We start from the raw sequence: 288,358 nt of genomic DNA on the forward strand, positions 1-288,358 counted from the left end.
GCTGTTGTTTCTGTGATTGTGATTATGGCAGGCTGTTCTTTATGTGATTCTGCCTATGACAGGGTTGTAGTTTCTGTGATTTAGGGAATGTTAGGACTGTTGTTTCTGTGATTGTGACTATGTCAGGGATGTTGTTTCTGTTAATGTGATTATGTCAAGCTGTTGTTTCTGCGATTGTGACTATGTCAGGCTGTTGTTTCTGTGATTGTGACTATGTTACGGTTATTGTTTCAGTGAATGTGATTATTCCCGGCTGTTGTTTCTGTGATTGAGATTATGAAAGGCTGTTGTTTCTGTGATTGTGCCTCTGACAGGGCTGTTGTTTCTGTGATTGTGACAGTGTTACGACTGTTGTTTCTGTCATTGTGACATGTCAGGGTTGTTGTTTCTGTGATTGTGACTATGTCTGGGTTGTTGTTTCTGTGATTGTAACTATGTCAGGCTGTTGTTCGTGTGATTGTGACTATGTCAGGCTGTTGTTTCTGTGATTGTAATTGTGACAGGCTAGTTGTTTCTGTGATTGTGACTATGTTAGGCTGTTGTTTCTGTGATTGTGATTGTGACAGACTAGTTGTTTCTGTAATTGTGACTATATCAGACTCTTGTGTCTGTGATTGTGACTATGCCAGGCTGTTGTTTCTTGATTGTGATTATGTCAGGCTTTTGTTTCTGTGATTGAGATTATGACAGGCTGTTATTTCTGTGATTGTGCATATGACAGGGTTGTAGTTTCTGTGATTGTGGCAATGTTAGGACTGTTGTTTCTGTGATTGTGACTATGTCAGGGATGTTGTTTCTGTTAATGTGATTATGTCAAGCTGTTGTTTCTGTGACAGTGACTATGAAATGCTGTTGTTTCTGTGATTGTGATTATGACAGGCTGTTGTTTCTGTGATTGTGATTATGACAGGCTGTTCATTCTGTGATTGTGCCTATGACAGGGCTGTAGTTTCTGTGATTGTGACAATGTTAGGACTGTTGTTTCTGTGATTGTGACTGTGTAAGGCTGTTGTTTCTTTGTTTGTGGCTATGTCAGGCTTTTGTTTCTGTGATTGTGACTATGTCAGGAATGTTGTTTCTGTGAATGTGATTATGTTAAGCTGTTGTTTCTGTGATTGTGACTATGAAATGCTGTTGTTTCTTGATTGTGATTATGTCAGGCTTTTGTTTCTGTGATTGTGACTATGTCAGGAATATTGTTTCTGTGAATGTGATTATGTTAAGCTTTTGTTTCTGTGACTGTGACTATTAAATGCTGTTGTTTCTGTGATTGTGATTATGACAGGCTGTTGTTTCTATGATTGTGATTATGACAGGCTGTTCTTTCTGTGATTGTGCCTATGACAGGGTTGTAGTTTCTGTGATTGTGACAATGTTAGGACTATTGTTTCTGCGATTGTGACTATGTCAGGGAGGTTGTTTCGGTTAATGTGATTATGTCAAGCTGTTGTTTCTGTGATTGTGACTATGTCAGGAATGTTGTTTCTGTGAATGTGATTATGTTAAGCTTTTGTTTCTGTGACTGTGACTATTAAATGCTGTTGTTTCTGTGATTGTGATTATGACAGGCTGTTGTTTCTATGATTGTGATTATGACAGGCTGTTCTTTCTGTGATTGTGCCTATGACAGGGTTGTAGTTTATGTGATTGTGACAATGTTAGGACTATTGTTTCTGTGATTGTGACTATGTCAGGGATGTTGTTTCTGTTCATGTTATTATGTCAAACTGTTGTTTCTGTGATTGTGACTATGTCAGGAATGTTGTTTCTGTGAATGTGATTATGTTAAGCTTTTGTTTCTGTGACTGTGACTATGAAATGCTGTTGTTTCTGTGATTGTGATTATGGCAGGCTGTTCTTTCTGTGATTGTGCCTCTGACAGGGTTGTAGTTTCTGTGATTGTGACAATGTTAGGACTGTTGTTTCTGTGATTGTGACTATGTCAGGGATGTTGTTTCTGTTAATGTGATTATGTCAAGGTGTTATTTCTGTGATTGTGACTATGTCAGGCTGTTGTTTCTGTGATTGTAATTGTGACAGGCTAGTTGTTTCTGTGATTGTGACTATGTTAGGCTGTTGTTTCTGTGATTGTGATTGTGACAGACTAGTTGTTTCTGTGATTGTGACTATATCAGACTCTTGTGTCTGTGATTGTGACTATGCCAGGCTGTTGTTTCTTGATTGTGATTATGTCAGGCTTTTGTTTCTGTGATTGAGATTATGACAGGCTGTTGTTTCTGTGATTTTGCCTATGACAGGGTTGTTGTTTCTGTGATTGTGACAATGTCAGGACTGTTGTTTCTGTGATTGTGATTATGTCAGGCTTATGTTTCTGTGATTGTGACTATGTCAGGAATGTTGTTTCTGTGAATGTGATTATGTTAAGCTGTTGTTTCTGTGATTGTGACTATGAAATGCTGTTGTTTCTGTGATTGTGATTCTGACAGGCTGTTGTTTCTGTGATTGTGATTATGACAGGGTTGTAGTTTCTGTGATTGTGACAATGTTAGGACTGTTGTTTCTGTGATTGTGACTATGTCAGGGATGTTGTTTCTGTTAATGTGATTATGTCAAGCTGTTGTTTCTGTGGTTGTGACTATGTCAGGAATGTTGTTTCTGTGAATGTGATTATGTTCAGCTTTTGTTTCTGTGACAGTGACTATGAAATGCTGTTGTTTCTGTGATTGTGATTATGACAGGCTGTTGTTTCTGTGATTGTGATTATGACAGGCTGTTCATTCTGTGATTGTGCCTATGACAGGGTTGTAGTTTCTGTGATTGTGACAATGTTAGGACTGTTGTTTCTGTGACTGTGACTGTGTAAGGCTGTTGTTTCTTTGTTTGTGGCTATGTCAGGCTTTTGTTTCTGTGATTGTGACTATGTCAGGAATGTTGTTTCTGTGAATGTGATTATGTTAAGCTGTTGTTTCTGTGATTGTGACTATGAAATGCTGTTGTTTCTTGATTGTGATTATGTCAGGCTTTTGTTTCTGTGATTGTGACTATGTCAGGCTGTTCTTTCTGTGATTGTGCATATGACAGGGTTGTAGTTTCTGTGATTGTGACAATGTTAGGACTGTTGTTTCTGTGATTGTGACTGTGTCAGGGATGTTGTTTCAGTTAATGTGATTATGTCAAGCTGTTGTTTCTGTGATTGTGACTATGTCAGGAATGTTGTTTCTGTGAATGTGATTATGTTAAGCTTTTGTTTCTGTGACAGTGACTAGGAAATGCTGTTGTTTCTGTGATTGTGATTCTGACAGGCTGTTGTTTCTGTGATTGTGATTATGACAGGGTTGTAGTTTCTGTGATTGTGACAATGTTAGGACTGTTGTTTCTGTGATTGTGACTATGTCAGGGATGTTGTTTCTGTTAATGTGATTATGTCAAGCTGTTGTTTCTGTGGTTGTGACTATGTCAGGAATGTTGTTTCTGTGAATGTGATTATGTTAAGCTTTTGTTTCTGTGACAGTGACTATGAAATGCTGTTGTTTCTGTGATTGTGATTATGACAGTCTGTTGTTTCTGTGATTGTGATTATGACAGGCTGTTCATTCTGTGATTGTGCCTATGACAGGGTTGTAGTTTCTGTGATTGTGACAATGTTAGGACTGTTGTTTCTGTGACTGTGACTGTGTAAGGCTGTTGTTTCTTTGTTTGTGGCTATGTCAGGCTTTTGTTTCTGTGATTGTGACTATGTCAGGAATGTTGTTTCTGTGAATGTGATTATGTTAAGCTGTTGTTTCTGTGATTGTGACTATGAAATGCTGTTGTTTCTTGATTGTGATTATGTCAGGCTTTTGTTTCTGTGATTGTGACTATGTCAGGCTGTTCTTTCTGTGATTGTGCATATGACAGGGTTGTAGTTTCTGTGATTGTGACAATGTTAGGACTGTTGTTTCTGTGATTGTGACTGTGTCAGGGATGTTGTTTCAGTTAATGTGATTATGTCAAGCTGTTGTTTCTGTGATTGTGACTATGTCAGGAATGTTGTTTCTGTGAATGTGATTATGTTAAGCTTTTGTTTCTGTGACAGTGACTAGGAAATGCTGTTGTTTCTGTGATTGTGATTCTGACAGGCTGTTGTTTCTGTGATTGTGATTATGACAGGGTTGTAGTTTCTGTGATTGTGACAATGTTAGGACTGTTGTTTCTGTGATTGTGACTATGTCAGGGATGTTGTTTCTGTTAATGTGATTATGTCAAGCTGTTGTTTCTGTGGTTGTGACTATGTCAGGAATGTTGTTTCTGTGAATGTGATTATGTTAAGCTTTTGTTTCTGTGACAGTGACTATGAAATGCTGTTGTTTCTGTGATTGTGATTATGACAGTCTGTTGTTTCTGTGATTGTGATTATGACAGGCTGTTCATTCTGTGATTGTGCCTATGACAGGGTTGTAGTTTCTGTGATTGTGACAATGTTAGGACTGTTGTTTCTGTGATTGTGACTGTGTAAGGCTGTTGTTTCTTTGTTTGTGGCTTTGTCAGGCTTTTGTTTCTGTGATTGTGACTATGTCAGGAATGTTGTTTCTGTGAAGGTGATTATGTTAAGCTGTTGTTTCTGTGATTGTGACTATGAAATGCTGTTGTTTCTTGATTGTGATTATGTGAGGCTTTTGTTTCTGTGATTGTGACTATGTCAGGAATGTTGTTTCTGTGAATGTGATTATGTTAAGCTTTTGTTTCTGTGACTGTGACTATGAAATGCTGTTGTTTCTGTGATTGTGATTATGACAGGCTGTTGTTTCTATGATTGTGATTATGACAGGCTGTTCTTTCTGTGATTGTGCCTATGACAGGGTTGTAGTTTATGTGATTGTGACAATGTTAGGACTATTGTTTCTGTGATTGTGACTATGTCAGGGATGTTGTTTCTGTTCATGTTATTATGTCAAACTGTTGTTTCTGTGATTGTGACTATGTCAGGAATGTTGTTTCTGTGAATGTGATTATGTTAAGCTTTTGTTTCTGTGACTGTGACTATGAAATGCTGTTGTTTCTGTGATTGTGATTATGGCAGGCTGTTCTTTCTGTGATTGTGCCTCTGACAGGGTTGTAGTTTCTGTGATTTAGACAATGTTAGGACTGTTGTTTCTGTGATTGTGACTATGTCAGGGATGTTGTTTCTGTTAATGTGATTATGTCAAGCTGTTATTTCTGTGATTGTGACTATGTCAGGCTGTTGTTTCTGTGATTGTAATTGTGACAGGCTAGTTGTTTCTGTGATTGTGACTATGTTAGGCTGTTGTTTCTGTGATTGTGATTGTGACAGACTAGTTGTTTCTGTGATTGTGACTATATCAGACTCTTGTGTCTGTGATTGTGACTATGCCAGGCTGTTGTTTCTTGATTGTGATTATGTCAGGCTTTTGTTTCTGTGATTGAGATTATGACAGGCTGTTGTTTCTGTGATTTTGCCTATGACAGGGTTGTTGTTTCTGTGATTGTGACAATGTCAGGACTGTTGTTTCTGTGATTGTGATTATGACAGGCTTATGTTTCTGTGATTGTGACTATGTCAGGAATGTTGTTTCTGTGAATGTGATTATGTTAAGCTGTTGTTTCTGTGATTGTGACTATGAAATGCTGTTGTTTCTGTGATTGTGATTCTGACAGGCTGTTGTTTCTGTGATTGTGATTATGACAGGGTTGTAGTTTCTGTGATTGTGACAATGTTAGGACTGTTGTTTCTGTGATTGTGACTATGTCAGGGATGTTGTTTCTGTTAATGTGATTATGTCAAGCTGTTGTTTCTGTGGTTGTGACTATGTCAGGAATGTTGTTTCTGTGAATGTGATTATGTTCAGCTTTTGTTTCTGTGACAGTGACTATGAAATGCTGTTGTTTCTGTGATTGTGATTATGACAGGCTGTTGTTTCTGTGATTGTGATTATGACAGGCTGTTCATTCTGTGATTGTGCCTATGACAGGGTTGTAGTTTCTGTGATTGTGACAATGTTAGGACTGTTGTTTCTGTGACTGTGACTGTGTAAGGCTGTTGTTTCTTTGTTTGTGGCTATGTCAGGCTTTTGTTTCTGTGATTGTGACTATGTCAGGAATGTTGTTTCTGTGAATGTGATTATGTTAAGCTGTTGTTTCTGTGATTGTGACTATGAAATGCTGTTGTTTCTTGATTGTGATTATGTCAGGCTTTTGTTTCTGTGATTGTGACTATGTCAGGCTGTTCTTTCTGTGATTGTGCATATGACAGGGTTGTAGTTTCTGTGATTGTGACAATGTTAGGACTGTTGTTTCTGTGATTGTGACTGTGTCAGGGATGTTGTTTCAGTTAATGTGATTATGTCAAGCTGTTGTTTCTGTGATTGTGACTATGTCAGGAATGTTGTTTCTGTGAATGTGATTATGTTAAGCTTTTGTTTCTGTGACAGTGACTAGGAAATGCTGTTGTTTCTGTGATTGTGATTCTGACAGGCTGTTGTTTCTGTGATTGTGATTATGACAGGGTTGTAGTTTCTGTGATTGTGACAATGTTAGGACTGTTGTTTCTGTGATTGTGACTATGTCAGGGATGTTGTTTCTGTTAATGTGATTATGTCAAGCTGTTGTTTCTGTGGTTGTGACTATGTCAGGAATGTTGTTTCTGTGAATGTGATTATCTTAAGCTTTTGCTTCTGTGACAGTGACTATGAAATGCTGTTGTTTCTGTGATTGTGATTATGACAGTCTGTTGTTTCTGTGATTGTGATTATGACAGGCTGTTCATTCTGTGATTGTGCCTATGACAGGGTTGTAGTTTCTGTGATTGTGACAATGTTAGGACTGTTGTTTCTGTGATTGTGACTGTGTAAGGCTGTTGTTTCTTTGTTTGTGGCTTTGTCAGGCTTTTGTTTCTGTGATTGTGACTATGTCAGGAATGTTGTTTCTTGATTGTGATTCTGTCAGGCTTTTGTTTCTGTGATTCTGACTATGTCAGGAATGTTGTTTTTGTGAATGTGATTATGTTAGGCTTTTGTTTCTGTGTCTGTGAATATTAAATGCTGTTATTTCTGTGATTGTGAATATGACAGGCTGTTGTTTCTATGATTGTGATTATGACAGGCTGTTCTTTCTGAGATTGTTACTATGTCAGGAATGTTGTTTCTGTGAATGTGATTATGTTAAGCTTCTGTGACTGTGACTATTAAATGCTGTTGTTTCTGTGATTGTGATTATGACAGGCTGTTGTTTCTATGATTGTGATTATGACAGGCTGTTCTTTCTGTGATTGTGCCTATGACATGGTTTTAGCTTCTGTGATTGTGACAATGTTAGGACTATTGTTTCTGTGATTGTGACTATGTCAGGGATGTTGTTTCTGTGAATGTGATTATGTTAAGCTTTTGTTTCTTTGACTGTGACTATGAAATGCTGTTGTTTCTGTGATTGTGATTATGACAGGCTGTTCTGTCTGTGATTGTGCCTATGACAGGGATGTACTTTCTGTGATTTAGACAATGTTAGGACTGTTGTTTCTGTGATTGTGACTATGTCAGGGATGTTGTTTCTGTTAATGTGATTATGTCAAGCTGTTGTTTGTGTGATTGTGACTATGTCAGGCTGTTGTTTCTGTGATTGTGACTATGTTACGGTTGTTGTTTCAGTGAATGTGATTATTCCCGGCTGTTGTTTCTGTGATTGAGATTATGAAAGGCTGTTGTTTCTGTGATTTTGCCTATGACAGGGTTGTTGTTTCTGTGATTGTGACAGTGTTACGACTGTTGTTTCTATCATTGTGACATGTCAAGGTTGTTGTTTCTGTGATTGTGACTATGTCAGCAATGTTGTTTCTGTGATTGTGACTATGTCAGCAATGTTGTTTCTGTGAATGTGATTATGTTAAGCTTTTGTTTCTGTGACTGTGACTATGAAATGCTGTTGTTTCTGTGATTGAGATTATGGCCGGCTGTTCTTTCTGTGATTGTGCCTATGACAGGGTTGTAGTTTGTGTGATTTAGACACTGTTAGGACTGTTGTTTCTGTGATTGTGACTATGTCAGGAATGTTGTTTCTGTGAATGTGATTATGTTAGACTTTTGTTTCTGTGACTGTGACTATGAAATGCTGTTGTTTCTGTGATTGTGATTATGGCAGGCTGTTCTTTCTGTGATTGTGCCTATGACAGGATTGTAGTTTCTGTGATTTAGACAATGTTAGGACTGTTGTTTCTGTGATTGTGACTATGTCAGGAATGTTGTTTCTGTGAATGTGATTATGTCAAGCTGTTGTTTCTGTGATTGTGCCTATGACAGGGTTGTTGTGTCTGTGATTGTAACTATGTCAGGCTGTTGTTCCTGTGATTGTGACTATGTCGGGCTGTTGTTTCTGTGATTGTAATTGTGACAGGCTAGTTGTTTCTGTGATTGTGACTATGTTAGGCTGTTGTTTATGTGATTCTGATTGTGACAGACTAGTTGTTTCTGTGATTGTGACTATATCAGACTCTTGTGTCTGTGACTATGCCAGGCTGTTTTTTCTTGATTGTGATTATGTCAGGCTTTTGTTTCTGTGATTGAGATTATGACAGGCTGTTATTTCTGTGATTTTGCCTCTGACAGGGTTGTTGTTTCTGTGATTGTGACAATGTCAGGACTGTTGTTTCTGTGATTATGACTGTGTCACGCTGTTGTTTCTCTGATTGTGATTATGTCAGGCTTATGTTTCTGTGATTGTGACTGAGTCAGGAATGTTGTTTCTGTGAATGTGATTATGTTAAGCTGTTGTTTCTGTGATTGTGACTATGAAATGCTGTTGTTTCTTGATTGTGATTATGACAGGCTGTTGTTTCTGTGATTGTGATTGTGACAGGCTGTTCTTTCTGTGATTGTGCATATGACAGGGTTGTAGTTTCTGTGATTGTGACAATGTTAGGACTGTTCTTTCTGTGATTGTGACTATTTCAGGGATGTTGTTTCTGTTAATGTGATTATGTCAAGCTGTTGTTTCTGTGATTGTGACTATGTCAGGAATGTCGTTTCTGTGAATGTGATTATGTTAAGCTTTTGTTTCTGTGACTGTGACTATGAAATGCTGTTGTTTCTGTGATTGTGATTATGACAGGCTGTTGTTTCTGTGATTGTGATTATGACAGATTGTTCAATCTGTGATCGTGCCTATGACAGGGTTGTAGTCTCTGTGATTGTGACAATGTTAGGACTATTGTTTCTGTGATTGTGACTGTGTAAGGCTGTTGTTTCTTTGTTTGTGGCTATGTCAGGCTTTTGTTTCTGTGATTGTGACTATGTCAGGAATGTGGTTTCTGTGAATGTGATTATGTTAAGCTGTTGTTTCTGTGATTGTGACTATGAAATGCTGTTGTTTCTTGATTGTGATTATGGCAGGGTTTTGTTTCTGTGATTGTGACTATGTCAGGAATGTTGTTTCTGTGAATGTGATTATGTTAGGCTTTTGTTTCTGTGACTGTGATTATTAAATGCTGTTGTTTCTGTGATTGTGATTATGACAGGCTGTTGTTTCTATGATTGTGATTATGACAGGCTGTTCTTTCTGTGATTGTCACTATGTCAGGAATGTTGTTTCTGTGAATGTGATTATGTGAAGCTTTTGTTTCTGTGACTGTGACTATTAAATGCTGTTGTTTCTGTGATTGTGATTATGACAGGCTGTTGTTTCTATGATTGTGATTATGACAGGCTGTTCTTTCTGTGATTGTGCCTGTGACAGGGTTGTAGTTTCTGTGATTGTGACAATGTGAGGACTATTGTTTCTGCGATTGTGACTATGTTAGGGATGTTGTTTCTGTTAATGTGATCATGTCAAGCTGTTGTTTCTGTGATTGTGACTATGTCAGGAATGTTGTTTCTGTGAATGTGATTATGTTAAGCTTTTGTTTCTGTGACTGTGACTATGAAATGCTGTTGTTTCTGTGATTGTGATTATGACAGGCTGTTCTTTCTGTGATTGTGCCTATGACAGGGTTGTAGTTTCTGTGATTTAGACAATGTTAGGACTGTTGTTTCTGTGATTGTGACTATGTCAGGGATGTTGTTTCTGTTAATGTGATTATGTCAAGCTGTTGTTTGTGTGATTGTGACTATATCAGGCTGTTGTTTCTGTGATTGTGACTATGTTACGGTTGTTGTTTCAGTGAATGTGATTATTCCCGGCTGTTGTTTCTGTGATTGAGATTATGAAAGGCTGTTGTTTCTGTGATTTTGCCTATGACAGGGTTGTTGTTTCTGTGATTGTGACAGTGTTACGACTGTTGTTTCAGTCATTGTGACATGTCAGGGTTGTTTTTTCTGTGATTGTGTCTATGTCAGGGTTGTTGTTTCTGTGATTGTAACTATGTCAGTCTGTTGTTCCTGTGATTGTGACTATGTCAGGAATGTTGTTTCTGTGAATGTGATTATGTCAAGCTGTTGTTTCTGTGATTGTGCCTATGACAGGGTTGTTGTTTCTGTGATTGTAACTATGTCAGGCTGTTGTTCCTGTGATTGTGACTATGTCGGGCTGTTGTTTCTGTGATTGTAATTGTGACAGGCTAGTTGTTTCTGTGATTGTGACTATGTTAGGCTGTTGTTTATGTGATTCTGATTGTGACAGACTAGTTGTTTCTGTGATTGTGACTATATCAGACTCTTGTGTCTGTGACTATGCCAGGCTGTTTTTTCTTGATTGTGATTATGTCAGGCTTTTGTTTCTGTGATTGAGATTATGACAGGCTGTTATTTCTGTGATTTTGCCTCTGACAGGGTTGTTGTTTCTGTGATTGTGACAATGTCAGGACTGTTGTTTCTGTGATTATGACTGTGTCACGCTGTTGTTTCTCTGATTGTGATTATGTCAGGCTTATGTTTCTGTGATTGTGACTGAGTCAGGAATGTTGTTTCTGTGAATGTGATTATGTTAAGCTGTTGTTTCTGTGATTGTGACTATGAAATGCTGTTGTTTCTTGATTGTGATTATGACAGGCTGTTGTTTCTGTGATTGTGATTGTGACAGGCTGTTCTTTCTGTGATTGTGCATATGACAGGGTTGTAGTTTCTGTGATTGTGACAATGTTAGGACTGTTCTTTCTGTGATTGTGACTATTTCAGGGATGTTGTTTCTGTTAATGTGATTATGTCAAGCTGTTGTTTCTGTGATTGTGACTATGTCAGGAATGTCGTTTCTGTGAATGTGATTATGTTAAGCTTTTGTTTCTGTGACTGTGACTATGAAATGCTGTTGTTTCTGTGATTGTGATTATGACAGGCTGTTGTTTCTGTGATTGTGATTATGACAGATTGTTCAATCTGTGATCGTGCCTATGACAGGGTTGTAGTCTCTGTGATTGTGACAATGTTAGGACTATTGTTTCTGTGATTGTGACTGTGTAAGGCTGTTGTTTCTTTGTTTGTGGCTATGTCAGGCTTTTGTTTCTGTGATTGTGACTATGTCAGGAATGTGGTTTCTGTGAATGTGATTATGTTAAGCTGTTGTTTCTGTGATTGTGACTATGAAATGCTGTTGTTTCTTGATTGTGATTATGGCAGGGTTTTGTTTCTGTGATTGTGACTATGTCAGGAATGTTGTTTCTGTGAATGTGATTATGTTAGGCTTTTGTTTCTGTGACTGTGATTATTAAATGCTGTTGTTTCTGTGATTGTGATTATGACAGGCTGTTGTTTCTATGATTGTGATTATGACAGGCTGTTCTTTCTGTGATTGTCACTATGTCAGGAATGTTGTTTCTGTGAATGTGATTATGTGAAGCTTTTGTTTCTGTGACTGTGACTATGAAATGCTGTTGTTTCTGTGATTGTGATTATGACAGGCTGTTGTTTCTGTGATTGTGATTATGACAGGTTGTTCAATCTGTGATCGTGCCTATGACAGGGTTGTAGTTTCTGTGATTGTGACAATGTTAGGACTATTGTTTCTGTGATTGTGACTGTGTAAGGCTGTTGTTTCTTTGTTTGTGGCTATGTCAGGCTTTTGTTTCTGTGATTGTGACTATGTCAGGAATGTGGTTTCTGTGAATGTGATTATGTTAAGCTGTTGTTTCTGTGATTGTGACTATGAAATGCTGTTGTTTCTCGATTGTGATTATGGCAGGGTTTTGTTTCTGTGATTGTGACTATGTCAGGAATGTTGTTTCTGTGAATGTGATTATGTTAGGCTTTTGTTTCTGTGACTGTGATTATTAAATGCTGTTGTTTCTGTGATTGTGATTATGACAGGCTGTTGTTTCTATGATTGTGATTATGACAGGCTGTTCTTTCTGTGATTGTCACTATGTCAGGAATGTTGTTTCTGTGAATGTGATTATGTGAAGCTTTAGTTTCTGTGACTGTGACTATTAAATGCTGTTGTTTCTGTGATTGTGATTATGACAGGCTGTTGTTTCTATGATTGTGATTATGACAGGCTGTTCTTTCTGTGATTGTGCCTGTGACAGGGTTGTAGTTTCTGTGATTGTGACAATGTGAGGACTATTGTTTCTGCGATTGTGACTATGTTAGGGATGTTGTTTCTGTTAATGTGATCATGTCAAGCTGTTGTTTCTGTGATTGTGACTATGTCAGGAATGTTGTTTCTGTGAATGTGATTAAGTTAAGCTTTTGTTTCTGTGACTGTGACTATGAAATGCTGTTGTTTCTGTGATTGTGATTATGACAGGCTGTTCTTTCTGTGATTGTGCCTATGACAGGGTTGTAGTTTCTGTGATTTAGACAATGTTAGGACTGTTGTTTCTGTGATTGTGACTATGTCAGGGATGTTGTTTCTGTTAATGTGATTATGTCAAGCTGTTGTTTCTGTGATTGTGACTATGTCAGGAATGTTGTTTCTGTGAATGTGATTATGTTAAGCTTTTGTTTCTGTGATTGTGACTATTAAATGCTGTTGTTTCTGTGATTGTGATTATGACAGGCTGTTGTTTCTGTGATTGTGATTATGACAGATTGTTCAATCTGTGATCGTGCCTATGACAGGGTTGTAGTCTCTGTGATTGTGACAATGTTAGGACTATTATTTCTGTGATTGTGACTGTGTAAGGCTGTTGTTTCTTTGTTTGTGGCTATGTCAGGCTTTTGTTTCTGTGATTGTGACTATGTCAGGAATGTGGTTTCTGTGAATGTGATTATGTTAAGCTGTTGTTTCTGTGATTGTGACTATGAAATGCTGTTGTTTCTTGATTGTGATTATGGCAGGGTTTTGTTTCTGTGATTGTGACTATGTCAGGAATGTTGTTTCTGTGAATGTGATTATGTTAGGCTTTTGTTTCTGTGACTGTGATTATTAAATGCTGTTGTTTCTGTGATTGTGATTATGACAGGCTGTTGTTTCTATGATTGTGATTATGACAGGCTGTTCTTTCTGTGATTGTCACTATGTCAGGAATGTTGTTTCTGTGAATGTGATTATGTGAAGCTTTTGTTTCTGTGACTGTGACTATTAAATGCTGTTGTTTCTGTGATTGTGATTATGACAGGCTGTTGTTTCTATGATTGTGATTATGACAGGCTGTTCTTTCTGTGATTGTGCCTGTGACAGGGTTGTAGTTTCTGTGATTGTGACAATGTGAGGACTATTGTTTCTGCGATTGTGACTATGTTAGGGATGTTGTTTCTGTTAATGTGATCATGTCAAGCTGTTGTTTCTGTGATTGTGACTATGTCAGGAATGTTGTTTCTGTGAATGTGATTATGTTAAGCTTTTGTTTCTGTGACTGTGACTATGAAATGCTGTTGTTTCTGTGATTGTGATTATGACAGGCTGTTCTTTCTGTGATTGTGCCTATGACAGGGTTGTAGTTTCTGTGATTTAGACAATGTTAGGACTGTTGTTTCTGTGATTGTGACTATGTCAGGGATGTTGTTTCTGTTAATGTGATTATGTCAAGCTGTTGTTTGTGTGATTGTGACTATATCAGGCTGTTGTTTCTGTGATTGTGACTATGTTACGGTTGTTGTTTCAGTGAATGTGATTATTCCCGGCTGTTGTTTCTGTGATTGAGATTATGAAAGGCTGTTGTTTCTGTGATTTTGCCTATGACAGGGTTGTTGTTTCTGTGATTGTGACAGTGTTACGACTGTTGTTTCAGTCATTGTGACATGTCAGGGTTGTTTTTTCTGTGATTGTGACTATGTCAGGGTTGTTGTTTCTGTGATTGTAACTATGTCAGGCTGTTGTTCCTGTGATTGTGACTATGTCAGGAATGTTGTTTCTGTGAATGTGATTATGTCAAGCTGTTGTTTCTGTGATTGTGCCTATGACAGGGTTGTTGTTTCTGTGATTGTAACTATGTCAGGCTGTTGTTCCTGTGATTGTGACTATGTCGGGCTGTTGTTTCTGTGATTGTAATTGTGACAGGCTAGTTGTTTCTGTGATTGTGACTATGTTAGGCTGTTGTTTATGTGATTCTGATTGTGACAGACTAGTTGTTTCTGTGATTGTGACTATATCAGACTCTTGTGTCTGTGACTATGCCAGGCTGTTTTTTCTTGATTGTGATTATGTCAGGCTTTTGTTTCTGTGATTGAGATTATGACAGGCTGTTATTTCTGTGATTTTGCCTCTGACAGGGTTGTTGTTTCTGTGATTGTGACAATGTCAGGACTGTTGTTTCTGTGATTATGACTGTGTCACGCTGTTGTTTCTCTGATTGTGATTATGTCAGGCTTATGTTTCTGTGATTGTGACTGAGTCAGGAATGTTGTTTCTGTGAATGTGATTATGTTAAGCTGTTGTTTCTGTGATTGTGACTATGAAATGCTGTTGTTTCTTGATTGTGATTATGACAGGCTGTTGTTTCTGTGATTGTGATTGTGACAGGCTGTTCTTTCTGTGATTGTGCATATGACAGGGTTGTAGTTTCTGTGATTGTGACAATGTTAGGACTGTTCTTTCTGTGATTGTGACTATTTCAGGGATGTTGTTTCTGTTAATGTGATTATGTCAAGCTGTTGTTTCTGTGATTGTGACTATGTCAGGAATGTCGTTTCTGTGAATGTGATTATGTTAAGCTTTTGTTTCTGTGACTGTGACTATGAAATGCTGTTGTTTCTGTGATTGTGATTATGACAGGCTGTTGTTTCTGTGATTGTGATTATGACAGATTGTTCAATCTGTGATCGTGCCTATGACAGGGTTGTAGTCTCTGTGATTGTGACAATGTTAGGACTATTGTTTCTGTGATTGTGACTGTGTAAGGCTGTTGTTTCTTTGTTTGTGGCTATGTCAGGCTTTTGTTTCTGTGATTGTGACTATGTCAGGAATGTGGTTTCTGTGAATGTGATTATGTTAAGCTGTTGTTTCTGTGATTGTGACTATGAAATGCTGTTGTTTCTTGATTGTGATTATGGCAGGGTTTTGTTTCTGTGATTGTGACTATGTCAGGAATGTTGTTTCTGTGAATGTGATTATGTTAGGCTTTTGTTTCTGTGACTGTGATTATTAAATGCTGTTGTTTCTGTGATTGTGATTATGACAGGCTGTTGTTTCTATGATTGTGATTATGACAGGCTGTTCTTTCTGTGATTGTCACTATGTCAGGAATGTTGTTTCTGTGAATGTGATTATGTGAAGCTTTTGTTTCTGTGACTGTGACTATGAAATGCTGTTGTTTCTGTGATTGTGATTATGACAGGCTGTTGTTTCTGTGATTGTGATTATGACAGGTTGTTCAATCTGTGATCGTGCCTATGACAGGGTTGTAGTTTCTGTGATTGTGACAATGTTAGGACTATTGTTTCTGTGATTGTGACTGTGTAAGGCTGTTGTTTCTTTGTTTGTGGCTATGTCAGGCTTTTGTTTCTGTGATTGTGACTATGTCAGGAATGTGGTTTCTGTGAATGTGATTATGTTAAGCTGTTGTTTCTGTGATTGTGACTATGAAATGCTGTTGTTTCTCGATTGTGATTATGGCAGGGTTTTGTTTCTGTGATTGTGACTATGTCAGGAATGTTGTTTCTGTGAATGTGATTATGTTAGGCTTTTGTTTCTGTGACTGTGATTATTAAATGCTGTTGTTTCTGTGATTGTGATTATGACAGGCTGTTGTTTCTATGATTGTGATTATGACAGGCTGTTCTTTCTGTGATTGCCACTATGTCAGGAATGTTGTTTCTGTGAATGTGATTATGTGAAGCTTTAGTTTCTGTGACTGTGACTATTAAATGCTGTTGTTTCTGTGATTGTGATTATGACAGGCTGTTGTTTCTATGATTGTGATTATGACAGGCTGTTCTTTCTGTGATTGTGCCTGTGACAGGGTTGTAGTTTCTGTGATTGTGACAATGTGAGGACTATTGTTTCTGCGATTGTGACTATGTTAGGGATGTTGTTTCTGTTAATGTGATCATGTCAAGCTGTTGTTTCTGTGATTGTGACTATGTCAGGAATGTTGTTTCTGTGAATGTGATTATGTTAAGCTTTTGTTTCTGTGACTGTGACTATGAAATGCTGTTGTTTCTGTGATTGTGATTATGACAGGCTGTTCTTTCTGTGATTGTGCCTATGACAGGGTTGTAGTTTCTGTGATTTAGACAATGTTAGGACTGTTGTTTCTGTGATTGTGACTATGTCAGGGATGTTGTTTCTGTTAATGTGATTATGTCAAGCTGTTGTTTGTGTGATTGTGACTATATCAGGCTGTTGTTTCTGTGATTGTGACTATGTTACAGTTGTTGTTTCAGTGAATGTGATTATTCCCGGCTGTTGTTTCTGTGATTGAGATTATGAAAGGCTGTTGTTTCTGTGATTTTGCCTATGACAGGGTTGTTGTTTCTGTGATTGTGACAGTGTTACGACTGTTGTTTCAGTCATTGTGACATGTCAGGGTTGTTGTTTCTGTGATTGTGACTATGTCAGGGTTGTTGTTTCTGTGATTGTAACTATGTCAGGCTGTTGTTCCTGTGATTGTGACTATGTCAGGAATGTTGTTTCTGTGAATGTGATTATGTCAAGCTGTTGTTTCTGTGATTGTGCCTATGACAGGGTTGTTGTTTCTGTGATTGTAACTATGTCAGGCTGTTGTTCCTGTGATTGTGACTATGTCGGGCTGTTGTTTCTGTGATTGTAATTGTGACAGGCTAGTTGTTTCTGTGATTGTGACTATGTTAGGCTGTTGTTTATGTGATTCTGATTGTGACAGACTAGTTGTTTCTGTGATTGTGACTATATCAGACTCTTGTGTCTGTGACTATGCCAGGCTGTTTTTTCTTGATTGTGATTATGACAGGCTGTTGTTTCTGTGATTGTGATTGTGACAGGCTGTTCTTTCTGTGATTGTGCACATGACAGGGTTGTAGTTTCTGTGATTGTGACAATGTTAGGACTGTTCTTTCTGTGATTGTGACTATTTCAGGGATGTTGTTTCTGTTAATGTGATTATGTCAAGCTGTTGTTTCTGTGATTGTGACTATGTCAGGAATGTCGTTTCTGTGAATGTGATTATGTTAAGCTTTTGTTTCTGTGACTGTGACTATGAAATGCTGTTGTTTCTGTGATTGTGATTATGACAGGCTGTTGTTTCTGTGATTGTGATTATGACAGGTTGTTCAATCTGTGATCGTGCCTATGACAGGGTTGTAGTCTCTGTGATTGTGACAATGTTAGGACTATTGTTTCTGTGATTGTGACTGTGTAAGGCTGTTGTTTCTTTGTTTGTGGCTATGTCAGGCTTTTGTTTCTGTGATTGTGACTATGTCAGGAATGTGGTTTCTGTGAATGTGATTATGTTAAGCTGTTGTTTCTGTGATTGTGACTATGAAATGCTGTTGTTTCTTGATTGTGATTATGGCAGGGTTTTGTTTCTGTGATTGTGACTATGTCAGGAATGTTGTTTCTGTGAATGTGATTATGTTAGGCTTTTGTTTCTGTGACTGTGATTATTAAATGCTGTTGTTTCTGTGATTGTGATTATGACAGGCTGTTGTTTCTATGATTGTGATTATGACAGGCTGTTCTTTCTGTGATTGTCACTATGTCAGGAATGTTGTTTCTGTGAATGTGATTATGTGAAGCTTTTGTTTCTGTGACTGTGACTATTAAATGCTGTTGTTTCTGTGATTGTGATTATGACAGGCTGTTGTTTCTATGATTGTGATTATGACAGGCAGTTCTTTCTGTGATTGTGCCTGTGACAGGGTTGTAGTTTCTGTGATTGTGACAATGTGAGGACTATTGTTTCTGCGATTGTGACTATGTTAGGGATGTTGTTTCTGTCAATGTGATCATGTCAAGCTGTTGTTTCTGTGATTGTGACTATGTCAGGAATGTTGTTTCTGTGAATGTGATTATGTTAAGCTTTTGTTTCTGTGACTGTGACTATGAAATGCTGTTGTTTCTGTGATTGTGATTATGACAGGCTGTTCTTTCTGTGATTGTGCCTATGACAGGGTTGTAGTTTCTGTGATTTAGACAATGTTAGGACTGTTGTTTCTGTGATTGTGACTATGTCAGGGATGTTGTTTCTGTGAATGTGATTATGTCAAGCTGTTGTTTGTGTGATTGTGACTATATCAGGCTGTTGTTTCTGTGATTGTGACTATGTTACGGTTGTTGTTTCAGTGAATGTGATTATTCCCGGCTGTTGTTTCTGTGATTGAGATTATGAAAGGCTGTTGTTTCTGTGATTTTGCCTATGACAGGGTTGTTGTTTCTGTGATTGTGACAGTGTTACGACTGTTGTTTCAGTCATTGTGACATGTCAGGGTTGTTGTTTCTGTGATTGTGACTATGTCAGGGTTGTTGTTTCTGTGATTGTAACTATGTCAGGCTGTTGTTCCTGTGATTGTGACTATGTCAGGAATGTTGTTTCTGTGAATGTGATTATGTTAAGTTTTTGTTTCTGTGACTGTGACTATGAAATGCTGTTGTTTCTGTGATTGAGATTATGACAGGCTGTTCTTTCTGTGATTGTGCCTATGACAGGGTTGTAGTTTCTGTGATTTAGACACTGTTAGGATTGTTGTTTCCGTGATTGTGACTATGTCAGGAATGTAGTTTCTGTGAATGTGATTATGTTAGACTTTTTTTTCTGTGACTGTGACTATGAAATGCTGTTGTTTCTGTGATTGTGATTATGGCAGGCTGTTCTTTCTGCGATTGTGCCTATGACAGGGTTGTAGTATCTGTGATTTAGACAATGTAAGGACTGTTGTTTCTGTGATTGTGACTATGTCAGGGATGTTGTTTCTGTTAATGTGATTATGTCAAGCTGTTGTTTCTGTGATTGTGCCTATGACAGGGTTGTTGTTTCTGTGATTGTGACAGTGTTACGACTGTTGTTTCTGTCATTGTGTCATGTCAGGGTTGTTGTTTCTGTGATTGTGACTATGTCAGGCTGTTGTTTCTGTGATTGTAATTGTGACAGGCTAGTTGTTTCTGTGATTGTGACTATGTCAGGCTGTTGTTTCTGTTAATGTGATTATGTCAAGCTGTTGTTTCTGTGATTGTGACTATGTCAGGAATGTCCTTTCTGTGAATGTGATTATGTTAGGCTTTTGTTTCTGTGACTGTGATTTTTAAATGCTGTTCTTTCTGTGATTGTGATTATGGCAGGCTGTTGTTTCTATGATTGTGATTATGACAGGCTGTTCTTTCTGTGATTGTCACGATGTCAGGAATGTTGTTTCTGTGAATGTGATTATGTGAAGCTTTTGTTTCTGTGACTGTGACGATTAAATGCTGTTGTTGCTGTGATTGTGATTATGACAGGCTGTTGTTTCTATGATTGTGATTATGACAGGCTGTTCTTTCTGTGATTGTGCCTGTGACAGGGTTGTAGTTTCTGTGATTGTGACAATGTGAGGACAATTGTTTCTGCGATTGTGACTATGTTAGGAATGTTGTTTCTGTGAATGTGATTATGTTAAGCTTTTGTTTCTGTGACTGTGACTATGAAATGCTGTTGTTTCTGTGATTGTGATTATGACAGGCTGTTCTTTCTGTGATTGTGCCTATGACAGGGTTGTAGTTTCTGTGATTTAGACAATGTTAGGACTGTTGTTTCTGTGATTGTGACTATGTCAGGGATGTTGTTTCTGTTAATGTGATTATGTCAAGCTGTTGTTTCTGTGATTGTGCCTATGACAGGGTTGTTGTTTCTGTGATTGTGACAGTGTTACGACTGTTGTTTCTGTTTTTGTGACATGTCAGGGTTGTTGTTTCTGTGATTGTGACTATGTCAGGGTTGTTGTTTCTGTGATTGTAACTATGTCAGGCTGTTGTTCCTGTGATTGTGACTCTGTCAGGAATGTTGTTACTGTGAATGTGATTATGTTAAGCTTTTGTTTCTGTGACTGTGACTATCAAATGCTGTTGTTTCTGTGATTGTGATTATGGCAGGCTGCTCTTTCTGTGATTGTTCCTATGACAGGGTTGTAGTATCTGTGATTTAGACAATGTTCGGACTGTTGTTTCTGTGATTGTGACTATGTCAGGGATGTTGTTTCTGTTAATGTGATTATGTCAAGCTGTTGTTTCTGTGATTGTGCCTATGACAGGGTTGTTGTTTCTGTGATTGTGACAGTGTTAGGACTGTTGTTTCTGTCATTGTGACATGTCAGGGTTGTTGTTTCTGTGATTGTGACTATGTCAGGGTTGTTGTTTCTGTGAATGTGATTATGTTAAGCGTTTGATTCTGTGACTGTGACTATGAAATGCTGTTGTTTCTGTGATTGTGCCTATGACAGGGTTGTTGTTTCTGTGATTTAAACAATGTTAGGACTGTTGTTTCTGTGATTGTGACGATGTCAGGAATGTTGTTTCTGTGAATGTGATTATGTTAAGCTTTTGTTTCTGTGACTGTGACTATGAAATGCTGTTGTTTCTGTGATTGTGATTATGGCAGGCTGATTTTTCTGTGATTGTGCCTATGACAGGGTTGTAGTTTCTGTGATTTAGACAATGTTAGGACTGTTGTTTCTGTGATTGTGACTATGTCAGGGATGTTGTTTCTGTTAATGTGATTATGTCAAGCTGTTGTTTCTGTGATTGTGACTATGTCAGGCTGTTGTTTCTGTGATTGTGACTATGTTACGGTTGTTGTTTCAGTGAATGTGATTATTCCCGGCTGTTGTTTCTGTGATTGACATTATGAAAGGCTGTTGTTTCTGTGATTGTGCCTATGACAGGGTTGTTGTTTCTGTGATTGTGACAATTTCAGGACTGTTGTTTCTGTGATTGTGACTGTGTCAGGCTGTTGTTTCTCTGATTGTGATTATGTCAGGCTTATGTTTCTGTGATTGTGACTATGTCAGGAATGTTGTTTCTGTGAATGTGATTTTCTCAGGAATGTTGTTTCTGTGATTGTGACTATGAAATGCTGTTTTTTCTGTGATTGTGATTATGACAGGCTGTTGTTTCTATGATTGTGATTATGACAGGCTGTTCTTTCTGTGATTGTGCCTATGACAGGGTTGTAGTTTCTGTGATTGTGACAATGTTAGGACTATTGTTTCTGTGATTGTGACTATGTCAGGGATGTTGTTTCTGTTAATGTGATTATGTCAAGCTGTTGTTTCTGTGATTGTGACTATGTCAGGAATGTTGTTTCTGTGAATGTGATTATGTTAAGCTTTTGTTTCTGTGACAGTGACTATGAAATGCTGTTGTTTCTGTGATTGTGATTATGACAGGCTGTTGTTTCTGTGATTGTGATTATGACAGGTTGTTCAATCAATGATCGTGCCTATGACAGGTTTGTAGTTTCTGTGTTTGTGACAATGTTAGGAGTGTTGTTTCTGTGATTGTGACTGTGTAAGTCTGTTGTTTCTTTGTTTGTGGCTATGTCAGGCTTTTGTTTCTGTGATTGTGACTACGTCAGGAATGTTGTTTCTGTGAATGTGATTATGTTAAGCTGTTGTTTCTGTGATTGTGACTATGAAATGCTGTTGTTTCTTGATTGTGATTATGTCAGGGTTTTGTTTCTGTGATTGTGACTATGTCAGGAATGTTGTTTCTGTGAATGTGATTATGTTAGGCTTTTGTTTCTGTGACTGTGACTATTAAATGCTGTTGTTTCTGTGATTGTGATTATGACAGGCTGTTGTTTCTGTGATTGTGATTATGACAGGTTGTTCAATCAATGATCGTGCCTATGACAGGTTTGTAGTTTCTGTGATTGTGACAATGTTAGGACTGTTGTTTCTGTGATTGTGACTGTGTAAGGCTGTTGTTTCCTTGTTTGTGGCTTTGTCAGGCTTTTGTTTCTGTGATTGTGACTACGTCAGGAATGTTGTTTCTGTGAATGTGATTATGTTAAGCTGTTGTTTCTGTGATTGTGACTATGAAATGCTGTTGTTTCTTGATTGAGATTATGTCAGGGTTTTGTTTCTGTGATTGTGACTATGTCAGGAATGTTGTTTCTGTGAATGTGATTATGTTAGGCTTTTGTTTCTGTGACTGTGACTATTAAATGCTGTTGTTTCTGTGATTGTGATTATGACAGGCTGTTGTTTCTATGATTGTGATTATGACAGGCTGTTCTTTCTGTGATTGTGACTATGTCAGGCTATTGTTTCTGTGAATGTGATGATGTGCAACTTTTGTTTCTGTGACAGTGACTATTAAATGCTGTTGTTTCTGTGATTGTGATTATGACAGGCTGTTGTTTCTATGATTGTGATTATGACAGGCTGTTCTTTCTGTGATTGTGCCTATGACAGGGTTGTAGTTTCTGTGATTGTGACAATGTTAGGACTATTGTTTCTGTGATTGTGACTATGTCAGGGATGTTGTTTCTGTTAATGTGATTATGTCAAGCTGTTGTTTCTGTGATTGTGACTATGTCAGGAATGTTGTTTCTGTGAATGTGATTATGTTAAGCTTTTGTTTCTGTGACTGTGACTATGAAATGCTGTTGTTTCTGTGATTGTGATTATGACAGGCTGTTCTTCCTGTGATTGTGCCTATGACAGGGTTGTAGTTTCTGTGATTTAGACACTGTTCGGACTGTTGTTTCTGTGATTGTGACTATGTCAGGGATGTTGTTTCTGTTAATGTGATTATGTCAAGCTGTTGTTTCTGTGATTGTGCCTATGACAGGGTTGTTGTTTCTGTGATTGTGACAGTGTTACGACTGTTGTTTCTGTTTTTGTGACATGTCAGGGTTGTTGTTTCTGTGATTGTGACTATGTCAGGGATGTTGTTTCTGTTAATGTGATTATGTCAAGCTGTTGTTTCTGTGATTGTGAATATGTCAGGCTGTTGTTTCTGTGATTGTGACTATGTTACGGTTGTTGTTTCAGTGAATGTGATTATTCCCGGCTGTTGTTTCTGTGATTGAGATTATGAAAGGCTGTTGTTTCTGTGATTTTGCCTATGACAGGGTTGTTGTTTCTGTGATTGTGACAGTGTTACGACAGTTGTTTCAGTCATTGTGACATGTCAGGGTTGTTGTTTCTGTGATTGTAACTATGTCAGGCTGTTGTTCCTGTGATTGTGACTATGTCAGGCTTTTGTTTCTGTGATTGGAATTGTGACAGGCTAGTTGTTTCTGTGATTGTAATTGTGACAGGCGAGTTGTTTCTGTGATTGTGATTGTGACAGACTAGTTGTTTCTGTGATTGTGACTATATCAGACTCTTGTGTCTGTGACTATGCCAGGCTGTTTTTTTCTTGATTGTGATTATGTCAGGCTTTTGTTTCTGTAATTGAGATTATGACAGGCTGTTATTTCTGTGATTTTGCCTATGACAGAGTTGTTGTTTCTGTGATTGTGACAATGTCAGGAGTGTTGTTGCTGTGATTGTGACTGTGTCAGGCTGTTGTTTCTCTGATTGTGATTATGTCAGGCTTATGTTTCTGTGATTGTGACTGTGTCAGGAATGTTGTTTCTGTGAATGTGATTATGTTAAGCTGTTGTTTCTGTGATTGTGACTATGAAATGCTGTTGTTTCTGTGATTGTGATTATGACAGGCTGTTGTTTCTGTGAATGTGATTATGACAGGCTGTTCTTTCTGTGATTGTGCATATGACAGCGTTGTAGATTCTGTGATTGTGACAATGTTAGGACTGTTGTTTCTGTGATTGTGACTATGTCAGGGATGTTGTTTCTGTTAATGTGATTATGTCAAGCTGTTGTTTCTGTGATTGTGACTATGTCAGGAATGTTGTTTCTGTGAATGTGATTATGTTAAGCTTTTGTTTCTGAGACTGTGACTATGAAATGCTGTTGTTTCTGTGATTGTGATTATGACAGGCTGTTCTTTCTGTGATTGTGCCTATGACAGGGTTGTAGTTTCTGTGATTTAGACAATGTAAAGCTGTTGTCTGTGATTGTGACTATGTCAGGGATGTTGTTTCTGTTAATGTGATTAAGTCAAGCTGTTGTTTCTGTGATTGTGCCTATGACAGGGTTGTTGTTTCTGTGATTGTGACAGTGTTACGACTGTTGTTTCTGTCATTGTGACATGTCAGGGATGTTGTTTCTGTTATTGTGACTATGTCAGGGTTGTTGTTTCTGTGATTGTGATTATTCCCGGCTGTTGTTTCTGTGATTGAGATTATGAAAGGCTGTTGTTTCTGTGATTTTGCCTATGACAGGGTTGTTGTTTCTGTGATTGTGACAGTGTTACGACTGTTGTTTCAGTCATTGTGACATGTCAGGGTTGTTGTTTCTGTGATTGTAACTATGTCAGGCTGTTGTTCCTGTGATTGTGATTATGTCAGGCTTTTGTTTCTGTGATTGGAATTGTGACAGGCTAGTTGTTTCTGTGATTGTGACTATGTTTGGCTGTTGTTTCTGTGATTGTGATTGTGACAGACTAGTTGTTTCTGTGATTGTGACTATATCAGACTCTTGTGTCTGTGACTATGCCAGGCTGTTTTTTCTTGATTGTGATTATGTCAGGCTTTTGTTTCTGTGATTGAGATTATTACAGGCTGTTATTTCTGTGATTTTGCCTCTGACAGGGTTGTTGTTTCTGTGATTGTGACAATGTCAGGACTGTTGTTTCTGTGATTGTGACTGTGTCAGGCTGTTGTTTCTCTGATTGTGATTATGTCAGGCTTATGTTTCTGTGATTGTGACTGTGTCAGGAATGTTGTTTCTGTGAATGTGATTATGTTAAGCTGTTGTTTCTGTGATTGTGATTATGACAGGCTGTTGTTTCTGTGAATGTGATTATGACAGGCTGTTCTTTCTGTGATTGTGCATATGACAGCGTTGTAGTTTCTGTGATTGTGACAATGTTAGGACTGTTGTTTCTGTGATTGTGACTATGTCAGGGATGTTGTTTCTGTTAATGTGATTATGTCAAGCTGTTGTTTCTGTGATTGTGACTATGTCAGGAATGTTGTTTCTGTGAATGTGATTATGTTAAGCTTTTGTTTCTGAGACTGTGACTATGAAATGCTGTTGTTTCTGTGATTGTGATTATGACAGGCTGTTCTTTCTGTGATTGTGCCTATGACAGGGTTGTAGTTTCTGTGATTTAGACAATGTAAAGCTGTTGTCTGTGATTGTGACTATGTCAGGGATGTTGTTTCTGTTAATGTGATTAAGTCAAGCTGTTGTTTCTGTGATTGTGCCTATGACAGGGTTGTTGTTTCTGTGATTGTGACAGTGTTACGACTGTTGTTTCTGTCATTGTGACATGTCAGGGATGTTGTTTCTGTTATTGTGACTATGTCAGGGTTGTTGTTTCTGTGATTGTGATTATTCCCGGCTGTTGTTTCTGTGATTGAGATTATGAAAGGCTGTTGTTTCTGTGATTTTGCCTATGACAGGGTTGTTGTTTCTGTGATTGTGACAGTGTTACGACTGTTGTTTCAGTCATTGTGACATGTCAGGGTTGTTGTTTCTGTGATTGTAACTATGTCAGGCTGTTGTTCCTGTGATTGTGATTATGTCAGGCTTTTGTTTCTGTGATTGGAATTGTGACAGGCTAGTTGTTTCTGTGATTGTGACTATGTTTGGCTGTTGTTTCTGTGATTGTGATTGTGACAGACTAGTTGTTTCTGTGATTGTGACTATATCAGACTCTTGTGTCTGTGACTATGCCAGGCTGTTTTTTCTTGATTGTGATTATGTCAGGCTTTTGTTTCTGTGATTGAGATTATTACAGGCTGTTATTTCTGTGATTTTGCCTCTGACAGGGTTGTTGTTTCTGTGATTGTGACAATGTCAGGACTGTTGTTTCTGTGATTGTGACTGTGTCAGGCTGTTGTTTCTCTGATTGTGATTATGTCAGGCTTATGTTTCTGTGATTGTGACTGTGTCAGGAATGTTGTTTCTGTGAATGTGATTATGTTAAGCTGTTGTTTCTGTGATTGTGACTATGAAATGCTGTTGTTTCTGTGATTGTGATTATGACAGGCTGTTGTTTCTGTGAATGTGATTATGACAGGCTGTTGTTTCTGTGATTGTGCCTATGACAGGGTTGTAGTTTCTGTGATTGTGACAATGTTAGGACTGTTGTTTCTGTGATTGTGACTATGTCAGGGATGTTGTTTCTGTTAATGTGATTATGTCAAGCTGTTGTTTCTGTGATTGTGACTATGTCAGGAATGTTGTTTCTGTGAATGTGATTATGTTAAGCTTTTGTTTCTGTGACTGTGACTATGAAATGCTGTTGTTTCTGTGATTGTAATTATGGCAGGCTGTTCTTTCTGTGATTGTGCCTATGACAGGGTTGTAGTTTCTGTGATTTAGACAATGTTAGGACTGTTGTTTCTGTGATTGTGACTATGTCAGGGATGTTGTTTCTGTCAATGTGATTATGTCAAGCTGTTGTTTCTGTGATTGTGCCTATGACAGGGTTGTTGTTTCTGTGATTGTGACAGTGTTACGACTGTTGTTTCTGTCATTGTGACATGTCAGGGTTGTTGTTTCTGTGATTGTGACTATGTCAGGGTTGTTGTTTCTGTGATTGTAACTATGTCAGGCTGTTGTTCCTGTGATTGTGACTATGTCAGGCTGTTGTTTCTGGGATTGGAATTGTGACAGGCTAGTTGTTTCTGTGATTGTGACTATGTTAGGCTGTTGTTTCTGTGATTGTGATTGTGACATACTAGTTGTTCATTCTGTGATCGTGCCTATGACAGTGTTGTAGTTTCTGTGATTGTGACAATGTTAGGACTGTTGTTTTTGTGATTGTAAATGTGTAAGGCTGTTGTTTCTTTGTTTGTGGCTATGTCAGGCTTTTGTTTCTGTGATTGTGACTATGTCAGGAATGTTGTTTCTGTGAATGTGATTATGTTAAGCTGTTGTTTCTGTGATTGTGACTATGAAATGCTGTTGTTTCTTCATTGTGATTATGTCAGGCTTTTGTTTCTGTGATTGTGACTATGTCAGGAATGTTGTTTCTGTGAATGTGATTATGTTAGGCTTTTGTAGTTTCTGTGATTGTGACAATGTTAGGACTGTTGTTTCTGTGATTGTAAATGTGTAAGGCTCTTGTTTCTTTGTTTGTGGCTATGTCAGGCTTTTGTTTCTGTGATTGTGACTATGTCAGGCATGTTGTTTCTGTGAATGTGATTATGTTAAGCTGTTGTTTCTGTGATTGTGACTATGAAATGCTGTTGTTTCTTGATTGTGATTATGTCAGGCTTTTGTTTCTGTGATTGTGACTATGTCAGGAATGTTGTTTCTGTGAATGTGATTATTTTAGGCTTTTGTTTCTGTGACTGTGACTATTAAATGCTGTTGTTTCTGTGATTGTGATTATGACAGGCTGTTGTTTCTATGATTGTGATTATGACAGGCTGTTCTTTCTGTGATTGTCACTATGTCAGGAATGTTGTTTCTGTGAATGTGATGATGTGCAACTTTTGTTTCTGTGACTGTGACTATTAAATGCTGTTGTTTCTGTGATTGTGATTATGACAGGCTGTTGTTTCTATGATTGTGATTATGACAGGCTGTTCTTTCTGTGATTGTGCCTATGACAGGATTGTAGTTTCTGTGATTGTGACAATGTTAGGACTATTGTTTCTGTGATTGTGACTATGTCAGGGATGTTGTTTCTGTGAATGTGATTATGTTAAGCTGTTGTTTCTGTGACTGTGACTATGAAATGCTGTTGTTTCTGTGATTGTGCCTATGACAGGGTTGTTGTTTCTGTGATTGTGACAATTTCAGGACTGTTGTTTCTGTGATTGTGACTGTGTCAGGCTGTTGTTTCTCTGATTGTGATTATGTCAGGCTTATGTTTCTGTGATTGTGACTATGTCAGGAATGTTTATTCTGTGAATGTGATTATCTCAGGAATGTTGTTTCTGTGATTGTGACTATGAAATGCTGTTCTTTCTGTGATTGTGATTATGACAGGCTGTTGTTTCTATGATTGTGATTATGACAGGCTGTTCTTTCTGTGATTGTGCCTATGACAGGGTTGTAGTTTCTGTGATTGTGACAATGTTAGGACTATTGTTTCTGTGATTGTGACTATGTCAGGGATGTTGTTTCTGTTAATGTGATTATGTCAAGCTGTTGTTTCTGTGATTGTGACTATGTCAGGAATGTTGTTTCTGTGAATGTGATTATGTTAGGCTTTTGTTTCTGTGACAGTGACTATGAAATGCTGTTGTTTCTGTGATTGTGATTATGACAGGCTGTTGTTTGTGTGATTGTGATTATGACAGGTTGTTCAATCAATGATCGTGCCTATGACAGGTTTGTAGTTTCTGTGATTGTGACAATGTTAGGACTGTTGTTTCTGTGATTGTGACTGTGTAAGTCTGTTGTTTCTTTGTTTGTGGCTATGTCAGGCTTTTGTTTCTGTGATTGTGACTACGTCAGGAATGTTGTTTCTGTGAATGTGATTATGTTAAGCTGTTTTTTCTGTGATTGTGACTATGAAATGCTGTTGTGTCTTGATTGAGATTATGTCAGGGTTTTGTTTCTGTGATTGTGACTATGTCAGGAATGTTGTTTCTGTGAATGTGATTATGTTAGGCTTTTGTTTCTGTGACTGTGACTATTAAATGCTGTTGTTTCTGTGATTGTGATTATGACAGGCTGTTGTTTCTATGATTGTGATTATGACAGGCTGTTCTTTCTGTGATTGTGACTATGTCAGGCTATTGTTTCTGTGAATGTGATTATGTGAAGCTTTTGTTTCTGTGACTGTGACTATTAAATGCTGTTGTTTCTGTGATTGTGATTATGACAGGCTGTTGTTTCTATGATTGTGATTATGACAGGCTGTTCTTTCTGTGATTGTGCCTATGACAGGGTTGTAGTTTCTGTGATTGTGACAATGTTAGGACTATTGTTTCTGTGATTGTGACTATGTCAGGGATGTTGTTTCTGTTAATGTGATTATGTCAAGCTGTTGTTTCTGTGATTGTGACTATGTCAGGAATGTTGTTTCTGTGAATGTGATTATGTTAAGCTTTTGTTTCTGTGACTGTGACTATGAAATGCTGTTGTTTCTGTGATTGTGATTATGACAGGCTGTTCTTTCTGTGATTGTCCCTATGACAGGGTTGTAGTTTCTGTGATTTAGACAATGTAAAGCTGTTGTTTCTGTGATTGTGACTATGTCAGGGATGTTGTTTCTGTTAATGTGATTAAGTCAAGCTGTTGTTTCTGTGATTGTGCCTATGACAGGGTTGTTGTTTCTGTGATTGTGACAGTGTTACGACTGTTGTTTCTGTCATTGTGACATGTCAGGGATGTTGTTTCTGTTATTGTGACTATGTCAGGGTTGTTGTTTCTGTGATTGTGATTATTCCCGGCTGTTGTTTCTGTGATTGAGATTATGAAAGGCTGTTGTTTCTGTGATTTTGCCTATGACAGGGTTGTTGTTTCTGTGATTGTGACAGTGTTACGACTGTTGTTTCAGTCATTGTGACATGTCAGGGTTGTTGTTTCTGTGATTGTAACTATGTCAGGCTGTTGTTCCTGTGATTGTGATTATGTCAGGCTTTTGTTTCTGTGATTGGAATTGTGACAGGCTAGTTGTTTCTGTGATTGTGACTATGTTTGGCTGTTGTTTCTATGATTGTGATTGTGACAGACTAGTTGTTTCTGTGATTGTGACTATATCAGACTCTTGTGTCTGTGACTATGCCAGGCTGTTTTTTCTTGATTGTGATTATGTCAGGCTTTTGTTTCTGTGATTGAGATTATTACAGGCTATTATTTCTGTGATTTTGCCTCTGACAGGGTTGTTGTTTCTGTGATTGTGACAATGTCAGGACTGTTGTTTCTGTGATTGTGACTGTGTCAGGCTGTTGTTTCTCTGATTGTGATTATGTCAGGCTTATGTTTCTGTGATTGTGACTGTGTCAGGAATGTTGTTTCTGTGAATGTGATTATGTTAAGCTGTTGTTTCTGTGATTGTGACTATGAAATGCTGTTGTTTCTGTGATTGTGATTATGACAGGCTGTTGTTTCTGTGAATGTGATTATGACAGGCTGTTCTTTCTGTGATTGTGCATATGACAGCGTTGTAGTTTCTGTGATTGTGACAATGTTAGGACTGTTGTTTCTGTGATTGTGACTATGTCAGGGATGTTGTTTCTGTTAATGTGATTATGTCAAGCTGTTGTTTCTGTGATTGTGACTATGTCAGGAATGTTGTTTCTGTGAATGTGATTATGTTAAGCTTTTGTTTCTGTGACTGTGACTATGAAATGCTGTTGTTTCTGTGATTGTAATTATGGCAGGCGGTTCTTTCTGTGATTGTGCCTATGACAGGGTTGTAGTTTCTGTGATTTAGACAATGTTAGGACTGTTGTTTCTGTGATTGTGACTATGTCAGGGATGTTGTTTCTGTCAATGTGATTATGTCAAGCTGTTGTTTCTGTGATTTTGCCTATGACAGGGTTGTTGTTTCTGTGATTGTGACAGTGTTACGACTGATGTTTCTGTCATTGTGACATGTCAGGGTTGTTGTTTCTGTGATTGTGACTATGTCAGGGTTGTTGTTTCTGTGATTGTAACTATGTCAGGCTGTTGTTCCTGTGATTGTGACTATGTCAGGCTGTTGTTTCTGGGATTGGAATTGTGACAGGCTAGTTGTTTCTGTGATTGTGACTATGTTAGGCTGTTGTTTCTGTGATTGTGATTGTGACATACTAGTTGTTCATTCTGTGATCGTGCCTATGACCGTGTTGTAGTTTCTGTGATTGTGACAATGTTAAGACTGTTGTTTTTGTGATTGTAAATGTGTAAGGCTGTTGTTTCTTTGTTTGTGGCTATGTCAGGCTTTTGTTTCTGTGATTGTGACTATGTCAGGAATGTTGTTTCTGTGAATGTGATTATGTTAAGCTGTTGTTTCTGTGATTGTGACTATGAAATGCTGTTGTTTCTTGATTGTGATTATGTCAGGCTTATGTTTCTGTGATTGTGACTATGTCAGGAATGTTGTTTCTGTGAATGTGATTATGTTAGACTTTTGTAGTTTCTGTGATTGTGACAATGTTAGGACTGTTGTTTCTGTGATTGTAAATGTGTAAGGCTCTTGTTTCTTTGTTTGTGGCTATGTCAGGCTTTTGTTTCTGTGATTGTGACTATGTCAGGCATGTTGTTTCTGTGAATGTGATTATGTTAAGCTGTTGTTTCTGCGATTGTGACTATGAAATGCTGTTGTTTCTTGATTGTGATTATGTCAGGCTTTTGTTTCTGTGATTGTGACGATGTCAGGAATGTTGTTTCTGTGAATGTGATTATGTTAGGCTTTTGTTTCTGTGACTGTGACTATTAAATGCTGTTGTTTCTGTGATTGTGATTATGACAGGCTGTTGTTTCTATGATTGTGATTATGACAGGCTGTTCTTTCTGTGATTGTGACTATGTCAGGAATGTTGTTTCTGTGAATGTGATGATGTGCAACTTTTGTTTCTGTGACTGTGACTATTAAATGCTGTTGTTTCTGTGATTGTGATTATGACAGGCTGTTGTTTCTATGATTGTGATTATGACAGGCTGTTCTTTCTGTGATTGTGCCGATGACAGGATTGTAGTTTCTGTGATTGTGACAATGTTAGGACTATTGTTTCTGTGATTGTGACTATGTCAGGGATGTTGTTTCTGTGAATGTGATTATGTTAAGCTGTTGTTTCTGTGACTGTGACTATGAAATGCTGTTGTTTCTGTGATTGTGCCTATGACAGGGTTGTTGTTTCTGTGATTGTGACAATTTCAGGACTGTTGTTTCTGTGATTGTGACTGTGTCAGGCTGTTGTTTCTCTGATTGTGATGATGTCAGGCTTATGTTTCTGTGATTGTGACTATGTCAGGAATGTTTATTCTGTGAATGTGATTATCTCAGGAATGTTGTTTCTGTGATTGTGACTATGAAATGCTGTTCTTTCTGTGATTGTGATTATGACAGGCTGTTGTTTCTATGATTGTGATTATGACAGGCTGTTCTTTCTGTGATTGTGCCTATGACAGGGTTGTAGTTTCTGTGATTGTGACAATGTTAGGACTATTGTTTCTGTGATTGTGACTATGTCAGGGATGTTGTTTCTGTTAATGTGATTATGTCAAGCTGCTGTTTCTGTGATTGTGACTATGTCAGGAATGTTGTTTCTGTGAATGTGATTATGTTAAGCTTTTGTTTCTGTGACAGTGACTATGAAATGCTGTTGTTTCTGTGATTGTGATTATGACAGGCTGTTGTTTGTGTGATTGTGATTATGACAGGTTGTTCAATCAATGATCGTGCCTATGACAGGTTTGTAGTTTCTGTGATTGTGACAATGTTAGGACTGTTGTTTCTGTGATTGTGACTGTGTAAGTCTGTTGTTTCTTTGTTTGTGGCTATGTCAGGCTTTTGTTTCTGTGATTGTGACTACGTCAGGAATGTTGTTTCTGTGAATGTGATTATGTTAAGCTGTTGTTTCTGTGATTGTGACTATGAAATGCTGTTGTTTCTTGATTGAGATTATGTCAGGCTTTTGTTTCTGTGATTGTGACTATGTCAGGAATGTTGTTTCTGTGAATGTGATTATGTTAGGCTTTTGTTTCTGTGACTGTGACTATTAAATGCTGTTGTTTCTGTGATTGTGATTATGACAGGCTGTTGTTTCTATGATTGTGATTATGACAGGCTGTTCTTTCTGTGATTGTGACTATGTCAGGCTATTGTTTCTGTGAATGTGATTATGTGAAGCTTTTGTTTCTGTGACTGTGACTATTAAATGCAGTTGTTTCTGTGATTGTGATTATGACAGGCTGTTGTTTCTATGATTGTGATTATGACAGGCTGTTCTTTCTGTGATTGTGCCTATGACAGGGTTGTAGTTTCTGTGATTGTGACAATGTTAGGACTATTGTTTCTGTGATTGTGACTATGTCAGGGATGTTGTTTCTGTTAATGTGATTATGTCAAGCTGTTGTTTCTGTGATTGTGACTATGTCAGGGATGTTGTTTCTGTGAATGTGATTATGTTAAGCTTTTGTTTCTGTGACTGTGACTATGAAATGCTGTTGTTTCTGTGATTGTGATTATGACAGGCTGTTCTTCCTGTGATTGTGCCTATGACAGGGTTGTAGTTTCTGTGATTTAGACAATGTTAGGACTGTTGTTTCTGTGATTGTGACTATGTCAGGGATGTTGTTTCTGTTAATGTGATTATGTCAAGCTGTTGTTTCTGTGATTGTGCCTATGACAGGGTTGTTGTTTCTGTGATTGTGACAGTGTTACGACTGTTGTTTCTGTTTTTGTGACATGTCAGGGTTGTTGTTTCTGTGATTGTGACTATGTCAGGGATGTTGTTTCTGTTAATGTGATTATGTCAAGCTGTTGTTTCTGTGATTGTGAATATGTCAGGCTGTTGTTTCTGTGATTGTGACTATGTTACGGTTGTTGTTTCAGTGAATGTGATTATTCCCGGCTGTTGTTTCTGTGATTGAGATTATGAAAGGCTGTTGTTTCTGTGATTTTGCCTATGACAGGGTTGTTGTTTCTGTGATTGTGACAGTGTTACGACTGTTGTTTCAGTCATTGTGACATGTCAGGGTTGTTGTTTCTGTGATTGTAACTATGTCAGGCTGTTGTTCCTGTGATTGTGACTATGTCAGGCTTTTGTTTCTGTGATTGGAATTGTGACAGGCTAGTTGTTTCTGTGATTGTAATTGTGACAGGCGAGTTGTTTCTGTGATTGTGATTGTGACAGACTAGTTGTTTCTGTGATTGTGACTATATCAGACTCTTGTGTCTGTGACTATGCCAGGCTGTTTTTTCTTGATTGTGATTATGTCAGGCTTTTGTTTCTGTAATTGAGATTATGACAGGCTGTTATTTCTGTGATTTTGCCTATGACAGAGTTGTTGTTTCTGTGATTGTGACAATGTCAGGACTGTTGTTGCTTTGATTGTGACTGTGTCAGGCTGTTGTTTCTCTGATTGTGATTATGTCAGGCTTATGTTTCTGTGATTGTGACTGTGTCAGGAATGTTGTTTCTGTGAATGTGATTATGTTAAGCTGTTGTTTCTGTGATTGTGACTATGAAATGCTGTTGTTTCTGTGATTGTGATTATGACAGGCTGTTGTTTCTGTGATTGTGATTATGACAGGCTGTTCTTTCTGTGATAGTGCATATGACAGGGTTGTAGTTTCTGTGATTGTGACAATGTTAGGACTGTTCTTTCTGTGATTGTGACTATGTCAGGGATGTTGTTTCTGTTAATGTGCTTATGTCAAGCTGTTGTTTCTGTGATTGTGACTATGTCAGGAATGTTGTTTCTGTGAATGTGATTATGTTAAGCTTTTGTTTCTGAGACTGTGACTATGAAATGCTGTTGTTTCTGTGATTGTGATTATGACAGGCTGTTCTTTCTGTGATTGTCCCTATGACAGGGTTGTAGTTTCTGTGATTTAGACAATGTTAGGACTGTTGTTTCTGTGATTGTGACTATGTCAGGGATGTTGTTTCTGTTAATGTGATTAAGTCAAGCTGTTGTTTCTGTGATTGTGCTTATGACAGGGTTGTTGTTTCTGTGATTGTGACAGTGTTACGACTGTTGTTTCTGTCAATGTGACATGTCAGGGATGTTGTTTCTGTTATTGTGACTATGTCAGGGTTGTTGTTTCTGTGATTGTGATTATTCCCGGCTGTTGTTTCTGTGATTGAGATTATGAAAGGCTGTTGTTTCTGTGATTTTGTCTATGACAGGGTTGTTGTTTCTGTGATTGTGACAGTGTTACGACAGTTGTTTCAGTCATTGTGACATGTCAGGGTTGTTGTTTCTGTGATTGTAACTATGTCAGGCTGTTGTTCCTGTGATTGTGACTATGTCAGGCTTTTGTTTCTGTGATTGGAATTGTGACAGGCTAGTTGTTTCTGTGATTGTGACTATGTTTGGCTTTTGTTTCTGTGATTGTGATTGTGACAGACTAGTTGTTTCTGTGATTGTGACTATATCAGACTCTTGTGTCTGTGACTATGCCAGGCTGTTTTTTCTTGATTGTGATTATGTCAGGCTTTTGTTTCTGTGATTGAGATTATGACAGGCTGTTATATCTGTGATTTTGCCTATGACAGGGTTGTTGTTTCTGTGATTGTGACAATGTCAGGACTGTTGTTTCTGTGATTGTGACTGTGTCAGGCTGTTGTTTCTCTGATTGTGATTATGTCAGGCTTATGTTTCTGTGATTGCGACTGTGTCAGGAATGTTGTTTCTGTGAATGTGATTATGTTAAGCTGTTGTTTCTGTGATTGTGACTATGAAATGCTGTTGTTTCTGTGATTGTGATTATGACAGGCTGTTGTTTCTGTGAATGTGATTATGACAGGCTGTTCTTTCTGTGATTGTGCATATGACAGGGTTGTAGTTTCTGTGATTGTGACAATGTTAGGACTGTTGTTTCTGTGATTGTGACTATGTCAGGGATGTTGTTTCTGTTAATGTGATTATGTCAAGCTGTTGTTTCTGTGATTGTGACTATGTCAGGAATGTTGTTTCTGTGAATGTGATTATGTTAAGCTTTTGTTTCTGTGACTGTGACTATGAAATGCTGTTGTTTCTGTGATTGTGATTATGACAGGCTGTTCTTTCTGTGATTGTGCCTATGACAGGGTTGTAGTTTCTGTGATTTAGACAATGTTAGGACTGTTGTTTCTGTGATTGTGAATATGTCAGGGATGTTGTTTCTGTCAATGTGATTATGTCAAGCTGTTGTTTCTGTGATTGTGCCTCTGACAGGGTTGTTATTTCTGTGATTGTGACAGTGTTACGACTGTTGTTTCTGTCATTGTGACATGTCAGGGTTGTTGTTTCTGTGATTGTGACTATGTCAGGGTTGTTGTTTCTGTGATTGTAACTATGTCAGGCTGTTGTTCCTGTGATTGTGACTATGTCAGGCTGTTGTTTCTGGGATTGGAATTGTGACAGGCTAGTTGTTTCTGTGATTGTGACTATGTTAGGCTGTTGTTTACGTGATTGTGATTGTGACATACTAGTTGTTTCTGTGATTGTGACTATATCAGACTCTTGTGTCTGTGACTATGCCAGGCTGTTGTTTCTTCATTGTGATTATGTCAGGCTTTTGTTTCTGTGATTGAGATTATGACAGGCTGTTATTTCTGTGATTTTGCCTATGACAGGGTTGTTGTTTCTGTGATTGTGACAATGTCAGGACTGTTGTTTCTGTGATTGTGACTGTGTCAGGCTGTTGTTTCTCTGATTGTGATTATGTCAGGCTTATGTTTCTGTGATTGTGACTGTGTCAGGAATGTTGTTTCTGTGAATGTGATTATGTTAAGCTGTTGTTTCTGTGATTGTGACTATGAAATGCTGTTGTTTCTGTGATTGTGATTATGACAGGCTGTTGTTTCTGTGATTGTGATTATGACAGGCTGTTCTTTCTGTGATTGTGCATATGACAGGGTTGTAGTTTCTGTGATTGTGACAATGTTCGGACTGTTGTTTCTGTGATTGTGACTATGTCAGGGATGTTGTTTCTGTTAATGTGATTATGTCAAGCTGTTGTTTCTGTGATTGTGACTATGTCAGGAATGTTGTTTCTGTGAATGTGATTATGTTAAGCTTTTGTTTCTGTGACTGTGACTGTTAAATGCTGTTGTTTCTGTGATTGTGATTATGACAGGCTGTTGTTTCTGTGATTGTGATTATGACAGGCTGTTCTTTCTGTGATTGTGCATATGACAGGGTTGTAGTTTCTGTGATTGTGACAATGTTAGGACTGTTCTTTCTGTGATTGTGACTATGTCAGGGATGTTGTTTCTGTTAATGTGCTTATGTCAAGCTGTTGTTTCTGTGATTGTGACTATGTCAGGAATGTTGTTTCTGTGAATGTGATTATGTTAAGCTTTTGTTTCTGAGACTGTGAATATGAAATGCTGTTGTTTCTGTGATTGTGATTATGACAGGCTGTTCTTTCTGTGATTGTCCCTATGACAGGGTTGTAGTTTCTGTGATTTAGACAATGTTAGGACTGTTGTTTCTGTGATTGTGACTATGTCAGGGATGTTGTTTCTGTTAATGTGATTAAGTCAAGCTGTTGTTTCTGTGATTGTGCTTATGACAGGGTTGTTGTTTCTGTGATTGTGACAGTGTTACGACTGTTGTTTCTGTCAATGTGACATGTCAGGGATGTTGTTTCTGTTATTGTGACTATGTCAGGGTTGTTGTTTCTGTGATTGTGATTATTCCCGGCTGTTGTTTCTGTGATTGAGATTATGAAAGGCTGTTGTTTCTGTGATTTTGCCTATGACAGGGTTGTTGTTTCTGTGATTGTGACAGTGTTACGACTGTTGTTTCAGTCATTGTGACATGTCAGGGTTGTTGTTTCTGTGATTGTAACTATGTCAGGCTGTTGTTCCTGTGATTGTGACTATGTCAGGCTTTTGTTTCTGTGATTGGAATTGTGACAGGCTAGTTGTTTCTGTGATTGTGACTATGTTTGGCTGTTGTTTCTGTGATTGTGATTGTGACAGACTAGTTGTTTCTGTGATTGTGACTATATCAGACTCTTGTGTCTGTGACTATGCCAGGCTGTTTTTTCTTGATTGTGATTATGTCAGGCTTTTGTTTCTGTGATTGAGATTATGACAGGCTGTTATTTCTGTGATTTTGCCTCTGACAGGGTTGTTGTTTCTGTGATTGTGACAATGTCAGGACTGTTGTTTCTGTGATTGTGACTGTGTCAGGCTGTTGTTTCTCTGATTGTGATTATGTCAGGCTTATGTTTCTGTGATTGTGACTGTGTCAGGAATGTTGTTTCTGTGAATGTGATTATGTTAAGCTGTTGTTTCTGTGTTTGTGACTATGAAATGCTGTTGTTTCTGTGATTGTGATTATGACAGGCTGTTGTTTCTGTGAATGTGATTATGACAGGCTGTTCTTTCTGTGATTGTGCATATGACAGGGTTGTAGTTTCTGTGATTGTGACAATGTTAGGACTGTTGTTTCTGTGATTGTGACTATGTCAGGGATGTTGTTTCTGTTAATGTGATTATGTCAAGCTGTTGTTTCTGTGATTGTGACTATGTCAGGAATGTTGTTTCTGTGAATGTGATTATGTTAAGCTTTTGTTTCTGTGACTGTGACTATGAAATGCTGTTGTTTCTGTGATTGTGATTATGACAGGCTGTTCTTTCTGTGATTGTGCCTATGACAGGGTTGTAGTTTCTGTGATTTAGACAATGTTAGGACTGTTGTTTCTGTGATTGTGAATATGTCAGGGATGTTGTTTCTGTCAATGTGATTATGTCAAGCTGTTGTTTCTGTGATTGTGCCTATGACAGGGTTGTTGTTTCTGTGATTGTGACAGTGTTACGACTGTTGTTTCTGTCATTGTGACATGTCAGGGTTGTTGTTTCTGTGATTGTGACTATGTCAGGGTTGTTGTTTCTGGGATTGGAATTGTGACAGGCTAGTTGTTTCTGTGATTGTGACTATGTTAGGCTGTTGTTTACGTGATTGTGATTGTGACATACTAGTTGTTTCTGTGATTGTGACTATATCAGACTCTTGTGTCTGTGACTATGCCAGGCTGTTGTTTCTTGATTGTGATTATGTCAGGCTTTTGTTTCTGTGATTGAGATTATGACAGGCTGTTATTTCTGTGATTTTGCCTATGACAGGGTTGTTGTTTCTGTGATTGTGACAATGTCAGGACTGTTGTTTCTGTGATTGTGACTGTGTCAGGCTGTTGTTTCTCTGATTGTGATTATGTCAGGCTTATGTTTCTGTGATTGTGACTGTGTCAGGAATGTTGTTTCTGTGAATGTGATTATGTTAAGCTGTTGTTTCTGTGATTGTGACTATGAAATGCTGTTGTTTCTGTGATTGTGATTATGACAGGCTGTTGTTTCTGTGATTGTGATTATGACAGGCTGTTCTTTCTGTGATTGTGCATATGACAGGGTTGTAGTTTCTGTGATTGTGACAATGTTCGGACTGTTGTTTCTGTGATTGTGACTATGTCAGGGATGTTGCTTCTGTTAATGTGATTATGTCAAGCTGTTGTTTCTGTGATTGTGACTATGTCAGGAATGTTGTTTCTGTGAATGTGATTCTGTTTAGCTTTTGTTTCTGTGACTGTGACTGTTAAATGCTGTTGTTTCTGTGATTGTGATTATGACAGGCTGTTGTTTCTATGATTGTGATTATGACAGGCTGTTCTTTCTGTGATTGTGCCTATGACAGGTTTGTAGTTTCTGTGATTGTGACAATGTTAGGACTATTGTTTCTGTGATTGTGACGATGTCGGGGATGTTGTTTCTGTTAATGTGATTATGTCAAGCTGTTGTTTCTGTGATTGTGACTATGTCAGGAATGTTGTTTCTGTGAATGTGATTATGTCAAGCTTTTGTTTCTGTGACTGTGACTATGAAATGCTGTTGTTTCTGTGATTGTGATTATGGCAGGCTGTTCTTTCTGTGATTGCGCCTATTCCAGGGTTGTAGTTTCTGTGATTTAGACAATGTTAGGACTGGTGTTTCTGTGATTGTGACTATGTCAGGGATGTTGGTTCTGTTAATGTGATTATGTCAAGCTGTTGTTTCTGTGATTGTGACTATGTCAGGCTGTTGTTTCTGTGATTGTGGCTATGTTACGGTTGTTGTTTCAGTGTATGTGATTATTCCCGGCTGTTGTTTCTGTGATTGAGATTATGAAAGGCTGTTGTTTCTGTGATTGTGCCTATGACAGGGTTGTTGTTTCTGTGATTGTGACAGTGTTACGACTGTTGTTTTTGTCATTGTGACATGTCAGGGTTGTTGTTTCTGTGATTGTGACTATGTCAGGGTTGTTGTTTCTGTGATTGTAACTATGTCAGGCTGTTGTTCCTGTAATTGTGACTATGTCAGGCTGTTGTTTCTGTGATTGTAATTGTGACAGGCTAGTTGTTTCTGTGATTGTGACTATGTTAGGCTGTTGTTTCTGTGATTGTGATTGTGACAGACTAGTTGTTTCTGTGATTGTGACTATATCAGACTCTTGTGTCTGTAATGGTGACTATGCCAGGCTGTTGTTTCTTGATTGTGATTAAGTCAGGCCTTTGTTTCTGTGATTGAGATTATGACGGGCTGTTGTTTCTGTGATTTTACATATGACAGGGTTGTTGTTTCTGTGATTGTGACAATGTCAGGACTGTTGTTTCTGTGATTGTGATTATGTCAGGCTGTTGTTTCTCTGATTGTGATTATGTCAGGCTTATGTTTCTGTGATTGTGACTATGTCAGGAATGTTGTTTCTGTGAATGTGATTATGTTAAGCTGTTGTTTCTGTGATTGTGACTATGAAATGCTGTTGTTTCTGTGATTGTGACTATGTTACCGTTGTTGTTTCAGTGAATGTGACTATTCCCGGCTGTTGTTTCTGTGATTGAAATTATGAAAGGCTGTTGTTTCTATGATTGTGATTATGACAGGCTGTTCTTTCTGTGATTGTGCCTATGACAGGGTTGTAGTTTCTGTGATTGTGACTATGTCAGGGATGTTGTTTCTGTTAATGTGATTATGTTAAGCTTTTGTTTCTGTGACTGTGACTATGAAATGCTGTTGTTTCTGTGATTGTGATTATGACAGGGTTGTAATTTCTGTGATTTAGACATTGTTAGGACTGTTGTTTCTGTGATTGTGACTATGTCAGGGATGTTGCTTCTGTTAATGTGATTATGTCAAGCTGTTGTTTCTGTGATTGTGACTATGTCAGGCTGTTGTTTCTGTGATTGTGACTATGTTACGGTTGTTGTTTCAGTGAATGTAATTATTCCCGGCTGTTTTTTCTGTTATTGATATTATGAAAGGCTGTTGTTTCTGTGATTGTGCCTATGACAGGGTTGTTGTTTCTGTGATTGTAACTATGTCAGGCTGTTGTTCCTGTGATTGTGACTATGTCAGGCTGTTGTTTCTGTGATTGTAATTGTGACAGGCGAGTTGTTTCTGTGATTGTGACTATGTTAGGCTGTTGTTTCTGTGATTGTGATTGTGACAGACTAGTTGTTTCTGTGATTGTGACTATATCAGACTCTTGTGTCTGTGATTGTGACTATGCCAGGCTGTTGTTTCTTGATTGTGATTATGTCAGGCTTTTGTTTCTGTGATTGAGATTATGACAGGCTGTTGTTTCTGTGATTTTGCCTATGACAGGGTTGTAGTTTCTGTGATTGTGACAATGTCAGGACTGTTGTTTCTGTGATTGTGACTGTGTCAGGCTGTTGTTTCTCTGATTGTGATTATGTCAGGCTTATGTTTCTGTGATTGTAATTGTGACAGGCGAGTTGTTTCTGTGATTGTGACTATGTTAGGCTGTTGTTTCTGTGATTGTGATTGTGACAGACTAGTTGTTTCTGTGATTGTGACTATATCAGACTCTTGTGTCTGTGATTGTGACTATGCCAGGCTGTTGTTTCTTGATTGTGATTATGTCAGGCTTTTGTTTCTGTGATTGAGATTATGACAGGCTGTTGTTTCTGTGATTTTGCCTATGACAGGGTTGTTGTTTCTGTGATTGTGACAATGTTAGGACTGTTGTTTCTGTGATTGTGACTATGTCAGGGATGTTGTTTCTGTGATTGTGACAGTGTTACGACTGTTGTTTCTGTCATTGTGACATGTCAGGGTTGTTGTTTCTGTGATTGTGACTATGTCAGGGTTGATGTTTCTGTGATTGTAACTATGTTAGGCTGTTGTTCCTGTGATTGTGACTATATCTGACTATTTTGTCTGTGACTATGCCAGGCTGTTGTTTCTTGATTGTGATTATGTCCGGCTTTTGTTTCTGTGATTGAGATTATGACAGGCTGTTCTTTCTGTGATTGTGCCTATGACAGGGTAATAGTTTCTGTGATTGTGACAATGTTAGGGCTGTTGTTTCTGTGATTGTGACTATGTCAGGGATGTTGTTTCTGTAAATGTGATTATGTCAAGCTGTTGTTTCTGTGATTGTGACTATGTCAGGAATGTTGTTTCTGTGAATGTGATTATGTTAAGCTTTTGTTTGTGTGACAGTGACTATGAAATGCTATTGTTTCTATGATTGTGATTATGACAGGCTGTTGTTCCTGTGATTGTGATTATGACAAGCTGTCCATTCTGTGATTGTGCCTTTGACAGGGTTGTAGTTTCTGTGATTGTGACAATATTAGGATTGTTGTTTCTGTGATTGTGACTGTGTAAGGCTGTTGTTTCTTTGTTTGTGGCTATGTCAGGCTTTTGTTTCTGTGATTGTGACTATGTCAGGAATGTTGTTTCAGTGAATGTGATTCTGTTAAGCTGTTGTTTCTGTGATTGTGACTATGAAATGCTGTTGTTTCTTGATTGTGATTATGTCAGGCTTTTGTTTCTGTGATTGTGACTATGTCAGGAATGTTGTTTCTGTGAATGAGATTACGTTAGGCTTTTGTTTCTGTGACTGTGACTATTAAATGCTGTTGTTTCTGTGATAGTGATTATGACAGGCTGTTGTTTCTGTGATTATGATTATGACAGGCTGTTGTTTCTGTGATTGTGTCTATGACAGGGTTGTTGTTTCTGTGATTGTGACAGTGTTACGACTGTTGTTTCTGTCATTGTGACATGTCAGGGTTGTTGTTTCTGTGATTGTAACTATGTCAGGCTGTTGTTCCTGTGATTGTGACAATGTCAGGCTTTTGTTTCTGTGATTGTTCTTGTGACAGGCTAGTTGTTTCTGTGATTGTGACTATGTTAGGCTGTTGTTTCTGTGATTGTGATTGTGACAGACTAGTTGTTTCTTTGATTGTGACTATATCACTATATCAGACTGTTGTTTCTGTGATCGTGACTATGTCAGGAATGTTGTTTGTGTGAATATGATTATGTTAAGCTGTTGTTTCTGTGATTGTGACTATGAAATGCTGTTGTTTCTGTGATTGTGAATATGACAGGCTGTTGTTTCTGAAATTGTGATTATGACAGACTGTTCTTTCTGTGATTGTGCCTATGACAGGGTTGTAGTTTCTGTGATTGTGACAATGTTATGACTGTTGTTTCTGTGATTGTGACTATGTCAGAGATGTTGTTTCTGTTAATGTGATTATGTCAAGCTGTTGTTTCTGAGATTGTGACTATGTCAGGAATGTTGTTTCTCTTAATGTGATTATGTTAAGCTTTTGTTTCTGTGACAGTGACTATGAAAAGCTGTTGTTTCTGTGATTGTGATTATGACAGGCTGTTGTTTCTGTGATTGTGACTAAGTTAGGCTGTTGTTTCTGTGATTGTGATTGTGACAGACTAGTTGTTTCTGTGATTGTGACTATATCAGACTCTTGTGTCTGTGATTTTGCCTATGACAGGGTTGTTGTTTCTGTGATTGTGACAATGTCAGGACTGTTGTTTCTGTGATTGTGACTAAGTCAGGCTGTTGTTTCTCTGATTGTGATTATGTCAGGCTTATGTTTCTGTGATTGTGACTATGTCAGGAATGTTGTTTCTGTGAATGTGATTATGTTAAGCTGTTGTTTCTGTGATTGTGATTATGACTGGCTGTTGTTTCTGTGATTATGCCTATGACAGGGTTGTAGTTTCTGTGATTTAGACAATGTTAGGACTGTTGTTTCTGTGATTGTGACTATGTCAGGGATGTTGTTTCTGTTAATGTGATTATGTCAAGCTATTGTTTCTGTGATTGTTACTATGTCAGGCTGTTGTTTCTGTGATTGTGACTATGCTACGGTTGTTGTTTCTGTGAATGTGATTATTCCCGGCTGTTGTTTCTGTGATTGAGATTATGAAAGGCTGTTGTTTCTGTGATTTTGCCTATGACAGGGTTGTTGTTTCTGTGATTGTGACAATGTCAGGACTGTTGTTTCTGTGATTGTGACTGTGTCAGGCTTTTGTTTCTCTGATTGTGATTATGTCAGGCTTATGTTTCTGTGATTGTGACTATGTCAGGAATGTTGTTTCTGTGAATGTGATTATGTTAAGCTGTTGTTTCTGTGATTGTGACTATGAAATGCTGTTGTTTCTGTGATTGTGATTATGACAGGCTGTTGTTTCTGTCATTGTGATTATGACAGGCTGTTCTTTCTGTGATTGTGCCTATGACAGGGTTGTAGTTTCTGTGATTGTGAAAATGTTAGGACTGTTGTTTCTGTGATTGTGACTATGTCAGGGATGTTGTTTCTGTTCATGTGATTATGTCAAGCTGTTGTTTCTGTGATTGTGACTATGTCAGGAATGTTGTTTCTGTGAATGTGATTATGTTAAGCTTTTGTTTCTGTGACAGTGACTATGAAATGGTGTTGTTTCTGTGATTGTAATTATGACAGGCTGTTGTTTCTGTGATTGTAATTGTGACAGGCTAGTTGTTTCTGTGATTGTGACTATGTTAGGCGGTTGTTTCTGTGATTGTGGTTGTGACAGACTAGTTGTTTCTGTGATTGTGACTATATCAGACTCTTGTGTCTGGGATTGTGACTATGCCAGGAATGTTGTTTCTTGATTGTGATTATGTCAGGCTTTTGTTTCTGTGATTCAGATTATGACAGGCTGTTGTTTCTGTGATTTTGCCTATGACAGGGTTGTTTTTTCTGTGATTGTGACAATGTCAGGACTGTTGTTTCTGTGATTGTGACTGTATCAGGTTGTTGTTTCTCTGATTGTGATTATGTCAGGCTTATGTTTCTGTGATTGTGACTATGTCAGGAATGTTGTTTCTGTGAATGTGATTGTGACAGGCTAGTTGTTTCTGTGATTGTGACTATGTTAGGCTGTTGTTTCTGTGATTGTGATTGTGACAGACTAGTTGTTTCTGTGATTGTGACTATATCACTATATCAGACTGTTGTTTCTGTGATCGTGACTATGTCAGGAATGTTGTTTGTGTGAATGTGATTATGTTAAGCTGTTGTTTCTGTGATTGTGACTATGAAATGCTGTTGTTTCTGTGATTGTGACTATGTTACCGTTGTTGTTTCAGTGAATGTGACTATTCCCGGCTGTTGTTTCTGTGATTGAAATTATGAAAGGCTGTTGTTTCTATGATTGTGATTATGACAGGCTGTTCTTTCTGTGATTGTGCCTATGACAGGGTTGTAGTTTCTGTGATTGTGACAATGTTAGGACTATTGTTTCTGTGATTGTGACTATGTCAGGGATGTTGTTTCTGTTAATGTGATTATGTTAAGCTTTTGTTTCTGTGACTGTGACTATGAAATGCTGTTGTTTCTGTGATTGTGATTATGACAGGGTTGTAATTTCTGTGATTTAGACATTGTTAGGACTGTTGTTTCTGTGATTGTGACTATGTCAGGGATGTTGCTTCTGTTAATGTGATTATGTCAAGCTGTTGTTTCTGTGATTGTGACTATGTCAGGCTGTTGTTTCTGTGATTGTGACGATGTTACGGTTGTTGTTTCAGTGAATGTAATTATTCCCGGCTGTTTTTTCTGTGATTGATATTATGAAAGGCTGTTGTTTCTGTGATTGTGCCTATGACAGGGTTGTTGTTTCTGTGATTGTAACTATGTCAGGCTGTTGTTCCTGTGATTGTGACTATGTCAGGCTGTTGTTTCTGTGATTGTAATTGTGACAGGCGAGTTGTTTCTGTGATTGTGACTATGTTAGGCTGTTGTTTCTGTGATTGCGATTGTGACAGACTAGTTGTTTCTGTGATTGTGACTATATCAGACTCTTGTGTCTGTGATTGTGACTATGCCAGGCTGTTGTTTCTTGATTGTGATTATGTCAGGCTTTTGTTTCTGTGATTGAGATTATGACAGGCTGTTGTTTCTGTGATTTTGCCTATGACAGGGTTGTTGTTTCTGTGATTGTGACAATGTTAGGACTGTTGTTTCTGTGATTGTAACTATGTCAGGCTGTTGTTCCTGTGATTGTGACTATGTCAGGCTGTTGTTTCTGTGATTGTAATTGTGACAGGCGAGTTGTTTCTGTGATTGTGACTATGTTAGGCTGTTGTTTCTGTGATTGTGATTGTGACAGACTAGTTGTTTCTGTGATTGTAACTATATCAGACTCTTGTGTCTGTGATTGTGACTATGCCAGGCTGTTGTTTCTTGATTGTGATTATGTCAGGCTTTTGTTTCTGTGATTGAGATTATGACAGGCTGTTGTTTCTGTGATTTTGCCTATGACAGGGTTGTTGTTTCTGTGATTGTGACAATGTTAGGACTGTTGTTTCTGTGATTGTGACTATGTCAGGGATGTTGTTTCTGTGATTGTGACAGTGTTACGACTGTTGTTTCTGTCATTGTGACATGTCAGGGTTGTTGTTTCTGTGATTGTGACTATGTCAGGGTTGATGTTTCTGTGATTGTAACTATGTTAGGCTGTTGTTCCTGTGATTGTGACTATATCTGACTATTTTGTCTGTGACTATGCCAGGCTGTTGTTTCTTGATTGTGATTATGTCCGGCTTTTGTTTCTGTGATTGAGATTATGACAGGCTGTTCTTTCTGTGATTGTGCCTCTGACAGGGTTGTAGTTTCTGTGATTGTGACAATGTTAGGACTGTTGTTTCTGTGATTGTGACTATGTCAGGGATGTTGTTTCTGTTAATGTGATTATGTCAAGCTGTTGTTTCTGTGATTGTGACTATGTCAGGAATGTTGTTTCTGTGAATGTGATTATGTTTCGCTTTTGTTTCTGTGACAGTGACTATGAAATGCTGTTGTTTCTATGATTGTGATTATGACAGGCTGTTGTTCCTGTGATTGTGATTTTGACAAGCTGTTCATTCTGTGATTGTGCCTTTGACAGGGTTGTAGTTTCTGTGATTGTGACAATATGAGGACTGTTGTTTCTGTGATTGTGACTGTGTAAGGCTGTTGTTTCTTTGTTTGTGGCTATGTCAGGCTTTTGTTTCTGTGATTGTGACTATGTCAGGAATGTTGTTTCTGTGAATGTGATTCTGTTAAGCTGTTGTTTCTGTGATTGTGACTATGAAATGCTGTTGTTTCTGTGATTGTGATTATGACAGGCTGTTGTTTCTGTGATTGTGCCTATGACAGGGTTGTAGTTTCTGTGATTGTGACAATATGAGGACTGTTGTTTCTGTGATTGTGACTGTGTAAGGCTGTTGTTTCTTTGTTTGTGGCTATGTCAGGCTTTTGTTTCTGTGATTGTGACTATGTCAGGAATGTTGTTTCAGTGAATGTGATTCTGTTAAGCTGTTGTTTCTGTGATTGTGACTATGAAATGCTGTTGTTTCTTGATTGTGATTATGTCAGGCTTTTGTTTCTGTGATTGTGACTATGTCAGGAATGTTGTTTCTGTGAATGAGATTACGTTAGGCTTTTGTTTCTGTGACTGTGACTATTAAATGCTGTTGTTTCTGTGATAGTGATTATGACAGGCTGTTGTTTCTGTGATTATGATTATGACAGGCTGTTGTTTCTGTGATTGTGTCTATGACAGGGTTGTTGTTTCTGTGATTGTGACAGTGTTACGACTGTTGTTTCTGTCATTGTGACATGTCAGGGTTGTTGTTTCTGTGATTGTAACTATGTCAGGCTGTTGTTCCTGTGATTGTGACAATGTCAGGCTTTTGTTTCTGTGATTGTAATTGTGACAGGCTAGTTGTTTCTGTGATTGTGACTATGTTAGGCTGTTGTTTCTGTGATTGTGATTGTGACAGACTAGTTGTTTCTTTGATTGTGACTATATCACTATATCAGACTGTTGTTTCTGTGATCGTGACTATGTCAGGAATGTTGTTTGTGTGAATATGATTATGTTAAGCTGTTGTTTCTGTGATTGTGACTATGAAATGCTGTTGTTTCTGTGATTGTGAATATGACAGGCTGTTGTTTCTGAAATTGTGATTATGACAGACTGTTCTTTCTGTGATTGTGCCTATGACAGGGTTGTAGTTTCTGTGATTGTGACAATGTTATGACTGTTGTTTCTGTGATTGTGACTATGTCAGAGATGTTGTTTCTGTTAATGTGATTATGTCAAGCTGTTGTTTCTGAGATTGTGACTATGTCAGGAATGTTGTTTCTCTTAATGTGATTATGTTAAGCTTTTGTTTCTGTGACAGTGACTATGAAAAGCTGTTGTTTCTGTGATTGTGATTATGACAGGCTGTTGTTTCTGTGATTGTGACTAAGTTAGGCTGTTGTTTCTGTGATTGTGATTGTGACAGACTAGTTGTTTCTGTGATTGTGACTATATCAGACTCTTGTGTCTGTGATTTTGCCTATGACAGGGTTGTTGTTTCTGTGATTGTGACAATGTCAGGACTGTTGTTTCTGTGATTGTGACTAAGTCAGGCTGTTGTTTCTCTGATTGTGATTATGTCAGGCTTATGTTTCTGTGATTGTGACTATGTCAGGAATGTTGTTTCTGTGAATGTGATTATGTTAAGCTGTTGTTTCTGTGATTGTGATTATGACTGGCTGTTGTTTCTGTGATTATGCCTATGACAGGGTTGTAGTTTCTGTGATTTAGACAATGTTAGGACTGTTGTTTCTGTGATTGTGACTATGTCAGGGATGTTGTTTCTGTTAATGTGATTATGTCAAGCTATTGTTTCTGTGATTGTTACTATGTCAGGCTGTTGTTTCTGTGATTGTGACTATGCTACGGTTGTTGTTTCTGTGAATGTGATTATTCCCGGCTGTTGTTTCTGTGATTGAGATTATGAAAGGCTGTTGTTTCTGTGATTTTGCCTATGACAGGGTTGTTGTTTCTGTGATTGTGACAATGTCAGGACTGTTGTTTCTGTGATTGTGACTGTGTCAGGCTTTTGTTTCTCTGATTGTGATTATGTCAGGCTTATGTTTCTGTGATTGTGACTATGTCAGGAATGTTGTTTCTGTGAATGTGATTATGTTAAGCTGTTGTTTCTGTGATTGTGACTATGAAATGCTGTTGTTTCTGTGATTGTGATTATGACAGGCTGTTGTTTCTGTCATTGTGATTATGACAGGCTGTTCTTTCTGTGATTGTGCCTATGACAGGGTTGTAGTTTCTGTGATTGTGAAAATGTTAGGACTGTTGTTTCTGTGATTGTGACTATGTCAGGGATGTTGTTTCTGTTCATGTGATTATGTCAAGCTGTTGTTTCTGTGATTGTGACTATGTCAGGAATGTTGTTTCTGTGAATGTGATTATGTTAAGCTTTTGTTTCTGTGACAGTGACTATGAAATGGTGTTGTTTCTGTGATTGTAATTATGACAGGCTGTTGTTTCTGTGATTGTAATTGTGACAGGCTAGTTGTTTCTGTGATTGTGACTATGTTAGGCGGTTGTTTCTGTGATTGTGGTTGTGACAGACTAGTTGTTTCTGTGATTGTGACTATATCAGACTCTTGTGTCTGGGATTGTGACTATGCCAGGAATGTTGTTTCTTGATTGTGATTATGTCAGGCTTTTGTTTCTGTGATTGAGATTATGACAGGCTCTTGTTTCTGTGATTTTGCCTATGACAGGGTTGTTTTTTCTGTGATTGTGACAATGTCAGGACTGTTGTTTCTGTGATTGTGACTGTATCAGGTTGTTGTTTCTCTGATTGTGATTATGTCAGGCTTATGTTTCTGTGATTGTGACTATGTCAGGAATGTTGTTTCTGTGAATGTGATTGTGACAGGCTAGTTGTTTCTGTGATTGTGACTATGTTAGGCTGTTGTTTCTGTGATTGTGATTGTGACAGACTAGTTGTTTCTGTGATTGTGACTATATCACTATATCAGACTGTTGTTTCTGTGATCGTGACTATGTCAGGAATGTTGTTTGTGTGAATGTGATTATGTTAAGCTGTTGTTTCTGTGATTGTGACTATGAAATGCTGTTGTTTCTGTGATTGTGACTATGTTACCGTTGTTGTTTCAGTGAATGTGACTATTCCCGGCTGTTGTTTCTGTGATTGAAATTATGAAAGGCTGTTGTTTCTATGATTGTGATTATGACAGGCTGTTCTTTCTGTGATTGTGCCTATGACAGGGTTGTAGTTTCTGTGATTGTGACAATGTTAGGACTATTGTTTCTGTGATTGTGACTATGTCAGGGATGTTGTTTCTGTTAATGTGATTATGTTAAGCTTTTGTTTCTGTGACTGTGACTATGAAATGCTGTTGTTTCTGTGATTGTGATTATGACAGGGTTGTAATTTCTGTGATTTAGACATTGTTAGGACTGTTGTTTCTGTGATTGTGACTATGTCAGGGATGTTGCTTCTGTTAATGTGATTATGTCAAGCTGTTGTTTCTGTGATTGTGACTATGTCAGGCTGTTGTTTCTGTGATTGTGACTATGTTCCGGTTGTTGTTTCAGTGAATGTAATTATTCCCGGCTGTTTTTTCTGTGATTGATATTATGAAAGGCTGTTGTTTCTGTGATTGTGCCTATGACAGGGTTGTTGTTTCTGTGATTGTAACTATGTCAGGCTGTTGTTCCTGTGATTGTGACTATGTCAGGCTGTTGTTTCTGTGATTGTAATTGTGACAGGCGAGTTGTTTCTGTGATTGTGACTATGTTAGGCTGTTGTTTCTGTGATTGCGATTGTGACAGACTAGTTGTTTCTGTGATTGTGACTATATCAGACTCTTGTGTCTGTGATTGTGACTATGCCAGGCTGTTGTTTCTTGATTGTGATTATGTCAGGCTTTTGTTTCTGTGATTGAGATTATGACAGGCTGTTGTTTCTGTGATTTTGCCTATGACAGGGTTGTTGTTTCTGTGATTGTGACAATGTTAGGACTGTTGTTTCTGTGATTGTAACTATGTCAGGCTGTTGTTCCTGTGATTGTGACTATGTCAGGCTGTTGTTTCTGTGATTGTAATTGTGACAGGCGAGTTGTTTCTGTGATTGTGACTATGTTAGGCTGTTGTTTCTGTGATTGTGATTGTGACAGACTAGTTGTTTCTGTGATTGTAACTATATCAGACTCTTGTGTCTGTGATTGTGACTATGCCAGGCTGTTGTTTCTTGATTGTGATTATGTCAGGCTTTTGTTTCTGTGATTGAGATTATGACAGGCTGTTGTTTCTGTGATTTTGCCTATGACAGGGTTGTTGTTTCTGTGATTGTGACAATGTTAGGACTGTTGTTTCTGTGATTGTGACTATGTCAGGGATGTTGTTTCTGTGATTGTGACAGTGTTACGACTGTTGTTTCTGTCATTGTGACATGTCAGGGTTGTTGTTTCTGTGATTGTGACTATGTCAGGGTTGATGTTTCTGTGATTGTAACTATGTTAGGCTGTTGTTCCTGTGATTGTGACTATATCTGACTATTTTGTCTGTGACTATGCCAGGCTGTTGTTTCTTGATTGTGATTATGTCCGGCTTTTGTTTCTGTGATTGAGATTATGACAGGCTGTTCTTTCTGTGATTGTGCCTCTGACAGGGTTGTAGTTTCTGTGATTGTGACAATGTTAGGACTGTTGTTTCTGTGATTGTGACTATGTCAGGGATGTTGTTTCTGTTAATGTGATTATGTCAAGCTGTTGTTTCTGTGATTGTGACTATGTCAGGAATGTTGTTTCTGTGAATGTGATTATGTTAAGCTTTTGTTTCTGTGACAGTGACTATGAAATGCTGTTGTTTCTATGATTGTGATTATGACAGGCTGTTGTTCCTGTGATTGTGATTTTGACAAGCTGTTCATTCTGTGATTGTGCCTTTGACAGGGTTGTAGTTTCTGTGATTGTGACAATATGAGGACTGTTGTTTCTGTGATTGTGACTGTGTAAGGCTGTTGTTTCTTTGTTTGTGGCTATGTCAGGCTTTTGTTTCTGTGATTGTGACTATGTCAGGAATGTTGTTTCTGTGAATGTGATTCTGTTAAGCTGTTGTTTCTGTGATTGTGACTATGAAATGCTGTTGTTTCTGTGATTGTGATTATGACAGGCTGTTGTTTCTGTGATTGTGCCTATGACAGGGTTGTAGTTTCTGTGATTGTGACAATATGAGGACTGTTGTTTCTGTGATTGTGACTGTGTAAGGCTGTTGTTTCTTTGTTTGTGGCTATGTCAGGCTTTTGTTTCTGTGATTGTGACTATGTCAGGAATGTTGTTTCTGTGAATGTGATTATGTTAAGCTGTTGTTTCTGTGATTGTTACAATGAAATGCTGTTGTTTCTTGATTGTGATTATGTCAGGCTTTTGTTTCTGTGATTGTGACTATGTCAGGAATGTTGTTTCTGTGAATGTGATTATGTTAGGCTTTTGTTTCTGTGACTGTGACTATTAAATGCTGTTGTTTCTGTGATTGTGATTATGACAGGCTGTTGTTTCTGTGATTGTGATTATGACAGGCTGTTGTTTCTGTGATTGTGTCTATGACAGGGTTGTTGTTCTGTGATTGTGACAGTGTTACGACTGTTGTTTCTGTCATTGTGACATGTCAGGGTTGTTGTTTCTGTGATTGTAACTATGTCAGGCTGTTGTTCCTGTGATTGTGACAATGTCAGGCTGTTGTTTCTGTGATTGTAATTGTGACAGGCTAGTTGTTTCTGTGATTGTGACTATGTTAGGCTGTTGTTTCTGTGATTGTGATTGTGACAGACTAGTTGTTTCTGTGATTGTGACTATATCACTATATCAGACTGTTGTTTCTGTGATCGTGACTATGTCAGGAATGTTGTTTGTGTGAATGTGATTGTGTTAAGCTGTTGTTTCTGTGATTGTGACTATGAAATGCTGTTGTTTCTGTGATTGTGAATATGACAGGCTGTTGTTTCTGAAATTGTGATTATGACAGACTGTTCTTTCTGTGATTGTGCCTATGACAGGGTTGTAGTTTCTGTGATTGTGACAATGTTATGACTGTTGTTTCTGTGATTGTGACTATGTCAGAGATGTTGTTTCTGTTAATGTGATTATGTCAAGCTGTTGTTTCTGAGATTGTGACTATGTCAGGAATGTTGTTTCTGTGAATGTGATTATGTTAAGCTTTTGTTTCTGTGACAGTGACTATGAAATGCTGTTGTTTCTGTGATTGTGATTATGACAGGCTGTTGTTTCTGTGATTGTGACTAAGTTAGGCTGTTGTTTCTGTGATTGTGACTAAGTTAGGCTGTTGTTTCTGTGATTGTGATTGTGACAGACTAGTTGTTTCTGTGATTGTGACTATATCAGACTCTTGTGTCTGTGATTTTGCCTATGACAGGGTTGTTGTTTCTGTGATTGTGACAATGTCAGGACTGTTGTTTCTGTGATTGTGACTATGTCAGGCTGTTGTTTCTCTGATTGTGATTATGTCAGGCTTATGTTTCTGTGATTGTGACTATGTCAGGAATGTTGCTTCTGTGAATGTGATTATGTTAAGCTGTTGTTTCTGTGATTGTGATTATGACAGGCTGTTGTTTCTGTGATTGTGATTATGACAGGCTGTTCTTTCTGTGATTGTGCCAATGACAGGGTTGTAGTTTCTGTGATTGAGACAATGTTAGGACTGTTGTTTCTGTGATTGTGACTATGTCAGGGATGTTGTTTCTGTTAATGTGATTATGTCAAGCTGTTGTTTCTGTGATTGTTACTATGTCAGGCTGTTGTTTCTGTGATTGTGACTATGCTACGGTTGTTGTTTCTGTGAATGTGATTATTCCCGGCTGTTGTTTCTGTGATTGAGATTTTGAAAGGCTGTTGTTTCTGTGATTTTGCCTATGACAGGGTTGTTGTTTCTGTGATTGTGACAATGTCAGGACTGTTGTTTCTGTGATTGTGACAGTGTCAGGCTTTTGTTTCTCTGATTGTGATTATGTCAGGCTTATGTTTCTGTGATTGTGACTATGTCAGGAATGTTGTTTCTGTGAATGTGATTATGTTAAGCTGTTGTTTCTGTGATTGTGACTATGAAATGCTGTTGTTTCTGTGATTGTGATTATGACAGGCTGTTGTTTCTGTGATTGTGATTATGACAGGCTGTTCTTTCTGTGATTGTGCCTATGACAGGGTTGTAGTTTCTGTGATTGTGACAATGTTAGGACTGTTGTTTCTGTGATTGTGACTATGTCAGGGATGTTGTTTCTGTTAATGTGATTATGTCAAGCTGTTGTTTCTGTGATTGTGACTATGTCAGGAATGTTGTTTTTGTGAATGTGATTATGTTAAGCTTTTGTTTCTGTGACAGTGACTATGAAATGGTGTTGTTTCTGTGATTGTGATTATGACAGGCTGTTGTTTCTGTGATTTAGACTATGTTAGGCTGTTGTTTCTGTGATTGTGATTGTGACAGACTAGTTGTTTCAGTGATTGTGACTATATCAGACTCTTGTGTCTGGGATTGTGACTAGGCCAGGAAAGTTGTTTCTTGATTGTGATTATGTCAGGCTTTTGTTTCTGTGATTGAGATTATGACAGGCTGTTGTTTCTGTGATTTTGCCTATGACAGGGTTGTTTTTTCTGTGATTGTGACAATGTCAGGACTGTTGTTTCTGTGATTGTGACTGTATCAGGTTGTTGTTTCTCTGATTGTGATTTATGTCAGGCTTATGTTTCTGTGATTGTGACTATGTCAGGAATGTTGTTTCTGTGAATGTGATTATGTTAAGCTGTTGTTTCTGTGATTGTGATTATGACAGGCTGTTGTTTCTGTGATTGTGATTATGACAGGCTGTTCTTTCTGTGATTGTGCCTATGACAGGTTTGTAGTTTCTGTGATTGTGACAATGTTAGGAATGTTGTTTCTGCGATTATGACTATGTCAGGAATGTTGTTTCTGTGAATGTGATTATGTTAAGCTTTTGTTTCTGTGACAGTGACTATGAAATGCTGTTGTTTCTGTGATTGTGATTATGACAGGCTGTTGTTTCTGTGATTGTGATTATGACAGGCTATTCATTCTGTGATTGTGCCAATGACAGGGTTGTAGTTTCTGTGATTGTGACAATGTTACAATCACAGAAACAACAGTCTTGTGATTCTGTTAATGTGATTATGTTAAGCTGTTGTTTCTGTGATTGTGACTGTGTAAGGCTGTTGTTTCTTTGTTTGTGGCTATATCAGGCTTTTGTTTCTGTGATTGTGACTATGTCAGGAATGTTGTTTCTGTTAATGTGATTATGTCAAGCTGTTGTTTCTGTGATTGTGACTATGTCAGGAATGTTGTTTCTGTGAATGTGATTATGTTAAGCTGTTGTTTCTGTGATTGTGATTATGACAGGCTGTTGTTTCTGTGATTGTGATTATGACAGGCTGTTCTTTCTGTGATTGTGCCTATGACAGGTTTGTAGTTTCTGTGATTGTGACAATGTTAGGAATGTTGTTTCTGTGAATGTGATTATGTTAAGCTTTTGTTTCTGTGACAGTGACTATGAAATGCTGTTGTTTCTGTGATTGTGATTATGACAGGCTGTTGTTTCTGTGATTGTGATTATGACAGGCTATTCATTCTGTGATTGTGCCAATGACAGGGTTGTAGTTTCTGTGATTGTGACAATGTTACAATCACAGAAACAACAGTCTTGTGATTCTGTTAATGTGATTATGTTAAGCTGTTGTTTCTGTGATTGTGACTGTGTAAGGCTGTTGTTTCTTTGTTTGTGGCTATATCAGGCTTTTGTTTCTGTGATTGTGACTATGTCAGGAATGTTGTTTCTGTTAATGTGATTATGTCAAGCTGTTGTTTCTGTGATTGTGACTATGTCAGGAATGTTGTTTCTGTGAATGTGATTATGTTAAGCTGTTGTTTCTGTGATTGTGATTATGACAGACTGTTGTTTCTGTGATTGTGATTATGACAGGCTGTTCTTTCTGTGATTGTGCCTATGACAGGTTTGTAGTTTCTGTGATTGTGACAATGTTAGGAATGTTGTTTCTGTGAATGTGATTATGTTAAGCTTTTGTTTCTGTGACAGTGACTATGAAATGCTGTTGTTTCTGTGATTGTGATTATGACAGGCTGTTGTTTCTGTGATTGTGATTATGACAGGCTATTCATTCTGTGATTGTGCCAATGACAGGGTTGTAGTTTCTGTGATTGTGACAATGTTACAATCACAGAAACAACAGTCTTGTGATTCTGTTAATGTGATTATGTTAAGCTGTTGTTTCTGTGATTGTGACTGTGTAAGGCTGTTGTTTCTTTGTTTGTGGCTATATCAGGCTTTTGTTTCTGTGATTGTGACTATGTCAGGAATGTTGTTTCTGTTAATGTGATTATGTCAAGCTGTTGTTTCTGTGATTGTGACTATGTCAGGAATGTTGTTTCTGTGAATGTGATTATGTTAAGCTGTTGTTTCTGTGATTGTGATTATGACAGGCTGTTGTTTCTGTGATTGTGATTATGACAGGCTGTTCTTTCTGTGATTGTGCCTATGACAGGTTTGTAGTTTCTGTGATTGTGACAATGTTAGGAATGTTGTTTCTGTGAATGTGATTATGTTAAGCTTTTGTTTCTGTGACAGTGACTATGAAATGCTGTTGTTTCTGTGATTGTGATTATGACAGGCTGTTGTTTCTTTGATTGTGATTATGACAGGCTATTCATTCTGTGATTGTGCCAATGACAGGGTTGTAGTTTCTGTGATTGTGACAATGTTACAATCACAGAAATAACAGTCTTGTGATTCTGTTAATGTGATTATGTTAAGCTGTTGTTTCTGTGATTGTGACTGTGTAAGGCTGTTGTTTCTTTGTTTGTGGCTATATCAGGCTTTTGTTTCTGTGATTGTGACTATGTCAGGAATGTTGTTTGTGTTAATGTGATTATGTCAAGCTGTTGTTTCTGTGATTGTGACTATGTCAGGAATGTTGTTTCTGTGAATGTGATTATGTTAAGCTTTTGTTTCTGTGACAGTGACTATGAAATGCTGTTGTTTCTGTGATTGTGATTATGACAGACTGTTCTTTCTGTGATTGTGCCTATGACAGGGTTGTAGTTTCTGTGATTGTGACAATGTTAGGACCATTGTTTCTGTGATTGTGACTATGTCAGGGATGTTGTTTCTGTTAATGTGATTATGTCAAGCTGTTGTTTCTGTGATTGTGACTATGTCAGGAATGTTGTTTCTGTGAATGTGATTATGTTAAGCTTTTGTTTCTGTGACAGTGACTATGAAATGCTGTTGTTTCTGTGATTGTGATTATGACAGGCTGTTGTTTCTGTGATTGTGACTATGTTAGGCTGTTGTTTCTGTGATTGTGATTGTGACAGACTAGTTGTTTCTGTGATTGTGACTATATCAGACTCTTGTGTCTGTGATTTTGCCTATGACAGGGTTGTTGTTTCTGTGATTGTGACAATGTCAGGACTATTGTTTCTGTGATTGTGACTGTGTCAGGCTGTTGTTTCTGTGATTGTGATTATGACAGGCTGTTCTTTCTGTGATTGTGCCTATGACAGGGTTGTAGTTTCTGTGAATGTGATTATTCCCGGCTGTTGTTTCTGTGATTGAGATTATGAAAGGCTGTTATTTCTGTGATTGTGCCTATGACAGGGTTGTTGTTTCTGTGATTGTGACAGTGTTACGACTGTTGTTTCTGTCATTGTGACATGTCAGGGTTGTTGTTTCTGTGATTGTGACTATATCAGACTCTTGTGTCTGGGATTGTGACTATGCCAGGAATGTTGTTTCTTGATTGTGATTATGTCAGGCTTTTGTTTCTGTGATTGAGATTATGACAGGCTGTTGTTTCTGTGATTTTGCCTATGACAGGGTTGTTTTTTCTGTGATTGTGACAATGTCAGGACTGTTGTTTCTGTGATTGTGACTGTATCAGGTTGTTGTTTCTCTGATTGTGATTATGTCAGGCTTATGTTTCTGTGATTGTGACTATGTCAGGAATGTTGTTTCTGTGAATGTGATTATGACAGGCTGTTGTTTCTGTGATTGTGATTATGACAGGCTGTTCTTTCTGTGATTGTGCCGATGAGAGGGTTGTAGTTTCTGTGATTGTGACAATGTTTGGAATGTTGTTTCTGTGATTCTGACTATGTCAGGAATGTTGTTTCTGTGAATGTGATTATGTTAAGCTTTTGTTTCTGTGACAGTGACTATGAAATGCTGTTGTTTCTGTGATTGTGATTATGACAGGCTGTTGTTTCTGTGATTGTGATTATGACAGGCTATTTATTCTGTGATTGTGCCAATGACGGGGTTGTAGTTTCTGTGATTGTGACAATGTTACTATCACAGAAACAACAGTCTTGTGATTCTGTTAATGTGATTATGTTAAGCTGTTGTTTCTGTGATTGTGACTGTGTATGGCTGTTGTTTCTTTGTTTGTGGCTATGTCAGGCTTTTGTTTCTGTGATTGTGACTATGTCAGGAATGTTGTTTCTGTTAATGTGATTATGTCAAGCTGTTGTTTCTGTGATAGTGACTATGTCAGGAATGTTGTTTCTGTGAATGTGATTATGTTAAGCTTTTGTTTCTGTGACAGTGACGATGAAATGCTGTTGTTTCTGTGATTGTGATTATGACAGACTGTTCTTTCTGTGATTGTGCCTATGACAGGGTTGTAGTTTCTGTGATTGTGACAATGTTAGGACTATTGTTTCTGTGATTGTGACTATGTCAGGGATGTTGTTTCTGTTAATGTGATTATGTCAAGCTGTTGTTTCTGTGATTGTGACTATGTCAGGAATGTTGTTTCTGTGAATGTGATTATTCCCGGCTGTTGTTTCTGTGATTGAGATTATGAAATGCTGTTGTTTCTGTGATTGTGATTATGATAGGCTGTTGTTTCTGTGATTGTGACTATGTTAGGCTGTTGTTTCTGTGATTGTGATTGTGACAGACTAGTTGTTTCTGTGATTGTGACTATATCAGACTCTTGTGTCTGTGATTTTGCCTATGACAGGGTTGTTGTTTCTGTGATTGTGACAATGTCAGGACTATTGTTTCTGTGATTGTGACTGTGTCAGGCTGTTGTTTCTGTGATTGTGATTATGACAGGCTGTTCTTTCTGTGATTGTGCCTATGACAGGGTTGTAGTTTCTGTGATTTAGACAATGTTAGGACTGTTGTTTCTGTGATTGTGACTATGTCAGGGATGTTGTTTCTGTTAATGTGATTATGTCAAGCTGTTGTTTCTGTGATTGTTACTATGTCAGGCTGTTGTTTCAGTGATTGTGACTATGTTACGGTTGTTGTTTCAGTGAATGTGATTATTCCCGGCTGTTGTTTCTGTGATTGAGATTATGAAAGGCTGTTATTTCTGTGATTGTGCCTATGACAGGGTTGTTGTTTCTGTGATTGTGACAGTGTTACGACTGTTGTTTCTGTCATTGTGACATGTCAGGGTTGTTGTTTCTGTGATTGTGACTATATCAGACTCTTGTGTCTGGGATTGTGACTATGCCAGGAATGTTGTTTCTTGATTGTGATTATGTCAGGCTTTTGTTTCTGTGATTGAGATTATGACAGGCTGTTGTTTCTGTGATTTTGCCTATGACAGGGTTGTTTTTTCTGTGATTGTGACAATGTCAGGACTGTTGTTTCTGTGATTGTGACTGTATCAGGTTGTTGTTTCTCTGATTGTGATTATGTCAGGCTTATGTTTCTGTGATTGTGACTGTGTCAGGAATGTTGTTTCTGTGAATGTGATTATGACAGGCTGTTGTTTCTGTGATTGTGATTATGACAGGCTGTTCTTTCTGTGATTGTGCCGATGAGAGGGTTGTAGTTTCTGTGATTGTGACAATGTTTGGAATGTTGTTTCTGTGATTCTGACTATGTCAGGAATGTTGTTTCTGTGAATGTGATTATGTTAAGCTTTTGTTTCTGTGACAGTGACTATGAAATGCTGTTGTTTCTGTGATTGTGATTATGACAGGCTGTTGTTTCTGTGATTGTGATTATGACAGGCTATTTATTCTGTGATTGTGCCAATGACGGGGTTGTAGTTTCTGTGATTGTGACAATGTTACGATCACAGAAACAACAGTCTTGTGATTCTGTTAATGTGATTATGTTAAGCTGTTGTTTCTGTGATTGTGACTGTGTATGGCTGTTGTTTCTTTGTTTGTGGCTATGTCAGGCTTTTGTTTCTGTGATTGTGACTATGTCAGGAATGTTGTTTCTGTTAATGTGATTATGTCAAGCTGTTGTTTCTGTGATAGTGACTATGTCAGGAATGTTGTTTCTGTGAATGTGATTATGTTAAGCTTTTGTTTCTGTGACAGTGACGATGAAATGCTGTTGTTTCTGTGATTGTGATTATGACAGACTGTTCTTTCTGTGATTGTGCCTATGACAGGGTTGTAGTTTCTGTGATTGTGACAATGTTAGGACTATTGTTTCTGTGATTGTGACTATGTCAGGGATGTTGTTTCTGTTAATGTGATTATGTCAAGCTGTTGTTTCTGTGATTGTGACTATGTCAGGAATGTTGTTTCTGTGAATGTGATTATTCCCGGCTGTTGTTTCTGTGATTGAGATTATGAAATGCTGTTGTTTCTGTGATTGTGATTATGATAGGCTGTTGTTTCTGTGATTGTGACTATGTTAGGCTGTTGTTTCTGTGATTGTGATTGTGACAGACTAGTTGTTTCTGTGATTGTGACTATATCAGACTCTTGTGTCTGTGATTTTGCCTATGACAGGGTTGTTGTTTCTGTGATTGTGACAATGTCAGGACTATTGTTTCTGTGATTGTGACTGTGTCAGGCTGTTGTTTCTGTGATTGTGATTATGACAGGCTGTTCTTTCTGTGATTGTGCCTATGACAGGGTTGTAGTTTCTGTGATTTAGACAATGTTAGGACTGTTGTTTCTGTGATTGTGACTATGTCAGGGATGTTGTTTCTGTTAATGTGATTATGTCAAGCTGTTGTTTCTGTGATTGTTACTATGTCAGGCTGTTGTTTCAGTGATTGTGACTATGTTACGGTTGTTGTTTCAGTGAATGTGATTATTCCCGGCTGTTGTTTCTGTGATTGAGATTATAAAAGGCTGTTATTTCTGTGATTGTGCCTATGACAGGGTTGTTGTTTCTGTGATTGTGACAGTGTTACGACTGTTGTTTCTGTCATTGTGACATGTCAGGGTTGTTGTTTCTGTGATTGTGACTATGTCAGGGTTGTTGTTTCTGTGATTGTAACTATGTCAGGCTGTTGTTCCTGTGATTGTGACTATGTCAGGCTGTTGTTTCTGTGATTGTAATTGTGACAGGCGAGTTGTTTCTGTGATTGTGACTATGTTAGGCTGTTTTTTCTGTGATTGTGATTGTGACAGACTAGTTGTTTCTGTGATTGTGACTATATCAGACTCTTGTGTCTGTGATTGTGACTATGCCAGGTTGTTGTTTCTTGATTGTGATTATGTCAGGCTTTTGTTTCTGTGATTGAGACAGTGTTACGACTGTTGTTTCTGTCATTGTGACATGTCAGGGCTGTTGTTTCTGTGATTTTGCCTATGACAGGGTTGTTGTTTCTGTGATTGTGACAATGTCAGGACTGTTGTTTCTGTGATTGTGACTGTGTCAGGCTGTTGTTTCTCTGATTGTGATTATGTCAGGCTTATGTTTCTGTGATTGTGACTATGTTAGGAATGTTGTTTCTGTGAATGTGATTATGTTAAGCTGTTGTTTCTGTGATTGTGACTATGAAATGCTGTTTTTTCTGTGATTGTGATTATGACAGGCTGTTGTTTCTGTAATTATGATTATGACAGGCTGTTCTTTCTGTGATTGTGCCTATGACAGGGTTGTAGTTTCTGTGATTGTAACAATGTTAGGACTGTTGTTTCTGTGATTGTGACTGTGTCAGGCTTTTTTTTCTCTGATTGTGATTATGTCAGGCTTATGTTTCTGTGATTGTGACTATGTCAGGAATGTTGTTTCAGTGAATGTGATTATGTTAAGCTGTTGTTTCTGTGATTGTGACTATGAAATGCTGTTGTTTCTGTGATTGTGATTATGACAGGCTGTTGTTTCTGTGATTGAGATTATGACAGGCTGTTCTTTCTGTGATTGTGCCTATGACAGGGTTGTAGTTTCTGTGATTGTGACAATGTTAGGACTGTTGTTTCTGTGATTGTGACTATGAAATGCTGTTGTTTCTGTTAATGTGATTTTGTCAAGCTGTTGTTTCTGTGATTGTGACTATGTCAGGAATGTTGTTTCTGTGAATGTGATTATGTTAAGCTTTTGTTTCTGTGACAGTGACTATGAAATGCTGTTGTTTCTGTGATTGTAACTATGTCAGGCTGTTGTTTCTGTGATTGTGACTATGGTAGGCTGTTGTTTCTGTGATTGTGATTGTGACAGACTCGTTGTTTCTGTGATTGTGACGATATCAGACTCTTGTGTCTGTGATTGTGACTATGCCAGGAATGTTGTTTCTTGATTGTGATTATGTCAGGCTTTTGTTTCTGTGATTCAGATTATGACAGGCTGTTGTTTTTGTGTGATTTTGCCTATGACAGGGTTGTTTTTTCTGTGATTGTGACAATGTCAGGACTGTTGTTTCTGTGATTGTGACTGTGTCAGGCTGTTGTTTCTCTGATTGTGATTATGTCAGGCTTATGTTTCTGTGATTGTGACTATGTCAGGAATGTTGTTTCTGTGAATGTGATTATGTTAAGCTGTTGTTTCTGTGATAGTGACCATGAAATGCTGTTGTTTCTGTGATTGTGATTATGACAGGCTGTTGTTTCTGTGATTGTGATTATGACAGGCTTTTCTTTCGGTGATTGTGCCTATGACAGGGTTGTAGTTTCTGTGATTGTGACAATGTTAGGACTGTTGTTTCTGTGATTGTGACTATGTCAGGGATGTTGTTTCTGTTAATGTGAATATGTCAAGCTGTTGTTTCTGTGATTGTGACTCTGTCAGGAATGTTGTTTCTGTGAATGTGATTATGTTAAGCTTTTGTTTCTGTGACTGTGACTATGAAATGCTGTTGTTTCTGTGATTGTGATTTTGTCAAGCTGTTGTTTCTGTGATTGTGACTATGTCAGGCTGTTGTTTCTGTGATTGTGACTATGTTACGGTTGTTGTTTCTGTCATTGTGACATGTCAGGGTTGTTGTTTCTGTGATTGTGCCAATGTCAGGGTTGTTGTTTCTGTGATTGTAATTGTGACAGGCTAGCTGTTTCTGTGATTGTGACTATGTTAGGCTGTTGTTTCTGTGATTGTGATTGTGACAGACTAGTTGTTTCAGTGATTGTGACTATATCAGACTCTTGTGTCTGTGATTGTGACTATGCCAGGCTGTTGTTTCTTGATTGTGATTATGTCAGGCTTTTGTTTCTGTGATTGAGATTATGACAGGCTGTTGTTTCTGTGATTTTGCCTATGACAGGGTTGTTGTTTCTGCGATTGTGACAATGTCAGGACTGTTGTTTCTGTGATTGTGACTGTGTCAGGCTGTTGTTTCTCTGATTGTGATTATGTCAGGCTTATGTTTCTGTGATTGTGACTATGTCAGGAATGTTGTTTATGTGAATGTGATTATGTTAAGCTGTTGTTTCTGTGATTGTGACCATGAAATGCTGTTGTTTCTGTGATTGTGATTATGACAGGCTGTTGTTTCTGTGATTGTGATTATGACAGGCTTTTCTTTCGGTGATTGTGCCTATGACAGGGTTGTAGTTTCTGTGATTGTGACAATGTTAGGACTGTTGTTTCTGTGATTGTGACTATGTCAGGGATGTTGTTTCTGTTAATGTGAATATGTCAAGCTGTTGTTTCTGTGATTGTGACTCTGTCAGGAATGTTGTTTCTGTGAATGTGATTATGTTAAACTTTTGTTTCAGTGACTGTGACTATGAAATGCTGTTGTTTCTGTGATTGTGATTATGACAGGCTGTTGTTTCTGTGATTGCGATTATGACAGGCTGTTCATTCTGTGATTGTGCCTATGACAGGGATGTAGTTTCTGTGATTGTGACAATGTTAGGACTGTTGTTTCTGTGATTGTGACTATGAAATGCATGTTGTTTCTGTTAATGTGATTATGTCAAGCTGTTGTTTCTGTGCTTGTGACTATGTCAGGAATGTTGTTTCTGTGAATGTGATTATGTTAAGCTTTTGTTTCTGTGACTGTGACTATTAAATGCTGTTTTTTCTGTGATTGTGAGTATGCCAGGCTGTTCTTTCTGTGATTGTGCCTATGACAGGGTTGTAGTTTCTGTGATTTAGACAATGTTAGGACTGTTGTTTCTGTGATTGTGACTATGTCAGGGATGTTGTTTCTGTTAATGTGATTATGTCAAGCTGTTGTTTCTGTGATTGTGACTATGTCAGGCTGTTGTTTCTGTGATTTTGCCTATGACAGGGTTGTTGTTTCTGTGATTGTGACAATGTCAGGACTGTTGTTTCTGTGATTGTGACTGTGTCAGGCTGTTGTTTCTCTGATTGTGATTATGTCAGGCTTATGTTTCTGTGATTGTGACTATGTCAGGAATGTTGTTTCTGTGAAGGTGATTATGTTAAGCTGTTGTTTCTGTGATTGTGACCATGAAATGCTGTTGTTTATGTGATTGTGATTATGACAGGCTGTTGTTTCTGTGATTGTGATTATGACAGGCTGTTCTTTCTGTGATTGTGCCTATGACAGGTTTGTAGTTTCTGTGATTGTGACAATGTTAGGACTGTTGTTTCTGTGATTGTGACTATGTCAGGGATGTTGTTTCTGTTAATGTGAATATGTCAAGCTGTTGTTTCTGTGATTGTGACTATGTCAGGAATGTTGTTTTTGTGAATGTGATTATGTTAAGCTTTTGTTTCTGTGACTGTGACTATGAAATGCTGTTGTTTCTGTGATTGTGATTATGACAGGCTGTTGTTTCTGTGATTGCGATTATGACAGGCTGTTCATTCTGTGATTGTGCCTATGACAGGGTTGTAGTTTCTGTGATTGTGACAATGTTAGGACTGTTGTTTCTGTGATTGTGACTATGAAATGCTGATGTTTCTTGATTGTGATTATGTCAGGCATTTGTTTCTGTGATTGTGGCGATGTCAGGAATGTTGTTTCTGTGAATGTGATTATGTTAAGCTTTTGTTTCTGTGACTGTGACTATTAAATGCTGTTGTTTCTGTGATTGTGATTTTGACAGGCTGTTGTTTCTATGATTGTGATTATGACGGGCTGTTCTTTCTGTGATTGTGCCTATGACAGGGTTGTAGTTTCTGTGATTGTGACAATGGTAGGACTATTATTTCTGTGATTGTGACTATGTCAGGGATGTTGTTTCTGTTAATGTGATTATGTCAAGCTGTTGTTTCTGTGATTGTGACTATGTCAGGAATGTTGTTTCTGTGAATGTGATTATGTTAAGCTTTTGTTTCTGTGACTGTGACTATGAAATGCTGTTTTTTCTGTGATTGTGATTATGGCAGGTTGTTCTTCCTGTGATTGTGCCTATGACAGGGTTGTAGTTTCTGTGATTTAGACAATGTTAGTACTGTTGTTTCTGTGATTGTGACTATGTCAGGGATGTTGTTTCTGTTAATGTGATTATGTCAAGCTGTTGTTTCTGTGATTGTGACTATGTCAGGAATGTTGTTTCTGTGAATGTGATTATGTTAAGCTTTTGTTTCTGTGACTGTGACTATGAAATGCTGTTTTTTCTGTGATTGTGATTATGGCAGGTTGTTCTTTCTGTGATTGTGCCTATGACAGGGTTGTAGTTTCTGTGATTGTGACAATGTTAGGACTGTTGTTTCTGTGATTGTGACTATGAAATGCTGTTGTTTCTGTTAATGTGATTTTGTCAAGCTGTTGTTTCTGTGATTGTGACTATGTCAGGAATGTTGTTTCTGTGAATGTGATTATGTTAAGCTTTTGTTTCTGTGACAGTGACTATGAAATGCTGTTGTTTCTGTGATTGTAACTATGTCAGGCTGTTGTTTCTGTGATTGTGACTATGGTAGGCTGTTGTTTCTGTGATTGTGATTGTGACAGACTCGTTGTTTCTGTGATTGTGACGATATCAGACTCTTGTGTCTGTGATTGTGACTATGCCAGGAATGTTGTTTCTTGATTGTGATTATGTCAGGCTTTTGTTTCTGTGATTCAGATTATGACAGGCTGTTGTTTCTGTGATTTTGCCTATGACAGGGTTGTTTTTTCTGTGATTGTGACAATGTCAGGACTGTTGTTTCTGTGATTGTGACTGTGTCAGGCTGTTGTTTCTCTGATTGTGATTATGTCAGGCTTATGTTTCTGTGATTGTGACTATGTCAGGAATGTTGTTTCTGTGAATGTGATTATGTTAAGCTGTTATTTCTGTGATTGTGACCATGAAATGCTGTTGTTTCTGTGATTGTGATTATGACAGGCTGTTGTTTCTGTGATTGTGATTATGACAGGCTTTTCTTTCGGTGATTGTGCCTATGACAGGGTTGTAGTTTCTGTGATTGTGACAATGTTAGGACTGTTGTTTCTGTGATTGTGACTATGTCAGGGATGTTGTTTCTGTTAATGTGAATATGTCAAGCTGTTGTTTCTGTGATTGTGACTCTGTCAGGAATGTTGTTTCTGTGAATGTGATTATGTTAAGCTTTTGTTTCTGTGACTGTGACTATGAAATGTTGTTGTTTCTGTGATTGTGATTATGTCAAGCTGTTGTTTCTGTGATTGTGACTATGTCAGGCTGTTGTTTCTGTGATTGTGACTATGTTACGGTTGTTGTTTCTGTCATTGTGACATGTCAGGGTTGTTGTTTCTGTGATTGTGCCAATGTCAGGGTTGTTGTTTCTGTGATTGTGACTGTGTCAGGCTGTTGTTTCTGTGATTGTAATTGTGACAGGCTAGCTGTTTCTGTGATTGTGACTATGTTAGGCTGTTGTTTCTGTGATTGTGATTGTGACAGACTAGTTGTTTCAGTGATTGTGACTATATCAGACTCTTGTGTCTGTGATTGTGACTATGCCAGGCTGTTGTTTCTTGATTGTGATTATGTCAGGCTTTTGTTTCTGTGATTGAGATTATGACAGGCTGTTGTTTCTGTGATTTTGCCTATGACAGGGTTGTTGTTTCTGTGATTGTGACAATGTCAGGACTGTTGTTTCTGTGATTGTGACTGTGTCAGGCTGTTGTTTCTCTGATTGTGATTATGTCGGGCTTATGTTTCTGTGATTGTGACTATGTCAGGAATGTTGTTTATGTGAATGTGATTATGTTAAGCTGTTGTTTCTGTGATTGTGACCATGAAATGCTGTTGTTTCTGTGATTGTGATTATGACAGGCTGTTGTTTCTGTGATTGTGATTATGACAGGCTTTTCTTTCGGTGATTGTGCCTATGACAGGGTTGTAGTTTCTGTGATTGTGACAATGTTAGGACTGTTGTTTCTGTGATTGTGACTATGTCAGGGATGTTGTTTCTGTTAATGTGAATATGTCAAGCTGTTGTTTCTGTGATTGTGACTCTGTCAGGAATGTTGTTTCTGTGAATGTGATTATGTTAAGCTTTTGTTTCTGTGACTGTGACTATGAAATGCTGTTGTTTCTGTGATTGTGATTATGACAGGCTGTTGTTTCTGTGATTGCGATTATGACAGGCTGTTCATTCTGTGATTGTGCCTATGACAGGGTTGTAGTTTCTGTGATTGTGACAATGTTAGGACTGTTGTTTCTGTGATTGTGACTATGAAATCCATGTTGTTTCTGTTAATGTGATTATGTCAAGCTGTTGTTTCTGTGCTTGTGACTATGTCAGGAATGTTGTTTCTGTGAATGTGATTATGTTAAGCTTTTGTTTCTGTGACTGTGACTATTAAATGCTGTTTTTTCTGTGATTGTGAGTATGCCAGGCTGTTCTTTCTGTGATTGTGCCTATGACAGGGTTGTAGTTTCTGTGATTTAGACAATGTTAGGACTGTTGTTTCTGTGATTGTGACTATGTCAGGGATGTTGTTTCTGTTAATGTGATTATGTTAAGCTGTTGTTTCTGTGATTGTGACCATGAAATGCTGTTGTTTATGTGATTGTGATTATGACAGGCTGTTGTTTCTGTGATTGTGATTATGACAGGCTGTTCTTTCTGTGATTGTGCCTATGACAGGTTTGTAGTTTCTGTGATTGTGACAATGTTAGGACTGTTGTTTCTGTGATTGTGACTATGTCAGGGATGTTGTTTCTGTTAATGTGAATATGTCAAGCTGTTGTTTCTGTGATTGTGACTATGTCAGGAATGTTGTTTTTGTGAATGTGATTATGTTAAGCTTTTGTTTCTGTGACTGTGACTATGAAATGCTGTTGTTTCTGTGATTGTGATTATGACAGGCTGTTGTTTCTGTGATTGCGATTATGACAGGCTGTTCATTCTGTGATTGTGCCTATGACAGGGTTGTAGTTTCTGTGATTGTGACAATGTTAGGACTGTTGTTTCTGTGATTGTGACTATGAAATGCTGATGTTTCTTGATTGTGATTATGTCAGGCATTTGTTTCTGTGATTGTGGCGATGTCAGGAATGTTGTTTCTGTGAATGTGATTATGTTAAGCTTTTGTTTCTGTGACTGTGACTATTAAATGCTGTTGTTTCTGTGATTGTGATTTTGACAGGCTGTTGTTTCTATGATTGTGATTATGACGGGCTGTTCTTTCTGTGATTGTGCCTATGACAGGGTTGTAGTTTCTGTGATTGTGACAATGGTAGGACTATTATTTCTGTGATTGTGCCTATGACAGGGTTGTAGTTTCTGTGATTTAGACAATGTTAGGACTGTTGTTTCTGTGATTGTGACTATGTCAGGGATGTTGTTTCTGTTAATGTGATTATGTCAAGCTGTTGTTTCTGTGATTGTGACTATGTCAGGCTGTTGTTTCTGTGATTTTGCCTATGACAGGGTTGTTGTTTCTGTGATTGTGACAATGTCAGGACTGTTGTTTCTGTGATTGTGACTGTGTCAGGCTGTTGTTTCTCTGATTGTGATTATGTCAGGCTTATGTTTCTGTGATTGTGACTATGTCAGGAATGTTGTTTCTGTGAAGGTGATTATGTTAAGCTGTTGTTTCTGTGATTGTGACCATGAAATGCTGTTGTTTATGTGATTGTGATTATGACAGGCTGTTGTTTCTGTGATTGTGATTATGACAGGCTGTTCTTTCTGTGATTGTGCCTATGACAGGTTTGTAGTTTCTGTGATTGTGACAATGTTAGGACTGTTGTTTCTGTGATTGTGACTATGTCAGGGATGTTGTTTCTGTTAATGTGAATATGTCAAGCTGTTGTTTCTGTGATTGTGACTATGTCAGGAATCTTGTTTTTGTGAATGTGATTATGTTAAGCTTTTGTTTCTGTGACTGTGACTATGAAATGCTGTTGTTTCTGTGATTGTGATTATGACAGGCTGTTGTTTCTGTGATTGTGATTATGACAGGCTGTTCATTCTGTGATTGTGCCTATGACAGGGTTGTAGTTTCTGTGATTGTGACAATGTTAGGACTGTTGTTTCTGTGATTGTGACTATGAAATGCTGTTGTTTCTTGATTGTGATTATGTCAGGCATTTGTTTCTGTGATTGTGGCGATGTCAGGAATGTTGTTTCTGTGAATGTGATTATGTTAAGCTTTTGTTTCTGTGACTGTGACTATTAAATGCTGTTGTTTCTGTGATTGTGATTTTGACAGGCTGTTGTTTCTATGATTGTGATTATGACGGGCTGTTCTTTCTGTGATTGTGCCTATGACAGGGTTGTAGTTTCTGTGATTGTGACAATGGTAGGACTATTATTTCTGTGATTGTGACTATGTCAGGGATGTTGTTTCTGTTAATGTGATTATGTCAAGCTGTTGTTTCTGTGATTGTGACTATGTCAGGAATGTTGTTTCTGTGAATGTGATTATGTTAAGCTTTTGTTTCTGTGACTGTGACTATGAAATGCTGTTTTTTCTGTGATTGTGATTATGGCAGGTTGTTCTTCCTGTGATTGTGCCTATGACAGGGTTGTAGTTTCTGTGATTTAGACAATGTTAGGACTGTTGTTTCTGTGATTGTGACTATGTCAGGGATGTTGTTTCTGTTAATGTGATTATGTCAAGCTGTTGTTTCTGTGATTGTGACTATGTCAGGCTGTTGTTTCTGTGATTGTGACTATGTTACTGTTGTTGTTTCAGTGAATGTGATTATTCCCGGCTGTTGTTTCTGTGATTGAGATTATGAAAGGCTGTTGTTTCTGTGATTGTGCCTATGACAGGGTTGTTGTTTGTGTGATTGTGACAGTGTTACGACTGTTGTTTCTGTGATTGTGCCATGTCAGGGTTGTTGTTTCTGTGAATGTGACTATGTCAGGGTTGTTGTTTCTGTGATTGTAACGATGTCAGGCCTATGTTCCTGTGATTGTGACTATGTCAGGACGTTGTTTCTGTGATTGTAATTGTGACAGGCTAGTTGTTTCTGTGATTGTGACTATGTTAGGCTGTTGTTTCTGTGATAGTGATTGTGACAGACTAGTTTTTTCTGTGATTGTGACTATATCAGACTCTTGTGTCTGTGATTGTGACTATGCCAGGCTGTTGTTTCTTGATTGTGATTATGTCAGGCTTTTGTTTCTGTGATTGAGATTATGACAGGCTGTTGTTTCTGTGATTTTGCCTATGACAGGGTTGTTGTTTCTGTGATTGTGACAATGTCAGGACTGTTGTTTCTGTGATTGTGACTGTGTCAGGCTGTTGTTTCTCTGATTGTGATTATGTCAGGCTTATGTTTCTGTGATTGTGACTATGTCAGGAATGTTGTTTCTGTGAATGTGATTATGTTAAGCTGTTGTTTCTGTGATTGTGACCATGAAATGCTGTTGTTTCTGTGATTGTGATTATGACAGGCTGTTGTTTCTGTGATTGTGATTATGACAGGCTGTTCATTCTGTGATTGTGCCTATGACAGGGTTGTAGTTTCTGTGATTGTGACAATGTTAGGACTGTTGTTTCTGTGATTGTGACTATGTCAGGGATGTTGTTTCTGTTAATGTGAATATGTCAAGCTGTTGTTTCCGTGATTGTGACTATGTCTGGAATGTTGTTTTTGTGAATGTGATTATGTTAAGCTTTTGTTTCTGTGACTGTGACTATGAAATGCTGTTGTTTCTGTGATTGTGATTATGACAGGCTGTTGTTTCTGTGATTGCGATTATGACAGGCTGTTCATTCTGTGATTGTGCCTATGACAGGGTTGTAGTTTCTGTGATTGTGACAATGTTAGGACTGTTGTTTCTGTGATTGTGACTATGAAATGCTGTTGTTTCTTGATTGTGACTATGTTACGGTTGTTGTTTCAGTGAATGTGATTATTCCCGGCTGTTGTTTCTGTGATTGAGATTATGAAAGGCTGTTGTTTCTGTGATTGTGCCTATGACAGGGTTGTTGTTTGTGTGATTGTGACAGTGTTACGACTGTTGTTTCTGTGATTGTGCCATGTCAGGGTTGTTGTTTCTGTGATTGTGACTATGTCAGGGTTGTTGTTTCTGTGATTGTAACGATGTCAGGCCGTTGTTCCTGTGATTGTGACTATGTCAGGACGTTGTTTCTGTGATTGTAATTGTGACAGGCTAGTTGTTTCTGTGATTGTGACTATGTTAGGCTGTTGTTTCTGTGATTGTGATTCTGACAGACTAGGTGTTTCTGTGATTGTGACTATATCAGACTCTTGTGTCTGTGATTGTGACTATGCCAGGCTGTTGTTTCTGTGATTGTGATTATGTCAGGCTTTTGTTTCTGTGATTGAGATTATGACAGGGTCATTGTTTCTGTGATTGTGACAATTTCAGGACTGTTGTTTCTGTGATTGTGACTGTGTCAGGCTGTTGTTTCTCTGATTGTGATTATGTCAGGCTTATGTTTCTGTGCTTGTGACTATCTTAGGACTGTTGTTTCTGTGATTGTGACTATGTCAGGGATGTTAATAGAACATGGAACATAGAAGAATACAGCGCAGTACAGGCCCTTGGGCCCTCGATGTTGCGCCGATCCAAGCCCACCTAAACTACACTAACCCACTATCCTCCATATACCTATCCAATGCCCTCTTAAATGCCCATAAAGAGGGAGAGTCCACCACTGTTACTGGCAGGGCATTCCATGAACTAACGACTCGCTGAGTGAAGAACCTACCCCTAACATCAGTCCTATATCTACCCCCCCTTAATTTAAAGCTATGCCCCCTTGTAATACCCGACTCAATACGCGGGAAAAGGTTCATACTGTCGACCCTATCTAACCCCCTAATCATCTTGTACACCTCAATCAAGTCACCCCTAAACCTTCTTTTCTCTAGTGAAAACAGCCCCAAGTGCCTCAGTCTTTCCTCATACGATTTTCCTTCCATACCAGGCAACATCCTGGTAAACCTCCTCTGCACCCGTTCCAATGCCTCCACATCCTTCCTATAGTATGGCGACCAAAACTGCACACAATATTCCAGATGCGGCCGTACCAGAGTCTTATACAACTGCATCATGACCTCAGGACTCCGGAACTCAATTCCTCTACCAATGTTGTTTCTGTTAATGTGATTATGTCAAGCTGTTGTTTCTGTGATTGTGACTATGAAATGCTGTTGTTTCTGTGATTGTGATTATGACAGGCTGTTGTTTCTGTGATTGTGCCTATGACAGGGTTGTAGTTTCTGTGATTTAGACAATGTTAGGACTGTTGTTTCTGTGATTGTGACTATGTCAGGGATGTTGTTTCTGTTAATGTGATTATGTCAAGCTGTTGTTTCTGTGATTGTGACTATGTCAGGCTGTTGTTTCTGTGATTGTGACTATGACAGGGTTGTTGTTTCTGTGATTGTGACAATGTCAGGACTGTTGTTTCTGTGATTGTGACTGTGTCAGGCTGTTGTTTCTCTGATTGTGATTATGTCAGGCTTATGTTTCTGTGATTGTGACGATGTCAGGGATGTTGTTTCTGTTAATGTGAATATGTCAAGCTGTTGTTTCCGTGATTGTGACTATGTCTGGAATGTTGTTTTTGTGAATGTGATTATGTTAAGCTTTTGTTTCTGTGACTGTGACTATGAAATGCTGTTGTTTCTGTGATTGTGATTATGACAGGCTGTTGTTTCTGTGATTGCGATTATGACAGGCTGTTCATTCTGTGATTGTGCCTATGACAGGGTTGTAGTTTCTGTGATTGTGACAATGTTAGGACTGTTGTTTCTGTGATTGTGACTATGAAATGCTGTTGTTTCTTGATTGTGATTATGTCAGGCATTTGTTTCTGTGATTGTGGCTATGTCAGGAATGCTGTTTCTGTGAATGTGATTATGTTAAGCTTTTGTTTCTGTGACTGTGACCATTAAATGCTGTTGTTTCTGTGATTGTGATTATGACAGGCTGTTGTTTCTATGATTGTGATTATGACGGGCTGTTCTTTCTGTGATTGTGCCTATGACAGGGTTGTAGTTTCTGTGATTCTGACAATGTTAGGACTATTGTTTCTGTGATTGTGACTATGTCAGGAATGCTGTTTCTGTGAATGTGATAATGTTAAGCTTTTGTTTCTGTGACTGTGACTATTAAATGCTGTTGTTTCTGTGATTGTGATTATGACAGGCTGTTGATTCTATGATTGTGATTATGACAGGCTGTTCTTTCTGTGATTGTGACTATGTCAGGAATGTTGTTTCCGTGAATGTGATTATGTGAAGCTTTTGATTCTGTGACAGTGACTATGAAATGCTGTTGTTTCTGTGATTGTGATTATGAAGAAACAACAGCCTTACACAGTCACAATCACAGAATCAACAGTCCTAACATTGTCACAATCACAGAAACTACAACCCTGTCATAGGCACAATCACAGAATTAACAGCCTGTCATAATCACAATCACAGAAACAACAGCCTGTCATAATCACATTCACAGAAACAACAGCATTTCATAGTCACTGTCACAGAAACAACAGCATTTCATAGTCACTGTCACAGAAACAACATCCCTGACATAGTCACAATCACAGAAACAACGGTCCTAAGATAGTCACAAGCACAGAAACATAAGCCTGACATAATCACAATCAGAGAAACAACAGCCTGACACAGTCACAATCACAGAAACAACAGTCCTGAAATTGTCACAATCACAGAAACAACGACCCTGTCATAATCTCAATCACATAAATAAAAGCCTGACATAATCACAATCAAGAAACAACAGCCTGGCATAGTCACAATCACAGACACAAGAGTCTGATATAGTCACAATCACAGAAACAACTAGTCTGTCACAATCACAATCACAGAAACAACAGCCTAACATAGTCACAATCCAAGAAACAACTAGCCTGTCACAATTACAATCACAGAAACAACGTCCTGACATAGTCACAATCACAGGAACAACGGCCTGACATAGTTACAATCACAGAAACAACAACCCTGACATAGTCACAATCACAGAAACAACAACCCTGACATGGCACAATCACAGAAACAACAGTCGTAACACTGTCACAATCACACAAACAACAACCCTGTCATAGGCACAATCACAGAAACAACAGCCTTTCATAATCTCAATCACAGAAACAACAGCCGGGCATAATCACATTCACTGAAACAACAACCGTAACATAGTCACAATCACAGAAACAACAGCCTGACATAGTCACAATCACAGAAACAACAGCTTGACATAATCACATTAACAGAAACAACATCCCTGACATAGTCACAATCACAGAAACAACAGTCCTAACATTGCCTAAATCACAGAAACTACAACCCTGTCATAGGCACAATCACAGAAAGAACAGCCTGCCATAATCACAATCACAGAAAAAACAGCATTTCATAGTCACAGTCACAGAAACAAAAGCTTAACATAATCACATTCACAGAAACAACATTCCTGACACAGTCACAATCACAGAAACAACAGCTTGACATAATCACATTAACAGAAACAACATCCCTGACATAGTCACAATCACAGAAACAATAGTCCTAACATTGTCAGAATCACAGAAACTACAACCCTATCATAGGCACAATCACAGAAAGAACAGCCCGTCATAATCACAATCATAGAAACAACAGCCTGTCATAATCACAATCACAGAAACAACAGCATTTAATGGTCACAGTCACAGAAACAAAAGCTTAACATAATCACATTCACAGAAACAGCATTCCTGACATAGCCACAATCACAGAAACAAACGCCTGACATAATCACAATCAAGAAACAACAGCATTTCATAGTCACAATCACAGAAACAACAGTCCTAACATTGTCACAATCACAGAAACTACAACCCTGTCATAGGCACAATCACAGAATGAACAGCCTGTCATAATCGCAATCACAGAAACAACAGCCTGTCATAATCACAATCACAGAAACAACAGCATTTCATAGTCACAGTCACAGAAACAAAAGCTTAACATAATCACATTCACAGAAACAACATTCCTGACATAGTCACAATCACAGAAACAACAGCTTGACATAATCACATTAACAGAAACAACATCCCTGACATAGTCACAATCACAGAAACAACGGTCCTAAGATAGTCACAAGCACAGAAACATAAGCCTGACATAATCACAATCAGAGAAACAACAGCCTGACACAGTCACAATCACAGAAACAACAGTCCTGAAATTGTCACAATCACAGAAACAACGACCCTGTCATAATCTCAATCACAGAAATAAAAGCCTGACATAATCACAATCAAGAAACAACAGCCTGGCATAGTCACAATCACAGACACAAGAGTCTGATATAGTCACAATCACAGAAACAACTAGTCTGTCACAATCACAATCACAGAAACAACAGCCTAACATAGTCACAATCCAAGAAACAACTAGCCTGTCACAATTACAATCACAGAAACAACGTCCTGACATAGTCACAATCACAGGAACAACGGCCTGACATAGTTACAATCACAGAAACAACAACCCTGACATAGTCACAATCACAGAAACAACAACCCTGACATGGCACAATCACAGAAACAACAGTCGTAACACTGTCACAATCACACAAACAACAACCCTGTCATAGGCACAATCACAGAAACAACAGCCTTTCATAATCTCAATCACAGAAACAACAGCCGGGAATAATCACATTCACTGAAACAACAACCGTAACATAGTCACAATCACAGAAACAACAGCCTGACATAGTCACAATCACAGAAACAACAGCTTGACATAATCACATTAACAGAAACAACATCCCTGACATAGTCACAATCACAGAAACAACAGTCCTAACATTGCCTAAATCACAGAAACTACAACCCTGTCATAGGCACAATCACAGAAAGAACAGCCTGCCATAATCACAATCACAGAAAAAACAGCATTTCATAGTCACAGTCACAGAAACAAAAGCTTAACATAATCACATTCACAGAAACAACATTCCTGACACAGTCACAATCACAGAAACAACAGCTTGACATAATCACATTAACAGAAACAACATCCCTGACATAGTCACAATCACAGAAACAATAGTCCTAACATTGTCAGAATCACAGAAACTACAACCCTATCATAGGCACAATCACAGAAAGAACAGCCCGTCATAATCACAATCATAGAAACAACAGCCTGTCATAATCACAATCACAGAAACAACAGCATTTAATGGTCACAGTCACAGAAACAAAAGCTTAACATAATCACATTCACAGAAACAGCATTCCTGACATAGCCACAATCACAGAAACAAACGCCTGACATAATCACAATCAAGAAACAACAGCATTTCATAGTCACAATCACAGAAACAACAGTCCTAACATTGTCACAATCACAGAAACTACAACCCTGTCATAGGCACAATCACAGAATGAACAGCCTGTCATAATCGCAATCACAGAAACAACAGCCTGTCATAATCACAATCACAGAAACAACAGCATTTCATAGTCACAGTCACAGAAACAAAAGCTTAACATAATCACATTCACAAAAACAACATTCCTGACATAGTCACAATCACAGAAACAACAGCTTGACATATTCACATTAACAGAAACAACATCTCTGACATCGTCACAATCACAGAAACAACAGTCCTAACATTGTCACAATCACAGAAACTACAACCCTGTCATAGGCACAATCACAGAAAGAACAGCCTGTCATAATCACAATCACAGAAACAACAGCCTGTCATAATCACAATCACAGAAACAACAGCATATCATGGTCACAATCACAGAAACAACAGCTTAACATAATCACCTTCACAGAAACAACATTCCTGACATAGTCACAATCACAGAAACATAAGCCTGACATAATCACAATCAGAGAAACAACAGCCTGACACAGTCACAATCACAGAAACAACAGTCCTGACATTGTCACAATCACAGAAACAACACCCCTGTCATAGGCAAAATCACAGAAACAACAGCCTGACATAGTCACAATCACAGAAACAACAGCTTGACATAATCACATTAACAGAAACAACATCTCTGACATAGTCACAATCACAGAAACAACAGTCCTAACATTGTCTAAATCACAGAAACTACAACCCTGTCATAGGCACAATCACAGAAACAACAGCCTGTCATAATCACAATCACAGAAACAACAGCATTTCATAGTCACAGTCACAGAAACAAAAGCTTAACATAATCACATTCACAGAAACAACATTCCTGACATAGTCACAATCACAGAAACAAAAGCCTGACATAATCACAATCAAGAAACAACACCATTTCATAGTCACAATCACAGAAACAACAGCTTAACATAATCACATTCACAGAAACAACATTCCTGACATAGTCACAATCACAAAAATAAAAGCCTGACATAACCACAAACAAAGAAACAACAGCCTTACACAGTCACAATCACAGAAACAACAGTCCTAACATTGTCACAATCACAGAAACTACAACCCTGTCATAGGCACAATCACAGAATGAACAGCCTGTCATAATCACAATCACAGAAACAACAGCCTGTCATAATCACAATCACAGAAACAACAGCATTTCATAGTCACTGTCACAGAAACAAAAGCTTAACATAATCACATTCACTGAAACAACATCTCTGACATAGTCACAATCACAGAAACAACAGCTTGACATAATCACATTAACAGAAACAACATCCCTGACATAGTCACAATCACAGAAACAACAGTCCTAAGATAGTCACAAGCACAGAAACATAAGCCTGACATAATCACAATCAGAGAAACAACAGCCTGACACAGTCACAATCACAGAAACAACAGTCCTGAAATTGTCACAATCACAGAAACAATGACCCTGTCATAATCTCAATCACAGAAACAAAAGCCTGACATAATCACAATCAAGAAACTACAGCCTGGCATAGTCACAATTACAGACACAAGAGTCTGATATAGTCACAATCACAGAAACAACTAGTCTGTCACAATCACAATCACAGAAACAACAGCCTAACATAGTCACAATCACAGAAACAACTAGCCTGTCACAATTACAATCACAGAAACAACGTCCTGACATAGTCACAATCACAGGAACAACGGCCTGACATAGTTACAATCACAGAAACAACTAGCCTGTCACAATTACAATCACAGAAACAACGTCCTGACATAGTCACAATCACAGGAACAACAGCCTGACATAGTTACAATCACAGAAACAACAACCCTGACATAGTCACAATCACACAAACAACAACCCTGTCATAGGCACAATCACAGAAACAACAGCCTTTCATAATCTCAATCACAGAAACAACAGCCGGGAATAATCACATTCACTGAAACAACAACCGTAACATAGTCACAATCACAGAAACAACAGCCTGACACAGTCACAATCACAGAAACAACAGCTTGACATAATCACATTAACAGAAACAACATCTCTGACATAGTCACAATCACAGAAACAACAGTCCTAACATTGTCTAAATCACAGAAACTACAACCCTGTCATAGGCACAATCACAGAAACAACAGCCTGTCATAATCACAATCACAGAAACAACAGCATTTCATAGTCACAGTCACAGAAACAAAAGCTTAACATAATCACATTCACAGAAACAACATTCCTGACATAGTCACAATCACAGAAACAAAAGCCTGACATAATCACAATCAAGAAACAACACCATTTCATAGTCACAATCACAGAAACAACAGCTTAACATAATCACATTCACAGAAACAACATTCCTGACATAGTCACAATCACAGAAACAAAAGCCTGACATAACCACAAACAAAGAAACAACAGCCTTACACAGTCACAATCACAGAAACAACAGTCCTAACATTGTCACAATCACAGAAACTACAACCCTGTCATAGGCACAATCACAGAATGAACAGCCTGTCATAATCACAATCACAGCAACAACAGCCTGTCATAATCACAATCACAGAAACAACAGCATTTCGTAGTCACTGTCACAGAAACAAAAGCTTAACATAATCACATTCACAGAAACAACATTCCTGACATAGTCACAATCACAGAAACAACAGCTTGACATAATCACATTAACAGAAACAACATCCCTGACATAGTCACAATCACAGAAACAACAGTCCTAAGATAGTCACAAGCACAGAAACATAAGCCTGACATAATCACAATCAGAGAAACAACAGCCTGACACAGTCACAATCACAGAAACAACAGTCCTGAAATTGTCACAATCACAGAAACAACGACCCTGTCATAATCTCAATCACAGAAACAAAAGCCTGACATAATCACAATCAAGAAACAACAGCCTGGCATAGTCACAATCACAGACACAAGAGTCTGATATAGTCACAATCACAGAAACAACTAGTCTGTCACAATCACAATCACAGAAACAACAGCCGAACATAGTCACAATCACAGAAACAACGTCCTGACATAGTCACAATCACAGGAACAACGGCCTGACATAGTTACAATCACAGAAACAACAACCCTGACATAGTCACAATCACAGAAACAACAACCCTGACATGGCACAATCACAGAAACAACAGTCGTAACACTGTCACAATCACAGAAACAACAACCCTGTCATAGGCACAATCACAGAAACAACAGCCTTTCATAATCTCAATCACAGAAACAACAGCCGGGAATAATCACATTCACTGAAACAACAACCGTAACATAGTCACAATCACAGAAACAACAGCCTGACATAGTCACAATCACAGAAACAACAGCTTGACATAATCACATTAACAGAAACAACATCCCTGATATAGTCACAATCACAGAAACAACAGTCCCAACATTGTCTAAATCACAGAAACTACAACCCTGTCATAGGCACAATCACAGAAAGAACAGCCTGCCATAATCACAATCACAGAAAAAACAGCATTTCATAGTCACAGTCACAGAAACAAAAGCTTAACATAATCACATTCACAGAAACAACATTCCTGACACAGTCACAATCACAGAAACAACAGCTTGACATAATCACATTAACAGAAACAACATCCCTGACATAGTCACAATCACAGAAACAACAGTCCTAACATTGTCAGAATCACAGAAACTACAACCCTGTCATAGGCACAATCACAGAAAGAACAGCCCGTCATAATCACAATCATAGAAACAACAGCCTGTCATAATCACAATCACAGAAACAACAGCATTTAATAGTCACAGTCACAGAAACAAAAGCTTAACATAATCACATTCACAGAAACAGCATTCCTGACATAGCCACAATCACAGAAACAAATGCCTGACATAATCACAATCAAGAAACAACAGCATTTCATAGTCACAATCACAGAAACAACAGTCCTAACATTGTCACAATCACAGAAACTACAACCCTGTCATAGGCACAATCACAGAATGAACAGCCTGTCATAATCGCAATCACAGAAACAACAGCCTGTCATAATCACAATCACAGAAACAACAGCATTTCATAGTCACAGTCACAGAAACAAAAGCTTAACATAATCACATTCACAAAAACAACATTCCTGACATAGTCACAATCACAGAAACAACAGCTTGACATATTCACATTAACAGAAACAACATCCCTGACATCGTCACAATCACAGAAACAACAGTCCTAACATTGTCACAATCACAGAAACTACAACCCTGTCATAGGCACAATCACAGAAAGAACAGCCTGTCATAATCACAATCACAGAAACAACAGCATTTCATGGTCACAATCACAGAAACAACAGCTTAACATAATCACCTTCACAGAAACAACATTCCTGACATAGTCACAATCACAGAAACATAAGCCTGACATAATCACAATCAGAGAAACAACAGCCTGACACAGTCACAATCACAGAAACAACAGTCCTGACAATGTCACAATCACAGAAACAACAACCCTGTCATTGGCAAAATCACAGAAACAACAGCCTGACATAGTCACAATCACAGAAACAACAGCTTGACATAATCACATTAACAGAAACAACATCTCTGACATAGTCACAATCACAGAAACAACAGTCCTAACATTGTCTAAATCACAGAAACTACAACCCTGTCATAGGCACAATCACAGAAACAACAGCCTGTCATAATCACAATCACAGAAACAACAGCATTTCATAGTCACAGTCACAGAAACAAAAGTTTAACATAATCACATTCACAGAAACAACATTCCTGACATAGTCACAATCACAGAAACAAAAGCCTGACATAATCACAATCAAGAAACAACACCATTTCATAGTCACAATCACAGAAACAACAGCTTAACATAATCACATTCACAGAAACAACATTCCTGACATCGTCACAATCACAGAAACAAAAGCCTGACATAACCACAAACAAAGAAACAACAGCCTTACACAGTCACAATCACAGAAACAACAGTCCTAACATTGTCACAATCACAGAAACTACGACCCTGTCATAGGCACAATCACAGAATGAACAGCCTGTCATAATCACAATCACAGAAACAACAGCCTGTCATAATCACAATCACAGAAACAACAGCATTTCATAGTCACTGTCACAGAAACAAAAGCTTAACATAATCACATTCACAGAAACAACATTCCTGACATAGTCACAATCACAGAAACAACAGCTTGACATAATCACATTAACAGAAACAACATCCCTGACATAGTCACAATCACAGAAACAACAGTCCTAAGATAGTCACAAGCACAGAAACATAAGCCTGACATAATAACAATCAGAGAAACAACAGCCTGACACAGTCACAATCACAGACACAAGAGTCTTATATAGTCACAATCACAGAAACAACTAGTCTGTCACAATCACAATCACAGAAACAACAGCCTAACATAGTCACAATCACAGAAACAACTAGCATGTCACAATTACAATCACAGAAACAACGTCCTGACATAGTCACAATCACAGGAACAACGGCCTGACATATTTCCAATCACAGATACAACAACCCTGACATAGTCACAATCACAGAAACAACAACCCTGACATGGCACAATCACAGAAACAACAGTCGTAACACTGTCACAATCACACAAACAACAACCCTGTCATCGGCACAATCACAGAAACAACAGCCTTTCATAATCTCAATCACAGAAACAACAGCTTGACATAATCACATTAACAGAACAACATCCCTGACATAGTCACAATCACAGAAACAACAGTCCTAACATTGTCTAAATCACAGAAACTACAACCCTGTCATAGGCACAATCACAGAAAGAACAGCCTGCCATAATCACAATCACAGAAAAAACAGCATTTCATAGTCACAGTCACAGAAACAAAAGCTTAACATAATCACACTCACAGAAACAACATTCCTGATATATTCACAATCACAGAAACAACAGCTTGACATAATCACATTAACAGAAACAACATCCCTGACATAGTCACAATCACAGAAACAATAGTCCTAACATTGTCACAATCACAGAAACTACAACCCTGTCATAGGCACAATCACAGAAAGAACAGCCCGTCATAATCACAATCATAGAAACAACAGCCTGTCATAATCACAATCACAGAAACAACAGCATTTAATAGTCACAGTCACAGAAACAAAAGCTTAACATAATCACATTCACAGAAACAGCATTCCTGACATAGCCACAATCACAGAAACAAATGCATGACATAATCACAATCAAGAAACAACAGCATTTCATAGTCACAATCACAGAAACAACGACCCTGTCATAGGCACAATCACAGAATGAACAGCCATTCATAATCGCAATGACAGAAACAACAGCCTGTCATAATCACAATCACAGAAACAACAGCATTTCATAGTCACAGTCACAGAAACAAAAGCTAAACATAATCACATTCACAAAAACAACATTCCTGACATAGTCACAATCACAGAAACAACAGCTTGACATATTCACATTAACAGAAACAACATCCCTGACATAGTCACAATCACAGAAACAACAGTCCTAACATTGTCACAATCACAGAAACTACAACCCTGTCATAGGCACAATCACAGAAAGAACAGCCTGTCATAATCACAATCACAGAAACAACAGCCTGTCATAATCACAATCACAGAAACAACAGCATTTCATGGTCACAATCACAGAAACAACAGCTTAACATAATCACATTCACAGAAACAACATTCCTGACAAAGTCACAATCACAGAAACAACAGCTTGACATAATCACATTAACAGAAACAACATTCCTGACATAGTCACAATCACAGAAAATTAAGCTCGACATAATCACAATCAGAGAAACAACAGCCTGACACAGTCACAATCACAGAAACAACAGTCCTGACATTGTCACAATCACAGAAACAACAACCCTGTCAGAGGCAAAATCACAGAAACAACAGCCTGACATAGTCACAATCACAGAAACAACAGCTTGACATAATCACATTAACAGAAACAACATCCCTGACATAGTCACAATCACAGAAACAACAGTCCTAACATTGTCTAAATCACAGAAACTACAACCCTGTCATAGGCACAATCACAGAAAGAACAGCCTGCCATAATCACAATCACAGAAAAAACAGCATTTAATAGTCACAATCACAGAAACAAAAGCTTAACATAATCACATTCACAGAAACAACATTCCTGACATAGTCACAAGCACAGAAACAACAGCTTGACATAATCACATTAACAGAAACAACATCCCTGACATAGTCACAATCACAGAAACAACAGTCCTAAGATAGTCACAAGCACAGAAACATAAGCCTGACATAATCACAATCAGAGAAACAACAGCCTGACACAGTCACCATCACAGAAACAACAGTCCTGAAATTGTCACAATCACAGAAACAACAACCCTGTCATAATCTCAATCACGGAAACAAAAGCCTGACATAATCACAATCAAGAAACAACAGCCTGGCATAGTCACAATCACAGACACAAGAGCCTGATATAGTCACAATCACAGAAACAACTAGTCTGTCACAATCACAATCACAGAAACAACAGCCTGACATAGTCACAATCACAGAAACAACTAGCCTGTCACAATTACAATCACAGAAACAACGTCCTGACATAGTTACAATCACAGAAACAACAACCCTGACATAGTCACAATCACAGAAACAACAGTCGTAACACTGTCACAATCACACAAACAACAACCCTGTCATAGGCACAATCACAGAAACAACAGCCTTTCATAATCTCAATCACAGAAACAATAGCCGGGAATAATCACATTCACTGAAACAACAACCGTAACATAGTCACAATCACAGAAACAACAGCTTGACATAATCACATTAACAGAAACAACATCTCTGACATAGTCACAATCACAGAAACAACAGTCCTAACATTGTCACAATCACAGAAACTACAACCCTGTCATAGGCACAATCACAGAAACAACAGCCTGTCATAATCACAATCACAGAAACAACAGCATTTCATAGTCACAGTCACAGAAACAAAAGCTTAACATAATCACATTCACAGAAATAACATTCCTGACATAGTCACAATCACAGAAACAACAGCTTGACATATTCACATTAACAGAAACAACATCCCTGACATAGTCACAATCACAGAAACAACAGTCCTAACATTGTCACAATCACAGAAACTACAACCCTGTCATAGGCACAATCACAGAATGAACAGCCTGTCATAATCACAATCACAGAAACAACAGCCTGTCATAATCACAATCACAGAAACAACAGCATTTCATGGTCACAATCACAGAAACAACAGCTTAACATAATCACATTCACAGAAACAACATTCCTGACATAGTCACAATCACAGAAACATAAGCCTGACATAATCACAATCAGAGAAACAACAGCCTGACACAGTCACAATCACAGAAACAACAGTCCTGACATTGTCACAATCACAGAAACAACAACACTGTCATAGGCAAAATCACAGAAACAACAGCCTGACATAGTCACAATCACAGAAACAACAGCTTGACATAATCACATTAACAGAAACAACATCCCTGACATAGTCACAATCACAGAAACAACAGTCCTAACATTGTCACAATCACAGAAACTACAACCCTGTCATAGGCACAATCACAGAAAGAACAGCCTGTCATAATCACAATCACAGAAACAACAGCCTGTCATAATCACAATCACAGAAACAACAGCATTTCATGGTCACAATCACAGAAACAACAGCTTAACATAATCACATTCACAGAAACAACATTCCTGACAAAGTCACAATCACAGAAACAACAGCTTGACATAATCACATTAACAGAAACAACATTCCTGACATAGTCACAATCACAGAAAATTAAGCCTGACATAATCACAATCAGAGAAACAACAGCCTGACACAGTCACAATCACAGAAACAACAGTCCTGACATTGTCACAATCACAGAAACAACAGCCCTGTCAGAGGCAAAATCACAGAAACAACAGCCTGACATAGTCACAATCACAGAAACAACAGCTTGACATAATCACATTAACAGAAACAACATCCCTGACATAGTCACAATCACAGAAACAACAGTCCTAACATTGTCTAAATCACAGAAACTACAACCCTGTCATAAGCACAATCACAGAAAGAACAGCCTGCCATAATCACAATCACAGAAAAAACAGCATTTAACAGTCACAATCACAGAAACAAAAGCTTAACATAATCACATTCACAGAAACAACATTCCTGACATAGTCACAAGCACAGAAACAACAGCTTGACATAATCACATTAACAGAAACAACATCCCTGACATAGTCACAATCACAGAAACAACAGTCCTAAGATAGTCACAAGCACAGAAACATAAGCCTGACATAATCACAATCAGAGAAACAACAGCCTTACACAGTCACCATCACAGAAACAACAGTCCTGAAATTGTCACAATCACAGAAACAACAACCCTGTCATAATCTCAATCACAGAAACAAAAGCCTGACATAATCACAATCAAGAAACAACAGCCTGGCATAGTCACGATCACAGACACAAGAGCCTGATATCGTCACAATCACAGAAACAACTAGTCTGTCACAATCACAATCACAGAAACAACAGCCTGACATAGTCACAATCACAGAAACAACTAGCCTGTCACAATTACAATCACAGAAACAACGTCCTGACATAGTTACAATCACAGAAACAACAACCCTGACATAGTCACAATCACAGAAACAACAGTCGTAACACTGTCACAATCACACAAACAACAACCCTGTCATAGGCACAATCACAGAAACAACAGCCTTTCATAATCTCAATCACAGAAACAATAGCCGGGAATAATCACATTCACTGAAACAACAACCGTAACATAGACACAATCACAGAAACAACAGCTTGACATAATCACATTAACAGAAACAACATCTCTGACATAGTCACAATCACAGAAACAACAGTCCTAACATTGTCTAAATCACAGAAACTACAACCCTGTCAGAGGCACAATCACAGAAACAACAGCCTGTCATAATCACAATCACAGAAACAACAGCATTTCATAGTCACAGTCACAGAAACAAAAGCTTAACATAATCACATTCACAGAAACAACATTCCTGACATAGTCACAATCACAGAAACAACAGCTTGACATATTCACATTAACAGAAACAACATCCCTGACATAGTCACAATCACAGAAACAACGGTCCTAACATTGTCACAATCACAGAAACTACAACCCTGTCATAGGCACAATCACAGAATGAACAGCCTGTCATAATCACAATCACAGAAACAACAGCCTGTCATAATCACAATCACAGAAACAACAGCATTTCATGGTCACAATCACAGAAACAACAGCTTAACATAATCACATTCACAGAAACAACATTCCTGACATAGTCACAATCACAGAAACATAAGCCTGACATAATCACAATCAGAGAAACAACAGCCTGACACAGTCACAATCACAGAAACAACAGTCCTGACATTGTCACAATCACAGAAACAACAACCCTGTCATAGGTAAAATCACAGAAACAACAGCCTGACATAGTCACAATCACAGAAACAACAGCTTGACATAATCACATTAACAGAAACAACATCCCTGACATAGTCACAATCTCAGAAACAACAGTCCTAACATTGTCTAAATCACAGAAACTACAACCCTGTCATAGGCACAATCACAGAAAGAACAGCCTGGCAAAATCACAATCACAGAAAAAACAGCATTTAATAGTCACAGTCACAGAAACAAAAGCTTAGCATAATCACATTCACAGAAACAACATTCCTGATATAGTCACAAGCACAGAAACAACAGCTTGACATAATCACATTAACAGAAACAACATCCATGACATAGTCACAATCACAGAAACAATAGTCCTAACATTGTCACAATCACAGAAACTACAACCCTGTCATAGGCACAATCACAGAAAGAACAGCCCGTCATAATCACAATCATAGAAACAACAGCCTGTCATAATCACAATCACAGAAACAACAGCATTTAATAGTCACAGTCACAGAAACAAAAGCTTAACATAATCACATTCACAGAAACAGCATTCCTGACATAGTCACAATCACAGAAACAAAAGCCTGACATAATCACAATCAAGAAACAACAGCATTTCATAGTCACAATCACAGAAACTAAAACCCTGTCATAGGCACAATCACAGAATGAACAGCCTGTCATAATCACAATCACAGAAACAACAGCCTGTCATAATCACAATCACAGAAACAACAGCATTTCATAGTCACTGTCACAGAAACTGTTAGGACTGTTGTTTCTGTGATTGTGACTGTGTAAGGCTTTTGTTTCTTTGTTTGTGGTTATGTCAGGCTTTTGTTTCTGTGATTGTGACTATGTCAGGAATGTTGTTTCTGTGAATGTGATTATGTTAAGCTGTTGTTTCTGTGATTGTGCCTATGACAGGGTTGTTGTTTCTGTGATTGTGACTATGTCAGGGTTGTTGTTTCTGTGATTGTAACTATGTCAGGCTGTTGTTCCTGTGATTGTGACTATGTCAGGCTGTTGTTTCTGTGATTGTAATTGTGACAGGCGAGTTGTTTCTGTGATTGTGACTATGTTAGGCTGTTTTTTCTGTGATTGTGATTGTGACAGACTAGTTGTTTCTGTGATTGTGACTAAATCAGACTCTTGTGTCTGTGATTGTGACTATGCCAGGCTGTTGTTTCTGTGATTGAGATTATGACAGGCTGTTCATTCTGTGATTGTGCCTATGACAGGGTTGTATTTTCTGTGATTGTGACAATGTTAGGACTGTTGTTTCTGTGATTGTGACTGTGTCAGGCTGTTGTTTCTCTGACTGTGATTATGTCAGGCTTTTGTTTCTGTGATTGTGACTATGTCAGGAATGTTGTTTCTGTGATTGTGACTATGTTACGGTTGTTGTTTCAGTGAATGTGATTATTCCCGGCTGTTGTTTCTGTGATTGAGATTATGAAAGGCTGTTATTTCTGTGATTGTGCCTATGACAGGGTTGTTGTTTCTGTGATTGTGACAGTGTTACGACTGTTGTTTCTGTCATTGTGACATGTCAGGGTTGTTGTTTCTGTGATTGTGACTATGTCAGGGTTGTTGTTTCTGTGATTGTAACTATGTCAGGCTGTTGTTCCTGTGATTGTGACTATGTCAGGCTGTTGTTTCTGTGATTGTAATTGTGACAGGCGAGTTGTTTCTGTGATTGTGACTATGTTAGGCTGTTGTTTCTGTGATTGTGATTGTGACAGACTAGTTGTTTCTGTGATTGTGACTATATCAGACTCTTGTGTCTGTGATTGTGACTATGCCAGGCTGTTGTTTCTGGATTGTGATTATGTCAGGCTTTTGTTTCTGTGATTGAGATTATGACAGGCTGTTGTTTCTGTGATTTTGCCTATGACAGGGTTGTTGTTTCTGTGATCGTGACAATGTCAGGACTGTTGTTTCTGTGATTGTGACTGTGTCAGGCTGTTGTTTCTCTGATTGTGATTATGTCGGGCTTATGTTTCTGTGATTGTGACTATGTCAGGAATGTTGTTTCAGTGAATGTGATTATGTTAAGCTGCTGTTTCTGTGATTGTGACTATGAAATGCTGTTGTTTCTGTGATTGTGATTATGACAGGCTGTTGTTTCTGTGATTGTGATTATGACAGGCTTTTCTTTCTGTGATTGTGCCTATGACAGGTTTGTAGTTTCTGTGATTGTGACAATGTTAGGACTGTTGTTTCTGTGATTGTGACTATGTCAGGAATGTTGTTTCTGTGAATGTGATTATGTTAAGCTTTTGTTTCTGTGACAGTGACTATGAAATGCTGTTGTTTCTGTGATTGTGATTATGACAGGCTGTTGTTTCTGTGATTGTGATTATGACAGGCTGTTCATTCTGTGATTGTGCCTATGACATGGTTGTAGTTTCTGTGATTGTGACAATGTTAGGACTGTTGTTTCTGTGATTGTGACTGTGTAAGGCTGTTGTTTCTTTGTTTGTGGTTATGTCAGGCTTTTGTTTCTGTGATTGTGACTATGTCAGGAATGTTGTTTCTGTGAATGTGATTATGTTAAGCTGTTGTTTCTGTGATTGTGACTATGAAATGCTGTTGTTTCTTGATTGTGATTATGTCAGGCTTTTGTTTCTGTGATTGTGACTATGTCAGGAATGTTGTTTCTGTGAATGTGATTATGTTAAGCTTTTGTTTCTGTGACTGTGACTATGAAATGCTGTTGTTTCTGTGATTGTGATTATGACAGGCTGTTGTTTCTATGATTGTGATTATGACGGGCTGTTCTTTCTGTGATTGTGCCTATGACAGGGTTGTAGTTTCTGTGATTGTGACAATGTTAGGACTATTGTTTCTGTGATTGTGACTATGTCAGGGATGTTGTTTCTGTTAATGTGATTATGTCAAGCTGTTGTTTCTGTGATTGTGAATATGTCAGGAATGTTGTTTCTGTGAATGTGATTATGTTAAGCTTTTGTTTCTGTGACTGTGACTATGAAATGCTGTTTTTGCTGTGATTGTGATTATGGCAGGCTGTTCTTTCTGTGATTGTGCCTATGACAGGGTTGTAGTTTCTGTGATTTAGACAATGTTGGGACTGTTGTTTCTGTTATTGTGACTATGTCAGGGATGTTGTTTCGGTTAATGTGATTATGTCAAGCTGTTGTTTCTGTGATTGTGACTATGTTACGGTTGTTGTTTCAGTGAATGTGATTATTCCCGGCTGTTGTTTCTGTGATTGAGATTATGAAAGGCTGTTGTTTCTGTGATTGTGCCTATGACAGGGTTGTTGTTTGTGTGATTGTGACAGTGTTACGACTGTTGTTTCTGTCATTGTGACATGTCAGGGTTGTTGTTTCTGTGATTGTGACTATGTCAGGGTTGTTGTTTCTGTGATTGTAACTATGTCAGGCTGTTGTTCCTGTGATTGTGACTTTGTCAGGCTGTTGTTTCTGTGATTGTGATTGTGACAGGCTAGTTGTTTCTGTGATTGTGACTATGTTAGGCTGTTGTTTCTGTGATTGTGATTGTGACAGACTAGTTGTTTCTGTGATTGTGACTATATCAGACTCTTGTGTCTGTGATTGTGACTATGCCAGGCTGTTTTTTCTTGATTGTGATTATGTCAGTCTTTTGTTTCTGTGATTGAGATTATGACAGGCAGTTGTTTCTGTGATTGTGATTATGACAGGCTTTTCTTTCTGTGATTGTACCTATGACAGGTTTGTAGTTTCTGTGATTGTGACAATGTTAGGACTGTTGTTTCTGTGATTGTGACTATGTCAGGAATGTTGTTTCTGTGAATGTGATTATGTTAAGCTTTTGTTTCTGTGACAGTGACTATGAAATGCTGTTGTTTCTGTGATTGTGATTATGACAGGCTGTTGTTTCTGTGATTGTGATTATGACAGGCTGTTCATTCTGTGATTGAGATTATGACAGGCTATTGTTTCTGTGATTTTGCCTATGACAGGGTTGTTGTTTCTGTGATTGTGACAATGTCAGGACTGTTGTTTCTGTGATTGTGACTGTGTCAGGCTGTTGTTTCTCTGATTGTGATTATGTCAGGCTTATGTTTCTGTGATTGTGACTATCTTAGGACTGTTGTTTCTGTGATTGTGACTATGTCAGGGATGTTGTTTCTGTTAACGTGATTATGTCAAGCTGTTGTTTCTGTGATTGTGACTATGTCAGGAATGTTGTTTCTGTGAATGTGATTATGTTAAGCTTTTGTTTCTGTGACAGTGACTATGAAATGCGGTTGTTTATGTGATTATGATTATGACAGGCTGTTGTTTCTGTGATTGTGATTATGACAGGCTTTTCATTCTGTGATTGTGCCTATGACAGGGTTGTAGTTTCTGTGATTGTGACAATGTTAGGACTATTGTTTCTGTGATTGTGACTATGTAAGGCTGTTGTTTCTTTGTTTGTGGCTATGTCAGGCTTTTGTTTCTGTGATTGTGACTATGTCAGGAATGTTGTTTCTGTGAATGTGATTATGTTAAGCTGTTGTTTCTGTGATTGTGACTATGAAATGCTGTTGTTTCCTGATTGTGATTATTTCAGGCTTTTGTTTCTGTGATTGTGACTATGTCAGGAATGTTGTTTCTGTGAATGTGATTATGTTAAGCTTTTGTTTCTGTGACTGTGACTATTAAATGCTGTTGTTTCTGTGATTGTGATTATGACAGGCTGTTGTTTCTATGATTGTGATTATGACAGGCTGTTCTTTCTGTGATTGTGCCTATGACAGGGTTGTAGTTTCTGTGATTCTGACAATGTTAGGACTATTATTTCTGGGATTGTGACTATGTCAGGGATGATGTTTCTGTTAATGTGATTATGTTAAGCTGTTGTTTCTGTGATTGTGACTATGTCAGGAATGTTGTTTCTGTGAATGTGATTCTGTTCCGCTTTTGTTTCTGTGACTGTGATTATGACAGTCTGTTGTTTCTGTGATTGTGATTATGACAGGCTGTTCTTTCTGTGACTGTGCCTATGACAGGGTTGGAGGTTCTGTGAATTAGACAATTTTAGGACTGTTGTTTCTGTGATTGTGACTATGTCAGGGATGTTGTTTCTGTTAATGTGATTATGTTACGGTTGTTGTTTCAGTGAATGTGATTATTCCCGGCTGTTGTTTCTGTGATTGAGATTATGAAAGGCTGTTATTTCTGTGATTGTGCCTATGACAGGGTTGTTGTTTCTGTGATTGTGACAGTGTTACGACTGTTGTTTCTGTCATTGTGACATGTCAGGGTTGTTGTTTCTGTGATTGTGACTATGTCAGGGTTGTTGTTTCTGTGATTGTAACTATGTCAGGCTGTTGTTCCTGTGATTGTGACTATGTCAGGCTGTTGTTTCTGTGATTGTAATTGTGACAGGCGAGTTGTTTCTGTGATTGTGACTATGTTAGGCTGTTGTTTCTGTGATTGTGATTGTGACAGACTAGTTGTTTCTGTGATTGTGACTATATCAGACTCTTGTGTCTGTGATTGTGAGTATGCCAGGCTGTTGTTTCTGGATTGTGATTATGTCAGGCTTTTGTTTCTGTGATTGAGATTATGACAGGCTGTTGTTTCTGTGATTTTGCCTATGACAGGGTTGTTGTTTCTGTGATCGTGACAATGTCAGGACTGTTGTTTCTGTGATTGTGACTGTGTCAGGCTGTTGTTTCTCTGATTGTGATTATGTCAGGCTTATGTTTCTGTGATTGTGACTATGTCAGGAATGTTGTTTCTGTGAATGTGATTATGTTAAGCTGCTGTTTCTGTGATTGTGACTATGAAATGCTGTTGTTTCTGTGATTGTGATTATGACAGGCTGTTGTTTCTGTGATTGTGATTATGACAGGCTTTTCTTTCTGTGATTGTGCCTATGACAGGTTTGTAGTTTCTGTGATTGTGACAATGTTAGGACTGTTGTTTCTGTGATTGTGACTATGTCAGGAATGTTGTTTCTGTGAATGTGATTATGTTAAGCTTTTGTTTCTGTGACAGTGACTATGAAATGCTGTTGTTTCTGTGATTGTGATTATGACAGGCTGTTGTTTCTGTGATTGTGATTATGACAGGCTGTTCATTCTGTGATTGTGCCTATGACAGGGTTGTAGTTTCTGTGATTGTGACAATGTTAGGACTGTTGTTTCTGTGATTGTGACTGTGTAAGGCTGTTCTTTCTTTGTTTGTGGTTCTGTCAGGCTTTTGTTTCTGTGATTGTGACTATGTCAGGAATGTTGTTTCTGTGAATGTGATTGTGTTAAGCTGTTGTTTCTGTGATTGTGACTCTGAAATGCTGTTGTTTCTTGATTGTGATTATGTCAGGCTTTTGTTTCTGTGATTGTGACTATGTCAGGAATGTTGTTTCTGTGAATGTGATTATGTTAAGCTTTTGTTTCTGTGACTGTGACTATGAAATGCTGTTGTTTCTGTGATTGTGATTATGACAGGCTGTTGTTTCTGTGATTGTGCCTATGACAGGGTTGTAGTTTCTGTGATTGTGACAATGTTAGGACTGTTGTTTCTGTGATGGTGACTATGTCAGGGATGTTGTTTCTGTTAATGTGATTATGTCAGGCTTTTGTTTCTGTGATTGTGACTATGTTACGGTTGTTGTTTCAGTGATTGTGATTATGACTGGCTGTTGTTTCTGTGATTGAGATTATGAAAGGCTGTTTTTTCTGTGATTGTGCCTATGACAGGGTTGTTGTTTCTGTGATTGTGACATGTTAGGGTTGTTGTTTCTGTGATTGTGACTATGTCAGGGTTGTTGTTTCTGTGATTGTAACTATGTCAGGCTGTTGTTCCTGTGATTGTGACTATGTCAGGCTGTTGTTTCTGTGATTGTAATTGTGACAGGCGAGTTGTTTCTGTGATTGTGACTATGTTAGGCTGTTGTTTCTGTGATTGTGATTGTGACAGGCGAATTGTTTCTGTGATTGTGACTATGTTAGGCTGTTGTTTCTGTGATTGTGATTGTGACAGACTAGTTGTTTCTGTGATTGTGACTATATCAGACTCTTGTGTCTGTGATTGTGACTATGCCAGGCTGTTGTTTCTTGATTGTGATTATGTCAGGCTTTTGTTTCTGTGATTGAGATTATGACAGGCTGTTGTTTCTGTGATTTTGCCTATGACAGGGTTGTTGTTTCTGTGATTGTGACAATGTCAGGACTGTTGTTTCTGTGATTGTGACTGTGTCAGGCTGTTGTTTCTCTGATTGTGATTATGTCGGGCTTATGTTTCTGTGATTGTGACTATGTCAGGAATGTTGTTTCTGTGAATGTGATTATGTTAAGCTGCTGTTTCTGTGAATGTGACTATGAAATGCTGTTGTTTCTGTGATTGTGATTATGACAGGCTGTTGTTTCTGTGATTGTGATTATGACAGGCTTTTCTTTCTGTGATTGTGCCTATGACAGGTTTGTAGTTTCTGTGATTGTGACAATGTTAGGACTGTTGTTTCTGTGATTGTGACTATGTCAGGAATGTTGTTTCTGTGAATGTGATTATGTTAAGCTTTTGTTTCTGTGACAGTGACTATGAAATGCGGTTGTTTCTGTGATTGTGATTATGACAGGCTGTTGTTTCTGTGATTGTGATTATGACAGGCTGTTCATTCTGTGATTGTGCCTATGACAGGGTTGTAGTTTCTGTGATTGTGACAATGTTAGGACTGTTGTTTCTGTGATTGTGACTGTGTAAGGCTGTTGTTTCTTTGTTTGTGGTTATGTCAGGCTTTTGTTTCTGTGATTGTGACTATGTCAGGAATGTTGTTTCTGTGAATGTGATTATGTTAAGCTTTTGTTTCTGTGACTGTGACTATGAAATGCAGTTGTTTCTTGATTGTGATTATGTCAGGCTTTTGTTTCTGTGATTGTGACTATGTCAGGAATGTTGTTTCTGTGAATGTAATTATGTTAAGCTTTTGTTTCTGTGACTGTGACTATGAAATGCTGTTGTTTCTGTGATTGTGATTATGACAGGCTGTTGTTTCTGTGATTGTGCCTATGACAGGGTTGTAGTTTCTGTGATTGTGACAATGTTAGGACTGTTGTTTCTGTGATTGTGACTATGTCAGGAATGTTGTTTCTGTGAATGTGATTATGTTAAGCTTTTGTTTCTGTGACAGTTACTATGAAATGCTATTGTTTCTGTGATTGTGATTATGACAGGCTGTTGTTTCTGTGATTGTGATTATGACAGGCTGTTCATTCTGTGATTGTGCCTATGACAGGGTTGTAGTTTCTGTGATTGTGACAATGTTAGGACTGTTGTTTCTGTGATTGTGACTGTGTAAGGCTGTTGTTTCTTTGTTTGTGGCTATGTCAGGCTTTTGTTTCTGTGATTGTGACTATGTCAGGAATGTTGTTTCTGTGAATGTGATTATGTTAAGCTGTTGTTTCTGTGATTGCGACTATGAAATGCTGTTGTTTCTTGATTGTGATTATGTCAGGCTTTTGTTTCTGTGATTGTGACTATGTCAGGAATGCTGTTTCTGTGAATGTGATTTTGTTAAGCTTTTGTTTCTGTGACTGTGACTATTAAATGCTGTTGTTTCTGTGATTGTGATTATGACAGGCTGTTGTTTCTATGATTGTGATTATGACGGGCTGTTCTTTCTGTGATTGTGCCTATGACAGGGTTGTAGTTTCTGTGATTGTGACAATGTTAGGACTATTGTTTCTGTGATTGTGACTATGTCAGGGATGTTGTTTCTGTTAATGTGATTATGTCAAGCTGTTGTTTCTGTGATTGTGAATATGTCAGGAATGTTGTTTCTGTGAATGTGATTATGTTAAGCTTTTGTTTCTGTGACTGTGACTATGAAATGCTGTTTTTTTCTGTGATTGTGATTATGGCAGGCTGTTCTTTCTGTGATTGTGCCTATGACAGGGTTGTAGTTTCTGTGATTTAGACAATGTTGGGACTGTTGTTTCTGTTATTGTGACTATGTCAGGGATGTTGTTTCGGTTAATGTGATTATGTCAAGCTGTTGTTTCTGTGATTGTGACTATGTTACGGTTGTTGTTTCAGTGAATGTGATTATTCCCGGCTGTTGTTTCTGTGATTGAGATTATGAAAGGCTGTTGTTTCTGTGATTGTGCCTATGACAGGGTTGTTGTTTGTGTGATTGTGACAGTGTTACGACTGTTGTTTCTGTCATTGTGACATGTCAGGGTTGTTGTTTCTGTGATTGTGACTATGTCAGGGTTGTTGTTTCTGTGATTGTAACTATGTCAGGCTGTTGTTCCTGTGATTGTGACTATGTCAGGCTGTTGTTTCTGTGATTGTGATTGTGACAGGCTAGTTGTTTCTGTGATTGTGACTATGTTAGGCTGTTGTTTCTGTGATTGTGATTGTGACAGACTAGTTGTTTCTGTGATTGTGACTATATCAGACTCTTGTGTCTGTGATTGTGACTATGCCAGGCTGTTTTTTCTTGATTGTGATTATGTCAGGCTTTTGTTTCTGTGATTGAGATTATGACAGGCTATTGTTTCTGTTATTTTGCCTTTGACAGGGTTGTTGTTTCTTTGATTGTGACAATGTCAGGACTGTTGTTTCTGTGATTGTGACTGTGTCAGGCTGTTGTTTCTCTGATTGTGATTATGTCAGGCTTATGTTTCTGTGATTGTGACTATCTTAGGACTGTTGTTTCTGTGATTGTGACTATGTCACGGTTGTTGTTTCTGTTAACGTGATTATGTCAAGCTGTTGTTTCTGTGATTGTGACTATGTCAGGAATGTTGTTTCTGTGAATGTGATTATGTTAAGCTTTTGTTTCTGTGACAGTGACTATGAAATGCTGTTGTTTATGTGATTATGATTATGACAGGCTGTTGTTTCTGTGATTGTGATTATGACAGGCTGTTCATTCTGTGATTGTGCCTATGACAGGGTTGTAGTTTCTGTGATTGTGACAATGTTAGGACTATTGTTTCTGTGATTGTGACTATGTAAGGCTGTTGTTTCTTTGTTTGTGGCTATGTCAGGCTTTTGTTTCTGTGATTGTGACTATGTCAGGAATGTTGTTTCTGTGAATGTGATTATGTTAAGCTGTTGTTTCTGTGATTGTGACTATGAAATGCTGTTGTTTCTTGATTTTGATTATTTCAGGCTTTTGTTTCTGTGATTGTGACTATGTCAGGAATGTTGTTTCTGTGAATGTGATTATGTTAAGCTATTGTTTCTGTGATTGTGATTGTGACAGGCGAATTGTTTCTGTGATTGTGACTATGTTAGGCTGTTGTTTCTGTGATTGTGATTGTGACAGACTAGTTGTTTCTGTGATTGTGACTATATCAGACTCTTGTGTCTGTGATTGTGACTATGCCAGGCTGTTGTTTCTTGATTGTGATTATGTCAGGCTTTTGTTTCTGTGATTGAGATTATGACAGGCTGTTGTTTCTGTGATTTTGCCTATGACAGGGTTGTTGTTTCTGTGATTGTGACAATGTCAGGACTGTTGTTTCTGTGATTGTGACTGTGTCAGGCTGTTGTTTCTCTGATTGTGATTATGTCGGGCTTATGTTTCTGTGATTGTGACTATGTCAGGAATGTTGTTTCTGTGAATGTGATTATGTTAAGCTGCTGTTTCTGTGAATGTGACTATGAAATGCTGTTGTTTCTGTGATTGTGATTATGACAGGCTGTTGTTTCTATGATTGTGATTATGACAGGCTGTTCTTTCTGTGATTGTGCCTATGACAGGGTTGTAGTTTCTGTGATTCTGACAATGTTAGGACTATTATTTCTGGGATTGTGACTATGTCAGGGATGATGTTTCTGTTAATGTGATTATGTTAAGCTGTTGTTTCTGTGATTGTGACTATGTCAGGAATGTTGTTTCTGTGAATGTGATTATGTTAAGCTTTTGTTTCTGTGACTGTGACTATGAAATGCTGTTGTTTCTGTGATTGTGATTATGACAGGCTGTTGTTTCTGTGATTGTGCCTATGACAGGGTTGTAGTTTCTGTGATTGTGACAATGTTAGGACTGTTGTTTCTGTGATTGTGACTATGTCAGGAATGTTGTTTCTGTGAATGTGATTATGTTAAGCTTTTGTTTCTGTGACAGTTACTATGAAATGCTATTGTTTCTGTGATTGTGATTATGACAGGCTGTTGTTTCTGTGATTGTGATTATGACAGGCTGTTCATTCTGTGATTGTGCCTATGACAGGGTTGTAGTTTCTGTGATTGTGACAATGTTAGGACTGTTGTTTCTGTGATTGTGACTGTGTAAGGCTGTTGTTTCTTTGTTTGTGGCTATGTCAGGCTTTTGTTTCTGTGATTGTGACTATGTCAGGAATGTTGTTTCTGTGAATGTGATTATGTTAAGCTGTTGTTTCTGTGATTGCGACTATGAAACGCTGTTGTTTCTTGATTGTGATTATGTCAGGCTTTTGTTTCTGTGATTGTGACTATGTCAGGAATGCTGTTTCTGTGAATGTGATTTTGTTAAGCTTTTGTTTCTGTGACTGTGACTATTAAATGCTGTTGTTTCTGTGATTGTGATTATGACAGGCTGTTGTTTCTATGATTGTGATTATGACGGGCTGTTCTTTCTGTGATTGTGCCTATGACAGGGTTGTAGTTTCTGTGATTGTGACAATGTTAGGACTATTGTTTCTGTGATTGTGACTATGTCAGGGATGTTGTTTCTGTTAATGTGATTATGTCAAGCTGTTGTTTCTGTGATTGTGAATATGTCAGGAATGTTGTTTCTGTGAATGTGATTATGTTAAGCTTTTGTTTCTGTGACTGTGACTATGAAATGCTGTTTTTTTCTGTGATTGTGATTATGGCAGGCTGTTCTTTCTGTGATTGTGCCTATGACAGGGTTGTAGTTTCTGTGATTTAGACAATGTTGGGACTGTTGTTTCTGTTATTGTGACTATGTCAGGGATGTTGTTTCGGGTAATGTGATTATGTCAAGCTGTTGTTTCTGTGATTGTGACTATGTTACGGTTGTTGTTTCAGTGAATGTGATTATTCCCGGCTGTTGTTTCTGTGATTGAGATTATGAAAGGCTGTTGTTTCTGTGATTGTGCCTATGACAGGGTTGTTGTTTGTGTGATTGTGACAGTGTTACGACTGTTGTTTCTGTCATTGTGACATGTCAGGGTTGTTGTTTCTGTGATTGTGACTATGTCAGGGTTGTTGTTTCTGTGATTGTAACTATGTCAGGCTGTTGTTCCTGTGATTGTGACTATGTCAGGCTGTTGTTTCTGTGATTGTGATTGTGACAGGCTAGTTGTTTCTGTGATTGTGACTATGTTAGGCTGTTGTTTCTGTGATTGTGATTGTGACAGACTAGTTGTTTCTGTGATTGTGACTATATCAGACTCTTGTGTCTGTGATTGTGACTATGCCAGGCTGTTGTTTCTGGATTGTGATTATGTCAGGCTTTTGTTTCTGTGATTGAGATTATGACAGGCTGTTGTTTCTGTGATTTTGCCTATGACAGGGTTGTTGTTTCTGTGATCGTGACAATGTCAGGACTGTTGTTTCTGTGATTGTGACTGTGTCAGGCTGTTGTTTCTCTGATTGTGATTATGTCGGGCTTATGTTTCTGTGATTGTGACTATGTCAGGAATGTTGTTTCTGTGAATGTGATTATGTTTCGCTGCTGTTTCTGTGATTGTGACTATGAAATGCTGTTGTTTCTGTGATTGTGATTATGACAGGCTGTTGTTTCTGTGATTGTGATTATGACAGGCTTTTCTTTCTGTGATTGTGCCTATGACAGGTTTGTAGTTTCTGTGATTGTGACAATGTTAGGACTGTTGTTTCTGTGATTGTGACTATGTCAGGAATGTTGTTTCTGTGAATGTGATTATGTTAAGCTTTTGTTTCTGTGACAGTGACTATGAAATGCTGTTGTTTCTGTGATTGTGATTATGACAGGCTGTTGTTTCTGTGATTGTGATTATGACAGGCTGTTCATTCTGTGATTGAGATTATGACAGGCTATTGTTTCTGTGATTTTGCCTATGACAGGTTTGTTGTTTCTGTGATTGTGACAATGTCAGGACTGTTGTTTCTGTGATTGTGACTGTGTCAGGCTGTTGTTTCTCTGATTGTGATTATGTCAGGCTTATGTTTCTGTGATTGTGACTATCTTAGGACTGTTGTTTCTGTGATTGTGACTATGTCAGGGATGTTGTTTCTGTTAACGTGATTATGTCAAGCTGTTGTTTCTGTGATTGTGACTATGTCAGGAATGTTGTTTCTGTGAATGTGATTATGTTAAGCTTTTGTTTCTGTGACAGTGACTATGAAATGCGGTTGTTTATGTGATTATGATTATGACAGGCTGTTGTTTCTGTGATTGTGATTATGACAGGCTGTTCATTCTGTGATTGTGCCTATGACAGGGTTGTAGTTTCTGTGATTGTGACAATGTTAGGACTATTGTTTCTGTGATTGTGACTATGTAAGGCTGTTGTTTCTTTGTTTGTGGCTATGTCAGGCTTTTGTTTCTGTGATTGTGACTATGTCAGGAATGTTGTTTCTGTGAATGTGATTATGTTAAGCTGTTGTTTCTGTGATTGTGACTATGAAATGCTGTTGTTTCCTGATTGTGATTATTTCAGGCTTTTGTTTCTGTGATTGTGACTATGTCAGGAATGTTGTTTCTGTGAATGTGATTATGTTAAGCTTTTGTTTCTGTGACTGTGACTATTAAATGCTGTTGTTTCTGTGATTGTGATTATGACAGGCTGTTGTTTCTATGATTGTGATTATGACAGGCTGTTCTTTCTGTGATTGTGCCTATGACAGGGTTGTAGTTTCTGTGATTCTGACAATGTTAGGACTATTATTTCTGGGATTGTGACTATGTCAGGGATGATGTTTCTGTTAATGTGATTATGTTAAGCTGTTGTTTCTGTGATTGTGACTATGTCAGGAATGTTGTTTCTGTGAATGTGATTCTGTTCCGCTTTTGTTTCTGTGACTGTGATTATGACAGTCTGTTGTTTCTGTGATTGTGATTATGACAGGCTGTTCTTTCTGTGACTGTGCCTATGACAGGGTTGGAGGTTCTGTGAATTAGACAATTTTAGGACTGTTGTTTCTGTGATTGTGACTATGTCAGGGATGTTGTTTCTGTTAATGTGATTATGTTACGGTTGTTGTTTCAGTGAATGTGATTATTCCCGGCTGTTGTTTCTGTGATTGAGATTATGAAAGGCTGTTATTTCTGTGATTGTGCCTATGACAGGGTTGTTGTTTCTGTGATTGTGACAGTGTTACGACTGTTGTTTCTGTCATTGTGACATGTCAGGGTTGTTGTTTCTGTGATTGTGACTATGTCAGGGTTGTTGTTTCTGTGATTGTAACTATGTCAGGCTGTTGTTCCTGTGATTGTGACTATGTCAGGCTGTTGTTTCTGTGATTGTAATTGTGACAGGCGAGTTGTTTCTGTGATTGTGACTATGTTAGGCTGTTGTTTCTGTGATTGTGATTGTGACAGACTAGTTGTTTCTGTGATTGTGACTATATCAGACTCTTGTGTCTGTGATTGTGACTATGCCAGGCTGTTGTTTCTGGATTGTGATTATGTCAGGCTTTTGTTTCTGTGATTGAGATTATGACAGGCTGTTGTTTCTGTGATTTTGCCTATGACAGGGTTGTTGTTTCTGTGATCGTGACAATGTCAGGACTGTTGTTTCTGTGATTGTGACTGTGTCAGGCTGTTGTTTCTCTGATTGTGATTATGTCGGGCTTATGTTTCTGTGATTGTGACTATGTCAGGAATGTTGTTTCTGTGAATGTGATTATGTTAAGCTGCTGTTTCTGTGATTGTGACTATGAAATGCTGTTGTTTCTGTGATTGTGATTATGACAGGCTGTTGTTTCTGTGATTGTGATTATGACAGGCTTTTCTTTCTGTGATTGTGCCTATGACAGGTTTGTAGTTTCTGTGATTGTGACAATGTTAGGACTGTTGTTTCTGTGATTGTGACTATGTCAGGAATGTTGTTTCTGTGAATGTGATTATGTTAAGCTTTTGTTTCTGTGACAGTGACTATGAAATGCTGTTGTTTCTGTGATTGTGATTATGACAGGCTGTTGTTTCTGTGATTGTGATTATGACAGGCTGTTCATTCTGTGATTGTGCCTATGACAGGGTTGTAGTTTCTGTGATTGTGACAATGTTAGGACTGTTGTTTCTGTGATTGTGACTGTGTAAGGCTGTTCTTTCTTTGTTTGTGGTTCTGTCAGGCTTTTGTTTCTGTGATTGTGACTATGTCAGGAATGTTGTTTCTGTGAATGTGATTGTGTTAAGCTGTTGTTTCTGTGATTGTGACTCTGAAATGCTGTTGTTTCTTGATTGTGATTATGTCAGGCTTTTGTTTCTGTGATTGTGACTATGTCAGGAATGTTGTTTCTGTGAATGTGATTATGTTAAGCTTTTGTTTCTGTGACTGTGACTATGAAATGCTGTTGTTTCTGTGATTGTGATTATGACAGGCTGTTGTTTCTGTGATTGTGCCTATGACAGGGTTGTAGTTTCTGTGATTGTGACAATGTTAGGACTGTTGTTTCTGTGATGGTGACTATGTCAGGGATGTTGTTTCTGTTAATGTGATTATGTCAGGCTTTTGTTTCTGTGATTGTGACTATGTTACGGTTGTTGTTTCAGTGATTGTGATTATGACTGGCTGTTGTTTCTGTGATTGAGATTATGAAAGGCTGTTTTTTCTGTGATTGTGCCTATGACAGGGTTGTTGTTTCTGTGATTGTGACATGTTAGGGTTGTTGTTTCTGTGATTGTGACTATGTCAGGGTTGTTGTTTCTGTGATTGTAACTATGTCAGGCTGTTGTTCCTGTGATTGTGACTATGTCAGGCTGTTGTTTCTGTGATTGTAATTGTGACAGGCGAGTTGTTTCTGTGATTGTGACTATGTTAGGCTGTTGTTTCTGTGATTGTGATTGTGACAGGCGAATTGTTTCTGTGATTGTGACTATGTTAGGCTGTTGTTTCTGTGATTGTGATTGTGACAGACTAGTTGTTTCTGTGATTGTGACTATATCAGACTCTTGTGTCTGTGATTGTGACTATGCCAGGCTGTTGTTTCTTGATTGTGATTATGTCAGGCTTTTGTTTCTGTGATTGAGATTATGACAGGCTGTTGTTTCTGTGATTTTGCCTATGACAGGGTTGTTGTTTCTGTGATTGTGACAATGTCAGGACTGTTGTTTCTGTGATTGTGACTGTGTCAGGCTGTTGTTTCTCTGATTGTGATTATGTCGGGCTTATGTTTCTGTGATTGTGACTATGTCAGGAATGTTGTTTCTGTGAATGTGATTATGTTAAGCTGCTGTTTCTGTGAATGTGACTATGAAATGCTGTTGTTTCTGTGATTGTGATTATGACAGGCTGTTGTTTCTGTGATTGTGATTATGACAGGCTTTTCTTTCTGTGATTGTGCCTATGACAGGTTTGTAGTTTCTGTGATTGTGACAATGTTAGGACTGTTGTTTCTGTGATTGTGACTATGTCAGGAATGTTGTTTCTGTGAATGTGATTATGTTAAGCTTTTGTTTCTGTGACAGTGACTATGAAATGCTGTTGTTTCTGTGATTGTGATTATGACAGGCTGTTGTTTCTGTGATTGTGATTATGACAGGCTGTTCATTCTGTGATTGTGCCTATGACAGGGTTGTAGTTTCTGTGATTGTGACAATGTTAGGACTGTTGTTTCTGTGATTGTGACTGTGTAAGGCTGTTGTTTCTTTGTTTGTGGTTATGTCAGGCTTTTGTTTCTGTGATTGTGACTATGTCAGGAATGTTGTTTCTGTGAATGTGATTATGTTAAGCTTTTGTTTCTGTGACTGTGACTATGAAATGCAGTTGTTTCTTGATTGTGATTATGTCAGGCTTTTGTTTCTGTGATTGTGACTATGTCAGGAATGTTGTTTCTGTGAATGTAATTATGTTAAGCTTTTGTTTCTGTGACTGTGACTATGAAATGCTGTTGTTTCTGTGATTGTGATTATGACAGGCTGTTGTTTCTGTGATTGTGCCTATGACAGGGTTGTAGTTTCTGTGATTGTGACAATGTTAGGACTGTTGTTTCTGTGATTGTGACTATGTCAGGAATGTTGTTTCTGTGAATGTGATTATGTTAAGCTTTTGTTTCTGTGACAGTTACTATGAAATGCTATTGTTTCTGTGATTATGATTATGACAGGCTGTTGTTTCTGTGATTGTGATTATGACAGGCTGTTCATTCTGTGATTGTGCCTATGACAGGGTTGTAGTTTCTGTGATTGTGACAATGTTAGGACTGTTGTTTCTGTGATTGTGACTGTGTAAGGCTGTTGTTTCTTTGTTTGTGGCTATGTCAGGCTTTTGTTTCTGTGATTGTGACTATGTCAGGAATGTTGTTTCTGTGAATGTGATTATGTTAAGCTGTTGTTTCTGTGATTGCGACTATGAAATGCTGTTGTTTCTTGATTGTGATTATGTCAGGCTTTTGTTTCTGTGATTGTGACTATGTCAGGAATGCTGTTTCTGTGAATGTGATTTTGTTAAGCTTTTGTTTCTGTGACTGTGACTATTAAATGCTGTTGTTTCTGTGATTGTGATTATGACAGGCTGTTGTTTCTATGATTGTGATTATGACGGGCTGTTCTTTCTGTGATTGTGCCTATGACAGGGTTGTAGTTTCTGTGATTGTGACAATGTTAGGACCATTGTTTCTGTGATTGTGACTATGTCAGGGATGTTGTTTCTGTTAATGTGATTATGTCAAGCTGTTGTTTCTGTGATTGTGAATATGTCAGGAATGTTGTTTCTGTGAATGTGATTATGTTAAGCTTTTGTTTCTGTGACTGTGACTATGAAATGCTGTTTTTTTCTGTGATTGTGATTATGGCAGGCTGTTCTTTCTGTGATTGTGCCTATGACAGGGTTGTAGTTTCTGTGATTTAGACAATGTTGGGACTGTTGTTTCTGTTATTGTGACTATGTCAGGGATGTTGTTTCGGTTAATGTGATTATGTCAAGCTGTTGTTTCTGTGATTGTGACTATGTTACGGTTGTTGTTTCAGTGAATGTGATTATTCCCGGCTGTTGTTTCTGTGATTGAGATTATGAAAGGCTGTTGTTTCTGTGATTGTGCCTATGACAGGGTTGTTGTTTGTGTGATTGTGACAGTGTTACGACTGTTGTTTCTGTCATTGTGACATGTCAGGGTTGTTGTTTCTGTGATTGTGACTATGTCAGGGTTGTTGTTTCTGTGATTGTAACTATGTCAGGCTGTTGTTCCTGTGATTGTGACTATGTCAGGCTGTTGTTTCTGTGATTGTGATTGTGACAGGCTAGTTGTTTCTGTGATTGTGACTATGTTAGGCTGTTGTTTCTGTGATTGTGATTGTGACAGACTAGTTGTTTCTGTGATTGTGACTATATCAGACTCTTGTGTCTGTGATTGTGACTATGCCAGGCTGTTTTTTCTTGATTGTGATTATGTCAGGCTTTTGTTTCTGTGATTGAGATTATGACAGGCTATTGTTTCTGTTATTTTGCCTTTGACAGGGTTGTTGTTTCTTTGATTGTGACAATGTCAGGACTGTTGTTTCTGTGATTGTGACTGTGTCAGGCTGTTGTTTCTCTGATTGTGATTATGTCAGGCTTATGTTTCTGTGATTGTGACTATCTTAGGACTGTTGTTTCTGTGATTGTGACTATGTCACGGTTGTTGTTTCTGTTAACGTGATTATGTCAAGCTGTTGTTTCTGTGATTGTGACTATGTCAGGAATGTTGTTTCTGTGAATGTGATTATGTTAAGCTTTTGTTTCTGTGACAGTGACTATGAAATGCTGTTGTTTATGTGATTATGATTATGACAGGCTGTTGTTTCTGTGATTGTGATTATGACAGGCTGTTCATTCTGTGATTGTGCCTATGACAGGGTTGTAGTTTCTGTGATTGTGACAATGTTAGGACTATTGTTTCTGTGATTGTGACTATGTAAGGCTGTTGTTTCTTTGTTTGTGGCTATGTCAGGCTTTTGTTTCTGTGATTGTGACTATGTCAGGAATGTTGTTTCTGTGAATGTGATTATGTTAAGCTGTTGTTTCTGTGATTGTGACGGTGAAATGCTGTTGTTTCTTGATTTTGATTATTTCAGGCTTTTGTTTCTGTGATTGTGACTATGTCAGGAATGTTGTTTCTGTGAATGTGATTATGTTAAGCTATTGTTTCTGTGATTGTGATTGTGACAGGCGAATTGTTTCTGTGATTGTGACTATGTTAGGCTGTTGTTTCTGTGATTGTGATTGTGACAGACTAGTTGTTTCTGTGATTGTGACTATATCAGACTCTTGTGTCTGTGATTGTGACTATGCCAGGCTGTTGTTTCTTGATTGTGATTATGTCAGGCTTTTGTTTCTGTGATTGAGATTATGACAGGCTGTTGTTTCTGTGATTTTGCCTATGACAGGGTTGTTGTTTCTGTGATTGTGACAATGTCAGGACTGTTGTTTCTGTGATTGTGACTGTGTCAGGCTGTTGTTTCTCTGATTGTGATTATGTCGGGCTTATGTTTCTGTGATTGTGACTATGTCAGGAATGTTGTTTCTGTGAATGTGATTATGTTAAGCTGCTGTTTCTGTGAATGTGACTATGAAATGCTGTTGTTTCTGTGATTGTGATTATGACAGGCTGTTGTTTCTATGATTGTGATTATGACAGGCTGTTCTTTCTGTGATTGTGCCTATGACAGGGTTGTAGTTTCTGTGATTCTGACAATGTTAGGACTATTATTTCTGGGATTGTGACTATGTCAGGGCTGATGTTTCTGTTAATGTGATTATGTTAAGCTGTTGTTTCTGTGATTGTGACTATGTCAGGAATGTTGTTTCTGTGAATGTGATTATGTTAAGCTTTTGTTTCTGTGACTGTGACTATGAAATGCTGTTGTTTCTGTGATTGTGATTATGACAGGCTGTTGTTTCTGTGATTGTGCCTATGACAGGGTTGTAGTTTCTGTGATTGTGACAATGTTAGGACTGTTGTTTCTGTGATTGTGACTATGTCAGGAATGTTGTTTCTGTGAATGTGATTATGTTAAGCTTTTGTTTCTGTGACAGTTACTATGAAATGCTATTGTTTCTGTGATTGTGATTATGACAGGCTGTTGTTTCTGTGATTGTGATTATGACAGGCTGTTCATTCTGTGATTGTGCCTATGACAGGGTTGTAGTTTCTGTGATTGTGACAATGTTAGGACTGTTGTTTCTGTGATTGTGACTGTGTAAGGCTGTTGTTTCTTTGTTTGTGGCTATGTCAGGCTTTTGTTTCTGTGATTGTGACTATGTCAGGAATGTTGTTTCTGTGAATGTGATTATGTTAAGCTGTTGTTTCTGTGATTGCGACTATGAAATGCTGTTGTTTCTTGATTGTGATTATGTCAGGCTTTTGTTTCTGTGATTGTGACTATGTCAGGAATGCTGTTTCTGTGAATGTGATTTTGTTAAGCTTTTGTTTCTGTGACTGTGACTATTAAATGCTGTTGTTTCTGTGATTGTGATTATGACAGGCTGTTGTTTCTATGATTGTGATTATGACGGGCTGTTCTTTCTGTGATTGTGCCTATGACAGGGTTGTAGTTTCTGTGATTGTGACAATGTTAGGACTATTGTTTCTGTGATTGTGACTATGTCAGGGATGTTGTTTCTGTTAATGTGATTATGTCAAGCTGTTGTTTCTGTGATTGTGAATATGTCAGGAATGTTGTTTCTGTGAATGTGATTATGTTAAGCTTTTGTTTCTGTGACTGTGACTATGAAATGCTGTTTTTTTCTGTGATTGTGATTATGGCAGGCTGTTCTTTCTGTGATTGTGCCTATGACAGGGTTGTAGTTTCTGTGATTTAGACAATGTTGGGACTGTTGTTTCTGTTATTGTGACTATGTCAGGGATGTTGTTTCGGGTAATGTGATTATGTCAAGCTGTTGTTTCTGTGATTGTGACTATGTTACGGTTGTTGTTTCAGTGAATGTGATTATTCCCGGCTGTTGTTTCTGTGATTGAGATTATGAAAGGCTGTTGTTTCTGTGATTGTGCCTATGACAGGGTTGTTGTTTGTGTGATTGTGACAGTGTTACGACTGTTGTTTCTGTCATTGTGACATGTCAGGGTTGTTGTTTCTGTGATTGTGACTATGTCAGGGTTGTTGTTTCTGTGATTGTAACTATGTCAGGCTGTTGTTCCTGTGATTGTGACTATGTCAGGCTGTTGTTTCTGTGATTGTGATTGTGACAGGCTAGTTGTTTCTGTGATTGTGACTATGTTAGGCTGTTGTTTCTGTGATTGTGATTGTGACAGACTAGTTGTTTCTGTGATTGTGACTATATCAGACTCTTGTGTCTGTGATTGTGACTATGCCAGGCTGTTTTTTCTTGATTGTGATTATGTCAGGCTTTTGTTTCTGTGATTGAGATTATGACAGGCTATTGTTTCTGTTATTTTGCCTTTGACAGGGTTGTTGTTTCTTTGATTGTGACAATGTCAGGACTGTTGTTTCTGTGATTGTGACTGTGTCAGGCTGTTGTTTCTCTGATTGTGATTATGTCAGGCTTATGTTTCTGTGATTGTGACTATCTTAGGACTGTTGTTTCTGTGATTGTGACTATGTCACGGTTGTTGTTTCTGTTAACGTGATTATGTCAAGCTGTTGTTTCTGTGATTGTGACTATGTCAGGAATGTTGTTTCTGTGAATGTGATTATGTTCAGCTTTTGTTTCTGTGACAGTGACTATGAAATGCTGTTGTTTATGTGATTATGATTATGACAGGCTGTTGTTTCTGTGATTGTGATTATGACAGGCTGTTCATTCTGTGATTGTGCCTATGACAGGGTTGTAGTTTCTGTGATTGTGACAATGTTAGGACTATTGTTTCTGTGATTGTGACTATGTAAGGCTGTTGTTTCTTTGTTTGTGGCTATGTCAGGCTTTTGTTTCTGTGATTGTGACTATGTCAGGAATGTTGTTTCTGTGAATGTGATTATGTTAAGCTGTTGTTTCTGTGATTGTGACGGTGAAATGCTGTTGTTTCTTGATTTTGATTATTTCAGGCTTTTGTTTCTGTGATTGTGACTATGTCAGGAATGTTGTTTCTGTGAATGTGATTATGTTAAGCTATTGTTTCTGTGATTGTGATTGTGACAGGCGAATTGTTTCTGTGATTGTGACTATGTTAGGCTGTTGTTTCTGTGATTGTGATTGTGACAGACTAGTTGTTTCTGTGATTGTGACTATATCAGACTCTTGTGTCTGTGATTGTGACTATGCCAGGCTGTTGTTTCTTGATTGTGATTATGTCAGGCTTTTGTTTCTGTGATTGAGATTATGACAGGCTGTTGTTTCTGTGATTTTGCCTATGACAGGGTTGTTGTTTCTGTGATTGTGACAATGTCAGGACTGTTGTTTCTGTGATTGTGACTGTGTCAGGCTGTTGTTTCTCTGATTGTGATTATGTCGGGCTTATGTTTCTGTGATTGTGACTATGTCAGGAATGTTGTTTCTGTGAATGTGATTATGTTAAGCTGCTGTTTCTGTGAATGTGACTATGAAATGCTGTTGTTTCTGTGATTGTGATTATGACAGGCTGTTCATTCTGTGATTGTGCCTATGACAGGGTTGTAGTTTCTGTGATTGTGACAATGTTAGGACGGTTGTTTCTGTGATTGTGACTGTGTCAGGCTGTTGTTTCTCTGATTGTGAGAATGTCAGGCTTTTGTTTCTGTGTTTGTGACTATGTCAGGAATGTTGTTTCTGTGAATGTGATTATGTTAAGCTGTTGTTTCTGTGATTGTGACAATGAAATGCTGTTGTTTCTTGATTGTGATTATGTCAGGCTTTTGTTTCTGTGATTGTGACTATGTCAGGAATGTTCTTTCTGTGAATGTGATTATGTTAAGCTTTTGTTTCTGTGACTGTGACTATGAAATGCTGTTGTTTCTGTGATTGTGTTTATGACAGGCTGTTGTTTCTGTGATTGTGATTATGACAGGCTGTTCTTTCTGTGATTGTGCCTATGACAGGGTTGTAGTTTCTGTGATTGCGACAATGTTAGGACTATTGTTTCTGTGATTGTGACTCTGTCAGGGATGTTGTTTCTGTTAATGTGATTATGTCAAGCTGTTGTTTCTGTGATTGTGATTATGACAGGCTGTTGTTTCTGTGATTGTGCCTATGACAGGGTTGTAGTTTCTGTGATTGTGACAATGTTAGGACTGTTGTTTCTGTGATTGTGACTGTGTAAGGCTGTCGTGTCTTTGTTTGTGGCTATGTCAGGCTTTTGTTTCTGTGATTGTGAATATGAAATGCTGTTGTTTGTTGATTGTGATTATGTCAGGCTTTTGTTTCTGTGATTGTGACTATGTCAGGAATGTTGTTTCTGTGAATGTGATTATGTTAAGCTTTTGTTTCTGTGACTGTGACTATTAAATGCTGTTGTTTCTGTGATTGTGATTATGACAGGCTGTTGTTTCGATGATTCTGATTATGACAGGCTGTTCTTTCTGTGGTTGTGCCTATGACAGGGTTGTAGTTTCTGTGATTCTGACAATGTTAGGACTATTATTTCCGGGATTGTGACTATGTCAGGGATGATGTTTCTGTTAATGTGATTATGTCAAGCTGTTGTTTCTGCGATTGTGGCTATGTCAGGAATGTTGTTTCTGTGAATGTGATTATGTTAAGCTTTTGTTTCTGTGACTGTGACTATGAAATGCTGTTGTTTCTGTGATTGTGATTATGACAGGCTGTTCTTTCTGTGACTGTGCCTATGACAGGGTTGTAGTTTCTGTGATTTAGACAATGTTAGGACTGTTGTTTCTGTGATTGTGACTATGTCAGGGATGTTGTTTCTGTTAATGTGATTATGTCAAGCTGTTGTTTCTATGATTGTGACTATGTCAGGCTGTTGTTTCTGTGATTGTGACTATGTTACGGTTGTTGTTTCAGTGAATGTGATTATTCCCGGCTGTTGTTTCTGTGATTTAGATTATGAAAGGCTGTTGTTTCTGTGATTGTGCCTATGACAGGGTTGTTGTTTGTGTGATTGTGACAGTGTTACGACTGTTGTTTCTGTGATTGTGACATGTCAGGGTTGTTGTTTCTGTGATTGTGACTATGTCAGGGTTGTTGTTTCTGTGATTTTAACTATGTCAGGCTGTTGTTCCTGTGATTGTGACTATGTCAGGCTGTTGTTTCTGTGATTGTAATTGTGACAGGCGAGTTGTTTCTGTGATTGTGACTATGTTAGGCTGTTGTTTCAGTGATTGTGATTGTGACAGACTAGTTGTTTCTGTGATTGTGACTATATCAGACTCTAGTGTCTGTGATTGTGACTATGCCAGGCTGTTGTTTCTTGATTGTGATTATGACAGGCTGTTGTTTCTGTGATTGAGATTATGACAGGCTGTTCATTCTGTGATTGTGCCTATGACATGGTTGTAGTTTCTGTGATTGTGACAATGTTAGGACTGTTGTTTCTGTGATTGTGACTGTGTCAGGCTGTTGTTTCTCTGATTGTGATTATGTCAGGCTTTTGTTTCTGTGATTGTGACTATGTCAGGAATGTTGTTTCTGTGAATGTGATTATGTTAAGCTGTTGTTTCTGTGATTGTGATTATGACAGGCTGTTGTTTCTGTGATTTTGATTATGACAGGCTGTTCATTCTGTGATTGTGCCTATGACAGGGTTGTAGTTTCTGTGATTGTGACAATGTTAGGACTGTTGTTTCTGTGATTGTGACTGTGTAAGGCTGTTGTTTCTTTGTTTGTGGCTATGTCAGGCTTTTGTTTCTGTGATTGTGACTATGTCAGGAATGTTGTTTCTGTGAATGTGATTATGTTAAGCTGTTGTTTCAGTGATTGTGACTGTGCAATACTGTTGTTTCTGTGATTGTGATTATGACAGGCTGTTCATTCTCTGATTGTGCCTATGACAGGTTTGTAGTCTCTGTGATTGTGACAATGTTAGGACTGTTGTTTCTGTGATTGTGACTGTGTAAGGCTGTTGTTTCCGTGATTGTGACTATGTCAGGAATGTTGTTTCTGTGAATGTGATTATGTTAAGCTGTTGTTTCTGTGATTGTGACTATGAAATGCTGTTGTTTCTTGATTGTGATTATGTCAGGCTTTTGTTTCTGTGATTGTGACTATGTCAGGAATGTTGTTTCTGTGAATGTGATTATGTTAAGCTTTTGTTTCTGTGACTGTGACTATGAAATGCTGTTGTTTCTGTGATTGTGATTATGACAGGCTGTTGTTTCTGTGATTGTGCCTATGACAGGGTTGTAGTTTCTGTGATTCTGACAATGTTAGGACTGTTGTTTCTGTGATTGTGACTATGAAATGCTGTTGTTTCTGTGATTGTGATTATGACAGGCTGTTCTTTCTGTGATTGTGCCTATGACAGGGTTGTAGTTTCTGTGATTGTGACAATGTTAGGACTGTTGTTTCTGTGATTGTGACTATGAAATGCTGTTGTTTCTTGATTGTGATTATGTCAGGCTTTTGTTTCTGTGATTGTGACTATGTCAGGAATGTTGTTTCTGTGAATGTGATTATGTTAAGCTTTTGTTTCTGTGACTGTGACTATTAAATGCTGTTGTTTCTGTGATTGTGACAATGTTAGAACTGTTGTTTCTGTGATTGTGACTATGTCAGGAATGTTGTTTCTGTGACTGTGATTATGTTAAGCATTTGTTTCTGTGACAGTTACTATGAAATGCTGTTGTTTCTGTGATTGTGATTATGACAGGCTGTTGTTTCTGTGATTGTGATTATGACAGGCTGTTCATTCTGTGATTGTGCCTATGACAGGGTTGTAGTTTCTGTGATTGTGACAATGTTAGGACTGTTGTTTCTGTGATTGTGACTGTGTAAGGCTGTTGTTTCTTTGTTTGTGGCTATGTCAGGCTTTTGTTTCTGTGATTGTGACTATGTCAGGCTGTTGTTTCTGTGAATGTGATTATGTTAAGCTGTTGTTTCTGTGATTGTGACTATGAAATGCTGTTGTTTCTTGATTGTGATTATGTCAGGCTTTTGTTTCTGTGATTGTGACTATGTCAGGAATGTTGTTTCTGTGAATGTGATTATGTTAAGCTTTTGTTTCTGTGACTGTGACTTTTAAATGCTGTTGTTTCTGTGATTGTGATTATGACAGGCTGTTGTTTCGATGATTCTGATTATGACAGGCTGTTCTTTCTGTGGTTGTGCCTATGACAGGGTTGTAGTTTATGTGATTCTGACAATGTTAGAACTATTATTTCTGGGATGGTGACTATGTCAGGGATGATGTTTCTGTTAATGTGATTATGTCAAGCTGTTGTTTCTGTGATTGTGACTATGTCAGGAATGTTGTTTCTGTGAATGTGATTATGTTAAGCTTTTGTTTCTGTGACTGTGACTATGAAATGCTGTTGTTTCTGTGATTGTGATTATGACAGGCTGTTCTTTCTGTGACTGTGCCTATGACAGGGTTGTAGTTTCTGTGAATTAGACAATGTTAGGACTGTTGTTTCTGTGATTGTGACTATGTCAGGGATGTTGTTTCTGTTAATGTGATTATGTCAAGCTGTTGTTTCTGTGATTGTGACTATGTCAGGCTGTTGTTTCTGTGATTGTGACTATGTTACGGTTGTTGTTTCATTGAATGTGATTATTCCCGGCTGTTGTTTCTGTGATTGAGATTATGAAAGGCTGTTGTTTCTGTGATTGTGCCTATGACAGGGTTGTTGTTTCTGTGATTGTGACTATGTCAGGCTGTTGTTTCTGTGATTGTAATTGTGACAGGCTATTTGTTTCTGTGATTGTGACTATGTTAGGCTGTTGTTTCTGTGATTGTGATTGTGACAGACTAGTTGTTTCTGTGATTGTGACTATATCAGACTCTTGTGTCTGTGATTGTGACTATGCCAGGCTGTTGTTTCTGTGATTGTGACTATATCACTATATCAGGCTGTTGTTTCTGTGATTGTGACTGTGTAAAGCTGTTGTTTCTTTGTTTGTGGCTATGTCAGGCTGTTGTTTCTGTGATTATGACGATGTCAGGAATGTTGTTTCTGTGAATGTGATTATGTTAAGCTGTTGTTTCTGTGATTGTGACTATGAAATGCTGTTGTTTCTTGATTGTGATTAAGTCAGGCTTTTCTTTCTGTGATTGTGACTATGTCAGGAATGTTGTTTCTGTGAATGTGATTATGTTAAGCTGTTGTTTCTGTGATTGTGACGATGAAATGCTGTTGTTTCTTGATTGTGATTATGTCAAGCTGTTGTTTCTGTGATTGTGATTATGACAGGAACGTTGTTTCTGTGAATGTGATTATGTTAAGCTTTTGTTTCTGTGACTGTGACGATGAAATGCTGTTGTTTCTGTGATTGTGATTATGACAGGCTGTTCTTTCTGTGATTGTGCCTATGACAAGGTTGTAGTTTCTGTGATTTAGACAATGTTAGGACTGTTGTTTCTGTGATTGTGACTATGTCAGGCTGTTGTTTCTGTGATTGTGACTAGGTCAGGCTGTTGTTTCTGTGATTGTGACTATGTTACGGTTGTTGTTTCAGTGAATGTGATTATTCCCGGTTGTTGTTTCTGTGATTGAGATTATGAAAGGCTGTTGTTTCTGTGATTGTGCCTTTGACAGGGTTGTTGTTTCTGTGATTGTGACAGTGTTACGACTGTTGTTTCTGTCATTGTGACATGTCAGGGTTGTTGTTTCTGTGATTGTGACTATGTCAGGGTTGATGTTTCTGTGATTGTAACTATGTCAGGCTGTTGTTCCTGTGATTGTGACTATGTCAGGCTGTTGTTTCTGTGATTGTAATTGTGACAGGCGAGTTGTTACTGTGATTGTGACTATGTTAGGCTGTTGTTTCTGTGATTGTGATTGTGACAGACTAGTTGTTTCTGTGATTGAGACGATATCAGACTCTTGTGTCTGTGATTGTGACTATGAAATGCTGTTGTTTCTGTGATTGTGCTTATGACAGGCTGTTGTTTCTGTGATTGAGATTATGACAGGCTGTTCATTCTGTGATTGTGCCTATGACAGGGTTGTAGTTTCTGTGATTGTGACAATGTTAGGACTGTTGTTTCTGTGATTGTGACTGTGTCAGGATGTTGTTTCTCTGATTGTGATTATGTCAGGCTTTTGTTTCTGTGATTGTGACTATGTCAGGAATGTTGTTTCTGTGAATGTGATTATGTAAAGCTGTTGGTTCGGTGATTGTGATTATGACAGGCTGTTGTTTCTGTGATTGTGATTATGACCAGCTGTTCATTCTGTGATTGTGCCTATGACAGGGTTGTAGTTTCTGTGATTTTGACAATGTTAGGACTGTTGTTTATGTGATTGTGACTGTGTAAGGCTGTTGTTTCTTTGTTTGTGGCTATGTCAGGCTTTTGTTTCTGTGATTGTGACTATGTCAGGAATGTTGTTTCTGTCAATGTGATTATGTTAAGCTGTTGTTTCTGTGATTGTGACTATGAAATGCTGTTGTTTCTTGATTGTGATTATGTCAGGCTTTTGTTTCTGTGATTGTGACTATGTCAGGAATGTTGTTTCTGTGAATGTGATTATGTTAAGCTTTTGTTTCTGTGACTGTGACTATTAAATGCTGTTGTTTCTGTGATTGTGATGATGACAGGCTGTTCTTTCTGTGATTGTGCCTATGACAGGGTTGCAGTTTCTGTGATTCTGACAATGTTAGGACTATTATTTCTGGGATTGTGACTATGTCAGGGATGTTGTTTCTGTTAATGTGATTATGTCAAGCTGTTGTTTCTGTGATTGTGACTATGTCAGGAATGTTGTTTCTGTGAATGTGATTATGTTAAGCTTTTGTTTCTGTGACTGTGACTATGAAATGCTGTTGTTTCTGTGATTGTGATTATGACAGGCTGTTGTTTCTGTGAGTGTGATTATGACAGGCTGTTCATTCTGTGATTGTGCCTATGACAGGGTTGTAGTTTCTGTGATTGTGACAATGTTAGGACTGTTGTTTCTGTGATTGTGACTGTGTAAGGCTGTTGTTTCTTTGTTTGTGGCTATGTCAGGCTTTTGTTTCTGTGATTGTGACTATGTCAGGAATGTTGTTTCTGTGAATGTGATTGTGTTAAGCTGTTGTTTCTGTGATTGCGACTATGAAATGCTGTTGTTTCTTGATTGTGATTATGTCAGGCTTTTGTTTCTGTGATTGTGACTATGTTACGGTTGTTGTTTCAGTGAATGTGATTATTCCCGGCTGTTGTTTCTGTGATTGAGATTATGAAAGGCTGTTGTTTCTGTGATTGTGACAATGTAAGGACTGTTGTTTCTGTCATTGTGACTGTGTCAGGCTGTTGTTTCTGTGATTGTGATTATGTCAGGCTTTTGTTTCTGTGATTGTGACTATGTCAGGAATGTTGTTTCTGTGAATGTGATTATGTCATGCTGTTGTTTCTGTGATTGTGATTATGACAGGCTGTTGTTTCTGTGATTGTGATTATGACAGGCTGTTCATTCTGTGATTGTGCCTATGACAGGGTTGTAGTTTCTGTGATTGTGACAATGTTAGGACTGTTGTTTCTGTGATTGTGACTGTGTAAGGCTGTTGTTTCTTTGTTTGTGGCTATGTCAGGCTTTTGTTTCTGTGATTGTGACTATGAAATGCTGTTGTTTCTTGATTGTGATTATGTCAGGCTTTTGTTTCTGTGATTGTGACTATGTCAGGAATGTTGTTTCTGTGATTGTGACTATGTCAGGGATGTTGTTTCTGTTAATGTGATTTTGTCAAGCTGTTGTTTCTGTGATTGTGACTATGCCAGGCTGTTGTTTCGTGATTGTGATTATGTCAGGCTTTTGATTCTGTGATTGAGATTATGACAGGCTGTTGTTTCTGTGATTTTGCCTATGACAGGGTTGTTGTTTCTGTGATTGTGACAATGTCAGGACTGTTGTTTCTGTGATTGTGACTGTGTCAGGCTGTTGTTTCTCTGATTGTGATTATATCGGGCTTATGTTTCTGTGATTGTGACTATGTCAGGAATGTTGTTTCTGTGAATGTGATTATGTTAAGCTGCTGTTTCTGTGATTGTGACTATGAAATGCTGTTGTTTCTGTGATTGTGATTATGACAGGCTGTTGTTTCTGTGATTGTGATTATGACAGGCTGTTGTTTCTGTGATTGTGCCTATGACAGGGTTGTAGTTTCTGTGATTGTGACAATGTTAGGACTGTTGTTTCTGTGATTCTGACAATGTTAGGACTATTATTTCTGGGATTGTGACTATGTCAGGGATGTTGTTTCTGTTAATGTGATTATGTCAAGCTGTTGTTTCTGTGATTGTGACTGTGTCAGGAATGTTGTTTCTGCGAATGTGATTATGTTAAGCTTTTGTTTCTGTGACTGTGACTATGAAATGCTGTTGTTTCTGTGATTGTGATTATGACAGGCTGTTGTTTCTGTGAGTGTGATTATGACAGGCTGTTCATTCTGTGATTGTGCCTATGACAGGGTTGTAGTTTCTGTGATTGTGACAATGTTAGGACTGTTCTTTCTGTGATTGTGACTGTGTAAGGCTGTTGTTTCTTTGTTTGTGGCTATGTCAGGCTTTTGTTTCTGTGATTGTGACTATGTCAGGAATGTTGTTTCTGTGAATGTGATTATGTTAAGCTGTTGTTTCTGTGATTGTGACTATGAAATGCTGCTGTTTCTTGATTGTGATTATGTCAGGCTTTTGTTTCTGTGATTGTGACTATGTCAGGAATGTTGTTTCTCTGAATGTGATTATGTTAAGCTTTTGTTTCTGTGACTGTGACTATTAAATGCTGTTGTTTCTGTGATTGTGATTATGACAGACTGTTCTTTCTGTGATTGTGCCTATGACAGGGTTGTAGTTTCTGTGATTCTGACAATGTTAGGACTATTATTTCTAGGATTGTGACTATGTCAGGGATGATGTTTCTGTTAATGTGATTATGTCAACCTGTTGTTTCTGTGATTGTGACTATGTCAGGAATGTTGTTTCTGTGAATGTGATTATGTTAAGCTTTTGTTTCTGTGACTGTGACTATGAAATGCTGTTGTTTCTGTGATTGTGATTATGACAGGCTGTTCTTTCTGTGATTGTGCCTATGACAGGGTTGTAGTTTCTGTGATTTAGACAATGTTAGGACTGTTGTTTCTGTGATTGTGACTATGTCAGGCTGTTGTTTCTGTGATTATGACTATGTCAGGCTGTTGTTTCTGTGATTGTGACTATGTTACGGTTGTTGTTTCAGTGAATGTGATTATTCCCGGCTGTTGTTTCTGTGATTGAGATTATGAAAGGCTGTTGTTTCTGTGATTGTGCCTTTGACAGGGTTGTTGTTTCTGTGATTGTGACAGTGTTACGACTGTTGTTTCTGTCATTGTGACATGTCAGGGTTGTTGTTTCTGTGATTGTGACTATGTCAGGGTTGATGTTTCTGTGATTGTAACTATGTCAGGCTGTTGTTCCTGTGATTGTGACTATGTCAGGCTGTTGTTTCTGTGATTGTAATTGTGACAGGCGAGTTGTTACTGTGATTGTGACTATGTTAGGCTGTTGTTTCTGTGATTGTGATTGTGACAGACTAATTGTTTCTGTGATTGAGATTATATCAGACTCTTGTGTCTGTGATTGTGACTATGAAATGCTGTTGTTTCTGTGATTGTGATTATGACAGGCTGTTGTTTCTGTGATTGTGATTATGTCAGGCTTTTGTTTCTGTGATTGTGACTATATCAGGAATGTTGTTTCTGTGAATGTGATTATGTTAAGCTTTTGTTTCTGTGACTGTGACTATTAAATGCTGTTGTTTCTGTGATTGTGATTATGACAGGCTGTTGTTTCTATGATTGTGATTATGACAGGCTGTTCTTTCTGTGATTGTGCCTATGACAGGGTTGAAGTTTCTGTGATTCTGACAATGTTAGGACTATTATTTCTGGGATTGTGACTATGTAAGGGATGTTGTTTCTGTTAATGTGATTATGTCAAGCTGTTGTTTCTGTGATTGTGACTATGTCAGGAATGTTGTTTCTGTGAATGTGATTATGTGAAGCTTTTGTTTCTGTGTCTGTGACTATGAAATGCTGTTGTTTCTGTGATTGTGATTATGACAGGCTGTTGTTTCTGTGAGTGTGATTATGACAGGCTGTTCATTCTGTGATTGTGCCTATGACAGGGTTGTAGTTTCTGTGATTGTGACAATGTTAGGACTGTTGTTTCTGTGATTGTGACTGTGTAAGGCTGTTGTTTCTTTGTTTGTGGCTATGTCAGGCTTTTGTTTCTGTGATTGTGACTATGTCAGGAATGTTGTTTCTGTGAATGTGATTATGTTAAGCTGTTGTTTCTGTGATTGTGACTATGAAATGCTGTTGTTTCTTGATTGTGATTATGTCAGGCTTTTGTTTCTGTGATTGTGACTATGTCAGGAATGTTGTTTCTCTGAATGTGATTATGTTAAGCTTTTGTTTCTGTGACTGTGACTATTAAATGCTGTTGTTTCTGTGATTGTGATTATGACAGACTGTTCTTTCTGTGATTGTGCCTATGACATGGTTGTAGTTTCTGTGATTCTGACAATGTTAGGACTATTATTTCTAGGATTGTGACTATGTCAGGGATGATGTTTCTGTTAATGTGATTATGTCAGGCTGTTGTTTCTGTGATTGTGACTATGAAATGCTGTTGTTTCTTGATTGTGATTATGTCAGGCTTTTGTTTCTGTGATTGTGACTATGTCAGGAATGTTGTTTCTGTGAATGTGACTATGTTAAGCTGTTGTTTCTGTGATTGTGACTATGAAATGCTGTTGTTTCTTGATTGTGATTATGTCAGGCTTTTGTTTCAGTGATTGTGACTATGTCAGGAATGTTGTTTCTGTGAATGTAATTATGTTAAGCTTTTGTTTCTGTGACTGTGACTATTAAATGCTGTTGTTTCTGTGATTGTGATTATGACAGGCTGTTCTTTCTGTGATTGTGCCTATGACAGGGTTGTAGTTTCTGTGATTGTGACAATGTTCGGACTGTTGTTTCTGTGATTGTGACTGTGTAAGGCTGTTGTTTCTTTGTTTGTGGCTATGTCAGGCTTTTGTTTCTGTGATTGTGACTATGTCAGGAATGTTGTTTCTGTGAATGTGATTATGTTAAGCTGTTGTTTCTGTGATTGTGACTATGAAATGCTGTTGTTTCTTGATTGTGATTATGTCAGGCTTTTGTTTCTGTGATTGTGACTATGTCAGGAATGTTGTTTCTGTGAATGTGGTTATGTTAGGCTTTTGTTTCTGTGACTGTGACTATTAAATGCTGTTGTTTCTGTGATTGTGATTATGACAGGCTGTTGTTTCTATGATTGTGATTATGACAGGCTGTTCTTTCTGTGATTGTGCCTATGACAGGGTTGTAGTTTCTGTGATTGTGACAATGTTAGTACTGTTGTTTCTGTGATTGTGACTATGTCAGGGATGTTGTTTCTGTTAATGTGATTATGTCAAGCTGTTGTTTCTTTGATTGTGCCTATGTCAGGCTGTTGTTTCTGTGATTGTGACTATGTTACGGTTGTTGTTTCAGTGAATGTGATTATTCCCGGCTGTTGTTTCTGTGATTGTGATTATGACAGGCTGTTGTTTCTGTGATTGTGACTATGCCAGGCTGTTGTTTCTTGATTGTGATTATGTCAGGCTTTTGTTTCTGTGATTGAGATTATGACAGGCTGTTGTTTCTGTGATTTTGCCTATGACAGGGTTGTTGTTTCTGTGATTGTGACAATGTCAGGACTGTTGTTTCTGTGATTGTGACTATGTCAGGAATGTTGTTTCTGTGAATGTGATTATGTTAAGCTTTTATATCTGTGACAGTGACTATGAAATGCTGTTGTTTCTGTGATTGTGATTATGACAGGCTGTTGTTTCTGTGATTGTGATTATGACAGGCTGTTCTTTCTGTGATTGTGCCTATGACAGGGTTGTAGTTTTTGTGATTGTGACAATGTTAGGACTGTTGTTTCTGTGATTGTGACTATGTCAGGGATGTTGTTTCTGCTTCTGTGATTATGTCAACCTGTTGTTTCTGTGATTGTAACTATGTCAGGCTGTTGTTTCTGTGATTGGGACTAATGTCAGGCTGTTGTTTCTGCGATTGTGATTGTGACAGGCTAGTTGTTTCTGTGATTGTGACAATGTCAGGCTGTTGTTTCTGTGATTGTGATTATCACAGGCTGTTCTTTCTGTGATTGTGCCTCTGACAGGGTTGTTGTTTCTGTGAATGTAACTATGTCAGGCTGTTGTTTGTGTGAATGTGACTATGAAATGCTGTTGTTTCTTGATTGTGATTATGTCAGGGTTTTGTTTCTGTGATTGTGACTATGTCAGGAATGTTGTTTCTGTGAATGTGATTATGTTAAGCTGTTGTTTCTGTGATTGTGACTATGAAATGCTGTTGTTTCTTGATTGTGATTATGACAGGCTGTTGTTTCTCTGATTGTGATTATGACAGGCTGTTCTTTCTGTGATTGTGCCTATGGCAGGGTTGTTGTTTCTGTGATTGTAACTTTGTCAGGCTGTTGGTTCTGTGATTGTGACTATGTCAGGCTGTTGTTTTTGTGATTGTGACTATGTCAGGCTGTTGTTTCTGTGATTGTGATTGTGACAGGCTAGTTGTTCCTGTGATTGTAACTATGTTAGGCAGTTTTTTCTGTGATTGTGACTATATCACTATATCAGGCTGTTGTTTCTGTGATTGTGACTGTGTAAGGCTGTTGTTTCTTTGTTTGTGGCTATGTCAGGCTGTTGTCTCTGTGATTGTGACTTTGTCAGGAATGTTGTTTCTGTGAATGTGATTATGTTAAGCTGTTGTTTCTGTGATTGTGACTTTGAAATGCTGTTGTTTCTTGATTGTGATTATGTCAGGCTGTTGTTTCTGTGATTGTGATTGTGACAGGCTGTTCGTTCTGTGATTGTGCCTATGACAGGGTTGTTGTTTCTGTGATAGTTTCTATGTCAGGCTGTTGTTTCTGTGATTGTGACCATGTCAGGCCGTTGTTTCTGTGATTGTGATTGTGACAGGCTAGTTGTTTCTGTGATTGTGACTATGTTAGGCTGTTGTTTCTGTGATTGTGACTATATCACTATATCAGGCTGTTGTTTCTGTGACTGTGACTATGTCAGGAATGTTGTTTCTGTGAATGTGATTATGTTAAGCTGTTGTTTCTGTGATTGTGATTATGACAGGCTGTTGTTTCTGTGATTGTGATTATGACAGGCTGTTCTTTCTGTGATTGTGCCTTTGACAGGGTTGTAGTTTTTGTGATTGTGACAATGTTAGGACTGTTGTTGCTGTGATTGTGACTATGTCAGGGATGTTGTTTCTGTTAATGTGATTATGTCAACCTGTTGTTTCTGTGATTGCGACTATATCAGGGATGTTGTTTCTGTGAATGTGATTCAGTCAACCTGTTGTTTCTGTGATTGTGACTATGTCAGGCTGTTGTTTCTGTGATTGTGACTGATGTCAGGCTGTTGTTTCTGTGATTGTGATAGTGACAGGCTAGTTGTTTCTGTGATTGTGACTAATGTCAGGCTGTTGTTTCTGTGATTGTGATTGTGACAGGCTAGTTGTTTCTGTGATTGTGACACTGTCAGGCTGTTGTTTCTGTGATTGTGACTATGTTATGGTTGTTGTTTCAGAGAATGTGATTATTCCCGGCTGTTGTTTCTGTGAATGTGCCTATGACAGGGTTGTTGTTTCTGTGATTGTGACAATGTTACGACTGTTGTTTCTGTGATTGTGACATGTCAGGCTGTTGTTTCTGTGATTGTGACTATGTCAGGGTTGTTGTTTCTGTGATTGTGACTTTTTCAGGGTTGTTGTTTCTGTGATTGTAACTATGTCAGGCTGTTGTTTCTGTGATTGTGATTGTGACAGGCTACTTGTTTCTGTGATTGTGACTATGTTAGGCTGTTGTTTCTGTGATTGTGATTGCGACAGACTAGTTGTTTCTGTGATTGTGATTATATCAGACTCTTGTGTCTGTGATTGTGACTATGCCAGGCTGTTATTTCTTTGTTTGTGGCTATGTCAGGCTGTTGTTTCTGTGATTGTGACTATGTCAGGAATGTTGTTTCTGTGAATGTGATTATGTTAAGCTGTTGTTTCTGAGATTGTGATTATGAAATGCTGTTGTTTCTTGATTGTGATTATGTCAGGCTTTTGTTTCTGTGATTGTGACTATGTCAGGAATGTTGTTTCTGTGAATGTGATTATGTTAAGCTTTTGTTTCTGTGACTGTGACTATGAAATGCTGTTGTTTCTGTGATTGTGATTATGACAGGCTGTTGTTTCTGTGATTGTGATTATGACAGGCTGTTCTTTCTGTGATTGTGCCTATGACAGGGTTGTAGTTTCTGTGATAGTAACTATGTCAGGCTGTTGTTTCTGTGATTGTGACAATGAAATGCTGTTGTTTCTTGATTGTGACAATGTCAGGCTTTTGTTTCTGTGATTGTGACTATGTCAGGAATGTTGTTTCTGTGAATGTGATTATGTTAAGCTGTTGTTTCTGTGATTGTGACTATGGAATGCTGTTGTTTCTTGATTGTGATTATGACAGCTGTTGTTTCTGTGATTCTGATTACGACAGGCTGTTCTTTCTGTGATTGTGCCTATGACAGGGTAGTTGTTTCTGTGATTGTAACTATGTCAGGCTGTTGTTTCTGTGATTGTGACTATGTCAGGCTGTTGTTTTTGTGATTGTGACTATGTCAGGCTGTTGTTTCTGTGATTGTAATTGTGACAGGTTAGTTGTTCCAGTGATTGTGACAATGTCAGGCTGTTGTTTCTGTGATTGCGACTATATCACTATATCAGGCTGTTGTTTCTGTGATTGTGACTATATCACTATATCAGGCTGTTGTTTCTGTGATTGTGACTGTGTAAGGCTGTTGTTTCTTTGTTTGTGGCTATGTCACGCTGTTGTCTCTGTGATTGTAACTATGTCAGGAATGTAGTTTCTGTGAATGTGATTATGTTAAGCTGTTGTTTCTGTGATTGTGACTATGTCAGGAATGTTGTTTCTGAGAATGTGGTTATGTTAAGCTGTTGTTTCTGTGATTGTGATTATGACAGGCTGTTGTTTCTGTGATTGTGATTATGACAGGCTGTTCTTTCTGTGATTGTGCCTTTGACAGGGTTGTAGTTTTTGTGATTGTGACAATGTTAGGACTGTTGTTGCTGTGATTGTGACTATGTCAGGGATGTTGTTTCTGTTAATGTGATTATGTCAACCTGTTGTTTCTGTGATTGCGACTATATCAGGGATGTTGTTTCTGTGAATGTGATTCAGTCAACCTGTTGTTTCTGTGATTGTGACTATGTCAGGCTGTTGTTTCTGTGATTGTGACTGATGTCAGGCTGTTGTTTCTGTGATTGTGATAGTGACAGGCTAGTTGTTTCTGTGATTGTGACAATGTCAGGCTGTTGTTTCTGTGATTGTGACTATGTCACGGATGTTGTTTCTGTTAATGTGATTATGTCAAGCTGTTGTTTCTGTGATTGTGACGATGTCAGGCTGTTGTTTCTGTGATTGTGACTGTGTCAGGCTGTTGTTTCTGTGATTATGATTATGTCAGGCTTATGTTTCTGTGATTGTGACTATGTCAGGAATGTTGTTTGTGTGAATGTGATTATGATAAGCTGTTGTTTCTGTGATTGTGATTATGACAGGCTGTTCTTTCTGTGATTGTGCCTATGACAGGGTTGTTGTTTCTGTGATTGTAACTATGTCAGGCTGTTGTTTCTGTGATTGTGACAATGTCAGGCTGTTGTTTTTGTGATTGTGACTATGTCAGGGATGTTGTTTCTGTGAATGTGATTATGTCAAGCTGTTGTTTCTGTGATTGTGACTATGTCAGGGTTGTTGTTTCTGTGAGTGTGACTATGTTATTGTTGTTGTTTCAGTGAATGTGATTATTCCCGGCTGTTGTTTCTGTGATTGAGATTATGAAAGGCTGTTGTTTCTGTGATTGTGCCTATGACAGGGTTGTTGTTTCTGTGATTATGACAATGTTACGACTGTTGTTTCTGTGATTGTGACATGTCAGGCTGTTGTTTCTGTAATTGTGACTATGTCAGGCTGTTGTTTCTGTGATTGTGATTGTGACAGGCTAGTTGTTTCTGTGATTGTGACAATGTTAGGACTGTTATTTCTGTGATTGTGACTCTGTCAGGGATTTTGTTTCTGTTAATGTGATTATGTCAAGCTGTTGTTTCTGTGATTGTGATTATGTCAGGAATGTTGTTTCTGTGAATGTGATTATGTTAAGCTTTTGTTTCTGTGACAGTGACTATGAAATGCTGTTGTTTCTGTGATTGTGATTATGACAGGCTGTTGTTTCTGTGATTGTGATTATGACAGGCTGTTCTTTCTGTGATTGTGCCTATGACAGGGTTGTAGTTTTTGTGATTGTGACAATGTTAGGACTGTTGTTTCTGTGATTGTGACTATGTCAGGGATGTTGTTTCTGCTAATGTGATTATGTCAACCTGTTGTTTCTGTGATTGTAACTATGTCAGGCTGTTGTTTCTGTGATTGGGACTAATGTCAGGCTGTTGTTTCTGCGATTGTGATTGTGACAGGCTGTTGTTTCTGTGATTGTGATTATGACAGGCTGTTCTTTCTGTGATTGTGCCTTTGACAGGGTTGTAGTTTTTGTGATTGTGACAATGTTAGGACTGTTGTTGCTCTAATTGTGACTATGTCAGGGATGTTGTTTCTGTTAATGTGATTATGTCAACCTGTTGTTTCTGTGATTGCGACTATATCAGGGATGTTGTTTCTGTGAATGTGATTCAGTCAACCTGTTGTTTCTGTGATTGTGACTACGTCAGGCTGTTGTTTCTGTGATTGTGACTGATGTCAGGCTGTTGTTTCTGTGATTGTGATAGTGACAGGCTAGTTGTTTCTGTGATTGTGACAATGTCAGGCTGTTGTTTCTGTGATTGTGACTATGTCAGGGATGTTGTTTCTGTTAATGTGATTATGTCAAGCTGCTGTTTCTGTGATTGTGACGATGTCAGGCTGTTGTTTCTGTGATTGTGACTGTGTCAGGCTGTTGTTTCTGTGATTATGATTATGTCAGGCTTATGTTTCTGTGATTGTGACTTTTTCAGGGTTGTTGTTTCTGTGATTGTAACTATGTCAGGCTGTTGTTTCTGTGATTGTGATTGTGACAGGCTACTTGTTTCTGTGATTGTGACTATGTTAGGCTGTTGTTTCTGTGATTGTGATTGCGACAGACTAGTTGTTTCTGTGATTGTGATTATATCAGACTCTTGTGTCTGTGATTGTGACTATGCCAGGCTGTTATTTCTTTGTTTGTGGCTATGTCAGGCTGTTGTTTCTGTGATTGTGACTATGTCAGGAATGTTGTTTCTGTGAATGTGATTATGTTAAGCTGTTGTTTCTGAGATTGTGATTATGAAATGCTGTTGTTTCTTGATTGTGATTATGTCAGGCTTTTGTTTCTGTGATTGTGACTATGTCAGGAATGTTGTTTCTGTGAATGTGATTATGTTAAGCTTTTGTTTCTGTGACTGTGACTATGAAATGCTGTTGTTTCTGTGATTGTGATTATGACAGGCTGTTGTTTCTGTGATTGTGATTATGACAGGCTGTTCTTTCTGTGATTGTGCCTATGACAGGGTTGTAGTTTCTGTGATAGTAACTATGTCAGGCTGTTGTTTCTGTGATTGTGACAATGAAATGCTGTTGTTTCTTGATTGTGACAATGTCAGGCTTTTGTTTCTGTGATTGTGACTATGTCAGGAATGTTGTTTCTGTGAATGTGATTATGTTAAGCTGTTGTTTCTGTGATTGTGACTATGGAATGCTGTTGTTTCTTGATTGTGATTATGACAGCTGTTGTTTCTGTGATTCTGATTACGACAGGCTGTTCTTTCTGTGATTGTGCCTATGACAGGGTAGTTGTTTCTGTGATTGTAACTATGTCAGGCTGTTGTTTCTGTGATTGTGACTATGTCAGGCTGTTGTTTTTGTGATTGTGACTATGTCAGGCTGTTGTTTCTGTGATTGTAATTGTGACAGGTTAGTTGTTCCAGTGATTGTGACAATGTCAGGCTGTTGTTTCTGTGATTGCGACTATATCACTATATCAGGCTGTTGTTTCTGTGATTGTGACTATATCACTATATCAGGCTGTTGTTTCTGTGATTGTGACTGTGTAAGGCTGTTGTTTCTTTGTTTGTGGCTATGTCACGCTGTTGTCTCTGTGATTGTAACTATGTCAGGAATGTAGTTTCTGTGAATGTGATTATGTTAAGCTGTTGTTTCTGTGATTGTGACTATGTCAGGAATGTTGTTTCTGAGAATGTGATTATGTTAAGCTGTTGTTTCTGTGATTGTGATTATGACAGGCTGTTGTTTCTGTGATTGTGATTATGACAGGCTGTTCTTTCTGTGATTGTGCCTTTGACAGGGTTGTAGTTTTTGTGATTGTGACAATGTTAGGACTGTTGTTGCTGTGATTGTGACTATGTCAGGGATGTTGTTTCTGTTAATGTGATTATGTCAACCTGTTGTTTCTGTGATTGCGACTATATCAGGGATGTTGTTTCTGTGAATGTGATTCAGTCAACCTGTTGTTTCTGTGATTGTGACTATGTCAGGCTGTTGTTTCTGTGATTGTGACTGATGTCAGGCTGTTGTTTCTGTGATTGTGATAGTGACAGGCTAGTTGTTTCTGTGATTGTGACAATGTCAGGCTGTTGTTTCTGTGATTGTGACTATGTCACGGATGTTGTTTCTGTTAATGTGATTATGTCAAGCTGTTGTTTCTGTGATTGTGACGATGTCAGGCTGTTGTTTCTGTGATTGTGACTGTGTCAGGCTGTTGTTTCTGTGATTATGATTATGTCAGGCTTATGTTTCTGTGATTGTGACTATGTCAGGAATGTTGTTTGTGTGAATGTGATTATGATAAGCTGTTGTTTCTGTGATTGTGATTATGACAGGCTGTTCTTTCTGTGATTGTGCCTATGACAGGGTTGTTGTTTCTGTGATTGTAACTATGTCAGGCTGTTGTTTCTGTGATTGTGACAATGTCAGGCTGTTGTTTTTGTGATTGTGACTATGTCAGGGATGTTGTTTCTGTGAATGTGATTATGTCAAGCTGTTGTTTCTGTGATTGTGACTATGTCAGGGTTGTTGTTTCTGTGAGTGTGACTATGTTATTGTTGTTGTTTCAGTGAATGTGATTATTCCCGGCTGTTGTTTCTGTGATTGAGATTATGAAAGGCTGTTGTTTCTGTGATTGTGCCTATGACAGGGTTGTTGTTTCTGTGATTATGACAATGTTACGACTGTTGTTTCTGTGATTGTGACATGTCAGGCTGTTGTTTCTGTAATTGTGACTATGTCAGGCTGTTGTTTCTGTGATTGTGATTGTGACAGGCTAGTTGTTTCTGTGATTGTGACAATGTTAGGACTGTTATTTCTGTGATTGTGACTCTGTCAGGGATTTTGTTTCTGTTAATGTGATTATGTCAAGCTGTTGTTTCTGTGATTGTGATTATGTCAGGAATGTTGTTTCTGTGAATGTGATTATGTTAAGCTTTTGTTTCTGTGACAGTGACTATGAAATGCTGTTGTTTCTGTGATTGTGATTATGACAGGCTGTTGTTTCTGTGATTGTGATTATGACAGGCTGTTCTTTCTGTGATTGTGCCTCTGACAGGGTTGTAGTTTTTGTGATTGTGACAATGTTAGGACTGTTGTTTCTGTGATTGTGACTATGTCAGGGATGTTGTTTCTGCTAATGTGATTATGTCAACCTGTTGTTTCTGTGATTGTAACTATGTCAGGCTGTTGTTTCTGTGATTGGGACTAATGTCAGGCTGTTGTTTCTGCGATTGTGATTGTGACAGGCTGTTGTTTCTGTGATTGTGATTATGACAGGCTGTTCTTTCTGTGATTGTGCCTTTGACAGGGTTGTAGTTTTTGTGATTGTGACAATGTTAGGACTGTTGTTGCTCTAATTGTGACTATGTCAGGGATGTTGTTTCTGTTAATGTGATTATGTCAACCTGTTGTTTCTGTGATTGCGACTATATCAGGGATGTTGTTTCTGTGAATGTGATTCAGTCAACCTGTTGTTTCTGTGATTGTGACTACGTCAGGCTGTTGTTTCTGTGATTGTGACTGATGTCAGGCTGTTGTTTCTGTGATTGTGATAGTGACAGGCTAGTTGTTTCTGTGATTGTGACAATGTCAGGCTGTTGTTTCTGTGATTGTGACTATGTCAGGGATGTTGTTTCTGTTAATGTGATTATGTCAAGCTGCTGTTTCTGTGATTGTGACGATGTCAGGCTGTTGTTTCTGTGATTGTGACTGTGTCAGGCTGTTGTTTCTGTGATTATGATTATGTCAGGCTTATGTTTCTGTGATTGTGACTATGTCAGGAATGTTGTTTGTGTGAATGTGATTATGATAAGCTGTTGTTTCTGTGATTGTGATTATGACAGGCTGTTCTTTCTGTGATTGTGCCTATGACAGGGTTGTTGTTTCTGTGATTGTAACTATGTCAGGCTGTTGTTTCTGTGATTGTGACAATGTCAGGCTGTTGTTTCTGTGATTGTGACTATGTCAGGGATGTTGTTTCTGTGAATGTGATTATGTCAAGCTGTTGTTTCTGTGATTGTGACTATGTCAGGGTTGTTGTTTCTGTGAGTGTGACTATGTTATTGTTGTTGTTTCAGTGAATGTGATTATTCCCGGCTGTTGTTTCTGTGATTGAGATTATGAAAGGCTGTTGTTTCTGTGATTGTGCCTATGACAGGGTTGTTGTTTCTGTGATTGTGACAATGTTACGACTGTTGTTTCTGTGATTGTGACATGTCAGGCTGTTGTTTCTGTAATTGTGACTATGTCAGGCTGTTGTTTCTGTGATTGTGATTGTGACAGGCTAGTTGTTTCTGTGATTGTGACAATGTTAGGACTGTTATTTCTGTGATTGTGACTATGTCAGGGATTTTGTTTCTGTTAATGTGATTATGTCAAGCTGTTGTTTCTGTGATTGTGATTATGTCAGGAATGTTGTTTCTGTGAATGTGATTATGTTAAGCTTTTGTTTCTGTGACAGTGACTATGAAATGCTGTTGTTTCTGTGATTGTGATTATGACAGGCTGTTGTTTCTGTGATTGTGATAATGACAGGCTGTTCTTTCTGTGATTGTGCCTATGACAGGGTTGTAGTTTTTGTGATTGTGACAATGTTAGGACTGTTGTTTCTGTGATTGTGACTATGTCAGGGATGTTGTTTCTGCTAATGTGATTATGTCAACCTGTTGTTTCTGTGATTGTAACTATGTCAGGCTGTTGTTTCTGTGATTGGGACTAATGTCAGGCTGTTGTTTCTGCGATTGTGATTGTGACAGGCTAGTTGTTTCTGTGATTGTGACAATGTCAGGCTGTTGTTTCTGTGATTGTGACTATGTCAGGGATGTTGTTTCTGTGAATGTGATTATGTCAAGCTGTTGTTTCTGTGATTGTGACTATGTCAGGGTTGTTGTTTCTGTGAGTGTGACTATGTTATTGTTGTTGTTTCAGTGAATGTGATTATTCCCGGCTGTTGTTTCTGTGATTGAGATTATGAAAGGCTGTTGTTTCTGTGATTGTGCCTATGACAGGGTTGTTGTTTCTGTGATTGTGACAATGTTACTACTGTTGTTTCTGTGATTGTGACATGTCAGGCTGTTGTTTCTGTAATTGTGACTATGTCAGGCTGTTGTTTCTGTGATTGTGATTGTGACAGGCTAGTTGTTTCTGTGATTGTGACAATGTTAGGACTGTTATTTCTGTGATTGTGACTATGTCAGGGATTTTGTTTCTGTTAATGTGATTATGTCAAGCTGTTGTTTCTGTGATTGTGATTATGTCAGGAATGTTGTTTCTGTGAATGTGATTATGTTAAGCTTTTGTTTCTGTGACAGTGACTATGAAATGCTGTTGTTTCTGTGATTGTGATTATGACAGGCTGTTGTTTCTGTGATTGTGATTATGGCAGGCTGTTCATTCTGTGATTGTGCCTATGACAGGGTTGTAGTTTCTGTGATTGTGACAATGTTAGGACTGTTGTTTCTGTGATTGTGACTGTGTAAGGCTATTGTTTCTTTGTTTGTGGCTATGTCAGGCTTTTGTTTCTGTGATTGTGACTATGTCAGGAATGTTGTTTCTGTGAATGTGATAATGTTAAGCTGTTGTTTCTGTGATTGTGACTATGAAATGCTGTTGTTTCTTGATTGTGATTTTGTCAGGCTTTTGTTTCTGTGATTGTGACTATGTCAGGGATGTTGTTTCTGCTAATGTGATTATGTCAACCTGTTGTTTCTGTGATTGTAACTATGTCAGGCTGTTGTTTCTGTGATTGGGACTAATGTCAGGCTGTTGTTTCTGCGATTGTGATTGTGACAGGCTAGTTGTTTCTGTGATTGTGACAATGTCAGGCTGTTGTTTCTGTGATTGTGACTATGTCAGGGATGTTGTTTCTGTGAATATGATTATGTCAAGCTGTTGTTTCTGTGATTGTGGTTATGACAGTCTGTTAATTCTGTGATTGTGCCTATGACAGGGTTGTTGTTTCTGTGATTGTAACTATGTCAGGCTGTTGTTTCTGTGTTTGTGACTATGTCAGGCTGTTATTTTTGTGATTGTGACTATGTCAGGCTGTTGTTTCTGTGATTGTGATTGTGACAGGCTAGTTGTTCCTGTGATTGTGACTATGTCAAGCTGTTGTTTCTGTGATTGTGACTATGTCAGGGTTGTTGTTTTGTGATTGTGACTATGTTATGGTTGTTGTTTCAGTGAATGTGATTATTCCCGGCTGTTGTTTCTGTGATTGAGATTATGAAAGGCTGTTGTTTATGTGATTGTGCCTATGACAGGGTTGTTGTTTCTGTGATTGTGACAATGTTACGACTGTTGTTTCTGTGATTGTGACATGTCAGGCTGTTGTTTCTGTGATTGTGACTATGTCAGGGTTGTTGTTTCTGTGATTGTGACTTTTTCAGGGTTGTTGTTTCTGTGATTGTAACTATGTCAGGCTGTTGTTTCTGTGATTGTGATTGTGACAGGCTAGTTGTTTCTGTGATTGTGACAATGTTAGGACTGTTGTTTCTGTGATTGTGACTATGTCAGGGATGTTGTTTCTGTTAATGTGATTATGTCAAGCTGTTGTTTCTGTGATTGTGATTATGTCAGGAATGTTGTTTCTGTGAATGTGATTATGTTAAGCTTTTGTTTCTGTGACAGTGACTATGAAATGCTGTTGTTTCTGTGATTGTGATTATGACAGGCTGTTGTTTCTGTGATTGTGATTATGACAGGCTGTTCTTTCTGTGATTGTGCCTATGACAGGGTTGTAGTTTTTGTGATTGTGACAATGTTAGGACTGTTGTTTCTGTGATTGTGACTATGACAGGGATGTTGTTTCTGTTAATGTGATTATGTCAACCTGTTGTTTATGTGATTGCGACTATGTCAGGGATGTTGTTTCTGTTAATGTGATTCAGTCAACCTGTTGTTTCTGTGATTGTAACTATGTCAGGCTGTTGTTTCTGTGATTGTGACTGATGTCAGGCTGTTGTTTCTGTGATTGTGATAGTGACAGGCTAGTTGTTTCTGTGATTGTGACAATGTCAGGGTGTTGTTTCTGTGATTGTGACTATGTCAGGGATGTTGTTTCTGTTAATGTGATTATGTCAAGCTGTTGCTTCTGTGATTGTGACGATGTCAGGCTGTTGTTTCTGTGATTGTGACTGTGTCAGGCTGTTGTTTCTGTGATTGTGATTATGTCAGGCTTATGTTTCTGTGATTGTGACTATGTCAGGAATGTTGTTTGTGTGAATGTGATTATGATAAGCTGTTGTTTCTGTGATTGTGATTATGACAGGCTGTTCTTTCTGTGATTGTGCCTATGACAGGGTTGTTGTTTCTGTGATTGTAACTATGTCAGGCTGTTGTTTCTGTGATTGTGACAATGTCAAGCTGTTGTTTCTGTGATTGTGACTATGTCAGGGTTGTTGTTTCTGGGATTGTGACTATGTTATGGTTGTTGTTTCAGTGAATGTGATTATTCCCGGCTGTTGTTTCTGTGATTGAGATTATGAAAGGCTGTTGTTTCTGTGATTGTGCCTATGACAGGGTTGTTGTTTCTGTGATTGTGACAATGTTAGGACTGTTGTTTCTGTGATTGTGACATGTCAGGCTGTTGTTTCTGTGATTGGGACTATGTCAGGGTTGTTGTTTCTGTGATTGTGACTTTTTCAGGGTTGTTGTTTCTGTGATTGTAACTATGTCAGGCTGTTGTTTCTGTGATTGTGATTGTGACAGGCTAGTTGTTTCTGTGATTGTGACAATGTTAGGACTGCTGTTTCTGTGATTGTGACTATGTCAGGGATGTTGTTTCTGTTTATGTGATTATGTCAACCTGTTGTTTCTGTGTTTGTAACTATGTCAGGCTGTTGTTTCTGTGATTGTGACTAATGTCAGGCTGTTGTTTCTGTGATTGTGATTGTGACAGGCTAGTTGTTTCTGTGATTGTGGCAATGTCAGGCTGTTGTTTCTGTGATTGTGACTATGTCAGGGATGTTGTTTCTGTGAATGTGATTATGTCAAGCTGTTGTTTCTGTGATTGTGATTATGACAGTCTGTTAATTCTGTGATTATGCCTATGACAGGGTTGTTGTTTCTGTGATTGTAACTATGTCAGGCTGTTGTTTCTGTGATTGTGACTATGTCAGGCTGTTATTTTTGTGATTGTGACTATGTCAGGCTGTTGTTTCTGTGATCGTGATTGTGACAGGCTCGTTGTTCCTGTGATTGTGACTATGTTAGGCTGTTGTTACTGTGATTGTGACTATATCACTATATCAGGCTGTTGTTTCTGTGATTGTGACTGTGTAAGGCTGTTGTTTCTTTGTTTGTGGCTATGTCAGGCTGTTGTTTCTGTGATTGTGACTATGTCAGGAATGTCGTTTCTGTGAATGTGATTATGTTAAGCTGTTGTTTCTGTGATTGTGACTATGAAATGCTGTTGTTTCTTGATTGTGATTGTGTCAGGCTTTTGTTTCTGTGATTGTGACTATGTCAGGAATGTAGTTTCTGTGAATGTGATTATGTTAAGCTTTTGTTTCTGTGACTGTGACTATGAAATGCTGTTGTTTCTGTGAATGTGATTATGAAATGCTGTTGTTTCTGTGATTGTGACTATGAAATGCTGTTGTTTCTGTGATTGTGATTATGACAGGCTGTTGTTTCTGTGATTGTGATTATGACAGGCTGTTGTTTCTGTGATTGTGATTATGACAGGCTGTTCTTTCTGTGATTGTGCCTATGACAGGGTTGTAGTTTATGTGATTGTGACAATGTTCGGACTGTTGTTTCTGTGATTGTGACTACGTCAGGGATGTTGTCGCTGTTCATGTGATTGTGTCAAGCTGTTGTTTCTGTGATTGTGACTATGTCAGGCTGTTGTTTCTGTGATTGTGATTATGTTACGGTTGTTGTTTTAGTGAATGTGATTATTCCCGGCTGTTGTTTCTGTGATTGAGATTATGAAAGGCTGTTGTTTCTGTGATTGTGATTATGTCAGGCTTATGTTTCTGTGATTGTGACTATGTCAGGAATGTTGTTTGTGTGAATGTGATTATGATAAGCTGTTGTTTCTGTGATTGTGATTATGACAGGCTGTTCTTTCTGTGATTGTGCCTATGACAGGGTTGTTGTTTCTGTGATTGTAACTATGTCAGGCTGTTGTTTCTGTGATTGTGACAATGTCAAGCTGTTGTTTCTGTGATTGTGACTATGTCAGGGTTGTTGTTTCTGGGATTGTGACTATGTTATGGTTGTTGTTTCAGTGAATGTGATTATTCCCGGCTGTTGTTTCTGTGATTGAGATTATGAAAGGCTGTTGTTTCTGTGATTGTGCCTATGACAGGGTTGTTGTTTCTGTGATTGTGACAATGTTAGGACTGTTGTTTCTGTGATTGTGACATGTCAGGCTGTTGTTTCTGTGATTGGGACTATGTCAGGGTTGTTGTTTCTGTGATTGTGACTTTTTCAGGGTTGTTGTTTCTGTGATTGTAACTATGTCAGGCTGTTGTTTCTGTGATTGTGATTGTGACAGGCTAGTTGTTTCTGTGATTGTGACAATGTTAGGACTGCTGTTTCTGTGATTGTGACTATGTCAGGGATGTTGTTTCTGTTTATGTGATTATGTCAACCTGTTGTTTCTGTGTTTGTAACTATGTCAGGCTGTTGTTTCTGTGATTGTGACTAATGTCAGGCTGTTGTTTCTGTGATTGTGATTGTGACAGGCTAGTTGTTTCTGTGATTGTGGCAATGTCAGGCTGTTGTTTCTGTGATTGTGACTATGTCAGGGATGTTGTTTCTGTGAATGTGATTATGTCAAGCTGTTGTTTCTGTGATTGTGATTATGACAGTCTGTTAATTCTGTGATTATGCCTATGACAGGGTTGTTGTTTCTGTGATTGTAACTATGTCAGGCTGTTGTTTCTGTGATTGTGACTATGTCAGGCTGTTATTTTTGTGATTGTGACTATGTCAGGCTGTTGTTTCTGTGATCGTGATTGTGACAGGCTCGTTGTTCCTGTGATTGTGACTATGTTAGGCTGTTGTTACTGTGATTGTGACTATATCACTATATCAGGCTGTTGTTTCTGTGATTGTGACTGTGTAAGGCTGTTGTTTCTTTGTTTGTGGCTATGTCAGGCTGTTGTTTCTGTGATTGTGACTATGTCAGGAATGTCGTTTCTGTGAATGTGATTATGTTAAGCTGTTGTTTCTGTGATTGTGACTATGAAATGCTGTTGTTTCTTGATTGTGATTGTGTCAGGCTTTTGTTTCTGTGATTGTGACTATGTCAGGAATGTAGTTTCTGTGAATGTGATTATGTTAAGCTTTTGTTTCTGTGACTGTGACTATGAAATGCTGTTGTTTCTGTGAATGTGATTATGAAATGCTGTTGTTTCTGTGATTGTGACTATGAAATGCTGTTGTTTCTGTGATTGTGATTATGACAGGCTGTTGTTTCTGTGATTGTGATTATGACAGGCTGTTGTTTCTGTGATTGTGACTATGTTACAGCTGTTGTTTCAGTGAATGTGATTATTCTCGGCTGTTGTTTCTGTGATTCAGATTCTGAAAGGCTGTTGTTTCTGTGATTGTGCCTATGACAGGGTTGTTGTTTCTGTGATTGTTACAATGTTACGACTGTTTTTTCTGTGATTGTGACATGTCAGGCTGTTGTTTCTGTGATTGTGACTGTGTCCGGCTGTTGTTTCTATGAGTGTGATTATGTCAGGCTTATGTTTCTGTGATTGTGACTATGTCTGGAATGTTCTTTCTGTGAATGTGATTATGTTAAGCTGTTGTTTCTGTGATTGTGACTATGAAATGCTGTTGTTTCTTGATTGTGATTATGTCAGGCTTTTGTTTCTGTGATTGTGACTATGTCAGGAATGTTGTTTCTGTGAATGTGATTATGTTAAGCTGTTGTTTCTGTGATTGTGACTATGACAGGCTGTTCTTTCTGTGATTGTGCCTATGACAGGGTTGTTGTTTCTGTGATTGTAACTATGTCAGGCTGTTGTTTCTGTGATTGTGACTATGTCAGGCTGTTGTTTCTGTGATTGTGATTGTGACAGGCTAGTTGTTCCTGTGATTGTGACTATGTTAGGCTGTTGTTTCTGTGATTGTGACTATATCACTATATCAGGCTGTTGTTTCTGCGATTGTGACTGTGTAAGGCTGTTGTTTCTTTGTTTGTGGCTATGTCAGGCTGTTGTTTCTGTGATTGTGACTAAGTCAGGAATGTTGTTTCTGTGAATGTGATTATGTCAAGCTGTTGTTTCTGTGATTGTGATTATGTCAGGAATGTTGTTTCTGTGAATGTGATTATGTTAAGCTTTTGTTTCTGTGACAGTGACTATGAAATGCTGTTGTTTCTGTGATTGTGATTATGACAGGCTGTTCTTTCTGTGATTGTGACTATGTCAGGGATGTTGTTTCTGTGAATGTGATTATGTTAAGCTGTTGTTTCTGTGATTGTGACTATGACAGGCTGTTCTTTCTGTGATTGTGCCGATGACAGGGTTGTAGTTTTTGTGATTGTGACAATATTAGGACTGTTGTTTCTGTGATTGTGACTATGTCAGGGATGTTGTTTCTGTTAATGTGATTATGTCAAGCTGTTGTTTCTGTGATTGTGATTATGTCAGGAATGTTGTTTCTGTGAATGTGATTATGTTAAGCTTTTGTTTCTGTGACAGTGACTATGAAATGCTGTTGTTTCTGTGATTGTGATTATGACAGGCTGTTGTTTCTGTAATTGTGATTATGACAGGCTGTTCTTTCTGTGATTGTGCCGATGACAGGGTTGTAGTTTTTGTGATTGTGACAATGTTAGGACTGTTGTTTCTGTGATTGTGACTATGTCAGGGATGTTGTTTCTGTTAATGTGATTATGTCAACCTGTTGTTTCTGTGATTGTAACTATGTCAGGCTAGTTGCTTCTGTGATTGTGACAATGTCAGGCTGTTGTTTCTGTGATTGTGACTATGTCAGGGATGTTGTTTCTGTGAATGTGATTGTGTCAAGCTGTTGTTTCTGTGATTGTGACTATGTCAGGCTGTTGTTTCTGTGATTGTGACTATGTTATAGTTGTTGTTTCAGTGAATGTGATTATTCCCGGCTGTTGTTTCTGTGATTCAGATTATGAAAGGCTGTTGTTTCTGTGATTGTGCCTATGACAGGGTTGTTGTTTCTGTGATTGTGACAATGTTACGACTGTTTTTTCTGTGATTGTGACATGTCAGGCTGTTGTTTCTGTGATTGTGACTGTGTCAGGCTGTTGTTTCTCTGAGTGTGATTATGTCAGGCTTATGTTTCTGTGATTGTGACTATGTCTGGAATGTTCTTTCTGTGAATGTGATTATGTTAAGCTGTTGTTTCTGTGATTGTGACTATGAAATGCTGTTGTTTCTTGATTGTGACTATGTCAGGCTTTTGTTTCTGTGATTGTGACTATGTCAGGAATGTTGTTTCTGTGAATGTGATTATGTTAAGCTGTTGTTTCTGTGATTGTGACTATGAAATGCTGTTGTTTCTTGATTGTGACTATGTCAGGCTGTTCTTTTTGTGATTGTGACTATGTCAGGCTGTTGTTTCTGTGATTGTGATTGTGACAGGTTAGTTGTTCCAGTGATTGTGACTATGTTAGGCTGTTGTTTCTGCGATTGTGACTATATCACTATATCAGGCTGTTGTTTCTGTGATTGTGACTGTGTAAGGCTGTTGTTTCTTTGTTTGTGGCTATGTCAGGCTGTTGTCTCTGTGATTGTGACTATGTCAGGAATGTTGTTTCTGTGATAGTTTCTATGTCAGGCTGTTGTTTCTGTGATTGTGACCATGTCAGGCCGTTGTTTCTGTGATTGTGATTGTGACACGCTAGTTGTTTCTGTGATTGTGACTGTGTTAGGCTGTTGTTTCTGTGATTGTGACTATGTCACTATATCAGGCCGTTGTTTCTGTGATTGTGACTGTGTAAGGCTGTTGTTTCTTTGTTTGTGGCTATGTCAGGCAGTTGTTTCTGTGATTGTGACTATGTCAGGAAAGTTGTTTCTGTTAATGTGATTATGTTACGCTGTTGTTTCTGTGATTGTCTTTATGACAGTCTGTTCTTTCTGTGATTGTGCCTATGACAGGGTTGTTGTTTCTGTGATTGTAACTATGTCAGGTTGTTGTTTCTGTGATTGTGACTAATGTCAGGCTGTTGTTTCTGTGATTGTGATTATGACAGGCTAGTTGTTTCTGTGATTGTGACAATGTCAGGCTGTTGTTTCTGTGATTGTGACTATGTCAGGGATGTTGTTTCTGTGAATGTGATTATGTCAAGCTGTTGTTTCTCTGATTGTGACGATGTCAGGGTTGTTGTTTCTGTGATTGTGACTATGTTATGGTTGTTGTTTCAGTGAATGTGATTATTCCCGGCTGTTCTTTCTGTGATTGAGGTTATGAAAGGCTGTTGTTTCTGTGATTGTGCCTATGACAGGGTTGTTGTTACTGTGATTGTGACAATGTTACGACTGTTGTTTCTGTGATTGTGACATGTCAGGCTGTTGTTTCTGTGATTGTGACTATGTCAGGGTTGTTGTTTCTGTGATTGTGACATTTTCAGGGTTGTTGTTTCTGTGATTGTAACTATGTCAGGCTGTTGTTTCTGTGATTGTGATTGTGACAGCCTAGTTGTTTCTGTGATTGTGACTCTGTTAGGCTGTTGTTTCTGTGTTTGTGATTGCGACAGACTAGTTGTTTCTGTGATTGTGACTATATCAGACTCTTGTGTCTGTGATTGTGACTATGCCAGGCTGTTGTTTCTTGATTGTGATTATGTCAGGCTTTTGTTTCTATGATTGTGACTATGTCAGGCTGTTGTTTCTGTGATTGTGACTATGTCAGGAATGTTGTTTATGTGAATGCGATTATGTTAAGCTGTTGTTTCTGTGATTGTGACTATGAAATGCTGTTGTTTCTTGATTGTGATTATGTCAGGCTTTTGTTTCTGTGATTGTGACTATGTCAGGAATGTTGTTTCTGTGAATGTGATTATGTTAAACTGTTTTTTCTGTGATTGTGACTATGAAATGCTGTTGTTTCTGTGATTGTGATTATGACAGGCTGTTGTTTCTGTGATTGAGATTATGAAAGGCTGTTGTTTCTGTGATTGTGCCTATGACAGGGTTGTTGTTTCTGTGATTGTGACAATGTTACGACTGTTGTTTCTGTGATTGTGACATGTCAGGCTGTTGTTTCTGTAATTGTGACTATGTCAGGCTGTTGTTTCTGTGATTGTGATTGTGACAGGCTAGTTGTTTCTGTGATTGTGACAATGTTAGGACTGTTATTTCTGTGATTGTGACTCTGTCAGGGATTTTGTTTCTGTTAATGTGATTATGTCAAGCTGTTGTTTCTGTGATTGTGATTATGTCAGGAATGTTGTTTCTGTGAATGTGATTATGTTAAGCTTTTGTTTCTGTGACAGTGACTATGAAATGCTGTTGTTTCTGTGATTGTGATTATGACAGGCTGTTGTTTCTGTGATTGTGATAATGACAGGCTGTTCTTTCTGTGATTGTGCCTATGACAGGGTTGTAGTTTTTGTGATTGTGACAATGTTAGGACTGTTGTTTCTGTGATTGTGACTATGTCAGGGATGTTGTTTCTGCTAATGTGATTATGTCAACCTGTTGTTTCTGTGATTGTAACTATGTCAGGCTGTTGTTTCTGTGATTGGGACTAATGTCAGGCTGTTGTTTCTGCGATTGTGATTGTGACAGGCTGTTGTTTCTGTGATTGTGATTATGACAGGCTGTTCTTTCTGTGATTGTGCCTTTGACAGGGTTGTAGTTTTTGTGATTGTGACAATGTTAGGACTGTTGTTGCTCTAATTGTGACTATGTCAGGGATGTTGTTTCTGTTAATGTGATTATGTCAACCTGTTGTTTCTGTGATTGCGACTATATCAGGGATGTTGTTTCTGTGAATGTGATTCAGTCAACCTGTTGTTTCTGTGATTGTGACTACGTCAGGCTGTTGTTTCTGTGATTGTGACTGATGTCAGGCTGTTGTTTCTGTGATTGTGATAGTGACAGGCTAGTTGTTTCTGTGATTGTGACAATGTCAGGCTGTTGTTTCTGTGATTGTGACTATGTCAGGGATGTTGTTTCTGTTAATGTGATTATGTCAAGCTGCTGTTTCTGTGATTGTGACGATGTCAGGCTGTTGTTTCTGTGATTGTGACTGTGTCAGGCTGTTGTTTCTGTGATTATGATTATGTCAGGCTTATGTTTCTGTGATTGTGACTATGTCAGGAATGTTGTTTGTGTGAATGTGATTATGATAAGCTGTTGTTTCTGTGATTGTGATTATGACAGGCTGTTCTTTCTGTGATTGTGCCTATGACAGGGTTGTTGTTTCTGTGATTGTAACTATGTCAGGCTGTTGTTTCTGTGATTGTGACAATGTCAGGCTGTTGTTTCTGTGATTGTGACTATGTCAGGGATGTTGTTTCTGTGAATGTGATTATGTCAAGCTGTTGTTTCTGTGATTGTGACTATGTCAGGGTTGTTGTTTCTGTGAGTGTGACTATGTTATTGTTGTTGTTTCAGTGAATGTGATTATTCCCGGCTGTTGTTTCTGTGATTGAGATTATGAAAGGCTGTTGTTTCTGTGATTGTGCCTATGACAGGGTTGTTGTTTCTGTGATTGTGACAATGTTACGACTGTTGTTTCTGTGATTGTGACATGTCAGGCTGTTGTTTCTGTAATTGTGACTATGTCAGGCTGTTGTTTCTGTGATTGTGATTGTGACAGGCTAGTTGTTTCTGTGATTGTGACAATGTTAGGACTGTTATTTCTGTGATTGTGACTATGTCAGGGATTTTGTTTCTGTTAATGTGATTATGTCAAGCTGTTGTTTCTGTGATTGTGATTATGTCAGGAATGTTGTTTCTGTGAATGTGATTATGTTAAGCTTTTGTTTCTGTGACAGTGACTATGAAATGCTGTTGTTTCTGTGATTGTGATTATGACAGGCTGTTGTTTCTGTCATTGTGATTATGACAGGCTGTTCTTTCTGTGATTGTGCCTATGACAGGGTTGTAGTTTTTGTGATTGTGACAATGTTAGGACTGTTGTTTCTGTGATTGTGACTATGTCAGGGATGTTGTTTCTGCTAATGTGATTATGTCAACCTGTTGTTTCTGTGATTGTAACTATGTCAGGCTGTTGTTTCTGTGATTGGGACTAATGTCAGGCTGTTGTTTCTGCGATTGTGATTGTGACAGGCTAGTTGTTTCTGTGATTGTGACAATGTCAGGCTGTTGTTTCTGTGATTGTGACTATGTCAGGGATGTTGTTTCTGTGAATGTGATTATGTCAAGCTGTTGTTTCTGTGATTGTGACTATGTCAGGGTTGTTGTTTCTGTGAGTGTGACTATGTTATTGTTGTTGTTTCAGTGAATGTGATTATTCCCGGCTGTTGTTTCTGTGATTGAGATTATGAAAGGCTGTTGTTTCTGTGATTGTGCCTATGACAGGGTTGTTGTTTCTGTGATTGTGACAATGTTACGACTGTTGTTTCTGTGATTGTGACATGTCAGGCTGTTGTTTCTGTAATTGTGACTATGTCAGGCTGTTGTTTCTGTGATTGTGATTGTGACAGGCTAGTTGTTTCTGTGATTGTGACAATGTTAGGACTGTTATTTCTGTGATTGTGACTCTGTCAGGGATTTTGTTTCTGTTAATGTGATTATGTCAAGCTGTTGTTTCTGTGATTGTGATTATGTCAGGAATGTTGTTTCTGTGAATGTGATTATGTTAAGCTTTTGTTTCTGTGACAGTGACTATGAAATGCTGTTGTTTCTGTGATTGTGATTATTCCCGGCTGTTGTTTCTGTGATTGAGATTATGAAAGGCTGTTGTTTCTGTGATTGTGCCTATGACAGGGTTGTTGTTTCTGTGATTGTGACATGTCAGGCTGTTGTTTCTGTGATTGTGACTATGTCAGGGTTGTTGTTTCTGTGATTGTGACATTTTCAGGGTTGTTGTTTCTGTGATTGTAACTATGTCAGGCTGTTGTTTCTGTGATTGTGATTGTGACAGCCTAGTTGTTTCTGTGATTGTGACTCTGTTAGGCTGTTGTTTCTGTGTTTGTGATTGCGACAGACTAGTTGTTTCTGTGATTGTGACTATATCAGACTCTTGTGTCTGTGATTGTGACTATGCCAGGCTGTTGTTTCTTGATTGTGATTATGTCAGGCTTTTGTTTCTATGATTGTGACTATGTCAGGCTGTTGTTTCTGTGATTGTGACTATGTCAGGAATGTTGTTTATGTGAATGCGATTATGTTAAGCTGTTGTTTCTGTGATTGTGACTATGAAATGCTGTTGTTTCTTGATTGTGATTATGTCAGGCTTTTGTTTCTGTGATTGTGACTATGTCAGGAATGTTGTTTCTGTGAATGTGATTATGTTAAACTGTTGTTTCTGTGATTGTGACTATGAAATGCTGTTGTTTCTGTGATTGTGATTATGACAGGCTGTTGTTTCTGTGATTGAGATTATGAAAGGCTGTTGTTTCTGTGATTGTGCCTATGACAGGGTTGTTGTTTCTGTGATTGTGACAATGTTACGACTGTTGTTTCTGTGATTGTGACATGTCAGGCTGTTGTTTCTGTAATTGTGACTATGTCAGGCTGTTGTTTCTGTGATTGTGATTGTGACAGGCTAGTTGTTTCTGTGATTGTGACAATGTTAGGACTGTTATTTCTGTGATTGTGACTCTGTCAGGGATTTTGTTTCTGTTAATGTGATTATGTCAAGCTGTTGTTTCTGTGATTGTGATTATGTCAGGAATGTTGTTTCTGTGAATGTGATTATGTTAAGCTTTTGTTTCTGTGACAGTGACTATGAAATGCTGTTGTTTCTGTGATTGTGATTATGACAGGCTGTTGTTTCTGTGATTGTGATTATGACAGGCTGTTCTTTCTGTGATTGTGCCTATGACAGGGTTGTAGTTTTTGTGATTGTGACAATGTTAGGACTGTTGTTTCTGTGATTGTGACTATGTCAGGGATGTTGTTTCTGCTAATGTGATTATGTCAACCTGTTGTTTCTGTGATTGCGACTATATCAGGGATGTTGTTTCTGTGAATGTGATTCAGTCAACCTGTTGTTTCTGTGATTGTGACTACGTCAGGCTGTTGTTTCTGTGATTGTGACTGATGTCAGGCTGTTGTTTCTGTGATTGTGATAGTGACAGGCTAGTTGTTTCTGTGATTGTGACAATGTCAGGCTGTTGTTTCTGTGATTGTGACTATGTCAGGGATGTTGTTTCTGTTAATGTGATTATGTCAAGCTGCTGTTTCTGTGATTGTGACGATGTCAGGCTGTTGTTTCTGTGATTGTGACTGTGTCAGGCTGTTGTTTCTGTGATTATGATTATGTCAGGCTTATGTTTCTGTGATTGTGACTATGTCAGGAATGTTGTTTGTGTGAATGTGATTATGATAAGCTGTTGTTTCTGTGATTGTGATTATGACAGGCTGTTCTTTCTGTGATTGTGCCTATGACAGGGTTGTTGTTTCTGTGATTGTAACTATGTCAGGCTGTTGTTTCTGTGATTGTGACAATGTCAGGCTGTTGTTTCTGTGATTGTGACTATGTCAGGGATGTTGTTTCTGTGAATGTGATTATGTCAAGCTGTTGTTTCTGTGATTGTGACTATGTCAGGGTTGTTGTTTCTGTGAGTGTGACTATGTTATTGTTGTTGTTTCAGTGAATGTGATTATTCCCGGCTGTTGTTTCTGTGATTGAGATTATGAAAGGCTGTTGTTTCTGTGATTGTGCCTATGACAGGGTTGTTGTTTCTGTGATTGTGACATGTCAGGCTGTTGTTTCTGTGATTGTGACTATGTCAGGGTTGTTGTTTCTGTGATTGTGACATTTTCAGGGTTGTTGTTTCTGTGATTGTAACTATGTCAGGCTGTTGTTTCTGTGATTGTGATTGTGACAGCCTAGTTGTTTCTGTGATTGTGACTCTGTTAGGCTGTTGTTTCTGTGTTTGTGATTGCGACAGACTAGTTGTTTCTGTGATTGTGACTATATCAGACTCTTGTGTCTGTGATTGTGACTATGCCAGGCTGTTGTTTCTTGATTGTGATTATGTCAGGCTTTTGTTTCTATGATTGTGACTATGTCAGGCTGTTGTTTCTGTGATTGTGACTATGTCAGGAATGTTGTTTATGTGAATGCGATTATGTTAAGCTGTTGTTTCTGTGATTGTGACTATGAAATGCTGTTGTTTCTTGATTGTGATTATGTCAGGCTTTTGTTTCTGTGATTGTGACTATGTCAGGAATGTTGTTTCTGTGAATGTGATTATGTTAAACTGTTGTTTCTGTGATTGTGACTATGAAATGCTGTTGTTTCTGTGATTGTGATTATGACAGGCTGTTGTTTCTGTGATTGAGATTATGAAAGGCTGTTGTTTCTGTGATTGTGCCTATGACAGGGTTGTTGTTTCTGTGATTGTGACAATGTTACGACTGTTGTTTCTGTGATTGTGACATGTCAGGCTGTTGTTTCTGTAATTGTGACTATGTCAGGCTGTTGTTTCTGTGGTTGTGATTGTGACAGGCTAGTTGTTTCTGTGATTGTGACAATGTTAGGACTGTTATTTCTGTGATTGTGACTCTGTCAGGGATTTTGTTTCTGTTAATGTGATTATGTCAAGCTGTTGTTTCTGTGATTGTGATTATGTCAGGAATGTTGTTTCTGTGAATGTGATTATGTTAAGCTTTTGTTTCTGTGACAGTGACTATGAAATGCTGTTGTTTCTGTGATTGTGATTATGACAGGCTGTTGTTTCTGTGATTGTGATAATGACAGGCTGTTCTTTCTGTGATTGTGCCTATGACAGGGTTGTAGTTTTTGTGATTGTGACAATGTTAGGACTGTTGTTTCTGTGATTGTGACTATGTCAGGGATGTTGTTTCTGCTAATGTGATTATGTCAACCTGTTGTTTCTGTGATTGTAACTATGTCAGGCTGTTGTTTCTGTGATTGGGACTAATGTCAGGCTGTTGTTTCTGCGATTGTGATTGTGACAGGCTGTTGTTTCTGTGATTGTGATTATGACAGGCTGTTCTTTCTGTGATTGTGCCTTTGACAGGGTTGTAGTTTTTGTGATTGTGACAATGTTAGGACTGTTGTTGCTCTAATTGTGACTATGTCAGGGATGTTGTTTCTGTTAATGTGATTATGTCAACCTGTTGTTTCTGTGATTGCGACTATATCAGGGATGTTGTTTCTGTGAATGTGATTCAGTCAACCTGTTGTTTCTGTGATTGTGACTACGTCAGGCTGTTGTTTCTGTGATTGTGACTGATGTCAGGCTGTTGTTTCTGTGATTGTGATAGTGACAGGCTAGTTGTTTCTGTGATTGTGACAATGTCAGGCTGTTGTTTCTGTGATTGTGACTATGTCAGGGATGTTGTTTCTGTTAATGTGATTATGTCAAGCTGCTGTTTCTGTGATTGTGACGATGTCAGGCTGTTGTTTCTGTGATTGTGACTGTGTCAGGCTGTTGTTTCTGTGATTATGATTATGTCAGGCTTATGTTTCTGTGATTGTGACTATGTCAGGAATGTTGTTTGTGTGAATGTGATTATGATAAGCTGTTGTTTCTGTGATTGTGATTATGACAGGCTGTTCTTTCTGTGATTGTGCCTATGACAGGGTTGTTGTTTCTGTGATTGTAACTATGTCAGGCTGTTGTTTCTGTGATTGTGACAATGTCAGGCTGTTGTTTCTGTGATTGTGACTATGTCAGGGATGTTGTTTCTGTGAATGTGATTATGTCAAGCTGTTGTTTCTGTGATTGTGACTATGTCAGGGTTGTTGTTTCTGTGAGTGTGACTATGTTATTGTTGTTGTTTCAGTGAATGTGATTATTCCCGGCTGTTGTTTCTGTGATTGAGATTATGAAAGGCTGTTGTTTCTGTGATTGTGCCTATGACAGGGTTGTTGTTTCTGTGATTGTGACAATGTTACGACTGTTGTTTCTGTGATTGTGACATGTCAGGCTGTTGTTTCTGTAATTGTGACTATGTCAGGCTGTTGTTTCTGTGATTGTGATTGTGACAGGCTAGTTGTTTCTGTGATTGTGACAATGTTAGGACTGTTATTTCTGTGATTGTGACTATGTCAGGGATTTTGTTTCTGTTAATGTGATTATGTCAAGCTGTTGTTTCTGTGATTGTGATTATGTCAGGAATGTTGTTTCTGTGAATGTGATTATGTTAAGCTTTTGTTTCTGTGACAGTGACTATGAAATGCTGTTGTTTCTGTGATTGTGATTATGACAGGCTGTTGTTTCTGTGATTGTGATTATGACAGGCTGTTCTTTCTGTGATTGTGCCTATGACAGGGTTGTAGTTTTTGTGATTGTGACAATGTTAGGACTGTTGTTTCTGTGATTGTGACTATGTCAGGGATGTTGTTTCTGCTAATGTGATTATGTCAACCTGTTGTTTCTGTGATTGTAACTATGTCAGGCTGTTGTTTCTGTGATTGGGACTAATGTCAGGCTGTTGTTTCTGCGATTGTGATTGTGACAGGCTAGTTGTTTCTGTGATTGTGACAATGTCAGGCTGTTGTTTCTGTGATTGTGACTATGTCAGGGATGTTGTTTCTGTGAATATGATTATGTCAAGCTGTTGTTTCTGTGATTGTGATTATGACAGTCTGTTAATTCTGTGATTGTGCCTATGACAGGGTTGTTGTTTCTGTGATTGTAACTATGTCAGGCTGTTGTTTCTGTGTTTGTGACTATGTCAGGCTGTTATTTTTGTGATTGTGACTATGTCAGGCTGTTGTTTCTGTGATTGTGATTGTGACAGGCTAGTTGTTCCTGTGATTGTGACTATGTCAAGCTGTTGTTTCTGTGATTGTGACTATGTCAGGGTTGTTGTTTTGTGATTGTGACTATGTTATGGTTGTTGTTTCAGTGAATGTGATTATTCCCGGCTGTTGTTTCTGTGATTGAGATTATGAAAGGCTGTTGTTTATGTGATTGTGCCTATGACAGGGTTGTTGTTTCTGTAATTGTGACAATGTTACGACTGTTGTTTCTGTGATTGTGACATGTCAGGCTGTTGTTTCTGTGATTGTGACTATGTCAGGGTTGTTGTTTCTGTGATTGTGACTTTTTCAGGGTTGTTGTTTCTGTGATTGTAACTATGTCAGGCTGTTGTTTCTGTGATTGTGATTGTGACAGGCTAGTTGTTTCTGTGATTGTGACAATGTTAGGACTGTTGTTTCTGTGATTGTGACTATGTCAGGGATGTTGTTTCTGTTAATGTGATTATGTCAAGCTGTTGTTTCTGTGATTGTGATTATGTCAGGAATGTTGTTTCTGTGAATGTGATTATGTTAAGCTTTTGTTTCTGTGACAGTGACTATGAAATGCTGTTGTTTCTGTGATTGTGATTATGACAGGCTGTTGTTTCTGTGATTGTGATTATGACAGGCTGTTCTTTCTGTGATTGTGCCTATGACAGGGTTGTAGTTTTTGTGATTGTGACAATGTTAGGACTGTTGTTTCTGTGATTGTGACTATGACAGGGATGTTGTTTCTGTTAATGTGATTATGTCAACCTGTTGTTTATGTGATTGCGACTATGTCAGGGATGTTGTTTCTGTTAATGTGATTCAGTCAACCTGTTGTTTCTGTGATTGTAACTATGTCAGGCTGTTGTTTCTGTGATTGTGACTGATGTCAGGCTGTTGTTTCTGTGATTGTGATAGTGACAGGCTAGTTGTTTCTGTGATTGTGACAATGTCAGGGTGTTGTTTCTGTGATTGTGACTATGTCAGGGATGTTGTTTCTGTTAATGTGATTATGTCAAGCTGTTGCTTCTGTGATTGTGACGATGTCAGGCTGTTGTTTCTGTGATTGTGACTGTGTCAGGCTGTTGTTTCTGTGATTGTGATTATGTCAGGCTTATGTTTCTGTGATTGTGACTATGTCAGGAATGTTGTTTGTGTGAATGTGATTATGATAAGCTGTTGTTTCTGTGATTGTGATTATGACAGGCTGTTCTTTCTGTGATTGTGCCTATGACAGGGTTGTTGTTTCTGTGATTGTAACTATGTCAGGCTGTTGTTTCTGTGATTGTGACAATGTCAGGCTGTTGTTTCTGTGATTGTGACTATGTCAGGGTTGTTGTTTCTGGGATTGTGACTATGTTATGGTTGTTGTTTCAGTGAATGTGATTATTCCCGGCTGTTGTTTCTGTGATTGAGATTATGAAAGGCTGTTGTTTCTGTGATTGTGCCTATGACAGGGTTGTTGTTTCTGTGATTGTGACAATGTTAGGACTGTTGTTTCTGTGATTGTGACATGTCAGGCTGTTGTTTCTGTGATTGGGACTATGTCAGGGTTGTTGTTTCTGTGATTGTGACTTTTTCAGGGTTGTTGTTTCTGTGATTGTAACTATGTCAGGCTGTTGTTTCTGTGATTGTGATTGTGACAGGCTAGTTGTTTCTGTGATTGTGACAATGTTAGGACTGCTGTTTCTGTGATTGTGACTATGTCAGGGATGTTGTTTCTGTTAATGTGATTATGTCAACCTGTTGTTTCTGTGTTTGTAACTATGTCAGGCTGTTGTTTCTGTGATTGTGACTAATGTCAGGCTGTTGTTTCTGTGATTGTGATTGTGACAGGCTAGTTGTTTCTGTGATTGTGGCAATGTCAGGCTGTTGTTTCTGTGATTGTGACTATGTCAGGGATGTTGTTTCTGTGAATGTGATTATGTCAAGCTGTTGTTTCTGTGATTGTGATTATGACAGTCTGTTAATTCTGTGATTATGCCTATGACAGGGTTGTTGTTTCTGTGATTGTAACTATGTCAGGCTGTTGTTTCTGTGATTGTGACTATGTCAGGCTGTTATTTTTGTGATTGTGACTATGTCAGGCTGTTGTTTCTGTGATCGTGATTGTGACAGGCTCGTTGTTCCTGTGATTGTGACTATGTTAGGCTGTTGTTACTGTGATTGTGACTATATCACTATATCAGGCTGTTGTTTCTGTGATTGTGACTGTGTAAGGCTGTTGTTTCTTTGTTTGTGGCTATGTCAGGCTGTTGTTTCTGTGATTGTGACTATGTCAGGAATGTCGTTTCTGTGAATGTGATTATGTTAAGCTGTTGTTTCTGTGATTGTGACTATGAAATGCTGTTGTTTCTTGATTGTGATTGTGTCAGGCTTTTGTTTCTGTGATTGTGACTATGTCAGGAATGTAGTTTCTGTGAATGTGATTATGTTAAGCTTTTGTTTCTGTGACTGTGACTATGAAATGCTGTTGTTTCTGTGAATGTGATTATGAAATGCTGTTGTTTCTGTGATTGTGACTATGAAATGCTGTTGTTTCTGTGATTGTGATTATGACAGGCTGTTGTTTCTGTGATTGTGATTATGACAGGCTGTTGTTTCTGTGATTGTGACTATGTTACAGCTGTTGTTTCAGTGAATGTGATTATTCTCGGCTGTTGTTTCTGTGATTCAGATTCTGAAAGGCTGTTGTTTCTGTGATTGTGCCTATGACAGGGTTGTTGTTTCTGTGATTGTTACAATGTTACGACTGTTTTTTCTGTGATTGTGACATGTCAGGCTGTTGTTTCTGTGATTGTGACTGTGTCCGGCTGTTGTTTCTATGAGTGTGATTATGTCAGGCTTATGTTTCTGTGATTGTGACTATGTCTGGAATGTTCTTTCTGTGAATGTGATTATGTTAAGCTGTTGTTTCTGTGATTGTGACTATGAAATGCTGTTGTTTCTTGATTGTGATTATGTCAGGCTTTTGTTTCTGTGATTGTGACTATGTCAGGAATGTTGTTTCTGTGAATGTGATTATGTTAAGCTGTTGTTTCTGTGATTGTGACTATGACAGGCTGTTCTTTCTGTGATTGTGCCTATGACAGGGTTGTTGTTTCTGTGATTGTAACTATGTCAGGCTGTTGTTTCTGTGATTGTGACTATGTCAGGCTGTTGTTTCTGTGATTGTGATTGTGACAGGCTAGTTGTTCCTGTGATTGTGACTATGTTAGGCTGTTGTTTCTGTGATTGTGACTATATCACTATATCAGGCTGTTGTTTCTGCGATTGTGACTGTGTAAGGCTGTTGTTTCTTTGTTTGTGGCTATGTCAGGCTGTTGTTTCTGTGATTGTGACTAAGTCAGGAATGTTGTTTCTGTGAATGTGATTATGTCAAGCTGTTGTTTCTGTGATTGTGATTATGTCAGGAATGTTGTTTCTGTGAATGTGATTATGTTAAGCTTTTGTTTCTGTGACAGTGACTATGAAATGCTGTTGTTTCTGTGATTGTGATTATGACAGGCTGTTCTTTCTGTGATTGTGACTATGTCAGGGATGTTGTTTCTGTGAATGTGATTATGTTAAGCTGTTGTTTCTGTGATTGTGACTATGACAGGCTGTTCTTTCTGTGATTGTGCCGATGACAGGGTTGTAGTTTTTGTGATTGTGACAATGTTAGGACTGTTGTTTCTGTGATTGTGACTATGTCAGGGATGTTGTTTCTGTTAATGTGATTATGTCAAGCTGTTGTTTCTGTGATTGTGATTATGTCAGGAATGTTGTTTCTGTGAATGTGATTATGTTAAGCTTTTGTTTCTGTGACAGTGACTATGAAATGCTGTTGTTTCTGTGATTGTGATTATGACAGGCTGTTGTTTCTGTAATTGTGATTATGACAGGCTGTTCTTTCTGTGATTGTGCCGATGACAGGGTTGTAGTTTTTGTGATTGTGACAATGTTAGGACTGTTGTTTCTGTGATTGTGACTATGTCAGGGATGTTGTTTCTGTTAATGTGATTATGTCAACCTGTTGTTTCTGTGATTGTAACTATGTCAGGCTAGTTGCTTCTGTGATTGTGACAATGTCAGGCTGTTGTTTCTGTGATTGTGACTATGTCAGGGATGTTGTTTCTGTGAATGTGATTGTGTCAAGCTGTTGTTTCTGTGATTGTGACTATGTCAGGCTGTTGTTTCTGTGATTGTGACTATGTTATAGTTGTTGTTTCAGTGAATGTGATTATTCCCGGCTGTTGTTTCTGTGATTCAGATTATGAAAGGCTGTTGTTTCTGTGATTGTGCCTATGACAGGGTTGTTGTTTCTGTGATTGTGACAATGTTACGACTGTTTTTTCTGTGATTGTGACATGTCAGGCTGTTGTTTCTGTGATTGTGACTGTGTCAGGCTGTTGTTTCTCTGAGTGTGATTATGTCAGGCTTATGTTTCTGTGATTGTGACTATGTCTGGAATGTTCTTTCTGTGAATGTGATTATGTTAAGCTGTTGTTTCTGTGATTGTGACTATGAAATGCTGTTGTTTCTTGATTGTGACTATGTCAGGCTTTTGTTTCTGTGATTGTGACTATGTCAGGAATGTTGTTTCTGTGAATGTGATTATGTTAAGCTGTTGTTTCTGTGATTGTGACTATGAAATGCTGTTGTTTCTTGATTGTGACTATGTCAGGCTGTTGTTTCTGTGATTGTGATTGTGACAGGTTAGTTGTTCCAGTGATTGTGACTATGTTAGGCTGTTGTTTCTGCGATTGTGACTATATCACTATATCAGGCTGTTGATTCTGTGATTGTGACTGTGTAAGGCTGTTGTTTCTTTGTTTGTGGCTATGTCAGGCTGTTGTCTCTGTGATTGTGACTATGTCAGGAATGTTGTTTCTGTGATAGTTTCTATGTCAGGCTGTTGTTTCTGTGATTGTGACCATGTCAGGCCGTTGTTTCTGTGATTGTGATTGTGACACGCTAGTTGTTTCTGTGATTGTGACTGTGTTAGGCTGTTGTTTCTGTGATTGTGACTATGTCACTATATCAGGCCGTTGTTTCTGTGATTGTGACTGTGTAAGGCTGTTGTTTCTTTGTTTGTGGCTATGTCAGGCAGTTGTTTCTGTGACTGTGACTATGTCAGGAATGTTGTTTCTGTGAATGTGATTATGTTAAGCTGTTGTTTCTGTGATTGTGACTATGTCAGGAAAGTTGTTTCTGTTAATGTGATTATGTTAAGCTGTTGTTTCTGTGATTGTCTTTATGACAGTCTGTTCTTTCTGTGATTGTGCCTATGACAGGGTTGTTGTTTCTGTGATTGTAACTATGTCAGGTTGTTGTTTCTGTGATTGTGACTAATGTCAGGCTGTTGTTTCTGTGATTGTGATTATGACAGGCTAGTTGTTTCTGTGATTGTGACAATGTCAGGCTGTTGTTTCTGTGATTGTGACTATGTCAGGGATGTTGTTTCTGTGAATGTGATTATGTCAAGCTGTTGTTTCTCTGATTGTGACGATGTCAGGGTTGTTGTTTCTGTGATTGTGACTATGTTATGGTTGTTGTTTCAGTGAATGTGATTATTCCCGGCTGTTCTTTCTGTGATTGAGGTTATGAAAGGCTGTTGTTTCTGTGATTGTGCCTATGACAGGGTTGTTGTTACTGTGATTGTGACAATGTTACGACTGTTGTTTCTGTGATTGTGACATGTCAGGCTGTTGTTTCTGTGATTGTGACAATGTCAGGGTTGTTGTTTCTGTGATTGTGACATTTTCAGGGTTGTTGTTTCTGTGATTGTAACTATGTCAGGCTGTTGTTTCTGTGATTGTGATTGTGACAGCCTAGTTGTTTCTGTGATTGTGACTCTGTTAGGCTGTTGTTTCTGTGTTTGTGATTGCGACAGACTAGTTGTTTCTGTGATTGTGACTATATCAGACTCTTGTGTCTGTGATTGTGACTATGCCAGGCTGTTGTTTCTTGATTGTGATTATGTCAGGCTTTTGTTTCTATGATTGTGACTATGTCAGGCTGTTGTTTCTGTGATTGTGACTATGTCAGGAATGTTGTTTATGTGAATGCGATTATGTTAAGCTGTTGTTTCTGTGATTGTGACTATGAAATGCTGTTGTTTCTTGATTGTGATTATGTCAGGCTTTTGTTTCTGTGATTGTGACTATGTCAGGAATGTTGTTTATGTGAATGTGATTATGTTAAACTGTTGTTTCTGTGATTGTGACTATGAAATGCTGTTGTTTCTGTGATTGTGATTATGACAGGCTGTTGTTTCTGTGATTGAGATTATGAAAGGCTGTTGTTTCTGTGATTGTGCCTATGACAGGGTTGTTGTTTCTGTGATTGTGACAATGTTACGACTGTTGTTTCTGTGATTGTGACATGTCAGGCTGTTGTTTCTGTAATTGTGACTATGTCAGGCTGTTGTTTCTGTGATTGTGATTGTGACAGGCTAGTTGTTTCTGTGATTGTGACAATGTTAGGACTGTTATTTCTGTGATTGTGACTCTGTCAGGGATTTTGTTTCTGTTAATGTGATTATGTCAAGCTGTTGTTTCTGTGATTGTGATTATGTCAGGAATGTTGTTTCTGTGAATGTGATTATGTTAAGCTTTTGTTTCTGTGACAGTGACTATGAAATGCTGTTGTTTCTGTGATTGTGATTATGACAGGCTGTTGTTTCTGTGATTGTGATAATGACAGGCTGTTCTTTCTGTGATTGTGCCTATGACAGGGTTGTAGTTTTTGTGATTGTGACAATGTTAGGACTGTTGTTTCTGTGATTGTGACTATGTCAGGGATGTTGTTTCTGCTAATGTGATTATGTCAACCTGTTGTTTCTGTGATTGTAACTATGTCAGGCTGTTGTTTCTGTGATTGGGACTAATGTCAGGCTGTTGTTTCTGCGATTGTGATTGTGACAGGCTGTTGTTTCTGTGATTGTGATTATGACAGGCTGTTCTTTCTGTGATTGTGCCGTTGACAGGGTTGTAGTTTTTGTGATTGTGACAATGTTAGGACTGTTGTTGCTCTAATTGTGACTATGTCAGGGATGTTGTTTCTGTTAATGTGATTATGTCAACCTGTTGTTTCTGTGATTGCGACTATATCAGGGATGTTGTTTCTGTGAATGTGATTCAGTCAACCTGTTGTTTCTGTGATTGTGACTACGTCAGGCTGTTGTTTCTGTGATTGTGACTGATGTCAGGCTGTTGTTTCTGTGATTGTGATAGTGACAGGCTAGTTGTTTCTGTGATTGTGACAATGTCAGGCTGTTGTTTCTGTGATTGTGACTATGTCAGGGATGTTGTTTCTGTTAATGTGATTATGTCAAGCTGCTGTTTCTGTGATTGTGACGATGTCAGGCTGTTGTTTCTGTGATTGTGACTGTGTCAGGCTGTTGTTTCTGTGATTATGATTATGTCAGGCTTATGTTTCTGTGATTGTGACTATGTCAGGAATGTTGTTTGTGTGAATGTGATTATGATAAGCTGTTGTTTCTGTGATTGTGATTATGACAGGCTGTTCTTTCTGTGATTGTGCCTATGACAGGGTTGTTGTTTCTGTGATTGTAACTATGTCAGGCTGTTGTTTCTGTGATTGTGACAATGTCAGGCTGTTGTTTCTGTGATTGTGACTATGTCAGGGATGTTGTTTCTGTGAATGTGATTATGTCAAGCTGTTGTTTCTGTGATTGTGACTATGTCAGGGCTGTTGTTTCTGTGAGTGTGACTATGTTATTGTTGTTGTTTCAGTGAATGTGATTATTCCCGGCTGTTGTTTCTGTGATTGAGATTATGAAAGGCTGTTGTTTCTGTGATTGTGCCTATGACAGGGTTGTTGTTTCTGTGATTGTGACAATGTTACGACTGTTGTTTCTGTGATTGTGACTATGTCAGGGATGTTGTTTCTGTGAATGTGATTATGTCAAGCTGTTGTTTCTGTGATTGTGACTATGTCAGGGTTGTTGTTTCTGTGAGTGTGACTATGTTATTGTTGTTGTTTCAGTGAATGTGATTATTCCCGGCTGTTGTTTCTGTGATTGAGATTATGAAAGGCTGTTGTTTCTGTGATTGTGCCTATGACAGGGTTGTTGTTTCTGTGATTGTGACAATGTTACGACTGTTGTTTCTGTAATTGTGACTATGTCAGGCTGTTGTTTCTGTGATTGTGATTGTGACAGGCTAGTTGTTTCTGTGATTGTGACAATGTTAGGACTGTTATTTCTGTGATTGTGACTATGTCAGGGATTTTGTTTCTGTTAATGTGATTATGTCAAGCTGTTGTTTCTGTGATTGTGATTATGTCAGGAATGTTGTTTCTGTGAATGTGATTATGTTAAGCTTTTGTTTCTGTGACAGTGACTATGAAATGCTGTTGTTTCTGTGATTGTGATTATGACAGGCTGTTGTTTCTGTGATTGTGATTATGACAGGCTGTTCTTTCTGTGATTGTGCCTATGACAGGGTTGTAGTTTTTGTGATTGTGACAATGTTAGGACTGTTGTTTCTGTGATTGTGACTATGTCAGGGATGTTGTTTCTGCTAATGTGATTATGTCAACATGTTGTTTCTGTGATTGTAACTATGTCAGGCTGTTGTTTCTGTGATTGGGACTAATGTCAGGCTGTTGTTTCTGCGATTGTGATTGTGACAGGCTAGTTGTTTCTGTGATTGTGACAATGTCAGGCTGTTGTTTCTGTGATTGTGACTATGTCAGGGATGTTGTTTCTGTGAATATGATTATGTCAAGCTGTTGTTTCTGTGATTGTGATTATGACAGTCTGTTAATTCTGTGATTGTGCCTATGACAGGGTTGTTGTTTCTGTGATTGTAACTATGTCAGGCTGTTGTTTCTGTGTTTGTGACTATGTCAGGCTGTTATTTTTGTGATTGTGACTATGTCAGGCTGTTGTTTCTGTGATTGTGATTGTGACAGGCTAGTTGTTCCTGTGATTGTGACTATGTCAAGCTGTTGTTTCTGTGATTGTGACTATGTCAGGGTTGTTGTTTTGTGATTGTGACTATGTTATGGTTGTTGTTTCAGTGAATGTGATTATTCCCGGCTGTTGTTTCTGTGATTGAGATTATGAAAGGCTGTTGTTTATGTGATTGTGCCTATGACAGGGTTGTTGTTTCTGTGATTGTGACAATGTTACGACTGTTGTTTCTGTGATTGTGACATGTCAGGCTGTTGTTTCTGTGATTGTGACTATGTCAGGGTTGTTGTTTCTGTGATTGTGACTTTTTCAGGGTTGTTGTTTCTGTGATTGTAACTATGTCAGGCTGTTGTTTCTGTGATTGTGATTATGTCAGGAATGTTGTTTCTGTGAATGTGATTATGTTAAGCTTTTGTTTCTGTGACAGTGACTATGAAATGCTGTTGTTTCTGTGATTGTGATTATGACAGGCTGTTGTTTCTGTAATTGTGATTATGACAGGCTGTTCTTTCTGTGATTGTGCCGATGACAGGGTTGTAGTTTTTGTGATTGTGACAATGTTAGGACTGTTGTTTCTGTGATTGTGACTATGTCAGGGATGTTGTTTCTGTTAATGTGATTATGTCAACCTGTTGTTTCTGTGATTGTAACTATGTCAGGCTAGTTGCTTCTGTGATTGTGACAATGTCAGGCTGTTGTTTCTGTGATTGTGACTATGTCAGGGATGTTGTTTCTGTGAATGTGATTGTGTCAAGCTGTTGTTTCTGTGATTGTGACTATGTCAGGCTGTTGTTTCTGTGATTGTGACTATGTTATAGTTGTTGTTTCAGTGAATGTGATTATTCCCGGCTGTTGTTTCTGTGATTCAGATTATGAAAGGCTGTTGTTTCTGTGATTGTGCCTATGACAGGGTTGTTGTTTCTGTGATTGTGACAATGTTACGACTGTTTTTTCTGTGATTGTGACATGTCAGGCTGTTGTTTCTGTGATTGTGACTGTGTCAGGCTGTTGTTTCTCTGAGTGTGATTATGTCAGGCTTATGTTTCTGTGATTGTGACTATGTCTGGAATGTTCTTTCTGTGAATGTGATTATGTTAAGCTGTTGTTTCTGTGATTGTGACTATGAAATGCTGTTGTTTCTTGATTGTGACTATGTCAGGCTTTTGTTTCTGTGATTGTGACTATGTCAGGAATGTTGTTTCTGTGAATGTGATTATGTTAAGCTGTTGTTTCTGTGATTGTGACTATGAAATGCTGTTGTTTCTTGATTGTGACTATGTCAGGCTGTTGTTTCTGTGATTGTGATTGTGACAGGTTAGTTGTTCCAGTGATTGTGACTATGTTAGGCTGTTGTTTCTGCGATTGTGACTATATCACTATATCAGGCTGTTGATTCTGTGATTGTGACTGTGTAAGGCTGTTGTTTCTTTGTTTGTGGCTATGTCAGGCTGTTGTCTCTGTGATTGTGACTATGTCAGGAATGTTGTTTCTGTGATAGTTTCTATGTCAGGCTGTTGTTTCTGTGATTGTGACCATGTCAGGCCGTTGTTTCTGTGATTGTGATTGTGACACGCTAGTTGTTTCTGTGATTGTGACTGTGTTAGGCTGTTGTTTCTGTGATTGTGACTATGTCACTATATCAGGCCGTTGTTTCTGTGATTGTGACTGTGTAAGGCTGTTGTTTCTTTGTTTGTGGCTATGTCAGGCAGTTGTTTCTGTGACTGTGACTATGTCAGGAATGTTGTTTCTGTGAATGTGATTATGTTAAGCTGTTGTTTCTGTGATTGTGACTATGTCAGGAAAGTTGTTTCTGTTAATGTGATTATGTTAAGCTGTTGTTTCTGTGATTGTCTTTATGACAGTCTGTTCTTTCTGTGATTGTGCCTATGACAGGGTTGTTGTTTCTGTGATTGTAACTATGTCAGGTTGTTGTTTCTGTGATTGTGACTAATGTCAGGCTGTTGTTTCTGTGATTGTGATTATGACAGGCTAGTTGTTTCTGTGATTGTGACAATGTCAGGCTGTTGTTTCTGTGATTGTGACTATGTCAGGGATGTTGTTTCTGTGAATGTGATTATGTCAAGCTGTTGTTTCTCTGATTGTGACGATGTCAGGGTTGTTGTTTCTGTGATTGTGACTATGTTATGGTTGTTGTTTCAGTGAATGTGATTATTCCCGGCTGTTCTTTCTGTGATTGAGGTTATGAAAGGCTGTTGTTTCTGTGATTGTGCCTATGACAGGGTTGTTGTTACTGTGATTGTGACAATGTTACGACTGTTGTTTCTGTGATTGTGACATGTCAGGCTGTTGTTTCTGTGATTGTGACAATGTCAGGGTTGTTGTTTCTGTGATTGTGACATTTTCAGGGTTGTTGTTTCTGTGATTGTAACTATGTCAGGCTGTTGTTTCTGTGATTGTGATTGTGACAGCCTAGTTGTTTCTGTGATTGTGACTCTGTTAGGCTGTTGTTTCTGTGTTTGTGATTGCGACAGACTAGTTGTTTCTGTGATTGTGACTATATCAGACTCTTGTGTCTGTGATTGTGACTATGCCAGGCTGTTGTTTCTTGATTGTGATTATGTCAGGCTTTTGTTTCTATGATTGTGACTATGTCAGGCTGTTGTTTCTGTGATTGTGACTATGTCAGGAATGTTGTTTATGTGAATGCGATTATGTTAAGCTGTTGTTTCTGTGATTGTGACTATGAAATGCTGTTGTTTCTTGATTGTGATTATGTCAGGCTTTTGTTTCTGTGATTGTGACTATGTCAGGAATGTTGTTTATGTGAATGTGATTATGTTAAACTGTTGTTTCTGTGATTGTGACTATGAAATGCTGTTGTTTCTGTGATTGTGATTATGACAGGCTGTTGTTTCTGTGATTGAGATTATGAAAGGCTGTTGTTTCTGTGATTGTGCCTATGACAGGGTTGTTGTTTCTGTGATTGTGACAATGTTACGACTGTTGTTTCTGTGATTGTGACATGTCAGGCTGTTGTTTCTGTAATTGTGACTATGTCAGGCTGTTGTTTCTGTGATTGTGATTGTGACAGGCTAGTTGTTTCTGTGATTGTGACAATGTTAGGACTGTTATTTCTGTGATTGTGACTCTGTCAGGGATTTTGTTTCTGTTAATGTGATTATGTCAAGCTGTTGTTTCTGTGATTGTGATTATGTCAGGAATGTTGTTTCTGTGAATGTGATTATGTTAAGCTTTTGTTTCTGTGACAGTGACTATGAAATGCTGTTGTTTCTGTGATTGTGATTATGACAGGCTGTTGTTTCTGTGATTGTGATAATGACAGGCTGTTCTTTCTGTGATTGTGCCTATGACAGGGTTGTAGTTTTTGTGATTGTGACAATGTTAGGACTGTTGTTTCTGTGATTGTGACTATGTCAGGGATGTTGTTTCTGCTAATGTGATTATGTCAACCTGTTGTTTCTGTGATTGTAACTATGTCAGGCTGTTGTTTCTGTGATTGGGACTAATGTCAGGCTGTTGTTTCTGCGATTGTGATTGTGACAGGCTGTTGTTTCTGTGATTGTGATTATGACAGGCTGTTCTTTCTGTGATTGTGCCGTTGACAGGGTTGTAGTTTTTGTGATTGTGACAATGTTAGGACTGTTGTTGCTCTAATTGTGACTATGTCAGGGATGTTGTTTCTGTTAATGTGATTATGTCAACCTGTTGTTTCTGTGATTGCGACTATATCAGGGATGTTGTTTCTGTGAATGTGATTCAGTCAACCTGTTGTTTCTGTGATTGTGACTACGTCAGGCTGTTGTTTCTGTGATTGTGACTGATGTCAGGCTGTTGTTTCTGTGATTGTGATAGTGACAGGCTAGTTGTTTCTGTGATTGTGACAATGTCAGGCTGTTGTTTCTGTGATTGTGACTATGTCAGGGATGTTGTTTCTGTTAATGTGATTATGTCAAGCTGCTGTTTCTGTGATTGTGACGATGTCAGGCTGTTGTTTCTGTGATTGTGACTGTGTCAGGCTGTTGTTTCTGTGATTATGATTATGTCAGGCTTATGTTTCTGTGATTGTGACTATGTCAGGAATGTTGTTTGTGTGAATGTGATTATGATAAGCTGTTGTTTCTGTGATTGTGATTATGACAGGCTGTTCTTTCTGTGATTGTGCCTATGACAGGGTTGTTGTTTCTGTGATTGTAACTATGTCAGGCTGTTGTTTCTGTGATTGTGACAATGTCAGGCTGTTGTTTCTGTGATTGTGACTATGTCAGGGATGTTGTTTCTGTGAATGTGATTATGTCAAGCTGTTGTTTCTGTGATTGTGACTATGTCAGGGCTGTTGTTTCTGTGAGTGTGACTATGTTATTGTTGTTGTTTCAGTGAATGTGATTATTCCCGGCTGTTGTTTCTGTGATTGAGATTATGAAAGGCTGTTGTTTCTGTGATTGTGCCTATGACAGGGTTGTTGTTTCTGTGATTGTGACAATGTTACGACTGTTGTTTCTGTGATTGTGACTATGTCAGGGATGTTGTTTCTGTGAATGTGATTATGTCAAGCTGTTGTTTCTGTGATTGTGACTATGTCAGGGTTGTTGTTTCTGTGAGTGTGACTATGTTATTGTTGTTGTTTCAGTGAATGTGATTATTCCCGGCTGTTGTTTCTGTGATTGAGATTATGAAAGGCTGTTGTTTCTGTGATTGTGCCTATGACAGGGTTGTTGTTTCTGTGATTGTGACAATGTTACGACTGTTGTTTCTGTAATTGTGACTATGTCAGGCTGTTGTTTCTGTGATTGTGATTGTGACAGGCTAGTTGTTTCTGTGATTGTGACAATGTTAGGACTGTTATTTCTGTGATTGTGACTATGTCAGGGATTTTGTTTCTGTTAATGTGATTATGTCAAGCTGTTGTTTCTGTGATTGTGATTATGTCAGGAATGTTGTTTCTGTGAATGTGATTATGTTAAGCTTTTGTTTCTGTGACAGTGACTATGAAATGCTGTTGTTTCTGTGATTGTGATTATGACAGGCTGTTGTTTCTGTGATTGTGATTATGACAGGCTGTTCTTTCTGTGATTGTGCCTATGACAGGGTTGTAGTTTTTGTGATTGTGACAATGTTAGGACTGTTGTTTCTGTGATTGTGACTATGTCAGGGATGTTGTTTCTGCTAATGTGATTATGTCAACATGTTGTTTCTGTGATTGTAACTATGTCAGGCTGTTGTTTCTGTGATTGGGACTAATGTCAGGCTGTTGTTTCTGCGATTGTGATTGTGACAGGCTAGTTGTTTCTGTGATTGTGACAATGTCAGGCTGTTGTTTCTGTGATTGTGACTATGTCAGGGATGTTGTTTCTGTGAATATGATTATGTCAAGCTGTTGTTTCTGTGATTGTGATTATGACAGTCTGTTAATTCTGTGATTGTGCCTATGACAGGGTTGTTGTTTCTGTGATTGTAACTATGTCAGGCTGTTGTTTCTGTGTTTGTGACTATGTCAGGCTGTTATTTTTGTGATTGTGACTATGTCAGGCTGTTGTTTCTGTGATTGTGATTGTGACAGGCTAGTTGTTCCTGTGATTGTGACTATGTCAAGCTGTTGTTTCTGTGATTGTGACTATGTCAGGGTTGTTGTTTTGTGATTGTGACTATGTTATGGTTGTTGTTTCAGTGAATGTGATTATTCCCGGCTGTTGTTTCTGTGATTGAGATTATGAAAGGCTGTTGTTTATGTGATTGTGCCTATGACAGGGTTGTTGTTTCTGTGATTGTGACAATGTTACGACTGTTGTTTCTGTGATTGTGACATGTCAGGCTGTTGTTTCTGTGATTGTGACTATGTCAGGGTTGTTGTTTCTGTGATTGTGACTTTTTCAGGGTTGTTGTTTCTGTGATTGTAACTATGTCAGGCTGTTGTTTCTGTGATTGTGATTATGTCAGGAATGTTGTTTCTGTGAATGTGATTATGTTAAGCTTTTGTTTCTGTGACAGTGACTATGAAATGCTGTTGTTTCTGTGATTGTGATTATGACAGGCTGTTGTTTCTGTAATTGTGATTATGACAGGCTGTTCTTTCTGTGATTGTGCCGATGACAGGGTTGTAGTTTTTGTGATTGTGACAATGTTAGGACTGTTGTTTCTGTGATTGTGACTATGTCAGGGATGTTGTTTCTGTTAATGTGATTATGTCAACCTGTTGTTTCTGTGATTGTAACTATGTCAGGCTAGTTGCTTCTGTGATTGTGACAATGTCAGGCTGTTGTTTCTGTGATTGTGACTATGTCAGGGATGTTGTTTCTGTGAATGTGATTGTGTCAAGCTGTTGTTTCTGTGATTGTGACTATGTCAGGCTGTTGTTTCTGTGATTGTGACTATGTTATAGTTGTTGTTTCAGTGAATGTGATTATTCCCGGCTGTTGTTTCTGTGATTCAGATTATGAAAGGCTGTTGTTTCTGTGATTGTGCCTATGACAGGGTTGTTGTTTCTGTGATTGTGACAATGTTACGACTGTTTTTTCTGTGATTGTGACATGTCAGGCTGTTGTTTCTGTGATTGTGACTGTGTCAGGCTGTTGTTTCTCTGAGTGTGATTATGTCAGGCTTATGTTTCTGTGATTGTGACTATGTCTGGAATGTTCTTTCTGTGAATGTGATTATGTTAAGCTGTTGTTTCTGTGATTGTGACTATGAAATGCTGTTGTTTCTTGATTGTGACTATGTCAGGCTTTTGTTTCTGTGATTGTGACTATGTCAGGAATGTTGTTTCTGTGAATGTGATTATGTTAAGCTGTTGTTTCTGTGATTGTGACTATGAAATGCTGTTGTTTCTTGATTGTGACTATGTCAGGCTGTTCTTTTTGTGATTGTGACTATGTCAGGCTGTTGTTTCTGTGATTGTGATTGTGACAGGTTAGTTGTTCCAGTGATTGTGACTATGTTAGGCTGTTGTTTCTGCGATTGTGACTATATCACTATATCAGGCTGTTGTTTCTGTGATTGTGACTGTGTAAGGCTGTTGTTTCTTTGTTTGTGGCTATGTCAGGCTGTTGTCTCTGTGATTGTGACTATGTCAGGAATGTTGTTTCTGTGATAGTTTCTATGTCAGGCTGTTGTTTCTGTGATTGTGACCATGTCAGGCCGTTGTTTCTGTGATTGTGATTGTGACACGCTAGTTGTTTCTGTGATTGTGACTGTGTTAGGCTGTTGTTTCTGTGATTGTGACTATGTCACTATATCAGGCCGTTGTTTCTGTGATTGTGACTGTGTAAGGCTGTTGTTTCTTTGTTTGTGGCTATGTCAGGCAGTTGTTTCTGCGACTGTGACTATGTCAGGAATGTTGTTTCTGTGAATGTGATTATGTTAAGCTGTTGTTTCTGTGATTGTGACTATGTCAGGAAAGTTGTTTCTGTTAATGTGATTATGTTAAGCTGTTGTTTCTGTGATTGTCTTTATGACAGTCTGTTCTTTCTGTGATTGTGCCTATGACAGGGTTGTTGTTTCTGTGATTGTAACTATGTCAGGTTGTTGTTTCTGTGATTGTGACTAATGTCAGGCTGTTGTTTCTGTGATTGTGATTATGACAGGCTAGTTGTTTCTGTGATTGTGACAATGTCAGGCTGTTGTTTCTGTGATTGTGACTATGTCAGGGATGTTGTTTCTGTGAATGTGATTATGTCAAGCTGTTGTTTCTCTGATTGTGACGATGTCAGGGTTGTTGTTTCTGTGATTGTGACTATGTTATGGTTGTTGTTTCAGTGAATGTGATTATTCCCGGCTGTTCTTTCTGTGATTGAGGTTATGAAAGGCTGTTGTTTCTGTGATTGTGCCTATGACAGGGTTGTTGTTACTGTGATTGTGACAATGTTACGACTGTTGTTTCTGTGATTGTGACATGTCAGGCTGTTGTTTCTGTGATTGTGACTATGTCAGGGTTGTTGTTTCTGTGATTGTGACATTTTCAGGGTTGTTGTTTCTGTGATTGTAACTATGTCAGGCTGTTGTTTCTGTGATTGTGATTGTGACAGCCTAGTTGTTTCTGTGATTGTGACTCTGTTAGGCTGTTGTTTCTGTGTTTGTGATTGCGACAGACTAGTTGTTTCTGTGATTGTGACTATATCAGACTCTTGTGTCTGTGATTGTGACTATGCCAGGCTGTTGTTTCTTGATTGTGATTATGTCAGGCTTTTGTTTCTATGATTGTGACTATGTCAGGCTGTTGTTTCTGTGATTGTGACTATGTCAGGAATGTTGTTTATGTGAATGCGATTATGTTAAGCTGTTGTTTCTGTGATTGTGACTATGAAATGCTGTTGTTTCTTGATTGTGATTATGTCAGGCTTTTGTTTCTGTGATTGTGACTATGTCAGGAATGTTGTTTCTGTGAATGTGATTATGTTAAACTGTTGTTTCTGTGATTGTGACTATGAAATGCTGTTGTTTCTGTGATTGTGATTATGACAGGCTGTTGTTTCTGTGATTGAGATTATGAAAGGCTGTTGTTTCTGTGATTGTGCCTATGACAGGGTTGTTGTTTCTGTGATTGTGACAATGTTACGACTGTTGTTTCTGTGATTGTGACATGTCAGGCTGTTGTTTCTGTAATTGTGACTATGTCAGGCTGTTGTTTCTGTGATTGTGATTGTGACAGGCTAGTTGTTTCTGTGATTGTGACAATGTTAGGACTGTTATTTCTGTGATTGTGACTCTGTCAGGGATTTTGTTTCTGTTAATGTGATTATGTCAAGCTGTTGTTTCTGTGATTGTGATTATGTCAGGAATGTTGTTTCTGTGAATGTGATTATGTTAAGCTTTTGTTTCTGTGACAGTGACTATGAAATGCTGTTGTTTCTGTGATTGTGATTATGACAGGCTGTTGTTTCTGTGATTGTGATAATGACAGGCTGTTCTTTCTGTGATTGTGCCTATGACAGGGTTGTAGTTTTTGTGATTGTGACAATGTTAGGACTGTTGTTTCTGTGATTGTGACTATGTCAGGGATGTTGTTTCTGCTAATGTGATTATGTCAACCTGTTGTTTCTGTGATTGTAACTATGTCAGGCTGTTGTTTCTGTGATTGGGACTAATGTCAGGCTGTTGTTTCTGCGATTGTGATTGTGACAGGCTGTTGTTTCTGTGATTGTGATTATGACAGGCTGTTCTTTCTGTGATTGTGCCTTTGACAGGGTTGTAGTTTTTGTGATTGTGACAATGTTAGGACTGTTGTTGCTCTAATTGTGACTATGTCAGGGATGTTGTTTCTGTTAATGTGATTATGTCAACCTGTTGTTTCTGTGATTGCGACTATATCAGGGATGTTGTTTCTGTGAATGTGATTCAGTCAACCTGTTGTTTCTGTGATTGTGACTACGTCAGGCTGTTGTTTCTGTGATTGTGACTGATGTCAGGCTGTTGTTTCTGTGATTGTGATAGTGACAGGCTAGTTGTTTCTGTGATTGTGACAATGTCAGGCTGTTGTTTCTGTGATTGTGACTATGTCAGGGATGTTGTTTCTGTTAATGTGATTATGTCAAGCTGCTGTTTCTGTGATTGTGACGATGTCAGGCTGTTGTTTCTGTGATTGTGACTGTGTCAGGCTGTTGTTTCTGTGATTATGATTATGTCAGGCTTATGTTTCTGTGATTGTGACTATGTCAGGAATGTTGTTTGTGTGAATGTGATTATGATAAGCTGTTGTTTCTGTGATTGTGATTATGACAGGCTGTTCTTTCTGTGATTGTGCCTATGACAGGGTTGTTGTTTCTGTGATTGTAACTATGTCAGGCTGTTGTTTCTGTGATTGTGACAATGTCAGGCTGTTGTTTCTGTGATTGTGACTATGTCAGGGATGTTGTTTCTGTGAATGTGATTATGTCAAGCTGTTGTTTCTGTGATTGTGACTATGTCAGGGTTGTTGTTTCTGTGAGTGTGACTATGTTATTGTTGTTGTTTCAGTGAATGTGATTATTCCCGGCTGTTGTTTCTGTGATTGAGATTATGAAAGGCTGTTGTTTCTGTGATTGTGCCTATGACAGGGTTGTTGTTTCTGTGATTGTGACAATGTTACGACTGTTGTTTCTGTGATTGTGACATGTCAGGCTGTTGTTTCTGTAATTGTGACTATGTCAGGCTGTTGTTTCTGTGATTGTGATTGTGACAGGCTAGTTGTTTCTGTGATTGTGACAATGTTAGGACTGTTATTTCTGTGATTGTGACTATGTCAGGGATTTTGTTTCTGTTAATGTGATTATGTCAAGCTGTTGTTTCTGTGATTGTGATTATGTCAGGAATGTTGTTTCTGTGAATGTGATTATGTTAAGCTTTTGTTTCTGTGACAGTGACTATGAAATGCTGTTGTTTCTGTGATTGTGATTATGACAGGCTGTTGTTTCTGTGATTGTGATTATGACAGGCTGTTCTTTCTGTGATTGTGCCTATGACAGGGTTGTAGTTTTTGTGATTGTGACAATGTTAGGACTGTTGTTTCTGTGATTGTGACTATGTCAGGGATGTTGTTTCTGCTAATGTGATTATGTCAACCTGTTGTTTCTGTGATTGTAACTATGTCAGGCTGTTGTTTCTGTGATTGGGACTAATGTCAGGCTGTTGTTTCTGCGATTGTGATTGTGACAGGCTAGTTGTTTCTGTGATTGTGACAATGTCAGGCTGTTGTTTCTGTGATTGTGACTATGTCAGGGATGTTGTTTCTGTGAATATGATTATGTCAAGCTGTTGTTTCTGTGATTGTGATTATGACAGTCTGTTAATTCTGTGATTGTGCCTATGACAGGGTTGTTGTTTCTGTGATTGTAACTATGTCAGGCTGTTGTTTCTGTGTTTGTGACTATGTCAGGCTGTTATTTTTGTGATTGTGACTATGTCAGGCTGTTGTTTCTGTGATTGTGATTGTGACAGGCTAGTTGTTCCTGTGATTGTGACTATGTCAAGCTGTTGTTTCTGTGATTGTGACTATGTCAGGGTTGTTGTTTTGTGATTGTGACTATGTTATGGTTGTTGTTTCAGTGAATGTGATTATTCCCGGCTGTTGTTTCTGTGATTGAGATTATGAAAGGCTGTTGTTTATGTGATTGTGCCTATGACAGGGTTGTTGTTTCTGTAATTGTGACAATGTTACGACTGTTGTTTCTGTGATTGTGACATGTCAGGCTGTTGTTTCTGTGATTGTGACTATGTCAGGGTTGTTGTTTCTGTGATTGTGACTTTTTCAGGGTTGTTGTTTCTGTGATTGTAACTATGTCAGGCTGTTGTTTCTGTGATTGTGATTGTGACAGGCTAGTTGTTTCTGTGATTGTGACAATGTTAGGACTGTTGTTTCTGTGATTGTGACTATGTCAGGGATGTTGTTTCTGTTAATGTGATTATGTCAAGCTGTTGTTTCTGTGATTGTGATTATGTCAGGAATGTTGTTTCTGTGAATGTGATTATGTTAAGCTTTTGTTTCTGTGACAGTGACTATGAAATGCTGTTGTTTCTGTGATTGTGATTATGACAGGCTGTTGTTTCTGTGATTGTGATTATGACAGGCTGTTCTTTCTGTGATTGTGCCTATGACAGGGTTGTAGTTTTTGTGATTGTGACAATGTTAGGACTGTTGTTTCTGTGATTGTGACTATGACAGGGATGTTGTTTCTGTTAATGTGATTATGTCAACCTGTTGTTTATGTGATTGCGACTATGTCAGGGATGTTGTTTCTGTTAATGTGATTCAGTCAACCTGTTGTTTCTGTGATTGTAACTATGTCAGGCTGTTGTTTCTGTGATTGTGACTGATGTCAGGCTGTTGTTTCTGTGATTGTGATAGTGACAGGCTAGTTGTTTCTGTGATTGTGACAATGTCAGGGTGTTGTTTCTGTGATTGTGACTATGTCAGGGATGTTGTTTCTGTTAATGTGATTATGTCAAGCTGTTGCTTCTGTGATTGTGACGATGTCAGGCTGTTGTTTCTGTGATTGTGACTGTGTCAGGCTGTTGTTTCTGTGATTGTGATTATGTCAGGCTTATGTTTCTGTGATTGTGACTATGTCAGGAATGTTGTTTGTGTGAATGTGATTATGATAAGCTGTTGTTTCTGTGATTGTGATTATGACAGGCTGTTCTTTCTGTGATTGTGCCTATGACAGGGTTGTTGTTTCTGTGATTGTAACTATGTCAGGCTGTTGTTTCTGTGATTGTGACAATGTCAGGCTGTTGTTTCTGTGATTGTGACTATGTCAGGGTTGTTGTTTCTGGGATTGTGACTATGTTATGGTTGTTGTTTCAGTGAATGTGATTATTCCCGGCTGTTGTTTCTGTGATTGAGATTATGAAAGGCTGTTGTTTCTGTGATTGTGCCTATGACAGGGTTGTTGTTTCTGTGATTGTGACAATGTTAGGACTGTTGTTTCTGTGATTGTGACATGTCAGGCTGTTGTTTCTGTGATTGGGACTATGTCAGGGTTGTTGTTTCTGTGATTGTGACTTTTTCAGGGTTGTTGTTTCTGTGATTGTAACTATGTCAGGCTGTTGTTTCTGTGATTGTGATTGTGACAGGCTAGTTGTTTCTGTGATTGTGACAATGTTAGGACTGCTGTTTCTGTGATTGTGACTATGTCAGGGATGTTGTTTCTGTTAATGTGATTATGTCAACCTGTTGTTTCTGTGTTTGTAACTATGTCAGGCTGTTGTTTCTGTGATTGTGACTAATGTCAGGCTGTTGTTTCTGTGATTGTGATTGTGACAGGCTAGTTGTTTCTGTGATTGTGGCAATGTCAGGCTGTTGTTTCTGTGATTGTGACTATGTCAGGGATGTTGTTTCTGTGAATGTGATTATGTCAAGCTGTTGTTTCTGTGATTGTGATTATGACAGTCTGTTAATTCTGTGATTATGCCTATGACAGGGTTGTTGTTTCTGTGATTGTAACTATGTCAGGCTGTTGTTTCTGTGATTGTGACTATGTCAGGCTGTTATTTTTGTGATTGTGACTATGTCAGGCTGTTGTTTCTGTGATCGTGATTGTGACAGGCTCGTTGTTCCTGTGATTGTGACTATGTTAGGCTGTTGTTACTGTGATTGTGACTATATCACTATATCAGGCTGTTGTTTCTGTGATTGTGACTGTGTAAGGCTGTTGTTTCTTTGTTTGTGGCTATGTCAGGCTGTTGTTTCTGTGATTGTGACTATGTCAGGAATGTCGTTTCTGTGAATGTGATTATGTTAAGCTGTTGTTTCTGTGATTGTGACTATGAAATGCTGTTGTTTCTTGATTGTGATTGTGTCAGGCTTTTGTTTCTGTGATTGTGACTATGTCAGGAATGTAGTTTCTGTGAATGTGATTATGTTAAGCTTTTGTTTCTGTGACTGTGACTATGAAATGCTGTTGTTTCTGTGAATGTGATTATGAAATGCTGTTGTTTCTGTGATTGTGACTATGAAATGCTGTTGTTTCTGTGATTGTGATTATGACAGGCTGTTGTTTCTGTGATTGTGATTATGACAGGCTGTTGTTTCTGTGATTGTGACTATGTTATAGCTGTTGTTTCAGTGAATGTGATTATTCTCGGCTGTTGTTTCTGTGATTCAGATTCTGAAAGGCTGTTGTTTCTGTGATTGTGCCTATGACAGGGTTGTTGTTTCTGTGATTGTTACAATGTTACGACTGTTTTTTCTGTGATTGTGACATGTCAGGCTGTTGTTTCTGTGATTGTGACTGTGTCCGGCTGTTGTTTCTATGAGTGTGATTATGTCAGGCTTATGTTTCTGTGATTGTGACTATGTCTGGAATGTTCTTTCTGTGAATGTGATTATGTTAAGCTGTTGTTTCTGTGATTGTGACTATGAAATGCTGTTGTTTCTTGATTGTGATTATGTCAGGCTTTTGTTTCTGTGATTGTGACTATGTCAGGAATGTTGTTTCTGTGAATGTGATTATGTTAAGCTGTTGTTTCTGTGATTGTGACTATGAAATGCTGTTGTTTCTTGATTGTGATTATGACAGGCTGTTGTTTCTGTGATTGTGATTATGACAGGCTGTTCTTTCTGTGATTGTGCCGATGACAGGGTTGTTGTTTCTGTGATTGTAACTATGTCAGGCTGTTGTTTCTGTGATTGTGACTATGTCAGGCTGTTGTTTCTGTGATTGTGATTGTGACAGGCTAGTTGTTCCTGTGATTGTGACTATGTTAGGCTGTTGTTTCTGTGATTGTGACTATATCACTATATCAGGCTGTTGTTTCTGCGATTGTGACTGTGTAAGGCTGTTGTTTCTTTGTTTGTGGCTATGTCAGGCTGTTGTTTCTGTGATTGTGACTTTGTCAGGAATGTTGTTTCTGTGAATGTGATTATGTCAAGCTGTTGTTTCTGTGATTGTGACTATGTCAGGAAAGTTGTTTCTGTGAATGTGATTATGTTAAGCTTTTGTTTCTGTGACAGTGACTATGAAATGCTGTTGTTTCTGTGATTGTGATTATGACAGGCTGTTCTTTCTGTGATTGTGACTATGTCAGGGATGTTGTTTCTGTGAATGTGATTATGTTAAGCTGTTGTTTCTGTGATTGTGACTATGACAGGCTGTTCTTTCTGTGATTGTGCCGATGACAGGGTTGTAGTTTTTGTGATTGTGACAATGTTAGGACTGTTGTTTCTGTGATTGTGACTATGTCAGGGATGTTGTTTCTGTTAATGTGATTATGTCAAGCTGTTGTTTCTGTGATTGTGATTATGTCAGGAATGTTGTTTCTGTGAATGTGATTATGTTAAGCTTTTGTTTCTGTGACAGTGACTATGAAATGCTGTTGTTTCTGTGATTGTGATTATGACAGGCTGTTGTTTCTGTAATTGTGATTATGACAGGCTGTTCTTTCTGTGATTGTGCCGATGACAGGGTTGTAGTTTTTGTGATTGTGACAATGTTAGGACTGTTGTTTCTGTGATTGTGACTATGTCAGGGATGTTGTTTCTGTTAATGTGATTATGTCAACCTGTTGTTTCTGTGATTGTAACTATGTCAGGCTAGTTGCTTCTGTGATTGTGACAATGTCAGGCTGTTGTTTCTGTGATTGTGACTATGTCAGGGATGTTGTTTCTGTGAATGTGATTGTGTCAAGCTGTTGTTTCTGTGATTGTGACTATGTCAGGCTGTTGTTTCTGTGATTGTGACTATGTTATAGTTGTTGTTTCAGTGAATGTGATTATTCCCGGCTGTTGTTTCTGTGATTCAGATTATGAAAGGCTGTTGTTTCTGTGATTGTGCCTATGACAGGGTTGTTGTTTCTGTGATTGTGACAATGTTACGACTGTTTTTTCTGTGATTGTGACATGTCAGGCTGTTGTTTCTGTGATTGTGACTGTGTCAGGCTGTTGTTTCTCTGAGTGTGATTATGTCAGGCTTATGTTTCTGTGATTGTGACTATGTCTGGAATGTTCTTTCTGTGAATGTGATTATGTTAAGCTGTTGTTTCTGTGATTGTGACTATGAAATGCTGTTGTTTCTTGATTGTGACTATGTCAGGCTTTTGTTTCTGTGATTGTGACTATGTCAGGAATGTTGTTTCTGTGAATGTGATTATGTTAAGCTGTTGTTTCTGTGATTGTGACTATGAAATGCTGTTGTTTCTTGATTGTGACTATGTCAGGCTGTTCTTTTTGTGATTGTGACTATGTCAGGCTGTTGTTTCTGTGATTGTGATTGTGACAGGTTAGTTGTTCCAGTGATTGTGACTATGTTAGGCTGTTGTTTCTGCGATTGTGACTATATCACTATATCAGGCTGTTGTTTCTGTGATTGTGACTGTGTAAGGCTGTTGTTTCTTTGTTTGTGGCTATGTCAGGCTGTTGTCTCTGTGATTGTGACTATGTCAGGAATGTTGTTTCTGTGATAGTTTCTATGTCAGGCTGTTGTTTCTGTGATTGTGACCATGTCAGGCCGTTGTTTCTGTGATTGTGATTGTGACACGCTAGTTGTTTCTGTGATTGTGACTGTGTTAGGCTGTTGTTTCTGTGATTGTGACTATGTCACTATATCAGGCCGTTGTTTCTGTGATTGTGACTGTGTAAGGCTGTTGTTTCTTTGTTTGTGGCTATGTCAGGCAGTTGTTTCTGTGACTGTGACTATGTCAGGAATGTTGTTTCTGTGAATGTGATTATGTTAAGCTGTTGTTTCTGTGATTGTGACTATGTCAGGAAAGTTGTTTCTGTTAATGTGATTATGTTAAGCTGTTCTTTCTGTGATTGACTTTATGACAGTCTGTTCTTTCTGTGATTGTGCCTATGACAGGGTTGTTGTTTCTGTGATTGTAACTATGTCAGGCTGTTGTTTCTGTGATTGTGACTAATGTCAGGCTGTTGTTTCTGTGATTGTGATTATGACAGGCTAGTTGTTTCTGTGATTGTGACAATGTCAGGCTGTTGTTTCTGTGATTGTGACTATGTCAGGGATGTTGTTTCTGTGAATGTGATTATGTCAAGCTGTTGTTTCTCTGATTGTGACGATGTCAGGGTTGTTGTTTCTGTGATTGTGACTATGTTATGGTTGTTGTTTCAGTGAATGTGATTATTCCCGGCTGTTCTTTCTGTGATTGAGGTTATGAAAGGCTGTTGTTTCTGTGATTGTGCCTATGACAGGGTTGTTGTTACTGTGATTGTGACAATGTTACGACTGTTGTTTCTGTGATTGTGACATGTCAGGCTGTTGTTTCTGTGATTGTGACTATGTCAGGGTTGTTGTTTCTGTGATTGTGACATTTTCAGGGTTGTTGTTTCTGTGATTGTAACTATGTCAGGCTGTTGTTTCTGTGATTGTGATTGTGACAGCCTAGTTGTTTCTGTGATTGTGACTCTGTTAGGCTGTTGTTTCTGTGTTTGTGATTGCGACAGACTAGTTGTTTCTGTGATTGTGACTATATCAGACTCTTGTGTCTGTGATTGTGACTATGCCAGGCTGTTGTTTCTTGATTGTGATTATGTCAGGCTTTTGTTTCTATGATTGTGACTATGTCAGGCTGTTGTTTCTGTGATTGTGACTATGTCAGGAATGTTGTTTATGTGAATGCGATTATGTTAAGCTGTTGTTTCTGTGATTGTGACTATGAAATGCTGTTGTTTCTTGATTGTGATTATGTCAGGCTTTTGTTTCTGTGATTGTGACTATGTCAGGAATGTTGTTTCTGTGAATGTGATTATGTTAAACTGTTGTTTCTGTGATTGTGACTATGAAATGCTGTTGTTTCTTGATTGTGATTATGACAGGCTGTTGTTTCTGTGATTGTGATTATGACAGGCTGTTGTTTCTGTGATTGTGACTATGTCAGGCTGTTCTTTTTGTGATTGTGACTATGTCAGGCTGTTGTTTCTGTGATTGTGATTGTGACAGATTAGTTGTTCCAGTGATTGTGACTATGTTAGGCTGTTGTTTCTGTGATTGTGACTATATCACTATATCAGGCTGTTGTTTCTGTGATTGTGACTGTGTAAGGCTGTTGTTTCTTTGTTTGTGGCTATGTCAGGCTGTTGTCTCTGTGATTGTGACTATGTCAGGCTGTTGTTTCTGTAATTGTGATTGTGACACGCTAGTTGTTTCTGTGATTGTGACTGTGTTAGGCTGTTGTTTCTGTGATTGTGACTATGTCACTATATCAGGCTGTTGTTTCTGTGATTGTGACTGTGTAAGGCTGTGGTTTCTTTGTTTGTGGCTATGTCAGGCAGTTGTTTCTGTGACTGTGACTATGTCAGGAATGTTGTTTCTGTGAATATGATTATGTTAAGCTGTTGTTTCTGTGATTGTGACTATGTCAGGAAAGTTGTTTCTGTGAATGTGATTATGTTAAGCTGTTGTTTCTGTGATTGTGATTATGACAGGCTGTTCTTTCTGTGATTGTGCCTATGACTGGGTTGTTGTTTCTGTGATTGTAACTATGTCAGGCTGTTGTTTCTGTGATTGTGACTAATGTCAGGCTGTTGTTTCTGTGATTGTGATTATGACAGGCTAGTTGTTTCTGTGATTGTGACAATGTCAGGCTGTTGTTTCTGTGATTGTGACTATGTCAGGGATGTTGTTTCTGTGAATGTGATGATGTCAAGCTGTTGTTGCTGTGATTGTGACTATGTCAGGGTTGTTGTTTCTGTGATTGTGACTATGTTATGGTTGTTGTTTCCGTGAATGTGATTATTCCCGGCTGTTGTTTCTGTGATTGAGGTTATGAAAGGCTGTTGTTTCTGTGATTGTGCCTATGACAGGGTTGTTGTTACTGTGATTGTGACAATGTTACGACTGTTGTTTCTGTGATTGTGACATGTCAGGCTGTTGTTTCTGTGATTGTGACTATGTCAGGGTTGTTGTTTCTGTGATTGTAACTATGTCAGGCTGTTGTTTCTGTGAATGTGATTGTGACAGCCTAGTTGTTTCTGTGATTGTGACTATGTTAGGCTGTTGTTTCTGTGATTGTGATTGCGACAGACTAGTTGTTTCTGTGATTGTGACTATATCAGACTCTTGTGTCTGTGATTGTGTCTATGCCAGGCTGTTGTTTCTTGATTGTGATTATGTCAGGCTTTTGTTTCTATGATTGTGACTATGTCAGGCTGTTGTTTCTGTGATTGTGACTGTGTCAGTCTGTTGTTTCTGTGATTGTGATTGTGACAGATTTTTTGTTTCTGTGATTGTGATTATGTCAGGCTGTTGGTTCTGTGATTGTGACTATGTCAGGCTGTTGTTTCTGTGATTGTCATTATATCAGGCAGTTGTTACTGTGATTGTGACTGTGTAAGGCTGTTGTTTCTGTGATTGTGCCTATGACAGGGTTGTTGTTTCTGTGATTGTGACAATGTTACGACTGTTGTTTCTGTGATTGTGACTATGTCAGGGATGTTGTTTCTGTGATTGTAACTATGTCAGGCTGTTGTTTCTGTGATTGTGACAGGCTAGTTGTTTCTGTGATTGTGACTGTGTCAGTCTGTTGTTTCTGTGATTGTGATTGTGACAGATTTGTTGTTTCTGTGATTGTGATGATGTCAGGCTGTTGGTTCTGTGATTGTGACTATGTCAGGCTGTTGTTTCTGTGATTGTCATTATATCAGGCAGTTGTTACTGTGATTGTGACTGTGTAAGGCTGTTGTTTCTGTGATTGTGACTATGTCAGGGATGTTGCTTCTGTGATTGTGATTATGTCAGGCTGTTGTTTCTGTGATTGTGACAGGCTAGTTGTTTCTGTGATTGTGACTATGTTAGGCTGTTGTTTCTGTGATTGTGACAGACTAGTTGTTTCTGTGATTGTGACTATATCAGACTCTTGTGTCTGTGATTGTGACTATGCCAGGCTGTTGTTTCTTGATTGTGATTATGTCAGGCTTTTGTTTCTATGATTGTGACTATGTCAGGCTGTTGTTTCTGTGATTGTGACTGTGTCAGTCTGTTGTTTCTGTGATTGTGATTGTGACAGATTTGTTGTTTCTGTGATTGTGATTATGCCAGGCTTTTGTTTCTGTGATTTTAACTAAGTCAGACTGTTGTTTCTTTATTGTGACTATGTCAGGCTGTTGTTTCTGTGATTGTGATTGTGACAGATTTGTTGTTTCTGTGATTTGGATGATGTCAGGCTGTTGGTTATGTGATTGTGATTGTGACAGACTAGTTGTTTCTGTGATTGTGACTATATCAGACTCTTGTGTCTGTGATTGTGACTATGCCAGGCTGTTGTTTCTTGATTGTGATTATGTCAGGCTGTTGTTTCTGTGATTGTGACTATGTTACGGTTGTTGTTTCCGTGAATGTGATTATTCCCGGCAGTTGTTTCTGTGATTGAGATTATGAAAGGCTGTTGTTTCTGTGATTGTGCCTATGACAGGGTTGTTGTTTCTATGATTGTGACAGTGTTAGGACTGTTGTTTCTGTGATTGTGACATGTCAGGGTTGTTGTTTCTGTGATTGTGACTATGTCAGGCTGTTGTTTTTGTGATTGTGACTATGTCAGGCTGTTGTTTCTGTGATTGTGATTGTGACAGGCTAGCTGTTCCTGTGATTGTGACTATGTTAGGATGTTGTTTCTGTGATTGTGACTATATCACTATATCAGGCTGTTGTTTCTGTGATTGTGACTGTGTAAGGCTGTTGTTTCTGTGATTGTGACTATGTCAGGAATGTTGTTTCTGCGAATGTGATTATGTTAAGCTGTTGTTTCTGTGATTGTGACTATGAAATGCTGTTGTTTCTTGATTGTGATTATGTCAGGCTTTTGTTTCTGTGATTGTGACATGTCAGGGTTGTTGTTTCTGTGATTGTGCCTATGACAGGGTTGTTGTTTCTGTGATTGTAACTATGTCAGGCTGTTGTTTCTGTGATTGTGACTATGTCAGGCTGTTGTTTCTGCGATTGTGACTGTGTCAGGCTGTTGTTTCTCTGATTATGCCTATGTAAGTGTTGTATTTTCAGCGATTGTGACTATGCCAGGCTTTTGTTTCTGTGATTGTAACTTTGTCAGACTGTTGTTTCTTTATTGTGACTATGTCAGGCTGTTGTTTCTGTGTTTGTGATTGTGTCAGGCTGTAGTTTCTTTGTTTGTGGCTATGTCAGGCGGTTGTTTCTGTGAATGTGATTATGTCATGCTGTTTTTTCTGTGATTGTGACTATGAAAGGCTGTTGTTTATCGATTGTGATTATGACAGGCTGTTGTTTCTGTGATTGTCCCTATGACAGGTTTGTTGTTTCTGTGATTGTGATAATGTTAGGACTGTTGTTTCTGTGATTGGGACATGTCAGGGTTGTTGTTTCTGTGGTTGTGACTATGTCAGGGTTGTTGTTTCTGTGATTGTGACTATGTCAGAGTTTTAGTTTCTGTGATTATAACAATGTCAGGCTGTTGTTTCCGTGATTGTGAATATGTTACGGTTGTTGTTTCAGTGAATGTGATTATTCCCGGCTGTTGTTTCTGTGATTGAGATTATGAAAGGCTGTTGTTTCTGTGATTGTGCCTATGACAGGGTTGTTGTTTCTGTGATTGTGACTATGTCAGGCTGTTGTTTCTGTGATTGTGACTATGTCAGGCTGTTGGTTCTGTGATTGTGATTGTGACAGGCTAGTTGTTTCTCTGATTGTGACTATGTTAGGCTGTTTTTTCTGTGATTGTGACTATGTCAGGCTGTTGTTTCTGTGATTGTGATTGTGACAGGCTAGTTGTTTCTGTGATTGTGACTATGTTAGGCTGTTGTTTCTGTGATTGTGACAGACTAGTTGTTTCTGTGATTGTGACTATATCAGACTCTTGTGTCTGTGATTGTGACTATGCCAGGCTGTTGTTTCTTGATTGTGATTATGTCAGGCTTTTGTTTCTATGATTGTGACTATGTCAGGCTGTTGTTTCTGTGATTGTGACTGTGTCAGTCTGTTGTTTCTGTGATTGTGATTGTGACAGATTTGTTGTTTCTGTGATTGTGATTAAGTCAGGCTGTTGGTTCTGTGATTGTGACTATGTCAGGCTGTTGTTTCTGTGATTGTCATTATATCAGGCAGTTGTTACTGTGATTGTGACTGTGTAAGGCTGTTGTTTCTGTGATTGTGCCTATGACAGGGTTATTGTTTCTGTGATTGTGACAATGTTACGACTGTTGTTTCTGTGATTGTGACTATGTCAGGGATGTTGTTTCTGTGATTGTAACTATGTCAGGCTGTTGTTTCTGTGATTGTGACAGGCTAGTTGTTTCTGTGATTGTGACTATGTTAGGCTGTTGTTTCTGTGATTGTGACAAACTAGTTGTTTCTGTGATTGTGACTATATCAGACTCTTGTGTCTGTGATTGTGACTATGCCAGGCTGTTGTTTCTTGATTGTGATTATGTCAGGCTTTTGTTTCTATGATTGTGACTATGTCAGGCTGTTGTTTCTGTGATTGTGACTGTGTCAGTCTGTTGTTTCTGTGATTGTGATTGTGACAGATTTGTTGTTTCTGTGATTGTGATTATGCCAGGCTTTTGTTTCTGTGATTTTAACTATGTCAGACTGTTGTTTCTTTATTGTGACTATGTCAGACTGTTGTTTCTGTGATTGTGATTGTGACAGATTTGTTGTTTCTGTGATTTGGATTATGTCAGGCTGTTGGTTATGTGATTGTGATTGTGACAGACTAGTTGTTTCTGTGATTGTGACTATATCAGACTCTTGTGTCTGTGATTGTGACTATGCCAGGCTGTTGTTTCTTGATTGTGATTATGTCAGGCTGTTGTTTCTGTGATTGTGACTATGTTACGGTTGTTGTTTCCGTGAATGTGATTATTCCCGGCAGTTGTTTATGTGATTGAGATTATGAAAGGCTGTTGTTTCTGTGATTGTGCCTATGACAGGGTTGTTGTTTCTATGATTGTGACAGTGTTAGGACTGTTGTTTCTGTGATTGTGACATGTCAGGGTTGTTGTTTCTGTGATTGTGACTATGTCAGGGTTGTTGTTTCTGTGATTGTGATTATGTCAGGCTTTTGTTTCTGTGATTGTGACATGTCAGGGTTGTTGTTTCTGTGATTGTGACTATGTCAGGGTTGTTGTTTTTGTGATTGTAACTATGTCAGGCTGTTGTTTCTGTGATTGTGACTATGTCAGGCTGTTGTTTCTGTGATTGTCATTGTGACAGGCTAGTTGTTTCTGTGATTGTGACTATGTTAGGCTGTTGTTTCTGTGATTGTGATTGTGACAGACTAGTTGTTTCTGTGATTGTGACTATATCAGACTCTCGTGTCTGTGATTGTGACTATGTCAGGCTGTTGTTTCTGTGATTGTGACTATGTTACGGTTGTTGTTTCAGTGAATGTGATTGTTCCCGGCTGTTGTTTCTGTGATTGAGATTATGAAAGGCTGTTGTTTCTGTGATTGTGCCTATGACAGGGTTGTTGTTTCTGTGATTGTGACAAAGTCAGGACTTTTGTTTCTGTGATTGTGACTATGTCAGGGATGTTGTTTCTGTGATTGTGACTGTGTCAGGCTGTTGTGTCTCTGATTGTGCTTATGTAAGTGTTGTATTTTCAGCGATTGTGACTATGCCAGGCTTTTGTTTCTGTGATTGTGACCATATCACTATATCACGCTGTTGTTTCTTTATTGTGACTATGTCAGGCTGTGGTTTCTGTGATTGAGATTGAGACCGATTTGTTGTTTCTGTGACTGTGATTATGTCAGGCTGTTGGTTCTGTGATTGTGATCATGTCAGGCTGTTGCTGCTGTGATTGTGACTGTGTAAGGCTGTTGTTTCTTTGTTTGTGGCTATGTCAGGCTGTTGTTTCTGTGATTGTGACTATGTCAGGAATCTTGATTCTGTGAATGTGATTATGTTAAGCTGTTGTTTCTGTGATTGTGACTATGAAATGCTGTTGTTTCTTGATTGTGATTATGTCAGGCTTTTGTTTCTGTGATTGTGACTATGTCAGGAATGTTGTTTCTGTGAATGTGATTATGTTAAGCTGTTGTTTCTGTGATTGTGACTATGAAATGCTGTTGTTTCTTGATTGTGATTATGACAGGCTGTTGTTTCTGTGATTGTGATTATGACAGGCTGTTCTTTCTGTGATTGTGCCTATGACAGGTTTGTTGTTTCTGTGATTGTAAATATGTCAGGCTGTTGTTTCTGTGATTGTGACTATGTCAGGCTGTTGTTTCTGTGATTGTGATTGTGACAGACTAGTTGTTTCTGTGATTGTGACTATGTTAGGCTGTTGTTTCTGTGATTGTGACTATATCACTATATCAGGCTGTTGTTTCTGTGATTGTGCCTATGACAGGGTTGTTGTTTCTGTGATTATAACTATGTCAGGCTTTTGTTTCCGTGATTGTGACTATGTCAGGCTGTTGTTTCTGTGATTGTGATTGTGACAGGCTAGTTGTTTCTGTGATTGTGACTATATCAGACTCTTGTGTCTGTGATTGTGACTATGCCAGGCTGTTGTTTCTTGATTGTAGTTATGTCAGGCTTTTGTTTCTATGATTGTGACTATGTCAGGCTGTTGTTTCTGTGATTCTGACTGTGTCAGGCTGTTGTTTCTCTGATTGTGCCTATGTAAGTGTTGTATTTTCAGCGATTGTGCCTATGCCAGGCTTTTGTTTCTGTGATTGTAACTATGTCAGACTGTTGTTTCTCTATTGTGACTATGTCAGGCTGTTGTTTCTGTGATTGTGATTGTGACAGATTTGTTGTTTCTGTGATTGTGATTATGTCAGGCTGTTGGTTATGTGATTGTGATTGTGACAGACTAGTTGTTTCTGTGATTGTGACTATATCAGACTCTTGTGTCTGTGATTGTGTCTATGCCAGGCTGTTGTTTCTTGATTGTGATTATGTCAGGCTGTTGTTTCTGTGATTGTGACTATGTTACGGTTGTTGTTTCAGTGAATTTGATTATTCCCGGCTGTTGTTTCTGTGATTGAGATTATGAAAGTCTGTTGTTTCTGTGATTGTGCCTATTACAGGGTTGTTGTTTCTGTGATTGTGACAATGTTAAGACTGTTGTTTCTGTGATTGTGACATGTCAGGGTTGTTGTTTCTGTGATTGTGACTATGTCAGGGTTGTTGTTTTTTGTGATTGTGACTATGTCAGGCTGTTGTTTCTGTGATTGTGATTGTTGTTGAAACTTTATTGCTGGAACAGCACAGCAGGTCAGGCAGCATCCAGGGAACAGGAGATTCGATGTTTCGGGCACAGGCCTTTCTTCAGGAATGACTTCAGAAGGGCCTGTGCCCGAAACGTCGAATCTCCTGTTCCCTGGATGCTGCCTGACCTGCTGTGCTGTTCCAGCAATAAAGTTTCAACTTTGATCTCCAGCATCTGCAGACCTCACTTTCTCCTCGTGATTGTGATTGTGACAGGCTAGTTGTTCCTGGGATTGTGACTATATCACTTTATCAGGCTGTTGTTTCTGTGATTGTGACTATATCACTATATCAGGCTATTGTTTCTTTGTTTGTGGCTATGTCAGGCTGTTGTTTCTGTGATTGTGACTATGTCAGGAATGTTGTTTCTGTGAATGTGATTATGTTAAGCTGTTGTTTCTGTAATTGTGACGATGAAATGCTGTTGTTTCTTGATTGTGATTATGTCAGGATTTTGTTTCTGTGATTGGGACATGTCAGGGTTGTTGTTTCTGTGATTGTGACTATGTCAGGGTTGTTGTTTCCGTGATTCTAATTATGTCAGGCTGTTGTTTCTGTGATTGTGACTATGTCAGGCTGTTGTTTCTGTGATTGTCATTGTGACAGGCTAGTTGTTTCTGTGATTGTGACTATGTTAGGCTGTTGTTTCTGTGATTGTGACTATATCAGACTCTTGTGTCTGTGATTGTGACTTTGCCAGGCTGTTGTTTCTTGATTGTGATTATGTCAGGCTTTTGTTTCTGTGATTGTGATTATGACAGGCTGTTGTTTCTGTGATTTTGCCTATGACAGGGTTGTTGTTTTGTGATTGTGACAACGTCAGGACTGTTGTTTCTGTGATTGTGACTATGTCAGGGATGTTGTTTCTGTGAATGTGATTATGTCAAGCTGTTGTTTCTGTGATTGTGACTATGTCAGGCTGTTGTTTCTGTGATTGTGACTATGTTACGGTTGTTGTTTCAGTGAATGTGATTGTTCCCGGCTGTTGTTTCTGTGATTGAGATAATGAAAGGCTGTTGTTTCTGTGATTGTGCCTATGACAGGGTTTTTGTTTCTGTGATTGTGACAATGTCAGGAATTTTGTTTCTGTGATTGTGACTATGTCAGGGATGTTGTTTCTGTGATTGTGACTGTGTCAGGCTGTTGTGTCTCTGATTGTGCTTATGTAAGTGTTGTATTTTCAGCGATTGTGACTATGCCAGGCTTTTGTTTCTGTGATTGTGACCATATCACTATATCACGCTGTTGTTTCTTTATTGTGACTATGTCAGGCTGTGGTTTCTGTGATTGTGATTGAGACCGATTTGTTGTTTCTGTGACTGTGATTATGTCAGGCTGTTGGTTCTGTGATTGTGACCATGTCAGGCTGTTGTTTCTGTGATTGTGACTATATCACTATATCAGGCTGTTGTTTCTGTGATTGTGACTGTGTAAGGCTGTTGTTTCTTTGTTTGTGACTATGTCAGGCTGTTGTTTCTGTGATTGTGACTATGTCAGGAATCTTGTTTCTGTGAATGTGATTATGTTAAGCTGTTGTTTCTGTGATTGTGACTATGAAATGCTGTTGTTTCTTGATTGTGATTATGTCAGGCTTTTGTTTCTGTGATTGTGACTATGTCAGGAATGTTGTTTCTGTGAATGTGATTATGTTAAGCTGTTGTTTCTGTGATTGTGACTATGAAATGCTGTTGTTTCTTGATTGTGATTATGACAGGCTGTTGTTTCTGTGATTGTGATTATGACAGGCTGTTCTTTCTGTGTTTGGCCTATGACAGGATTGTTGTTTCTGTGCTTGTAAATATGTCAGGCTGTTGTTTCTGTGATTGTGACTATGTCAAGCTGTTGTTTCTGTGATTGTGATTGTGACAGGCTAGTTGTTTCTGTGATTGTGACTATGTTAGGCTGTTGTTTCTGTGATTGTGACTATATCACTATATCAGGCTGTTGTTTCTGTGATTGTGCCTATGACAGGGTTGTTGTTTCTGTGATTATAACTATGTCAGGCTGTTGTTTCCGTGATAGTGACTATGTCAGGCTGTTGTTTCTGTGATTGTGATTGTGACAGGCTAGTTGTTTCTGTGATTGTGACTATGTTAGGCTGTTGTTTCTGTGATTGTGATTGTGACAGACTAGTTGTTTCTGTGATTGTGACTATATCAGACTCTTGTGTCTGTGATTGAGACTATGCCAGGCTGTTGTTTCTTGATTGTGATTATGTCAGGCTTTTGTTTCTATGATTGTGACTATGTCAGGCTGTTGTTTCTGTGATTGTGACTGTGTCAGGCTGTTGTGTCTCTGATTGTGCTTATGTAAGTGTTGTATTTTCGGCGATTGTGACTATGCCAGGCTTTTGTTTCTGTGATTGTGACTATATCACTATATCAGGCTGTTGTTTCTTTATTGTGACTATGTCAGGCTGTGGTTTCTGTGATTGTGATTGTGACCGATTTGTTGTTTCTGTGATTGTGATTATGTCAGGCTGTTGTTTCTGTGATTGTGATTATGTCAGGCTGTTGTTTCTGTGATTGTGACTATATCACTATATCAGGCTGTTGTTTCTGTGATTGAGATTATGAAAGGCTGTTGTTTCTGAGATTGTGCCGATGACAGGGTTATTGTTTCTGTGATTGTGACAATGTTACGACTGTTGTTTCTGTGATTGTGACATGTCAGGCTGTTGTTTCTGTGATTGTGACCATGTCAGGCTGTTGTTTCTGTGATTGTGACTATGTCAGGGTTGTTGTTTCTGTGATTGTAACTATGTCAGGCTAGTTGTTTCTGTGATTGTGACCATGTCAGGCTGTTGTTTCTGAGATTGTTATTGTGACAGGCTAGTTGTTTCTGTGATTGTGACTATGTTAGGCTGTTGTTTCTGTGATTGTGATTGTGACAGACTAGTGGTTTCTGTGATTGTGACTATATCAGACTCTTGTGTCTGTGATTGAGACTATGCCAGGCTGTTGTTTCTTGATTGTGATTATGTCAGGCTTTTGTTTCTATGATTGTGACTATGTCAGGCTGTTGTTTCTGTGATTGTGACTGTGTCAGGCTGTTGTGTCTCTGATTGTGCTTATGTAAGTGTTGTATTTTCAGCGATTGTGACTATGCCAGGCTTTTGTTTCTGTGATTGTGACTATATCACTATATCAGGCTGTTGTTTCTTTATTGTGACTATGTCAGGCTGTGGTTTCTGTGATTGTGATTGTGACCGATTTGTTGTTTCTGTGATTGTGATTATGTCAGGCTGTTGTTTCTGTGATTGTGATTATGTCAGGCTGTTGTTTCTGTGAATGTGATTATGTCAAGCTGTTGTTTCTGTGATTGTGACTATGTCAGGGTTGTTGTTTTTTGTGATTGTGACTATGTCAGGCTGTTGTTTCTGTGATTGTGATTGTTGTTGAAACTTTATTGCTGGAACAGCACAGCAGGTCAGGCAGCATCCAGGGAACAGGAGATTCGATGTTTCGGGCACAGGCCTTTCTTCAGGAATGACTTCAGAAGGGCCTGTGCCCGAAACGTCGAATCTCCTGTTCCCTGGATGCTGCCTGACCTGCTGTGCTGTTCCAGCAATAAAGTTTCAACTTTGATCTCCAGCATCTGCAGACCTCACTTTCTCCTCGTGATTGTGATTGTGACAGGCTAGTTGTTCCTGGGATTGTGACTATATCACTTTATCAGGCTGTTGTTTCTGTGATTGTGACTATATCACTATATCAGGCTGTTGTTTCTTTGTTTGTGGCTATGTCAGGCTGTTGTTTCTGTGATTGTGACTATGTCAGGAATGTTGTTTCTGTGAATGTGATTATGTTAAGCTGTTGTTTCTGTAATTGTGACTATGAAATGCTGTTGTTTCTTGATTGTGATTATGTCAGGATTTTGTTTCTGTGATTGGGACATGTCAGGGTTGTTGTTTCTGTGATTGTGACTATGTCAGGGTTGTTGTTTCCGTGATTCTAATTATGTCAGGCTGTTGTTTCTGTGATTGTGACTATGTCAGGCTGTTGTTTCTGTGATTGTGACTATGTCAGGGATGTTGTTTCTGTGAATGTGATTATGTCAAGCTGTTGTTTCTGTGATTGTGACTATGTCAGGCTGTTGTTTCTGTGATTGTGACTATGTTACGGTTGTTGTTTCAGTGAATGTGATTGTTCCCGGCTGTTGTTTCTGTGATTGAGATAATGAAAGGCTGTTGTTTCTGTGATTTTGCCTATGACAGGGTTGTTGTTTTGTGATTGTGACAACGTCAGGACTGTTGTTTCTGTGATTGTGACTATGTCAGGGATGTTGTTTCTGTGAATGTGATTATGTCAAGCTGTTGTTTCTGTGATTGTGACTATGTCAGGCTGTTGTTTCTGTGATTGTGACTATGTTACGGTTGTTGTTTCAGTGAATGTGATTGTTCCCGGCTGTTGTTTCTGTGATTGAGATAATGAAAGGCTGTTGTTTCTGTGATTGTGCCTATGACAGGGTTTTTGTTTCTGTGATTGTGACAATGTCAGGAATTTTGTTTCTGTGATTGTGACTATGTCAGGGATGTTGTTTCTGTGATTGTGACTGTGTCAGGCTGTTGTGTCTCTGATTGTGCTTATGTAAGTGTTGTATTTTCGGCGATTGTGACTATGCCAGGCTTTTGTTTCTGTGATTGTGACCATATCACTATATCACGCTGTTGTTTCTTTATTGTGACTATGTCAGGCTGTGGTTTCTGTGATTGTGATTGAGACCGATTTGTTGTTTCTGTGACTGTGATTATGTCAGGCTGTTGGTTCTGTGATTGTGACCATGTCAGGCTGTTGTTTCTGTGATTGTGACTATATCACTATATCAGGCTGTTGTTTCTGTGATTGTGACTGTGTAAGGCTGTTGTTTCTTTGTTTGTGACTATGTCAGGCTGTTGTTTCTGTGATTGTGACTATGTCAGGAATCCTGTTTCTGTGAATGTGATTATGTTAAGCTGTTGTTTCTGTGATTGTGACTATGAAATGCTGTTGTTTCTTGATTGTGATTATGTCAGGCTTTTGTTTCTGTGATTGTGACTATGTCAGGAATGTTGTTTCTGTGAATGTGATTATGTTAAGCTGTTGTTTCTGTGATTGTGACTATGAAATGCTGTTGTTTCTTGATTGTGATTATGACAGGCTGTTGTTTCTGTGATTGTGATTATGACAGGCTGTTCTTTCTGTGTTTGGCCTATGACAGGATTGTTGTTTCTGTGCTTGTAAATATGTCAGGCTGTTGTTTCTGTGATTGTGACTATGTCAAGCTGTTGTTTCTGTGATTGTGATTGTGACAGGCTAGTTGTTTCTGTGATTGTGACTATGTTAGGCTGTTGTTTCTGTGATTGTGACTATATCACTATATCAGGCTGTTGTTTCTGTGATTGTGCCTATGACAGGGTTGTTGTTTCTGTGATTATAACTATGTCAGGCTGTTGTTTCCGTGATAGCGACTATGTCAGGCTGTTGTTTCTGTGATTGTGATTGTGACAGGCTAGTTGTTTCTGTGATTGTGACTATGTTAGGCTGTTGTTTCTGTGATTGTGATTGTGACAGACTAGTTGTTTCTGTGATTGTGACTATATCAGACTCTTGTGTCTGTGATTGAGACTATGCCAGGCTGTTGTTTCTTGATTGTGATTATGTCAGGCTTTTGTTTCTATGATTGTGACTATGTCAGGCTGTTGTTTCTGTGATTGTGACTGTGTCAGGCTGTTGTGTCTCTGATTGTGCTTATGTAAGTGTTGTATTTTCAGCGATTGTGACTATGCCATGCTTTTGTTTCTGTGATTGTGACTATATCACTATATCAGGCTGTTGTTTATTTATTGTGACTATGTCAGGCTGTGGTTTCTGTGATTGTGATTGTGACCGATTTGTTGTTTCTGTGATTGTGATTATGTCAGGCTGTTGTTTCTGTGATTGTGATTATGTCAGGCTGTTGTTTCTGTGATTGTGACTATATCACTATATCAGGCTGTTGTTTCTGTGATTGAGATTATGAAAGGCTGTTGTTTCTGAGATTGTGCCGATGACAGGGTTGTTGTTTCTGTGATTGTGACAATGTTACGACTGTTGTTTCTGTGATTGTGACATGTCAGGCTGTTGTTTCTGTGATTGTGACCATGTCAGGCTGTTGTTTCTGTGATTGTGACTATGTCAGGGTTGTTGTTTCTGTGATTGTAACTATGTCAGGCTGTTGTTTCTGTGATTGTGACTATGTCAGGCTGTTGTTTCTGTGATTGTTATTGTGACAGGCTAGTTGTTTCTGTGATTGTGACTATGTTAGGCTGTTGCTAATGTGATTGTGATTGTGACAGACTAGTTGTTTCTGTGATTGTGACTATATCAGACTCTTGTATCTGTGATTGTGACTATGCCAGGCTGTTGTTTCTTGATTGTGGTTATGTCAGGCTTTTGTTTCTATGTTTGTGACTATGTCAGGCTGTTGTTTCTGTGATTGTGACTGTGTCAGGCTGTTGTTTCTCTGATTGTGCCTATGTAAGTGTTGTATTTTCAGCGATTGTGCCTATGCCAGGCTTTTGTTTCTGTGATTGTAACTATGTCAGACTGTTGTTTCTCTATTGTGACTATGTCAGGCTGTTGTTTCTGTGATTGTGATTGTGACAGATTTGTTGTTTCTGTGATTGTGATTATGTCAGGCTGTTGGTTATGTGATTGTGATTGTGACAGACTAGTTGTTTCTGTGATTGTGACTATATCAGACTCTTGTGTCTGTGATTGTAACTATGCCAGGCTGTTGTTTCTTGATTGTGATTATGTCAGGCTGTTGCTTCTGTGATTGTGACTATGTTACGGTTGTTGTTTCAGTGAATTTGATTATTCCCGGCTGTTGTTTCTGTGATTGTGATTATGAAAGGCTGTTGTTTCTGTGATTGTGCCTATTACAGGGTTGTTGTTTCTGTGATTGTGACAATGTTAAGACTGTTGTTTCTGTGATTGTGACATGTCAGGGTTGTTGTTTCTGTGATTGTGACCATGTCAGGGTTGTTGTTTTTGTGATTGTGGCTATGTCAGGCTGTTGTTTCTGTGATTGTGATTGTTGTTGAAACTTTATTGCTGGAACAGCACAGCAGGTCAGGCAGCATCCAGGGAACAGGAGATTCGACGTTTCGGGCACAGGCCCTTCTTCAGGAATGACTTCAGAAGGGCCTGTGCCCGAAACGTCGAATCTCCTGTTCCCTGGATGCTGCCTGACCTGCTGTGCTGTTCCAGCAGTAAAGTTTCAACTTTGATCTCCAGCATCTGCAGACCTCACTTTCTCCTCGTGATTGTGATTGTGACAGGCTAGTTGTTCCTGGGATTGTGACTATATCACTATATCAGGCTGTTGTTTCTGTGATTGTGACTGTGTAAGGCTGTTGTTTCTTTGTTTGTGGCTATGTCAGGCTGTTGTTTCTGTGATTGTGACTATGTCAGGAATGTTGTTTCTGTGAATGTGATTATATTAAGCTGTTGTTTCTGTGATTGTGACTATGTCAGGCTTTTGTTTCTGTGATTGTGACATGTCAGGGTTGTTGTTTCTGTGATTGTGACTATGTCAGGGTTGTTGTTTCTGTGATTGTGATTATGTCAGGTTTTTGTTTCTGTGATTGTGACATGTCAGGGTTGTTGTTTCTGTGATTGTGACTATGTCAGGGTTGTTGTTTCTGTGATTGTGACTATGTCAGGCTGTTGTTTCTGTGATTGTGACTATGTTACGGTTGTTGTTTCAGTGAATGTGATTGTTCCCGGCTGTTGTTTCTGTGATTGAGATTATGAAAGTCTGTTGTTTCTGTGATTGTGCCTATGACAGGGTTGTTGTTTCTGTGATTGTAACAATGTTAAGACTATTGTTTCTGTGATTGTGACTATGTCAGGGATGTTGTTTCTGTGATTGTGACTGTGTCAGGCTGTTGTGTCTCTGATTGTGCTTATGTAAGTGTTGTATTTTCAGCGATTGTGACTATGCCAGGCTTTTGTTTCTGTGATTGTGACCATATCACTATATAACGCTGTTGTTTCTTTATTGTGACTATGTCAGGCTGTGGTTTCTGTGATTGAGATTGAGACCGATTTGTTGTTTCTGTGACTGTGATTATGTCAGGCTGTTGGTTCTGTGATTGTGACCATGTCAGGCTGTTGTTTCTGTGATTGTGACTGTGTAAGGCTGTTGTTTCTTTGTTTGTGGCTATGTCAGGCTGTTGTTTCTGTGATTGTGACTATGTCAGGAATCTTGTTTCTGTGAATGTGATTATGTTAAGCTGTTGTTTCTGTGATTGTGTCTATGAAATGCTGTTGTTTCTTGATTGTGATTATGTCAGGCTTTTGTTTCTGTGAATGTGATTATGTTAAGCTGTTGATTCTGTGATTGTGACTATGAAATGCTGTTGTTTCTTGATTGTGCCTATGACAGGTGTGTTGTTTCTGTGATTGTAAATATGTGAGGCTGTTGTTTCTGTGATTGTGACTATGTCAGGCTGTTGTTTCTGTGATTGTGATTGTGACAGGCGAGTTGTTTCTGTGATTGTGACGATGTTAGGCTGTTGTTTCTGTGATTGTGACTATATCACTATATCAGGCTGTTGTTTCTGTGATTGTGCCTATGACAGGGTTGTTGTTTCTGTGATTATAACTATGTCAGGTTTTTGTTTCCGTGATTGTGACTATGTCAGGCTGTTGTTTCTGTGATTGTGATTGTGACAGGCTAGTTGTTTCTGTGATTGTGACTATATCAGACTCTTGTGTCTGTGATTGTGACTATGCCAGGCTGTTGTTTCTTGATTGTGGTTATGTCAGGCTTTTGTTTCTATGATTGTGACTATGTCAGGCTGTTGTGTCTGTGATTGTGACTGTGTCAGCCTGTTGTTTCTCTGATTGTGCCTATGTAAGTGTTGTATTTTCAGCGATTGTGCCTATGCCAGGCTTTTTTTTCTGTGATTGTGACAATGTCAGGCTGTTGTTTCTGTGATTGTCATTGTGACAGGCTAGTTGTTTCTGTGATTGTGACTATGTTAGGCTGTTGTTTCTGTGATTGTGACTATATCAGACTCTTGCGTCTGTGATTGTGACTATGCCAGGCTGTTGTTTCTTGATTGTGATTATGTCAGGCTTTTGTTTCTGTGATTGTGATTATGACAGGCTGTTGTTTCTGTGATTTTGCCTATGACAGGGTTGTTGTTTCTGTGATTGTGACAACGTCAGGACTGTTGTTTCTGTTATTGTGACTATGTCAGGGATGTTGTTTCTGTGAATGTGATTATGTCAAGCTGTTGTTTCTGTGATTGTGACTATGTCAGGCTGTTGTTTCTGTGATTGTGACTATATTACGGTTGTTGTTTCAGTGAATGTGATTGTTCCCGGCTGTTGTTTCTGTGATTGAGATTATGAAATGCTGTTGTTTCTGTGATTGTGCCTATGACAGGGGTTTTGTTTCTGTGATTGTGACAATGTCAGGAATTTTGTTTCTGTGATTGTGACTATGTCAGGGATGTTGTTTCTGTGATTGTGACTGTGTCAGGCTGTTGTGTCTCTGATTGTGCTTATGTAAGTGTTGTATTTTCAACGATTGTGACTATGCCAGGCTTTTGTTTCTGTGATTGTGACCATATCACTATATCACGCTGTTGTTTCTTTATTGTGACTATGTCAGGCTGTGGTTTCTGTGATTGTGATTGAGACTGATTTGTTGTTTCTGTGACTGTGATTATGTCAGGCTGTTGGTTCTGTGATTGTGACTATATCACTATATCAGGCTGTTGTTTCTGTGATTGTGACTGTGTAAGGCTGTTGTTTCTTTGTTTGTGGCTATGTCAGGCTGTTGTTTCTGTGATTGTGACTATGTCAGGAATGTCGTTTCTGTGAATGTGATTATGTTAAGCTGTTGTTTCTGTGATTGTGATTATGACAGGCTGTTCTTTCTGTGATTGTGCCTATGACAGGGTTGTTGCTTCTGTGATAGTAACTATGTCAGGCTGTTGGTTCTGTGATTGTGACCATGTCAGGCTGTTGTTTCTGTGATTGTGACTATATCACTATATCAGGCTGTTGTTTCTGTGATTGTGACAGTGTAAGGCTGTTGTTTCTTTGTTTGTGGCTATGTCAGGCTGTTGTTTCTGTGATTGTGACTATGTCAGGAATGTTCTTTCTGTGAATGTGATTATGTTAAGCTGTTGTTTCTGTGATTGTCACTATGAAATGCTGTTGTTTCTTGATTGTGATTATGTCAGGCTTTTGTTTCTGTGATTGTGACTATGTCAGGAATGTTGTTTCTGTGAATGTGATTATGTTAAGCTGTTGTTTCTGTGATTGTGACTATGAAGTGCTGTTGTTTCTTGATTGTGATTATGATAGGCTGTTGTTTCTGTGATTGTGATTATGACAGGCTGTTCTTTCTGTGTTTGGCCTATGACAGGGTTGTTGTTTCTGTGCTTGTAAATATGTCAGGCTGTTGTTTCTGTGATTGTGACTATGGCAGGCTGTTGTTTCTGTGATTGTGATTGTGACAGGCTAGTTGTTTCTGTGATTGTGACTGTGTCAGGCTGTTGTGTCTCTGATTGTGCTTATGTAAGTGTTGTATTTTCAACGATTGTGACTATGCCAGGCTTTTGTTTCTGTGATTGTGACCATATCACTATATCACGCTGTTGTTTCTTTATTGTGACTATGTCAGGCTGTGGTTTCTGTGATTGTGATTGAGACCGATTTGTTGTTTCTGTGACTGTGATTATGTCAGGCTGTTGGTTCTGTGATTGTGACTATATCACTATATCAGGCTGTTGTTTCTGTGATTGTGACTGTGTAAGGCTGTTGTTTCTTTGTTTGTGGTTATGTCAGGCTGTTGTTTCTGTGATTGTGACTATGTCAGGAATGTCGTTTCTGTGAATGTGATTATGTTAAGCTGTTGTTTCTGTGATTGTGATTATGACAGGCTGTTCTTTCTGTGATTGTGCCTATGACAGGGTTGTTGCTTCTGTGATAGTAACTATGTCAGGCTGTTGGTTCTGTGATTGTGACCATGTCAGGCTGTTGTTTCTGTGATTGTGACTATATCACTATATCAGGCTGTTGTTTCTGTGATTGTGACTGTGTAAGGCTGTTGTTTCTTTGTTTGTGGCTATGTCAGGCTGTTGTTTCTGTGATTGTGACTATGTCAGGAATGTTCTTTCTGTGAATGTGATTATGTTAAGCTGTTGTTTCTGTGATTGTGACTATGAAATGCTGTTGTTTCTTGATTGTGATTATGTCAGGCTTTTGTTTCTGTGATTGTGACTATGTCAGGAATGTTGTTTCTGTGAATGTGATTATGTTAAGCTGTTGTTTCTGTGATTGTGACTATGAAGTGCTGTTGTTTCTTGATTGTGATTATGATAGGCTGTTGTTTCTGTGATTGTGATTATGACAGGCTGTTCTTTCTGTGTTTGGCCTATGACAGGGTTGTAGTTTCTGTGCTTGTAAATATGTCAGGCTGTTGTTTCTGTGATTGTGACTATGGCAGGCTGTTGTTTCTGTGATTGTGATTGTGACAGGCTAGTTGTTTCTGTGATTGTGACTGTGTCAGGCTGTTGTGTCTCTGATTGTGCTTATATAAGTGTTGTATTTTCAACGATTGTGACTATGCCAGGCTTTTGTTTCTGTGATTGTGACCATATCACTATATCACGCTGTTGTTTCTTTATTGTGACTATGTCAGGCTGTGGTTTCTGTGATTGTGATTGAGACCGATTTGTTGTTTCTGTGACTGTGATTATGTCAGGCTGTTGTTTCTGTGATTGTGACTATATCACTATATCAGGCTGTTGTTTCTGTGATTGTGCCTATGACAGGGTTGTTGTTTCTGTGATTATGACTATGTCAGGCTGTTGTTTCTGTGATTGTGATTGTGGCAGGCTAGTTGTTTCTGTGATTGTGACTATATCAGACTCTTGTGTCTGTGATTGTGACTATGCCAGGCTGTTGTTTCTTGATAGTGATAATGTCAGGCTGTTGTTTCTGTGATTGTGATTATGACAGGCTGTTGTTTCTGTGATTTTGCCTATGACAGGGTTGTTGTGTCTGTTATTGTGACAATTTCAGGACTGTTGTTTCTGTGATTGTGACTATGTCAGGGATGTTGTTTCTGTGAATGTGATTATGTCAAGCTGTTGTTTCTGTGATTGTGACTATGTCAGGCTGTTGTTTCTGTGATTGTGACTATGTTACGGTTGTTTTTTCAGTGAATGTGATTATTCCCGGATGTTGTTTCTGTGATTGAGATTATGAAAGGCTGTTGTTTCTGTGATTGTGCCTATGACAGGGTTGTTGTTTCTGTGATTGTGACAATGTTACGACTGTTGTTTCTGTGATTGTGACATGTCAGGCTGTTGTTTCTGTGATTGTGACTATGTCAGGGTTGTTGTTTCTGTGATTGTAACTATGTCAGGCTGTTGTTTCTGTGATTGTGACCATGTCAGGCTGTTGTTTATGTGATTGTGATTGTGACAGGCTAGTTGTTTCTGTGATTGTGACTGTGATGGGCTGTTGTTTCTGTGATTGTGATTGTGATAGACTAGTTGTTTCTGTGATTGTGACTATATCAGACTCTTGTGTCTGTGATTGTGACTCTGCCAGGCTGTTTTTTCTTGATTGTGATTATGACAGGCTTTTGTTTCTATGATTGTGACTATGTCAGGCTGTTGTTTCTGTGATTTTGACTGTGTCAGGCTGTTGTTTCTCTGATTGTGCTTATGTAATTATTGTATTTTCAGCGATTGTGACTATGTCAGGCTGTTGTTTCTGTGATTGTGACTATATCACCACATCAGGCTGTTGTTTCTGTGATTGTGACTGTGTAAGGCTGTTGTTTCTTTGTTTGTGGCTATGTCAGGCTGTTGGTTCTGTGATTGTGACTATGTCAGGAATGTTGTTTCTGTGAATGTGATTATGTTAAGCTGTTGTTTCTGTGATTGTGACTATGAAATGCTGTTGTTTCTTGATTGTGATTATGACAGGCTGTTGTTTCTGTGATTGTGCCTATGACAGGGTTGTTGTTTCTGTGATTGTGAGAATGTCAGGACTGTTGTTTCTGTGATTGTGACTATGTCAGGGATGTTGTTTCTGTGAATGTGATTATGTCAAGCTGTTGTTTCTGTGATTGTGACTATGTCAGGCTGTTGTTTCTGTGATTGTGACTATGTTAAGGTTGTTGTTTCAGTGCATGTGATTATTCCCGGCTGTTGTTTCTGTGATTGAAATTATGAAAGGCTGTTTTTTCTGTGATTGTGCCTATGACAGGGTTGTTGTTTGTGTGATTGTAACTATGTCAGGCTGTTGTTTCTGTGATTGTGACTATGTCAGGCTGTTGTTTCTGTGATTGTGACAGACTAGTTGTTTCTGTGATTGTGACTATATCAGACTCTTGTGTCTGTGATTGTGGCTATGCCAGGCTGTTATTTCTTGATTGTGATTATGTCAGGCTTTTGTTTCTATGATTGTGACTATGTCAGGCTGTTGTTTCTGTGATTGTGACTGTGTCAGGCTGTTGTTTCTCTGATTCTGCCTTTGTAAGTGTTGTATTTTCAGCGATTGTGACTATGCCAGGCTTTTGTTTCTGTGATTGTAACTATGTCAGACTGTTGTTTCTTTATTGTGACTATGTCAGGCTGTTGTTTCTGTGATTGTGATTGTGACAGATTTGTTGTTTCTGTGATTGTGATTATGTCAGGCTGTTGGTTATGTGATTGTGATTGTGACAGACTAGTTGTTTATGTGATTGTGACTATATCAGACTCTTGTGTCTGTGATTGTGACTATGCCAGGCTGTTGTTTCTTGATTGTGATTATGTCAGGACTGTTGCTTCTGTGATTGTGACTATGTCAGGGATGTTGTTTCTGTGAATGTGATTATGTCAAGCTGTTGTTTCTGTGATTGTGACTATGTTACTGTTGTTGTTTCAGTGAATGTGATTATTCCCGGCTGTTGTTTCTGTGATTGAGATTATGAAAGGCTGTTGTTTCTGTGATTTTGCCTATGACAGGGTTGTTGTTTCTGTGATTGTGACAATGTTACGACTGTTGTTTCTGTCATTGTGACATGTCAGGGTTGTTGTTTCTGTGATTGTGACTATGTCAGTCTGTTGTTTCTGTGATTCTGATTGTGACAGGCTGGTTGTTCCTCTGATTGTGACTATGTTAGGCTGTTGTTTCTTGATTGTGATTATGTCAGGCTTTTGTTTCTATGATTGTGACTATGTCAGGCTGTTGTTTCTGTGATTGTGACTGTGTCAGGCTGTTGTGTCTCTGATTGTGCTTATGTAAGTGTTGTATTTTCAGCGATTGTGACTATTCCAGGCTTTTGTATCTGTGATAGTGACTATATCACTATATCAGGCTGTTGTTTCTTTATTGTGACTATATCAGGCTGTTGTTTCTGTGATTGGGATTGTGACCGATTTGTTTTTTCTGTGATTGTGATTATGTCAGGCTGTTGGTTCTGTGATTGTGACTATGTCAGGCTGTTGTTTCTGTGATTGTGACTATATCACTATATCAGGCTGTTGTTTCTGTGATTGAGATTATGAAAGACTGTTGTTTCTGTGATTGTGCCTATGACAGGGTTGTTGTTTCTGTGATTGTGACAATGTTACGACTGTTGTTTGTGTGATTGTGACATGTCAGGCTGTTGGTTCTGTGATTGTGACTATGTCAGGGTTGTTGTTTCTGTGATTGTAACTATGTCAGGCTGTTGTTTCTGTGATTGTGACCATGTCAGACTGTTGTTTCTGTGATTGTGATTGTGACAGGCTAGTTGTTTCTGTGATTGTGACTATGTTAGGCTGTTGTTTCTGTGATTGTGATTGTGACAGACTAGTTGTTTCTGTGATTGTGACTATATCAGACACTTGTGTCTGTGATTGTGACTAAGCCAGGCTGTTGTTTCTTGATTGTGGTTATGTCAGGCTTTTGTTTCTATGATTGTGACTATGTCAGGCTGTTGTTTCTGTGATTGTGACTGTGTCAGGCTGTTGTTTCTCTGATTGTGCCTATGTAAGTGTTGTATTTTCACCGATTGTGCCTATGCCAGGCTTTTGTTTCTGTGACTGTAACTATGTCAGACTGTTGTTTCTTTTTGGTGACTATGTCAGGCTGTTGTTTCTGTGATTGTGATTGTGACAGATTTGTTGTTTCTGTGATTGTGATTATGTCAGGCTGTTGGTTATGTGATTGTGATTGTGACAGACTAGTTGTTTCTGTGATTGTGACTATATCAGACTCTTGTGTCTGTGATTGTGACTATGCCAGGCTGTTGTTTCTTGATTGTGATTATGTCAGGCTGTTGTTTCTGTGATTGTGACTATGTTACGGTTGTTGTTTCAGTGAATTTGATTATTCCCGGCTGTTTTTTCTGTTATTGAGATTATGAAAGGCTGTTGTTTCTGTGATTGTGCCTATTACAGGATTGTTGTTTCTGTGATTGTGACAATGTTAGGACTGTTGTTTCTGTGATTGTGACATGTCAGGGTTGTTGTTTCTGTGATTGTGACTATGTCAGGGTTGTTTTTTTTTTTGATTGTGACTATGTCAGTCTGTTGTTTCTGTGATTGAGATTGTGACAGGCTAGTTGTTCCTGGGATTGTGATTATATCACTATATCAGGCTGTTGTTTCTGTGATTGTGACTATATCACTATATCAGGCTGTTGTTTCTGTGATTGTGACTGTGTAAGGCTGTTGTTTCTTTGTTTGTGGCGATGTCAGGCTGTTGTTTCTGTGATTGTGACTATGTCAGGAATGTTGTTTCTGTGAATGTGATTATGTTAAGCTGTTGTTTCTGTGATTGTGACTATGAAATGCTGTTGTTTCTTGATTGTGATTATGTCAGGCTTTTGTTTCTGTGATTGTGACATGTCAGGGTTGTTGTTTCTGTGATTGTGACAATGTCAGGTTTGTTGTTTCTGTGATTCTAACTATGTCAGGCTGTTGTTTCTGTGATTGTGACTATGTTAGGCTGTTGTTTCTGTGATTGTGATTGTGACAGACTAGTTGTTTCTGTGATTGTGACTATGTCAGGGTTGTTGTTTCTGTGATTGTGACTATGTCAGGGTAGTTGTTTCTGTAATTGTAACTATGTCAGGCTGTTGTTTCTGTGATTGTGATTGTGACAGGCTAGTTGTTTCTGTGATTGTGAGTATGTTAGGCTGTTGTTTCCGTGATTGTGATTGTGACAGACTAGGTGTATCTGTGTTTGTGACTATATCAGACTCTTGTGTCTGTGATTGTGACTATGCCAGGCTGTTGTTTCTTGATTGTGACTATGTCAGGCTGTTGTTTCTGTGATTGTCATTGTGACAGGCTAGTTGTTTCTGTGATTGTGACTATGTTATGCTGTTGTTTCTGTGATTGAGATTGTGACAGACGAGTTTTTTCTGTGATTGTGACTATATCAGACTCTTGTGTCTGTGATTGTGACTATGCCAGGCTGTTGTTTCTTGATTGTGATTATGTCAGGCTTTTGTTTCTGTGATTGTGATTATGACAGGCTGTTGTTTGTGTGATTTTGCCTATGACAGGGTTGTTGTTTCTGTGATTGTGACAATGTCAGGACTGTTGCTTCTGTGATTGTGACTATGTCAGGGATGTTGTTTCTGTGAATGTGATTATGTCAAGCTGTTGTTTCTGTGATTGTGACTATGTTACGGTTGCTGTTTCAGTGAATGTGATTATTCCCGGCTGTTGTTTCTGTGATTGAGATTATGAAAGGCTGTTGTTTATGCGATTGTGACTATGTTACGGTTGTTGTTTCAGTGAATGTGGTTATTCCCGGCTGTTGTTTGTGTGATTGAGATTATGAAAGGCTGATGTTTCTGTGATTGTGCCTATGACAGGGTTGACGTTTCTGTGATTGTGACAATGTTACGACTGTTGTTTCTGTCATTGTGACATGTCAGGCTGCTGTTTCTGTGATTGTGACTATGTCAGTCTGTTGTTTCTGTGATTCTGATTGTGACAGGCTGGTTGTTCCTCTGATTGTGACTCTGTTAGGCTGTTGTTTCTGTGATTGTGACTATATCACTATATCAGGCTGTTGTTTCTGTGATTGTGACTGTGTAAGGCTGTTGTTTCTTTGTTTGTGGCTATGTCAGGCTCTTGTTTCTGTGATTGTGACGATGTCAGGAATGTTGTTTCTGTGAATGTGATTATGTTAAGCTGTTGTTTCTGTGATTGTGACTATGAAATGCTGTTGTTTCTTGATTGTGATTATGTCAGGCTTTTGTTTCTGTGATTGTGACATGTCAGGGTTGTTGTTTCTGTGATTGTGACTAGGTCAGGCTGTTGTTTCTGTGATTGTGACTGTGTCAGGCTGTTGTTTCTGTGATTGTGACTATGTCAGGCTGTTGTTTTTGTGATTGTCATTGTGACAGGCTAGTTGTTTCTGTGATTGTGACTCTGTTAGGCTGTTGTTTCTGTGATTGAGATTGTGACAGACTAGTTGTTTCTGTGATTGTGACTATATCAGACTCTTGTGTCTGTGATTGTGACTATGCCAGGCTGTTGTTTCTTGATTGTGATTATGTCAGGCTTTTGTTTCTGTGATTGTGATTATGACAGGCTGTTGTTTCTGTGATTTTGCCTATGTAGGGTTGTTGTTTCTGTGATTGTGACTATGTCAGTCTGTTGTTTCTGTGATTCTGATTGTGACAGGCTGGTTGTTCCTCTGATTGTGACTATGTTAGGCTGTTGTTTCTGTGATTGTGACTATATCACTATATCAGGCTGTTGTTTCTGTGATTGTGACTGTGTAAGGCTGTTGTTTCTTTGTTTGTGGCTATGTCAGGCTCTTGTTTCTGTGATTGTGACGATGTCAGGAATGTTGTTTCTGTGAATGTGATTATGTTAAGCTGTTGTTTCTGTGATTGTGACTATGAAATGCTGTTGTTTCTTGATTGTGATTATGTCAGGCTTTTGTTTCTGTGATTGTGACATGTCAGGGTTGTTGTTTCTGTGATTGTGACTAGGTCAGGCTGTTGTTTCTGTGATTGTGACTGTGTCAGGCTGTTGTTTCTGTGATTGTGATTATGTCAGGCTGTTGTTTTTGTGATTGTCATTGTGACAGGCTAGTTGTTTCTGTGATTGTGACTCTGTTAGGCTGTTGTTTCTGTGATTGAGATTGTGACAGACTAGTTGTTTCTGTGATTGTGACTATATCAGACTCTTGTGTCTGTGATTGTGACTATGCCAGGCTGTTGTTTCTTGATTGTGATTATGTCAGGCTTTTGTTTCTGTGATTGTGATTATGACAGGCTGTTGTTTCTGTGATTTTGCCTATGTAGGGTTGTTGTTTCTGTGATTGTGACTATGTCAGTCTGTTGTTTCTGTGATTCTGATTGTGACAGGCTAGTTGTTTCTGTGATTGTGACTATGTTAGGCTGTTGTTTCTGTGAATGTGATTGTGACAGACTAGTTGTTTCTGTGATTGTGACTATATCAGACTCTTGTGTCTGTGATTGTGACTATGCCAGGCTGTTGTTTCTTGATTGTGATTATGACAGGCTGTTGTTTCTGTGATTGTGATTATGACAGGCTGTTCTTTCTGTGATTGTGCCTATGACAGGGTTGTTGTTTCTGTGATAGTAACTATGTCAGGCTGTTGTTTCTGTGATTGTGATTATGACAGGCTGTTGTTTCTGTGATTTTGCCTATGACAGGGTTGTTGTTTCTGTGATTGTCACAATGTCAGGACTGTTGCTTCTGTGATTGTGACTATGTCAGGGATGTTGTTTCTGTGAATGTGATTATGTCAAGCTGTTGTTTCTGTGATTGTGACTATGTTACTGTTGTTGTTTCAGTGAATGTGATTATTCCCGGCTGTTGTTTCTGTGATTGAGATTATGAAAGGCTGTTGTTTCTGTGATTGTGCCTATGACAGGGTTGTTGTTTGTGTGATTGTGACAATGTTACGACTGTTGTTTCTGTCATTGTGACATGTCAGGGTTGTTGTTTCTGTGATTGTGACTATGTCAGTCTGTTGTTTCTGTGATTCTGATTGTGACAGGCTGGTTGTTCCTCTGATTGTGACTATGTTAGGCTGTTGTTTCTTGATTGTGATTATGTCAGGCTTTTGTTTCTATGATTGTGACTATGTCAGGCTGTTGTTTCTGTGATTGTGACTGTGTCAGGCTGTTGTGTCTCTGATTGTGCTTATGTAAGTGTTGTATTTTCAGCGATTGTGACTATTCCAGGCTTTTGTTTCTGTGATAGTGACTATATCACTATATCAGGCTGTTGTTTCTTTATTGTGACTATATCAGGCTGTTGTTTCTGTGATTGGGATTGTGACCGATTTGTTGTTTCTGTGATTGTGATTATGTCAGGCTGTTGGTTCTGTGATTGTGACTATGTCAGGCTGTTGTTTCTGTGATTGTGACTATATCACTATATCAGGCTGTTGTTTCTGTGATTGAGATTATGAAACACTGTTGTTTCTGTGATTGTGCCTATGACAGGGTTGTTGTTTCTGTGATTGTGACAATGTTACGACTGTTGTTTGTGTGATTGTGACATGTCAGGCTGTTGGTTCTGTGATTGTGACTATGTCAGGGTTGTTGTTTCTGTGATTGTAACTATGTCAGGCTGTTGTTTCTGTGATTGTGACCATGTCAGACTGTTGTTTCTGTGATTGTGATTGTGACAGGCTAGTTGTTTCTGTGATTGTGACTATGTTAGGCTGTTGTTTCTGTGATTGTGATTGTGACAGACTAGTTGTTTCTGTGATTGTGACTATATCAGACACTTGTGTCTGTGATTGTGACTATGCCAGGCTGTTGTTTCTTGATTGTGGTTATGTCAGGCTTTTGTTTCTATGATTGTGACTATGTCAGGCTGTTGTTTCTGTGATTGTGACTGTGTCAGGCTGTTGTTTCTCTGATTGTGCCGATGTAAGTGTTGTATTTTCACCGATTGTGCCTATGCCAGGCTTTTGTTTCTGTGATTGTAACTATGTCAGACTGTTGTTTCTTTTTGGTGACTATGTCAGGCTGTTGTTTCTGTGATTGTGATTGTGACAGATTTGTTGTTTCTGTGATTGTGATTATGTCAGGCTGTTGGTTATGTGATTGTGATTGTGACAGACTAGTTGTTTCTGTGATTGTGACTATATCAGACTCTTGTGTCTGTGATTGTGACTATGCCAGGCTGTTGTTTCTTGATTGTGATTATGTCAGGCTGTTGTTTCTGTGATTGTGACTATGTTACGGTTGTTGTTTCAGTGAATTTGATTATTCCCGGCTGTTTTTTCTGTTATTGAGATTATGAAAGGCTGTTGTTTCTGTGATTGTGCCTATTACAGGATTGTTGTTTCTGTGATTGTGACAATGTTAGGACTGTTGTTTCTGTGATTGTGACATGTCAGGGTTGTTGTTTCTGTGATTGTGACTATGTCAGGGTTGTTTTTTTTTATTGTGACTATGTCAGGCTGTTGTTTCTGTGATTGAGATTGTGACAGGCTAGTTGTTCCTGGGATTGTGATTATATCACTATATCAGGCTGTTGTTTCTGTGATTGTGACTATATCACTATATCAGGCTGTTGTTTCTGTGATTGTGACTGTGTAAGGCTGTTGTTTCTTTGTTTGTGGCGATGTCAGGCTGTTGTTTCTGTGATTGTGACTATGTCAGGCTGTTGTTTCTGTGATTGTGACTATGAAATGCTGTTGTTTCTTGATTGTGATTATGTCAGGCTTTTGTTTCTGTGATTGTGACATGTCAGGGTTGTTGTTTCTGTGATTGTGACAATGTCAGGGTTGTTGTTTCTGTGATTCTAACTATGTCAGGCTGTTGTTTCTGTGATTGTGACTATGTTAGGCTGTTGTTTCTGTGCTTGTGACAGACTAGTTGTTTCTGTGATTGTGACTATGTCAGGGTTGTTGTTTCTGTGAGTGTGACTATGTCAGGGTAGTTGTTTCTGTAATTGTAACTATGTCAGGCTGTTGTTTCTGTGATTGTGATTGTGACAGGCTAGTTGTTTCTGTGATTGTGAGTATGTTAGGCTGTTGTTTCCGTGATTGTGATTGTGACAGACTAGGTGTATCTGTGATTGTGACTATATCAGACTCTTGTGTCTGTGATTGTGACTATGCCAGGCTGTTGTTTCTTGATTGTGACTATGTCAGGCTGTTTTTTCTGTGATTGTCATTGTGACAGGCTGTTGTTTGTGTGATTTTGCCTATGACAGGGTTGTTGTTTCTGTGATTGTGACTATATCACTATATCAGGCTGTTGTTTCTGTGATTGAGATTATGAAAGACTGTTGTTTCTGTGATTGTGCCTATGACAGGGTTGTTGTTTCTGTGATTGTGACAATGTTACGACTGTTGTTTGTGTGATTGTGACATGTCAGGCTGTTGGTTCTGTGATTGTGACTATGTCAGGGTTGTTGTTTCTGTGATTGTAACTATGTCAGGCTGTTGTTTCTGTGATTGTGACCATGTCAGACTGTTGTTTCTGTGATTGTGATTGTGACAGGCTAGTTGTTTCTGTGATTGTGACTATGTTAGGCTGTTGTTTCTGTGATTGTGATTGTGACAGACTAGTTGTTTCTGTGATTGTGACTATATCAGACACTTGTGTCTGTGATTGTGACTATGCCAGGCTGTTGTTTCTTGATTGTGGTTATGTCAGGCTTTTTTTTCTATGATTGTGACTATGTCAGGCTGTTGTTTCTGTGATTGTGACTGTGTCAGGCTGTTGTTTCTCTGATTGTGCCGATGTAAGTGTTGTATTTTCACCGATTGTGCCTATGCCAGGCTTTTGTTTCTGTGATTGTAACTATGTCAGACTGTTGTTTCTTTTTGGTGACTATGTCAGGCTGTTGTTTCTGTGATTGTGATTGTGACAGATTTGTTGTTTCTGTGATTGTGATTATGTCAGGCTGTTGGTTATGTGATTGTGATTGTGACAGACTAGTTGTTTCTGTGATTGTGACTATATCAGACTCTTGTGTCTGTGATTGTGACTATGCCAGGCTGTTGTTTCTTGATTGTGATTATGTCAGGCTGTTGTTTCTGTGATTGTGACTATGTTACGGTTGTTGTTTCAGTGAATTTGATTATTCCCGGCTGTTTTTTCTGTTATTGAGATTATGAAAGGCTGTTGTTTCTGTGATTGTGCCTATTACAGGATTGTTGTTTCTGTGATTGTGACAATGTTAGGACTGTTGTTTCTGTGATTGTGACATGTCAGGGTTGTTGTTTCTGTGATTGTGACTATGTCAGGGTTGTTTTTTTTTTATTGTGACTATGTCAGGCTGTTGTTTCTGTGATTGAGATTGTGACAGGCTAGTTGTTCCTGGGATTGTGATTATATCACTATATCAGGCTGTTGTTTCTGTGATTGTGACTATATCACTATATCAGGCTGTTGTTTCTGTGATTGTGACTGTGTAAGGCTGTTGTTTCTTTGTTTGTGGCGATGTCAGGCTGTTGTTTCTGTGATTGTGACTATGTCAGGAATGTTGTTTCTGTGAATGTGATTATGTTAAGCTGTTGTTTCTGTGATTGTGACTATGAAATGCTGTTGTTTCTTGATTGTGATTATGTCAGGCTTTTGTTTCTGTGATTGTGACATGTCAGGGTTGTTGTTTCTGTGATTGTGACAATGTCAGGGTTGTTGTTTCTGTGATTCTAACTATGTCAGGCTGTTGTTTCTGTGATTGTGACTATGTTAGGCTGTTGTTTCTGTGCTTGTGACAGACTAGTTGTTTCTGTGATTGTGACTATGTCAGGGTTGTTGTTTCTGTGATTGTGACTATGTCAGGGTAGTTGTTTCTGTAATTGTAACTATGTCAGGCTGTTGTTTCTGTGATTGTGATTGTGACAGGCTAGTTGTTTCTGTGATTGTGAGTATGTTAGGCTGTTGTTTCCGTGATTGTGATTGTGACAGACTAGGTGTATCTGTGATTGTGACTATATCAGACTCTTGTGTCTGTGATTGTGACTATGCCAGGCTGTTGTTTCTTGATTGTGACTATGTCAGGCTGTTTTTTCTGTGATTGTCATTGTGACAGGCTGTTGTTTGTGTGATTTTGCCTATGACAGGGTTGTTGTTTCTGTGATTGTGACAATGTCAGGACTGTTGCTTCTGTGATTGTGACTATGTCAGGGATGTTGTTTCTGTGAGTGTGATTATGTCAAGCTGTTGTTTCTGTGATTGTGACTATGTTACGGTTGTTGTTTCAGTGAATGTGATTATTCCCGGCTGTTGTTTCTGTGATTGAGATTATGAAAGGCTGTTGTTTATGCGATTGTGACTATGTTACGGTTGTTGTTTCAGTGAATGTGGTTATTCCCGGCTGTTGTTTGTGTGATTGAGATTATGAAAGGCTGATGTTTCTGTGATTGTGCCTATGACAGGGTTGACTTTTCTGTGATTGTGACAATGTTACGACTGTTGTTTCTGTCATTGTGACATGTCAGGCTGCTGTTTCTGTGATTGTGACTATGTCAGTCTGTTGATTCTGTGATTCTGATTGTGACAGGCTGGTTGTTCCTCTGATTGTGACTATGTTAGGCTGTTGTTTCTGTGATTGTGACTATATCACGATATCAGGCTGTTGTTTCTGTGATTGTGACTGTGTAAGGCTGTTGTTTCTTTGTTTGTGGCTATGTCAGGCTCTTGTTTCTGTGATTGTGACGATGTCAGGAATGTTGTTTCTGTGAATGTGATTATGTTAAGCTGTTGTTTCTGTGATTGTGACTATGAAATGCTGTTGTTTCTTGATTGTGATTATGTCAGGCTTTTGTTTCTGTGATTGTGACATGTCAGGGTTGTTGTTTCTGTGATTGTGACTAGGTCAGGCTGTTGTTTCTGTGATTGTGACTGTGTCAGGCTGTTGTTTCTGTGATTGTGACTATGTCAGGCTGTTGTTTCCGTGATTGTCATTGTGACAGGCTAGTTGTTTCTGTGATTGTGACTATGTTAGGCTGTTGTTTCTGTGATTGAGATTGTGACAGACTAGTTGTTTCTGTGATTGTGACTATATCAGACTCTTGTGTCTGTGATTGTGACTATGCCAGGCTGTTGTTTCTTGATTGTGATTATGTCAGGCTTTTGTTTCTGTGATTGTGATTATGACAGGCTGTTGTTTCTGTGATTTTGCCTATGTAGGGTTGTTGTTTCTGTGATTGTGACTATGTCAGTCTGTTGTTTCTGTGATTCTGATTGTGACAGGCTAGTTGTTTCTGTGATTGTGACTATGTTAGGCTGTTGTTTCTGTGAATGTGATTGTGACAGACTAGTTGTTTCTGTGATTGTGACTATATCAGACTCTTGTGTCTGTGATTGTGACTATGCCAGGCTGTTGTTTCTTGATTGTGATTATGTCAGGCTTATGTTTCTGTGATTGTGATTATGACAGGCTGTTTTTTCTGTGCTTTTGCCTATGACAGGGTCGTTGTTTCTGTGATTGTGACAATGTCAGGACTTTTGTTTCTGTGATTGTGACTATGTCAGGGATGTTGTTTCTGTGAATGTGATTATGTCAAGCTGTTGTTTCTGTGATTGTGACTATGTCAGGCTGTTGTTTCTGTGATTGTGACTATGTTACGGTTGTTGTTTCAGTGAATGTGATTATTCCCGGCTGTTGTTTCTGTGATTGAGATTATGAAAGGCTGTTGTTTATGCGATTGTGACTATGTTACGGTTGTTGTTTCAGTGAATGTGGTTATTCCCGGCTGTTGTTTCTGTGATTGAGATTATGAAAGGCTGATGTTTCTGTGATTGTGCCTATGACAGGGTTGTCTTTTCTGTGATTGTGACAATGTTACGACTATTGTTTCTGTCATTGTGACATGTCAGGCTGCTGTTTCTGTGATTGTTACTATGTCAGGGTTGTTGTTTCTGTGATTGTAACTATGTCAGGCTGTTGTTTCTGTGATTGTGAATATGTCAGGCTGTTGTTTCTGTGATTGTGATTGTGACAGGCTAGTTGTTTCTGTGATTGTGACTATGTTAGGCTGTTGTTTCTGTGATTGTGATTGTGACAGACTAGTTGTTTCTGGGATTGTGACTATATCAGACTCTTGTGTCTGTGACTGAGACTATGCCAGGCTGTTGTTTCTTGATTGTGATTATGTCAGGCTTTTGTTTCTATGATTGTGACTATGTCAGGCTGTTGTTTCTGTGATTGTGACTGTGTCAGGCTGTTGTGTCTCTGATTGTGCTTATGTAAGTGTTGTATTTTCAGCGATTGTGACTATTCCAGGCTTTTGTTTCTGTGATAGTGACTATATCACTATATCAGGCTGTTGTTTCTTTATTGTGACTATGTCAGGCTGTGGTTTCTGTGATTGGGATTGTGACCGATTTGTTGTTTCTGTGATTGTGATTATGTCAGGCTGTTGGTTCTGTGATTGTGACTATGTCAGGCTGTTGTTTCTGTGATTGTGACTATATCACTATATCAGGCTGTTGTTTCTATGATTGAGATTATGAAAGACTGTTGTTTCTGTGATTGTGCCTATGACAGGGTTGTTGTTTCTGTGATTGTGACAATGTTACGACTGTTGTTTCTGTGATTGTGACATGTCAGGCTGTTGGTTCTGTGATTGTGACTATGTCAGGGTTGTTGTTTCTGTGATTGTAACTATGTAAGGCTGTTGTTTCTGTGATTGTGACCATGTCAGGCTGCTGTTTCTGTGATTGTGATTGTGACAGGCTAGTTGTTTCTGTGATTGTGACTATGTTAGGCTGTTGTTTCTGTGATTGTGATTGTGACAGACTAGTTGTTTCTGTGATTGTGACTATATCAGACACTTGTGTCTGTGATTGTGACTATGCCAGGCTGTTGTTTCTTGATTGTGGTTATGTCAGGCTTTTGTTTCTATGATTGTGACTATGTCAGGCTGTTGTTTCTGTGATTGTGACTGTGTCAGGCTGTTGTTTCTCTGATTGTGCCTATGTAAGTGTTGTATTTTCACCGATTGTGCCTATGCCAGGCTTTTGTTTCTGTGATTGTAACTATGTCAGACTGTTGTTTCTTTTTGGTGACTATGTCAGGCTGTTGTTTCTGTGATTGTGATTGCGACAGATTTGTTGTTTCTGTGATTGTGATTATGTCAGGCTGTTGGTTATGTGATTGTGATTGTGACAGACTAGTTGTTTCTGTGATTGTGACTATATCAGACTCTTGTGTCTGTGATTGTGACTATGCCAGGCTGTTGTTTCTTGATTGTGATTATGTCAGGCTGTTGTTTCTGTGATTGTGACTATGTTACGGTTGTTGTTTCAGTGAATTTGATTATTCCCGGCTGTTTTTTCTGTTATTGAGATTATGAAAGGCTGTTGTTTCTGTGATTGTGCCTATTACAGGGTTGTTGTTTCTGTGATTGTGACAATGTTAGGACTGTTGTTTCTGTGATTGTGACATGTCAGGGTTGTTGTTTCTGTGATTGTGACTATGTCAGGGTTGTTTTTTTTTTATTGTGACTATGTCAGGCTGTTGTTTCTGTGATTGAGATTGTGACAGGCTAGTTGTTCCTGGGATTGTGATTATATCACGATATCAGGCTGTTGTTTCTGTGATTGTGACTATATCACTATATCAGGCTGTTGTTTCTGTGATTGTGACTGTGTAAGGCTGTTGTTTCTTTGTTTGTGGCTATGTCAGGCTGTTGTTTCTGTGATTGTGACTATGTCAGGAATGTTGTTTCTGTGAATGTGATTATGTTAAGCTGTTGTTTCTGTGATTGTGACTATGAAATGCTGTTGTTTCTTGATTGTGATTATGTCAGGCTTTTGTTTCTGTGATTGTGACATGTCAGGGTTGTTGTTTCTGTGATTGTGACTATGTTAGGCTGTTGTTTCTGTGATTGTGATTGTGACAGACTAGTTGTTTCTGTGATTGTGACTATGTCAGGGTTGTTGTTTCTGTGATTGTGACTATGTCAGGGTAGTTGTTTCTGTAATTGTAACGATGTCAGGCTGTTGTTTCTGTGATTGTGATTGTGACAGGCTAGTTGTTTCTGTGATTGTGAGTATGTTAGGCTGTTGTTTCTGTGATTGTGACTATATCACTATATCAGTCTGTTGTTTCTGTGATTGTGACTGTGTAAGGCTGTTGTTTCTTTGTTTGTGGCTATGTCAGGCTCTTGTTTCTGTGATTGTGACTATGTCAGGAATGTTGTTTCTGTGAATGTGATTATGTGAAGCTGTTGTTTCTGTGATTGTGACTATGAAATGCTGTTGTTTCTTGATTGTGACTGTGTCAGGCTTTTGTTTCTGTGATTGGGATTGTGACCGATTTGTTGTTTCTGTGATTGTGCTTATGTCAGGCTGTTGGTTCTGTGATTGTGACTATGTCAGGCTGTTGTTTCTGTGATTGTGACTATATCACTATATCAGGCTGTTGTTTCTATGATTGAGATTATGAAAGACTGTTGTTTCTGTGATTGTGCCTATGACAGGGTTGTTGTTTCTGTGATTGTGACAATGTTACGACTGTTGTTTCTGTGATTGTGACATGTCAGGCTGTTGGTTCTGTGATTGTGACTATGTCAGGGTTGTTGTTTCTGTGATTGTAACTATGTCAGGCTGTTGTTTCTGTGATTGTGACCATGTCAGGCTGCTGTTTCTGTGATTGTGATTGTGACAGGCTAGTTGTTTCTGTGATTGTGACTATGTTAGGCTGTTGTTTCTGTGATTGTGATTGTGACAGACTAGTTGTTTCTGTGATTGTGACTATATCAGACACTTGTGTCTGTGATTGTGACTATGCCAGGCTGTTGTTTCTTGATTGTGGTTATGTCAGGCTTTTGTTTCTATGATTGTGACTATGTCAGGCTGTTGTTTCTGTGATTGTGACTGTGTCAGGCTGTTGTTTCTCTGATTGTGCCTATGTAAGTGTTGTATTTTCACCGATTGTGCCTATGCCAGGCTTTTGTTTCTGTGATTGTAACTATGTCAGACTGTTGTTTCTTTTTGGTGACTATGTCAGGCTGTTGTTTCTGTGATTGTGATTGCGACAGATTTGTTGTTTCTGTGATTGTGATTATGTCAGGCTGTTGGTTATGTGATTGTCATTGTGACAGACTAGTTGTTTCTGTGATTGTGACTATATCAGACTCTTGTGTCTGTGATTGTGACTATGCCAGGCTGTTGTTTCTTGATTGTGATTATGTCAGGCTGTTGTTTCTGTGATTGTGACTATGTTACGGTTGTTGTTTCAGTGAATTTGATTATTCCCGGCTGTTTTTTCTGTTATTGAGATTATGAAAGGCTGTTGTTTCTGTGATTGTGCCTATTACAGGGTTGTTGTTTCTGTGATTGTGACAATGTTAGGACTGTTGTTTCTGTGATTGTGACATGTCAGGGTTGTTGTTTCTGTGATTGTGACTATGTCAGGGTTGTTTTTTTTTATTGTGACTATGTCAGGCTGTTGTTTCTGTGATTGAGATTGTGACAGGCTAGTTGTTCCTGGGATTGTGATTATATCACGATATCAGGCTGTTGTTTCTGTGATTGTGACTATATCACTATATCAGGCTGTTGTTTCTGTGATTGTGACTGTGTAAGGCTGTTGTTTCTTTGTTTGTGGCTATGTCAGGCTGTTGTTTCTGTGATTGTGACTATGTCAGGAATGTTGTTTCTGTGAATGTGATTATGTTAAGCTGTTGTTTCTGTGATTGTGACTATGAAATGCTGTTGTTTCTTGATTGTGATTATGTCAGGCTTTTGTTTCTGTGATTGTGACATGTCAGGGTTGTTGTTTCTGTGATTGTGACTATGTTAGGCTGTTGTTTCTGTGATTGTGATTGTGACAGACTAGTTGTTTCTGTGATTGTGACTATGTCAGGGTTGTTGTTTCTGTGATTGTGACTATGTCAGGGTAGTTGTTTCTGTAATTGTAACTATGTCAGGCTGTTGTTTCTGTGATTGTGATTGTGACAGGCTAGTTGTTTCTGTGATTGTGAGTATGTTAGGCTGTTGTTTCTGTGATTGTGACTATATCACTATATCAGGCTGTTGTTTCTGTGATTGTGACTGTGTAAGGCTGTTGTTTCTTTGTTTGTGGCTATGTCAGGCTCTTGTTTCTGTGATTGTGACGATGTCAGGAATGTTGTTTCTGTGAATGTGATTATGTGAAGCTGTTGTTTCTGTGATTGTGACTATGAAATGCTGTTGTTTCTTGATTGTGACTGTGTCAGGCTTTTGTTTCTGTGATTGTGACTATGTCAGGCTGTTGTTTCTGTGATTGTGACTATATCAGACTCTTGTGTCTGTGATTGTGACTATGTCAGGCTGTTGTTTCTGTGATTGTGACTATGTTACGGTTGTTGTTTCAGTGAATTTGATTATTCCCGGCTGTTTTTTCTGTTATTGAGATTATGAAAGGCTGTTGTTTCTGTGATTGTGCCTATTACAGGGTTGTTGTTTCTGTGATTGTGACAATGTTAGGACTGTTGTTTCTGTGATTGTGACATGTCAGGGTTGTTGTTTCTGTGATTGTGACTATGTCAGGGTTGTTGTTTTTGTGATTGTGACTATGTCAGGCTGTTGTTTCTGTGATTGAGATTGTGACAGGCTAGTTGTTCCTGGGATTGTGATTATATCACTATATCAGGCTGTTGTTTCTGTGATTGTGACCATATCACTATATCAGGCTGTTGTTTCTGTGATTGTGACTGTTTAAGGCTGTTGTTTCTTTGTTTGTGGCTATGTCAGGCTGTTGTTTCTGTGATTGTGACTATGTCAGGAATGTTGTTTCTGTGAATGTGATTATGTTAAGCTGATGTTTCTGTGATTGTGACTATGAAATGCTGTTGTTTCTTGATTGTGATTATGTCAGGCTTTTGTTTCTGTGATTGTGACATGTCAGGGTTGTTGTTTCTGTGATTGTGACTATGTCAGAGTTGTTGTTTCTGTGATTCTAACTATGTCAGGCTGTTGTTTCTGTGATTGTGACTATGTTAGGCTGTTGTTTCTGTGATTGTGATTGTGACAGACTAGTTGTTTCTGTGATTGTGACTATGTCAGGGTTGTTGTTTCTGTGATTGTGACTATGTCAGGGTAGTTGTTTCTGTAATTGTAACTATGTCAGGCTGTTGTTTCTGTGATTGTGATTGTGACAGGCTAGTTGTTTCTGTGATTGTGAGTATGTTAGGCTGTTGTTTCCGTGATTGTGATTGTGACAGACTAGTTGTATCTGTGATTGTGACTATATCAGACTCTTGTGTCTGTGATTGTGACTATGCCAGGCTGTTGTTTCTTGATTGTGATTATGTCAGGCTTTTGTTTCTATGATTGTGACTATGTCAGGCTGTTGTTTCTGTGATTGTGACTGTGTCAGGCTGTTGTGTCTCTGATTGTGCTTATGTAAGTGTTGTATTTTCAGCGATTGTGACTATGCCAGGCTTTTGTTTCTGTGATTGTGACTATATCACTATATCAGGCTGTTGTTTCTTTATTGTGACTATGTCAGGCTGTGGTTTCTGTGATTGTGATTGAGACCGATTTGTTGTTTCTGTGATTGTGATTATGTCAGGACTTTTGTTTCTGTGATTGTGACTATGTCAGGGATGTTGTTTCTGTGATTGTGACTGTGTCAGGCTGTTGTGTCTCTGATTGTGCTTATGTAAGTGTTGTATTTTCAGCGATTGTGACTATGCCAGGCTTTTGTTTCTGTGATTGTGTCTATATCACTATATCAGGCTGTTGTTTCTTTATTGTGACTATGTCAGGCTGTGGTTTCTGTGATTGTGATTGAGACCGATTTGTTGTTTCTGTGAATGTGATTATGTCAGGCTGTTGGTTCTGTGATTGTGACTATGTCAGGCTGTTGTTTCTGTGATTGTGACTATATCACTATATTAGGCTGTTGTTTCTGTGATTGTGACTGTGTAAGGCTGTTGTTTATTTGTTTGTGGCTATGTCAGGGTGTTGTTTCTGTGATTGTGACTATGTCAGGAATGTTGTTTCTGTGAATGTGATTATGTTAAGCTGTTGTTTCTGTGATTGTGACTATGAAATGCTGTTGTTTCTTGATTGTGATTATGTCAGGCATTTGTTTCTGTGATTGTGACTATGTCAGGAATGTTGTTTCTGTGAATGTGATTATGTTAAGCTGTTGTTTCTGTGATTGTGATTATGAAATGCTGTTGTTTCTTGATTGTGATTATGACAGGCTGTTCTTTCTGTGATTGTGCCTATGACAGGGTTGTTGTTTCTGTGATTGTAAATATGTCAGACTGTTGTTTCTGTGATTGTGACTATGTCAGGCTGTTGTTTCTGTGATTGTGATTGTGACAGGCTAGTTGTTTCTGTGATTGTGACTATGTTAGGCTGTTGTTTCTGTGATTGTGACTATATCACTATATCAGGCTGTTGTTTCTGTGATTGTGCCTATGACAGGGTTGTTATTTCTGTGATTGTAACTATGTCAGGCTGTTGTTTCTGTGATTGTGACTATGTCAGGCTGTTGTTTCTGTGATTGTGATTGTGACAGGCTAGTTGTTTCTGTGATTGTGAATATGTTAGGCTGTTGTTTCTGTGATTGTGACTATATCACTATATCAGGCTGTTGTTTCTGTGATTGTAACTTTGTAAGGCTGTTGTTTCTTTGTTTGTGGCGATGTCAGGCTGTTGTTTCTGTGATTGTGACTATATCAGGAATGTTGTTTCTGTGAATGTGATTATGTTAAGCTGTTGTTTCTGTGATTGTGACTATGAAATGCTGTTGTTTCTTGATTGTGATTATGTCAGGCTTTTGTTTCTGTGATTGTGACTATGTCAGGAATGTTGTTTCTGTGAATGTGATTATGTTAAGCTGTTGTTTCTGTGACTGTGACTATGAAATGCTGTTGTTTCTGTGATTGTGATTATGACAGGCTGTTCTTTCTGTGGTTGTGCCTATGACAGGGTTGTAGTTTCTGTGATTGTGGCAATGTTAGGACTGTTGTTTCTGTGATTGTGACGTGTCAGGGTTGTTGTTTCTGTGATTGTCACTATGTCAGGGTTGTTGTTTCTGTGATTCTAACTATGTCAGGCTGTTGTTTCTGTGATTGTGACTATGTCAGGCTGTTGTTTCTGTGATTGTGATTGTGACAGGCTAGTTGTTTCTGTGATTGTGACTATGTTATGCTGTTGTTTCTGTGATTGTGATTGTGACAGACTAGTTGTTTCTGTGATCATGACTATATCAGACTCTTGTGTCTGTGATTGTGCCTATGCCAGGCTGTTGTTTGTTGATTGTGATTATGTCAGGCTTTTGTTTCTATGATTGCGACTATGTCAGGCTGTTGTTTCTGTGATTGTGACTGTGTCAGTCTGTTGTTTCTGTGATTGTGATTGTGACAGATTTGTTGTTTCTGTGATTGTGATTATGTCAGGCTGTTGTATCTGTGATTGTGACTATGTCAGGCTGTTGTTTCTGTGATTGTCATTATATCAGGCAGTTGTTACTGTGATTGTGACTGTGTAAGGCTGTTGTTTCTGTGATTGTGACTATATCAGACTCTTGTGTCTGTGATTGTGACTATATCAGGGATGTTGTTTCTGTGATTGTGACTATGTCAGGCTGTTGTTTCTGTGAATGTGATTATGTCAAGCTGTTTTTTCTGTGATTGTGACTATGAAAGGCTGTTGTTTATTAATTGTGATTATGACAGGCTGTTGTTTCTGTGATTGTGTCTATGACAGGTTTGTTGTTTCTGTGATTGTGACAATGTTAGGACTGTTGTTTCTGTGATTGTGACATGTCAGGGTTGTTGTTTCTGTGGTTGTGACTATGTCAGGGTTGTTGTTTCTGTGATTGTGACTATGTCAGAGTTTTAGTTTCTGTGATTATAACAATGTCAGGCTGTTGTTTCCGTGATTGTGACTATGTCAGGCTGTTGTTCCTGTGATTGTGATTGTGACAGGCTGTTCTTTCTGTGGTTGTGCCTATGACAGGGTTGTAGTTTCTGTGATTGTGGCAATGTTAGGACTGTTGTTTCTGTGATTGTGACGTGTCAGGGTTGTTGTTTCTGTGATTGTCACTATGTCAGGGTTGTTGTTTCTGTGATTCTAACTATGTCAGGCTGTTGTTTCTGTGATTGTGACTATGTCAGGCTGTTGTTTCTGTGATTGTGATTGTGACAGGCTAGTTGTTTCTGTGATTGTGACTATGTTATGCTGTTGTTTCTGTGATTGTGATTGTGACAGACTAGTTGTTTCTGTGATCATGACTATATCAGACTCTTGTGTCTGTGATTGTGCCTATGCCAGGCTGTTGTTTGTTGATTGTGATTATGTCAGGCTTTTGTTTCTGTGATTGTGATTATGACAGGCTGCTGTTTCTGTGATTTTGCCTATGACAGGGTTGTTGTTTCTGTGATTGTGACAATGTCAGGCCTGTTGTTTCTGTGATTGTGACTATGTCAGGGATGTTGTTTCTGTGAATGTGATTATGTCAAGCTGTTGTTTCTGTTATTGTGACTATGTCAGGCTGTTGTTTCTGTGATTGTGTCTATGTTACGGTTGTTGTTTCAGTGAATGTGATTATTCCCGGCTGTTGTTTCTGTGATTGAGATTATGAAAGGCTGTTGTTTCTGTGATTGTGCCTATGACAGGGTTGTTGTTTCTGTGATTGTGACAATGTTACGACTGTTGTTTCTGTGATTGTGACTATGTCAGGCTGTTGTTTCTGTGATTGTGACTGTGTCAGGCTGTTGTGTCTCTGATTGTGCTTATGTAAGTGTTGTATTTTCAGCGATTGTGACTATGCCAGGCTTTTGTTTCTGTGATTGTGACTATATCACTATATCAGGCTGTTGTTTCTTTATTGTGACTATGTCAGGCTGTGGTTTCTGTGATTGTGATTGAGACCGATTTGTTGTTTCTGTGATTGTGATTATGTCAGGACTTTTGTTTCTGTGATTGTGACTATGTCAGGGATGTTGTTTCTGTGATTGTGACTGTGTCAGGCTGTTGTGTCTCTGATTGTGCTTATGTAAGTGTTGTATTTTCAGCGATTGTGACTATGCCAGGCTTTTGTTTCTGTGATTGTGTCTATATCACTATATCAGGCTGTTGTTTCTTTATTGTGACTATGTCAGGCTGTGGTTTCTGTGATTGTGATTGAGACCGATTTGTTGTTTCTGTGAATGTGATTATGTCAGGCTGTTGGTTCTGTGATTGTGACTATGTCAGGCTGTTGTTTCTGTGATTGTGACTATATCACTATATTAGGCTGTTGTTTCTGTGATTGTGACTGTGTAAGGCTGTTGTTTATTTGTTTGTGGCTATGTCAGGGTGTTGTTTCTGTGATTGTGACTATGTCAGGAATGTTGTTTCTGTGAATGTGATTATGTTAAGCTGTTGTTTCTGTGATTGTGACTATGAAATGCTGTTGTTTCTTGATTGTGATTATGTCAGGCATTTGTTTCTGTGATTGTGACTATGTCAGGAATGTTGTTTCTGTGAATGTGATTATGTTAAGCTGTTGTTTCTGTGATTGTGATTATGAAATGCTGTTGTTTCTTGATTGTGATTATGACAGGCTGTTCTTTCTGTGATTGTGCCTATGACAGGGTTGTTGTTTCTGTGATTGTAAATATGTCAGACTGTTGTTTCTGTGATTGTGACTATGTCAGGCTGTTGTTTCTGTGATTGTGATTGTGACAGGCTAGTTGTTTCTGTGATTGTGACTATGTTAGGCTGTTGTTTCTGTGATTGTGACTATATCACTATATCAGGCTGTTGTTTCTGTGATTGTGCCTATGACAGGGTTGTTATTTCTGTGATTGTAACTATGTCAGGCTGTTGTTTCTGTGATTGTGACTATGTCAGGCTGTTGTTTCTGTGATTGTGATTGTGACAGGCTAGTTGTTTCTGTGATTGTGAATATGTTAGGCTGTTGTTTCTGTGATTGTGACTATATCACTATATCAGGCTGTTGTTTCTGTGATTGTAACTTTGTAAGGCTGTTGTTTCTTTGTTTGTGGCGATGTCAGGCTGTTGTTTCTGTGATTGTGACTATATCAGGAATGTTGTTTCTGTGAATGTGATTATGTTAAGCTGTTGTTTCTGTGATTGTGACTATGAAATGCTGTTGTTTCTTGATTGTGATTATGTCAGGCTTTTGTTTCTGTGATTGTGACTATGTCAGGAATGTTGTTTCTGTGAATGTGATTATGTTAAGCTGTTGTTTCTGTGACTGTGACTATGAAATGCTGTTGTTTCTGTGATTGTGATTATGACAGGCTGTTCTTTCTGTGGTTGTGCCTATGACAGGGTTGTAGTTTCTGTGATTGTGGCAATGTTAGGACTGTTGTTTCTGTGATTGTGACGTGTCAGGGTTGTTGTTTCTGTGATTGTCACTATGTCAGGGTTGTTGTTTCTGTGATTCTAACTATGTCAGGCTGTTGTTTCTGTGATTGTGACTATGTCAGGCTGTTGTTTCTGTGATTGTGATTGTGACAGGCTAGTTGTTTCTGTGATTGTGACTATGTTATGCTGTTGTTTCTGTGATTGTGATTGTGACAGACTAGTTGTTTCTGTGATCATGACTATATCAGACTCTTGTGTCTGTGATTGTGCCTATGCCAGGCTGTTGTTTGTTGATTGTGATTATGTCAGGCTTTTGTTTCTATGATTGTGACTATGTCAGGCTGTTGTTTCTATGATTGTGACTGTGTCAGTCTGTTGTTTCTGTGATTGTGATTGTGACAGATTTGTTGTTTCTGTGATTGTGATTATGTCAGGCTGTTGTATCTGTGATTGTGACTATGTCAGGCTGTTGTTTCTGTGATTGTCATTATATCAGGCAGTTGTTACTGTGATTGTGACTGTGTAAGGCTGTTGTTTCTGTGATTGTGACTATATCAGACTCTTGTGTCTGTGATTGTGACTATATCAGGGATGTTGTTTCTGTGATTGTGACTATGTCAGGCTGTTGTTTCTGTGAATGTGATTATGTCAAGCTGTTTTTTCTGTGATTGTGACTATGAAAGGCTGTTGTTTATTAATTGTGATTATGACAGGCTGTTGTTTCTGTGATTGTGTCTATGACAGGTTTGTTGTTTCTGTGATTGTGACAATGTTAGGACTGTTGTTTCTGTGATTGTGACATGTCAGGGTTGTTGTTTCTGTGGTTGTGACTATGTCAGGGTTGTTGTTTCTGTGATTGTGACTATGTCAGAGTTTTAGTTTCTGTGATTATAACAATGTCAGGCTGTTGTTTCCGTGATTGTGACTATGTCAGGCTGTTGTTCCTGTGATTGTGATTGTGACAGGCTAGTTGTTTCTGTGATTGTGACTATATCAGACTCTTGTGTCTGTGATTGTGACTATGCCAGGCTGTTGTTTCTTGATTGTGATTATGTCAGGCTTTTGTTTCTGTGATTGTGATTATGACAGGCTGCTGTTTCTGTGATTTTGCCTATGACAGGGTTGTTGTTTCTGTGATTGTGACAATGTCAGGCCTGTTGTTTCTGTGATTGTGACTATGTCAGGGATGTTGTTTCTGTGAATGTGATTATGTCAAGCTGTTGTTTCTGTTATTGTGACTATGTCAGGCTGTTGTTTCTGTGATTGTGTCTATGTTACGGTTGTTGTTTCAGTGAATGTGATTATTCCCGGCTGTTGTTTCTGTGATTGAGATTATGAAAGGCTGTTGTTTCTGTGATTGTGCCTATGACAGGGTTGTTGTTTCTGTGATTGTGACAATGTTACGACTGTTGTTTCTGTGATTGTGACATGTCAGGCTGTTGTTTCTGTGATTGTAACTATAGAACATAGAACATAGAAGAATACAGCTCAGTACAGGCCCTTTGGCCCTCGATGTTGCGCCGATCCAAGCCCACCTAACCTATAATAACCCACTATCCTCCATATACCTATCCAATGCCCGCTTAAATGCCCATAAAGAGGGAGAGTCCACCACTGCTACTGGCAGGGCATTCCATGAACTTACGACTCGCTGAGTGAAGAACCTACCCCTAACTTCAGTACTATATCTACCCCCCCCCCTTAATTTAAAGCTATGCCCCCTTGTAATACCCGACTCCATACGCGGGAAAAGGTTCACACTGTCAACCCTATCTAACCCCCTAATCATCTTGTACACCTCAATCAAGTCACCCCTAAACCTTCTTTTCTCTAATGAAAACAGCCCCAAGTGTCTCAGTCTTTCCTCATACGATCTTCCTTCCATACCAGGCAACATCCTGGTAAACCTCCTCTGCACCCGTTCCAGTGCCTCCACATCCTTCCTATAGTATGGCGACCAAAACTGCACACAATATTCCAGATGCGGCCGCACCAGAGTCTTATACAACTGCATCATGACCTCAGGACTCCGGAACTCAATTCCTCTACCAATAAAAGCCAGTACGCCATATGCCTTCCTCAGCGCACTATTTACCTGGGTGGCAACTTTCAGAGATCTGTGTACATGGACACCAAGATCCCTCTGCTCATCCACACTACCAAGTATCCGACCATTAGCCCAGTACCCCATCTTTTTGTTATTCTTCCCAAAGTGAATCACCTCACACTTAGCTGCATTGAATTCCATTTGCCACCTTTCTGCCCTGCTCTGCAGCTTCTCTATATCCTGCTGTAACCCGCCACATCCTTCCTCACTGTCAACAACTCCTCCGACTTTCGTATCATCCGCAAACTTGCTCACCCAACCTTCTAACCCCTCTTCCAGGTCATTTATAAAAATGACAAACAGCAATGGTCCCAAAACAGATCCTTGCGGAACACCGCTAGTGACGGCACTCCATGAAGAAACTTTGCCATCAACTACTACCCTCTGTCTTCTTCCATCCAGCCAATTCCTAATCCAAACCTCCAACTCACCCTCAATGCCATATCTCCGTATTTTCTGCAGTAGCCTACCATGGGGAACCTTATCAAACGCCTTACTAAAATCCATATATACCACATCTACCGCTTTCCCCTCATCAACCTCCTTCGTCACCTTTTCAAAGAATTCAATAAGGTTTGTGAGGCACGCCCTGCGCTTCACAAAACCATGCTGACTATCCTTGATCACATTATTCCTATCCAGATGTGCATAAATCCTATCCCTTACAATTCTCTCTAAGACTTTGCCCACAACAGAAGTGAGACTCACCGGCCTATAGTTACTGGGGTTACCCCTACTCCCCTTTTTGAACAAGGGAACCACATTTGCTATCCTCCAGTCTTCTGGCACTACTCCTGTAGACAAAGAGGACATAAAAATCAAGGCCAATGGCTCTGCAATCTCCTCCCTTGCTTCCCAGAGAATCCTAGGATAAATGCCATCAGGCCCAGGGGACTTATCTATTTTCACCTTTTCCAGGATTTCCAACACCTCTTCTCTACATACCTCAAAGCCATCCATTCTACTTATTTGTGACTCAGTATTCACATCGACGACAATGAGTAAATACTGAGTAAATACTGAAGAAAAGTATTCATTCAGTGTCTCCCCAATCTCTTCCGCCTCCACACGCAACTTCCCACTACTATCCTTGACTGGACCTATTCCTACCCTAGTCATTCTTTTATTCCTAACATACCTATAGAAAGCCTTAGGGTTTTCTCTTATCCTACCGACTAAGGACCTTTCATATCCCCTCCTTGCTGCTCTTAGCTCTCTCTTCAGGTCCTTCCTGGCTACCCTATAACTTTCAATCGCCCCAATTGAACCTTCACGTCTCATCTTGAGATAGGCCGCCCTCTTCCATTTAACAAGGGATTCCAATTCCTTATTAAACCACGGCTCCCTCGCACGACCCTTTCCTCCCTGCCTGACAGGTACATAATTATCAAGGACACTCAATAGTTGCTCCTTGTCTCAATAGTTGCTCCTTGACTCAATAGTTGCTCCTTGACAGGCTTTTGTTTCTGTGATTGTAACTCTGTCAGACTGTTGTTTCTTTATTGTGACAGACTAGTTGTTTCTGTGATAGTGACGAGATCAGACTCTTGTGCCTGTGATTGTGACTATGCCAGGCATAGTGACTGTTGTTTCTTGATTGTGATTATGACAGGCTGTTGTTTCTTGATTGTGATTATGTCAGGCTTTTGTATCTGTGATTGTGATCATGACAGGCTGTTGTTTCTGCGATTGTGATTGTGACAGGCTAGTTGTTCCTGGGGTTGTGACTATATCACTATATCAGGCTGTTGTTTCTGTGATTGTGACTATATCGCTATATCAGGCTGTTGTTTCTGTGATTGTGACTGTGTAAGGCTGTTGTTTCTTTGTTTGTGGCTATGTCAGGCTGTTGTTTCTGTGATTGTGACTATGTCAGGAATGTTGTTTCTGTGAATGTGATTATGTTAAGCTGTTGTTTCTGTGATTGTGACTATGAAATGCTGTTGTTTCTTGATTGTGATTATGTCAGGCTTTTGTTTCTGTGATTGTGACATGTCAGGGTTGTTGTTTCTGTGATTGTGACTGTGTCAGGGTTGTTTTTTCTGTGATTCTAACTATGTCAGGCTGTTGTTTCTGTGATTGTGACTATGTCAGGCTGTTGTTTCTGTGATTGTGACGAGGTTACGGTTGTTGTTACAGTGAATGTGATTATTCCCGGCTGTTGTTTCTGTGTTTGAGATTATGAAAGGCTGTTGTTTCTGTGATTTTGCCTTTGACAGCGTTGTTGTTTCTGTGATTGTGACAGTGTTACGACTGTTGTTTCTGTCATTGTGACATGTCAGGGTTGTTGTTTCTGTGATTGTGACTATGTCAGGGTTGTTGTTTCTGTGATTGTAACTATGTCAGGCTTTTGTTTCTGTGATTGTGACTATGTCAGGCTGTTGTTTCTGTGATTGTAATTGTGACAGGCTAGTTGTTTCTGTGATTATGACTATGTTAGGCTGTTGTTTCTGTGATTGTGATTGTGACAGACGAGTAGTTTCTGTGATTGTGACTATATCAGACTCTTGTGTCTGTGATTGTGACTCTGCCAGGCTGCTGTTTCTTGATTGTGATTATGTCAGTCTTTTGTTTCTGTGATTGTGATTATGACAGGCTGTTGTTTCTGTGATTTTGCCTATGACAGGGTTGTTGTTTCTGTGATTGTGACAATGTCAGGACTGTTGTTTCTGTGATTGTGACTATGTCAGGGATGTTGTTTCTGTTAACGTGATTATGTCAAGCTGTTGTTTCTGTGATTGTGACTATGTCAGGAATGTTGTTTCTGTGAATGTGATTATGTTAAGCTTTTGCTTCTGTGACTGTGACTATGAAATGCTGTTGTTTCTGTGATTGTGATTATTACAGGCTGTTCTTTCTGTGATTGTGCCTATGACCGGGTTGTAGTTTCTGTGATTGTGACAATGTTAGGACTGTTGTTTCTGTGATTGTGACTATGTCAGGGATGTTGTTTCTGTTAATGTGATTATGTCAAGCTGTTGTTTCTGTGTTTGTGACCATGTCAGGATGATGTTTCTGTGATTGTGACTATGTTACGTTTGTTGTTTCAGTGAATGTGATTATTCCCAGCTGATGTTTCTGTGTTTGAGATTATGAAAGGCTGTTGTTTCTGTGATTGTGCCTGTGACAGGGTTGTTATTTCAGTGATTGTGACAGTGTTACGACTGTTGTTTCTGTCATTGTGAGTATGTCAGGGTTGTTGTTTCTGTGATTGTAACTATGCCAGGCTGTTGTTTCTGTGATTGTGACTATGTCAGGCTGTTGTTTCTGTGATTGTAATTGTGACAGGCTAGTTGTTTCTGCGATTGTGACTATGTTAGGCTGTTGTTTCTGTGATTGTGATTGTGACAGACTAGTTGTTTCTGTGATTGTGACTATATCAGACTCTTGTGTCTGTGATTGTGACTATGCCAGGCTGTTGTTTCTTGATTGTGATTATGTCAGTCTTTTGTTTCTGTGATTGTGACATGTCAGGGTTGTTGTTTCTGTGATTGTGACTGTGTCAGGGTTGTTTTTTCTGTGATTCTAACTATGTCAGGCTGTTGTTTCTGTGATTGTGACAATGTTAGGAGTGTTGTTTCTGTGATCGTGACGATGTCACGGATGTTGTTTCTATTAATGTGATTATGTCAAGCTGTTGTTTCTGTGATTGTGACTATGTCAGCCTCATGTTTCTGTGATTGTGACGATGTTACGTTTGTTGTTTCAGTGAATGTGATTATTCCCGGCTGTTGTTTCTGTGTTTGAGATTATGGAAGGCTGTTGTTTCTGTGATTGTGCCTATGACAGTGTTGTTGTTTCAGTGATTGTGACAGTGTTACGACTGTTGTTTCTGTCATTGTGACATGTCAGGGTTGTTGTTTCTGTGATTGTGACTATGTCAGGGTTGTTGTTTCTGTGATTGTAACTACGTCAGGCTGTTGTTTCTGTGATTGTGACTATGTCAGGCTGTTGTTTCTGTGATTGTAATTGTGACAGGCTAGTTGTTTTTGTGATTGTGACTTTGTTAGGCTGTTGTTTCTGTGATTGTGATTGTGACAGACTAGTAGTTTCTGTGATTGTGACTATATCAGACTCTTGTGTCTGTGATTGTGACTCTGCCAGGCTGCTGTTTCTTGATTGTGATCATGTCAGGCTTTTGTTTCTGTGATTGTGATTATGACAGGCTATTGTTTCTGTGATTTTGCCTATGACAGGGTTGTTGTTTCTGTGATTGTGACAATGTCAGGACTGTTGTTTCTGTGATTGTGACTATGTCAGGGTTGTTGTTTCTGTGATTGTAACTATGGTCAGGCTGTTGTTTCTGTTATTGTAACTATGTCAGGCTGTTTTTTTGTGATTGTGATCGTGACAGGCTAGTTGTTCCTGTGATTGTGACCATGTTAGGCTGTTGTTTCTCTGATTGTGACTATATCACTATATCAGGCTGTTGTTTCTGTGATTGTCACTGTGTTAGGCTGTTGTTTCTTTGTTTGTGGCTATGTCAGGCTGTTGTTTCTGTGATTGTGACTATGTCAGGAATGTTGTTTCTGTGAATGTGATTATGTCAAGCTGTTGTTTCTGTGATTGTGACTATGAAATGCTGTTGTGTCTTGATTGTGATTATGTCAGGCTTTTGTTTCTATGATTGTGACTATGTCAGGAATGTTGTTTCTGTGAATGTGATTATGTTAAGCTTTTGTTTCTGTGACTGTGACTATGAAATGCTGTTCTTTCTGTGATTGTCATTATGACAGGCTGTTGTTTCTGTGATTGTGATTATGACAGGCTGTTCTTTCTGTGATTGTGCCTATGACAGGGTTGTAGTTTATGTGATTGTGACAATGTTAGGACTGTTGTTTCTGTGATGGTGACTATGTCAGGGATGTTGTTTCTGTTAACGTGATTATGTCAAGCTGTTGTTTCTGTGATTGTGACTATGTCAGGAATGTTGTTTCTGTGAATGTGATTATGTTAAGCTTTTGTTTCTGTGACTGTGACTATGAAATGCTGTTCTTTCTGTGATTGTCATTATGACAGGCTGTTGTTTCTGTGATTGTGATTATGACAGGCTGTTCTTTCTGTGATTGTGCCTATGACAGGGTTGTAGTTTATGTGATTGTGACAATGTTAGGACTGTTGTTTCTGTGATTGTGACTACGTCAGGGATGTTGTCGCTGTTAATATGATTGTGTCAAGCTGTTGTTTCTGTGATTGTGACTATGTCAGGCTGTTGTTTCTGTGATTGTGATTATGTTACGGTTGTTGTTTTAGTGAATGTGATTATTCCCGGCTGTTGTTTCTGTGATTGAGATTATGAAAGGCTTTTGTTTCTGTGATTGTGCCGATGACAGGGTTGTTGTTTCTGTGATTGTGACAGTGTTACGACTGTTGTTTCTGTCATTGTGACATGTCATGGTTGATGTTTCTGTGATTGTGACTATGTCAGGAATGTTGTTTCTGTGAATGTGATTATGTTAAGCTGTTGTTTCTGTGATTGTGACTATGAAATGCTGTTGTTTCTTGATTGTGATTTTGTCAGGCTTTTGTTTCTGTGATTGTGACTATGTCAGGAATGTTGTTTCTGTGAATGTGATTATGTTAAGCTGTTGTTTCTGTGATTGTGACTATGAGATGCTGTTGTTTCTTGATTGTGATTATGACAGGCTGTTGTTTCTGTGATTGTGATTATGACAGGCTGTTCTTTCTGTGATTGTGCCTATGACAGGGTTGTTGTTTCTGTGATTGTGACTATGTCAGGGTTGTTGTTTCTGTGATTGTAACTATGTAAGGCTGTTGTTTCTGTGATTGTGACTATGTCAGGCTGCTGTTTCTGTGATTGTAATTGTGACAGGCTAGTTGTTTTTGTGATTGTGACTATGTCAGGCTGTTGTTTCTGTGATTGTAACTATGTCAGGCTGTTGTTTCTGTGATTGTGACTATGTTAGCCTGTTGTTTCTGTGATTGTAATTGTGACAGGCTAGTTGTTTCTGTGATTGTGACTATGTTAGCCTGTTGTTTCTGTGATTGTGATTGTGACAGACTAGTTGTTTCTGTGATTGTGACTATATCAGACTCTTGTGTCTGTGATTGTGACTATGCCAGGCTGTTGTTTCTTGATTGTAATTATGTCAGGCTTTTGTTTCTGTGATTGTGATTATGACAGGCTGTTGTTTCTGTGATTTTGCCTATGACAGGGTGGTTGTTTCTGTGATTGTGACTATGTCAGGCTGTTGTTTCTGTGATTGTGACTTGTCAGGCTGTTGTTTCTGTGATTGTGATTATTCCCGGCTGTTGTTTCTGTGATTGAGATTATGAAAGGCTGTTGTTTCTGTGATTGTGCCTGTGACAGGGTTGTTGTTTCTGTGATTGTGACTACGTCAGGGATGTTGTTGCTGTTAATGTGATTGTGTCAAGCTGTTGTTTCTGTGATTGCGACTATGAAATGCTGTTGTTTCTTGATTGTGATTATGACAGGCGGTAGTTTCTGTGATTGTGATTATGACAGACTGTTCTTTCTGTGATTGTGCCTATGACAGGGTTGTTGTTTCTGTGATTGTAACTATGTCAGGCTGTTGTTTTTGTGATTGTGACTATGTCAGGCTGTTGTTTCTGTGATTGTGACTGTGTCAGGCTAGTTGTTCCTGTGATTGTGACTATGTTAGGCTGTTGTTTCTGTGATTGTGACTATATCACTATATCAGGCTGTTGTTTCTGTGATTGTGACTGTGTAAGGCTGTTGTTTCTTTGTTTGTGGCTATGTCAGGCTGTTGTTTCTGTGATTGTGACTATGTCAGGAATGTTGTTTCTGTGAATGTAATTATTGTAAGCTGTTGTTTCTATGATTGTGACTATGAAATGCTGTTGTTTCTTGATTGTGATTATGTCAGGCTTTTGTTTCTGTGATTGTGACTATGTCAGGAATGTTGTTTCTGTGAATGTGATTATGTTAAGCTTTTGTTTCTGTGACTGTGAGTATGAAATGCTGTTGTTTCTGTGATTGTGATTATGACAGGCTGTTGTTTCTGTGATTGTGATTATGACAGGCTGTTGTTTCTGTGATTTTGCCAATGACAGGGTTGTAGTTTCTGTGATTGTGACAATGTTAGGACTGTTGTTTCTGTGATGGTGACTAAGTTAAGGATGTTGTTTCTGTTAATGTGATTATGTCAAGCTGTTGTTTGTGTGATTGTGACTATGTCAGGAATGTTGTTTCTGTGAATGTGATTATGTTAAGCTTTTGTTTCTGTGACTGTGACTATGAAATGCTGTTGTTTCTGAGATTGTGATGTTGACAGGCTGTTGTTTCTGTGATTGTGATTATGACAGGCTGTTCTTTCTGTGATTGTGCCTATGACAGGGTTGTAGTTTATGTGATTGTGACAATGTTAGGACTGTTGTTTCTGTGATTGTGACTACGTCAGGGATGTTGTCGCTGTTAATGTGATTGTGTCAAGCTGTTGTTTCTGTGATTGTGACTATGTCAGGCTGTTGTTTCTGTGATTGTGATTATGTTACGGTTGTTGTTTTAGTGAATGTGATTATTCCCGGCTGTTGTTTCTGTGATTGAGATTATGAAAGGCTGTTGTTTCTGTGATTGTGCCTATGACAGGGTTGTTGTTTCTGTGATTGTGACAGTGTTACGACTGTTGTTTCTGTCATTGTGACATGTCATGGTTGATGTTTCTGTGATTGTGACTATGTCAGGAATGTTGTTTCTGTGAATGTGATTATGTTAAGCTGTTGTTTCTGTGATTGTGACTATGAAATTCTGTTGTTTCTTGATTGTGATTTTGTCAGGCTTTTGTTTCTGTGATTGTGACTATGTCAGGAATGTTGTTTCTGTGAATGTGATTATGTTAAGCTGTTGTTTCTGTGATTGTGACTATGAGATGCTGTTGTTTCTTGATTGTGATTATGACAGGCTGTTGTTTCTGTGATTGTGATTATGACAGGCTGTTCTTTCTGTGATTGTGCCTATGACAGGGTTGTTGTTTCTGTGATTGTGACTATGTCAGGGTTGTTGTTTCTGTGATTGTAACTATGTAAGGCTGTTGTTTCTGTGATTGTGACTATGTCAGGCTGCTGTTTCTGTGATTGTAATTGTGACAGGCTAGTTGTTTTTGTGATTGTGACTATGTCAGGCTGTTGTTTCTGTGATTGTAACTATGTCAGGCTGTTGTTTCTGTGATTGTGACTATGTTAGCCTGTTGTTTCTGTGATTATAATTGTGACAGGCTAGTTGTTTCTGTGATTGTGACTATGTTAGCCTGTTGTTTCTGTGATTGTGATTGTGACAGACTAGTTGTTTCTGTGATTGTGACTATATCAGACTCTTGTGTCTGTGATTGTGACTATGCCAGGCTGTTGTTTCTTGATTGTGATTATGTCAGGCTTTTGTTTCTGTGATTGTGATTATGACAGGCTGTTGTTTCTGTGATTTTGCCTATGACAGGGTGGTTGTTTCTGTGATTGTGACTATGTCAGGCTGTTGTTTCTGTGATTGTGACTTGTCAGGCTGTTGTTTCTGTGATTGTGATTATTCCCGGCTGTTGTTTCTGTGATTGTGCCTGTGACAGGGTTGTTGTTTCTGTGATTGTGACTACGTCAGGGATGTTGTTGCTGTTAATGTGATTGTGTCAAGCTGTTGTTTCTGTGATTGCGACTATGAAATGCTGTTGTTTCTTGATTGTGATTATGACAGGCGGTAGTTTCTGTGATTGTGATTATGACAGACTGTTCTTTCTGTGATTGTGCCTATGACAGGGTTGTTGTTTCTGTGATTGTAACTATGTCAGGCTGTTGTTTTTGTGATTGTGACTATGTCAGGCTGTTGTTTCTGTGATTGTGACTGTGTCAGGAATGTTGTTTCTGTGAATGTGATTATGTTAAGCTTTTGTTTCTGTGACTGTGACTATGAAATGCTGTTGTTTCTGAGATTGTGATGATGACAGGCTGTTGTTTCTGTGATTGTGATTATGACAGGCTGTTCTTTCTGTGATTGTGCTGATGACAGGGTTGTAGTTTCTGTGATTGTGACAATGTTCGGACTGTTGTTTCTGTGATTGTGACTACGTCAGGGATGTTGTCGCTGTTAATGTGATTGTGTCAAGCTGTTGTTTCTGTGATTGTGACTATGTCAGGCTGTTGTTTCTGTGATTGAGATTATGAAAGGCTGTTGTTTCTGTGATTGTGCCTATGACAGGGTTGTTGTTTCTGTGATTGTGACAGTGTTACGACTGTTGTTTCTGTCATTGTGACATGTCATGGTTGATGTTTCTGTGATTGTGACTATGTCAGGAATGTTGTTCCTGTGAATGTGATTATGTTAAGCTGTTGTTTCTGTGATTGTGACTATGAAATGCTGTTGTTTCTTGATTGTGATTTTGTCAGGCTTTTGTTTCTGTGATTGTGACTATGTCAGGAATGTTGTTTCTGTGAATGTGATTATGTTAAGCTGTTGTTTCTGTGATTGTGACTATGAGATGCTGTTGTTTCTTGATTGTGATTATGACAGGCTGTTGTTTCTGTGATTGTGATTCTGACAGGCTGTTCTTTCTGTGATTGTGCCTATGACAGGGTTGTTGTTTCTGTGATTGTGACTATGTCAGGCTTGTTGTTTCTGTGATTGTAACTATGTAAGGCTGTTGTTTCTGTGATGGTGACTATGTCAGGCTGTTGTTTCTGTGATTGTAATTGTGACAGGCTAGTTGTTTTTGTGATTGTGACTATGTCAGGCTGTTGTTTCTGTGATTGTGATTGTGACAGGCTAGTTTTGTCTGTGATTGCGACTATGTTAGGCTGTTGTTACTGTGATTGTGACTATATCACAATATCAGGCTGCTGGTTCTGTGATTGTGACTGTGTAACGCTGTTGTTTCTTTGTTTGTGGCTATGTCAGGCTGTTGTTTCTGTGATTGTGACTATGTCAGGAATGTTGTTTCTGTGAATGTGATAATGTTAAGCTGTTGTTTCTGTGATTGTGATTATGACAGGCTGTTTTTTCTGTGATTGTGCCTATGACAGGGTTGTTGTTTCTGTGATTGTAACTATGTCAGGCTGTTGTTTCTGTGATTGTGATTATGTCAGGCTGTTATTTCTGTGATTGTGATTGTGATAGGCTCGTAGTTTCTGTGATTGTGACAATGTCAGGCTGTTGTTTCTGTGATTGTGACTATGTCAGGGATGTTGTTTCTGTGAATGTGATTATGTCAAGCTGTTGTTTCTGTGATTGTGACTATGTCAGGCTGTTGTTTCTGTGGTTGTGATTGTGACAGGTTAGTTGTTTCTGTGATTGTGACTATGTCGGGGTTGTTGTTTCTGTGATGGTGACTATGTCAGTGTTGTTGTTTCTGTAATTGTAACTATGTCAGGCTGTTGTTCCTGTGATTGTGATTGTGACAGGCTAGTTATTTCTGTGATTGTGACTATGTTAGGCTGTTGTTTCTGTGATTCTGATTGTGACAACCTAGTTGTTTCTGTGATTGTGACTATATCAGACACTTGTCTCTGTGATTGTGACTATGCCAGGCTGTTGTATCTTGATTGTGATCATGTCAGGCTTTTGTTTCTATGATTGTGACTATGTCAGGCTGTTGTTTCTGTGATTGTGACTGTGTCAGGCTGTTGGTTCTGTGATTGTGATTATGACAGGCTGTTCTTTCTGTGATTGTGCCTATGAGAGGGTTGTTGTTTCTGTGATTGTAACTATGTCAGGCTGTTGTTTCTGTGATTGTGACTATGTCAGGCTGTTGTTTCTGTGATTGTGATTGTGACAGGCTGGTTTTTTCTGTGATTGTGACTATGTTAGGCTGTTGTTTCTGTGATTGTGACTATATCACTATATCAGGCTGTTGATTCTGTGATTGTGACTGTGTAAGGCTGTTGTTTCTTTGTTTGTGGCTGTGTCAGGCTGTTGTTTCTGTGATTGTGACTATGTCAGGAATGTTTTTTCTGTGAGTGTGATTATGTTAAGCTGTTGTTTCTGTGATTGTGATTATGACAGGCTAGTAGTTTCTGTGATTGTGACAATGTCAGACTGTTGTTTCTGTGATTGTGACTATGTCAGGGACGTTGTTTCTGTGAATGTGATTATGTCAAGCTGTTGTTTCTGTGATTGTGACTTTGTCAGGCTGTTGATTCTGTGATTGTGATTGTGACAGGCTAGTTGTTTCTGTGATTGTGACTATGTCGGGTTTGTTGTTTCTGTGATGGTGACTATGACAGGGTTGTTGTTTCTGTAATTGTAACTATGTCAGGCTGTTGTTTCTCTGATTGTGATTATGTCAGGCTTTTGTTTCTGTGATTGTGACTATGTCAGGAATGTTGTTTCTGTGAATGTGATTATGTTAAGCTGTTGTTTCTGTGATTGTGACTATGAAATGCTGTTGTTTCTTGATTGTGATTATGACAGGCGGTTGTTTCTGTGATTGTGATTATGACAGGCTGTTCTTTCTGTGATTGTGCCTATGACAGGGCTGTTGTTTCTGTGATTGTAACTATGTCAGGCTGTTGTTTCTGTGATTGTGACTATGTCAGGCTGTTGTTTTTGTGATTGTGACTATGTCAGGCTGTTGTTTCTGTGATTGTGACTGTGACAGGCTAGTTGTTCCTGTTATTGTGACTATGTTAGGCTGTTGTTTCTGTGATTGTGACTATATCACTATATCAGGCTGTTGTTTCTGTGATTGTGACTGTGTAAGGCTGTTGTTTCTTTGTTTGTGGCTATGTCAGGCTGTTGTTTCTGTGAATGTGATTATGTTAAGCTGTTGTTTCTGTGATTGTGACTATGAAATGCTGTTGTTTCTTGATTGTGATTATGTCAGGCTTTTGTTTCTGTGATTGTGATTATGTCAGGAATGTTGTTTCTGTGAATGTGATTATGTTAAGCTTTTGTTTCTGTGACTGTGACTATGAAATGTTGTTGTTTCTGTGATTGTGATTATGACAGGCTGTTGTTTCTGTGATTGTGATTATGACAGGCTGGTCTTTCTGTGATTGTGCCTATGACAGGGTTGTAGTTTCTGTGATTGTGACAATGTTAGGACTGTTGTTTCTGTGATTGTGACTATGTCAGGGATGTTGTTTCTGTTTTTGTGATTATGTCAAGCGGTTGTTTGTGTGATTGTGACTATGTCAGGAATGTTGTTTCTGTGAATGTGATTATGTTAAGCTTTTCTTTCTGTGACTGCGACTATGAAATGCTGTTGTTTCTGAGATTGTGATGATGACAGGCTGTTGTTTGTGTGATTGTGATTATGACAGGCTGTTCTTTCTGTGATTGTGCCTATGACAGGGTTGTTGTTTCTGTGATTGTGACAATGTTAGGACTGTTGTTTCTGTGATTGTGACTATGTCAGGGATGTTGTTTCTGTTAATGTGATTATGTCAAGCTGTTGTTTGTGTGATTGTGACTATGTCAGGAATGTTGTTTCTGTGAATGTGATTATGTTAAGCTTTTGTTTCTGTGACGGTGACTATGAAATGCTGTTGTTTCTGAGATTGTGATGATGACAGGCTGTTGTTTCTGTGATTGTGATTATGACAGGCTGTTCTTTCTGTGATTGTGCCGATGACAGGGTTGTAGTTTCTGTGATTGTGACAATGTTAGGACTGTTGTTTCTGTGATTGTGACGACGTCAGGGATGTTGTTGCTGTTAATGTGATTGTGTCAAGCTGTTGTTTCTGTGATTGTGACTATGTCAGGCTGTTGTTTCTGTGATTGTGACTATGTTACGGTTGTTGTTTTAGTGAATGTGATTATTCCCGGCTGTTGTTTCTGTGATTGAGATTATGAAAGGCTGTTGTTTCTGTGATTGTGCCTATGACAGGGTTGTTGTTTCTGTGATTGTGACAGTGTTACGACTGTTGTTTCTGTCATTGTGACATGTCATGGTTGATGTTTCTGTGATTGTGACTATGTCAGGAATGTTGTTTCTGTGAATGTGATTATGTTAAGCTGTTGTTTCTGTGATTGTGACTATGAAATGCTGTTGTTTCTTGATTGTGATTATGACAGGCTGTTATTTCTGTGATTGTGATTCTGACAGGCTGTTCTTTCTGTGATTGTGCCTATGACAGGGTTGTTGTTTCTGTGATTGTGACTATGTTAGGACTGTTGTTTCTGTGATTGTGATTATGTCAGGGATGTTGTTTCTGTTAATGTGATTATGTCAAGCTGTTGTTTGTGTGATTGTGACTATGTCAGGAATGTTGTTTCTGTGAATGTGATTATGTTAAGCTTTTGTTTCTGTGACGGTGACTATGAAATGCTGTTGTTTCTGAGATTGTGATGATGACAGGCTGTTGTTTCTGTGATTGTGATTATGACAGGCTGTTCTTTCTGTGATTGTGCCGATGACAGGGTTGTAGTTTCTGTGATTGTGACAATGTTAGGACTGTTGTTTCTGTGATTGTGACTACGTCAGGGATGTTGTTGCTGTTAATGTGATTGTGTCAAGCTGTTGTTTCTGTGATTGTGACTATGTCAGGCTGTTGTTTCTGTGATTGTGACTATGTTACGGTTGTTGTTTTAGTGAATGTGATTATTCCCGGCTGTTGTTTCTGTGATTGAGATTATGAAAGGCTGTTCTTTCTGTGATTGTGCCTATGACAGGGTTGTTGTTTCTGTGATTGTGACAGTGTTACGACTGTTGTTTCTGTCATTGTGACATGTCATGGTTGATGTTTCTGTGATTGTGACTATGTCAGGAATGTTGTTTCTGTGAATGTGATTATGTTAAGCTGTTGTTTCTGTGATTGTGACTATGAAATGCTGTTGTTTCTTGATTGTGATTATGACAGGCTGTTATTTCTGTGATTGTGATTCTGACAGGCTGTTCTTTCTGTGATTGTGCCTATGACAGGGTTGTTGTTTCTGTGATTGTGACTATGTTAGGACTGTTGTTTCTGTGATTGTGACTATGTCAGGGATGTTGTTTCTGTTAATGTGATTATGTCAAGCTGTTGTTTGTGTGATTGTGACTATGTCAGGAATGTTGTTTCTGTGAATGTGATTATGTTAAGCTTTTCTTTCTGTGACTGTGACTATGAAATGCTGTTGTTTCTGAGATTGTGATGATGACAGGCTGTTGTTTCTGTGATTGTGATTATGACAGGCTGTTCTTTCTGTGATTGTGCCGATGACAGGGTTGTAGTTTCTGTGATTGTGACAATGTTAGGACTGTTGTTTCTGTGATTGTGACTACGACAGGGATGTTGTTGCTGTTAATGTGATTGTGTCAAGCTGTTGTTTCTGTGATTGCGACTATGAAATGCTGTTATTTCTTGATTGTGATTATGACAGGCGGTAGTTTCTGTGATTGTGGTTATGACAGGCTGTTCTTTCTGTGATTGTGCCTATGACTGGGTTGTTGTTTCTGTGATTGTAACTATGTCAGGCTGTTGTTTCTGTGATTGTGACTATGTCAGGCTGTTGTTTTTGTAATTGTGACTATGTCAGGCTGTTGTTTCTGTGATTGTGACTGTGACAGGCTAGTTGTTCCTGTGATTGTGACTATGTTAGGCTGTCGTTTCTGTGATTGTGACTATTTCACTGTATCAGGCTTTTGTTTCTGTGATTGTGACTGTGTAAGGCTGTTGTTTCTTTGTTTGTGGCTATGTCAGGCTGTTGTTTCTGTGATTGTGACTATGTCAGGAATGTTGTTTCTGTGAATGTGATTATGTTAAGCTGTTGTTTCTATGATTGTGACTATGAAATGCTGTTGTTTCTTGATTGTGATTATGTCAGGCTTTTGTTTCTGTGATTGTGACTATGTCAGGAAAGTTTCTGTGAATGTGATTATGTTAAGCTTTTGTTTCTGTGACTGTGAGTATGAAATGCTGTTGTTTCTGTGATTGTGATTATGACAGGCTGTTGTTTCTGTGATTGTGATTATGACAGGCTGTTCTTTCTGTGATTGTGCCTATGACAGGGTTGTAGTTTCTGTGATTGTGACAATGTGAGGACTGTTGTTTCTGTGATGGTGACTATGTCAGGGATGTTGTTTCTGTTAATGTGATTATGTCAAGCTGTTGTTTGTGTGATTGTGACTATGTCAGGAATGTTGTTTCTGTGAATGTGATTATGTTAAGCTTTTGTTTCTGTGACTGTGACTATGAAATGCTGTTGTTTCTGAGATTGTGATGATGACAGGCTGTTGTTTCTGTGATTGTGATTATGACAGGCTGTTCTTTCTGTGATTGTGCCGATGACAGGGTTGTAGTTTCTGTGATTGTGACAATGTTAGGACTGTTGTTTCTGTGATTGTGACTACGTCAGGGATGTTGTTGCTGTTAATGTGATTGTGTCAAGCTGTTGTTTATGTGACTGTGACTATGTCAGGCTGTTGTTTCTGTGATTGTGACTATGTTACGGTTGTTGTTTTCGTGAATGTGATTATTCCCGGCTGTTGTTTCTGTGATTGAGATTATGAAAGGCTGTTGTTTCTGTGATTGTGCCTATGACAGGGTTGTTGTTTCTGTGATTGTGACAGTGTTACGACTGTTGTTTCTGTCATTGTGACATGTCATGGTTGATGTTTCTGTGATTGTGACTATGTCAGGAATGTTGTTTCTGTGAATGTGATTATGTTAAGCTGTTGTTTCTGTGATTGTGACTCTGAAATGCTGTTGTTATTTGATTGTGATTATGACAGGCTGTTGTTTCTGTGATTGTGATTCTGACAGGCTGTTCTTTCTGTGATTGTGCCTATGACAGGGTTGTTGTTTCTGTGATTGTAACTATGTAAGGCTGTTGTTTCTGTGATTGTGACTATGTCAGGCTGTTGTTTCTGTGATTGTGATTGTGACAGGCTAGTTTTGTCTGTGATTGTGACTATGTTAGGCTGTTGTTACTGTGATTGTGACTATATCACTATATCAGGCTGCTGTTTCTGTGATTGTGACTGTGTAAGGCTGTTGTTTCTTTGTTTGTGGCGATGTCAGGCTGTTGTTTCTGTGATTGTGACTATGTCAGGAATGGTGTTTCTGTGAATGTGATTATGTTAAGCTGTTGTTTCTGTGATTGTGATTATGACAGGCTGTTCTTTCTGTGATTGTGCCTATGACGGGGTTGTTGTTTCTGTGATTGTAACTATGTCAGGCTTTTGTTTCTGTGATTGTGACTATGTCAGGCTCTTGTTTCTGTGATTGTGATTGTGACAGGCTCGTAGTTTCTGTGATTGTGACAATGTCAGGCTGTTGTTTCTGTGATTGTGACTATGTCAGGGATGTTGTTTCTGTGATTGTGATTATGTCAAGCTGTTGTTTCTGTGATTGTGACTATGTCAGGCTGTTGCTTCTGTGATTGTGATTGTTACAGGCTAGTTGTTTCTGTGATTGTGACTATGTCGGGGTTGTTGTTTCTGTGATGGTGACTATGTCAGCATTGTTGTTTCTGTAATTTATGTCAGGCTGTTGTTTCTGTGATTGTGATTGTGACAGGCTAGTTATTTCTGTGATTTTGACTATGTTAGGCTGTTGTTTCTGTGATTCTGATTGTGACAACCTAGTTGTTTCTGTGATTGTGACTATATCAGACACTTGTCTCTGTGATTGTGACTGTGCCAGTCTGTTGTTTCTTGATTGTGACCATGTCAGGCTTTTGTTTCTATGATTGTGACTGTGTAACGCTGTTGTTTCTGTGATTGTGACTGTGTCAGGCTGTTGTTTCTCTGATTGTGATTATGTCAGGCTTTTGTTTCTGTGATTGTGACTCTGTCAGGAATGTTGTTTCTGTGAATGTGATTATGTTAAGCTGCTGTTTCTGTGATTGTGACTATGAAATGCTGTTGTTTCTTGATTGTGATTATGACAGGCTGTTGTTTCTGTGATTATGACAGGCTGTTCTTTCTGTGATTGTGCCTATGACAGGGTTGTTGTTTCTGTGATTGTAATTATGTCAGGCTGTTGTTTCTGTGATTGTGACTATGTCAGGCTGTTGTTTTTGTGATTGTGACTATGTCAGGCTGTTGTTTCTGTGATTGTGACTGTGACAGGCTAGTTGTTCCTGTGATTGTGACTATGCTAGGCTGTTGTTTCTATGATTGTGACTATATCACTATATCAGGCTGTTGTTTCTGTGATTGTGACTGTGTAAGGCTGTTGTTTCTTTGTTTGTGGCTATGTCAGGCTGTTGTTTCTGTGATTGTGACTATGTCAGGAATGTTGTTTCTGTGAATGTGATTATGTTAAGCTGTTGTTTCTGTGATTGTGACTATGAAATGCTGTTGTTTCTTGATTGTGATTATGTCAGGCTTTTGTTTCTGTGATTGTGACTATGTCAGGAATGTTGTTTCTGTGAATGTGATTATGTTAAGCTGTTGTTTCTGTGATTGTGACTATGAAATGCTGTTGTTTCTTGATTGTGATTATGACAGGCTGTTGTTTCTGTGATTGTGATTATGTTAAGCTGTTCTTTCTGTGATTGTGCCTATGACAGGGTTGTTGTTTCTGTGATTGTAACTACGTCAGGCTGTTGTTTCTGTGATTGTGACTATGAAATGCTGTTGTTTCTTGATTGTGATTATATCAGACACTTGTCTCTGTGATTGTGATTATGACAGGCTGTTCTTTCTGTGATTGTGCCTATGACAGGGTTGTTGTTTCTGTGATTGTAACTATGAAATGCTGTTGTTCCTGTGATTGTGACTATGCTAGGCTGTTGATTCTGTGATTGTGACTATATCACTATATCAGGCTGTTGTTTCAGTGATTGTGACTGTGTAAGGCTGTTGTTTCTTTGTTTGTGGCTATGTCAGGCTGTTGTTTCTGTGATTGTGACTATGTCAGGAATGTTGTTTCTGTGAATGTGATTATGTTAAGCTGTTGTTTCTGTGATTGTGACTATGAAATGCTGTTGTTTCTTGATTGTGATTATGTCAGGCTTTTGTTTCTGTGATTGTGACTATGTCAGGCTGTTGTTTCTGTGATTGTGACGATGTCAGGCTTTTGTTTTTGTGATTGTGACTATGTCAGGCTGTTGTTTCTGTGATTGTGATTGTGACAGGCTGTTCTTTCTGTGATTGTGCCTATGAGAGGGTTGTTGTTTCTGTGATTGTAACTATGTCAGGCTGTTGTTTCTGTAATTGTGACTATGTCAGACTGTTGTTTCTGTGATTGTGATTGTGACAGGCTAGTTGTTTCTGTGATTGTGACTATGTTAGGCTGTTGTTTCTGTGATTGTGATTGTGACAGACTATTTGTTTCTGTGATTGTGACTATATCAGACTCTTGTGTCTGTGATTGTGACTATGCCAGGCTGTTGTTTCTTGATTGTGATTATGGCAGGCTTTTGTTTCTATGATTGTGACTATGTCAGGCTGTTGTATCAGTGATTGTGACTGTGTCAGGCTGTTGTTTCTCTGATTGTGATTATGTCAGGCTGTTGTTTCTGTGATTGTGACTATGTCAGGAATGTTGTTTCTGTGAATGTGATTATGTTAAGCTGTTGTTTCTGTGATTGTGACTATGAAATGCTGTTGTTTCTTGATTGTGATTATCTCAAGCTTTTGTTTCTGTGATTGTGACTATGTCAGGAATGTTGTTTCTGTGAATGTGATTATGTTAAGCTGTTGTTTCTGTGATTGTGACTATGAAATGCTGTTGTTTCTTGATTGTGATTATGACAGGCTGTTGTTTCTGTGATTGTGATTATGACAGGCTGTTCTTTCTGTGATTGTGCCTATGACAGGCTTGTTGTTTCTGTGATTGTAACTATGTCATGCTGTTGTTTCTGTGATTGTGGCTATGTCAGGCTGTTGTTTTTGTGATTGTGACTAGGTCAGGCTGTTGTTTCTGTGATTGTGACTATGACAGGCTAGTTGTTCCTGTGATTGTGACGATGTTAGGCTGTTGTTTCTGTGATTGTGACTATATCACTATATCAGGCTGTTGTTTCTGTGATTGTGACTGCGTAAGGCTGTTGTTTCTTTGTTTGTGGCTATGTCAGGCTGTTGTTTCTGTGATTGTGACTATGTCAGGAATGTTGTTTCTGTGAATGTGATTATGTTAAGCTGTTGTTTCTGTGATTGTGACTATGAAATGCTGTTGTTTCTTGATTGTGATTATGTCAGGCTTTTGTTTCTGTGATTGTGACTATGTCAGGAATGTTGTTTCTGTGAATGTGATTATGTTAAGCTTTTGTTTCTGTGACTGTGACTATGAAGTACTGTTGTTTCTGTGAGTGTGATTATGACAGGCTGTTCTTTCTGTGATTGTGCCTATGACAGGGTTGTCGTTTCTGTGATTGTGACAATGTTAGGACTGTTGTGTCTGTGATGGTGACTATGTCAGGGATATTGTTTCTGTTAATGTGATTATGTCAAGCTGTTGTTTCTGTGATTGTGACTATGTCAGGAATGTTGTTTCTGTGAATGTGATTATGTTAAGCTTTTGTTTCCGTGACTGTGACTATGAAATGCTGTTGTTTCTGTGATTGTGATTATGACAGGCTGTTGTTTCTGTGATTGTGATTATGACAGGCTGTTCTTTCTGTGATTGTGCCTATGACAGGGTTGTAGTTTCTGTGATTGTGACAATGTTTGGACTGTTGTTTCTGTGATGGTGACTATGTCAGGGATGTTGTTTCTGTTAATGTGATTATGTCAAGCTGTTGTTTGTGTGATTGTGACTATGTCAGGAATGTTGTTTCTGTGATTGTGATTGTGACAGGCTGTTCTTTCTGTGATTGTGCCTATGAGAGGGTTGTTGTTTCTGTGATTGTAACTATGTCAGGCTGTTGTTTCTGTAATTGTGACTGCGTAAGGCTGTTGTTTCTTTGTTTGTGGCTATGTCCGGCTGTTGTTTCTGTGATTGTGACTATGTCAGGAATGTTGTTTTTGTGAATGTGATTATGTTAAGCTGTTGTTTCTGTGACTGTGACTATGAAGTGCTGTTGTTTCTGTGAGTGTGATTATGACAGGTTGTTCTTTCTGTGATTGTGCCTATGACAGGGTTGTCGTTTCTGTGATTGTGACAATGTTAGGACTGTTGTGTCTGTGATGGTGACTATGTCAGGGATATTGTTTCTGTTAATGTGATTATGTCAAGCTGTTGTTTCTGTGATTGTGACTATGTCAGGAATGTTGTTTCTGTGAATGTGATTATGTTAAGCTTTTGTTTCCGTGACTGTGACTATGAAATGCTGTTGTTTCTGTGATTGTGATTATGACAGGCTGTTGTTTCTGTGATTGTGATTATGACAGGCTGTTCTTTCTGTGATTGTGCCTATGACAGGGTTGTCGTTTCTGTGATTGTGACAATGTTAGGACTGTTGTTTCTGTGATGGTGACTATGTCAGGGATGTTGTTTCTGTTAATGTGATTATGTCAAGCTTTTGTTTGTGTGATTGTGACTATGTCAGGAATGTTGTTTCTGAGAATGTGATTAGGTCAAGCTGTTGTTTCTGTGATTGTGACTATGTCAGGCTGCCGTTTCTGTGATTGTGACTATGTTACGGTTGTTGTTTCAGTGAATGTGATTATTCCCGGCTGTTGTTTCTGTGATTGAGATTATGAAAGGCTGTTGTTTCTGTGAATGTGCCTATGACAGGGTTGTTGTTTCTGTGATTGTGACAGTGTTACGACTGTTGTTTCTGTCATTGTGACATGTCATGGTTGTTGTTTCTGTGATTGTGACAATGTTAGGACTGTTGTTTCTGTGATTGTGACATGTCAGGGTTGTTGTTTCTGTGGTTGTGACTATGTCAGGGTTGTTGTTTCTGTGATTGTGAATATGTCAGAGTTTTAGTTTCTGTGATTATAACAATGTCAGGCTGTTGTTTCCGTGATTGTGACTATGTCAGGCTGTTGTTCCTGTGATTGTGATTGTGACAGGCTAGTTGTTTCTGTGATTGTGACTATATCAGACTCTTGTGTCTGTGATTGTGACTATGCCAGGCTGTTGTTTCTTGATTGTGATTATGTCAGGCTTTTGTTTCTGTGATTGTGATTATGACAGGCTGCTGTTTCTGTGATTTTGCCTATGACAGGGTTGTTGTTTCTGTGATTGTGACAATGTCAGGCCTGTTGTTTCTGTGATTGTGACTATGTCAGGGATGTTGTTTCTGTGAATGTGATTATGTCAAGCTGTTGTTTCTGTGATTGTGACTATGTCAGGCTGTTGTTTCTGTGATTGTGACTATGTTACGGTTGTTGTTTCAGTGAATGTGATTATTCCCGGCTGTTGTTTCTGTGATTGAGATTATGAAAGGCTGTTGTTTCTGTGATTGTGCCTATGACAGGGTTGTTGTTTCTGTGACTGTGAAAATGTTACGACTGTTGTTTCTGTGATTGTGACATGTCAGGCTGTTGTTTCTGTGATTGTAACTATAGAACATAGAACATAGAAGAATACAGCTCAGTACAGGCCCTTTGGCCCTCGATGTTGCGCCGATCCAAGCCCACCTAACCTATAATAACCCACTATCCTCCATATACCTATCCAATGCCCGCTTAAATGCCCATAAAGAGGGAGAGTCCACCACTGCTACTGGCAGGGCATTCCATGAACTTACGACTCGCTGAGTGAAGAACCTACCCCTAACTTCAGTCCTATATCTACCCCCCCCCCCTTAATTTAAAGCTATGCCCCCTTGTAATACCCGACTCCATACGCGGGAAAAGGTTCACACTGTCAACCCTATCTAACCCCCTAATCATCTTGTACACCTCAATCAAGTCACCCCTAAACCTTATTTTCTCTAATGAAAACAGCCCCAAGTGTCTCAGTCTTTCCTCATACGATCTTCCTTCCATACCAGGCAACATCCTGGTAAACCTCCTCTGCACCCGTTCCAGTGCCTCCACATCCTTCCTATAGTATGGCGACCAAAACTGCACACAATATTCCAGATGCGGCCGCACCAGAGTCTTATACAACTGCATCATGACCTCAGGACTCCGGAACTCAATTCCTCTACCAATAAAAGCCAGTACGCCATATGCCTTCCTCAGCGCACTATTTACCTGGGTGGCAACTTTCAGAGATCTGTGTACATGGACACCAAGATCCCTCTGCTCATCCACACTACCAAGTATCCGACCATTAGCCCAGTACCCCATCTTTTTGTTATTCTTCCCAAAGTGAATCACCTCACACTTAGCTGCATTGAATTCCATTTGCCACCTTTCTGCCCTGCTCTGCAGCTTCTCTATATCCTGCTGTAACCCGCCACATCCTTCCTCACTGTCAACAACTCCTCCGACTTTCGTATCATCCGCAAACTTGCTCACCCAACCTTCTAACCCCTCTTCCAGGTCATTTATAAAAATGACAAACAGCAATGGTCCCAAAACAGATCCTTGCGGAACACCGCTAGTGACGGCACTCCATGAAGAAACTTTGCCATCAACTACTACCCTCTGTCTTCTTCCATCCAGCCAATTCCTAATCCAAACCTCCAACTCACCCTCAATGCCATATCTCCGTATTTTCTGCAGTAGCCTACCATGGGGAACCTTATCAAACGCCTTACTAAAATCCATATATACCACATCTACCGCTTTCCCCTCATCAACCTCCTTCGTCACCTTTTCAAAGAATTCAATAAGGTTTGTGAGGCACGCCCTGCGCTTCACAAAACCATGCTGACTATCCTTGATCACATTATTCCTATCCAGATGTGCATAAATCCTATCCCTTACAATTCTCTCTAAGACTTTGCCCACAACAGAAGTGAGACTCACCGGCCTATAGTTACTGGGGTTACCCCTACTCCCCTTTTTGAACAAGGGAACCACATTTGCTATCCTCCAGTCTTCTGGCACTACTCCTGTAGACAAAGAGGACATAAAAATCAAGGCCAATGGCTCTGCAATCTCCTCCCTTGCTTCCCAGAGAATCCTAGGATAAATGCCATCAGGCCCAGGGGACTTATCTATTTTCACCTTTTCCAGGATTTCCAACACCTCTTCTCTACATACCTCAAAGCCATCCATTCTACTTATTTGTGACTCAGTATTCACATCGACGACAATGAGTAAATACTGAGTAAATACTGAAGAAAAGTATTCATTCAGTGTCTCCCCAATCTCTTCCGCCTCCACACGCACCTTCCCACTACTATCCTTGACTGGACCTATTCCTACCCTAGTCATTCTTTTATTCCTAACATACCTATAGAAAGCCTTAGGGTTTTCTCTTATCCTACCGACTAAGGACCTTTCATATCCCCTCCTTGCTGCTCTTAGCTCTCTCTTCAGGTCCTTCCTGGCTACCCTATAACTTTCAATCGCCCCAATTGAACCTTCACGTCTCATCTTGAGATAGGCCGCCCTCTTCCATTTAACAAGAGATTCCAATTCCTTATTAAACCACGACTCCCTCGCACGACCCTTTCCTCCCTGCCTGACAGGTACATAATTATCAAGGACACTCAATAGTTGCTCCTTGTCTCAATAGTTGCTCCTTGACTCAATAGTTGCTCCTTGACAGGCTTTTGTTTCTGTGATTGTAACTCTGTCAGACTGTTGTTTCTTTATTGTGACAGACTAGTTGTTTCTGTGATAGTGACGAGATCAGACTCTTGTGCCTGTGATTGTGACTATGCCAGGCATAGTGACTGTTGTTTCTTGATTGTGATTATGTCAGGCTTTTGTATCTGTGATTGTGATCATGACAGGCTGTTGTTTCTGCGATTGTGATTGTGACAGGCTAGTTGTTCCTGGGGTTGTGACTATATCACTATATCAGGCTGTTGTTTCTGTGATTGTGACTATATCGCTATATCAGGCTGTTGTTTCTGTGATTGTGACTGTGTAAGGCTGTTGTTTCTTTGTTTGTGGCTATGTCAGGCTGTTGTTTCTGTGATTGTGACTATGTCAGGAATGTTGTTTCTGTGAATGTGATTATGTTAAGCTGTTGTTTCTGTGATTGTGACTATGAAATGCTGTTGTTTCTTGATTGTGATTATGTCAGGCTTTTGTTTCTGTGATTGTGACATGTCAGGGTTGTTGTTTCTGTGATTGTGACTGTGTCAGGGTTGTTTTTTCTGTGATTCTAACTATGTCAGGCTGTTGTTTCTGTGATTGTGACTATGTCAGGCTGTTGTTTCTGTGATTGTGACGAGGTTACGGTTGTTGTTACAGTGAATGTGATTATTCCCGGCTGTTGTTTCTGTGTTTGAGATTATGAAAGGCTGTTGTTTCTGTGATTTTGCCTATGACAGGGTTGTTGTTTCAGTGATTGTGACAGTGTTACGACTGTTGTTTCTGTCATTGTGACATGTCAGGGTTGTTGTTTCTGTGATTGTGACTATGTCAGGGTTGTTGTTTCTGTGATTGTAACTATGTCAGGCTTTTGTTTCTGTGATTGTGACTATGTCAGGCTGTTGTTTCTGTGATTGTAATTGTGACAGGCTAGTTGTTTCTGTGATTATGACTATGTTAGGCTGTTGTTTCTGTGATTGTGATTGTGACAGACGAGTAGTTTCTGTGATTGTGACTATATCAGAATCTTGTGTCTGTGATTGTGACTCTGCCAGGCTGCTGTTTCTTGATTGTGATTATGTCAGTCTTTTGTTTCTGTGATTGTGATTATGACAGGCTGTTGTTTCTGTGATTTTGCCTATGACAGTGTTGTTGTTTCTGTGATTGTGACAATGTCAGGACTGTTGTTTCTGTGATTTTGACTATGTCAGGGATGTTGTTTCTGTTAACGTGATTATGTCAAGCTGTTGTTTCTGTGATTGTGACTATGTCAGGAATGTTGTTTCTGTGAATGTGATTATGTTAAGCTTTTGCTTCTGTGACTGTGACTATGAAATGCTGTTGTTTCTGTGATTGTGATTATTACAGGCTGTTCTTTCTGTGATTGTGCCTATGACCGGGTTGTAGTTTCTGTGATTGTGACAATGTTAGGACTGTTGTTTCTGTGATTGTGACTATGTCAGGGATGTTGTTTCTGTTAATGTGATTATGTCAAGCTGTTGTTTCTGTGTTTGTGACCATGTCAGGATGATGTTTCTGTGATTGTGACTATGTTACGTTTGTTGTTTCAGTGAATGTGATTATTCCCAGCTGATGTTTCTGTGTTTGAGATTATGAAAGGCTGTTGTTTCTGTGATTGTGCCTGTGACAGGGTTGTTATTTCAGTGATTGTGACAGTGTTTCGACTGTTGTTTCTGTCATTGTGAGTATGTCAGGGTTGTTGTGTCTGTGATTGTAACTATGCCAGGCTGTTGTTTCTGTGATTGTGACTATGTCAGGCTGTTGTTTCTGTGATTGTAATTGTGACAGGCTAGTTGTTTCTGCGATTGTGACTATGTTAGGCTGTTGTTTCTGTGATTGTGATTGTGACAGACTAGTTGTTTCTGTGATTGTGACTATATCAGACTCTTGTGTCTGTGATTGTGACTATGCCAGGCTGTTGTTTCTTGATTGTGATTATGTCAGTCTTTTGTTTCTGTGATTGTGACATGTCAGGGTTGTTGTTTCTGTGATTGTGACTGTGTCAGGGTTGTTTTTTCTGTGATTCTAACTATGTCAGGCTGTTGTTTCTGTGATTGTGACAATGTTAGGAGTGTTGTTTCTGTGATTGTGACGATGTCACGGATGTTGTTTCTGTTAATGTGATTATGTCAAGCTGTTGTTTCTGTGATTGTGACTATGTCAGCCTCATGTTTCTGTGATTGTGACAATGTTAGGACTGTTGTTTCTGTGAATGTGATTATTCCCGGCTGTTGTTTCTGTGTTTGAGATTATGGAAGGCTGTTGTTTCTGTGATTGTGACAATGTTAGGACTGTTGTTTCTGTGAATGTGATTATTCCCGGCTGTTGTTTCTGTGTTTGAGATTATGGAAGGCTGTTGTTTCTGTGATTGTGCCTATGACAGTGTTGTTGTTTCAGTGATTGTGACAGTGTTACGACTGTTGTTTCTGTCATTGTGACATGTCAGGGTTGTTGTTTCTGTGATTGTGACTATGTCAGGCTGTTGTTTCTGTGATTGTAATTGTGACAGGCTAGTTGTTTTTGTGATTGTGACTTTGTTAGGCTGTTGTTTCTGTGATTGTGATTGTGACAGACTAGTAGTTTCTGTGATTGTGACTATATCAGACTCTTGTGTCTGTGATTGTGACTCTGCCAGGCTGCTGTTTCTTGATTGTGATCATGTCAGGCTTTTGTTTCTGTGATTGTGATTATGACAGGCTATTGTTTCTGTGATTTTGCCTATGACAGGGTTGTTGTTTCTGTGATTGTGACAATGTCAGGACTGTTGTTTCTGTGATTGTGACTATGTCAGGGTTGTTGTTTCTGTGATTGTAACTATGGTCAGGCTGTTGTTTCTGTTATTGTAACTATGTCAGGCTGTTTTTTTTGTGATTGTGATCGTGACAGGCTAGTTGTTCCTGTGATTGTGACCATGTTAGGCTGTTGTTTCTCTGATTGTGACTATATCACTATATCAGGCTGTTGTTTCTGTGATTGTCACTGTGTAAGGCTGTTGTTTCTTTGTTTGTGGCTATGTCAGGCTGTTGTCTCTGTGATTGTGACTATGAAATGCTGTTGTGTCTTGATTGTGATTATGTCAGGCTTTTGTTTCTATGATTGTGACTATGTCAGGAATGTTGTTTCTGTGAATGTGATTATGTTAAGCTTTTGTTTCTGTGACTGTGACTATGAAATGCTGTTCTTTCTGTGATTGTCATTATGACAGGCTGTTGTTTCTGTGATTGTGATTATGACAGGCTGTTCTTTCTGTGATTGTGCCTATGACAGGGTTGTAGTTTATGTGATTGTGACAATGTTCGGACTGTTGTTTCTGTGATGGTGACTATGTCAGGGATGTTGTTTCTGTTAACGTGATTATGTCAAGCTGTTGTTTCTGTGATTGTGACTATGTCAGGAATGTTGTTTCTGTGAATGTGATTATGTTAAGCTTTTGTTTCTGTGACTGTGACTATGAAATGCTGTTCTTTCTGTGATTGTCATTATGACAGGCTGTTGTTTCTGTGATTGTGATTATGACAGGCTGTTCTTTCTGTGATTGTGCCTATGACAGGGTTGTAGTTTATGTGATTGTGACAATGTTAGGACTGTTGTTTCTGTGATTGTGACTACGTCAGGGATGTTGTCGCTGTTAATGTGATTGTGTCAAGCTGTTGTTTCTGTGATTGTGACTATGTCAGGCTGTTGTTTCTGTGATTGTGATTATGTTACGGTTGTTGTTTTAGTGAATGTGATTATTCCCGGCTGTTGTTTCTGTGTTTGAGATTATGAAAGGCTGTTGTTTCTGTGATTGTGCCTATGACAGGGTTGTTGTTTCTGTGATTGTGACAGTGTTACGACTGTTGTTTCTGTCATTGTGACATGTCATGGTTGATGTTTCTGTGATTGTGACTATGTCAGGAATGTTGTTTCTGTGAATGTGATTATGTTAAGCTGTTGTTTCTGTGATTGTGACTATGAAATGCTGTTGTTTCTTGATTGTGATTTTGTCAGGCTTTTGTTTCTGTGATTGTGACTATGTCAGGAATGTTGTTTCTGTGAATGTGATTATGTTAAGCTGTTGTTTCTGTGATTGTGACTATGAGATGCTGTTGTTTCTTGATTGTGATTATGACAGGCTGTTGTTTCTGTGATTGTGATTATGACAGGCTGTTCTTTCTGTGATTGTGCCTATGACAGGGTTGTTGTTTCTGTGATTGTGACTATGTCAGGGTTGTTGTTTCTGTGATTGTAACTATGTAAGGCTGTTGTTTCTGTGATTGTGACTATGTCAGGCTGCTGTTTCTGTGATTGTAATTGTGACAGGCTAGTTGTTTTTGTGATTGTGACTATGCCAGGCTGTTGTTTCTGTGATTGTAACTATGTCAGGCTGTTGTTTCTGTGATTGTGACTATGTTAGCCTGTTGTTTCTGTGATTGTAATTGTGACAGGCTAGTTGTTTCTGTGATTGTGACTATGTTAGCCTGTTGTTTCTGTGATTGTGATTGTGACAGACTAGTTGTTTCTGTGATTGTGACTATATCAGACTCTTGTGTCTGTGATTGTGACTATGCCAGGCTGTTGTTTCTTGATTGTGATTATGTCAGGCTTTTGTTTCTGTGACTGTGATTATGACAGGCTGTTGTTTCTGTGATTTTGCCTATGACAGGGTGGTTGTTTCTGTGATTGTGACTATGTCAGGCTGTTGTTTCTGTGATTGTGACTTGTCAGGCTGTTGTTTCTGTGATTGTGATTATTCCCGGCTGTTGTTTCTGTGATTGAGATTATGAAAGGCTGTTGTTTCTGTGATTGTGCCTGTGACAGGGTTGTTGTTTCTGTGATTGTGACTACGTCAGGGATGTTGTTGCTGTTAATGTGATTGTGTCAAGCTGTTGTTTCTGTGATTGCGACTATGAAATGCTGTTGTTTCTTGATTGTGATTATGACAGGCGGTAGTTTCTGTGATTGTGATTATGACAGACTGTTCTTTCTGTGATTGTGCCTATGACAGGGTTGTTGTTTCTGTGATTGTAACTATGTCAGGCTGTTGTTTTTGTGATTGTGACTATGTCAGGCTGTTGTTTCTGTGATTGTGACTGTGTCAGGCTAGTTGTTCCTGTGATTGTGACTATGTTAGGCTGTTGTTTCTGTGATTGTGACTATATCACTATATCAGGCTGTTGTTTCTGTGATTGTGACTGTGTAAGGCTGTTATTTCTTTGTTTGTGGCTATGTCAGGCTGTTGTTTCTGTGATTGTGACTATGTCAGGAATGTTGTTTCTGTGAATGTGATTATGTTAAGCTGTTGTTTCTATGATTGTGACTATGAAATGCTGTTGTTTCTTGATTGTGATTATGTCAGGCTTTTGTTTCTGTGATTGTGACTATGTCAGGAATGTTGTTTCTGTGAATGTGATTATGTTAAGCTTTTGTTTCTGTGACTGTGAGTATGAAATGCTGTTGTTTCTGTGATTGTGATTATGACAGGCTGTTGTTTCTGTGATTGTGATTATGACAGGCTGTTGTTTCTGTGATTTTGCCAATGACAGGGTTGTAGTTTCTGTGATTGTGACAATGTTAGGACTGTTGTTTCTGTGATGGTGACTATGTCAGGGATGTTGTTTCTGTTAACGTGATTATGTCAAGCTGTTGTTTCTGTGATTGTGACTATGTCAGGAATGTTGTTTCTGTGAATGTGATTATGTTAAGCTTTTGTTTCTGTGACTGTGACTATGAAATGCTGTTCTTTCTGTGATTGTCATTATGACAGGCTGTTGTTTCTGTGATTGTGATTATGACAGGCTGTTCTTTCTGTGATTGTGCCTATGACAGGGTTGTAGTTTATGTGATTGTGACAATGTTCGGACTGTTGTTTCTGTGATTGTGACTACGTCAGGGATGTTGTCGCTGTTCATGTGATTGTGTCAAGCTGTTGTTTCTGTGATTGTGACTATGTCAGGCTGTTGTTTCTGTGATTGTGATTATGTTACGGTTGTTGTTTTAGTGAATGTGATTATTCCCGGCTGTTGTTTCTGTGATTGAGATTATGAAAGGCTGTTGTTTCTGTGATTGTGCCTATGACAGGGTTGTTGTTTCTGTGATTGTGACAGTGTTACGACTGTTGTTTCTGTCATTGTGACATGTCATGGTTGATGTTTCTGTGATTGTGACTATGTCAGGAATGTTGTTTCTGTGAATGTGATTATGTTAAGCTGTTGTTTCTGTGATTGTGACTATGAAATGCTGTTGTTTCTTGATTGTGATTTTGTCAGGCTTTTGTTTCTGTGATTGTGACTATGTCAGGAATGTTGTTTCTGTGAATGTGATTATGTTAAGCTGTTGTTTCTGAAGATTGTGACTATGAGATGCTGTTGTTTCTTGATTGTGATTATGACAGGCTGTTGTTTCTGTGATTGTGATTATGACAGGCTGTTCTTTCTGTGATTGTGCCTATGACAGGGTTGTTGTTTCTGTGATTGTGACTATGTCAGGGTTGTTGTTTCTGTGATTGTAACTATGTAAGGCTGTTGTTTCTGTGATTGTGACTATGTCAGGCTGTTGTTTCTGTGATTGTAATTGTGACAGGCTAGTTGTTTTTGTGATTGTGACTATGTCAGGCTGTTGTTTCTGTGATTGTAACTATGTCAGGCTGTTGTTTCTGTGATTGTGACTATGTTAGCCTGTTGTTTCTGTGATTGTAATTGTGACAGGCTAGTTGTTTCTGTGATTGTGACTATGTTAGCCTGTTGTTTCTGTGATTGTGATTGTGACAGACTAGTTGTTTCTGTGATTGTGACTATATCAGACTCTTGTGTCTGTGATTGTGACTATGCCAGGCTGTTGTTTCTTGATTGTGATTATGTCAGGCTTTTGTTTCTGTGATTGTGATTATGACAGGCTGTTGTTTCTGTGATTTTGCCTATGACAGGGTGGTTGTTTCTGTGATTGTGACTATGTCAGGCTGTTGTTTCTGTGATTGTGACTTGTCAGGCTGTTGTTTCTGTGATTGTGATTATTCCCGGCTGTTGTTTCTGTGATTGAGATTATGAAAGGCTGTTGTTTCTGTGATTGTGCCTGTGACAGGGTTGTTGTTTCTGTGATTGTGACTACGTCAGGGATGTTGTTGCTGTTAATGTGATTGTGTCAAGCTGTTGTTTCTGTGATTGCGACTATGAAATGCTGTTGTTTCTTGATTGTGATTATGACAGGCGGTAGTTTCTGTGATTGTGATTATGACAGACTGTTCTTTCTGTGATTGTGCCTATGACAGGGTTGTTGTTTCTGTGATTGTAACTATGTCAGGCTGTTGTTCTTGTGATTGTGACTATGTCAGGCTGTTGTTTCTGTGATTGTGACTGTGTCAGGCTAGTTGTTCCTGTGATTGTGACTATGTTAGGCTGTTGTTTCTGTGATTGTGACTATATCACTATATCAGGCTGTTGTTTCTGTGATTGTGACTGTGTAAGGCTGTTGTTTCTTTGTTTGTGGCTATGTCAGGCTGTTGTTTCTGTGATTGTGACTATGTCAGGAATGTTGTTTCTGTGAATGTGATTATGTTAAGCTGTTGTTTCTATGATTGTGACTATGAAATGCTGTTGTTTCTTGATTGTGATTATGTCAGGCTTTTGTTTCTGTGATTGTGACTATGTCAGGAATGTTGTTTCTGTGAATGTGATTATGTTAAGCTTTTGTTTCTGTGACTGTGAGTATGAAATGCTGTTGTTTCTGTGATTGTGATTATGACAGGCTGTTGTTTCTGTGATTGTGATTATGACAGGCTGTTGTTTCTGTGATTTTGCCAATGACAGGGTTGTAGTTTCTGTGATTGTGACAATGTTAGGACTGTTGTTTCTGTGATGGTGACTAAGTTAAGGATGTTGTTTCTGTTAATGTGATTATGTCAAGCTGTTGTTTGTGTGATTGTGACTATGTCAGGAATGTTGTTTCTGTGAATGTGATTATGTTAAGCTTTTGTTTCTGTGACTGTGACTATGAAATGCTGTTGTTTCTGAGATTGTGATGATGACAGGCTGTTGTTTCTGTGATTGTGATTATGACAGGCTGTTCTTTCTGTGATTGTGCTGATGACAGGGTTGTAGTTTCTGTGATTGTGACAATGTTCGGACTGTTGTTTCTGTGATTGTGACTACGTCAGGGATGTTGTCGCTGTTAATGTGATTGTGTCAAGCTGTTGTTTCTGTGATTGTGACTATGTCAGGCTGTTGTTTCTGTGATTGTGATTATGTTACGGTTGTTGTTTTAGTGAATGTGATTATTCCCGGCTGTTGTTTCTGTGATTGAGATTATGAAAGGCTGTTGTTTCTGTGATTGTGCCTATGACAGGGTTGTTGTTTCTGTGATTGTGACAGTGTTACGACTGTTGTTTCTGTCATTGTGACATGTCATGGTTGATGTTTCTGTGATTGTGACTATGTCAGGAATGTTGTTCCTGTGAATGTGATTATGTTAAGCTGTTGTTTCTGTGATTGTGACTATGAAATGCTGTTGTTTCTTGATTGTGATTTTGTCAGGCTTTTGTTTCTGTGATTGTGACTATGTCAGGAATGTTGTTTCTGTGAATGTGATTATGTTAAGCTGTTGTTTCTGTGATTGTGACTATGAGATGCTGTTGTTTCTTGATTGTGATTATGACAGGCTGTTGTTTCTGTGATTGTGATTCTGACAGGCTGTTCTTTCTGTGATTGTGCCTATGACAGGGTTGTTGTTTCTGTGATTGTAACTATGTAAGGCTGTTGTTTCTGTGATGGTGACTATGTCAGGCTGTTGTTTCTGTGATTGTAATTGTGACAGGCTAGTTGTTTTTGTGATTGTGACTATGTCAGGCTGTTGTTTCTGTGATTGTGATTGTGACAGGCTAGTTTTGTCTGTGATTGTGACTATGTTAGGCTGTTGTTACTGTGATTGTGACTATATCACAATATCAGGCTGCTGTTTCTGTGATTGTGACTGTGTAAGGCTGTTGTTTCTTTGTTTGTGGCTATGTCAGGCTGTTGTTTCTGTGATTGTGACTATGTCAGGAATGTTGTTTCTGTGAATGTGATAATGTTAAGCTGTTGTTTCTGTGATTGTGATTATGACAGGCTGTTTTTTCTGTGATTGTGCCTATGACAGGGTTGTTGTTTCTGTGATTGTAACTATGTCAGGCTGTTGTTTCTGTGATTGTGATTATGTCAGGCTGTTATTTCTGTGATTGTGATTGTGACAGGCTCGTAGTTTCTGTGATTGTGACAATGTCAGGCTGTTGTTTCTGTGATTGTGACTATGTCAGGGATGTTATTTCTGTGAATGTGATTATGTCAAGCTGTTGTTTCTGTGATTGTGACTATGTCAGGCTGCTGTTTCTGTGGTTGTGATTGTGACAGGTTAGTTGTTTCTGTGATTGTGACTATGTCGGGGTTGTTGTTTCTGTGATGGTGACTATGTCAGTGTTGTTGTTTCTGTAATTGTAACTATGTCAGGCTGTTGTTCCTGTGATTGTGATTGTGACAGGCTAGTTATTTCTGTGATTGTGACTATGTTAGGCTGTTGTTTCTGTGATTCTGATTGTGACAACCTAGTTGTTTCTGTGATTGTGACTATATCAGACACTTGTCTCTGTGATTGTGACTATGCCAGGCTGTTGTATCTTGATTGTGATCATGTCAGGCTTTTGTTTCTATGATTGTGACTATGTCAGGCTGTTGTTTCTGTGATTGTGACTGTGTCAGGCTGTTGGTTCTGTGATTGTGATTATGACAGGCTGTTCTTTCTGTGATTGTGCCTATGAGAGGGTTGTTGTTTCTGTGATTGTAACTATGTCAGGCTGTTGTTTCTGTGATTGTGACTATGTCAGGCTGTTGTTTCTGTGATTGTGATTGTGACAGGCTGGTTTTTTCTGTGATTGTGACTATGTTAGGCTGTTGTTTCTGTGATTGTGACTATATCACTATATCAGGCTGTTGATTCTGTGATTGTGACTGTGTAAGGCTGTTGTTTCTTTGTTTGTGGCTGTGTCAGGCTGTTGTTTCTGTGATTGTGACTATGTCAGGAATGTTTTTTCTGTGAGCGTGATTATGTTAAGCTGTTGTTTCTGTGATTGTGATTATGACAGGCTAGTAGTTTCTGTGATTGTGACAATGTCAGACTGTTGTTTCTGTGATTGTGACTATGTCAGGGATGTTGTTTCTGTGAATGTGATTATGTCAAGCTGTTGTTTCTGTGATTGTGACTTTGTCAGGCTGTTGATTCTGTGATTGTGATTGTGACAGGCTAGTTGTTTCTGTGATTGTGACTATGTCGGGGTTGTTGTTTCTGTGATGGTGACTATGACAGGGTTGTTGTTTCTGTAATTGTAACTATGTCAGGCTGTTGTTTCTCTGATTGTGATTATGTCAGGCTTTTGTTTCTGTGATTGTGACTATGTCAGGAATGTTGTTTCTGTGAATGTGATTATGTTAAGCTGTTGTTTCTGTGATTGTGAGTATGAAATGCTGTTGTTTCTTGATTGTGATTATGACAGGCGGTTGTTTCTGTGATTGTGATTATGACAGGCTGTTCTTTCTGTGATTGTGCCTATGACAGGGCTGTTGTTTCTGTGATTGTAACTATGTCAGGCTGTTGTTTCTGTGATTGTGACTATGTCAGGCTGTTGTTTTTGTGATTGTGACTATGTCAGGCTGTTGTTTCTGTGATTGTGACTGTGACAGGCTAGTTGTTCCTGTTATTGTGACTATGTTAGGCTGTTGTTTCTGTGATTGTGACTATATCACTATATCAGGCTGTTGTTTCTGTGATTGTGACTGTGTAAGGCTGTTGTTTCTTTGTTTGTGGCTATGTCAGGCTGTTGTTTCTGTGAATGTGATTATGTTAAGCTGTTGTTTCTGTGATTGTGACTATGAAATGCTGTTGTTTCTTGATTGTGATTATGTCAGGCTTTTGTTTCTGTGATTGTGATTATGTCAGGAATGTTGTTTCTGTGAATGTGATTATGTTAAGCTTTTGTTTCTGTGACTGTGACTATGAAATGCTGTTGTTTCTGTGATTGTGATTATGACAGGCTGTTGTTTCTGTGATTGTGATTATGACAGGCTGGTCTTTCTGTGATTGTGCCTATGACAGGGTTGTAGTTTCTGTGATTGTGACAATGTTAGGACTGTTGTTTCTGTGATTGTGACTATGTCAGGGATGTTGTTTCTGTTAATGTGATTATGTCAAGCTGTTGTTTGTGTGATTGTGACTATGTCAGGAATGTTGTTTCTGTGAATGTGATTATGTTAAGCTTTTCTTTCTGTGACTGTGACTATGAAATGCTGTTGTTTCTGAGATTGTGATGATGACAGGCTGTTGTTTCTGTGATTGTGATTATGACAGGCTGTTCTTTCTGTGATTGTGCCGATGACAGGGTTGTAGTTTCTGTGATTGTGACAATGTTAGGACTGTTGTTTCTGTGATTGTGACTATGTCAGGGATGTTGTTTCTGTTAATGTGATTATGTCAAGCTGTTGTTTGTGTGATTGTGACTATGTCAGGAATGTTGTTTCTGTGAATGTGATTATGTTAAGCTTTTGTTTCTGTGACGGTGACTATGAAATGCTGTTGTGTCTGAGATTGTGATGATGACAGGCTGTTGATTCTGTGATTGTGATTATGACAGGCTGTTCTTTCTGTGATTGTGCCGATGACAGGGTTGTAGTTTCTGTGATTGTGTCAATGTTAGGACTGTTGTTTCTGTGATTGTGACTACGTCAGGGATGTTGTTGCTGTTAATGTGATTGTGTCAAGCTGTTGTTTCTGTGATTGTGACTATGTCAGGCTGTTGTTTCTGTGATTGTGACTATGTTACGGTTGTTGTTTTAGTGAATGTGATTATTCCCGGCTGTTGTTTCTGTGATTGAGATTATGAAAGGCTGTTGTTTCTGTGATTGTGCCTATGACAGGGTTGTTGTTTCTGTGATTGTGACAGTGTTACGACTGTTGTTTCTGTCATTGTGACATGTCATGGTTGATGTTTCTGTGATTGTGACTATGTCAGGAATGTTGTTTCTGTGAATGTGATTATGTTAAGCTGTTGTTTCTGTGATTGTGACTATGAAATTCTGTTGTTTCTTGATTGTGATTATGACAGGCTGTTGTTTCTGTGATTGTGATTCTGACAGGCTGTTCTTTCTGTGATTGTGCCTACGACAGGGTTGTTGTTTCTGTGATTGTGACTATGTTAGGACTGTTGTTTCTGTGATTGTGACTATGTCAGGGATGTTGTTTCTGTTAATGTGATTATGTCAAGCTGTTGTTTGTGTGATTGTGACTATGTCAGGAATGTTGTTTCTGTGAATGTGATTATGTTAAGCTTTACTTTCTGTGACTGTGACTATGAAATGCTGTTGTTTCTGAGATTGTGATGATGACAGGCTGTTGTTTCTGTGATTGTGATTATGACAGGCTGTTCTTTCTGTGATTGTGCCGATGACAGGGTTGTAGTTTCTGTGATTGTGACAATGTTAGGACTGTTGTTTCTGTGATTGTGACTACGACAGGGATGTTGTTGCTGTTAATGTGATTGTGTCAAGCTGTTGTTTCTGTGATTGCGACTATGAAATGCTGTTATTTCTTGATTGTGATTATGACAGGCGGTAGTTTCTGTGATTGTGGTTATGACAGGCTGTTCTTTCTGTGATTGTGCCTATGACTGGTTTGTTGTTTCTGTGATTGTAACTATGTCAGGCTGTTGTTTCTGTGATTGTGACTATGTCAGGCTGTTGTTTTTGTAATTGTGACTATGTCAGGCTGTTGTTTCTGTGATTGTGACTGTGACAGGCTAGTTGTTCCTGTGATTGTGACTATGTTAGGCTGTCGTTTCTGTGATTGTGACTATTTCACTGTATCAGGCTTTTGTTTCTGTGATTGTGACTGTGTAAGGCTGTTGTTTCTTTGTTTGTGGCTATGTCAGGCTGTTGTTTCTGTGATTGTGACTATGTCAGGAATGTTGTTTCTGTGAATGTGATTATGTTAAGCTGTTGTTTCTATGATTGTGACTATGAAATGCTGTTGTTTCTTGATTGTGATTATGTCAGGCTTTTGTTTCTGTGATTGTGACTATGTCAGGAAAGTTTCTGTGAATGTGATTATGTTAAGCTTTTGTTTCTGTGACTGTGAGTATGAAATGTTGTTGTTTCTGTGATTGTGATTATGACAGGCTGTTGTTTCTGTGATTGTGATTATGACAGGCTGTTCTTTCTGTGATTGTGCCTATGACAGGGTTGTAGTTTCTGTGATTGTGACAATGTTAGGACTGTTGTTTCTGTGATGGTGACTATGTCAGGGATGTTGTTTCTGTTAATGTGATTATGTCAAGCTGTTGTTTGTGTGATTGTGACTATGTCAGGAATGTTGTTTCTGTGAATGTGATTATGTTAAGCTTTTGTTTCTGTGACTGTGACTATGAAATGCTGTTGTTTCTGAGATTGTGATGATGACAGGCTGTTGTTTCTGTGATTGTGATTATGACAGGCTGTTCTTTCTGTGATTGTGCCGATGACAGGGTTGTAGTTTCTGTGATTGTGACAATGTTAGGACTGTTGTTTCTGTGATTGTGACTACGTCAGGGATGTTGTTGCTGTTAATGTGATTGTGGCAAGCTGTTGTTTATGTGATTGTGACTATGTCAGGCTGTTGTTTCTGTGATTGTGACTATGTTACGGTTGTTGTTTTCGTGAATGTGATTATTCCCGGCTGTTGTTTCTGTGATTGAGATTATGAAAGGCTGTTGTTTCTGTGATTGTGCCTATGACAGGGTTGTTGTTTCTGTGATTGTGACAGTGTTACGACTGTTGTTTCTGTCATTGTGACATGTCATGGTTGATGTTTCTGTGATTGTGACTATGTCAGGAATGTTGTTTCTGTGAATGTGATTATGTTAAGCTGTTGTTTCTGTGATTGTGACTCTGAAATGCTGTTGTTATTTGATTGTGATTATGACAGGCTGTTGTTTCTGTGATTGTGATTCTGACAGGCTGTTCTTTCTGTGATTGTGCCTATGACAGGGTTGTTGTTTCTGTGATTGTAACTATGTAAGGCTGTTGTTTCTGTGATTGTGACTATGTCAGGCTGTTGTTTCTGTGATTGTGATTGTGACAGGCTAGTTTTGTCTGTGATTGTGACTATGTTAGGCTGTTGTTACTGTGATTGTGACTATATCACTATATCAGGCTGCTGTTTCTGTGATTGTGACTGTGTAAGGCTGTTGTTTCTTTGTTTGTGGCGATGTCAGGCTGTTGTTTCTGTGATTGTGACTATGTCAGGAATGGTGTTTCTGTGAATGTGATTATGTTAAGCTGTTGTTTCTGTGATTGTGATTATGACAGGCTGTTCTTTCTGTGATTGTGCCTATGACGGGGTTGTTGTTTCTGTGATTGTAACTATGTCAGGCTTTTGTTTCTGTGATTGTGACTATGTCAGGCTCTTGTTTCTGTGATTATGATTGTGACAGGCTCGTAGTTTCTGTGATTGTGACAATGTCAGGCTGTTGTTTCTGTGATTGTGACTATGTCAGGGATGTTGTTTCTGTGATTGTGATTATGTCAAGCTGTTGTTTCTGTGATTGTGACTATGTCAGGCTGTTCTTTCTGTGATTGTGATTGTTACAGGCTAGTTGTTTCTGTGATTGTGACTATGTCGGGGTTGTTGTTTCTGTGATGGTGACTATGTCAGCATTGTTGTTTCTGTAATTTATGTCAGGCTGTTGTTTCTGTGATTGTGATTGTGACAGGCTAGTTATTTCTGTGATTTTGACTATGTTAGGCTGTTGTTTCTGTGATTCTGATTGTGACAACCTAGTTGTTTCTGTGATTGTGACTATATCAGACACTTGTCTCTGTGATTGTGACTGTGCCAGTCTGTTGTTTCTTGATTGTGACCATGTCAGGCTTTTGTTTCTATGATTGTGACTGTGTCACGCTGTTGTTTCTGTGATTGTGACTGTGTCAGGCTTTTGTTTCTGTGATTGTGACTCTGTCAGGAATGTTGTTTCTGTGAATGTGATTATGTTAAGCTGCTGTTTCTGTGATTGTGACTATGAAATGCTGTTGTTTCTTGATTGTGATTATGACAGGCTGTTGTTTCTGTGATTATGACAGGCTGTTCTTTCTGTGATTGTGCCTATGACAGGGTTGTTGTTTCTGTGATTGTAATTATGTCAGGCTGTTGTTTCTGTGATTGTGACTATGTCAGGCTGTTGTTTTTGTGATTGTGACTATGTCAGGCTGTTGTTTCTGTGATTGTGACTGTGACAGGCTAGTTGTTCCTGTGATTGTGACTATGCTAGGCTGTTGTTTCTGTGATTGTGACTATATCACTATATCAGGCTGTTGTTTCTGTGATTGTGACTGTGTAAGGCTGTTGTTTCTTTGTTTGTGGCTATGTCAGGCTGTTGTTTCTGTGATTGTGACTATGTCAGGAATGTTGTTTCTGTGAATGTGATTATGTTAAGCTGTTGTTTCTGTGATTGTGACTATGAAATGCTGTTGTTTCTTGATTGTGATTATGTCAGGCTTTTGTTTCTGTGATTGTGACTATGTCAGGAATGTTGTTTCTGTGAATGTGATTATGTTAAGCTGTTGTTTCTGTGATTGTGACGATGAAATGCTGTTGTTTCTTGATTGTGATTATGACAGGCAGTTGTTTCTGTGATTGTGATTATGTTAAGCTGTTCTTTCTGTGATTGTGCCTATGACAGGGTTGTTGTTTCTGTGATTGTAACTACGTCAGGCTGTTGTTTCTGTGATTGTGACTATGAAATGCTGTTGTTTCTTGATTGTGATTATGTCAGGCTTTTGTTTCTGTGATTGTGACTATGTCAGGAATGTTGTTTCTGTGAATGTGATTATGTTAAGCTTTTGTTTCTGTGACTGTGACTATGAAGTACTGTTGTTTCTGTGAGTGTGATTATGACAGGCTGTTCTTTCTGTGATTGTGCCTATGACAGGGTTGTCGTTTCTGTGATTGTGACAATGTTAGGACTGTTGTGTCTGTGATGGTGACTATGTCAGGGATATTGTTTCTGTTAATGTGATTATGTCAAGCTGTTGTTTCTGTGACTGTGACTATGAAATGCTGTTGTTTCTGTGATTGTGATTATGACAGGCTGTTGTTTCTGTGATTGTGATTATGACAGGCTGTTCTTTCTGTGATTGTGCCTATGACAGGGTTGTAGTTTCTGTGATTGTGACAATGTTTGGACTGTTGTTTCTGTGATGGTGACTATGTCAGGGATGTTGTTTCTGTTAATGTGATTATGTCAAGCTGTTGTTTGTGTGATTGTGACTATGTCAGGAATGTTGTTTCTGTGATTGTGATTGTGACAGGCTGTTCTTTCTGTGATTGTGCCTATGAGAGGGTTGTTGTTTCTGTGATTGTAACTATGTCAGGCTGTTGTTTCTGTAATTGTGACTATGTCAGACTGTTGTTTCTGTGATTGTGATTGTGACAGGCTAGTTGTTTCTGTGATTGTGACTATGTTAGGCTGTTGTTTCTGTGATTGTGATTGTGACAGACTATTTGTTTCTGTGATTGTGACTATATCATACTCTTGTGTCTGTGATTGTGACTATGCCAGGCTGTTGTTTCTTGATTGTGATTATGTCAGGCTTTTGTTTCTATGATTGTGACTATGTCAGGCTGTTGTATCAGTGATTGTGACTGTGTCAGGCTGTTGTTTCTCTGATTGTGATTATGTCAGGCTGTTGTTTCTGTGATTGTGACTATGTCAGGAATGTTGTTTCTGTGAATGTGATTATGTTAAGCTGTTGTTTCTGTGATTGTGACTATGAAATGCTGTTGTTTCTTGATTGTGATTATCTCAAGCTTTTGTTTCTGTGATTGTGACTATGTCAGGAATGTTGTTTCTGTGAATGTGATTATGTTAAGCTGTTGTTTCTGTGATTGTGACTATGAAATGCTGTTGTTTCTTGATTGTGATTATGACAGGCTGTTGTTTCTGTGATTGTGATTATGACAGGCTGTTCTTTCTGTGATTGTGCCTATGACAGGCTTGTTGTTTCTGTGATTGTAACTATGTCATGCTGTTGTTTCTGTGATTGTGGCTATGTCAGGCTGTTGTTTTTGTGATTGTGACTAGGTCAGGCTGTTGTTTCTGTGATTGTGACTGTGACAGGCTAGTTGTTCCTGTGATTGTGACGATGTTAGGCTGTTGTTTCTGTGATTGTGACTATATCACTATATCATGCTGTTGTTTCTGTGATTGTGACTGTGTCAGGCTGTTGTTTCTTTGTTTGTGGCTATGTCCGGCTGTTGTTTCTGTGATTGTGACTATGTCAGGAATGTTGTTTTTGTGAATGTGATTATGTTAAGCTGTTGTTTCTGTGATTGTGACTATGAAATGCTGTTGTTTCTTGATTGTGATTATGTCAGGCTTTTGTTTCTGTGATTGTGACTATGTCAGGAATGTTGTTTCTGTGAATGTGATTATGTTAAGCTTTTGTTTCTGTGACTGTGACTATGAAGTGCTGTTGTTTCTGTGAGTGTGATCATGACAGGCTGTTCTTTCTGTGATTGTGCCTATGACAGGGTTGTCGTTTCTGTGATTGTGACAATGTTAGGACTGTTGTGTCTGTGATGGTGACTATGTCAGGGATATTGTTTCTGTTAATGTGATTATGTCAAGCTGTTGTTTCTGTGATTGTGACTATGTCAGGAATGTTGTTTCTGTGAATGTGATTATGTTAAGCTTTTGTTTCCGTGACTGTGACTATGAAATGCTGTTGTTTCTGTGATTGTGATTATGACAGGCTGTTGTTTCTGTGATTGTGATTATGACAGGCTGTTCTTTCTGTGATTGTGCCTATGACAGGGTTGTAGTTTCTGTGATTGTGACAATGTTAGGACTGTTGTTTCTGTGATGGTGACTATGTCAGGGATGTTGTTTCTGTTAATGTGATTATGTCAAGCTTTTGTTTGTGTGATTGTGACTATGTCAGGAATGTTGTTTCTGAGAATGTGATTAGGTCAAGCTGTTGTTTCTGTGATTGTGACTATGTCAGGCTGCCGTTTCTGTGATTGTGCCTATGTTACGGTTGTTGTTTCAGTGAATGTGATTATTCCCGGCTGTTGTTTCTGTGATTGAGATTATGAAAGACTGTTGTTTCTGTGAATGTGCCTATGACAGGGTTGTTGTTTCTGTGATTGTGACAGTGTTACGACTGTTGTTTCTGTCATTGTGACATGTCAGGGTTGTTGTTTCTGTGATTGTGACAATGTTAGGACTGTTGTTTCTGTGATTGTGACATGTCAGGGTTGTTGTTTCTGTGGTTGTGACTATGTCAGGGTTGTTGTTTCTGTGATTGTGACTATGTCAGAGTTTTAGTTTCTGTGATTATAACAATGTCAGGCTGTTGTTTCCGTGATTGTGACTATGTCAGGCTGTTGTTCCTGTGATTGTGATTGTGACAGGCTAGTTGTTTCTGTGATTGTGACTATATCAGACTCTTGTGTCTGTGATTGTGACTATGCCAGGCTGTTGTTTCTTGATTGTGATTATGTCAGGCTTTTGTTTCTGTGATTGTGATTATGACAGGCTGCTGTTTCTGTGATTTTGCCTATGACAGGGTTGTTGTTTCTGTGATTGTGACAATGTCAGGCCTGTTGTTTCTGTGATTGTGACTATGTCAGGGATGTTGTTTCTGTGAATGTGATTATGTCAAGCTGTTGTTTCTGTGATTGTGACTATGTCAGGCTGTTGTTTCTGTGATTGTGACTATGTTACGGTTGTTGTTTCAGTGAATGTGATTATTCCCGGCTGTTGTTTCTGTGATTGAGATTATGAAAGGCTGTTGTTTCTGTGATTGTGCCTATGACAGGGTTGTTGTTTCTGTGATTGTGACAATGTTACGACTGTTGTTTCTGTGATTGTGACATGTCAGGCTGTTGTTTCTGTGATTGTAACTATAGAACATAGAACATAGAAGAATACAGCTCAGTACAGGCCCTTTGGCCCTCGATGTTGCGCCGATCCAAGCCCACCTAACCTATAATAACCCACTATCCTCCATATACCTATCCAATGCCCGCTTAAATGCCCATAAAGAGGGAGAGTCCACCACTGCCACTGGCAGGGCATTCCATGAACTTACGACTCGCTGAGTGAAGAACCTACCCCTAACTTCAGTCCTATATCTACCCCCCCCCCTTAATTTAAAGCTATGCCCCCTTGTAATACCCGACTCCATACGCGGGAAAAGGTTCACACTGTCAACCCTATCTAACCCCCTAATCATCTTGTACACCTCAATCAAGTCACCCCTAAACCTTCTTTTCTCTAATGAAAACAGCCCCAAGTGTCTCAGTCTTTCCTCATACGATCTTCCTTCCATACCAGGCAACATCCTGGTAAACCTCCTCTGCACCCGTTCCAGTGCCTCCACATCCTTCCTATAGTATGGCGACCAAAACTGCACACAATATTCCAGATGCGGCCGCACCAGAGTCTTATACAACTGCATCATGACCTCAGGACTCCGGAACTCAATTCCTCTACCAATAAAAGCCAGTACGCCATATGCCTTCCTCAGCGCACTATTTACCTGGGTGGCAACTTTCAGAGATCTGTGTACATGGACACCAAGATCCCTCTGCTCATCCACACTACCAAGTATCCGACCATTAGCCCAGTACCCCATCTTTTTGTTATTCTTCCCAAAGTGAATCACCTCACACTTAGCTACATTGAATTCCATTTGCCACCTTTCTGCCCTGCTCTGCAGCTTCTCTATATCCTGCTGTAACCCGCCACATCCTTCCTCACTGTCAACAACTCCTCCGACTTTCGTATCATCCGCAAACTTGCTCACCCAACCTTCTAACCCCTCTTCCAGGTCATTTATAAAAATGACAAACAGCAATGGTCCCAAAACAGATCCTTGCGGAACACCGCTAGTGACGGCACTCCATGAAGAAACTTTGCCATCAACTACTACCCTCTGTCTTCTTCCATCCAGCCAATTCCTAATCCAAACCTCCAACTCACCCTCAATGCCATATCTCCGTATTTTCTGCAGTAGCCTACCATGGGGAACCTTATCAAACGCCTTACTAAAATCCATATATACCACATCTACCGCTTTCCCCTCATCAACCTCCTTCGTCACCTTTTCAAAGAATTCAATAAGGTTTGTGAGGCACGCCCTGCGCTTCACAAAACCATGCTGACTATCCTTGATCACATTATTCCTATCCAGATGTGCATAAATCCTATCCCTTACAATTCTCTCTAAGACTTTGCCCACAACAGAAGTGAGACTCACCGGCCTATAGTTACTGGGGTTACCCCTACTCCCCTTTTTGAACAAGGGAACCACATTTGCTATCCTCCAGTCTTCTGGCACTACTCCTGTAGACAAAGAGGACATAAAAATCAAGGCCAATGGCTCTGCAATCTCCTCCCTTGCTTCCCAGAGAATCCTAGGATAAATGCCATCAGGCCCAGGGGACTTATCTATTTTCACCTTTTCCAGGATTTCCAACACCTCTTCTCTACATACCTCAAAGCCATCCATTCTACTTATTTGTGACTCAGTATTCACATCGACGACAATGAGTAAATACTGAGTAAATACTGAAGAAAAGTATTCATTCAGTGTCTCCCCAATCTCTTCCGCCTCCACACGCAACTTCCCACTACTATCCTTGACTGGACCTATTCCTACCCTAGTCATTCTTTTATTCCTAACATACCTATAGAAAGCCTTAGGGTTTTCTCTTATCCTACCGACTAAGGACCTTTCATATCCCCTCCTTGCTGCTCTTAGCTCTCTCTTCAGGTCCTTCCTGGCTACCCTATAACTTTCAATCGCCCCAATTGAACCTTCACGTCTCATCTTGAGATAGGCCGCCCTCTTCCATTTAACAAGGGATTCCAATTCCTTATTAAACCACGGCTCCCTCGCACGACCCTTTCCTCCCTGCCTGACAGGTACATAATTATCAAGGACACTCAATAGTTGCTCCTTGTCTCAATAGTTGCTCCTTGACTCAATAGTTGCTCCTTGACAGGCTTTTGTTTCTGTGATTGTAACTCTGTCAGACTGTTGTTTCTTTATTGTGACAGACTAGTTGTTTCTGTGATAGTGACGAGATCAGACTCTTGTGCCTGTGATTGTGACTATGCCAGGCATAGTGACTGTTGTTTCTTGATTGTGATTATGACAGGCTGTTGTTTCTTGATTGTGATTATGTCAGGCTTTTGTATCTGTGATTGTGATCATGACAGGCTGTTGTTTCTGCGATTGTGATTGTGACAGGCTAGTTGTTCCTGGGGTTGTGACTATATCACTATATCAGGCTGTTGTTTCTGTGATTGTGACTATATCGCTATATCAGGCTGTTGTTTCTGTGATTGTGACTGTGTAAGGCTGTTGTTTCTTTGTTTGTGGCTATGTCAGGCTGTTGTTTCTGTGATTGTGACTATGTCAGGAATGTTGTTTCTGTGAATGTGATTATGTTAAGCTGTTGTTTCTGTGATTGTGACTATGAAATGCTGTTGTTTCTTGATTGTGATTATGTCAGGCTTTTGTTTCTGTGATTGTGACATGTCAGGGTTGTTGTTTCTGTGATTGTGACTGTGTCAGGGTTGTTTTTTCTGTGATTCTAACTATGTCAGGCTGTTGTTTCTGTGATTGTGACTATGTCAGGCTGTTGTTTCTGTGATTGTGACGAGGTTACGGTTGTTGTTACAGTGAATGTGATTATTCCCGGCTGTTGTTTCTGTGTTTGAGATTATGAAAGGCTGTTGTTTCTGTGATTTTGCCTATGACAGGGTTGTTGTTTCAGTGATTGTGACAGTGTTACGACTGTTGTTTCTGTCATTGTGACATGTCAGGGTTGTTGTTTCTGTGATTGTGACTATGTCAGGGTTGTTGTTTCTGTGATTGTAACTATGTCAGGCTTTTGTTTCTGTGATTGTGACTATGTCAGGCTGTTGTTTCTGTGATTGTAATTGTGACAGGCTAGTTGTTTCTGTGATTATGACTATGTTAGGCTGTTGTTTCTGTGATTGTGATTGTGACAGACGAGTAGTTTCTGTGATTGTGACTATATCAGACTCTTGTGTCTGTGATTGTGACTCTGCCAGGCTGCTGTTTCTTGATTGTGATTATGTCAGTCTTTTGTTTCTGTGATTGTGATTATGACAGGCTGTTGTTTCTGTGATTTTGCCTATGACAGGGTTCTTGTTTCTGTGATTGTGACAATGTCAGGACTGTTGTTTCTGTGATTTTGACTATGTCAGGGATGTTGTTTCTGTTAACGTGATTATGTCAAGCTGTTGTTTCTGTGATTGTGACTATGTCAGGAATGTTGTTTCTGTGAATGTGATTATGTTAAGCTTTTGCTTCTGTGACTGTGACTATGAAATGCTGTTGTTTCTGTGATTGTGATTATTACAGGCTGTTCTTTCTGTGATTGTGCCTATGACCGGGTTGTAGTTTCTGTGATTGTGACAATGTTAGGACTGTTGTTTCTGTGATTGTGACTATGTCAGGGATGTTGTTTCTGTTAATGTGATTATGTAAAGCTGTTGTTTCTGTGTTTGTGACCATGTCAGGATGATGTTTCTGTGATTGTGACTATGTTACGTTTGTTGTTTCAGTGAATGTGATTATTCCCAGCTGATGTTTCTGTGTTTGAGATTATGAAAAGGCTGTTGTTTCTGTGATTGTGCCTGTGACAGGGTTGTTATTTCAGTGATTGTGACAGTGTTACGACTGTTGTTTCTGTCATTGTGAGTATGTCAGGGTTGTTGTTTCTGTGATTGTAACTATGCCAGGCTGTTGTTTCTGTGATTGTGACTATGTCAGGCTGTTGTTTCTGTGATTGTAATTGTGACAGGCTAGTTGTTTCTGCGATTGTGACTATGTTAGGCTGTTGTTTCTGTGATTGTGATTGTGACAGACTAGTTGTTTCTGTGATTGTGACTATATCAGACTCTTGTGTCTGTGATTGTGACTATGCCAGGCTGTTGTTTCTTGATTGTGATTATGTCAGTCTTTTGTTTCTGTGATTGTGACATGTCAGGGTTGTTGTTTCTGTGATTGTGACTGTGTCAGGGTTGTTTTTTCTGTGATTCTAACTATGTCAGGCTGTTGTTTCTGTGATTGTGACAATGTTAGGAGTGTTGTTTCTGTGATTGTGACGATGTCACGGATGTTGTTTCTGTTAATGTGATTATGTCAAGCTGTTGTTTCTGTGATTGTGACTATGTCAGCCTCATGTTTCTGTGATTGTGACTATGTTACGTTTGTTGTTTCAGTGAATGTGATTATTCCCGGCTGTTGTTTCTGTGTTTGAGATTATGGAAGGCTGTTGTTTCTGTGATTGTGCCTATGACAGTGTTGTTGTTTCAGTGATTGTGACAGTGTTACGACTGTTGTTTCTGTCATTGTGACATGTCAGGGTTGTTGTTTCTGTGATTGTGACTATGTCAGGGTTGTTGTTTCTGTGATTGTAACTACGTCAGGCTGTTGTTTCTGTGATTGTGACTATGTCAGGCTGTTGTTTCTGTGATTGTAATTGTGACAGGCTAGTTGTTTTTGTGATTGTGACTTTGTTAGGCTGTTGTTTCTGTGATTGTGATTGTGACAGACTAGTAGTTTCTGTGATTGTGACTATGTCAGACTCTTGTGTCTGTGATTGTGACTCTGCCAGGCTGCTGTTTCTTGATTGTGATCATGTCAGGCTTTTGTTTCTGTGATTGTGATTATGACAGGCTATTGTTTCTGTGATTTTGCCTATGACAGGGTTGTTGTTTCTGTGATTGTGACAATGTCAGGACTGTTGTTTCTGTGATTGTGACTATGTCAGGGTTGTTGTTTCTGTGATTGTAACTATGGTCAGGCTGTTGTTTCTGTTATTGTAACTATGTCAGGCTGTTTTTTTTGTGATTGTGATCGTGACAGGCTAGTTGTTCCTGTGATTGTGACCATGTTAGGCTGTTGTTTCTCTGATTGTGACTATATCACTATATCAGGCTGTTGTTTCTGTGATTGTCACTGTGTAAGGCTGTTGTTTCTTTGTTTGTGGCTATGTCAGGCTGTTGTTTCTGTGATTGTGACTATGTCAGGAATGTTGTTTCTGTGAATGTGATTATGTCAAGCTTTTGTTTCTGTGACTGTGACTATGAAATGCTGTTCTTTCTGTGATTGTCATTATGACAGGCTGTTGTTTCTGTGATTGTGATTATGACAGGCTGTTCTTTCTGTGATTGTGCCTATGACAGGGTTGTAGTTTATGTGATTGTGACAATGTTAGGACTGTTGTTTCTGTGATGGTGACTATGTCAGGGATGTTGTTTCTGTTAACGTGATTATGTCAAGCTGTTGTTTCTGTGATTGTGACTATGTCAGGAATGTTGTTTCTGTGAATGTGATTATGTTAAGCTTTTGTTTCTGTGACTGTGACTATGAAATGCTGTTCTTTCTGTGATTGTCATTATGACAGGCTGTTGTTTCTGTGATTGTGATTATGACAGGCTGTTCTTTCTGTGATTGTGCCTATGACAGGGTTGTAGTTTATGTGATTGTGACAATGTTAGGACTGTTGTTTCTGTGATTGTGACTACGTCAGGGATGTTGTCGCTGTTAATGTGATTGTGTCAAGCTGTTGTTTCTGTGATTGTGACTATGTCAGGCTGTTGTTTCTGTGATTGTGATTATGTTACGGTTGTTGTTTTAGTGAATGTGATTATTCCCGGCTGTTGTTTCTGTGATTGAGATTATGAAAGGCTGTTGTTTCTGTGATTGTGCCTATGACAGGGTTGTTGTTTCTGTGATTGTGACAGTGTTACGACTGTTGTTTCTGTCATTGTGACATGTCATGGTTGATGTTTCTGTGATTGTGACTATGTCAGGAATGTTGTTTCTGTGAATGTGATTATGTTAAGCTGTTGTTTCTGTGATTGTGACTATGAAATGCTGTTGTTTCTTGATTGTGATTTTGTCAGGCTTTTGTTTCTGTGATTGTGACTATGTCAGGAATGTTGTTTCTGTGAATGTGATTATGTTAAGCTGTTGTTTCTGTGATTGTGACTATGAGATGCTGTTTTTTCTTGATTGTGATTATGACAGGCTGTTGTTTCTGTGATTGTGATTATGACAGGCTGTTCTTTCTGTGATTGTGCCTATGACAGGGTTGTTGTTTCTGTGATTGTGACTATGTCAGGGTTGTTGTTTCTGTGATTGTAACTATGTAAGGCTGTTGTTTCTGTGATTGTGACTATGTCAGGCTGTTGTTTCTGTGATTGTAATTGTGACAGGCTAGTTGTTTTTGTGATTGTGACTATGTCAGGCTGTTGTTTCTGTGATTGTAACTATGTCAGGCTGTTGTTTCTGTGATTGTGACTATGTTAGCCTGTTGTTTCTGTGATTGTAATTGTGACAGGCTAGTTGTTTCTGTGATTGTGACTATGTTAGCCTGTTGTTTCTGTGATTGTGATTGTGACAGACTAGTTGTTTCTGTGATTGTGACTATATCAGACTCTTGTGTCTGTGATTGTGACTATGCCAGGCTGTTGTTTCTTGATTGTGATTATGTCAGGCTTTTGTTTCTGTGATTGTGATTATGACAGGCTGTTGTTTCTGTGATTTTGCCTATGACAGGGTGGTTGTTTCTGTGATTGTGACTATGTCAGGCTGTTGTTTCTGTGATTGTGACTTGTCAGGCTGTTGTTTCTGTGATTGTGATTATTCCCGGCTGTTGTTTCTGTGATTGAGATTATGAAAGGCTGTTGTTTCTGTGATTGTGCCTGTGACAGGGTTGTTGTTTCTGTGATTGTGACTACGTCAGGGATGCTGTTGCTGTTAATGTGATTGTGTCAAGCTGTTGTTTCTGTGATTGCGACTATGAAATGCTGTTGTTTCTTGATTGTGATTATGACAGGCGGTAGTTTCTGTGATTGTGATTATGACAGACTGTTCTTTCTGTGATTGTGCCTATGACAGAGTTGTTGTTTCTGTGATTGTAACTATGTCAGGCTGTTGTTTTTGTGATTGTGACTATGTCAGGCTGTTGTTTCTGTGATTGTGACTGTGTCAGGCTAGTTGTTCCTGTGATTGTGACTATGTTAGGCTGTTGTTTCTGTGATTGTGACTATATCACTATATCAGGCTGTTGTTTCTGTGATTGTGACTGTGTAAGGCTGTTGTTTCTTTGTTTGTGGCTATGTCAGGCTGTTGTTTCTGTGATTGTGACTATGTCAGGAATGTTGTTTCTGTGAATGTGATTATGTTAAGCTGTTGTTTCTATGATTGTGACTATGAAATGCTGTTGTTTCTTGATTGTGATTATGTCAGGCTTTTGTTTCTGTGATTGTGACTATGTCAGGAATGTTGTTTCTGTGAATGTGATTATGTTAAGCTTTTGTTTCTGTGACTGTGACTATGAAATGCTGTTGTTTCTGAGATTGTGATGATGACAGGCTGTTGTTTCTGTGATTGTGATTATGACAGGCTGTTCTTTCTGTGATTGTGCTGATGACAGGGTTGTAGTTTCTGTGATTGTGACAATGTTCGGACTGTTGTTTCTGTGATTGTGACTACGTCAGGGATGTTGTCGCTGTTAATGTGATTGTGTCAAGCTGTTGTTTCTGTGATTGTGACTATGTCAGGCTGTTGTTTCTGTGATTGTGATTATGTTACGGTTGTTGTTTTAGTGAATGTGATTATTCCCGGCTGTTGTTTCTGTGCTTGAGATTATGAAAGGCTGTTGTTTCTGTGATTGTGCCTATGACAGGGTTGTTGTTTCTGTGATTGTGACAGTGTTACGACTGTTGTTTCTGTCATTGTGACATGTCATGGTTGATGTTTCTGTGATTGTGACTATGTCAGGAATGTTGTTCCTGTGAATGTGATTATGTTAAGCTGTTGTTTCTGTGATTGTGACTATGAAATGCTGTTGTTTCTTGATTGTGATTTTGTCAGGCTTTTGTTTCTGTGATTGTGACTATGTCAGGAATGTTGTTTCTGTGAATGTGATTATGTTAAGCTGTTGTTTCTGTGATTGTGACTATGAGATGCTGTTGTTTCTTGATTGTGATTATGACAGGCTGTTGTTTCTGTGATTGTGATTCTGACAGGCTGTTCTTTCTGTGATTGTGCCTATGACAGGGTTGTTGTTTCTGTGATTGTGACTATGTCAGGGTTGTTGTTTCTGTGATTGTAACTATGTAAGGCTGTTGTTTCTGTGATGGTGACTATGTCAGGCTGTTGTTTCTGTGATTGTAATTGTGACAGGCTAGTTGTTTTTGTGATTGTGACTATGTCAGGCTGTTGTTTCTGTGATTGTGATTGTGACAGGCTAGTTTTGTCTGTGATTGCGACTATGTTAGGCTGTTGTTACTGTGATTGTGACTATATCACTATATCAGGCTGCTGTTTCTGTGATTGTGACTGTGTAAGGCTGTTGTTTCTTTGTTTGTGGCTATGTCAGGCTGTTGTTTCTGTGATTGTGACTATGTCAGGAATGTTGTTTCTGTGAATGTGATAATGTTAAGCTGTTGTTTCTGTGATTGTGATTATGACAGGCTGTTTTTTCTGTGATTGTGCCTATGACAGGGTTGTTGTTTCTGTGATTGTGACTATGTCAGGCTGTTGTTTCTGTGATTGTGATTATGTCAGGCTGTTATTTCTGTGATTGTGATTGTGACAGGCTCTTAGTTTCTGTGATTGTGACAATGTCAGGCTCTTGTTTCTGTGATTGTGACTATGTCAGGGATGTTGTTTCTGTGAATGTGATTATGTCAAGCTGTTGTTTCTGTGATTGTGACTATGTCAGGCTGTTGTTTCTGTGGTTGTGATTGTGACAGGTTAGTTGGTTCTGTGATTGTGACTATGTCGGGGTTGTTGTTTCTGTGATGGTGACTATGTCAGTGTTGTTGTTTCTGTAATTGTAACTATGTCAGGCTGTTGTTCCTGTGATTGTGATTGTGACAGGCTAGTTATTTCTGTGATTGTGACTATGTTAGGCTGTTGTTTCTGTGATTCTGATTGTGACAACCTAGTTGTTTCTGTGATTGTGACTATATCAGACACTTGTCTCTGTGATTGTGACTATGCCAGGCTGTTGTAAATTGATTGTGATCATGTCAGGCTTTTGTTTCTATGATTGTGACTATGTCAGGCTGTTGTTTCTGTGATTGTGACTGTGTCAGGCTGTTGGTTCTGTGATTGTGATTATGACAGGCTGTTCTTTCTGTGATTGTGCCTATGAGAGGGTTGTTGTTTCTGTGATTGTAACTATGTCAGGCTGTTGTTTCTGTGATTGTGACTATGTCAGGCTGTTGTTTCTGTGATTGTGATTGTGACAGGCTGGTTTTTTCTGTGATTGTGACTATGTTAGGCTGTTGTTTCTGTGATTGTGACTATATCACTATATCAGGCTGTTGATTCTGTGATTGTGACTGTGTAAGGCTGTTGTTTCTTTGTTTGTGGCTGTGTCAGGCTGTTGTTTCTGTGATTGTGACTATGTCAGGAATGTTTTTTCTGTGAGTGTGATTATGTTAAGCTGTTGTTTCTGTGATTGTGATTATGACAGGCTAGTAGTTTCTGTGATTGTGACAATGTCAGACTGTTGTTTCTGTGATTGTGACTATGTCAGGGATGTTGTTTCTGTGAATGTGATTATGTCAAGCTGTTGTTTCTGTGATTGTGACTTTGTCAGGCTGTTGATTCTGTGATTGTGATTGTGACAGGCTAGTTGTTTCTGTGATTGTGACTATGTCGGGGTTGTTGTTTCTGTGATGGTGACTATGACAGGGTTGTTGTTTCTGTAATTGTAACTATGTCAGGCTGTTGTTTCTCTGATTGTGATTATGTCAGGCTTTTGTTTCTGTGATTGTGACTATGTCAGGAACGTTGTTTCTGTGAATGTGATTTTGTTCAGCTGTTGTTTCTGTGATTGTGACTATGAAATGCTGTTGTTTCTTGATTGTGATTATGACAGGCGGTTGTTTCTGTGATTGTGATTATGACAGGCTGTTCTTTCTGTGATTGTGCCTATGACAGGGCTGTTGTTTCTGTGATTGTAACTATGTCAGGCTGTTGTTTCTGTGATTGTGACTATGTCAGGCTGTTGTTTTTGTGATTGTGACTATGTCAGGCTGTTGTTTCTGTGATTGTGACTGTGACAGGCTAGTTGTTCCTGTGATTGTGACGATGTTAGGCTGTTGTTTCTGTGATTGTGACTATATCACTATATCAGGCTGTTGTTTCTGTGATTGTGACTGTGTAAGGCTGTTGTTTCTTTGTTTGTGGCTATGTCAGGCTGTTGTTTCTGTGAATGTGATTATGTTAAGCTGTTGTTTCTGTGATTGTGACTATGAAATGCTGTTGTTTCTTGATTGTGATTATGTCAGGCTTTTGTTTCTGTGATTGTGATTATGTCAGGAATGTTGTTTCTGTGAATGTGATTATGTTAAGCTTTTGTTTCTGTGACTGTGACTATGAAATGCTGTTGTTTCTGTGATTGTGATTATGACAGGCTGTTGTTTCTGTGATTGTGATTATGACAGGCTCGTCTTTCTGTGATTGTGCCTATGACAGGGTTGTAGTTTCTGTGATTGTGACAATGTTAGGACTGTTGTTTCTGTGATTGTGACTATGTCAGGGATGTTGTTTCTGTTAATGTGATTATGTCAAGCTGTTGTTTGTGTGATTGTGACTATGTCAGGAATGTTGTTTCTGTGAATGTGATTATGTTAAGCTTTTCTTTCTGTGACTGTGACTATGAAATGCTGTTGTTTCTGAGATTGTGATGATGACAGGCTGTTGTTTCTGTGATTGTGATTATGACAGGCTGTTCTTTCTGTGATTGTGCCGATGACAGGGTTGTAGTTTCTGTGATTGTGACAATGTTAGGACTGTTGTTTCTGTGATTGTGACTATGTCAGGGATGTTGTTTCTGTTAATGTGATTATGTCAAGCTGTTGTTTGTGTGATTGTGACTATGTCAGGAATGTTGTTTCTGTGAATGTGATTATGTTAAGCTTTTGTTTCTGTGACGGTGACTATGAAATGCTGTTGTTTCTGAGATTGTGATGATGACAGGCTGTTGTTTCTGTGATTGTGATTATGACAGGCTGTTCTTTCTGTGATTGTGCCGATGACAGGGTTGTAGTTTCTGTGATTGTGACAATGTTAGGACTGTTGTTTCTGTGATTGTGACTACGTCAGGGATGTTGTTGCTGTTAATGTGATTGTGTCAAGCTGTTGTTTCTGTGATTGTGACTATGTCAGGCTGTTGTTTCTGTGATTGTGACTATGTTACGGTTGTTGTTTTAGTGAATGTGATTATTCCCGGCTGTTGTTTCTGTGATTGAGATTATGAAAGGCTGTTGTTTCTGTGATTGTGCCTATGACAGGGTTGTTGTTTCTGTGATTGTGACAGTGTTACGACTGTTGTTTCTGTCATTGTGACATGTCATGGTTGATGTTTCTGTGATTGTGACTATGTCAGGAATGTTGTTTCTGTGAATGTGATTATGTTAAGCTGTTGTTTCTGTGATTGTGACTATGAAATGCTGTTGTTTCTTGATTGTGATTATGACAGGCTGTTGTTTCTGTGATTGTGATTCTGACAGGCTGTTCTTTCTGTGATTGTGCCTATGTCAGGGTTGTTGTTTCTGTGATTGTGACTATGTTAGGACTGTTGTTTCTGTGATTGTGACTATGTCAGGGATGTTGTTTCTGTTAATGTGATTATGTCAAGCTGTTGTTTGCGTGATTGTGACTATGTCAGGAATGTTGTTTCTGTGAATGTGATTATGTTAAGCTTTTCTTTCTGTGACTGTGACTATGAAATGCTGTTGTTTCTGAGATTGTGATGATGACAGGCTGTTGTTTCTGTGATTGTGCCGATGACAGGGTTGTAGTTTCTGTGATTGTGACAATGTTAGGACTGTTGTTTCTGTGATTGTGACTACGTCAGGGATGTTGTTGCTGTTAATGTGATTGTGTCAAGCTGTTGTTTCTGTGATTGCGACTATGAAATGCTGTTATTTCTTGATTGTGATTATGACAGGCGGTAGTTTCTGTGATTGTGGTTATGACAGGCTGTTCTTTCTGTGATTGTGCCTATGACTGGGTTGTTGTTTCTGTGATTGTAACTATGTCAGGCTGTTGTTTCTGTGATTGTGACTATGTCAGGCTGTTGTTTTTGTAATTGTGACTATGTCAGGCTGTTGTTTCTGTGATTGTGACTGTGACAGGCTAGTTGTTCCTGTGATTGTGACTATGTTAGGCTGTCGTTTCTGTGATTGTGACTATTTCACTGTATCAGGCTTTTGTTTCTGTGATTGTGACTGTGTAAGGCTGTTGTTTCTTTGTTTGTGGCTATGTCAGGCTGTTGTTTCTGTGATTGTGACTATGTCAGGAAAGTTTCTGTGAATGTGATTATGTTAAGCTTTTGTTTCTGTGACTGTGAGTATGAAATGCTGTTGTTTCTGTGATTGTGATTATGACAGGCTGTTGTTTCTGTGATTGTGATTATGACAGGCTGTTCTTTCTGTGATTGTGCCTATGACAGGGTTGTAGTTTCTGTGATTGTGACAATGTTAGGACTGTTGTTTCTGTGATGGTGACTATGTCAGGGATGTTGTTTCTGTTAATGTGATTATGTCAAGCTGTTGTTTGTGTGATTGTGACTATGTCAGGAATGTTGTTTCTGTGAATGTGATTATGTTAAGCTTTTGTTTCTGTGACTGTGACTATGAAATGCTGTTGTTTCTGAGATTGTGATGATGACAGGCTGTTGTTTCTGTGATTGTGATTATGACAGGCTGTTCTTTCTGTGATTGTGCCGATGACAGGGTTGTAGTTTCTGTGATTGTGACAATGTTAGGACTGTTGTTTCTGTGATTGTGACTACGTCAGGGATGTTGTTGCTGTTAATGTGATTGTGTCAAGCTGTTGTTTATGTGATTGTGACTATGTCAGGCTGTTGTTTCTGTGATTGTGACTATGTTACGGTTGTTGTTTTGGTGAATGTGATTATTCCCGGCTGTTGTTTCTGTGATTGAGATTATGAAAGGCTGTTGTTTCTGTGATTGTGCCTATGACAGGGTTGTTGTTTCTGTGATTGTGACAGTGTTACGACTGTTGTTTCTGTCATTGTGACATGTCATGGTTGATGTTTCTGTGATTGTGACTATGTCAGGAATGTTGTTTCTGTGAATGTGATTATGTTAAGCTGTTGTTTCTGTGATTGTGACTCTGAAATGCTGTTGTTCTTTGATTGTGATTATGACAGGCTGTTGTTTCTGTGATTGTGATTCTGACAGGCTGTTCTTTCTGTGATTGTGCCTATGACAGGGTTGTTGTTTCTGTGATTGTAACTATGTAAGGCTGTTGTTTCTGTGATTGTGACTATGTCAGGCTGTTGTTTCTGTGATTGTGATTGTGACAGGCTAGTTTTGTCTGTGATTGTGACTATGTTAGGCTGTTGTTACTGTGATTGTGACTATATCACTATATCAGGCTGCTGTTTCTGTGATTGTGACTGTGTAAGGCTGTTGTTTCTTTGTTTGTGGCGATGTCAGGCTGTTGTTTCTGTGATTGTGACTATGTCAGGAATGGTGTTTCTGTGAATGTGATTATGTTAAGCAGTTGTTTCTGTGATTGTGATTATGACAGGCTGTTCTTTCTGTGATTGTGCCTATGACGGGGTTGTTGTTTCTGTGATTGTAACTATGTCAGGCTTTTGTTTCTGTGATTGTGACTATGTCAGGCTCTTGTTTCTGTGATTGTGATTGTGACAGGCTCGTAGTTTCTGTGATTGTGACAATGTCAGGCTGTTGTTTCTGTGATTGTGACTATGTCAGGGATGTTGTTTCTGTGATTGTGATTATGTCAAGCTGTTGTTTCTGTGATTGTGACAATGTCAGGCTGTTGTTTCTGTGATTGTGATTGTTACAGGCTAGTTGTTTCTGTGATTGTGACTATGTCGGGGTTGTTGTTTCTGTGATGGTGACTATGTCAGCATTGTTGTTTCTGTAATTGTAACTATGTCAGGCTGTTGTTTCTGTGATTGTGATTGTGACAGGCTAGTTATTTCTGTGATTTTGACTATGTTAGGCTGTTGTTTCTGTGATTCTGATTGTGACAACCTAGTTGTTTCTGTGATTGTGACTATATCAGACACTTGTCTCTGTGATTGTGACTGTGCCAGTCTGTTGTTTCTTGATTGTGACCATGTCAGGCTTTTGTTTCTATGATTGTGACTGTGTCACGCTGTTGTTTCTGTGATTGTGACTGTGTCAGGCTGTTGTTTCTCTGATTGTGATTATGTCAGGCTTTTGTTTCTGTGATTGTGACTCTGTCAGGAATGTTGTTTCTGTGAATGTGATTATGTTAAGCTGCTGTTTCTGTGATTGTGACTATGAAATGCTGTTGTTTCTTGATTGTGATTATGACAGGCTGTTGTTTCTGTGATTATGACAGGCTGTTCTTTCTGTGATTGTGCCTATGACAGGGTTGTTGTTTCTGTGATTGTAATTATGTCAGGCTGTTGTTTCTGTGATTGTGACTATGTCAGGCTGTTGTTTTTGTGATTGTGACTATGTCAGGCTGTTGTTTCTGTGATTGTGACTGTGACAGGCTAGTTGTTCCTGTGATTGTGACTATGCTAGGCTGTTGTTTCTGTGATTGTGACTATATCACTATATCAGGCTGTTGTTTCTGTGATTGTGACTGTGTAAGGCTGTTTTTCCTTTGTTTGTGGCTATGTCAGGCTGTTGTTTCTGTGATTGTGACTATGTCAGGAATGTTGTTTCTGTGAATGTGATTATGTTAAGCTGTTGTTTCTGTGATTGTGACTATGAAATGCTGTTGTTTCTTGATTGTGATTATGTCAGGCTTTTGTTTCTGTGATTGTGACTATGTCAGGAATGTTGTTTCTGTGAATGTGATTATGTTAAGCTGTTGTTTCTGTGATTGTGACTATGAAATGCTGTTGTTTCTTGATTGTGATTATGACAGGCTGTTGTTTCTGTGATTGTGATTATGACAGGCTGTTCTTTCTGTGATTGTGCCTATGACAGGGTTGTTGTTTCTGTGATTGTAACTACGTCAGGCTGTTGTTTCTGTGATTGTGACTATGAAATGCTGTTGTTTCTTGATTGTGATTATATCAGACACTTGTCTCTGTGATTGTGATTATGACAGGCTGTTCTTTCTGTGATTGTGCCTATGACAGGGTTGTTGTTTCTGTGATTGTAACTATGAAATGCTGTTGTTCCTGTGATTGTGACTATGCTAGGCTGTTGATTCTGTGATTGTGACTATATCACTATATCAGGCTGTTGTTTCAGTGATTGTGACTGTGTAAGGCTGTTGTTTCTTTGTTTGTGGCTATGTCAGGCTGTTGTTTCTGTGATTGTGACTATGTCAGGAATGTTGTTTCTGTGAATGTGATTATGTTAAGCTGTTGTTTCTGTGATTGTGACTATGAAATGCTGTTGTTTCTTGATTGTGATTATGTCAGGCTTTTGTTTCTGTGATTGTGACTATGTCAGGCTGTTGTTTCTGTGATTGTGACGATGTCAGGCTGTTGTTTTTGTGATTGTGACTATGTCAGGCTGTTGTTTCTGTGATTGTGATTGTGACAGGCTGTTCTTTCTGTGATTGTGCCTATGAGAGGGTTGTTGTTTCTGTGATTGTAACTATGTCAGGCTGTTGTTTCTGTAATTGTGACTATGTCAGACTGTTGTTTCTGTGATTGTGATTGTGACAGGCTAGTTGTTTCTGTGATTGTGACTATGTTAGGCTGTTGTTTCTGTGATTGTGATTGTGACAGACTATTTGTTTCTGTGATTGTGACTATATCAGACTCTTGTGTCTGTGATTGTGACTATGCCAGGCTGTTGTTTCTTGATTGTGATTATGTCAGGCTTTTGTTTCTATGATTGTGACTATGTCAGGCTGTTGTATCAGTGATTGTGACTGTGTCAGGCTGTTGTTTCTCTGATTGTGATTATGTCAGGCTGTTGTTTCTGTGATTGTGACTATGTCAGGAATGTTGTTTCTGTGAATGTGATTATGTTAAGCTGTTGTTTCTGTGATTGTGACTATGAAATGCTGTTGTTTCTTGATTGTGATTATCTCAAGCTTTTGTTTCTGTGATTGTGACTATGTCAGGAATGTTGTTTCTGTGAATGTGATTATGTTAAGCTGTTGTTTCTGTGATTGTGACTATGAAATGCTGTTGTTTCTTGATTGTGATTATGACAGGCTGTTGTTTCTGTGATTGTGATTATGACAGGCTGTTCTTTCTGTGATTGTGCCTATGACAGGCTTGTTGTTTCTGTGATTGTAACTATGTCATGCTGTTGTTTCTGTGATTGTGGCTATGTCAGGCTGTTGTTTTTGTGATTGTGACTAGGTCAGGCTGTTGTTTCTGTGATTGTGACTATGACAGGCTAGTTGTTCCTGTGATTGTGACGATGTTAGGCTGTTGTTTCTGTGATTGTGACTATATCACTATATCAGGCTGTTGTTTCTGTGATTGTGACTGCGTAAGGCTGTTGTTTCTTTGTTTGTGGCTATGTCAGGCTGTTGTTTCTGTGATTGTGACTATGTCAGGAATGTTGTTTCTGTGAATGTGATTATGTTAAGCTGTTGTTTCTGTGATTGTGACTATGAAATGCTGTTGTTTCTTGATTGTGATTATGTCAGGCTTTTGTTTCTGTGATTGTGACTATGTCAGGAATGTTGTTTCTGTGAATGTGATTATGTTAAGCTTTTGTTTCTGTGACTGTGACTATGAAGTACTGTTGTTTCTGTGAGTGTGATTATGACAGGCTGTTCTTTCTGTGATTGTGCCTATGACAGGGTTGTCGTTTCTGTGATTGTGACAATGTTAGGACTGTTGTGTCTGTGATGGTGACTATGTCAGGGATATTGTTTCTGTTAATGTGATTATGTCAAGCTGTTGTTTCTGTGATTGTGACTATGTCAGGAATGTTGTTTCTGTGAATGTGATTATGTTAAGCTTTTGTTTCCGTGACTGTGACTATGAAATGCTGTTGTTTCTGTGATTGTGATTATGACAGGCTGTTGTTTCTGTGATTGTGATTATGACAGGCTGTTCTTTCTGTGATTGTGCCTATGACAGGGTTGTAGTTTCTGTGATTGTGACAATGTTTGGACTGTTGTTTCTGTGATGGTGACTATGTCAGGGATGTTGTTTCTGTTAATGTGATTATGTCAAGCTGTTGTTTGTGTGATTGTGACTATGTCAGGAATGTTGTTTCTGTGATTGTGATTGTGACAGGCTGTTCTTTCTGTGATTGTGCCTATGAGAGGGTTGTTGTTTCTGTGATTGTAACTATGTCAGGCTGTTGTTTCTGTAATTGTGACTATGTCAGACTGTTGTTTCTGTGATTGTGATTGTGACAGGCTAGTTGTTTCTGTGATTGTGACTATGTTAGGCTGTTGTTTCTGTGATTGTGATTGTGACAGACTATTTGTTTCTGTGATTGTGACTATATCAGACTCTTGTGTCTGTGATTGTGACTATGCCAGGCTGTTGTTTCTTGATTGTGATTATGTCAGGCTTTTGTTTCTATGATTGTGACTATGTCAGGCTGTTGTATCAGTGATTGTGACTGTGTCAGGCTGTTGTTTCTCTGATTGTGATTATGTCAGGCTGTTGTTTCTGTGATTGTGACTATGTCAGGAATGTTGTTTCTGTGAATGTGATTATGTTAAGCTGTTGTTTCTGTGATTGTGACTATGAAATGCTGTTGTTTCTTGATTGTGATTATCTCAAGCTTTTGTTTCTGTGATTGTGACTATGTCAGGAATGTTGTTTCTGTGAATGTGATTATGTTAAGCTGTTGTTTCTGTGATTGTGACTATGAAATGCTGTTGTTTCTTGATTGTGATTATGACAGGCTGTTGTTTCTGTGATTGTGATTATGACAGGCTGTTCTTTCTGTGATTGTGCCTATGACAGGCTTGTTGTTTCTGTGATTGTAACTATGTCATGCTGTTGTTTCTGTGATTGTGGCTATGTCAGGCTGTTGTTTTTGAGATTGTGACTAGGTCAGGCTGTTGTTTCTGTGATTGTGACTGTGACAGGCTAGTTGTTCCTGTGATTGTGCCGATGTTAGGCTGTTGTTTCTGTGATTGTGACTATATCACTATATCAGGCTGTTGTTTCTGTGATTGTGACTGCGTAAGGCTGTTGTTTCTTTGTTTGTGGCTATGTCCGGCTGTTGTTTCTGTGATTGTGCCTATGTCAGGAATGTTGTTTTTGTGAATGTGATTATGTTAAGCTGTTGTTTCTGTGATTGTGACTATGAAATGCTGTTGTTTCTTGATTGTGATTATGTCAGGCTTTTGTTTCTGTGATTGTGACTATGTCAGGAATGTTGTTTCTGTGAATGTGATTATGTTAAGCTTTTGTTTCTGTGACTGTGACTATGAAGTGCTGTTGTTTCTGTGAGTGTGATTATGACAGGCTGTTCTTTCTGTGATTGTGCCTATGACAGGGTTGTCGTTTCTGTGATTGTGACAATGTTAGGACTGTTGTGTCTGTGATGGTGACTATGTCAGGGATATTGTTTCTGTTAATGTGATTATGTCAAGCTGTTGTTTCTGTGATTGTGACTATGTCAGGAATGTTGTTTCTGTGAATGTGATTATGTTAAGCTTTTGTTTCCGTGACTGTGACTATGAAATGCTGTTGTTTCTGTGATTGTGATTATGACAGGCTGTTGTTTCTGTGATTGTGATTATGACAGGCTGTTCTTTCTGTGATTGTGCCTATGACAGGGTTGTAGTTTCTGTGATTGTGACAATGTTAGGACTGTTGTTTCTGTGATGGTGACTATGTCAGGGATGTTGTTTCTGTTAATGTGATTATGTCAAGCTTTTGTTTGTGTGATTGTGACTATGTCAGGAATGTTGTTTCTGAGAATGTGATTAGGTCAAGCTGTTGTTTCTGTGATTGTGACTATGTCAGGCTGCCGTTTCTGTGATTGTGACTATGTTACGGTTGTTGTTTCAGTGAATGTGATTATTCCCGGCTGTTGTTTCTGTGATTGAGATTATGAAAGGCTGTTGTTTCTGTGATTGTGCCTATGACAGGGTTGTTGTTTCTGGGATTGTGACAATGTCAGGGCTGTTGTTTCTGTCATTGTGACATGTCAGGGTTGTTGTTTCTGTGATTGTGACTATGTCAGGGTTGTTGTTTCTGTGATTGTAACTATGTCAGGCTGTTGTTTCTGTGATTGAGACTATGTCAGGCTGTTGTTTCTGTGATTGTAATTGTGACAGGCTAGTTGTTTCTGTGATTGTGACTATGTCAGGAATGTTGTTTCTGTGATTGTGATTGTGACAGACTAGTTGTTTCTGTGATTGTGACTATATCAGACTCTTGTGTCTGTGATTGTGACCAAGCCAGGCTGTTGTCTCTTGATTGTGATTATGTCAGGCTTTTTTTTCTGTGAATGTGATTATGACAGGCTGTTGTTTCTGTGATTTTGCCTATGACAGGGTTGTTGTTTCTGTGATTGTGACAATGTTTGGGCTGTTGTTTCTGAGATTTTGCCTATGACAGGGTTGTTGTTTCTGTGATTGTGACAATGTCAGGACTGTTGTTTCTGGGATTTTGACTATGTCAGGGATGTTGTTTCTGTGAATGTGATTATGTCAAGCTGTTGTTTCTGTGATTGTGACTATGTCAGGCTGTTGTTTCTGTGATTGTGACTTTGTTCCTGTTGTTGTTTCAGTGAATGTGATTATTCCCGGCTGTTGTTTCTGTGATTGAGATTATGAAAGGCTGTTGTTTCTGTTATTGTGCCTATGACAAGGTTGTTATTTCTGTGATTGTGACAATGTTACAACTGTTGTTTCTGTGATTGTGAGATGTCAGGCTGTTGTTTCTGTGATTGTGACTATGTCAGGGTTGTTGTTTCTGTGATTGTAACTATGTCAGGCTGTTGTTTCTGTGATTGTCATTGTGACAGACTAGTTGTTTCTGTGATTGTGACTTTGTCAGGGTTGTTGTTTCTGTGATTGTGACTATGTAGGGTTGTTGTTTCTGTAATTGTAACTATGTCAGGCTGTTGTTTCTGTGATTGTGATTGTGACAGGCTAGTTGTTTCTGTGATTGTGACTATGTTAGGCTGTTGTTTCTGTTATTGCGATTGTGACAGACTAGTTGTTTCTGTGATTGTGACTATATCAGACTCTTGTGTCTGTGATTGTGACTATGCCAGGCTGTTGTTTCTTGATTGTGATTATGTCAGGCTTTTGTTTCTATGATTGTGACTATGTCAGGCTGTTGTTTCTGTGATTGTGACTGTGTCAGGCTGTTGTTTCTCTTATTGTGATTATGTCAGGCTTTTGTTTCTATGATTGTGACTATGTCAGGAATGTTGTTTCTGTGATTGTGATTATGACAGGCTGTTCTTTCTGTGATTGTGCCTCTGACAGGGTTGTTGTTTCTTGATAGTGATTATGTCAGGCCTTTGTTTCTGTGATTGTGACTATGTTAGGAATGTTGTTTCTGTGAATGTGATTATGTTAAGCTGTTGTTTCTGTGATTGTGACTATGTCAGGCATGTTGTTTCTGTGAATGTGATTATGTCAAGCTGTTGTTTCTGTGATTGTGACTATGTCAGGCTGTTGTTTCTGTGATTGTGACTATGTTACTGTTGTTGTTTCAGTGAATGTGATTATTCCCGGCTGTTGTTTCTGTGATTGAGATTATGAAAGGCTGTTGTTTCTGTTATTGTGCCTATGACAAGGTTGTTGTTTCTGTGATTGTGACAATGTTACAACTGTTGTTTCTGTGATTGTGAGATGTCAGGCTGTTGTTTCTGTGATTGTGACTATGTCAGGGTTGTTGTTTCTGTGATTGTAACTATGTCAGGCTGTTGTTTCTGTGATTGTCATTGTGACAGACTAGTTGTTTCTGTGATTGTGACTTTGTCAGGGTTGTTGTTTCTGTGATTGTGACTATGTAGGGTTGTTGTTTCTGTAATTGTAACTATGTCAGGCTGTTGTTTCTGTGATTGTGATTGTGACAGGCTAGTTGTTTCTGTGATTGTGACTATGTTAGGCTGTTGTTTCTGTTATTGCGATTGTGACAGACTAGTTGTTTCTGTGATTGTGACTATATCAGACTCTTGTGTCTGTGATTGTGACTATGCCAGGCTGTTGTTTCTTGATTGTGATTATGTCAGGCTTTTGTTTCTATGATTGTGACTATGTCAGGCTGTTGTTTCTGTGATTGTGACTGTGTCAGGCTGTTGTTTCTCTTATTGTGATTATGTCAGGCTTTTGTTTCTATGATTGTGACTATGTCAGGAATGTTGTTTCTGTGAATGTGATTATGTTAAGCTGTTGTTTCTGTGATTGTGACTATGTCAGGCATGTTGTTTCTGTGAATGTGATTATGTCAAGCTGTTGTTTCTGTGATTGTGACTATGTCAGGCTGCTGTTTCTGTGATTGTGACTATGTTACTGTTGTTGTTTCAGTGAATGTGATTATTCCCGGCTGTTGGTTCTGTGATTGAGATTATGAAAGGCTGTTGTTTCTGTTATTGGGCCTATGACAGGGTTGTTGTTTCTGTGATTGTGACAATGTTACAACTGTTGTTTCTGTGATTGTGAGATGTCAGGCTGTTGTTTCTGTGATTGTGACTATGTCAGGGTTGTTGTTTCTGTGATTGTAACTATGTCAGGCTGTTGTTTCTGTGATTGTCATTGTGACAGGCTAGTTGTTTCTGTGATTGTGACTTTGTCAGGGTTGTTGTTTCTGTGATTGTGACTATGTCGGGTTGTTGTTTCTGTAATTGTAACTATGTCAGGCTGTTGTTTCTGTGATTGTGATTGTGACAGGCTAGTTGTTTCTGTGATTGTGACTATGTTAGGCTGTTGTTTCTGTTATTGCGATTGTGACAGACTAGTTGTTTCTGTTATTGTGACTGTATCAGACTCTTGTGTCTGTGATTGTGACTATGCCAGGCTGTTGTTTCTTGATTGTGATTATGTCAGGCTTTTGTTTCTATGATTGTGACTATGTCAGGCTGTTGTTTCTGTGATTGTGACTGTGTCAGGCTGTTGTTTCTCTTATTGTGATTATGTCAGGCTTTTGTTTCTGTGATTGTGACTATGTCAGGAATGTTGTTTCTGTGATTGTGATTATGACAGGCTGTTCTTTCTGTGATTGTGCCTATGACAGGGTTGTTGTTTCTTGATAGTGATTATGTCAGGCTTTTGTTTCTGTGATTGTGACTATGTTAGGAATGTTGTTTCTGTCAATGTGATTATGTTAAGCTGTTGTTTCTGTGATTGTGACTATGAAATGCTGTTGTTTCTTGATTGTGATTATGACAGGCTGTTGTTTCTGTGATTGTGATTATGACAGGCTGTTCTTTCTGTAATTGTGCCTATGACAGGGCTGTTGTTCCTGTGATTGTAACTATGTCAGACTGTTGTTTCTGTGATTGTGAATGTGACAGGCTAGTTGTTTCTGTGATTGTGACTATGTTTGGCTGTTGTTTCTGTTATTGTGACTATATCACTATATCAGGCAGTTGTTTCTGTGATTGTGACTGTGTGAGGCTGTTGTTTCTTTGTTTGTGGCTATGTCAGGCTGTTGTTTCTGTGATTGTGATTATGTTAAGCTGTTGTTTCTGTGATTGTGACTATGAAATGCTGTTGTTTCTTGATTGTGATTATGACAGGCCGTTGTTAATGTGATTGTGATTGTGACAGACTGTTCTTTCTGTGATTGTGCCTATGACAGGGTTGTTGTTTCTGTGATTGTGACTATATCAGACTCTTGTGTCTGTGATTCTGACTATGTTAGGCTGTTGTTTCTTGATTGTGATTATGTCAGGCTTTTGTTTCTGTGAATGTGATTATGACAGGCTGTTGTTTCTGTGATTTTGCCTCTGACAGGGTTGTTGTTTCTGTGATTGTGACAATGTCAGGGCTGTTGTTTCTGTGATTTTGCCTATGACAGGGTAGTTGGTTCTGTGATTGTGACAATGTCAGGACTGTTGTTTCTGTGATTTTGACTTTGTCAGGGATGTTGTTTCTGTGAATGTGATTATGTCAAGCTGTTGTTTCTGTGAATGTGATTATTCCCGGCTGTTGTTTCTGTGATTGAGATTATGAAAGGCTGTTGTTTCTGTTATTGTGCCTATGACAGGGTTGTTGTTTCTGTGATTGTGACAATGTTACGACTGTTGTTTCTGTGATTGTGACATGTCAGGCTGTTGTTTCTGTCGTTGTGACTATGTCAGGGTTGTTGTTTCTGTGATTGTAACTATGTCAGGCTGTTGTTTCTGTGATTGTAATTGTGACAGGCAAGCTGTTTCTGTGATTGTGACTATGTTAGGCTGTTGTTTCTGTGATTGTAATTGTGACAGACTACTTGTTTCTGTGATTGTGACTATATCAGACTGTTGTGTCTGTGATTGTGACTATGCCAGGCTGTCGTTTCTTGATTGTGATTAAGTCAGGCTGTTGTGTCTATGATTGTAACTATGTCAGGCTGTTGTTTCTGTGATTGTGACTGTGTCAGGCTGTTGTTTATCTGATTGTGATTATGTCAGGCTTTTGTTTCTGTGATTGTGACTATGTCAGGAATGTTGTTTCTGTGAATGTGATTATGTTAAGCTGTTGTTCCTTTGATTGTGACTATGAAATGCTGTTTTTTCTTGATTGTGATTATGTCAGGCTTTTGTTTCTGTGATTGTGACTATGTCAGGAATGTTGTTTCTGTGAATGTGATTATGTTAAGCTGTTGTTTCTGTGATTGTGACGATGAAATGCTGTTGTTTCTTGATTGTGATTATGACAGGCTGTTGTTTCTGTGATTGTGATTATGACAGGCTGTTCTTTCTGTGATTGTGCCTATGACAGGGTTGTTCTTTCTGTGATAGTAACTATGTCAGGCTGTTGTTTCTGTGATTGTGACTATGTCAGGCTGTTGTTTCTGTGATTGTGATTGTGACAGACTAGTTGTTTCTGAGATTGTGACTATGTTAGGCTGTTGTTTCTGTGAATGTGACTATATCACTATATCAGGCTGTTGTTGCTGTGATTGTGACTGTGTAAGGCTGTTGTTTCATTGTTTGTGGCTATGTCAGGCTGTTGTTTCTGTGATTGTGAATATGTCAGGAATGTTGTTTATGTGAATGTGATTATGTTAAGCTGTTGTTTCTGTGATTGTGACTATGAAATTGTGTTGTTTCTTGATTGTGTTTATGTCAGGCTTTTGTTTCTGTGATTTTGACTATGTCAGGAATGTTGTTTCTGTGAATGTGATTATGTTAAGCTGTTGTTTCTGTGATTGTGATTATGACAGGCTGTTGTTTCTATGATTGTAACTATGTCAGGCTGTTGTTTCTGTGATTGTGAATGAGTCAGGTTGTTGTTTCTCTGATTGTGATTATGTCAGGCTGTTGTTTCTGTGATTGTGACTATGTTATGGTTGTTGTTTCAGTGAATGTGATTATTCCCGGCTGTTGTTTCTGTGATTGAGATTATGAAAGGCTGTTGTTTCTGTGATTGCGCCTATGACAGGGTTGTTGTTTCTCTGATTGTCACAATGTTACGACTGTTGTTTCTGTCATTGTAACATGTCAGGGTTGTTGTTTCTGTGATTGTGACTATGTCAGGGTTGTTGTTCCTGTGATTGTAACTATGTCAGGCTGTTGGTTCTGTGATGGTGATTGTGACAGGCTAGTTGTTTCTGTGATTGTAACTATGTTAGGCTGTTGTTTCTGTGATTGTGATTGTGACAGACTAGTTGTTTCTGTGATTGTGACTATATCCGACTCTTGCGTCTGTGATTGTGACTATGCCAGGCTGTTGTTTCTTGATTGTGATTATGTCAGGCTTTTGTTTCTATGATTGTTACTATTCAGGCTGTTGTTTCTCTGATTGTGATTGTGTCAGGCTTTTGTTTCTGCGATTGTGACTATGTCAGGAATGTTGTTTCTGTGAATGTGTTTATGTTAAGCTGTTGTTGCTGTGATTGTGACTATGAAATGCTGTTGTTTTTTGATTGTGATTATGTCAGGCTTTTGTTCCTGTGATTGTGACTATGTCGGGAATGTTGTTTCTGTGAATGTGATTATGTTAAGCTGTTGTTTCTGTGATTGTGACTATGAAATGCTGTTGTTTCTTGATTGTGATTATGACTGGCTGTTGTTTCTGTGATTGTGATTATGACAGGCTGTTCTTTCTGTGATTGTGCCGATGACAGGGTTGTTGTTTCTGTGATTGTAACTATGTCAGGCTGTTGTTTCTGTGATTGTGACTATGTCAGGCTGTTGTTTTTGTGATTGTGACTATGTCAGGCTGTTGTTTCTGTGATTGTGATTGTGACAGGCTAGTTGTTCCTGTGATTGTGACTATGTTAGGCTGTTGTTTCTGTGATTGTGACTATATCACTATATCAGGCTGTTGTTTCTGTGATTGTGACTGTGTCAGGCTGTTGTTTCTCTGATTGTGATTATGTCAGGCTTTTGTTTCTGCGATTGTGACTATGTCAGGAATGTTGTTTCTGTGAATGTGTTGATGTTAAGCTGTTGTTGCTGTGATTGTGACTATGAAATGCTGTTGTTGTTTGATTGTGATTATGTCAGGCTTTTGTTTCTGTGATTGTGACTATGTCAGGAATGTTGTTTCTGTGAATGTGATTATGTTAAGCTGTTGTTTCTGTGATTGTGACTATGAAATGCTGTTGTTTCTTGATTGTGATTATGACAGGCTGTTGTTTCTGTGATTGTAATTATGACAGGCTGTTCTTTCTGTGATTGTGCCTATGACAGGGTTGTTGTTTCTGTGATTGTAACTATGTCAGGCTGTTTTTTCTGTGATTGTGACTATGTCAGGCTGTTGTTTTTGTGATTGTGACTATGTCAGGCTGTTGTTTCTGTGATTGTGATTGTGACAGGCTAGTTGTTCCTGTGATTGTGACTATGTTAGGCTGTTGTTTCTGTGATTGTGACTATATCACTATATCAGGCTGTTGTTTCTGTGATTGTGACTGTGTAAGGCTGTTGTTTCTTTGTTTGTGGCTATGTCAGGCTGTTGTTTCTGTGATTGTGACTATGTCAGGAATGTTGTTTCTGTGAATGTGATTATGTTAAGCTGTTGTTTCTGTGATTGTGACTATGAAATGCTGTTGTTTCTTGATTGTGATTATGTCAGGCCTTTGTTTCTGTGATTGTGACTATGTCAGGGTTGTTGTTTCTGTGAATGTGATTATGTTAAGCTGTTGTTTCTGTGATTGTGACTATGAAATGCTGTTGTTTCTTGATTGTGATTATGACTGGCTGTTGTTTCTGTTATTTTGATTATGACAGGCTGTTCTTTCTGTGATTGTGCCTATGACAGGGTTGTTGTGTCTGTGATTGTGACTATGCCAGGCTGTTGTTTCTTGATTGTGATTATGTCAGGCTTTTGTTTCTATGATTGTTACAATTCAGGCTGTTGTTTCTCTGATTGTGATTGTGTCAGGCTTCTGTTTCTGCGATTGTGACTATGTCAGGAATGTTGTTTCTGTGAATGTGTTTATGTTAAGCTGTTGTTGCTGTGATTGTGACTATGAAATGCTATTGTTTTTTGATTGTGATTATGTCAGGCTTTTGTTCCTGTGATTGTGTCTACGTCAGGAATGTTGTTTCTGTGAATGTGATTATGTTAAGCTGTTGTTTCTGTGATTGTGACTATGAAATGCTGTTGTTTCTTGATTGTGATTATGACAGGCTGTTGTTTCTGTGATTGTGATTATGACAGGCTGTTGTTTCTGTGATTGTGCCTATGACAGGGCTGTTGTTTCTGTGATTGTAACTATGTCAGGCTGTT

Source organism: Chiloscyllium plagiosum, unplaced genomic scaffold (genome assembly GCF_037043375.1).
Source record: "Chiloscyllium plagiosum isolate Xiang-an unplaced genomic scaffold, Cpla_swu_hap1 HiC_scaffold_53X, whole genome shotgun sequence".
NCBI lineage: Eukaryota > Metazoa > Chordata > Chondrichthyes > Orectolobiformes > Hemiscylliidae > Chiloscyllium > Chiloscyllium plagiosum.